The sequence below is a fragment of the Rhinatrema bivittatum genome, chromosome 18, assembly GCF_901001135.1.
Source record: "Rhinatrema bivittatum chromosome 18, aRhiBiv1.1, whole genome shotgun sequence".
NCBI lineage: Eukaryota > Metazoa > Chordata > Amphibia > Gymnophiona > Rhinatrematidae > Rhinatrema > Rhinatrema bivittatum.
The window spans coordinates 58,577,379-58,805,937 of NC_042632.1; the positions used below are offsets into that span (position 1 = coordinate 58,577,379).

General features: G+C 45.5%; 2 protein-coding genes across 6 annotated transcripts; both read left to right on the top strand.

The window, feature by feature from the left end:
• The first annotated feature begins 12,155 nt into the window (after window positions 1-12,155).
• FGFR4 (fibroblast growth factor receptor 4) lies at window positions 12,156-47,329 on the top strand. Of its 3 annotated transcripts, none has more exons than XM_029583847.1 (18): window positions 12,157-12,274; window positions 19,366-19,450; window positions 20,909-21,169; window positions 21,494-21,571; window positions 21,726-21,907; window positions 25,233-25,356; window positions 27,598-27,788; window positions 31,719-31,857; window positions 34,981-35,174; window positions 35,319-35,446; window positions 35,812-35,933; window positions 36,428-36,538; window positions 37,035-37,225; window positions 40,140-40,262; window positions 40,425-40,495; window positions 41,345-41,482; window positions 41,833-41,938; window positions 46,809-47,329. In XM_029583847.1, exons 1-18 carry the CDS (start codon window positions 12,260-12,262, stop codon window positions 46,944-46,946), a joined length of 2,397 nt encoding a protein of 798 aa, XP_029439707.1. In that variant the 5' UTR covers window positions 12,157-12,259; the 3' UTR covers window positions 46,947-47,329. The 3 variants fall into 3 exon arrangements, 2 of the variants coding, with proteins under 2 accessions (XP_029439707.1, XP_029439708.1); XM_029583848.1 differs by having other exon boundaries at window positions 21,741-21,907; XR_003853437.1 differs by lacking the exons at window positions 41,345-41,482; window positions 41,833-41,938; window positions 46,809-47,329 and adding an exon at window positions 38,451-38,529 and having other exon boundaries at window positions 12,156-12,274; window positions 40,425-40,494.
• Window positions 47,330-58,456: 11,127 nt separating this feature from the next.
• On the top strand, window positions 58,457-214,191 carry NSD1 (nuclear receptor binding SET domain protein 1). 3 transcript variants are annotated; one of them, XM_029584125.1, is made up of 23 exons: window positions 58,457-58,570; window positions 61,077-62,017; window positions 86,125-86,263; window positions 97,081-97,247; window positions 97,701-100,167; window positions 113,079-113,200; window positions 115,536-115,824; window positions 116,149-116,252; window positions 129,119-129,194; window positions 138,351-138,451; window positions 138,681-138,821; window positions 139,146-139,269; window positions 140,185-140,385; window positions 141,436-141,615; window positions 153,834-153,990; window positions 163,823-164,028; window positions 164,886-164,998; window positions 165,252-165,521; window positions 187,189-187,305; window positions 193,820-193,961; window positions 194,342-194,448; window positions 194,571-194,769; window positions 209,388-214,191. In XM_029584125.1, the coding sequence occupies exons 2-23, from the start codon at window positions 61,094-61,096 to the stop codon at window positions 210,461-210,463; spliced, it is 7,422 nt and encodes a 2,473-aa protein (XP_029439985.1). In that variant the 5' UTR covers window positions 58,457-58,570; window positions 61,077-61,093; the 3' UTR covers window positions 210,464-214,191. The 3 variants fall into 3 exon arrangements, with proteins under 3 accessions (XP_029439985.1, XP_029439983.1, XP_029439984.1); XM_029584123.1 differs by lacking the exon at window positions 58,457-58,570 and adding an exon at window positions 60,524-60,678; XM_029584124.1 differs by lacking the exon at window positions 58,457-58,570 and having other exon boundaries at window positions 60,699-62,017.
• Window positions 214,192-228,559: the final 14,368 nt, after the last annotated feature.

The window sequence follows — 228,559 nt, forward strand, 5'->3', positions numbered from 1 at the left end:
GGGCAGCTTCCTGGTTAGTGTGGGAACAGCAGCCATTTTGGCTGCATCTGAAGCTGCAGGGATGGGAAGAGGATCTCTCGCCACTGCTGTCCCTGGATGATTGGAGTCCCACGGAGGATTGGGGCCCCCATCGGAGGAAGATGATCTCCTGGGAGAGGATCCTGAGGATCCAGCAGTCTTTTCTCCTGACTCTTCTGCTGCTGCATGCGTATTTCGTCAGGAAGGCCACAAGATGCCATTTTTCCAGGCAGGAGGTTCCGCCGCCTAGCAAGAGGTATAAAGTTTCATGGGCCAGTGGTGCGACCAGGGTTTACAAAGTCCTGAGTAAGGCTGCACGTTCGGATGCTGTAGGTGAGGCCTCGGAGGAGTTGGATGACAGGGAGCCTGCAGCAGAGGATCCCCCTGAGGTGGATTTTTCTCCAGAGAGACGGTATACAGATGAGGGACGGGGTGAAACACCAACTGTGGTAGGGGACAATCCTAAGGTGGTTTGTCATTTCCAGAGGGAAGAATTATGGCCCTTGATTCCCTGTGTCCTTAAGGAGCTGGGAATTAAGGTTCCGTGAGAGGAATTTGATCAGGAAGAGGTGGACCCAGTCATGGTTGGCTTAAGAGGTCTAGCAAAGGCCTTCCCTTTCCATAAATCGGTGAAGAAGTTAGTGATTTGGGAGTGTGAGACGATAGAGACCAGTTTGAAGGTTGGTAGAGCAATGGACAAATTATATCTATTACCAGAGGACACACTTGAATTGTTGAGGCTGCCGAAGGTGGATACCTCAGTGTCTATTACGAAGAAAACCATTCTAGTGGCCAGTTCTGCAGTGCTTAAAGATATGCAAGACTGAAAGTTAGAAGTCCATCTCAAGAAGATATTTGAGGTGTCTGCTCTGAGCATTCATGCTGTGGTTTCCAGCAGTTTTATGCTTTGTGCTGGTCTGCGCTGGGTTCAGCAGTTGTAGGCTGACAAAGTAATGTCTCCAGCAGAGGCCAAGCAGGTCAAGTGGCTGGAAGCCGTGCCTATGGAGCAGAAGCATTATATGACCTAATCAGAATGTCCTCCAGAACTATGATGTTGGCGGTCTCAGCTAGGCGGTTCCTCTGGTTCAGGAACTGGTCGGCAGATGTTTGGTCTAAGCCTCAGGGATGTTACCTTTTAAGGAGAAACTACTTTTCAGAGGGGACTTAGAGGAGCTCATAAAGCATTTGGGAGAGAATAAAGGGCATAGGTTCCTTGAGAATAAGCCGAAGGGCAGAAAAGGATCCTTTCCTATGCGGCTTCACTTTCGGGTGAATCAGTGGTTTTGGCAGAATCAGGCTTTGGGAGGAGCCTAGAGACAAGGTACTGGGAGGCAGCAGTTCTGGAACCAGTCCTTTCAAGGCCAAAAGCTGAACAGAGATGGTTCCGGCCAGGGGGCGCATAGATCCAAGTCCACCCAATGAATTGAGGACTGTCCACTCCTTGGTGCCGGTCATTGGGGGTCGGTTGACTCTTTTCTACGAGTAGTGGGCCAAAGTCACATCAGACCAATGGGTCCTAAGTGTGATAAGACAAGGTTACACTTTAGAATTTGCTCGCCTGCTAAAGGACTTGTTCATGTTGTCTTCTTGCACCTCTGCAAACAAAAGGCAGATGGTTCAGGAAACTTATCAACCGCTTACAGATGCTGGGAGCCATCGTCCGAGGGACGGGGAGCTATTCCATTTATTTTGTGGTCCCAAAGAAGGAAGGGACATTCTGCCTGATCTTGGATCTAAAAAAGGTGAAAGTGGATCTCAAAGTTCTTCGTTTTCAGATAGAGACCCTGCACTTGTGATTGCAGTAGTGCACAAAAGAGAGTTTTTGACCTGTAGATTTGAATGAAGCATGCTTACACATAGCTATCTGGCTAGATCATCGGAGATTTCTGTGGTTCATGATTCTCGGGACATATTTTCAATTTTGTGCCCTTCATTCGAGTTGGCGACAGTTCTGAGAACCTTCACCAAGGAGATGGTTGAGGTGGTGGTGGCTCTCAGGAAGGAGGACATTTTAATTCACCCATATCTGAACAATTGACTTGTTTGAGCAAAGTCAGGGGTTCTTTATTTTGATTTATTTATTTATTTATCGAGTTTTATATACCGTCGTTCGGTTTCGCCATCACAATGGTTTACAGAGTGTCCAAAAACTTCATATGCTTATCGTTCTAGGCATCATTTGGATTTTAAATTGTACAGGTTAACTTACATGTTTTGGATTGGTTCTGTATGTTTATTTGGGCTGGTGGGGAGGGAAAAATGTGGCGTAGAGTCATAGGGTGTTTTGGAAGGCTTTGGTGAACATCCAAGTTTTTAGATCTTTTTTGAAGGTTTTTAAATTTTGTTGTATTCTCAGTTCAGTTGGGAGGGAGTTCCGTAGTTCGGGGCTTCCAAGGGATATAGCTCTTTTCCGAGTTAAGGTGAGTTTGTGATGCACAGGTGGAATTTTTAAAAGTCCTTTGTTGCGGTGGCTTTCAGGAAGGAGGAAATTTTAGTTCATCCATATCTGAACAATTGACTTATTCGAGCAAAGACAGAGGTTCTTTGCACTCGAGCAGTGGCTATGATACTGTAATGGGTAAGGACCTTGGGTTGGGTTGTGAATCTGTCAATCAGCTAACCCCTCCTCTCAGGTGTTGGAGTTCCTGGGGGCATGTTTTGATACCAGGATCGGGAAAGTTTCTCACCAGGGAACACATTTGCAGAGGTAGGTTCACAGCTTGTTGGAGAGTGCAGTTCCCAAGGTGTGGGATTACCTGTAGGTTTTTGGCTCTAAGGCTTCCACATTGGAATTGGTTCCTTGGGTGTTTGCTCATATGAGGCATCTGCAGAGGGCATTGCTTTCCCGGTGGGATCCCTTGTCGGAGCAGTTTCATCTACCGTTGCCTCTTATGGAGATGACCAGGTCCAGTCTCTCATGCTGGCTTAGTCGGGATCATTTAAGTCTGGGTGTAGACTTTGAGGTTCTGAATTGAATAGTAATCACAACCGATGCCAGCCTCTCTGGTTGGGGAGCTGTGTGCCAGATTCAGTCGATGCATGGACGGTGGCGGAGGCGTCGTGGTCTATCAATTGCCTAGAGACAAGAGTGGTTCAGTTTGCATTGCATGTCTTTCTACCTCTTACGTAGGCAACCGGTAAGAATTTTGTCAGACAATGCAACAGCGGTGGCTTATGTCAACCAACAGGGTTGTACCAAGAGTCAGGCCAGTGGTTCAGGAGGCCCAGGAGTTAATACACTGGGCAGACCAACAACTGGAGTTATTGGCAGCTTCTCACTAGGCCAGGATAGACCATGTGCAAGCAGATTTTCTCAGTCATCTGGATCCTGGGGAGTGCAAGTTGTTAGCACTACTAATTATTCCCTCAGTTAAGTCTGCTAGACTCACACAAGTAAGGGAGCGAGCACTATCTTTGGCAGGACCCACATTATGGAATTCAATGCCTCTGGAGATAAGGCTGCAGAAAAACTTTAAACTTTCAGAGTAAGTCTTAAAACTTAGCCCTTTAAACAGACTTTTTACAAAGAGAATGAAGAGAGCAAATAAGAGAATAACCCGGCACTGAATACGTAGTTTTTAATTTCCTGTTCTTTCCCAACCTCTAAATACACTTAAGATTATTTTATTTATATATGAACTGCAATAGTAACTTTAACCCTACAAAATCAATACTTAACAAACAGTTTTATATTGATAGAATCCTATTACCGCTCATATTGGCACAGTCATAATGTTTTAGCTATCCTAACTAATTTCTATTACTATATGTGCCTTTTTGTAAACCGTTGTGATGGTAAATTTACTGATTGATGGTATAGAAAAGTTTTTAAATAAATAAGCAATGCAGCTTATCTATCGCAAGTGGGGCATCCCCACATGGACTTGATGGCAACTCAAAGGAGTGCCAAGGCTCCGTGCTTCTTCAGTCACAGAAGAGAACACGGTGAGGAAGGGATCAATGCCATAGTGCTCCCATGGCTGCAAGTGGTTCTCCTGTATGTATTTTCGCCATGGCCGCTGATAGGCAGAGTTTTGCGGCAGATAGAGGTTAATCTGGGAAAGGTGATTCTGGTAGTGCCGGAGTGGCCTCGGCAGCCGTGGATTTGATCAATCTAGCAGTGAACGGGCTGCTGCATCTCTCTCATCTTCCAAGCCTTCTGCAACAAGTTCCCATATTTTCAGATCAGGTGGCTTGTTTCTGTTTTGCGGCTTGGCTTTTGAGAGGAAGCATCTAAGGTAGAAAGGATATCCTGAGGATGTCCTTTCCACTGCTGCAAACTAGGAAGACTTCAGCATCATTAGCCTATGTGAGATTGTGGAGAGTTTTTGAGACTTGGTGCACAGAGCATGGGGTTGAACCTACTCAAGTGTCTGTGGTGCACATTTTGACCGTACATCAGGGGTTGGTAAAGGATTTGGTCTTTAACTCCCTCAGAGTCCAGGTGGTGGCATTGGGCTGTCTTAGAGGCAAGGTGCAGGGAGCAGCCCTAGCTGCACATCCAGATGTAGTGCGTTTTCTCTGGGGGAGGAGGGGTGAAGCATTTGCGGCCTGCGATGCAGAAGTTGTCTCCCCCCTGGAGTGTTAACTTTGTCCTCAAGGGGATGTGTATGGCTCAGTTCAAACCACTTAGAAGGGCAACTATGAAGAATCTTACCTTAAAGGTTTAGGGTTTGGGTTTTTTTTGTGGTAGCAATTTGTTCCGGTAGGAGAATTTCAGAACTACAGGCTCTTGAGGATGATGGATTCTGGAGTCTTTGTGCACAGTTCCTTCCTTTCTTCCGAAGGTGGCATCGTCTTTTTATTTGTATCAATCGGTAGAGCTTCCGGCCTTCCCAAATGTGGATGCGGTGGCACCTCACACGAGAGAGTTGCAGCTCTTGGATGTGAAACGAGCCTTGTTACGGTATCTCAAAGTCACTACTAGCTTTCGACTATCAGATCATCTTTTTGTGTTATGGAGTGGCACAAAAAAAGGGAGATAATGCTTCAAAGTCCACCATAGGGCGGAGGTTGAAAGAAGTGATAGGTTCGGCATATATCTATCAGGTTCGCCCTATTCCTGAGGGGTTAAGGGCTCGCTCAATTGCAAACTGCATTCTGGGTTGAACGTCAACAAGTATCACCAGATGAGATTAGTAAAGCAGCTACTAGGAAGTGGTTGCATACTTTTGCCAGACATTATTGTTTGGATGTCCAGGTGAAAGTGTGCTTCCAGCGGTACTATCGCAGTCCCAACCTGCTGAGGGAAGCTTGGGTACAGCCCAGGAGTCTGGACTGATCTGGGTATGTACAGGGAAAGGAAAATTGGTTCTTACCTGCAAATTTTTGGTTTTGATAGTACCATAGATCAGTCCAGAGTCCCACCCAGTTGATGTGGGGAGAATTGGAGAGTCCGCTCAATCTATTATGGAAACCTGTGCCATTCTTCAGTCTGTTTACATTTTGGTTTCTTCCGTTTTTAAAATTGGAAAGGATCGTTCCATTTCTTAGTGCTTGTTCAGGGGGACGTGTTATGGGGGGAAGTATTTGTTTATGTTCAGTGCTATCTTGGCTTGAGCACAGGTCAATATTGAGGGACCGCAGATGGCACATCAGGTTATGTGGCAGTGTCAGCAAAACTTTGTCTCTATCTGCTGGAATGGAGGCAAAACCCAGGAGTCTGGATTCATCTGTGGTACTACAAGAATGAAAATTAGCAGGCGAGAACCAATTTTCCTATATTTCAGTACTGAGACCCACTACGTGCATGCACACCTGAGCCAGTGCACATCACTCCTGCCCTGCAGCACCCCCTGCTATTCCAGGGGTGATGGGATCAGGATCCGAAACCACCTGCAAACTAATAAATGATACTGCCACAACTGTTTGAAACATCTGTGACACATTGGCGTTATCTTTTGCTGGATTTTACACAGTTGCTTGCTTGTGATTTTCATGGCTGTTTATACCCTTTTATTTGTATTAAAAACACATAAAGACAGACCTGAGCTGATTGACTTCATCAGTGTCTCTGGCTGTCCGTGTGCATCAGTAGTCACGGTTTCAGAATTTACACCCAGTATTACTGCATTTGCGTGTTTGTGTATACTTCACTCCATTACTTTTTTTCAGCAGTGAGGGCAGACCTCTGCCCTTCTTTAGTCTTTATCTTCAGTAAACGAAAGTATTTCATTATCATCGGTTCAATGAAATTGAGGTTGGATTTGGATCCCCATTTTTCCCCGCTGCTGTGATACTGCAGGCTCTGTTTGATCCGCTGTCTTCATTTCTAGGAATCATCTTTCCCATATCTGTAACCCAGGAGTGGCCAACCTGTAACCCAGGAGTGGCCAACCTTTCATATGCAAAATGAGACACTTGCCCTTCTGGTCAAATGGCAATTGAGCAGCACTGTAGAGGACAGGAGGGAAGGGTTTGGAGCAGGAAGCACACAATAGAACAGAGCAGAAGAGAACCACTCTCCTACTCCAGTTCCTCTTTTCCTGACCTCATAGTGCTGCTAGCTACTGCAGAGACAAAAAGGCGCTGAAGGGTGCAAGAGAATAAGTGTTGGAGCCACTTGGCAATAGTGATCACAACATTGTCAAATTTGACTTGACTGGAGGGAGCACAAAAAAAAAAAATCTACTGCAACAGCATTTACCTTTCAAAAGGCTTAACTGCTAAAATGAGGAAAATGGTGAGGAAAAAAATGAAAAGAGCAACTGCAAAGGTTAAGAGTTTAGCTCAGGCACAGACTTTGTTTAAAAATACCATCTTGGAAGCCCAGAATAATGTATTTCGCGCATTAGAAAAGGTGGAATGAAGGCTAAATGACGATTGGTATGGTTAAAAGGTGAGGTGAGAGAGGCAACAATAGCTAAAAGAAAATCCTTCAAGAAATGGAAAAGGGATCTGAATTAAGAAAACACGAAACAGCATAAGCACTGGCAAGGCAGATGCAAAGCACTGATAAGGAAGGCAAAGAGAATTTGAAAAGATGCTTGCCATGGAAGCAAAAAACATAATAAAAACTTTCATGCACATTTGAAGTAAAAAGCCTGCAAGGGACTCAGTTGTACCTTTAGATGATCAAAGGTTAAAAGGAGCACTTAGAGATGAGAAAGCCATAGCAATGATACTAAATTAATTATTTGCTTCCATCTTCACTGAGGAAGATGTAAGATATACCCGTGCCAGAAATGATATTCAAAGGTGATGATTCAGAGGAACTGAAACAAATCTCAGTGAAACTGGAGGATGTACATGGACAAATTGACAAACCAAAGAGTATGGTCCCAAAAAACAAAGCGGAAGCTGATCCAAGATGGCTCCCAGCAATGGACACGAAGAGATGGATCGGTAAGAAAGGACTTTTATTAAATCTTGCCCGACTCTGGCTGAGTTTCGCTCTTCTAGGAGCTGCCTCAGGGGCTTATCAGTCACATCGGTTGGCTTTTCCACAAGCGCACTATTTTTTTAACCAAAAGGTATTGAAAGTTCGATCTTTTCATACACTGAAACTGTGTATGAGAGGTATACTCATGGTTGAAAACATACTATTGTGATTATTTCAACGCCAGTGTGTGCTACACATTGTCAGCAGCAAGGCTGCAGCACAACATGGAATGTAGTAGTGACTCTACTATAGTGTATGAAAAGATCGAACTTTCAATACCTTTCGGTTAAAAAAATAGTGCGCTCGTGGAAAAGCCAACAGATGTGGCTGATAAACCCCTGAGGCAGCTCCTAGAAAGGCAAAACTCGGCCAGAGTCGGGCAAGATTTAATAAAAGTCCTTTTTTACCGATGCATCTCTTCGTGTCCATTGCTGCAAACCAAAGAGTATTAAATCACCTAGACCAGATGGTATACATGCCAGAGTGCTGAAAAAAGTGACAAATTAAGTTGCAGACCTGCTACTGGAAATTTGTAAACTATCAGTAACATCTATGGTACCTGAAGACTGGAGAGTTGCTAATGTAATGCAAATTTTTAAAAAGGGATCAAGGGGTGATCCAGGAGGTTATAAAACAGTGAGTCTGATATCTGAAGCAGGCAAAATGATAGCTTCTATCATAAAGAACAAAATTGCTGAACATTCAGATAAGTATAGTTTAATGGGACAAAGCCAACATGGGTTTAACCAAGGGAAGTCTTGCCTGACAAATTTGCTACACTTTTTTGAGGCATAAAAACGTGGATGGCCAGTTGATATAGTGTATCTGGCTTTCTAGAAAGCATTTGACAAAGTCCCTCATGAGAGCCTTCTTAGGAAATTAAAGATTCATGGGATGGGGCAGTGTCCTATTGTGGATTGCCAACTGGGTTAAAAGAGAAAACAGAGTAGATGTAACTGGTAAATTTTCCCAATGGAGAAAGCTGAATAGTGGAGTGCCCTAGGGATCTGTTCTGGGACTACTGCTTTTTTATATATATATTTATAAACGACCTGGAAATGGGAACAAGTGAGGTGATCAAATTTGCTGATGACACACAATTTTTCAAAGTTGTTAAAGCACAAGAGGATTGTGAGAAATTGCGAGAGGACATTGCAAAACTGGGAGACTGCACGTGTCCACAATACATTTCATTTGCCATTTGCATGCCCAAAGTGCTGCACTTAGGGAAGCGTAACCCAAATTATAGCTATATAATGTAAGGTTCCACATTAGGAGTCACCACTCAAGAAAAGGATCTAGGTGTCATTGTTGAAAATCCATCCTTATAAACAGGAGCATCTCCCTAATACTTGCCCTGTCTTTTTACAGACTCTCTTGAGGGGTCTGACTGTAATTGAATGTAATTATCAAAGTCTCTTAGGGAAGACAGTAAGGGTCTAAGTACCTAGCAATGCCTCCAGAGCCCAGCATCCTGTCTCTCACAATAGCCAGTCTGGGTCCCTTAGAAAAACCTGGCAGATCCTACTAGCAAGATCAATTCACAGTTCTCTCCCATGCCTGGTAGTAAGATGTGGTATTCCCCAAATTTGTCTGGCTAAGAGTTCATGGGGTGAATACTAGTGACTGAGTGGAAGCTGAATCTTTCTCGGGATTTGGATTGTTCTCCATATTTAACTATGGAGGCTGATAAAGGAGGAAGCATTCTTGAATCTCTGGAAGAAAATGAGATTCAGTTACTAGAGGATGAGGAGGAACAGATTAGATTGTTCCATAAAGAAGAGGTGGCTGCATTAGTTTTGCAGGTCTCTGTGACATTATGTCTTGAGGAGGATGTGTAAAGCTGCTTCTACTTTTCCTCTTCACCCAGAGATTGAAACTATGATCATGGCTGAGTGGGAGTTCCCTAAAGCTGGATATAGAAACATAGAAATGACTGCAGAAGAAGACCAAATGGCCCATCCAGTCTGCCCAGCAAGCTTTCACACTTATTTTTTTCTCATACTTATCTGTTACTCTTGGCCCTTAGTAACTTTTTGGTTCTATTTCACTTCCACCCCTGCCATTGCTGTAGAAAGTAGAGCTGGAGCTGCATCTAAGTGAAGTATCTAGCTTAATTGGTTAGGGGTAGTAACTGCTGCAATAAGCAAGCTACTCCCACGCTTATTTGTTTACCCAGCCTGTGCAATTCAGTCCTTGTTGGTTGTTGTCTGAATATAAATCATCTTTTCTTCACCCCCCTGCCGTTGAAGCAGTGAGCTGCGCTGGATATGTATTCCAAGTGAAGTATCAGGCTTAATTGGTTCGCTTATTTGTTTACTCAGCCTGTGCCATTCAGTCCTTGTTGGTTGTTGTCTTAATATAAATCATCTTTTCTTCATTCCCCCTGCCATTGAAGCAGTGAACTATGACATTTATAGATGTCAGAGTTATATCTGTTACCTTCTAAGGTTTTGGATCGTCTTTTTCAACAGCCTAAAGTGGATGCATCAGTCACAGCTGTGGCTAGGAAGACTACTATTCGTGTGGAAGAAGGTGCTTTCCTTCGTGATGCTCAGGATAGGAAGTTAGAGGCAGTACTCAATCTTTTTTTTCTACAGGTTCCTTTGTTTTACAGGAAGCAGTTTGTGCATGTTATGTTGCCAGATCTCTGCTTTGCTGGATACAGCAATTATTTAAGTTAACTAACTCAGCAAAGCTGGAGTCGGCTACAGCTTATATATCTGATGCTTTGTACGATATAATCAGAATCTCTACCAGGTTTTTGGCTCTTTCTGTGGGAGCCAGATGGCTTTTTTGGTGAAGAAATTGGTCTGCTGACTCTATCAAAATCTAGGCTATCTCGTTTACCTTTCAAGGGTAAATACCTTTGTAGGGAGGAATTGGATAGTTTAATAAAGAATATGGGAGATCAGAAAGTTCAGAGATTACCTGAAGATAAGGTTAAACCATGTTTTTGGCTTTATAGAAGCTAAGAGCTATAGACCGGGCAAATGAATATTACCTCAAGCTTCTAGGGGTAAGAATACTTCTCGGTCCTTTTGTGGGGCAAGAAGACCAAGGGGACAGTTTGTCCGAACCACCGTTGGTTCAAATAATACACAATGAAGTCAGGAGGATTCATTTTCTAGGGGAACCTCTAGGAAGCAGACTATAAGCTTTTCTTGGAAATTGGATCCACATTACTTCAGATCAATCGGTTTTGGATATAATCCAATATAGTTATGCCCTAGAATTAAGAAGATTGGTAAAAGACCTGCCCATTCTGCTGTCAAGGTTGCTGCAGTTCATGTGGCAATTAACAAATTGATTCAATTGCAGGCACTTCGTCCATCAAAAGGGCTATTCAATTTATTTTGTGATTCCAAAAAAGGATGGTTCTTTCCGAGCTATATTAGATCTGAAAGGGGTATGTGCGACTGACACAAGCCTTTATATAGAATGGGTGTGTATGTATGTGTGTGCATATATATTATGCCTGGATTGGCCACTGTCGGAGATAGGATGCTGGTCTGACCTAGCACGGCAGTTATGTTAATCCAATTACGAACCTATTTGTTGTTAATGAGAACTGTAGGCAGGTCTGTCCTTAGAGGGTGGAGAACAGCGTCTATGGCGCTGGGCCCTGCACTTTTGCGGGATGCCGTACCTCCATGCTTGTCCCATCCACCTGCACCCTCTTCTACTATTTTAGAGGGGAAAAATGACAAATCTATGCAGATTCTCTTGTGTTTGCCAAAATGTAGCCACTGCAAGCACCCTGGATGGGCAGAGGCCCTGGCTTTGGGCCACCCCACATTGTTCACAGTTTAGTTGGGATGGGTCTCAGCTTCTAACTATTAGGATCCCTTGAGGTGTAAAACAATAGAGGGCAGAAGAAAGTTCAGAAGGAGCAGGTACCGGAGGGGGATGGGGGAATTAGCAGGACAGGCAGAGGGATCTTAAGCATTGAATAATTCAGTGGCAGGGCAGAAGGAAGGGGACGGCAGCTGCGAACCCCTTCCTGTCAGCCTTGCTAAGGAGCAGCGTAGAGGAGCAGGGCCGGAGTAGGATTGTGTTGTCACAACAGGAGTGGTGACAACTCACCAGCCAAAAAGGAAGATGAAAAATGGTGGAGCACTCGAGTGCCATTCGCTAGCGGGCACCTGGGCAGGTAACGCATTGGTTTTCTGCTTGGTTATAATAAGCCCCAGGTACCCAGACCACAAATAGCAGGTGCCTGGGGAAGGTGTGAGAAAATAATAAAAGGATCCATGCCAGGAACGCTGCCAGCATAGGGTTGTGAATAAATAAAGGGCGAGGGCAGCCCAGCATGGCTGTCCCCTGTCCCATACATCTTCCCTGGGGGGGGGGGGGGGGTACAAGGTGAATAATGGTGATAAACAACAATACGGTCACACAGCAAAGGTCTCGGTGGTGAGGGCTGTGTAAGAAGACATTGAAAACTATGGCCTGATTTCTCCATTGTCAGGAAGGGGTAGTGTTAAGGCTAGGATTAGCCAGTTAATGTTCCCGTGCATCCTAATGGTGCTGTTATATATGGAGTGGGGTTTAATTTGGGGAGGAGCAGGAGTGCCTGACGTGTGGCGTGCCAGGCTGCAGCAGGAAAGCGCTGGGCACTGTTCCAAGTGGCTGAAGCTGAAATGGGCAATTGGTGGGAGCTAAGAGGATGGCTGGAGAGGGTTGGGAGTGATTGGAGGAGGGCTGCAGCCTGTAACTGGAGAAGCTCCTGAGGTCAGCCTCCGCCTCCCCGCGAGGTGCAAAGTCTGAGCAGTGCTCCCCCATCCTCCTCACACTGTTTCATGGTTTGGATGGAGACGAGCAGCGCTGCAGTGGCCATGAGAGAATAACCCCCCTGGGATGGAGCTGGGGCAGGTAGGAATCTGGATTTTAGGGGGTGCAGGATCGTTGCAGGTAGAAAGGGTAGGGGATGCATGCCGCAGGCCAGGTGCTTGTAGTACAGTTTTGGGGTGGGGGACAGGAAGGCAACCAGCACCACTCTGGAACTTTTGGGGTTACGTATACTGGGAGTGAGCTGCCAGTATGGGCACTGGATTTTCTGAGTGCCCCTGGGGAGCCTTGACTGCTCTCCTGCCATTGATTTCCCATGCACTGCCACACACTGTGCTGCTTTTTCCTCCATGTGTGCAACTCCATTACCTTCTGGGCCAGGCCGTTTCATGTATCTTCCACCCGCTGTCAAGACAAACTTTCTAACCTTATTCTTCTCTCTACCACATTTGACTTCATATCATGACCTAGAACTTCTTTTCCATTGAAAAAATGGTTGCTGCTTGCTGCAATCTTGTTGGTTAGACTAGGGTAGGGTTCAAATCCTGCTTCTCACACACTTTGAGGAAAGTCACTTTATCTTTTGTCATCAGGTTCCAATTTAGGGTCCTATATAAATATAACAATATTGTTTAAATGCTGTCTTTAATGGCTCATTCAGGATAGATGTAGGTCCGTAAGCCTCACCTATGCTCTTCTCCCTGGCTCCCCTCGACTCCATCTCTATAAATGAGCTTTTCTGGGTATAGCCTCTAGAAGTGGACACAGCACTGCAGCGAGCACTTCCGTTCCAGCTCTCCCCTTTCCCTTTCTACCCTGGCATCCCTTGTCTCATTTTGCGGGAATAACCGATTTGATCACCCTACTAAATCTACTTAACATTTCTATAGCGCTACATGTCATACGCAGCTCTGTGCAAACCTAAAAAAAAAAAAAAGACAGTCCCTGCTCAGTAGAGCTTACAATCTAGTAAGACATACAGGACAAGAGACTTGATTAAAAGAAAGAAAGTCCAAGACTAAAAGCAGACACTCAGAATCTTGCTCTTGGGTTTCCGCCTTTGCCCTTTTTTATATCAAATCATAGTTGTCACCCTGAATTAGACAGCGTAAGCTTAATTTGACTTCAGGGAGGCAGAATAAACACTCCTTAGAGGCCATCAAAATCACTTGTCAATTGAACATAGAAATGCAATATTTAAAAAAAATTGTGCAGAATGTGTTAATAATTTAAAAGATTGCATATTCCAAAACATGAGATTGTGAAGATGGTGCCTTTGGGGCTTTTCCCTGGTCTTTCACCAATGCCTCGGTCATGTTCAGAATTTCTTTTCTGTTTACTTTGCACCCTTTTGATTGATTACGTGTTTTTATATATCTGATTTTGATTATTATTTCATTGCTTATCTTGGTACATTAGTGAGGAAGAGATTTTAAAAAAGAACACAAAATGTGCTTTCTCATTTTCATATTCTGTCTGCGGACCTTATTCCCAAAGGATTTAGCTCTCTGGCTCGCTATCTCCCCCTCTTCATGTCTTCTCCTCTGCTCTCTGGCTCCCTCTCTCCCCCTCTTCATGTCTTCTCCTCTGCTCTCTGGCTCCCTCTCTCCCCCTCTTCATGTCTTTCCCCGCTCTCTGGCTCCCTCTCTCCCCCTCTTCATGTCTTCTCCTCTGCTCTCTGGCTCCCTCTCTCCCCCTCTTCATGTCTTCTCCTCTGCTCTCTGGCTCCCTCTCTCCCCCTCTTCATGTCTTCCCCGCTCTCTGGCTCCCTCTCTCCCCCTCTTCATGTCTTCTCCTCTGCTCTCTGGCTCCCTCTCTCCCCCTCTTCATGTCTTCTCCTCTGCTCTCTGGCTCCCTCTCTCCCCCTCTTCATGTCTTCTCCTCTGCTCTCTGGCTCCCTCTCTCCCCCTCTTCATGTCTTTCCCCATCTTCTGGCTCGCTCTCTCCCCCTCTTCATGTCTTTCCCCGCTCTCTGGCTCCCTCTCTCCCCCTCTTCATGTCTTTCCCCATCTTCTGGCTCGCTCTCTCCCCCTCTTCATGTCTTTCCCGCTCTCTGGCCGCTGTCTTCCCCGCTCTCTGGCTCTCACATCCTCCTGACATATTCTCTCTAATTTCTTACTTCCTTTCCCCCATCTGCCCCTTCTCTGTCTCAGGAGGACTGGGGGTGCTGCTCCTTTTCCCATGACCTTCCTAGGCAGCTGTCTTTTTGCCTTGTGAGAAATCAGGCCTGGCCATGAACTTTCATTCACAACTTCCTGGGAAACTTTTATACTCCTTCCAGCTCAGTGCATTCATGGCCGGGACCTTGCACTGGGTCTCCTCCTGGCCCTGTTTCTGACCACTAGGTATGGCTATTATGTGGGAGGTGGGACCCACTCCTCCTGTAGCTGTGAATGATGCATCCACAACATTCCTAGCCCTGGCCAACGTGGGCAATCGAGTGCAGGTCCTCCAGGTGGTAGTACAAAGGAATATCATTGAGGCTGGATCTCTCAGAGCTTTCTTACCAGTTCCTCACTTTTTCCTTCCCTGTGGAGTGTCCAACCTATTGCCAGGCTGTATCATCTTAAAAAAAAACCCAAAGACAAACCTTCCCTACCAGTCCCTTTGCAATAACACTTCTAAAATATTAAATCAAATTGGCTGCAGGACTGATCCCTGTTGCATGCTCTCCTCTAATTTATGGGTCAGGCAGTAAAAGAAATGAATCAGATGATCTCCCTCTGGCTTCTGACCCCGCAACCTGTCATATTCGTCCCCCAACTACCTCCTAGGGACATCTGGAAACTTCCTAGAAGTCTCTTTCCAGTGAGTGAGCAGATCCTCCGAGCTCCTGCAGTATCCGGGGATGAATCCCACCCAGCCCCCCAGCTCTGTCCACTTTCAGTTTTACTAGCGCCCTGCAAACCCTCTCTTCTGTAAATGGAGGGGCATCTACCCCACGTGTTCCCCTGCCAACCTCCAGTGCTCGTCTCTGAGCCCCCCTTCAGGGAACAAGTCTGTCGTGAGGGCGCCCATTCTCTGCCCCTGTACTCACTACTCCAGTAAAGAACAAACATGGAACCAGGAAGCATTTCTAAATCCTGGAAACACAACAGGAGAGCATAGATAGGGGTAATATTAATCTGCCATTTTTTAACACTGCAAAGTGAAAGGTATTTGTCAACCCTGCCTGTCACTCCCAGGCCTGTACTAACCCTGCCTCTACCTCATAACCCCGCCTCCTGCAGTGCCAACCCTGCCTGTCACTCCCAGCCCTGTACTAACCCTGCCTCTACCTCATAACCCTGCCTCCTGCAGTGCCAACCCTGCCTGTCACTCCCAGCCCTGTACTAACCCTGCCTCTACCTCATTCCCCCGCCTCTGCAGAGCCAACCCTGCCTGTCACTCCCAGCCCTGTACTAACCCTGCCTCTACCTCATAACCCCGCCTCCTGCAGTGCCAACCCTGCCTGTCACTCCCAGCCCTGTACTAACCCTGCCTCTATCTCATTCCCCCGCCTCCTGCAGTGCCAACCCTGCCTGTCACTCCCAGCCCTGTACTAACCCTGCCTCTACCTCATAACCCCGCCTCCTGCAGTGCCAACCCTGCCTGTCACTCCCAGCCCTGTACTAACCCTGCCTCTACCTCATAACCCCGCCTCCTGCAGTGCCAACCCTGCCTGTCACTCCCAGCCCTGTACTAACCCTGCCTCTACCTCATAACCCCGCCTCCTGCAGAGCCAACCCTGCCTGTCACTCCCAGCCCTGTACTAACCCTGCCTCTACCTCATAACCCCGCCTCCTGCAGTGCCAACCCTGCCTGTCACTCCCAGCCCTGTACTAACCCTGCCTCTACCTCATAACCCCGCCTCCTGCAGTGCCAACCCTGCCTGTCACTCCCAGCCCTGTACTAACCCTGCCTCTACCTCATTTCCCTGCCTCCTGCAGTGCCAAACCTGCCTGTCACTCCCAGCCCTGTACTAACCCTGACTCTACCTCATTCCCCCGCCTCCTGCAGTGCCAACCCTGCCTGTCACTCCCAGCCCTGTACTAACCCTGCCTCTACCTCATAACCCCGCCTCCTGCAGTGCCAACCCTGCCTGTCACTCCCAGCCCTGTACTAACCCTGCCTCTGCCTCATAACCCCGCCTCCTGCAGTGCCAACCCTGCCTGTCACTCCCAGCCCTGTACTAACCCTGCCTCTACCTCACTTCCTTTACTACCACCACCACCACCCAGCTACTAACTCTGATTGTGCCTGTTCTATTCCTTGTCCTCTGCTGGGGCTAAGCCTGACTCCATTCCACTCTCCACCTGCTCCAGTACTTACTTTGCCTGTTCCACCACCGTCCCACCCCCAGCAAGCACAAATGCACAGTCAGCTGCACTGTTTAACACACAGTTTATACCCACTGCTACCTGACATGCATTTTTTTGTGACCACTTTATCTTCCTGGTTGCAACCCTTGATTTTATCTCCATGTGTTGGAAAATAGTGAAGTGCTAGTTGTATCATTAAAAACTTGCGTTTCATTTGGACAAAACAGCATTAATTATATGGACTGGATTCTCCCTGCATGTTTGTCTTGTATGGTTGTAATATTTCTCTATTGCCTCCGGTGTGAAACCTGGGTGTCGTGCGTCCCTGTGAAGATTGGCGAAGGCAGTGGGTTTTAAGCTTCGCTTGGTGCATAGGTTAAAGCCACTGCTTGAGCCCTATGACTTTTTCACCATCCTTCAATCGCGTTTTCTCCAGTACTGATTATTGTAATTCTGGCCTCCCAGCAAATGCTCTCAGGGCGCTGCCCGCAGTGTTTACGAGAAGACACTACTCCAGTTCTTGGCTCCTGGTTCAATGGAGGATTACATTTAGACAGCCTTGCTTATTCACAAACTGCTACATAAGAGCTATCTCCTTGGGTCAATGCCACTTTGCAATCCCACACGAGGCCGTCTAGAAAAGCCTTCCCCTTCTCCATAGCAGGAGCAACACGTTCTGCAATATAGAAACACAGAAACATAGAAATGAATGCAGAAGAAGACCAAACGGCCCATCCAGTCTGCCCAGCAAGTTTCACACTTTTTTTTTCTCTCTCATACATATCTGTTACTCTTGGCTCTTAGTAACCTTTTGGTTCTATTTCCCTTCCACCCACCCCATTAATGTAGAGAGCAGTATTGGAACTGCATCTAAGTGAAATATCAAGCTTGATTAGTTAGGAGTAGTAACCGCCACAATAAGCAAGCTACACCCATGCTTATTTGTTTACCCAGACTATGTAATTCAGTCCTTGTTGGCTGTTGTCTGTATATAGATCCACTTTTCTTCATTCCCCCTGCCATTGAAGCAGAGAGTTATGCTGGATATGCATTAAAGTGAAGTATCAGACTTTCTCCCCTGCCGTTGAAGCAGAAAGCTATGCTGGCTATGCGTGAAGTATCAGTCTTTCTCCCCTGCCATTGAAGCAGAGAGCTATGCTGGATATGCATTGAAAGTGAATTATCAGGCTTATTTGGTTTGGGGTAGTAACCACCGTAGCAAGCAAGCTACTCCCCGCTTTTTGTGAATGCAAATCCTTATTTCCACATTTCCTCTTGCGGTTGAAGCTTAGAGCAATGTTGGAGTCGCATTAACTATGTGTATGTTTATTGAATAAGGGTATTATCTCCAGGTAGTAGCCGTCATTTATTTATTTATTATTTATTTATTTAGCACTTTTATATACCGATATTCAAGTAACAGAGTTACCAATCACTTCGGTTTACATTCCAACAAAAAACCATGACATGAGAATGCCTTACATTGAACCAGGGTGATCAAACTAGTCATTCCTGCGAGCCACCCACTCTTCATTCACGTCCCCTAGACTTTATGGATCCAGGGTGTTTATCCCACGCCACTTTGAAGTCCTTCGCAGTTCTGGTCTTCACCACTTCCTCCGGAAGGGCATTCCAGACATCCACCACCCTTTCCGTGAAGAAATATTTCCTGACATTGGTTCTGAGTCTTCCTCCCTGAAGCTTCAAATCGTGACCCCTGGTTCTGCTGATTTTTTTCTGACGGAAAAGGTTTGCTGTTGTCTGGATCATTAAAACCTTTCAAGTATCTGAAAGTCTGTAATATATCACCTCTGCTCCTCCTTTCCTCCAGGGTGTACATATTTAGATTCTTCAATCTCTCCTCATAAGTCATTTGATGAAGACCTTCCACCTTTTTGGTCGCCCTTCTCTGGACCGCCTCCATCTTGTCTCTGTCCCTTTGGAGATACGGTCTCCAGAACTGAACACAGTACTCCAGGTGAGGCCTCACCAAGGACCTGTACAAGGGGATAATCACTTCCCTTTTCTTACTCGATATTCCTCTCTCTATGCAGCCCAGCATTCTTCTGGCTTTAGCTATCGCCTTGTCGCATTGTTTCGCAGACTTCATATCATTAGACACCATCACCCCAAGGTCCCTCTCCTGCTCCGTGCACATCAGCCCTTCTCCCCCCCATCAAATACAGTTCATTCGGATTTCCACTCCCCATATGCATGACTCTGTACTTCTTGGCATTGAATCTCAGCTGCCATATCTTCGACCACTCTTCCAGTTTCCTTAGATCCCGTCTCATTCTCTCCACTCCTTCCGGCGTGTCCACTCTGTTGCAGATCTTAGTGTCATTCGCAAAAAGACAAACCTTACCTTCTATCCCGTCCGCAATGTCGCTCAGAAAGATATTGAACAGGACCGGTCCCAAAACCGATCCTTGCGGTAAACTGCTTAAAACCGCTCTCTTTTCAGAGAGAGTTCCATTTACCATCACACACTTGGTACCATATGAGATTTGTGGTGGGTACTTAATTTCTGGAAGAAGGTCAGAGCTTGGCCGTTTGTCTTTCCTGAACGAGCTCACCTCTCCATAGGAATGGGTTGGCTCCATGGAGAGCTAGACGGGTGGAGTTGGGAATGGAGAGAGCAATGCAAGCTTTTGTTGGAAGAAGAGAAGGGGCAGATTGTTAGGAATTACTGTTTTGTATTGTACTATGGCTTTATTTTAATTGCTTAGATTTAATTGATAAAAGTGGAAATCAAATAAAAGTAAATTCATATAGAAATGAGAGATGAGCCTGCAGTGCTGGCTGTGTCCCCCCTTGCCTGTTCTTTCTCGCTTTGAGGCAGTACTGACCTGACCTCTTCCCTCTCTCCTCCAGGCTCTGCAGATGATGCATCTTTTCCCCAGGCTTCTGCTGGGGCTTCTGGCTCTGACAGCTGCAGGCAGCACAGTCAGAGAGGCCGGTAAGAGACCCACGTCTAGAAGCAAATGGACAAGGCTAGACTTAGAGACCACCCTGAGCCCCTGCAGATAGCCAGCCCTCTGTGAGTGGAGACCATGACTGAGAAATACCTTGTCCAGTAAAGAAAGAGAGAACAAATAAATGAGTGCAAAGTTGGAGCTGAGGGGAAGTGAAGCCTTATTGGAGCAGAGAGTGCAAGCCGAGCTGCGGGAGAGCCTGCTGGGTCCAGCCCTGCCATTGCCTCTTCAGTCAGGAACAAACGTCTTGGGTTGTTGCTGTATTTAAATCCCTCGGCGAGAGCTCAGACCTTCTCACACAAGACTAATTAGAAAAGTAATCTCTGCAAGGGAGGCCAGGGTCACCCAGACTGATCTTCCCAGGGACTGCCTTAGGCCCAGCTATGTCCCTGCCCAGAAAGGCTCAGCAGTGAAGCAGAGCTGCTGTGTAGAGGGGGAAAAGCCCCACAGAAAGCAGGTCCACGTTTATCATGGGAAGAAGTAAAGGGGAGGAGTGTTGGGATGTCACAGGGGATCTCCTGGCTCACATTGCTGTTACAGGATTGCTTTAAGGCAGTTTAATCTTCTCTAAAATTCATACTCACTTCACCTGAGCCACATGTCCTGTGTGTAATGGCGCAGAGCAGACCTTGTACCTACAACCCTGCATGTTGATAAAACCAAAACAAAATTTTAATAGAATCTGTGCCCTGCCATAGGATTAGTGCACCTGCTATGTGGCAATTTATGCAATCTCACCTCCCTGTCTCTGCCGACGCTCTGCTGCCTGTGTGTGCCCTCGCTCTGCCTCCCTGTCTCTGCCGACGCTCTGCTGCCTGTGTGTGCCCTCGCTCTGCCTCCCTGTCTCTGCCGACGCTCTGCTGCCTGTGTGTGCCCTCGCTCTGCCTCCCTGTCTCTGCCGACGCTCTGCTGCCTGTGTGTGCCCTCGCTCTGCCTCCCTGTCTCTGCCGACGCTCTGCTGCCTGTGTGTGCCCTCGCTCTGCCTCCCTGTCTCTGCCGACGCTCTGCTGCCTGTGTGTGCCCTCGCTCTGCCTCCCTGTCTCTGCCGACGCTCTGCTGCCTGTGTGTGCCCTCGCTCTGCCTCCCTGTCTCTGCAGACGCTCTGCTGCCTGTGTGTGCCCTCGCTCTGCCTCCCTGTCTGTGCCGACGCTCTGCTGCCTGTGTGTGCCCTCGCTCTGCCTCCCTGTCTGTGCCGACGCTCTGCTGCCTGTGTGTGCCCTCGCTCTGCCTCCCTGTCTGTGCCGACGCTCTGCTGCCTGTGTGTGCCCTCGCTCTGCCTCCCTGTCTCTGCCGACGCTCTGCTGCCTGTGTGTGCCCTCGCTCTGCCTCCCTGTCTGTGCCGACGCTCTGCTGCCTGTGTGTGCCCTCGCTCTGCCTCCCTGTCTCTGCCGACGCTCTGCTGCCTGTGTGTGCCCTCATTTTGCCTCTCTCTCTTGGAGCAGGGCTGTTTGCACATCTAATACTGGACTCCAATGAACGTGTCTTGCTGGATGCAGGCAATGCTCTGAGGCTTGTCTGTAATGCTGCTACCAAAAGCATCAGCTGGTATAAGGGGGTGTCACACCTGCTGCCTGGGGGACGTGTCAGCCTGCGACACAGAATGCTGGAGATCCAAGCTGTGACGGCTGAGGATTCAGGACTCTACCTGTGCGTGGAGCATGCAACCGGCCAGGTCTTAAGGAACTTTACCGTCTCCATTCTTGGTAAGGCAGGATTGACCTGTATGACTGAAATGGCATCCCTGGAAATAAAGCTTTAGTTTTGGTTACATCACAGGAATTCTCCCTGCTCGAGCTGTGCGCCTGTGCTGTTCCCTACGATGCCTCCTGCTGGCAGAGTCTGGTACTGCTGTTACTACTGCCCACTTCTGTAGGGCTGCTCTGACACATGCAGTACCGTACAAAATCACATAAGGAACGGGTCCTGCTCAGTAGAGCTTACCATCTAATCGAGATAAAAGGAACTACAGTTGCTCCCTGTTCTACCTCTTTCCTTTAACTAAATTCTCTTTGGTTTTCTATTTCTAGACTCTCTGGCCTCCGGCGATGATGAGGAGGAGGATAATGACCGGGATTTAAGAGAGAGCGTCTCTTACACGCAGCAAGGTTAGTAAGGTCCCGCGTGCTGGCAGTGTGTGCGTCGTGCACGCTGAAGAGGAAAAGCTGCCGGGGCCACCACGGGAGGGCTGATGACAGCTCCCACATGCAGACGCTGGACTGCCTGAAAAGGCTTCTAGCACAAAGCCCTTATTTGTCGCAGGTTTTTCTCTTGCAGTGCCGCACTGGACACAGCCCCATCGCATGGACAAGAGGCTCTTTGCTGTTCCAGCGGGGAACACGGTAAAGTTTCGCTGTCCTGCCACAGGAAACCCTGCCCCCGGCATCCGCTGGCTGAAGGATGGGCGTGCGTTCACCGGAGAGCGGCGCGTTGGAGGGATCCGGGTAAGATGGGCTGCCTCGGAGATGTGCCGTCAGCCTCCCATTTCTGCATCGCAGCGGGAGACCTAGAGGAGCTCGGCCAGAGAGAGGGAGGCCAGAGAGAGGGTGGCCGGAGGGAGCTCGGCCAGAGGGAGGCCAGAATGCATAGGGTCAGGATAAAAAGGAAGCGGTTTTATGCCATTGACTGAGCTGGAGTACCAGGCCCAATTCCCCAGGGAAGGGCTCCCAAAAGCCCAACTGCACATACCTAATGCATTCATCAAACACAAAAATAAATCAAGACCTTTTAATTGGCCTTCCCGAATACATTTCTTCACTAACTTTGGGGTTAGCACAACAGAATGAGCAAGAACGACATTGCCAGAAAATACAAGTGAAACGTAGAAAATCTCCTGGACCTGAATGTACCTCGTCATGAGCGACCAATGAAAAAGCACGAGCTAAATGCAAATAAATAAAGGTCGATGGGAGTTATTCCAGTGACAGGCTCATAGGGCCCATGCAGTACAGTGCGCTCAGCTGAGGGCTGGACGTGCATCCTAAACCGCCCATGCAATAAGGGGATACGCGCGTAGCTAATGGCGCTCATCACCTTTCAATTCATGCAAAAGAAAGTGTCCCCGACTTGCCCATTTTTACCCTCAAAACTTAACGCCCGTCCCGGAGCAGGATTTAATATTGCATCGGCCCCAATGAGAATAAACCGTGCGTTGTGCGCATTGAAAGCCGTTTGTGCTGTGCATTTCCTTTTCTGCACCCACACGTAATTTCTTTTTTATCTCCTGATTATCTTGCACACCATAGCTTACTGCATCAGGAGTTAGGGATAAGACCGCGCGTTGTTCTCATCTCCCCAAATCTTCCAGGGTTCCCTGTGGGGAGAGATTTAGTCTGCAAGGCTCTGAGCAGCTGACGAGGTCAGTAATAAGCATTTCCTGATGATTGATATTGAAGTGAGATGATAAAACCCAAGTCCTGTGACTGTAATGCTAGGAATATCCATTCCCTTCCTAATTTCAGGGATACTTTTGGAGTTTCTTCCCAAAATGCTGGATACGACACAATTCAATGTCCCATTTTTCAAATCGTGATGAAAATGTCTTGAGCAGACTTCTTACTGCTTCTCTGATCCCCTGAGGGTCCCTCTGCAGAATATCTTGATGATATCTCAGGTGCTGTCTCCTCTCTTTCACCTCCCCCGTCAAGGGAAGTCTAAATTCCTCTAGCGAGGGTGAGAGCAATTTCCCAAACTCCGAAAGAATGAAGGACGGACAGTGAAACCTTCCTTCAAAAGAAGTTTACAAAAAGAAAACCATTTTCTTATCACCGTTTCCTTCTCTTTCTGAACACAGAACTTAATACATAAGGCCCAAGGGAAAGCAAACTGGAGCGGAAAGAAAAGCAATCGTGAAATATTTAACAGCAAATCCGCATCCTAAAATGGTGTTTGACTGCATGGGGGAGCTGAGGTCTCCTTACTCCTTATTCCTTTCAGTACTGAACTCCAGCTCACTTCCCATTACATCAAGGCCTCCAGGCGTGCACATGGTCTCACCCCCTCCCCTCCTCGCTCAGATGTAACCTCCTCTCCTCTCTCTCTTTAGGCGGTGCACGTGGTCTCACCCCCTCCCCTCCTCTCGCTGTGGGAGATGCGCATGATGTAACCTCCTCTCCTCTCTCTCTTTAGATGGTGCACGTGGTCCCACCCCCTTCCCTCCTCGCTCTGTGGGAGATGCGCATGATGTAACCTCCTCTCCTCTCCTCTCTCTTTAGGCGGTGCACGTGGTCCCACCCCCTCCCCTCCTCGCTCTGTGGGAGATGCGCATGATGTAACCTCCTCTCCTCTCTCTTTAGGCGGTGCACGTGGTCCCACCCCCTCCCCTCCTCGCTCTGTGGGAGATGCGCATGATGTAACCTCCTCTCCTCTCTCTCTTTTGGCGGTGCACGTGGTCTCACCCCCTCCCCTCCTCGTTCAGATGTAACCTCCTCTCCTCTCTCTTTAGGCAGTGCACGTGGTCCCACCCCCTCCCCTCCTCGCTCTGTGGGAGATGCGCATGATGTAACCTCCTCTCCTCTCTCTCTTTTGGCGGTGCACGTGGTCTCACCCCCTCCCCTCCTCGTTCAGATGTAACCTCCTCTCCTCTCTCTTTAGGCGGTGCACGTGGTCCCACCCCCTCCCCTCCTCGCTCTGTGGGAGATGCGCATGATGTAACCTCCTCTCCTCTCTCTCTTTAGGCGGTGCACGTGGTCCCACCCCCTCCCCTCCTCGCTCTGTGGGAGATGCGCATGATGTAACCTCCTCTCCTCTCTCTCTTTAGGCGGTGCACGTGGTCTCACCCCCTCCTCGCTCTGTGGGAGATGCGCATGATGTAACCTCCTCTCCTCTCTCTCTTTAGGTGGTGCACGTGGTCTCACCCCTCCCCTCCGCACTCTGTGGGAGATGCGCATGATGTAACCTCCTCTCCTCTCTCTCTCTTTAAGTGGTGCCCGTGGTCTCACCCCCTCCCCTCCTCGCTCTGTGGGAGATGCGCATGATGTAACCTCCTCTCCTCTCCTCTCTCTTTAGGCGGTGCACGTGGTCCCACCCCCTCCCCTCCTCGCTCTGTGGGAGATGCGCATGATGCAACCTCCTCTCCTCTCTCTCTTTAGGCGGTGCACGTGGTCCCACCCCCTCCCCTCCTCGCTCTGTGGGAGATGCGCATGATGTAACCTCCTCTCCTCTCTCTCTTTAGATGGTGCACGTGGTCCCACCCCCTCCCCTCCTCGCTCTGTGGGAGATGCGCATGATGTAACCTCCTCTCCTCTCTCTCTTTAGGTGGTGCACATGGTCCCACCCCCTCCCCTCCTCTCGCTGTGGGAGATGCGCATGATGTAACCTCCTCTCCTCTCTCTCTTTAGGTGGTGCACGTGGTCTCACCCCCTCCCCTCCTCGCTCTGTGGGAGATGCGCATGATGTAACCTCCTCTCCTCTCTCTCTTTAGGCGGTGCACGTGGTCCCACCCCCTCTCCTCCTCGCTCTGTGGGAGATGCGCATGATGTAACCTCCTCGCCTCTCTCTCTTTAGGCGGTGCACGTGGTCCCACCCCCTCCCCTCCTCGCTCTGTGGGAGATGCGCATGATGTGACCTCCTCTCCTCTCTCTCTTTAGATGGTGCACGTGGTCCCACCCCCTCCCCTCCTCGCTCTGTGGGAGATGCGCATGATGTAACCTCCTCTCCTCTCTCTTTAGGTGGTGCACGTGGTAGTCCTCCCACTCCTCCACCCTTCCTCCTCCATCTCTCCGGGTGGGCACCGGGCACTAATCCCTCATTCTTTCTGTGTCTCTCTAGCTCCGGCATCAGCACTGGAGTCTAGTGATGGAGAGTGTGGTGCCCTCTGACCGGGGTAATTACACCTGCTTGGTGGAGAACAGTTTGGGCAGCATCAGCTACAGTTACTTGCTGGATGTGCTGGGTAAGGCTTTCGGGTCTCACTGTACTTACCTCCTGCCTTGCTTTACCAAGGTTCAACCCAAAGTCCTTTCCCACTGGATCTCAGAACACCCTGGAGGGAGGGGGACATTCACCCCGATCGCTCCTTCATGCTAAGAGGAGAGAAAGGCAAACCTAAGAGCTCTATTAAAATACCAAATCAACAATGACCCTCAGGTCATTGAAACGTAGAAACACGAGGACAGAAAAACTCTGCCCTTCCGTCCAATTAATTCAGCATTATAATGCTCATCATTTCCAGAGATCCCCTGTGCATGTCCCATGCTTTCCTGAATTCAGATCCTGTCCTTGTCTCCAGCACCTCCACGGGGAGGCCGTTCCATGCATCCACCACCCTCCCTGTACAGAAATATTTCCTTAGATTACTCCCGAGTCTACCCCCGATAACCTCATGTCATGACCCCTTGTTGTAGAGCCTCCTTTCCACCTCCTGTGCAGGGAAACCTTTGAGATATTTGAATGGCTCCATCATATCTCCCCTATCTCACCTTTCCTCTAGGGTGTACAAGTTTAGATCTTTAAGTCTGTCCCCATAGGCTTTAGAATAAAGACCACTGACCATTTTAGCTGCCTCCCTCTATCTCACCTTTCCTTTAGGGTGTACACGTTTTAGGTCTTTCTGTCCCTATGTGCTCTAGACCAGAGATCAGTGACCATTTCAGCAGCCCCCTCTGGCCCGACTCCATCCTGTTTATATCCATTTGAAGGTGCGATCTCCAGAATTGTACTCAGTATTCCCAGTGAGGTCTCACCAGGGACCTGTACAGGGGCAGTGTCACCTCCCTTTTTCTGCTGACCAGTCCTCTCCCTCTGCAGCCAAGCAGCTTTCTGGCGCTTACCATCGCTTGATCCACCTGTTTGGCCACCTTAAGATCATCAGATACAATCACCCCCAGATCCTGCTCTTCCTTTGTGCTTAGAAGAATTTCACCTCCAGTACTGTATTTCTCTATTGGATTTCTGCATCCTAAATGCATAACTTATGTTTTTTATTTCTATGCCACTTATGTCAAAGACCCTAAGTGTCTTACAGAAGAATGTACACAATTGTAAACAATTAAAATCAAACATATCGAACAACTAATAAAAAAAAAAAAGTGCAATTTAAACAGAACCTAATTAAAACACCAAATTAAAAATAAAATTCTCATAAATTCAATAAAATACGACAAAAAATTAAATTCAGATGAAATTAATGTCAAAATAGGCTGTATTTTTTTTAAAGAAAAATGCTGTATAAAGAAAGTTTGTAATTGTTTTCTGATTGACTCTGTATTTAGCATTAAATCTGTGGCCCCACTCGGCCTTTATTCTAATGGGTCAGCCCTGTCATTTTGAGAAGGTAACCAGTCAGTTTAAAAAAAATTAAAACCAAAAAGCCCCCAGAAGGCCTTAACCTCTCCCATCCAGCCAATAGTATTGTAGCTAGAAAAGAGAGAAAGTCTGCAAGCCCCTCCCAGCCAACCTCCAGCTGATGACTGACAAACTCGATCCTGCTGTTTCCTCCCTCCATGGGTTATTTAAAACCCACTGAAAGGCACAGCCTTCTCTTTTCTGTCCCCCTCTCCGCTCAGTCGGTCGGTTACTCCCTCCCTCTCTTACTCCTACAGCTGATATCCCTGTGCGGTGGACGTTCTCCTGGGCCCAGTCTCTGCAGCTGAATGCCAGTGAGTGTCCGAGTGAGTCGGCAGCTGCTCTGCTCTCATGGCCCAGCAGAGGCCTGGATTCTGTACCAGAGCTGCTCCCCTCCCAGACACTGGCCCTCAGGGCTGGCTGTGGTGCAGGGGGCAGGGCAGGTCTTACTTCTGCAAGCCCTACTGAAACGCTACTAAGAACCAGTGGTTGACAAGCATTGGCCTAGACTAGAAGGGAAGTAGAAGCTGTAGTGATGCTCTGGACTGTGACTCTTAAATGCTGCACATGTGTCGGAACTGCACCAGATTACAGAGATAAGACAGCAGCGGTTTTGGTGTCTGGAAGTGAGATTTATCTGAAAGTCCCCACACTCTGAGGAAATATATAAGCTGAAGTGGTAGCTGTGCTTCCAAATTCCTGAAGGCAAAAGGAACCTTACTTCACTCGTAGCCCAGGAAGCTTCTCATGCTCTCCTGCGCTCTGACATAATGACAGCAGCTCTTCAGATAATTCTGCCGTCTCCACCATCCAGGTCAACTGAATCTTTGCTTTTGTGTGTCCTCTGCAGAAAGGTCACCTCACCGGCCCATCCTTCAGGCTGGACTACCTGCAAACACCACGGCTGCTCTGGGCAGTGATGTGGAGTTCCTGTGCAAAGTCTACAGCGATGCTCAACCACACATCCAGTGGCTGAAACATTTAGAAGTGAATGGGAGTAGGTATGGGCCTGACGGGGTGCCCTTTGTACAGGTGCTAAAGGTAAGTACATCAGGTGTGCAGCAGAGCCTCACCCAGGCATCCAGCATGAAATCCATTCCCCATCCCCCACCTGATCCAGTCATCGAGCAACATTCCCCTTCCCACCCATCTACCCCACCTAGCAAGCCAACACAGAGTTCCTCTTCCTCACCAGGTATCCAGCACAGGGATCCCCTCACCACAGCTTGCCCATCCCTCTGTCTCCACACCCTCACGTCACCCAGATATCCAACACATAGCACCCCACATACTGCAAAAGAACCACTCCTCCTCCCCCACCCATAAGGAACACGGGTGGGTGTCTACGTATTTAATATCCTGCAGTTTCATATATATCAAAGCGGGTTACAATAAATTCTAAATGCACAATACAAGAACAATGCCAGCAGGTATTTTTCAGAGAGAGGGGTTCTGCTCTCCCAGAGGAGGTGGTGGTAATGACAGTGACAGACTTAAAAACAAAACGCATGAGATAAACAGGATCCTTTGTGGCAAGGGAATTGTAGTGAGGGCACTGGGCAATCTTCACTGTGTCACAGTTGAAGCCCAGAGCAGCGGTGACAGCGCTGCGTGGCGCTTCCTGGGTGGCACGGGGTGATCCACATGGAAAGCAGCGACGGCACTGCGTGGCGCTTCCTGGGTGGCGCGGGATGATCCACATGGAAAGCAGCGACGGCGCTGCGTGGCGCTTCCTGGGTGGCACGCGGTGATCCGCACGGAAAGCAGTGACGGCGCTGCATGGCGCTTCCTGGGTGGCACGGGGTGATCCACATGGAAAGCAGCGACGGCGCTGCGTGGCGCTTCCTGGGTGGCGCAGGGTGATCCGCACGGAAAGCAGTGACGGCGCTGCATGGCGCTTCCTGGGTGGCGCGGGGTGATCTGCACAGAGCAGCAGTTCCAACCTTCAAAGGGACAAAACATGATTGAGGGTTGGGTTTCATGCAGGAATTCATGCTGGGCAGACTGGATAAGCCTTTCTGGTTGTTATCTGCAGTCATTTACTGTTTTACTATGTTATATAATAAACACCAAACCAAGGCCAGCCACACATACCCACCTATAACTCCCCCTCTATAACATAATTACAATTAATACTGCCTTTATCCTGGTTCTATTAATGCCATACACCATGAGTTTTGATTTAAAAAAAAAAACAAACAAACAGACAACCCACCCACTCCTGTCAACACAGACAAATCTAAACTGGATTGGTAATGAGAATAGACTTTCAAGGTCAGGAGTTATATGGTCCCATCGTTTCTTACCTTATTGTGGTCTGGATAAGTTGTAGGCATTTCAAATGTGCTACTGATATACCTATGTACGAATAAGAATAATCAATACAGCTAATAACCAAAGTATGGAGTAAAACGATCACATCTTGCTGTGTCAAAACTGATAATAGTTGGTGAATGTAATGCAGATGGAAAAAAGAGGATTTCAGTACATCAGAAATATGCTTCTGCATGGTTAACTTGTTATCTAGAAGAACCCCTAGGCTACGCACACATTGTATGGGGACAGTCTAGACTCCTAACGCTGACAAATGATCAAGAATTCTGTCCTATTTTGTTATCCAAAGAGCCTCCATTTTCAAAAGATTAACCTTGAGCCTGGAGGCTACCAACCAGTATGCTAGCTCAGTCCAATGCTTTCCTCTGATCGTCCCCAAAATGAACAGTTGCACATCATCTGCAAAAAAATAGCTGTCAGTATAGAAGCTCTCTTTCAGGGTGGCCAGAGACAATGAAAAGTAGCGACAATATAATGACCCATGATGTAGCACAACAAATCAATTCCAGTGCACTTTATAGATATGGCTGTCGAAAAAGGATGAGAACCAGGCCAAAGCTCTATTCGTTAGTACTCAAGTGCATTAACTAATCCAGAAAAAGTGAAGGTGGTCATTAAATCGAGCCTAATAAGGGAATTAAATTCCTTATCAGCCTGAAGTCCAATCCCATTGACCATATTCAAGAAAGCTGTTTCGGTTCCTGTCCCTTCTGAAATATCACCTGATGGGATTGAAAAGCTGGAATTTTTTCTAAATGGTTCTGGATTTGAAAAAAAATCACTCTTTTTCAATGGGTTTTGTAAGGTAAATTTGACATTGGGCAGTAACGTGAATGTTAGATGATCGAGGGGTTAAAGGGGCACTTAGAGAAGATAAGGCCATCGCAGAAAGATTAAATGAATTCTTTGCTTCGGTGTTTACTGAAGAGGATGTTGGGGAGGTACCCGTAATGGAGAAGGTTTTCATGGGTAATGATTCAGATGGACTGAATCAAATCACGGTGAACCTAGAAGATGTGCTAGGCCTGATTGACAAACTGAAGAGTAGTAAATCACCTGGACCGGATGGTATACACCCCAGAGTTCTGAAGGAACTAAAAAATGAAATTTCAGACCTATTAGTAAAAATTTGTAACTTATCATTAAAATCATCCATTTTACCTGAAGACTGGAGGATAGCAAATGTAACCCCAATATTTAAAAAGGGTTCCAGAGCGATCCGGGAAACTACAGACCAGTTGGCCTGACTTCAGTGCCAGGAGAAATAGTGGAAAGTGTTCTAAACATCAAAATCACAGAACATATAGAAAGACATGGTTTAATGGAACAAAGTCAGCATGGCTTTACCCAGGGCAAGTCTTGCCTCACAAATCTGCTTCACTTTTTTGAAGGAGTTAATAAACATGTGGATAAAAGTGAACCGGTAGATATAGTATACTTGGATTTTCAGAAGGCGTTTGACAAAGTTCCTCATGAGAGGCTGCTAGGAAAAGTAAAAAGTCATGGGATAGGTGGCGATGTCCTTTCGTGGATTGCAAACTGGCTAAAAGACAGGGAACAGAGAGTAGGATTAAATGGGCAATTCTCTCAGTGGAAGGGAGTGGACAGTGGAGTGCCTCAGGGATCTGTATTGGGACCCTTACTGTTCAATATATTTATAAATGATCTGGAAAGAAATACGATGAGTGAGATAATCAAATTTGCAGATGACACAAAATTGTTCAGAGTAGTTAAATCACCAGCAGATTGTGATAAATTGCAGGAAGACCTTGTGAGACTGGAAAACTGGGTATCCAAATGGCAGATGAAATTTAATGTGGATAAGTGCAAGGTGATGCATATAGGGAAAAATAACCCATGCTATAGTTACACAATATTAGGTTCCATATTAGGTGCTACCACCCAAGAAAGAGATCTAGGTGTCATAGTGGATAACACATTGAAATCGTCGGTTCAGTGTGCTGCGGCAGTCAAAAAAGCAAACAGAATGTTGGGAATTATTAGAAAAGGGAATGGTGAATAAAACGGAAAATGTCATAATGCCTCTGTATCGCTCCATGGTGAGACCGCATCTGGAATACACTAGTGGTCATACTTGTGAGAGGAATAAAACCAATACACTACTAATACAACTTCATCAGCTAATATTTCACTTATTCAGTATGGGGAAATGCTGAATATGGGAGCTTCAGACTCATAGAGGCAGTGTGCTGGTTTGCTTTGAGTGGATGTGCACTCTCCAGTCCCTCTGACATGCTCCATGCTTCCTCTCTCCTGTAAGACAGCTCATGCCTGTTGAAATCCTCTCTCTTCCAGTCAACATGCTACACGTTTCGCCGTATGATTCAACCACATTGCTCAGCCATTTTTCTTTTTTATTGAGACAGCGGCTGTTACATGGGGGGGGGGGAGGAGTCTCACTAGTGCCCTACACAGAGGTGCCAGCGCCTCCTTTTCCTGCTGCTGTCCTGGGGAGAGGAGAGGAGATGAGGGGAAGTGCAGTTAGTGCTTTTGGATGTATTGCCCCAGGGAGGAGGGTGGTCGGTGCCTTGGGAGGGAAGGTGCACGCAAGCCCTGGGGCGGGGAAGTGTAGTCAGTGAGTGTCCTCTCTGTCTCAGCCTTTCCTCTTTTCCTCAGACAGCCGACATTAACAGCTCGGAGGTGGAAATTCTCTACTTGAGGAACGTCTCCCTGCAGGATGCAGGCGCATACACCTGCCTAGCAGGCAACTCCATCGGTCTGTCCTACCAGTCTGCATGGCTCACTGTGCTGCCAGGTGAGAGGGAGGAGGGGGGCACTGTGCTGCCAGGTGAGAGGGAGGAGGGGAGCACTGTGCTGCCAGGTGAGAGGGAGGAGGGGGGCACTGTGCTGCCAGGTGAGAGGGAGGAGGGGGGCACTGTGCTGCCAGGTGAGAGGGAGGAGGGGGCACTGTGCTGCCAGGTGAGAGGGAGGAGGGGGGCACTGTGCTGCCAGGTGAGAGGGAGGAGGGGAGCACTGTGCTGCCAGGTGAGAGGGAGGAGGGGAGCACTGTGCTGCCAGGTGAGAGGGAGGAGGGGGGCACTGTGCTGCCAGGTGAGAGGGAGGAGGGGGGCACTGTGCTGCCAGGTGAGAGGGAGGAGGGGAGCACTGTGCTGCCAGGTGAGAGGGAGGAGGGGGGCACTGTGCTGCCAGGTGAGAGGGAGGAGGGGGGGCACTGTGCTGCCAGGTGAGAGGGAGGAGGTGGGTGCTGAGGTCCCAGGATGGGATAGGCAGGAGGTGCTGAGGGGGGAGTTCTCAGGAAGTGAGTGGAGTCTTCTTGTACATGTGTTAGTGAGCGCCACACGGGGCTGGACTCCTCCTGGGAGATGTCGCTGTGCTATGGACACGGGGCTGGACGCCTCCTGGGAGATGTCGCTGTGCTATGGACACGGGGCTGGACGCCTCCTGGGAGATGTCGCTGTGCTATGGACACGGGGCTGGACGCCTCCTGGGAGATGTCGCTGTGCTATGGACACGGGGCTGGACGCCTCCTGGGAGATGTCGCTGTGCTATGGACACGGGGCTGGACGCCTCCTGGGAGATGTCGCTGTGCTATGGACACGGGGCTGGACGCCTCCTGGGAGATGTCGCTGTGCTATGGACACGGGGCTGGACGCCTCCTGGGAGATGTCGCTGTGCTATGGACACGGGGCTGGACGCCTCCTGGGAGATGTCGCTGTGCTATGGACACGGGGCTGGACGCCTCCTGGGAGATGTCGCTGTGCTATGGACACGGGGCTGGACGCCTCCTGGGAGATGTCGCTGTGCTATGGACACGGGCTGGACGCCTCCTGGGAGATGTCGCTGTGCTATGGACACGGGGCTGGACGCCTCCTGGGAGATGTCGCTGTGCTATGGACACGGGGCTGGACTCCTCCTGGGAGATGTCGCTGTGCTATGGACACGGGGCTGGACGCCTCCTGGGAGATGTCGCTGTGCTATGGACACGGGCTGGACGCCTCCTGGGAGATGTCGCTGTGCTATGGACACGGGGCTGGACGCCTCCTGGGAGATGTCGCTGTGCTATGGACACGGGGCTGGACGCCTCCTGGGAGATGTCGCTTGTGCTATGGACACGGGGCTGGACGCCTCCTGGGAGATGTCGCTGTGCTATGGACACGGGGCTGGACGCCTCCTGGGAGATGTCGCTGTGCTATGGGACACGGGGCTGGACGCCTCCTGGGAGATGTCGCTGTGCTATGGACACGGGGCTGGACGCCTCCTGGGAGATGTCGCTGTGCTATGGACACGGGGCTGGACGCCTCCTGGGAGAGTCGCTGTGCTATGGACACGGGCTGGACGCCTCCTGGGAGATGTCGCTGTGCTATGGACACGGGGCTGGACGCCTCCTGGGAGATGTCGCTGTTGCTATGGACACGGGGCTGACGCCTCCTGGGAGATGTCGCTGTGGCTATGGACACGGGGCTGGACTCCTCCTGGGAGATGTCGCTGTGCTATGGACACGGGGCTGGACGCCTCCTGGGAGATGTCGCTGTGCTATGGACACGGGGCTGGACGCCTCCTGGGAGATGTCGCTGTGCTATGGACACGGGGCCTGGACGCCTCCTGGGAGATGTCGCTGTGCTATGGACACGGGGCTGGACGCCTCCTGGGAGATGTCGCTGTGCTATGGACACGGGGCTGGACGCCTCCTGGGAGATGTCGCTGTGCTATGGACACGGGGCTGGACGCCTCCTGGGAGATGTCGCTGTGCTATGGACACGGGGCTGGACGCCTCCTGGGAGATGTCGCTGTGCTATGGACACGGGGCTGGACGCCTCCTGGGAGATGTCGCTGTGCTATGGACACGGGGCTGGACGCCTCCTGGGAGATGTCGCTGTGCTATGGACACGGGGCTGGACGCCTCCTGGGAGATGTCGCTGTGCTATGGACACGGGGCTGGACGCCTCCTGGGAGATGTCGCTGTGCTATGGACACGGGGCTGGACGCCTCCTGGGAGATGTCGCTGTGCTATGGACACGGGGCTGGACGCCTCCTGGGAGATGTCGCTGTGCTATGGACACGGGGCTGGACGCCTCCTGGGAGATGTCGCTGTGCTATGGACACGGGGCTGGACGCCTCCTGGGAGATGTCGCTGTGCTATGGACACGGGGCTGGACGCCTCCTGGGAGATGTCGCTGTGCTATGGACACGGGGCTGGACGCCTCCTGGGAGATGTCGCTGTGCTATGGACACGGGGCTGGACGCCTCCTGGGAGATGTCGCTGTGCTATGGACACGGGGCTGGACTCCTCCTGGGAGATGTCGCTGTGCTATGGACACGGGGCTGGACGCCTCCTGGGAGATGTCGCTGTGCTATGGACACGGGGCTGGACGCCTCCTGGGAGATGTCGCTGTGCTATGGACACGGGGCTGGACGCCTCCTGGGAGATGTCGCTGTGCTATGGACACGGGGCTGGACTCCTCCTGGGAGATGTCGCTGTGCTATGGACACGGGGCTGGACGCCTCCTGGGAGATGTCGCTGTGCTATGGACACGGGGCTGGACGCCTCCTGGGAGATGTCGCTGTGCTATGGACACGGGGCTGGACGCCTCCTGGGAGATGTCGCTGTGCTATGGACACGGGGCTGGACGCCTCCTGGGAGATGTCGCTGTGCTATGGACACGGGGCTGGACGCCTCCTGGGAGATGTCGCTGTGCTATGGACACGGGGCTGGACGCCTCCTGGGAGATGTCGCTGTGCTATGGACACGGGGCTGGACGCCTCCTGGGACACTGCTCCGGCATTTGGCATTATTTGTCATGATAGTTTCAGTAATCCTCCTCCACTCTTCTCACATCTTCTTTTCTCCATCCTCGTTCTTCCATTCTCCCCTCTCTCTATTTCTTCTCGTTCCCGACACCTCCACTCTGCTTTTCAGAAGAGCACCTTGGGATGGAGGCTGAGATTACTGGTGTGCAGGACATGGATCTCATCATCTACACCTCGGGCTCTCTGGCCCTAGTTATGGCCATCGTCATCGTGGTTCTGTGCAGAATGCAAACCGAGCCCAACAGACGGACTCAGGAACCGGCAGCAGTGCACAAACTAGCAAAGTTCCCTCTCATGAGACAGGTACAGACAGTCTCTCTCTTGCACTCCCACTGCCTCTACCCCTCTCTCTCTCTCTGATGAGACAGGTACAGACCTTGCAGTACCACTCATCTTTGGAAGATATCCTGCCACATTAATGCCTGTGCACCATCCTTTTTTCTGTAGTTTTCCCTGGAATCCAGCTCTTCCCTTGTGAGGGTTGCACGGCTTTCATCCAGCTGCACCCAGGTCCCTGCTGGAGTCATGGAGGTGGAGTTACCCCTGGATGTGAAGTGGGAATTCCCACGAGACAGGTCGGTATTAGAGCACTGGTTTCAAAGCTTTACTTGCACTAATCGGCACTCCCTTGGTGCAGTTGAAAGTCCGCAGAATAAAATAAACCCTGCACTGAGAGGAGGTGTTCAGGTCAAGGACAGACGACGTTCTCACTCCTGTGTACATACTTTTCCAGCAGATATCTGTGACCACGCGCTTTGTATCTGTGGCAGGTTTCAAAGGACAAGTGGAGATGGACTTTTAATTTGCAAACTGCTGCAAAGCTGGCAGGTAGAAAGCCCCAGTGCTGGAACTGGAAGGACGCACCTGGCGTCTGCATGCAGCTGGCTTAATGTAACATCTGCAGTGCTCTGGCCTTACAAGAAGGGACTTTCTCTTGCAGGCTGCTGCTGGGGAAGCCCTTGGGGGAGGGCTGCTTCGGCCAGGTGGTGAGGGCAGACGCCTACGGCATCGACAGAGACAGACCAGAGAAAGCCCTTACTGTGGCAGTCAAGATGCTGAAAGGTCAGACCACAAAATACTGTTTAAACAGGTTGGAAGGTGGATACTGCTGCATCACACAAATGAGATATTCCTGGGCTGAAGTGGCAGGGGATGTGGATGCACTCAGCTCGCTGCTCCAGGCTGGGCCCTTGCCTGCCTGCCTCAGGGTAGGAGGGGAATCGCCGGGTCACCACCAGAACTGGATCTGTTCTCCTTGTTCCTGCTACCATTGCCCAGATCCAGCTTTTACTGCCATGCAGTTGCTATCACTGTGCAAAATTGCATCTGTCTGTATGTACCTGCCCCTGCTACAAGTATGCAGACAGATGGATGGACAGAGACAGAATGTGCTAATGAAAGAATGTCCATCCACTCAGCTTTCCGTCTTGGTCCTCCTGTGTCCCATCAGGACATTCCCTTATTAATGTATCGTTTTGTAAGGTAAGGCAGACACACTGGGGCTCTGTCTCATGGCTGCAGGCAGGGCGTTCACAGATTTACTCTCCATTCCACAGAGAATGCTACAGAAAAGGATCTTCTTGACCTGATTTCTGAAATGGAGCTCATGAAACTAATGGGTCAGCACAAAAATATCCTCAATCTGTTGGGAGTTTGCACACAGGAAGGTGAGTGGGCAACTGCATGGTTGAATAGGGTAGGAGGGAAGAGGATTGATGAAGTGCGACTGTGTAGTGCTACGTGATGTCTGCAGCACTGTACAAAAACACATGAGACAGAGTCCCTCTTACAATCTAATGAAGACAAACATACAGGGCAAAAGAGACTAAGAATTTCATTGATTAAGAAAATGGTTGAAATCAGTAAAGTTAAAAGTGAAATAAGCAGGGGTTAAGGATTAAAAGCAGCCTTAGGAAGGATGAGATGGGATTTGAATAAGGTAAGCGAGGAAGCAGAACATGGTGCACTCAGGAATTGAAGAGAAGGGCCCTTTCTAGATAGGAGGGTGAGAGGCGCCATGCGGCAGAGGACTGTGTCTTGTTTGGGGGAATGTGCTTAAGGAGGGGGGGGACAGGAATGAGAGGAGATCATCTTCATAAGTGGAGGTTTCACACATGTGAATATGATGAGAAGATGCCCGAGTCTTGGCTTGTGTGACTGTAGGACCTCTGTATGTGATTGTGGAATTCGCTTGCAACGGGAATCTCCGGGAGTTCCTCCAGGCTCGTCGTCCTGCAAATCCCGAGTACCCACTCAATGTCATGGGAAGCCCTGAGGGACTGCTCTCCTTCCAGGACCTGCTATCATGTGCCTACCAGGTGGCCCGTGGGATGGAGTATCTGGAGTCAAAGAAGGTAAGCATCTCTGTGCTCCCCAAGTCAAGGGGGAGGACAGAGACAGATAGTGGCAGAGTGGGGTGCAGCTGCTAATGGACTATAGGCAGCTCTGGGACTGAGTGAAGTCTGTAAGAAAGGGACTCATCAGCAAATTTCATCAATCAGCGCTCCCCTTTCTAGATTCTTAATGAATAAGTTCAACAACAAAGGTCGCAGGGACAGATCCTTGGGGCACTCTTTCTATTGGGAAAACCAACCATTTTGTCCCCTTCTGCACCCTTCCACACTCTTAGTGTGAATCACAAGGAAAGCATGCATAAAATACATAAAAATATAAACAATATAAAACCAGTTACCAGTCCACAGAATGACAGCACCTTCCATCCCATGATTGTTTTTTAGTTTTCTAAGGTGTCTCCCATGAGCAACTATATCAAGCACCCTCTGAAAATCCAAGTACACTACATCGATAGGTTCTCCTTTATTCGTGTGTTTATTTATGCTTTCAAAGAATGTTAATAGGTTAATAAGGTAGAAAGCAAGAGAGGCAGGCCTGTCGTCCGCCAACCCAGCCACTGGCACGTAAGGCTGTGGGCCCTTCAGTACCCTCACCCCAGCAGCATCGGGCTACTCAAATCTTCAAACATCCACCAAGGCATAAAATTCAAAGTCTTGTGTGGTGGACACTAATGAACACCAGCAGTCAGTAAGAGAACAATCGTTAGTCTTTTTGTTACAAGATATCTTACAAAACTAAACCATGCAGAGTAAACCTTCAGCTCAGCTCTTTCCAGCCGTTACACTCAAACACTTGACCGCCTCTATTAGTTTGTTTGCATGACATTTTCCTAATTCTCATATTATGCAAATAAGACTGGATTCTTGTAAGTCATATGATTTCTTGTAAATTGAGCCCAGAAGGCAGAAGCAAAACTCAGTGCTGACCTTTAACATAGTTTTTAGCATTTCAGCAGCCTCGGCTGTTCCTGCAGATCTGATTAATGCAAGCTCAGTTCCTACAAGGCTGGTCAGTCTCATTGTGCTGAATTTATCTGTATTTCTTCACAACCACCAAACTAGTCTGGCTTGATAGAGAACCTTCTCATAGCGCCCTTACACGGGATTTCAATACAACCAACTTTGGTCAAATAGGGAATTTAACTGAAATAAATAAATAAACAACTGGCTAGGATATTCTGCTCGAGCAAAGTAGCTGGATACTAACAAGTTTCCCCTGATAAAGAAGGACTTTGAAACACACTGGGCTTTGGCTTGTGAAACAGAGGAGATATGGAATGATCCAGTGCTGAACTTTTGCCAAGGTAAGTTTATTTTATTTGCACATTGAAAATTAAAAAAAAAAGACTTTGTGATAAGGAGACAGGATGATTGTGCTTGAGGTGACATCACTTTGAGTTGCATGGTAGCCATAATAAGAAATGATTCTGCTAATCACTTTAATTTAATTATCTGGCTGTTTGTTAAAAAAAGAAACTGGGCAGTGTTGTCATCAAAGTGATGATTATAATAAATGTTTCTGTGTTCACTTTGAATCTGGTGAGCTTCTGTAGTAGTTTTGTGAATGTTAAGGCAGAGGGCTTGGGTTGCTTTCTTTGTAGAAGATGTGACGGAGCAGACACACCTGAGAGAGTAGATGGTGACAAAAGTGGTCTGGGAGAGCTTGACTACTTGGCAGCAAAGTTTCCATTTATAAAATATGCCGAGTTATGCATAAATCCAAGGGAATGATACAGAGTGGGGGTTGAGACACTGAGGTCCATCAACTAGGAAAGAGACCTGGAGTGATTATATACAAAGATTTCATGATGATGATGTAAGAGTGTATAAGGAAAGGTATTAAAGCAATGATGCCATTGTGTCAGTCATCAGTGAGACCTCATCTAGCGCACTGTACCCAGTTCTGCAGGCTTTACCTCCCGAAGGACATCTGTACAGAGAACAGCTACCAAAATAGTTGGGGTCCGCAGTAGAAACTTTACGAGAATTGGGGATCTAAATACTTTTACCATAAGGAGAGGGCAGACAGGAAGATTTGATAGACATTCAATATCTGAAAGCTATTAATAGTGGACTTTATTGGAAGGGAAGATATAGATCAAGTGGGTCATGATATGAGAGAGCCTCTGAGGGAATAGAAACCGAAGCAATGTCAGAAAAACAATTTTCACGAAAGGGTAGTGGATGCATGGAATATTGTCCTGGAATGCTAAAAAGGTAAAGTATTTAAAAAATGCATGGAATAACAAGGAGGAATCTTAGAGGCAAAAAAAGAGACGAGAGCAGAAGGATAATTATGAACTGGGTCTGTGTTTCAGGCTAGAAGTCCTAGCAGGTGGCAACGCCAGAGTTAAGTAGCAGCTGGTTAGGAAGCCCAATTGCACGGAGACCTCCACCACTCCTGCCCTGGAAGTAGCAGCCTTGTGGGTAACGCTGCCCCCAGAAGCAGCCACCACCAGCAACTAACAAGGACATTGGGAAAGAAATAAGCATGGGGGTAACTTGCTGGTGTGGGGGTTTCTACCCTTAATCAACTTGCCTGATACTTTGGATGCAGCTCCAACATTGCTGTCTGCTTCAGCTGCAAGAGGTGACAGGGAATTGGGCTCAGATGGCAAGCAACAAGGGCCCTGACTTTGAGGGTTTGGGAAACTAAGTAAGGGGGAGACCTGTATGGCGCAGCAGATGCCAGCATAAGCTTGCTGGGCAGACTGGATGCACCGTTTGGTCATTTCCTATCTTTCTATCCCCCTACAGCTGTGATTTCATTGGGGATATCATTTAGGAGAATTTAAGCCCTGGGGATGACGTTTTCATCTCCAGTCCTCAGAAACCACTCGTATCTCCAATAAGTGATGGAAGAGAAGTCCCTTGGTATATTCTGAGCTGGGCTACTCTCTTTCTCTTGCCACAGTGTATTCATCGTGACTTGGCTGCTAGGAATGTTCTAGTGACTCAGGATGGTGTCATGAAGATTGCGGACTTTGGCCTTGCCAGGGGAGTCCGTGACATTGAATACTACAAAAAACATAGCAATGTGAGTAATGGGGAGTGAGGGAGAGATGGTTTTGTTAGGGGAGGGGAATGGGGGCAGCCTAACTCTTGAGAATGAAGGGGATGCAATTTTGAAATCTGAGGTGGGTTTACCCTGGGGAAGACCCACAGTATGAACTGTAATGTTTCCCATCTCTCTTTGTAGGGCCGTCTACCAGTGAAGTGGATGGCACCGGAAGCTTTGTTTGACAGAGTGTATACGCATCAAAGTGATGTGTAAGTGCAGCTCATTCCACAGAACCTGATGTGCTGAGCTGTGGAAGCGAAGGTGCAGAGCCTGCCATACTATGGACAGAAAGAGCAAAGCACGGGATGAGCAGAGGGGCAAATTGAGCATCCTATGAGCATGGCATGGGCAATAAGGGCAGAGTTTAGTGGTGGAAGGGACAGTGAGGGGCAATACTTGGCATATTGTAGGGAAAGGAGCAGATTGGCATGCAAGAGGCAGAATAGTGATTGCTATAAGGGAAGAGTGATATCCTATGGAGAGAAGAGGCGCAGAGCATGGCAATGGAAGGGGCGGTGTGTGGCATGCTATAGGAGAAGGGGCAGAGATCATCATGCTGGGGCAAAAGCAGCAGAGTGGCTTGCTGTGAGCAGAAGGAGCAGAGCTTGGCACGCTAGAGGCAGAGCACGTTACGGAGAATGGGCAGAGGGTGCATGGTGTGCTGTGAAAGAGCGTAACCTGCTGTCGGTGAACAGGGAAATCATGCTGCATATGATTGACATGAGGTCGGCAATTTCTGAAGCCATTTGCGCCTGTCGCCTCGCCCGCGCTGCGCCCGTCGCCTAGCCATGCCCGTGCTGCGCCTGTCGCCTAGCTATGCCCGTGCTGCGCCCGTCGCCTAGCTATGCCCGCGTTACGCCCGTCGCCTAGCCATGCCCCGCCCATCGCCTAGTCATGCCTGCGTTATGCCCGTCGCCTAGCCTCGCCCGCGCTGCGCCCGTCGCCTAGCCTCGTCCGCGCTGCGCCCGTCGCCTAGCCATGCCTGCGCTGCGCCTGTCACGCAATGATTCAGAGCACCTCCCTTTCTCAGACTTACCTCTGTGACATCCTCCTTTCAGGTGGTCTTTTGGGATTCTGATGTGGGAGATCTTCACACTCGGGGGTTCACCATATCCCGGGATTCCTGTGGAAGAACTCTTTAAGCTCCTCAGAGAGGGACATCGAATGGACAAACCTTCCCACTGCACACATGAACTGTAAGTGTAGAACAGTCCAGCGCTCTCGCTGCCCCTAATGACCCCATCGCAGGCTGATGCTCCCTCCGGGGGCATCTGTCCTGCCCCCCTGCCCCCAGCTCTTTCTTGCTGTAAAGATCTCATGTCTTTGCAGGATGAGATTGCGAGAAGACTGGTGGGACCTGTGCGGATATTCTTCTTTTAAATGGGAGGTTTAATTCTTCTGGTTAGTTGGGGTCCTGTTTCCATGTCCTCGGTGAGGCTGGGAGGCAGAGCATCAATCTCCCTGCACTGTATATTTTCTCAGTTTCAGCAGACTTTAGACTGAATTGTAATTCCCATGAATGCTTCGTCCTCTCCTCCCCTGCCAGGTACGTACTGATGAGAGCCTGCTGGCACGCTGTTCCCTCCCAGAGACCCACCTTCAAACATCTGGTGGAGGTCCTGGACAAGATCCTGGCCAGAGCATCTGAAGAGGTGAATAGAGAGATACGGGGGCGTCCCTGGGCTGCAGACTGGCACTGCCAGCTTTCTCTCCTCCTCCTACAGCAGTGCAGAGAGGTCTCTCTCTCTCTCTCTCGCTCTCTCTCTCGCTCTCCTTACACACATTTATAATATTTACTTTTTGAAGCTCACCTTTGGTTTTTAAAGACTATTTTTGGGTAAAACTGTGACATTTTCTGTTTATAAGAACACCTTACATATGCAGGTAGGGCAATGGGAAGAGGCTTATTACTGAACAATATTCAGTGGCTACTGAGCAGGAAAGTTACCGCGCATCAGAGCCCGAGAAGAATTACCCCAGGTAGTGCTGAATATCTGCCCCGCACCCAGAAACAACCCCACTTCTGCCTCTTTAAAGCTGGGTACCTTTTGGGCAGGTAATGAGTTTTCCGCAGAAAATTTAGCCTGGGGGTGGCTAAAAAAATCTGTTTTTGTCTGGGTAACTCCAGAAGTTATCAAGACAAAGCTTTTGAATATTGACCTCAATATTTAGTAAATTTGAGCCACCACCTCACTCTAAATACTCTCAAGGCAGTTACGTTGTGTTAAGTGAGCCAGCAAGACAGAGGTCCTAGTGCACCAGCTTTTCACTCCTCACTGCTCCCTTCTTCAGTCTGCAAGCTCCGGCACTACTGCCTCTCTTCTTGGTCTTTTAGGAGGCTGCACTGCCTTTGGAGACTCGTGTTTCTTTCCAGGATCCGTGTGCCCTGTGCACTAATATGCTCTCTTCCAACCAGAGGCCACGGAAAAGTCACCAATGCCTAGGCCAGCAGCTGGGCTCTTCTCTCAGCCCCTCGCAGTAACATGAGACACTGGTGGTAGCTCTTAAACATGAACATGTGTAGTCATGCATGCCGCCTCCTAGTGCAGCATGAGCCCTGGAGCATGGCACGGATAGCTGGGTCCCACTCTGTGCAGCACACATTGCACCTTCTCTTCCCCTTCCTGAGCCCCCTTCTTTGAGTCCTTCTGGTCTGTGTCTTATCCCCAGGCTGAATGAGATGGGGAGAGCATGCATTGAGCACTGATTGTGACTTGCTCTGAGTGCTGGGAGCTGGAGCCACCTATGGCAGCCAAGGTAACTAATCAAGCCAGCTGCCTACAGTTCACCAGCTAATCTCTTGTTCTGCACTTCTATATAGAGGGAACTGTTGTGATGAGTTCCGGGGGGTCTCCTATAGATAGAGGGAGCTGCTGTTGTGATGAATTCCAGGGGGGGGGTGTCTCCTGTAGATAGAGAGATCAGTCTGTTGTGATGAGTTTATTTATCAAGTTTTATATACCGTCATTCGGTTTCGCCATCATAACGGTTTATAAAAAAATCCCAAAGGTTACAAGGTTAAGGGGATAACAAGGGTTTCAAAAAGGTTCAAAAATGTTGTTAACATAGGGGTATCATATACAAGTTAGTTATTTTTCAGTTTTACGTTTCAATTCTTTGTTAAAATACATAGTTGTGTTGCGTTTCATTTTTTCTTCCGGTTAGATTGGAGGGCGTTGGCGTTGTGTTGTTCATCCATGTTTTTAGATCTTTTCTGAAGGTTTTTAGATTTTCCTGAGTTCGGTTGGGAGAGAGTTCCAAAGTTTTGGGCTACCTAGGGAGATTGCTCTCTTTTGGGTTGAGGTGAGTTGTTTAGAATGAGTAGGTGGTGTCTTTAGAAGTCCTTTATTTGCTGATCTGAGGTTCCTGTTTGGGGTATGTAGTTTTATGGAGGAGCTTAGCCAGTTTTCTTGTTTTTCATATATAATTTTATGAAGAATGGAAAGTACTTTGTATTCAATCCTGAATATTATTGGTAGCCAGTGTAGAGATATAAGTGTTGGAGTGATGTGGTCATGCTTTTTGGATCCAGTGAGGATTCTTGCAGCTGCGTTCTGTAGGATTTGGAGTGGGCGGATGGTGTTTAGAGGTAGGTTGAAAAGGAGTGAGTTACAGTAATCTATGTTGGAGAAAATGAGTAATTGAAGGACTGATCTGAAGTCATTGGTGGAAAGGAAAGGTTTTAAATGATGGCATGTAAGTAGTTTATGATATCCGTCTTTGATTTTTTTTGTGATATGGTTTTTGAAAGAAAGTTCCCTGTCAATTATTACTCCAAGGTTGCGGGTATGATTGGCTGGAGATAAAACCATATTTTGGTTCATTAGGTTGAGTGGTGGGAGTTGAGGAGGAGTTGTTCCTTCTGTCTAATATGATCATTTCAGTCTTGTCGAAGTTGAGGATGAGTTTTAAGTTGGTTAGTATTTCCTTTATACTGCTTAGGTAAGTCGCTGTTAATTTGTATGTTTCTTCTAGTGATTTTTTTTTATTGGAACTAATATTTGAATATCATCAGCATAGATGCAGTGGGTCAGATTGAGATTTGATAGGAAGTGGCATAGTGGAAGCAGATAGATGTTGAAGAGCATCGCTGATAGAGCGGATCCTTGGGGAACTCCAGTGTTTAGATTAATTTTTTTTTTGAGAGGGAATCATTGAGAAGCACTTGGTAGGATCTTTGCGATAGGTAAGAGGAGAACCATTGTAGGGTTGTTTCCTTTGCCCCAGTTTCAGATAGACGGTCAATCATAATAGAGTGGTTTATTGTATCAAAGGCTGCTGATAGGTCGAGTAGGATTAGAAGGTAGCTGTGGCTTTTTCAAAACTTTTGAGTACGAAGTCATTCATTGCTATTAGTAAAGTCTTCGTGTTCAATTGCTTTCTGAAGCCAAATTGATCGGGTAGCAAGATGTTGTTTTCTTCGAGGTGGTCAGGGAGCCGTGTGTGGACGACTTTCTCAATGATTTTGGCAATGAATGGTAGGTTTGATATGGGTCGGTAGTTCAGTGGGTTTTCTGGGTCAGTATTATTCCTTTTCATAATGGGTTTGATGATTGCCGATTTTAGGCATTCTGGATAGTTTCCTTCCATGAGGGAAAGGTTTACGATGTCAGTTATAGTCTTAGTTATTGATGGTTCGAGATTTTTTTATTGTTGTAATGGATATGGCGTCAATAGGGTGTTTTGGCTGGGTTCATTTTTTTAATGATCATTTGGATTTCCAAAGAAGAAGCTGTCTCAAAATTGGGCCAGCTTTTTGTTTGAATGTTTGGTATTTCCTGGTCTTGTGAGTCATTTTTAGTTTGTTCTTTATGAGGATTTTTATTTTTTCATTAAAGAAGTCTGCGAAGTCATTACTAGTGATTTTTGGTGTTGATTGTGGCTGATCATCGTAAGATGATTTGGTTAGGCTTTTTACTATGTTGAAGAGCATCTTAGGGTTTTGTTGGTTTTTATTTTGTTAGTGTAAAAGTCTTTTTTTGTTTTATGGATGAGCTTTTTGTATTCTGCTAGTTGTGCTCTGTATGCGTTTAGTAGTGTGGTTGTTTTGTTGTTTCTCCATGATTTCTCTTTTTTTCTGAGTTTCCGTTTGGCTGCTCTGATGTTGTCGTTGTACCAAAGGTTTTGATTTTTTGGTTCTTTTATAGTTTTCTTTATCATGGGATTTATTTTGTCTGCTACATTTCTAGTTATGGTAATCCAGGATGCTGTTGCATTTTCTGTGTTAGAAAGGTCTATGTTTGTTAGTTCAGTTTGTAGATTTGCTTGAAGAGTTTCAATGCAAAAAGGTGGACGGTATGAGAAGGATTTAGTTTTGCTTTTTCTTGTTGTGAGTTTACAATTTGAATATAAGTTTGCGTGGATGATAGAGTGGTCTGACCATGGTATTTTCGTTATCTTAGTTTGGTGGTTAGACCAAATGTTAGTGCTGATGAAGACTAGGTCTAGTGTGTGACCTGCTTTGTGCATTGGGCCATTGATAATTTGACTGAGTCCCAGTGATGAGAGCGCATCAATGATTGAGGTGCAGGCAAGAGAGTAGGGAGCAGTGTCTATGTGTAAGTTGAAGACACCAAGAATAATTATGGGTTTGTTGATTGAGTTCCGGGGGGGGGGGGGGGTGTCTTCTGTAGATAGAGGGAGCTGCCTTTGTGATGAGTTCGGGGGGGGGGGGGGCGGGGTCTCCTGTAGATAGAGGGAGTTGCCTTTGTGATGAGTTCCGGGGGGGGGGGGGGGTGTTTTCTCCTGTAGATAGAGGGAGCTGCTGTTGTGATGAGTTCCGGGGGTGGGGGGGGGTGTTTCTCCTGTAGATAGAGGGAGTTGCCTTTGTGATGAGTTCCGGGGGGGGGTGTTTCTCCTGTAGATAGAGGGAGCTGCTGTTGTGATGAGTTCCGGGGGGGGGGGGGTGTTTCTCCTGTAGATAGAGGGAGCTGCTGTTGTGATGAGTTCCGGGGGGGGGGGGGGGGGGGGGGGGGGGGGGGGGGGGGGAGATCTCCACTCTCATTCTTCCTTTCTTATTAAAATAGTGAGAGATTGGTGGGACTTGCACTGCTTGTCCATTTTTTTCGAGCAGTGCGTCCTCTCTGTGCCCTCACTGCATGCTCTGCAGATGCTGCTGTGCCACACAGTAATTTTGGGCCTGGAAGCCATGCCCAGGCTGCTCCATGGAAGAGCTGTGTCTGGCTGATTCTGCATCTTTCATATTGGTGGCACAAATGTCTATCTCTGATTAGCCCTTCAGCACTAAGCGTCTGCTGTGAGTCTAGGTTTGGATAGGAACTGCCTGCTGCCACCGCTCTCTAATGTTGGGGTTGATCCTTATAACAAAAATGGCCAATAATTGTACTGATCATGGCTTGCATGTGAGGTTCTATGTAAATAAACTCCCTTCTGGTGCAGCTTGGCGGAGACGTGAGTGCTGGTTCACTGGGGTCAGCGACTCTGCGTCTCTCTGTTTCCCAGATTGTGCACACGGCGTGGGCATCACCTGATCTTGTCTTCCTCTTTGTTGTCCTCCTGCAGTACCTCGATCTTTCAGTGCCCTGTGAGCAGTCCTTACCCTTCTGGGAGGAGAGCACCAGCAGCTGCTCCTCTGACTCCGTCTTCGCCCATGAAGCACTGCCTGCCTTCCCTCATGTGAACAGCAGGGTAAGGACTTGAAGAGAAATGCAGCATCTCCCTTCCTGCTGCTGACCGCAAGGGACCCGATCATTACAGGAGAGGAGAATATCTGCGATCAACAGAGCTTCATGGGCTTTCTGCACTCAGCCAACAGTGAGCAAGTGTGGGTGCTCATCCTGCTAATGCATGGAGTAATCTACAAGGTGTATGACCCACGGCTGCTTCCATCTGTGCACTGACCCCGTCCCGATGGAGGGATACTCACTGTAAAATCTGATGTGGCCATCCCTCTGCTACGTTAATTATTATTTCTGGAGACAGCATTCAGCCAGAGCCATACCTAGAGTATTTGGCAACCCCCCTCCCCCCCAAAATATAACTTTAAAATGTCCTAAACATCAATAAAATATTTCAAAACAGCAGACACATCAAATAACTCAGACACTGTCTCTCTCTGACAGGGCCAGCCTCTCCCTTCTGCTGCCAGCACCGGGAGCGTCGGCAGCACCACTGGGCCTGTTCTTTGCTGCCGCGCCAGCTCCAGGAAATGCTGACAGCGCCCCTGGCTTCTGCTTTTGCTGGTGGGGGTTCCCCCGCCACGTCACTGGTCTGTGCAGGGCCGGTGCTAGTCTTTTTGCTGCCCTGTGCGAATAATGACTGTACTGTACTCTTAAGTAACCCGGCTGCTATAGATCCCTACACAGAAATTATATGCCAGCTCTGCCTTATCTAACAGCTGTCCCAGATGTTTAACTCTCTTTCACACATGTGCATACACACACACACAAGGATGCGCAGTGGGTTCAGACCTTCCTTCCAGGCTAAGTGAAGAAGCTGTATTTATCTATCACCTGGTGCACAGGTGATTTACAAAATAACATCCCTAATAAAATATATAAAACCAAAATTACAGCATTAAATCATACAGAAACGGAGGAAGGGCAGGGTCATATCTCTTCTCTACAGGCAAACATCTAAAGAGTCAGAGCTTTATCCACACTCTGAGCTTTTTTTTTTATATAGCAGAGGACTGTACCTCATCTAAACAAAGTAAGTGGGAACCCAAAATCACTGGTATGCTTCAGAGACAATAATAGTGATTGGGACAAAATTTGAAAAGCCACAAGAACTCAAAAAGCTGTTCAAAAAAATGTTTTATACACACACATATATTGTCACACTGACGTGTTAACAGCGGTCCAAGGGCTCACTAAGTTGACACAGCCTGTCTTGTGCAAGCACAAGAGGAAGATGACTTGCCATGAGACCGGGTCTTCTGCTTGACCAACCACCTTCCACTTGAGTTAATCGTGCAGGTTCTGGCGGCTGGCAGAGCTTTAAAGGCCGAGGGTGATAGGAGTAGATCAGGTCAGAGGCTGAAGATATTGTAAAGGCAGGATGCAATTCGAGATCAAGGCCAGCTGATAGCGAGGCAGAGTCAAGGTCCAATCTGAGATCAGGGTAGGCCAAGAGCAAAGTAGTGTCAAGGTCCGATCTGAAGTCAGGGCAGGCTGAGAACGAAGCAGAGTCAAGGTCCAATCTGAGGTCGACATCTAGAACAGACAGGAACAGGCAAAGGTGAACAAGGCGTGACTGTGCAGTGACTCATGAGAAAGACACTGGAAAGAGGGCAGGAATCATGAATGGAGCAGGAACCAGAAACAGAACACGTTGAGCAACTAGCGGTGCTGAGAGTAACAGACCTGTTGTGTAGCTGCCGGCTGTGAGGGAGGCCAGCGTTGAAATCTCCTTCCTGCCTCAGGGTCCTTATAGCTCAGAGGTACGAGCGCACCTAAGAAGACACCAGCGGCAAGCAGCATGGCGGGGTGATGGTGTCCAGGGGTGCAATTACCATGGCTGACAAAACATAGCCAAACAGAAAAGGGATAGAAGTGGCCTTGGGCAAGTCACTTTATCTCCAGTTCCCTTAAGTACCCAGATTGTAAGCCCTTAAGAACAAGGACTTATTGAGCCTGAAAAAAACGTTATAAATTACCTGGACCTAAACGGATTCAATGTAGAATTTCATTTCATACAATAAGAACATTAGAGGTGCCCTGCTGGGCCAGACCAGCGTGCTGTCTCCAGCACTGACCAGTCCTGCTTACAAGTAGCTGGCAGATCCCAAGAACTTGAATTAATTCTTGCACTCATGAGCAACTGCCCTGCTGTTTGCTGAAATACTAAGCCTGGCATACAGGTCATTCCTCCTCTGCTTCTCACTATGTCACCCCCCAACTTTGGGAGGGAATCCTTTCTGAATAATCTTTCAATTGCTGATGCACACTGAGATGATGTTCTTACAGAAACACCCACAATGACTCCAAGATCTTTCCTGAGGTTATTAGATGTCAGATGTGTGATTTTTGATTGTTCGTTCTTGTGTAATCCGCATTGAATAAGATGCATTGTGTTTCCATCAATTTGCTCTTATCTGTGCTGAAACTCATCTGTCACAGAACAAATCTGAGATGAAGGCAGCAGTCCAGCAGCAAGAGGGGGGCCTTCCTGTCTTTTGCATCGAGTGTCACATGTATGATTTTTTTTTACCCACAGGTGAGAAGTTGTACACGTGCATGCGATGCAAAGAGCTCCTGGCTCTCAGAGAAGGAGTCCGATCTCTGGAGGCTAGAGTGGCAGACCTGGAGGAGCTGAGGCAGACAGAGAGGTATATAGATGAGACCTTCAGGGACATAGTAGTCAAGTCCCAACTTCAGACTGGCAGCCCTGGTGCTGCCTTGGAGGAAGAAGGTCTCATGATCAGAGAGCACCAAACAGGTGGAGCAGGAAAGGATCCTGTAGCAAGGACCTGCTCTCCAGGTGATGCATTGTCCTTTCGTACCAAGGAAGTGTCTCCCAGGGCTACTGCCCAGGAGGGAAGGGTTACGTCGGCCGTCATAGTTGGTGATTCGATTATTAGGAATGTAGATAGCTGGGTGGCTGGTGGGCGTGAGGATCGCCTGGTAACTTGCCTACCTGGTGCGAAGGTGGCGGACCTCAAGCGTCACCTAGATAGGATTTTAGACAGTGCTGGGGAGGAGCCAGCTGTCGTGGTACATGTGGGTACCAATGACATAGGAAAGTGCGGGAGGGAGGTCTGGAAGCCAAATTTAGGCTCTTAGGTAGAAAGATTAAATCCAGAACCTCCAGGGTAGCATTCTCTGAAATGCTCCCTGTTCCACGCGCAGGTCACCAGAGGCAGGCAGAGCTCCGGAGTCTCAATGCGTGGATGAGACGATGGTGCAAGGAAGAGGGATTCAGTTTTGTAAGGAACTGGGGAACCTTTTGGGGAAGGGGGAGTCTCTTCCGAAGGGATGGGCTGCACCTTAACCAGGGTGGAACCAGGCTGCTGGCGCTAATCTTTAAAAAGGAAATAGAGCTCTATATTAGCTAATATTAAAGAGAACGGCTCTAAATTGTTATACAGGTGGTATATGGCACCAGGTGGGGGCGGGCATACGAGGCAGCGCCCCTCTGAGCGCTCCCAGCCTGCCCCTCTCTCTGCCTCGTGCGGGGAGGGGAGGAGGCACCTGCAAAGCCGGACACGGACTGGACAGCGAGCCTGGAAACCGGGCCGTCCGCTCCAAAACCGGGCCGTTGGCAACGCCCCAGTTCTGCCCTCAGGTCCCTCCTGGGAGAGCCATCTTCAAGCTCGTCCAGTTTTAGTTCATTTTTCGCCGCTTCCCGCACCTCCGCAATGCATTTCTTGTTGCTGTAAGCAGGGTTTGTATTTCGTCAAAGCGCGAATGTATTTTTCCCAGTCTTTCATCCATGGCTGAAAGTGTCCCCATCGCACTGTCCCCGGAGTCTCCTGCGGCCACTTGCAGCAACAGAGGATTACTGACACTGTCTGCCCTTTTACTCACCACTGCTCTAGCCTTATCTGTACGAATTACTTTCCTGGTCAGCAGCAGCTGCAGATTTCACCATAAAACTTCAGCAGGGATCTGTGTGCCCTCATTATTCACTTGAAACGACAAATTACAATATTTGCCATGTTAAGGTCGATGCGAGCAGACATCGTCATGCTGTCACCACATCACGTGACCTCTCCCCAATGATATATTGAACATTACAAATCAACAATGGCAAGTCGTTTTTAGAGCCCCACTCCCTTCCCAAGTCATTCATCATGAATGCAGAAATTCAAGGTCCAGAGCCCTTCTCTCTACTCCTGCAGAAGTAGCCATTCATTTGCTGTCATCTCTCCATTAACCAATTTCTAATCTATTCCATCACCTTGGAATCCACTCTTTTGCGGGAATGTCAAAAGCTTTGCAGAAATTCAAATAAACCACACTAAGTGTTCACCCTTGATCTAATTCTCTTGTCAGGCAATCACAAATTTTGATCAGATGTGTTTGATATGAGCACTCTTTGGTAAACCATGCTGCTTGGATCCTGCATCCCACTGGAGGTGATCAAATTTGCTGCTGATAAAAAATAAATCAAAGTTAAATCACAAGAGGATTGTGAAAAATTGCAAGAGGACCCTGCAAAACTGGGTGCCTGGGCATGCAAATGGCAAGTGAATTTTAATATGAATAAATACAAAGTGATTCATTTAGGGAAGAGAAAGCCAAATTATAGCTACATAAAGTACAATTAAACGATTAAACTCTGGAATTTGTTGCCAGAGGATGTGGTTAGTGCAGTTAGTATAGCTGTGTTTAAAAAAGGATTGGATAAGTTCTTGGAGGAGAAGTCCATTACCTGCTATTAAGTTCACCTAGAGAATAGCCACTGCCATTAGCAATGGTAACATGGAATAGACTTAGTTTTTGGGTACTTGCCAGGTTCTTATGGCCTGGATTGGCCACTGTTGGAAACAGGATGCTGGGCTTGATGGACCCTTGGTCTGACCCAGTATGGCATGTGCTTAAGTAAGGTTCTACACTCGGAGTCACCACTCAGGTAAAGGATCTAGGTGTCATCATTGAAAATACCTTGAAATCTTCTGCTCAGTCTGCAGCAGCAGCCAAGAAAGCAAATAGAATGCTGGGGATTATTAGGAAAGGAATGAAGAATAAAACGGAGAATATCACACTGCCTCTGTATCAGTCCATGGTGCGATCTCATCTTGAGTATTGTGTGCAGCTCTGGTCACCACATCTCAAGAAAGATGTAGCAGAATGCTAGGAATTATTAGGAAAGGAATGAAGAATAAAACGGAGAATATCACACTGCCTCTGTATCAGTCCATGGTGCGATCTCATCTTGAGTATTGTGTGCAGCTCTGGTCACCACTTCTCAAGAAAGATGTAGCAGAATGCTAGGAATTATTAGGAAAGGAATGAAGAATAAAACGGAGAATATCACACTGCCTCTGTATCAGTCCATGGTGCGATCTCATCTTGAGTATTGTGTGCAGCTCTGGTCACCACTTCTCAAGAAAGATGTAGCAGAATGCTAGGAATTATTAGGAAAGGAATGAAGAATAAAACGGAGAATATCACACTGCCTCTGTATCAGTCCATGGTGCGATCTCATCTTGAGTATTGTGTGCAGCTCTGGTCACCACTTCTCAAGAAAGATGTAGCAGAATGCTAGGAATTATTAGGAAAGGAATGAAGAATAAAACAGAGAATATCACACTGCCTCTGTATCAGTCCATGGTGCGATCTCATCTTGAGTATTGTGTGCAGCTCTGGTCACCACATCTCAAGAAAGATGTAGCAGAATGCTAGGAATTATTAGGAAAGGAATGAAGAATAAAACAGAGAATATCACACTGCCCCTCTGTATCAGTCCATGGTGCGATCTCATCTTGAGTATTGTGTGCAGCTCTGGTCACCACATCTCAAGAAAGATGTAGCAGAATGCTAGGAATTATTAGGAAAGGAATGAAGAATAAAACGGAGAATATCACACTGCCTCTGTATCCTCCATGGTGCGACCTCATCTTGAGTATTGTGTGCAGCTCTGGTCACCAAATCTCAAGAAAGATGTAGCAGAATGCTAGGAATTATTAGGAAAGGAATGAAGAATAAAACGGAGAATATCACACTGCCTCTGTATCAGTCCATGGTGCGACCTCATCTTGAGTATTGTGTGCAGCTCTGGTCACCAAATCTCAAGAAAGATGTAGCAGAATGCTAGGAATTATTAGGAAAGGAATGAAGAATAAAACAGAGAATATCACACTGCCTCTGTATCAGTCCATGGTGCGACCTCATCTTGAGTATTGTGTGCAACTCTGGTCACCACATCTCAAGAAAGATGTAGCAGAATGCTAGGAATTATTAGGAAAGGAATGGAGAATAAAACAGAGAATATCACACTGCCCCTCTGTATCAGTCCATGGTGCGACCTCATCTTGAGTATTGTGTGCAACTCTGGTCACCACATCTCAAGAAAGATGTAGCAGAATGCTAGGAATTATTAGGAAAGGAATGAAGAATAAAACAGAGAATATCACACTGCCTCTGTATCACTCCATGGTGCGACCTCATCTTGAGTATTGTGTGCAGCTCTGGTCACCACTTCTCAAGAAAGATGTAGCAGAATGCTAGGAATTATTAGGAAAGGAATGAAGAATAAAACAGAGAATATCACACTGCCTCTGTATCAGTCCATGGTGCGACCTCATCTTGAGTATTGTGTGCAGCTCTGGTCACCAAATCTCAAGAAAGATGTAGCAGAATGCTAGGGATTATTAGGAAAGGAATGAAGAATAAAACAGAGAATATCACACTGCCCCTCTGTATCACTCCATGGTGCGACCTCATCTTGAGTATTGTGTGCAGCTCTGGTCACCACATCTCAAGAAAGATGTAGCAGAATGCTAGGAATTATTAGGAAAGGAATGAAGAATAAAACAGAGAATATCACACTGCCCCTCTGTATCACTCCATGGTGCGATCTCATCTTGAGTATTGTGTGCAGCTCTGGTCACCACATCTCAAGAAAGATGTAGCAGAATGCTAGGAATTATTAGGAAAGGAATGAAGAATAAAACAGAGAATATCACACTGCCTCTGTATCAGTCCATGGTGCGACCTCATCTTGAGTATTGTGTGCAGCTCTGGTCACCACATCTCAATAAAGATGTAGCAGAATTAGAGAAGGTACAGAGAAGGGCGACCAAAATGATAAAGGGGATGGAACAATTCCCCATGAAGAAAGGCTAAAGAGGTTAGGACTCTTCAGCGTGGAGAAGAGACGGCTGAGGGGAGATATGATAAGAGGTCTATAAAATAATGAGTGGAATGGAATCAATAAATGTTAATTGGTTGTTTACTCTTTCAAAAACTACAAGGACCAGGGAACACAAAATAAAGTTACTGGGTAATACATTTAAAAATAGTTAAGAGAAAATGTTTTTTACTCAACACATGGAATTCATGACCAGAGGATGTGGTGAAAGCTATTAGTGTAGCTGCATTTAAAAAAAGGTTTGGACAAGTTCCTTGAGGAAAAGCCCATTAACCATTATTAAGGTAGAGTTGTAGAAAGCCACTGCTTATTCATGGGATAAGCAGCTTGGAATCTCTCTAACCCTTGGGGTCCTGCCAGGTTCTTGTGACCTGGATTGGCCTCTGTTGGAAACAGGATGCTGGGCGTGATGGACCTTTGGCCTGACCCAGTATGGCAATTTCTTATGTTCTTACGGATTGTAGATAATTTGCTCTCCTTTTCTTCAGCAGAGTCTCCATTAATTTTCCTGCCACTGAGGTAAGATTAACTGGGCTGTAGTTCCCAACCCCCTCTGCTACTTGTGTGAAACAGACCACAGCTGCCTTATCCGATCTTATGGCACCATTCTGGTCCCGTAATATATGGGTAAGATGTAAAAGAAAGAAATAAGGAAATTCAGGATGCAGCTGCTTGTCCGGACAGAGGATGGATGTGAAACTGACAGAAAAGTGCTGCCATTTTTAAACTGTACAAGGCTGGAGGGAGGTGGGGCCAGTGCTGTGTTCGCAATCCCTGCCTTTTGTTTAGGACTCTTGAAAACAAACAGCAGGATACCACTATTGTAATGCAACCATAATTGTTTTGTATATTTGGGTAATTCATTCTGCCTTCACGTGATGGAGAGGTATGGGGTTAGTCCAATAAAAAGGTTTCACCTTTAGCTTGGTTGTTGACCTTTATTCCTATGTAATCCAAGTGGCCTAGCATGGGAGTACAGATCCACACTAATGCACTTCCAGGATGTTGCTCTAGGGGGCGCCTGCTTCCCAGTCTAGAAGAGCAGCAAGTAACATGCATGAGGTGCAGAGCTCTGGAGTGACATTCATTGCCGCCCACTTCCCAAAATCAGAGGCCGACTAAGGGAAAGCGAAGACAGCAACAGAGAGCTTATGAGACACCGCAAGACAATGCTGCACATCAGCAGAAACCGTGTGTCAATTCTTACAGCTTCTCTCCATGTTTTTTGTTTATTACCAATGCATTCACATTGGCAACACATGTAAAAACTGTCATGCAATGGAAAGCCACATACTCCATCTACCCCAGGCAATTGTGTGGGGTGAAGGTCGGATATCAGGGCAACTTTTCAATGGTATTTCTGAGGCACTGAACAGCCAGCTCTCCTGCTCCCCTCAGCAAAAATACACAAAATATCCTCCCCTGCACTCCTCCCTACCCAGCAACTATGTTTAAACTATCCCCCAGCACTAAGGAATAAATTATCCTCTGCGTAGTCCCTTCCCCAATAATGGTGGATGTAATCCTCCTCTGTACCCTTTCCCTCAGTAAGGAAGGACATTATTCTGTACCCCTCCCCCAGCAATGATGGAGCTTCTCCCCCTCCCTCACTAACGAAGGACGTTATTCTGTACCCCTCCCCCAGCAATGATGGAGCTTCTCCCCCTCCCTCAGTAACGAAGGACGTTATTCTGTACCTCTCCCCCAGCAATGATGGAGCTTCTCCCCCTCCCTCAGTAACGAAGGACGTTATTCTGTACCCCTCCCCCAGCAATGATGGAGCTTCTCCCCCATCCCTCAGTAAGGAAGGACGTTATTCTGTACCTCTCCCCCAGCAATGATGGAGCTTCTCCCCCTCCCTCAGTAACGAAGGACGTTATTCTGTACCCCTCCCCCAGCAATGATGGAGCTTCTCCCCCATCCCTCAGTAAGGAAGGACGTTATTCTGTACCCCTCCCCCAGCAATGACGGAGCTTCTCCCCCTCCCTCAGTAAGGAAGGATGTTATTCTGTACCTCTCCCCCAGCAATGATGGAGCTTCTCCCCCTCAGTAACGAAGGACGTTATTCTGTACCTCTCCCCCAGCAATGATGGAGCTTCTCCCCCATCCCTCAGTAACGAAGGATGTTATTCTGTACCCCTCCCCCAGCAATGATGGAGCTTCTCCCCCCTCCCTCAGTAATGAATAATTGTATTCTGCACCCCTCCCCCAGCAATGATGGAGCTTCTCCCCCCCTCCCTCAGTAAGGAAGGACGTTATTCTGTACCCCTCCCCCAGCAATGATGGAGCTTCTCCCCCATCCCTCACTAACGAAGGACGTTATTCTGTACCTGTCCCCCAGCAATGATGGAGCTTCTCCCAGTAACGAAGGATGTTATTCTGTACTCCTCCCCCAGCAATGATGGATCTTCTCCCCCTCCCTCAGTAACGAAGGACGTTATTCTGGACCCCTCCCTCAGCAAAGATGGATCTTCTCCCCCCTCCCTCTGTAATGAAGGATGTTATTCTGCACCCCTCCCCCATTAATGATGGAGCTCCTCCCCCTCCCTCAGTAATGAATAATTGTATTCTGCACCCCTCCCCCAGTAATGGAGCTTCCCCACCCCAGTAAGGAAGGACGTTATTCTGTAGTCCTGCCCCAGCAGTGATGGAGCTTCTCCCTCTTCCCTCAGTAACAAAAAGCATGTTATTCTGCACCCCTCCCCCATTAATGATGGAGTGTCTTCCCCTCCCTTGGTAATGTTGAAACTTGGCCCCCCCCTCCTCAATAACGAAGGACGTTATTCTGCACCTCTCCCCCAATAATGGAGCTTGCCCCCTCCCTCAGTTATTCCCCACCCCTCTCCCAATAATACTGGAGGCTGTCCCCGTTCCTCAGTAATGCAGGACGTCATTCTTTACTCCCCTCGAGTACTGCTAAGAGGTCCTCCCCCGCCCTCAGTAACCCAGGAGGTGATTCTGCAACCTTCCTCCAGTGCTGATGGGGCTGGCTCCCTCCCCCAGTGAGGAAGGACGGGATTGTGCAGCCCCCCCCCCCCGCCGGAGGTGCTGAGGGCCGATGAGAGCGGGAAATGGTGGCCGAGGAGGCCGCTGTAACCTAAGATGGAGGCAGTGACGCCCGGGAGCGGCTCAGGCCGAGGGGAGGGGCGGCGAGGGGAGGGGGCGCCCCCTTGTACTGGTGGGGGAGGGGCGGGCAGCAGCGCAGTGCAGGGAACGCTGCGGGGCAGGTATGGGGTGGGGCAGGAGGAGGGCATTTGCATGGAAGCATTGGTGCTGGGGCAGGAATAATTTGGAGGAGCATAAAATGAGCGGCTAAGTGGGAAGAGCTGCGGGGCAGGGACGACAGTGGGCAGACAGGGCTGTGCTGCGGTGACAGTGACAGTAGTAATGGGGGGGGGGGGGGGGGGGGTGACTCGGTCCTAACCAGCAGCTGCACCTGCCCCAGCCATTGCCACTTGGGGTGTCCAATCCTATTATTGTTCCCTTCTTTTTGGAAAGCTGTTACTCCAATAAAAAAAAGGTCTCACTTACAACTTACTCGTTGTCTTTCATTTCTGTTTGCCCTGTTATTAAAAAAGGATGTTGGGGGGGGGGGGGGGGATGAGGGAGGAGCAATTTAGAGCCCCCCAGGGCACAGAAATATGTAGGTAGGGTTCTGGGGTGACATGGGGTGATGAGCTGGGGGAGGAAGGTCAGAATTGGAGGGGTGAAGCCAGGGTTGGGGTGACTACTTTGGCAGGCTGAGTAATGAGTTAGGTAAGAACAAGTTGTGAGGGGAATGAAATCAGCATTGGTAGCAGCCGGGAAGAAAACCCAGTGTTAGGTTTACAATTGGGGGTGACAGTTGGGATGAAATTATTGGGGTACTGGTGTGATATGCAGAAGCTGAAAGCTGAGCGCTGGGTGACAGCTGGGGAGGAGGATCAGTACTGCAGTAACAGAAGGAAACAAGCCGAGTACCGAGGTGTCAGCTGGGGAGGAAGGTCAGTATTATGTGACAATGAGGGGGTGACAGCTGGGGAGGAGGATCAGTACTGCAGTAACAGAAGGAAACAAGCCGAGTACCGAGGTGTCAGCTGGGGAGGAAGGTCAGTATTATGTGACAATGAGGGGGGTGACAGCTGGGGAGGAGGATCAGTACTGCAGTAACAGAAGGAAACAAGCCGAGTACCGAGGTGTCAGCTGGGGAGGAAGGTCAGTATTATGTGACAATGAGGGGGTGACTGCTGGGGAGGAGGATCAGTACTGCAGTAACAGAAGGAAACAAGCCGAGTACCGAGGTGTCAGCTGGGGAGGAAGGTCAGTATTATGTGACAATGAGGGGCTGACTGCTGGGGAGGAGGATCAGTACTGCAGTAACAGAAGGAAACAAGCCGAGTACGAGGTGTCAGCTGGGGAGGAAGGTCAGTATTATGTGACAATGAGGGGGTGACAGCTGGGGAGGAGGATCAGTACTGCAGTAACAGAAGGAAACAAGCCGAGTACCGAGGTGTCAGCTGGGGAGGAAGGTCAGTATTATGTGACAATGAGGGGGTGACAGCTGGGGAGGAAGCTTTGCATTAGGATGATGGGTGGGGAGGACGCTGCATATTGGGTAACAGTTGGGGAGTGTTGGAGTGACAACATGGGGGGGGGGGAGTGGAAGGTCGGAAATGGGTTGACTTGTGGGAAGGAATCTCAGTTTTAAGGTGATGGTATTGGTAGGAAGCTGTGTTTGGGGGTAATATTAATAAGGGGAAAGTTCAGTAATGGGCTAACATATGGGGAGGAATCCCAGTATAAAGGTGTCAGTGGGGCAGAAGCTGAGTATTGGGGTAAGTGGGGGGGGGGAGCTGAATTTTGGGGTGACAGGAAGAAAGTTCAGTAATGGGCTAACTGGGGAATCAGTACAAAGGTGTCAGTGGGGCAGAAGCTGAGTATTGGGGTAAGTGGGGGGGGGGAGCTGAATTTTGGGGTGACAGGAAGAAAGTTCAGTAATGGGCTAACTGGGGAATCAGTATAAAGGTGTCAGTGGGGCAGAAGCTGAGTATTGGGGTAAGGGGGGGGGGAGAAAGCTGAATTTTGGGGTGACAGGAAGAAAGTTCAGTAATGGGCTAATGTGGGGAATCAGTATAAAGGTGTCAGTGGGGCAGAAGCTGAGTATTGGGGTAAGGGGGGGGGGGAGAAAGCTGAATTTTGGGGTGACAGGAAGAAAGTTCAGTAATGGGCTAATGTGGGGAATCAGTATAAAGGTGTCAGTGGGGCAGAAGCTGAGTATTGGGGTGAGCAGGGGAGGAGGAGAAAGCTGAGTTTTGGGGTGACATATGGGGGGAATCTCAGTATAAAGGTGTCAATGGGGCAGAAGCTGAGTATTGGGGGGGGAGAAAGCTGAGTTTTGGGGTGACATGGGGGAATCTCAATATAAAGGTGTCAATGGGGCAGAAGCTGAGTATTGGGGGGGAGAAAGCTGAGTTTGGGGTGACATGGGGGAATCTCAATATAAAGGTGTCAATGGGGCAGAAGCTGAGTATTGGGGTGACAGTGGGAGGGAAGAAAGCTGAGTTTTGGGGTGACAGCAGTGACGGGCGGAAGGTCAGTAGTGGACTAAGGTGACAATTCAAGGAGGAGGCATTTTTAGGTGACTAATGAGGGAAAGAAGATCATTAATGGGCTGCAATTTTGGGGGGAATTTAAATATTAAGGTGACAGTGGGGGAGGAAACTTTGAGGAGATGGAAGAAGAGGAAGCTGGGCTTTGAGGTGAGTTAATAGGAAGGATTTTCAGTATTAAGATGACAGTTTGGGGGGAGGAGAGAATATGAGTTTTGGGGTGACTAATGGAGAGGAATTTCCATATTAAGGAGACAATGGGGAGAGGAACATGAGTTTTGGGATGACCATGGCAGGAGGAGGAAGGTCAATGATGGGCTCACATTACAGCTGGCTTTTGGGTGACAATAGGGAGGGGAGGAAGCTCGATACCCAGGGTGGATGCTGAGTTCATGGGGGGAGTAAGTTTTGGGGTGACAGTAATGAGGGGAGGAAGGTAAGTATTAAGGTGAGGGTGGGGAAGTTGAGTCTTGAGGTTACACTAATGGGGGTCGGTAAAAAGTGGGGAGAGGAAGGTCAGTAAGTATGAAGGTGACAGTCGGGGGGTTGAGTTTTGGGGTGACAGTAATGGGAGCACAAAGGTCAGTTTTAAGGTGCAAGTGTCCTCCGGGGAGAAGCAGCGTTTTGGGCCGACAGTAATGGGGTCAATCTCTAGGTGACATTGTCGGGGGAGGGGGAGCAGCAAAGTTTTGGGGCGATTGCAAGGGGCTGACATTTGCAGGAAATCTCAGCGCTAAGGTGACCGGGGGGGCTGACTTTGGGGGTGACGGAAGGGGAGGGGCACGGCTCGTGCAGGTAAAGGGCGGGAAGTTGGTAATGGCAGGGAGCGGGAGGGGGTGGCTCTCCCCGCTTCCGCCCGAGGCTCGGGGCCTAGTTGTGCCGGGGCGGGCTGCAGCCTTGGCCCAGCTCCTCCTGGTGGAAACTTCCTGCCCTCCCTCCCCCCCCCCCCCCCCGCGCCCTCCCCGAGCGGCGCCTCTTCTGCCCCCCCTCGCCCTGTCGTCTCGTGCCGCGGCCGGCGGGGGAGGATGGTAAGGCTGCGGCCGAGCTCGCGCCTCTCTCTGCCGCGTGCTGGCGCGAGGCTCCCCGGCGCCGGCTCTGCACACGGAGCGGGCTCGCGCGCCCGGGCAGCGCTGCTAGGGGCCGCCATGTTGGTCAGGCTGCAGCCCTGATCCCGGCCCGCGGCGGCGGCGGGGGCTGCGGCTGCGGCTGGCCGAGCTGCAGCGGGCGGGGAGGCGCCGGCCGGAGCTGGGCAGCGCGCCTGCGGCCGAGCCCCGCGCGGTGCCAGGCTAGGGGGGCCTGAGCGCCGCCATTCCCGCGGCTGCTCTTCGTGCAGAGGCTGGGAGGCAGAGCTAGGCCTCTGACAGGAAGGGCTGCCATTTTGGAGTGTGAAGCATTCAATGGTGTCTTTGCTGTTTCTTTTTAATAGGTTTATGTCGGCACAGCATGGATCAAGTCTGTGACCCGAGCAGGCGAAACTGTGTGGCGTCCTTTGCCCTCTCAGTTGATGCAGATGCCCCAGAAGATGAGGCCGGCTCCCATGGGAACGAGGAGACAGATCTGTCTGAGCCACCTAATGGATGCTCTATGCAAATATCTTCTGCCTTGCAGAGCGGAACCTCCAAAACTTTCTACGGCCAGGATCCCGCTTCCTGCTACATTCCGCTCCGCAGACTGCACGACTTGGCCTCTATGATCAGCGGGGAGTATGGGAATGGGCCAAAGGACGGCGGCGATTTTGCGCAGGACCCCGAGGACAAAGGTCTGAGTTCCACGGCCATCAAGGAGTACCCTTGGTGTCCTGCTGAGCCCACAATATTCCCCCCAGGTCTGGACCCCCCCACCCTGAAACTGAAAGTAATGCCGGCCTGCAAGAACGGGATGCTGCAGCTGGACCCCTTTCCTTGCCTGGACGAGGAAGACGCAGGGTCCCATGCACAGCCAGGCCAGCAAGTTGGAGATCAGCAGGTCACAGTAACGAGAACACGGAAAACCAAAGGTAAAAGTGATACCCGCTGGGACTATGAGCCCGAAATAGATAATGGGGCCCAAGATCTTCTGCACAGGGCTCATGAACATGGCACCTATTTGGAACATAGACAGCAAGAAACAAAATCACTGCTCTTATCACGCATCCCCCTTCCTATAGAAATGCAGAATGATAGTAGACAAACTGTGCTGAGAAGAAAGATGGCAAAAGCAGTGATGAGCACACCTGCTGATTTGTTGGAAGATGCAAACATGGCAACAGAGCAGTGGTTTAAGGACAGAAATTCCCTAGTTCATGGCGAGAGAGGCTCTGCCACTGATGCGTTAGGAAAAAGGACAGAATGGAGTGGAACGGCTGCCGATACAATGGGATTCCAGTTTGTAAGCATACTTTTCTCCATCTTAATGTTTATTTGCAATCTTGTTGTTGTTATTGCATGTGAATAGCCTCATGCCTGATGTCTTTATTTCCCTGTTTGCTATAAGTTTTGGAGGGTTTGTTTATTTAAATATTTGTAACCTGCTTTATCAACATTTCTAGGCCATAATAACAAACAAGTGAAGTAAGGTCCCAAAGCTGTTAGTGATGCATTAAAAATAATTTAATGTACCTGGCCTTCCTGGTCACCTTGCACAAAAATAAGCAATTTGAAATGAAATGCCAGTGATTAGGATAAAACGAGTTGTGTGGCAGTCTATGCACAAGTTACCAGATGATCTTTACATACCAAGGGCTGCAGCCTGCTAGAAAAGGGTTAACTATATTCTTAGCCATGAATATCTTTGGGTAAATGGAGCCATTGGCACATTTTGATATTAGCAGACCAAAGTGGTCCTTATCTGCCAATCTGTTCTGATGGAGAATAGGATGAAGTAATTTACCAGACAGTCTTTAAATGAGGTTTATATGCTTTTAAGTCTCTTCCCCTTTGCTTTAGTATTTTGCAGTGCAGTAAAAGGTACACTTTTCATATGCTGGCATTCTTAGAGGAAGTGAAGATATATTAAGAAAACTTAGGAGCCTGTCACCTTATTATAAGGAACCAGGGAATATTTTTTTTGCTTGCTTTTTGTTCTTTGTTGTTGCTGTTTTGCTGCTTGTGGGTGTTTTTGTTTTTGGCTTTTCTTTTTACTTTTTTATTGGTTTTGTTTTGGCTGCTGTTAGTTTTCTAAAACATTTTTGCTGTTTTAATTTTCAGGAGGTGGGAGGGATGCTATGGTGGGTTGAGAGATTTTATTTTTTAAATATATGTTGGGGAGGAGTTAATATTTTGCATGTTGTTTGATTTGTTGTACACAGCCATGGGCTTTGTGCCTGGCATGGTGCTATATAGGAAATCAATGAAATATATTTTAGTTTTTGGAATTGTAAGCACCCAAGTGACTTGGCTGTCAGGATTTTTTCAGCTTTTTCCCTAATGTTAGTTTTATGCACTTCTACTTTTTAATGATGGACTGTTGAGTTCATCCTGGTTGTGTTATCTTTTTCTGTAGGGCATCCAATACATATCTAAATAACAGTAATGTGGAGTGTTTTGTTGGGGACCCATATTAGCCTCCCTTTCAGGGGTGTTGCATAATGACCTGTTACAAATGACAGTTTTTTATTTTTAAATTGAGGCCTCCAAAAATGTATTTGATTTACATAGGAAATGACATGCTGGGTCATACCAAGGTCTATCGAACCCGGTATTTCTTGTTTCTCCCTCCCTGAGATAGCAGTGACTTTTCCTAGTCTACTTGGCTAATTGTCAGGCTGAGCGCACCGTTAGCCCCCATCTAGACACGCGTTTTCCACGCGCTAATATTACCCTTATACAGTAAGGAGTAATAGCGCGAGGAAAACGTGCGTCCACCCCCCCGAAACTAATAGCGCCCTCAACATGCAGATGTGTGCTGATGAGCCTGTTAGTCATTCCCGCGCGATACAGAAAGTAACGCCTGCCCGAAGGCTGGCGTTAATTTCTGACAGCACCGGGAAAGTGCACAGAAAAGCAGAAAAAACTGCTTTTCTGTGCACCCTCCAACTTAATATCCTAGTGATATTAAGTTGGAGGCCCCAAAAATAAAAAAAAATTAAAATAAAAAAAAAAAATTAGAAATCTGTCCGCGGGTTGGAAGACAGACTCTCAGTTTTGCTGGCATCCATTTTCCGAGCCCGTGGCTGTCAGCGGGTTCGAGAACTGACGCCAGTAAAATTGAGCGTCGGCTGTCAAACCCGCTGACAGCCGCCGCTTCTGTCAATAAGGAGGCGCTAGGGACGCGCTAGTGACCCTAGCGCCTCCTTATTACCGCAGGCCCTCATTTAAATACAGAATCGCGCGCCCAGGAGAGTGGCCTGAGCGGGCGCTCGCCTTGGAGTGCCAGCTCTCCCGCGAATTTTACTGAATCGGCCCGAATGAAGGGCTAGCCTAGTGCTTAGAGCTGGAAGCCGGGGTTCAAATCCCATTGTTCCCTGTGACCTTAGGCAAGCTCCTTCTACCTCCACCCACGCATGAGCTAAATAAATAAATTCTGCATGGGTCTTGATTCCAAGCTTAACGGTTGCTTCATAAATATTTGATGTAAGTGTGTGGAGAGCCACTGTGTATCCTTGGTTCCTGCTGCTTACGTGCCACTGGGATTGGCCATTGCCATAGACAGGATGCTGAGTTTAATGTACCTGTGCGCTGACCCCTGTATGCAACGCGTTAGGGACTTTTCCTCCAGGAGCTTGTCCAAACCTCTCTTAAACCTTACAATGCTAGTCACCTTTACCAAGTTAGTTCTCACCTTTTATAGCCTTTTTCTTCATATTGAAATCATTCTAGCCCCTTTATCATTTTTGTTGGCAATGTGTAGATTTTATGATGCCAAATGCACTGTATGATTGTTAGAGATTTCTTTGGAAGTATTCATCATCGAGGACTTAGTACTGATGCTATATACCTGCTTTACTTAAAAGTAGTTGGATACTCGGTCTCTGTAATCACTAATAGACACATTTTTTGGTATTAGCATGACTTTGTTAGAGTAACTTATTTTTGTAAAATGCTCAAGACAGTTTAAAACAATTTTTATATTGGCACGCCCAATTTTAAAATAAGAATTGCCATACCTAGTCAGACCAAGGGGCCATCAAGCTCAGTATTCTGTTTCCAGCAATAGTCAATCCAGGTCTCAAGCACCTGACAATAGATAGATTTAATGGAACTTATTCCAAGGGATATAAGCCGTGGCTTTCCTCAAGTCTTCTTGGTTAATAACTGTTTGTTTATGGACTTTTTCTCCATGAACTTATCGAAACCTTTTTTTAAACCCAGTTATGCTAACTGCCGTTACCATATCTTCTGGCAATGAATTCCAGAGCTTAATTGTGTACTGAGTGAAAAAAAATATTTTCTCCGATTTTTGTTTTAAATGTGCTACTTAGTAACTTCATGGAGTCTCCCCTATTCCTTTTTTATTTTTTCAAACAGTAGACAACTGATTTTGCATTTGATTTTAGAGCCCTCTATCATATCTCCCAACAGCCATCTCTTCTGCAAGCTTAAGAGCCCTAAACACTTTAGCCTTTTTGCATAGACAAACCTTTCCATTCCCTTTTATCATTTTGGCTGCCCTTCTCTGTACTTTTTCTTTCTTTCTTTCTTTTTTTTTTTTGATGTGGCGTCCAGAATTGCACATACTGCTCTAGCAGTTCGATGCAATATCGGGCACTCGGGTCATTGCGTCTCTTAACACGTGGTTGGACGTGCTTTTTGGATGTGCTAGACTTATGCTCAATGCACAACAGGGATTAGCGTGTCCAGTCACGTGTGTAGCTAATAATTCTCCTCACATGCAAATTCCATGTAGATGAGGCCATTAGCTATTATCTTGCAATGCCAAAAATTGCCACGCGGCCAAGGCACCCGTTTTAACAAGGCAAATTTAACACTTGCCCAGCAGCAGGCGTTAAAGCATGCCCCGCTCAAGGGCTCACGAAACCCCCCCCCCAAAATCCTGCTTTCTGTGGTTCCTCCTTGCGATACAGTAGGAGGAACCACAGAAAGCAGTATCCCCAAGTTCTGGCCCCATTTGAGGGAGTGAATAGTGTCGGGCACTTAATATTAATTTATTCACTCCACTTACTGCTGTTTGGTCCATTCACTGTCACATGACCGTGAAAGGAAGAGCCCTGCCGGGGGTGGGGCCGGAGCTCTGACCAGGCTGTTGTGGGTGCACAGCCACTCTCCTGGGAGCCCGATGCAGAGCGCTAGGGTTGCACAAATGACCCATTCTGCGTCCCTTTTAGTCTGGTTACTCATTTGCCTGTTGCATTGAGCTCCCAGGAGAAGTGGATATGTGTGCCCAGTTTGGGCTCACGTCTTTTACGCGATGATATTGCATTAGCTTGCTGGTGTGGTCTTGCGATGGAGCGACACAGAAGAATTATGACGTTCTCTAGTTCTTTCGTCGTTTTACGCGATGATATTGCATTAGCTTGCTGGTGTGGTCTTGCGATGGAGCGACACAGAAGAATTATGACGTTCTCTAGTTCTTTCGTCGTTTTACGCGATGATATTGCATTAGCTTGCTGGTGTGGTCTTGCGATGGAGCGACACAGAAGAATTATGACGTTCTCTAGTTCTTTCGTCGTTTTACGCGATGATATTGCATTAGCTTGCTGGAGTGGTCTTGCGATGGAGCGACACAGAAGAATTATGACGTTCTCTAGTTCTTTCGTCGTTTTACGCGATGATATTGCATTAGCTTGCTGGTGTGGTCTTGCGATGGAGCGACACAGACGAATTATGACGTTCTCTAGTTCTTTCATTGTTTGCTTTTTTGACCACCTCCACACACTGAACTTAATGCTAAAATGGAGAGGCTTTAATCTTATTTGAGTATATTGGAAAGCTAGCTAACAGCTAATCCTTGTTTAAAAAGTGTGGAAATTGACTCCTAGGAATTTCAGAAGTGTTTTCTGGATAGTACAATGGAGAACATAGTAATAGGTTGTTGTGCCCTGTACTTGTTGGAATACAGACATTTCTGTAAACTGTTCTTGGGTTTGTGAAGGATTTGGCCCTCTTGCAGGACGAGTCTGGAATACATGGATGGTTGAGCCCATGAAAATGGGGTGCTCCTTATATCATCTGCAGATACAAGAGTTTGCATAAATCACCAGTTTGACGTGAATGTACAGACAAAGAATGTAAGGTTTTAGGACATTAAGCATTTATCGAGGCGCTATGAGAGCCACATCTTGAAAATGCTGTTGCACATTCAACTGAAGATGATGGTAATTTTCCTTTGCTCCTCTAGTTCTCCAAATCAGTTGGAATCAGGGTGGGGGTCTGGAGTCATGAACCTTCATGTGCAACTACCTGGGATTTTTTTCCCTCTCATCTTGAGTCAATCACTACAGGAACAAGGAGTCAGAGCCATGAATCCGAGCTGCCTCTGGAGCCCTGCAATCTGGGCAGTAGGTATGGCCATTGCATGATGTCTGTGACTCTCCAATCGAGCCAGGGAGTGAGAGAACTGAACCAGGAACCCAACCTAGGTCCCTTTGCGCAGCACTGATGCTAAGCCTCTGGACTGGCCTGCTTTTACAGTAATGTTGATCTGTACTATATTGGATCCAGTGATTGATTTCTCTACTGTCTGCCATAACAGTGTTGCATTGGACCATTGGTTTTATTATACATGAAATCAATGACATGCTGCTTGTTCTAGACTCAGCAACAATTTTAATTCAGTATTGCAGCTAGTTCAATATGCAGGGTTGACTCTGGGAGGATGCATGTCCAGGGCACTCCCCCCACCCCCCACCCCCTCCCTTCTGCCAGCAGGAAGAGCTGGTGTTTCTTACCAACATCTTCCTCCTCCTCTGCCAGCTTCTTTCTGAAGTTTGAGTGCATGGGCCTGGTGGGCCCTGTGAGGCTTAGACCTCACATTGAAGCTGACAGGAGGAGACAAATGTAGGTTAGAAGTACTGCTCTCTTCTTGCTAGTGGAAGGGGTTTAGGGGAGGATTGCAGTGTGGAGCCTGGGATGGTGGCCCCCATTCACCCTAGTCTTGGGACAGCCCTCCAGTGTAAATACTGCACCATATGCCTTTGACTTCTGTAGGTCAAGATAGGACTTTCCAAATTTGTTCAGGAGACCCCACAGTCATTCAAGTTTTCAGGATACCCACAATGAATGTGCATGAGAGAAATCTTCATATCATAGAAGCTCAGTATTTGGAAATTTAATTCATGCATTGTGGATATCCTGAACATAAGAGTTGCCATACTGGATCAGACCAAAGGTCCATTAAGTCCAGCATCCTGTTTCCAACAGTGGCCAATCCAGGTCACACGTACCTGGCAGGATCCCAAGGTATAGTTAGATACTATGCTGCTTATCCCAGGGATAAGAAGTGGATGTCTGGAACTCCACCTTAATAATAGTTTTATAGACTTCTTTTTCCTCCAGGAACTTGTCCAAACCTTTTTTAAAGGCAACTATACTAGCAGCTTTCACCACATCCTCTGGTAGTGAATTCCAGAGTTTAATTATGCATTGAGTAAAACATATTTTCTCTTATTAGTTTTAAATGTATTTACCCTGTAACTTCATTGTGTGTCCCATGGTCTTGAACGAGTAGATGTGAATCGGTTATTTACAGTTTTGGATAATAGAAGGACTAGGGGGCACTCCATGAAGTTAGCAAATAGGACATTTAAGACTAATTGGAGGAAATTCTTTTTCACTCAATGCACAGTTAAGCTCTGGAATTTGTGTGCCCTGAACTATGAGTGTATTTCCTAAAAAGAGAAGAGTTGATTTGGCTCTCTTATTTGGGAAGCTTATCCTCTGTTTGTGGCCTTTGATGCCATGTTGAACATGTTTCACTGTTTTTGTCATGTGTATATTGCATTTTACATTTTTATCCAAAAATGTTTTTTCATTTATCAATTTGTTATTCAACTCCTTATTAGAATATCAAAGTAGAATACATTTAAAATACAAACAGTAAACAACGTACATAAATTATAGCAGATCAAAATCACTATATAAAATATACAATGAACCATCCTCTCTAAGATTGTAAGTAATTTAATTCTTCCTGCAAATCTGAAGGGGTTGAAGTTCCAGATCTTAGGCATGAAATAGCCAAATAATAATATGCCTCTGAAATAGATGAAGCTACTAGTAAACATTTCAGGTAAGATCTCAAGGATCTCCCAGGTTAATACTGTATTGATTGATCAGTAAAATATTGAGGGTTTCCTCTCTGTAAACACTTAAAAATCAAATATAACTCTATACCAATTTTACCATGGTCAATTTTTAGTCAATGTAATTCCTGCAAAATTGTTGTCAAATGATCATATTTTTTCACATTTATCAGTAATTTAGCATAATATTCTGCAATAATTGCAGATGTTTAATTGTTTTGGGCAGATCTTGGTGAAGTTACAGTAATCAATCCTTGATGTTAGTGCATGAATCAAAATTGTCAAAGCCAGTTCCTTTAAGGATGACATTTACAGATCAAGTGTAAATGACAACATTGTAAATTTTGAGGTCAAATTAATGTGAAGAGTCAAACAAAATACCTAAATTAGACGCTGTGAAAGACTGTGTTTAATGGAACACAGTTAACATGGATTTACCCAAGGGAAGTCTTGCCTAACAAATCTGCATCATTTTTTTGAAGGGGTTAATAAACATGTGGATAAAGGTGAACCGGTAGATGTAGTGTATTTGGATTTTCAGAAGGCATTTGACAAAGTCCCTCATGAGAGGCTTCTAAGAAAACTAAAATGTCATGGGATAGGAGGCGATGTCCTTTCATGGATTACCAACTGGTTAAAAGACAGGAAACAGAGAGTAGGATTAAATGGTCAATTTTCTCAATGGAAAAGAGTAAACAGTGGAGTGCCTCAGGGATCTGTACTTGGACCGGTGCTTTTCAATATATTTATAAATGATCGGGAAAGGAATACGACGAGTGAGGTTATCAAATTTGCGGATGAAACAAAATTATTCAGAGTAGTTAAATCACAAGTGGATTGTGATACATTACAGGAGGACCTTGCAAGACTGGAAGATTGGGCATCCAAATTGCAGATGTAATTTAATGTGGACAAGTGCAAGGTGTTGCATATAGGGAAAAATAACTCTTGCTGTAGTTACACGATGTTAGATTCCATATTAGGAGCTACCACCCAGGAAAAAGATCTAGGCATCATAGTGGATAATGCTTTAAAATCGTCAGCTCAGTGTGCTGCAGCAGTCAAAAAAGCAAACAATGTTAGGAATTATTAGGAAGGGTATGGTTAATAAAATGGAAAATGTCATCATGCCTCTATATTGCTCCATGGTGAGACCGCACCTTGAATACTGTGTACAATTCTGGTCGCCGCATCTCAAAAAAGATATAATTGCGATGGAGAAGGGCAACCAAAATGATAAAGGGAATGGAACAGCTCCCCTATGAGGAAAGGCTGAAGAGGTTAGGACGTTTCAGCTTGGAGAAGAGACGGCTGAGGGGGGATATAATAGAGGTCTTTAAGATCATGAGAGGTCTTGAACGAGTAGATGTGACTCGGTTATTTACACTTTCGAATAATAGAAGGACTAGGAGGCATTCCATGAAATTAGCAAGTAGCACATTTAAGACTAATCAGAGAAAATTATTTTTTACTCAACGCACAATTAAGCTCTGGAAGATATGGTTAGTGCAATTAGTGTAGCTGGGTTCAAAAAAGGTTTGGATAAGTTCTTGGAGAAGTCCATTAACTGCTATTAATCAAGTTTACTTAGGGAATAGCCACTGCTATTAATTGCATCAGTAGCATGGGATCTTCTTAGTGTTTGGGTAATTGCCAGGTTCTTATGGCCTGGATTGGCCACTGTTAGAAACAGGATGCTGGGCTTGATGGACCCTTGGTCTGACCCAGCATGGCAAGTTCTTATGTTCTTATGGTTGACAGGTGCTGTTTTTGCACTGAGGAATTGTGGCGAGATTGTGGTAGAGTGGATGGCATTAATGTGAAAACCTATGATGACATGAATCTCTGACTCCTCAACTGTCCTCTTGATTTCAGACACAGAATCATTGGACATTTCTTCGTAATCATGGGGTGCTATGAAGTGTCCTGAACATGAACAGAAGCTAGCCTAAAGAGTGTATCAGGCAAACTGTTCGACAAGGATCATGCCAGTCATCTGTGTTAGTTATTCAATACCCTGTTAGAATTGCCTGGTTTTGTTTTTTTTCTTTCAATAATCCTTTTTATCTTGATGGTTAAGATGCTGGGCTCCGTTGGGAATCACTGCCCAGGAAAAGGACCCCGGAGTCCTTGTGGACGACATCTCCGTGTTCGGCTCGGTGTGTGGTGTTAGGAATTATTTGGAAAGGAACAGAGAACAAAGCTGAGAATATCATAAGGCCTTGTGCAGGTTCATGGACACGGCGTGCGGTTCTGGTCACCCCATAGCGGATATAGAAAAGGTCCAGCGAAGGGCCACAGAAATGGTAAAGGGGACGGGAAAGCTCTTATGTAGAAAGCATAAACAGATTAGGGCTCTTTAGCCTGGAAAAGAGATGACAGGGGATATGATCGACATTTATAACATCATGAGTGGGGGTGGAATGGGTAAATAAGGAACGGTTATTTATCCTTTCAAACAACACTAGGGCTAGGGGACAGTCCATGAAATTAGCAACCAACAGGTTTAAAACACTTCCTATGATTTATTTTTTATTTTTTTCACTCTGTGCCCACCAAGCTGTGGAATCTGTTGCTAGAGGACGTGGTCAACGCAAGTAACACGGTGAGGTTCGAAAGAGGGTTGGACAAGTTTATGAAAGAGAAGTCAATATTCTGTATGTTTTTATGTGCCTCACCCTGAACTTTGGAGGACACTGGAAACAAATGCTTATTCATAAATCCATGAGCAGTTAGTAGCCAGGCAGACTTGGGAAAGCCGGCGCTTATCCCTGGGAGTGAGATACAAGAAATGCATCAACTATTGGGGATCTGCCGGGTGCTTGCGACCCAGACTGGCCACTGTTGGAGATGGGATGCTGGGCTCGATGGACCTTGGTCTGACCCAGCCTGGCCCTTCTTATGTACAGGATGCTGGGCTGGATGGACCTTGGTGTGACCCAGCCTGGCCCTTCTTATGTACAGGATGCTGGGCTCGATGGACCTTGGTCTGACCCAGCCTGGCCCTTCTTATGTACAGGATGCTGGGCTCGATGGACCTTGGTCTGACCCAGCCTGGCCCTTCTTATGTACAGGATGCTGGGCTCGATGGAGCTTGGTCTGACCCAGCCTGGCCCTTCTTATGTACAGGATGCTGGGCTCGATGGACCTTGGTTTGACCCAGCCTGGCACTTCTTATGTACAGGATGCTGGGCTCGATGGACCTTGGTCTGACCCAGCCTGGCACTTCTTTTGTTCGTAATCTGTAAAACCTCTGGGGGTCCAGTCGTTGATTATATTGACTATTGACTTATTGCCATACTTGGTGAAAACTCAGTTGATCTGTACGAATATATTTGCATATTATTAGGTTCAATAAGCTACTTATAGACTGAATAGCTGTACAGCCATGTTACAGAGTCAAAGCATCTTTAAAGTCAGAAATGGGGACTAAAAGAGTGGGTGGTACTTCTAGATCCAAAATAGCTTTGTACATGTAAGTCCAGTTCTGGCTACTCCCAGAGAGCCAATAACTTGTCTTTGTTTGCAGGGAGTGGCAGTCTGCTGTGTCACATCTGCCAAGATTAATGGGGGGAATTAAAGCCTGGTAGGGTAAGGTTGTTGGTGTGTGTGTGTGGTTTTTTGTTTTCTTTCTTAAGGTTATGGGATGTTTGTTTTTTTTAATTAAAGGAGCAGGGTTGATGGGGGTAGGAGGCACTGAGTGATGTGAATGATTTTGCTGAGGGGGTAGGCTTTTATGGTTTTAACTATAGAAAATGTGACTAATATTGCTGTGTTTTGAATTGTGCTGTGAACCTCTGTGCAATGTTTTTATTGTATGTGTGATTTGTACACTGCTTTGAGGGTCTGTGAATACGTAATTTTTTGTGCATTAGTTCTGAAGGCACTATGAAGAAGCAGAGAACATCATAGCACATTCATTCTGTAAAGATTCCCAAGTTCTCTGCAGTAGATTTCTGTCCATACATCAGTGGGGTATTTGTTTTGCACTCTGTAGAATAGTTAGTGCTTTACATAAGCTATAGATCCAGTCTTACATCAAAAATTATATTATATTATAGATGTCTTGCTAAAGTTTGAAAAATTTCATGATTTTATATAACATCTTTTCTCTAAACAGGATCTTTAAAATTGTTTTGTCTTAATTTTAGATTTAATTCATGGCTTTTACTTGGGAGCGCAAGGGAAGTAAAATTATTTATATAAAGATTACATGCAGGTGTTTCTCCCGGTTCCCAGAGAACTTATATGTGACACAGTGAAAGGAAAAATGGCTTGCCCAAGGTCACAAGGAGTATCGGTGGAATTTAAATTCTTACTTGCTTGGTTCTCAGCCGCTAGGCTGCTCCTCCATTCTCACTGTACAGACTGTGGCATTAGTAGCTCACGTCAGAATAGCTTTTATAGTGGGCATTGATGAGAAGGAGCAATACGTGAAGGAATTGGGAAGAGTCAGATAATTTCAACATAGAAAAAAATGGCCAAATAACACAGCCCTGGCTCACTTCAAAAGGCACGAGGCGACCTTAGAGAATCCGGCGGTAATGGGGGGGCGAAGCGGGGGGGTGAGCCTGAGCTGGCAGACATTGCCCCACTGTGGTGCGCTGGCTGCCGGCTTTCACACTGAATAACTACCCCATAAAAGGTGTAGTTATTCAGTGCGAAACTGGTGGCGATAAGAGTCCTTACCTTTTGCCGTCAGCGATGTCTCCACAGTGTTAGCTCCAATGCCGCCCCTGACTCCTCCTCTTCTGAGGCTGACTCCGCCCTGATTTAGGTATCACACACGAGAAGTCCCTTTTTGTGTGCGATCCCTTTAGAGAATGACACCCTTAGTGTGATGGCTGATGATTGACAGTGGACTAAGTTCTCCACACACAGCAGTTACATAAGTGCCATCATGGGGTTTGGCTTCTTGCAAACCTTTCCCCTCCCTCTCCACAAGGCAGTTAATTAATGCTTTCTATTACCGTTTAACACAAAAATATGATGATAGAAAAAGAACATTATGACCTATCCAGTTTGCTCATTCACACCAACTACGATCCCCACCACACTTTCAGAGATCCTCTGCCCTCATCTCATGCTTTCTTGAATTCAGATCCTTGTCTCCAGCACCTCCATGGGGAGGCTGCTCCATGCATCCACCACCCTCTCTGTAAAGAAATATTTCCTAAGATTACTCCTGAGTCTACCTCCTTTCACCCTCATCCCATGACCTCTCATTCTAGAGCCTCCTGTGCATGGAAACCTTGGAGGCATTTAAATGTTTCTATTGTATCTCTCTCATCCGCATTCTCTTTACTCCTTCAGGAGTGTCTGCTCTGTTGCAGATCTTCGTGTCATCCGCAAAAGCACAAACTGTTTTCTTTTTAACCCTTCTGCAATATCATTCACAAAGATTTTGAACAGTACCGATCCTTGAGGCTCTTGTCACTCTCCTTGCTTCAGAATAGGTTCCATTGACCATTATTTGTTGATGTCTCTCAATCAATCAACCAATTTACAATCCATTCTACCATCTACTGAGAAATGAAATTGCGGACCTGCTATTGTAAATTTGTATGAGAGGTGATCCAGGAAACTACAGATCAGTGAGTCTGACGTCTGTGCCAGGCAAAATGGTAGAAACTATCATATAAATAAATATGGTTTAATGGGACAAAGCCAACATGGATTTAGCCAAGAGAAGTCTTGCCTAACAGATTTGCCACATTTTTTTGAGGGCGTAAATAAACATGGATAAAGGTGAGCCAGATGATATAGTGTATCTGGATTTCCAGAAAGCATTTGACAAAGTCCCTCACGAGAGACTTCTTAGGAAATTAAAAATTCATGGGATGGGGCAGTGTCCTATTGTGGATTGCCAACTGGGTTAAAAGATAGAAAATAGAAGGTAGGGCTAAATAGTAAATTTTCCCAGTGGAGAAAGGTGAATAGTGGAGTGGAGTGTCCTAGGGATATGCTCTGGGATCATTGCTTTTTAATATATTTATAAATGACCTAGAAATAGAAGCAACAAGTGAGGTGATCAAGTTTGCTGATGATGTAAAATTATTCAGTTGTTAAATCACAAGAGAATTGTGAGAAATTTCAAGAGGACATTGTCATTTTCATGCCTAAACTCCTAGTTTTGCAAATTAAATTTAATGTATACAAGCGCAAAATGATGCACTTAGGGAAGAGTAAACCATATTATAGCTACATAAAGTAAGGTTCTGCACTAGGAGTCGCCACTCAGGAAAAGGATCTAGGTGTCATCATTGAAAATATGTTGAAATCTTCTGCTCAGTGAGCAGCAGCAGCAGTGCCAAGAAAGTAAATAGAATGCTAGGGATTATTAGCTCTTTTTCTGAAGGAAAATTTCCTATGTCCGCTTCGGGTCCCAAACAATGGAATCGGCTCCCTCCTGAACTAAGGCTGGAACAACGTCCATTCACCTTCAAGAAGAGACTTGACTTTTTTGTTTGACCAAGCCTTCTCATAACCACTCCTTTCCGCCATGGTCTTAGTTCGCATCATTAGGTTACTTCTCCCTTAGGAGGTTCTCATAGTCCTCCACAATTTAAGTTCCCTGCTTTCGCTCAAGCCATGTTTACCCATGATCCTATACCTGCTTTCACCCAAGTTATGTTATCCAGGTTTTTTCTACCTTGTTCAATGTAAGACATGACTTTGTCACTGTTGTTTTTTGCTGGTTGTAATGTAAACCGAAGTGATAATTAATCCTGTTAATTGAACCTCGGTATATAAAAGTTATAAATAAATAAGAATAAAACAGAGAATATCACACTGCCTCTGTATCACTCCATGGTGCGACCTCATCTTGAGTATTGTGTGCAACTCTGGTCACCACATCTCAAGAAAGATGTAGCAGAATGCTAGGGATTATTAGGAAAGGAATGAAGAATAAAACAGAGAATATCACACTGCCCCTCTGTATCACTCCATGGTGCGACCTCATCTTGAGTATTGTGTGCAACTCTGGTCACCACATCTCAAGAAAGATGTAGCAGAATGCTAGGAATTATTAGGAAAGGAATGAAGAATAAAACAGAGAATATGACACTGCCTCTGTATCACTCCATGGTGCATCCTCATCTTGAGTATTGTGTGCAGCTCTGGTCACCACATCTCAAGAAAGATGTAGCAGAATGCTAGGAATTATTAGGAAAGGAATGGAGAATAAAACAGAGAATATCACACTGCCTCTGTATCAGTCCATGGTGCGATCTCATCTTGAGTATTGTGTGCAGCTCTGGTCACCACATCTCAAGAAAGATGTAGCAGAATGCTAGGGATTATTAGGAAAGGAATGAAGAATAAAACAGAGAATATCACACTGCCTCTGTATCAGTCCATGGTGCGATCTCATCTTGAGTATTGTGTGCAGCTCTGGTCACCACATCTCAAGAAAGATGTAGCAGAATGCTAGGAATTATTAGGAAAGGAATGGAGAATAAAACAGAGAATATCACACTGCCTCTGTATCCTCCATGGTGCGACCTCATCTTGAGTATTGTGTGCAGCTCTGGTCACCACATCTCAAGAAAGATGTAGCAGAATGCTAGGAATTATTAGGAAAGGAATGAAGAATAAAACAGAGAATATCACACTGCCTCTGTATCACTCCATGGTGCGACCTCATCTTGAGTATTGTGTGCAGCTCTGGTCACCACATCTCAGGAAAGATGTAGCAGAATGCTAGGAATTATTAGGAAAGGAATGGAGAATAAAACAGAGAATATCACACTGCCTCTGTATCAGTCCATGGTGCGATCTCATCTTGAGTATTGTGTGCAGCTCTGGTCACCACATCTCAAGAAAGATGTAGCAGAATGCTAGGAATTATTAGGAAAGGAATGGAGAATAAAACAGAGAATATCACACTGCCTCTGTATCAGTCCATGGTGCGATCTCATCTTGAGTATTGTGTGCAGCTCTGGTCACCACATCTCAAGAAAGATGTAGCAGAATGCTAGGAATTATTAGGAAAGGAATGAAGAATAAAACAGAGAATATCACACTGCCCCTCTGTATCACTCCATGGTGCGACCTCATCCTGAATATTGTGTGCATTTCTGGTCAACACATCACAAATCTCCTACATTTTTTTGAAGGGGTTAATAAACATGTAGATAAAGGTGAAACGGTAGATGTGGTGTATTTGGATTTTCAGAAGGCGTTTGACAAAGTCCCACATAAGAGGTTTCCAAGAAAACTAAGATGTCATGGGATAGGAGGTGATGTCCTTTCGTGGATTACAAGCTGGTTAAAAGACAGGAAACAGAGAGTAGGATTAAATGGTCAATTTTCTCAGTGGAAAAGGGTAAATAGTGGAGTGCCTCAGGGATCTGTACTTGGACCGGTGCTTTTCAATATAGATATCAATGATCTGGAAAGGGGTACGACAAGTGAGATTATCAAATTTGCGGACCACACAAAATTTATGCAGAGTAGTTAAATCTCGAGTGGATTGTGATGAATTGCAGGAGGACCTTGTGAGACTGGAAGATTGGGCTTCCAAATGGCAGATGAAATTTAATGTGGATAAGTGCAAGGTGATGCATGTAGGGAAAAATAACCCATGCTATAGTTACACGATGTTAGGTTCCATATTAGGTGCTACAACCCAGGAAAGAGATCTAGGCGGCATAGTGGATAACACATTGAAATTGTCGGTCCAGTGTGCTGTGGCAGTCAAAAAAGCAAACAATGTTAGGAATTATTAGGAAGGGAATGGAAAATAAAACGGAGGATGTCATAATTCCTCTGTATTTCTCCATGGTGAGACCGCACCTTGAATACTGTGTATAATTCTGGTCACCGCATCTCAAAAAGGATATAATTGCGATGGAGAAGGTACAGAGAAGGGCAACCAAAATGATATGGGGCATGGAGTGGCTGCCGTATGAGGAAAGGATAAAGAAGTTACGACTGTTCACTTTGGAGAAGACATGAGTAACCACTCGTGAGGGGGGATGTGATAGAAGTCTACAAAATCATGAAAGTACTTGAACAATTTAATGTAAATCGCTTATTTACTCTCTCAGATAATAGAAGGACCAGGGGGCACTCCATGAAGTTAGCAATTAGCTCATTTAAACAAATCGAAGAAAATTATTTTTCACTCGATGCATAGTTAAACTCTGGAATTCACTGCCAGGGGATGTGGTTAATGCAGTTGGTGTAACTGGGTTTAAAAAAGGTTTGGATAAGTTCCGAGAGGTTAAATACATAAACTGCTGTTACGGTAATTAATAAGCGATAGATCACAAGCTACTAACTTTAATGTTTGGGTACTTTCCAGGTACTTGTGACTTGGATTGGCCACTGTTGGAAACAGTATGGCATTTCGTATGTTCATTTCAACAAAAGATTATAGTAGAATTTAGAAAAGGTACAGAGAAGAACAACCAAAATAATAAAGGGTTAGAATGCTTCTCCCATGAGGAAAGGCTAAAGAGGTTAGGACTCTTCAGCGTGGAGAAGAGACAGCTGAGGGGAGATATGATAGAGGTCTATAAAATCATGAGTGGAATGAGTAAAAAGTTATTTACTTTTTCAAAAAGTAGAAAGACCAGGGGATACACAAAGTTACTAGGTAATGTATTTAAAACTAATAAGAGAATTTTTTTTTTTTTTTAATTCAGTGAACAATCAAGCTCTGGAATTTGTTGCCAGTGGATGTGGTGAAAGCTATTAGTGTAGCTGCATTAAAAAAAAGTTTGGACAAGTTCCTGGAGGAGTTGCAGAAATCCACTGCTTATTCATGGGATAAGCAGCTTGGAATCTCTCTACCCCCTTGGATCCTACAAAAGTTCTTGTGTCCTGGTTTGGCCACTGTTGGAAAGAGGATACTGGGCTTGATGGACCTTTGGTCTGACCCAGAATGGCAAGTCTTATGTTCTGATCTTGGGACCTACTCTCAGCTTTCTTCTTGTATTTATGAGCCTCCTCTGCGGGACCATATCAAAAGCCTTGCTGAAATCCAAGTAAACCATACTGGATGGTCTTCCTCAATCAAATTGTCTAGTTACCCAATCAAAAAAAAACCAACCAGATTTGTCTGACAGGACCTTCCTTTGTCTCAGATCCTGTAACCTATTGGATTGCAGAGACGTCGTCATCCTTCCATCACATTTTCCTAGCCGGCCTGTAGTTTCCAGCCTCCTCCCTATCTTTAAGAAGCGGGAGCACACCCGCTCTTCTCCCGTCCTGTGGCACTATTCCCATCTCCAAGGATCTATTGAAAGGACATAAGAAGATGAAGAAATACCAAGCGGTCAGCTAAAAATCCAAAGGTGTATAAGAAGATGAGTTACATAGCCAATCCCCTAAATGCTTATTACAGAGTTTGAAATTAGGCAGGCACAAACCATCATAATCTATGGGCTTCATTAATACAGAAAGACCTATTCTAGCCTTCAGTCAATAGAAATACTTCCTTATTGGTCAAATGAATAGGTATAAGTTGAAGCATTTAGTTGTTAAATGTGGTTTTAGGTATCAAAACATGGCAAGCAGATCCAAATGAAGAGAATAAGCACTGTTAAGTTAGATGTAAATAAAAAAGAATTAAGCAGGCTAAAGGGTAGATGTTAAAAAAAAAAAAAAAAAAAAAAAAGTACACATGCAGATGTTATAAAATCGGCGGGCTAGATTTTAGTTAGTTTCACACAGCGACACATCGCAGCCTTCCCCAGTTCCCTCCCCCTAAACCTAATCTGCCTTACGACGAGTGAGATAATCAAATTTGCAGATGACACAAAATTGTGCAGAGTAGTTAAATCACAAGCAGATTGTGATAAATTGCAGGAAGACCTTGTGAGACTGGAAAATTGGGCATCCAAATGGCAGATGAAATTTAATGTGGATAAGTGCAAGGTGATGCATATAGGGAAAAATAACCCATGCTATAATTACACGATGTTGGGTTCCATATTAGGTGCTACAACCCAAGAAAGAGATCTAGGTGTCATAGTGGATAACACATTGAAATCGTCGGTTCAGTGTGCGGCGGCAGTCAAAAAAAGCAAACAGAATGTTGGGAATTATTAGAAAAGGAATGATGAATAAAACGGAAAATGTCATAATGCCTCTGTATCGCTCCATGGTGAGACCGCACCTTGAATACTGTGTACAATTCTGGTCGCCGCATCTCAAAAAAGATATAATTGCGATGGAGAAGGTACAGAGAAGGGCTACCAAAATGATAAGGGGAATGGAACAACTCCCCTATGAGGAAAGACTAAAGAGGTTAGGACTTTTCAGCTTGGAGAAGAGACGACTGAGGGGGGATATGATAGAGGTGTTTAAAATCATGAGAGGTCTAGAACGGGTAGATGTGAATCGGTTATTTACTCTTTCGGATAGTAGAAGGACTAGGGGACACTCCATGAAGTTAGCATGGAGCACATTTAAAACTAATCGGAGAAAGTTCTTTTTTACTCAACGCACAATTAAACTCTGGAATTTGTTGCCAGAGGATGTGGTTAGTGCAGTTAGTATAGCTGTGTTTAAAAAAGGATTGGATAAGTTCTTGGAGGAGAAGTCCATTACCTGCTATTAAGTTCACTTAGAGAATAGCCACTGCCATTAGCAATGGTTACATGGAATAGACTTAGTTTTTGGGTACTTGCCAGGTTCTTATGGCCTGGATTGGCCACTGTTGGAAACAGGATGCTGGGCTTGATGGACCCTTGGTCTGACCCAGTATGGCATTTTCTTATGTTCTTATGTTCTTACCTATTTTTTGTTTTTTTTTAAGTTGCTGCTTCTCTGGAGCAGAAGCAACTTACGCACGCCGGCTTACTGCTGGCGCGTGCTTCCCCGGCACAGCAGCAAATAGCCGCTGTACCAGCGCCTCCAGCCCCTCTCTGTCCCCTTTTCAGGTCCCGGCGTTTAATCGTGTACCGGGGTTTATGCACATGGCCGGGCCTGTTTGAAAATTGGCCCAGTGATGTAAAGCCCGGGATTTATGTGCGCCGGTGTTTAAAAATTTACCCTTAAAAGAATTTGAAGAAAAGCTTGCCATAAAGATATAAACAAGTAAAAATATATTTTTCAAGTACATTTGAAGCAAAAAGCTGACAGAGAGGGTTAAAAGGAGTAGTCAGGGAGGACAAGGAAAAAACCAAAAAAGCTAAATTAATTCTTTTCCTCTGTCTGATGGGGTCATTGTCAAACTTGGAAGAGTGGACTCCGAACTGCTAACAGACAGACAAGGCCAAGGCACAGTACAGAAACGTGAGGTAGAGATGTGGTTAGGCAGGCGGAGTCCATTCAGAAGCTGGAAGACAAGCAACGATCAGGGCAGGCAGCAGGCCGGGTCAGAATCAGGAATAGCCAGACCCAGAAGAACAAAGAATCAGAACCTGTTGCTCAGGCATCTGCCAGAGGAGTGAACTTCCTTTTATGTTACAGCAGTGCTGTTGTCATCAGTCTCTGCCACAGGAAACCTTGGGAACTGGTTCTATAAAGCTGCTGAATTACTACACACTCTCCTTTAGTTTTCTCTCTTCTCTTCTAATTGCCCTCAATTTTCCCATCCAGCTAATGGCTCCTTGAAGTACTCCCTCATTTTAACAAATTTACAGTGTGTAGCCAGACTCAGGACCAATGGGTTATGTGCTCCCCTGCCACCAGATGGAGACTGAGTCAGGTTTCAAAGCTGACGTTGCCCTAGATACACCTGCAGTGACTTCAGCCCTTCAGTATTTCCTGGGCCTAGTTGGGACCGGCATGCCTCGAAACATAAAAGGGCCCCGACACACGGCCCATCGGGGGATGCACCACTGTTGCCTCAACGGACACTGGCGCTGGCTGACGCTGATGCACCTACCCCATGCACCGGCACAAGTGTGTTGAAGCATTGGACACACGGCTGTGCATCGAAGCATGCCTCCACCAAACACAAAAAGGCCTCTCCGGTCAATGCACCGATGCAAGGTGGCGTTGGACCCAAAGCGCCATACCTCAGACGCATATCCCTGCATGGAGTCCTGCACCACCCATGCGTCCATGACCCTCGAGCAGCGGAGAGCAGCATTCTAAGGAACGACTGGACCTTGCTCCACTTCTAGACCCGCTGGACTCAGACGTGGGTCCTGCTTCGGAAGAGGAGTGGGTTCTTCTCAGTCTTCCCATGTCTACTCAGATTTATCCTGCGTGTCCCGATGCAGGCACTCTACACCACACCTGCAGGAACCCTTGGACAAACAGTACAAAGGACCTCCTCTGAGGGATCAGACGGGTTCTCATCACAGAGGTCCAGACTCAAATATCCTCCTCATGCCGATACCACCAAGAGGCACCCCGAAGGAACCATCGCACGCCTCTACCCATGACACCTTGGCCTCCCAGGCGATGTTACAGATTTCCAAGATTTTGACTCAATTCCTCTCAACGGTTGAACAACAGGGCGCGGACAAGTGCTCCGGCAGAACACGTGCCCCTTCTCTCGAGGCTCCACGTTCACCCAGTCACGAGAATCTTAGCCCGGGGCCACATTCCCTCAGTCCACCTTCGCAGGGTTCCGTGCCCAGGTCTCCATCCATCTCTCCGGGCTTTTCAACCGGTTACCCTTCAGATCCCCCGGAAGAGCAGCCTGAGCCGGTCTCCCCTCTGGAAGACCTCTCTTACTCAAAATTCATAGAGAAACAGACTTAATGATGAGACGTGGAAGTGCTTGGCATACTTAAAATTTTTGAGGCGCTGTCAGAGCCCACAGCTTTGCCCTCGCCTGCCATCTTGGATCCGGTGGTGACCAGGATATGGGAGTCCCTCTTCTCTGCACCGCCAACGTCATGGAAGACAGCCCTCAAATTTTGCATGAGGCAGTCCCTCTTCTGTAGAGTGCTCCAACTTCCTCATGCATCAGTGGTCATTGAGTTGGCCATGAAGAGGGCGAAGAAGACACGACTGCACTCCATCACCCCTCCGGGGAAGGACTGCAAATACCTAGATGACTTTGGCAAGTGGGCTTTTTAGTCAGGTATGCTCAATGCGAAAATCCAACAACATGAATTTACATCACTCAGTATTTTTATACGAGTGTCTGCAATTGCTAAAACCTTTAGGGCTGTTCCGCTTGGAGAAGAGACAGCTGAGGGGGGATATGATAGAGGTCTTTAAGATCATGAGAGGTCTTGAACGAGTAGATGTGACTCAGTTATTTACACTTTCGAATAATAGAAGGACTAGGGGGCATTCCATGAAGCTAGCAAGTAGCACATTTAAGACTAATCGGAGAAAAATTGTTTTTCACTCAACGCACAATAAAGCTCTGGAATTTGTTGCCAGAGAAGGTAGTTAGTGCAGTTAGTGTAGCTGGGTTCAAAAAAGATTTGGATAAGTTCTTGGAGCAGAAGTCCATTAATGGCTATTAATGAATTATACTTAGGGAATAGCCCCTGCTATTAATTGCATCAGTAGCATGGGTTCTTCTTAGTGTTTGGATAATTGCCAGGTTCTTGTGGCCTGGTTTTTGGCCTCTGTTGGAAACAGGATGCTGGGCTTGATCGACCCTTGGTCTGTCCCAGCATGGCAATTTCTTATGTTCTTATGTTTAGTCACGACAGCTGCGCCAGAAAACCGCCCGTCTGACCAGTTCCACGATCTGGAGGAAGGCCTCCGATACTTGCTCCTTACTGTATATGAAGTCTTTGACATGTCCGCTCTATCCACAGTGGGTATCATTGCGGCCAGACATTTAGCGTGGCTCCGTGCAAATGCAATCATAGAGGATGTGCATGAGAAGTTGGCCGACCTCCCATGTCTCCCCGACAACCTGTTTGGGTACAAGTTGCGTGAAATAGTGACACACCTAAAAGAACAAATTGTTGCTGTCAAATCACTGACAACGCCCTCAGATCCTGCATCCACAAAAAGGTACTACCTTAATTACAGAAAATCCTACTTTCAGAGGCGGTCTTACAGACCATTTCCACCTGCAGCCTTGTCCGTTAGCCTGGGTGCAACCCCCTCAGTAGCTGCAGAACTGCTCCCACTGGTGTATCCCACGGCAGCCGCATCCTCCCCCCCCCCCCCCCCCCCCCCCCCCCCCCCCCCCCGATGGAAGCACCCCCAAACCCCCTCAGGGTTTTTAGAGAACGCCAGGCTGCTGTTGGAGGGAGTCTTTCCCATTTCCTCACCTCGTGGGAAGTGATCACCTCCGACCGTTGGAGGTGATCACAGACAAAGCAGGTCGCCTCACATAGCAGCTGCTCCCCTGGAGGAAGAGGTCACCAAGCTGCTTCTTCAACTTTCCATCTGGCGATCATCAAGGATTCTACTCTCAACACTTCCTCGTTCCCAAGAAATTGGGAGGCCTACGTCCCATCCTGATTGACTTTGGTGGCGTCTTTCAAAGTGCCCTTTGCTTCCACACTTCATCAGCTGCTACTGTTTGTCTGCCTGTGTTGCTCTGGGCCAAAGGGTAGGCAGGGTGAGGCAGAACTTTTGTATTAGAGTGCTGGTTCATAATCTACAGCTCCAACCCTTTCTCATAGAAAACAATGGATATTAATTGGAGCCTCTTTTTTTGGAAATGCTGATCTGATGTTTCTTTATTTCAAACTTATCTGAAAGAGTCACATTTTCTTCCTTCATGCCAAATTTAGTGAATTTCCATCCCCCCTTTTTTTTTTGTAGATGAATTGATTTGATTGTGCCTATGGACAGACAGATGGACACTGTTCCCTTTTATATAATCCTTTCTAACATTCTGTATGTTGATGTGCCCAAAAAAGGAGCTGATAATGCAGGTGTATTGATCCTGGAAAAAACTGGATTCGTTGCAGGTTGTGATAACTAAAATAAGCACAATCTAGTGATTGATTGTGCTTTGCACGAGCTTTCTAAACACAGGTTCTTCCATCACAAGAATGGACTTATTCTAATTCTTATGTTGGTCCTATAAAAGAGATGAAAATATGTGAAGAATAATTTTACAGTGTGATCTGTTCACCGAGGTACAAGTTAAGCAGTGTTGGTAGCTTTAGGGTAATAGATACATAGTCCTTTCTGTGCCATCATGTTTCTATCTAGACTGCCCATCTCTACAATCTTACCTCTCCATCAGAGATCCCCTGTGCTTGACCCATGCTTTCTTGCATTCAGATACTGTCCTTGTCTCCATGCATTTATCACCCTCTCTGTAGAGAGACATTTCCTTGGGATTACGCCAGTGTCCACCCCTTTCACCCTCATCCTATGACCTCTTGTTCCAGAGCCTCCTTTCTGTTGAAAGAGGTCCGTCTTCTGTGCATTGATACCTCTGAGGTATTTAAATGTCTCTCTCTCATATCTCCCCTATCCTTTCCTTTAGATTTTTAAGTCTGTCCCCGTATGCTTTATGATGAAGACCACTGACCATTTTATCAGCCTCCCTCTGGACCAATTCCATCCTGTGTATAACGTTTTGAAGGTGCAGTCTCCAGAATTGTACACAGGAGTCCAGATGGGGTCTCATGACTTGTACAGGTGCAATATTGCCTTAGATTGTAAGCTCTATTGAGCAGGACTGTCTTGTGAGTTTTGTACAGCGCTGCGTATGTCGTGTAGCGCTATAGAAATGTTGGGTAATAGTAGTAAGTTCTTTTATTTTTCCAGTGAGTCCTGATGGCAGGCTCTGTGTATTTTTTATTGCTTAAATTTCCCTGCAGCTTCTGCAGGCAAAAGCATGGTGACATCTTCTATCTGTGCAGTACTTCATAGCAGTACCTCAGTTGGCCAGTCTAGTATTATGGCAGTGGAGCGCACCTTTTTCCAAGGGTTTATAGGAAAATTCAAGGAAGCGATAGGACAGAAAAGCCTGTCTGTCTTTTGTGTTTTTCTGCCTGGGGAAGGTTGGTGACTCTGTATCCAGAAAACTGAATAGCCTTCTGCTCAGGAGCTGCTGTTAATGTTGACAGATGTTTGGTCTGTAGGTTCTAATTCCCTTAATGCTAAAAATCTGCTGCTGGCTGTTGTGCAGAGGATGATCCTGCATTCCATTCTGTGATCAGGTGAAGATGTTTTGCTGCCGTTTCTGTATCTGTGAATCCTGTTTGTTCTTACCCAATGTGCAACAAGCATTGACATTATATTGAAAAGACTGCACTGTGATTATCGTGCAATTACAGCTCAGTTAGTGGTGCTGGAGTGAACGTTTTCAGACGGAAGGATGAGTAAGTAGAAGTGGATTTCTGAAATATGTCTCGTTATGCATGAAATTCTCCAGTATCACATGTCGTTCACAACAGATACACGGTTTTTCCCTTGCTAATTCCTAGTGTTGTATTGTGTTATCCAGCCAAAGCGAGCTCGGAGAAAACCTGCTCCAGTGAAACATGAGGTTGGGGATATAGTTTGGGCGAAGTTCAGCAGACGTCCATGGTGGCCCTCCAGAATCTGTTCCGATCCAATACTGGACACTCATTCAAAAATGAAAGGTAAATTTTTCTATTTTAGTACTGCAAAGAAGATTGTCAGCCAGGGATGCTTATATTACCATTACAGAGCCATCTGTTTCAGCCCCGTACCCTGCAGATCCCAGTATCTCAATGTGAGCTTTTTAAAAGGCTTCAGAAAGAGACACACAAATAGTGGGTTACTTGACCTAAGCTATTCATCTTTTTATCTGTTAGTTTGCTGTCCACCATCCTTTGTTTGTGGCCTTGAATACCTGTGCTCTATAAATAAAAGCTTTTATAGTGAGGGCCCAGCTGATGGTTTTATCCTACGAGAGACCGTTGCTTTTACTTCCAGGATTGGGCCTTCCTTTTTCTCCCCTGTGGGACAGCGAGAGCCTTTTTCTTTTGGTAGAAAGCAACATGCTTATCCATATTTATTGTCGGCCATTCCACGGAAGATACTGAATTATGAAAGTTTTTGGTTTTGAAGGGAAGGCAGTGGAAACCATTTTTAGTGGATTTCTGAGATTGCTTTAAATGAGAATCATTTGTATATTAAATATAATAGGGAGCAACAAAATAGGAGCATAAGCCCCTGGGCAATGTTATTTAAACAGCAATTCTATTTAGATTGCTTGAGTTCTTTTGTCTGTTGGTCTTATTCCTAAGTTTCAGCTCTTTTTTTTCCTGTTGTAATATGTACTTTTATGGTAAATGGTTTCTCTAGTGAAAATGTAGCTGCAGAGATTTACATTTACTTTTTTGCCTTTCAAAGTAATGGGTAGTTTTAAAAAAGCAAAACTATGCATGTTGCCTCTTCTGACCTAACCCTACCCAGAGCCGTCCTGCTTTTTTCAAATGGGTAAAAGCAGGCGCATGGCTGAAAGCCTGAGCAGTTCTCAGACAGCCACTTTACATGGGTAAATGACCTCTGCTCTCTATCAGGCCGATACGGGAGAGCCAGCAAGCACCCAGGCCACTCTCCTGGGCGGGCGATTCAGTAAAATAAAAATATGTAAATGAGGGCCTGCGGTAAAAGGAGGCGCTAGGGACACTAACGCATCATTAGCGCCTCCTTTTTGACAGAAGTGGCGGCTCTCAGCGGGTTTGACAGCCGACGCTCAATTTTTCCGGCGTCTGTTCTCTAGCCGCTGACAGCCACGGGTTTGGAAAACGGACGCCGGCAAAATTGAGCATCTGTCTTCCAACCTGTGGGCCGCGGGCAGATTTTACTTTTTTTTTTTTTTTTAACTTTTGGGGCCTCTGACTTAATATCGCTATGATATTAAGTCGGAGGGTGTACAGAAAAGCAGTTTTTTTTTCTGCTTTCTGTACACTTCCCTGGTGCCGGCCGAAATTAAAATGTACTGCTTGGCTGCACATTTTACTTTCTGAATCGCGCGGGAATATCTAATAGGGCCATCAACCTTCATTTGCATGTTGCGGGTGCTATTAGTTTCAGAGGGTTGGACGCGCGTTTTCGACGCGATATTACCCCTTACTGAACAAGGGGAAAAGGTAGCGCATCAAACGCGCGGCCAAACGCGGGCTAACAGTGTACTGTATCGGCCCGTATATGAGCAGTAAGGTTTTACTGTCACACTATGCTTCTTTCTGGCCTAATATTTTTCCTCATGTCCTTTTGGGGTTATAGCTGAACTGGAACTGGTCACTTTTGGGATATTGTGCCCTAAACTTTCATTTATAGCTAGCTGAGTTGTGTTCTCCATTTTATAAGCAGCTGCCTCTTCCCTCACCCCCACCCTGTAGCAACGGACACAATGGCTCCCAAGGGTCACAATGGCTTCCTTCCTTTGGCCGGTATGTGTGCACAGTGAGTCTGACCACTAGATGTAGCTGTTTAGCGATGGCAGAGACACCATCGTGGTGATCACCCTAAGGAGCAGATGTAGGGCTTGGGAATGAAAAGCAAGTCTCCCATGCGGGCCCTTTATTGTCGCTTATTTCACATGTAATTTGGCTTCCAGCGGAAAACAATTTGTATAATCTACCCTCAGTAAAGCCAATTTTTTTTTTTTTTTGTAACCGTTTATTTCAACAGACAGTATACATTACACAATACAAAGAATGACATTATAAGATTTACTATCTTCCCATAAATTGAAAGCTATCAATCACAATTGCAATAGGTTTATCCCAACCCATCCTCAACGTAACACTATTTTTGAAGATAATCCCAAAACTTTGTCCGTATTTTGTTGTATTTGTCTAGTCTCTCCCTTAAAGACTATGAAATGTTCTCAATAGATGCAAACTCCACCATTTGAGAATACCATTGAGACATGCTAGGGGCACGCTTCCAATACAATGCTATTGTATGCCTAGCTGCCAGCAGACACTGATTTATAAGAAGTTGATCCCAGTTGGAGACACTGTCAGTAGTATCTTTCCAGTATCCCAAGAGTTCCACACAAGGAGTTAAAGAAAAACGAATACCACACATTAATCTAACTTCCCTTTCTATATCTTCCCAGAAAGATATCACCTGCAGACAGGACCACAACATATAAAGATATGTACTGTCCTGTCCACAACCATGCCAACATAAGGAAGAAGCTGACCCAGAAAAAACTGTGCAAAATTTAGGGCAGTGATTCACTCGATAATAACAATTTCACAATCAGATCCATCCATTTTGCACATTTTGATATGGCATGCACTTTCTGCCATGTGCCATCCCAGTCTGTATCATCCAGTGTATTTTGTAAATCATTGTTCCATTGTTGAATCACCAAAGTAATTCTGTCCGTAATTTCATCCGAATCAACTGTGGAACGATATATACAAAATATAGCTTTCCCTTCCAACGTATGGTTGCTCAAAAGACACTCAAAGTATCATGGAACCCTAGGAGTCCACCCCTTCCCTCTCAATCTAATCAAGGCTTCCTTCATTTGCATATAGAAGGCCTGGGATTCTTCCGCGATCTGAAATTGCTGATCAAGTCAGCAAATGCCTCAATGCTATCTACCCTCCACAGCTGCCACTGTTAACCCACGTTTGGACGTGCTAGCTTTACCCCTTATTCAGTAAGGGGCAATAGCGCATCGAAAACACGCGTCCAAACCCCCCCCCCCCCCGAAACTAATAGCGCCCCCAACATGCAAATGCATATTGATGGCCCTATTAGTTATTCCCACGTGATTCAGTAAGTAAAATGTGCAGCCAAGCCGCACATTTTACTTTCAGAAATTAGCGCTTACCCAAAGGTCGGCGTTAACTTCTGCCGGCACCGGGAAAGTGCACAGTTCTGTGCACCCTCCGACTTAATATCATGGCGATATTAAGTCTGAGGTCCCAAAGTAAAAAATAATTAAAAATAAAAAAAATTTTAAATCGGCCGCTCAGTTTTGCTGGCGTCGGGTTTCTGAACCCGTGACTGTCAGCGGGTTTGAGAACCGACGCTGGCAAAATTGAGCGTCGGCTGTCAAACTCGCTGACAGCCGCCGTTCCTGTCAAAAAAGAGGCGCTAGGGACGCGCTAGTGTCCCTAGCGCCTCTTTTTACCGCGGGCCCTCATTTAAATACTGAATCGCGCGCAGAGGAGAGTGGCCTGTGCGCGCGCCGGGACTTTTACTGAATCGGCCTGCCAGTCTCTTGCAAGATCCTGTTGGACTCTGTGCCATTGCCCATCAAGTTTCTCCTCACTATCATTTCGATATAATTTGTACCCTGGTATAGCACTGTCCCATTGGTTATCCTCTTTCCCCCATGTCTCTGAGATGCCAATTAAGTCTATGTCATCATTCACTGCTATACATTCTAATTCTCCCATCTTACTTCTTAGACTTCTGGTATTAGCATACAGATATTTCAAAGTGTGCATTTTATTTGTATTAACAACCTGCTTTTCAGTTGATAGGGATAATTTGAAATCTTTTAGCTCAGATAATTCTTTACTTATAGGCACATGGACTACTTTTGCTTTTATTGGATCCTCTCTGTTGGGATGCCCTAACTCTAATGCTTCATTGGCATCCTTCAAAGATACCTCCCTCCAAATCATGTGCTGCTGAGTGACTGTCGGCTCTCACCTTTTTTCCAGTTTAAAAGCTGCTCTATCTCCTTTTTAAAGGTTAGCGCCAGCAGCCTGGTTCCACCCTGGTTAAGGTGGAGCCTGTCCCTTCAGAAAAAACTCCCCCCTCCCCAAAAGGTTCCTCAGTTTCTTACAAAACTGAAACCCTCTTCCTTGCACCATCGTCTCATCCACGCATTGAGCTCTGCCTGCCTCCAGGGACCTATGTGTGCGATAGGGAGCATTTCAGAGAAAGCTACCCTGGAAGTTCTGGATTTCAGCTTTCTACCTAAAAGCCTAAATCTAGCTTCCAGAACCTCTCTCCCACATTTTCCTTTGTTGTTGGTGCCCAAATATACCAAGACAGCCTGCTCCTTCCCAGCACTGTCTAAAATCTTATCTAGGATTACGCATTTGTACCAAGCAGGCATATTACCAACTGGTTACTACCCCAAACCAAATAAGCCTGATACTTCTTTCAATGCATATCCAGCATAGCTCTCTGCTTCAATGGCAGGGGAGAATGAAGAAAAGTGGATCTATATTTTAAATTAGATTTATATTCCGCTTTTTGCACTTTTTTCAGCGCTTCAAAGTGGATTACATTCAGGTGCTGTAGGTGTTTCCCTATCCCCAGAGGGCTTACAATCTAAGTTTGCACCTGAGGCAATGGAGGATAAAGTGACTTGCCCAAGGTCACAAGGAGCAACAGCGGGACTCAAACCCTGGTCTCCTGGTTCGTAGCCCACTGCTCTAACCACTAGGTTACTCCTCCGCTCATATACAGACAACAACCAACAAGGACTGAATTACATAGTCTGGGTAAACAAATAAGCATGGGTGTAGCTTGCTTATTGCGGCGGTTACTACCCCTAACTAATTAAGCTATTTCACTTAGATGCAGTTCCAACACCTCTCTCTACGTTAATGGTGGGGGTGGAAGGGAAATAGAACCAAAAAGTAACTAAGAGCCAAGAGTAACAGATAAGTATGAGGAAACAAAAAAAGGTGCGAAACTTGCTGGGCAGACTGGATGGGCCGTTTGGTCTTCTTCTGCCGTCATTTCTATGTTTCTATGATCCTAGCGCTCATCAGTCACCCAGCTATCTACATTCTTAATCAAATCACCAACTATGACTGTTGACATAATCCTTCCCTCTAGCCAGTAGCCCTGGAAGACACATCCTCTGTTCGAGAGGGCGGTGCCTCACCTGGAGAGCAGGTCCTTGCTACAGGATCACTTCCTGCTGCACCAGGTTGATGCTCTCCAACCAGGTGACCCTCCTCCTCCAAGGCAGCACCAGGGCTGCCAGACTGGAGTTGGAACTTGGCCACTGTGTCCCTAAAGTCTCAGCTATAAACCTCTCTATCTGCCACTCTAACCTCCAGAGATCGAACTTGTTCTTTGAGAGCCAAGATCTTTGTCCTGGGTGCACACTTGCAACCTCTCACCAGCAGGTAAAAAATCATACTGAAGACTGGAAGGCCCTACCTCTTGCTGCTGGATTCTTGCCTTCATCTTAATTTTGTTGAGTTCTTAATTTAAGTTTAGGTTCCTAAGGGAATAGGAATGTGTAAATGAGTCCTTTTAAATGTATTAGTATATTCACTATTAATCTGGTAGTGACCTGCAATGGGATAAATAAATTCTTGAAAAGGCCATGGGAAATCCTGTGTTTGAGATAAAAGGCTGATTGATTTTTAATATGAAAGTGTTTCTTGCCTATAAATCAAGATGAGCTGGGCTGGGAGGGAGGAAAAGCAAACACATAAACTCTAAGCTTTTTCCTATCTTTTGGCTAGCTTTTTATAACGAACACACACACTAAAATATGTACTCCAATAGATTACCTCTCCCCAAAACTTTTTAAGTTCTAAAATTTCCCAAAGCAATACTTACTGATCCTCATTGGCCACCAGCAAGATAATCCTCTCCTGACGGTGCTCCCACCTATCAAGTCCTGACTACGACCTGTATCTTTGGAGCAAAGACCTCCTCATCACTTTTATCATATCCCCTCTGAGCTGAAGTCCATCCCTTTTGTTTATGCACCTTTTCTAGTTCTGAGAGATCTTTTTGTTTTGAGAATGGGCGACCAGAACTGCACACAGTACTCAAGGTGAAATCACACTATAGATCTACATAAAGGCTTTATAATATTCAGTTTGTCTCTCTTCAGAGTACTTCCTTATAGAGATGTGAATCGGAACCAGAATCGGATCCGATTTCAGTTCCGATTCACATCTCTACTTCCTTATATTCTCCTGGTGCTTTTTTTGACTGCCACTGCCCACTGAGGTGAGGATTTCAACATATTGTCCACAGTAATGCTAAGGTTTTTTCCCTGTATCGGGACTCCTAATGCAGAACCCAGCATTGTGTACCTGAGGTTGGGATTGATTATCCCCATGTAATGTGGACAAGTACAGAGTGATGCATATTTCATGTGCCAAGTTACATGATGCATTAACATAAACAAGATGATTTGAAAGTTGCTGAGGATATGACCCAAGGAAGCTCATTGAATAATAGCAGCATTCATGAACACTTTTTCAGTCATTAAATATTGAGTGGTAATAAATGTGGAAATTGTGGGTTTGATTTAGTTACCCAATATAATAAAAATTGGAATAAAACGAGTTTTAATGATTGAAATTGCTCATTTTTGATTGACATTTCAGCTGCTTGAATTTATAATAGTGGGAATAGCTAAATAGGAGGCAGTATGAAAAATGTTACTGTTCCATCAGGAATTGTCAGGATGAAAAATAATAATTATTAATGCTACTGCTGCTTTAGGATAACCAATTCTTCCTTAGCACGTGGACTGAATGACTGGGAGCCATGCTTCAGTCACATGACCACACGTTTTGTTCCCAGCCAAGCAAGATTTATGTTCATCTGAAACCGTCCTACCTCAACCCTCACTGTCTCTTTGCCACACTCGCCTTCCTGAAATGTTTTTCTTGTAAGAGAGATTTCTGTGGTTCTTCCTAGCCGAAGTATCTTATGTTAAACCTTGGCAGTGCAAGCAAAAGAATTCCAAGCCCTTCACTGCTATGTAGTTAGATTTGGATTTGGTGGTGGTTTTTATTCTTTGGAGAAACCTTGAGAAGAGAACCAAGCTCGTGCTATAGAAAAATCATAACAAGCAACAACCGTAACACACACAGTCCATTACACCCCTCTAAGCTCCTGTAGTGATTTATTTGCATTTATTGAGTAAGAAATTCTTCCAAGGTGGGGTACAAGGCAATATACAGTCAGCAGTTTACGTCTCGATGTCTGTATGGGAGACGACCAGGAAATCCAAAGCTAAGTGGAGTAATGCTCTCCGACATAAAGGAAAACAAGTCCGCCAGGAGGCCACACTTTCACCTTCTCTTAAATGTTGCTGATCTTTCTGTCTCGCTTCCAGAAGACTTCCCTGCAGGAAGGTTAAAGATGTTTGCAAACATTTGGCCAATTATGCTTTTAAGGATTGTTGAGGAATGACACTTACAACACTCTTTATGATCTAACAGCACTTTCTTTGTATAGTTTTCAAGTCTGCTTTCCTTTAAATATGTTTTGGTTTACATCTTGTAGATGAAAGATTGCATAGTTGCAGTAACAAATTCAGAGAAAAAGCAATAAATATCAACCAGGTATTCTATATTTCCTCAGTTGGGTATAAATATGCATCAGATTTTGTGCAGCTTTTTAATTGCTCATGCCATGTGATAGGGGCTGGTTCAGTGGTGGGTGAGGAGAGAGGAGCAGTAGTCATCTCCACATTCAACCCTCGCCTCTCCCAGTCCCAGCGGTGATGTGCAAGTGACAGCAGCATTACTAATGAAAGTCTGTACAGGGCCTGTGGGCTGGTGCAAGCTCACAAGCTCTCCAAGGTCTTCATCCCTTCTTGTGCAGGGCTTCCTGTCACTACAGAAATTCCTGCAAGAGCAGTGCTGCCCGCTGGTATCTGAAGAGTGCTGCCTTGTCAGGCACTTGTGACCCTCAGCTGAAGGTTTTGTGACCCCCATCCACAGTTTGGGAAGCCCTGAGCTAGCCATAGAAGTAAAACTAATAATATACATTTTTTTTCAAGTACATTTGAAGTAAAAACCTGTGAACAGGCCCAGATTTAGGCATAAACAACTGCCAAGGGTGCCAAATATCCTGGCCAAAGAGGAGCCTGCTTTTCCTTGCTTTAAAACCATGTGCCAGCTCGGCTTCAAAAGGTGCTGCCATGGCTCTGCCTGTGGAACAAAATCTTAAATGCCAGCCAGTAAAACGGGTGCTCAGGGAAGACAAAAATGGCAGGAAAAGTAAATTAATTTTTTGCCTGTCTGTGTATGGAGGCGGCAGCTGGGGACATATCCACAGCAGAAGCAAATCACTGTCAAACAGGAAGACATTTACAAACCAAAGAGAACAAATCGCCAGAATCAGAAAATAGAAAACCCATAGCCAGTAATTTGTATCCTGACCTTTAAAACAGCCATAGTAGCTGAAGACTAGAAAGTGACCATTGTAACACTAATTTTTAAAAAGGCCTCTGGGATGATCTGGGAAACCATAATCCAGTGAGCCTGATGTTGGTGCCAGGCAAAATGGTAGACGCTATTTGTAAAAAAAAAAAAAAAAACCCAACCCCAAATTACTAGCCATATAAATAGGCATGGCTTATTGGGGAAGAGTCAGCATGATTTTTATAACGAGAACTATTATCTTACAAATATCTGCTTTATTTTTGAAGCTGTAAATAGACATGTAGATAATAGTGATCTGCTGGATACAGTATATTTGGACGTGCAGAAGGCATTTGGCAAAATCCCCCCATGAGAGATTCCTCAGGAAATTTCAAAGTCTTGGGATAGGAGGCAGTGACCTAATGCTGATTAAAAGGCCAGAAAGAGAGGGCAGGGCTAAATGGTCAGTTCTCCCCCGTGAATCAGTACTGGAATCTGTGCTGTTTAACATATTCATAAATGATCTGAAAAAGAGAGCGCCTGAGCAGATCAAATTTGCAGATAACACAAAATTATTCAAAGTTGTTAAAATAGCAGCAGATTGTGAGGAATTGCAGATGGACCTTGTGAGACTTGGAGACGGGCAGGTAACTGGCAGACGAAATTTAATATGGAAAAGTGCAAGGTGATGTATATAGGGAAAAACAATCCCAACTCCAGCTACCTAATTCTGGGTTCTGTATTGGGAGTCGGTACCCAAGAAAAGGAGCCATCTTACGGCAATATGTTGACATCCTCAATTCAGTGGTCAAAAAAAAGCAAATAGAACATTAGGCGTTATTAGGCAAGGAATAGAGAATAAAGCCAAGACTATCATACAATGCCTCTGTATCAGTTCATGGTGTGCCTGCACCATGAGTATTGTGTACAGAATTAGAATAGGTACATTAGGCGTTATTAGGCAAGGAATAGAGAATAAAGCCAAGACTATCATATAATGCCTCTGTATCAGTTCATGGTGTGCCTGCACCATAAGTATTGTGTACAGAATTAGAATAGGTGCATTAGGCGTTATTAGGCAAGGAATAGAGAATAAAGCCAAGACTATCATACAATGCCTCTGTATCAGTTCATGGTGTGCCTGCACCATGAGTATTGTGTACAGAATTAGAATAGGTACATTAGGCGTTATTAGGCAAGGAATAGAGAATAAAGCCAAGACTATCATACAATGCCTCTGTATCAGTTCATGGTGTGCCTGCACCATAAGTATTGTGTAGAGAATTAGAATAGGTACATTAGGCGTTATTAGGCAAGGAATAGAGAATAAAGCCAAGACTATCATATAATGCCTCTGTATCAGTTCATGGTGTGCCTGCACCATGAGTATTGTGTACAGAATTAGAATAGGTACATTAGGCGTTATTAGGCAAGGAATAGAGAATAAAGCCAAGACTATCATACAATGCCTCTGTATCAGTTCATGGTGTGCCTGCACCATGAGTATTGTGTACAGAATTAGAATAGGTGCATTAGGCGTTATTAGGCAAGGAATAGAGAATAAAGCCAAGACTATCATATAATGCCTCTGTATCAGTTCATGGTGTGCCTGCACCATGAGTATTGTGTACAGAATTAGAATAGGTGCAGAGGAGGGTGACAGAAATGATAAAGGGGGTGGAATAGCTTCCCTATGAGGAGAGGGACAGGTTAGAGGTGGATAAAATCAGGAGTGGAGTGGAACAGGTAAATAGGGAATGGTTATTTACCTTTTTAGATAGAGACACATCATGAAACTTTCACTGAATGCACAATGAAGCTATGGAATCTGTTGCAAGACGACTTTGGTGAAGGAACCTAGCACAACTAGATTTAGGGTTGTGTACAAGTTCCTGGAGGAGAAGTCCATAAATCCTTATCAGTCAGGTAGACTTGGGAAAGCCACTGGATTACTTTTTTGGCTCTGCTTAGTACTTGTGCGCTGGATTGACCACTGTAGGAGACGGGGTGTTGGGCTTGCTCAGTCTTGCTCTGGCCCAGCATGGTGTTATCTTTTATATAGTCTAGGCTAGAAAGTACAAAAGCTTGGAGTACTGTCACAAAGTTAGGTTTGCCCAGGTAAATGGGCAGCAATGTAATCCTGCAAAGGAGCAACAAAATAGTTATAGACACAGCTGTGAATTGATTCATGAGTTTTGTGCATCTTCAGGAAGTGATCAGCTGTAAGTTACGGTCTGTTTTATTCTCTGTAAATTCTGCCATTGGAACAAATAATAAGTAGCACATCATTGAGTAAAAATTCATAGAGCTCTGCTCTGGTGCTGATATTAAGTGCTGCTGCTTGCTTTTGTGTTTTAATTATTACATAGTTTCTAATCGGAGACAGCATCGGGAGTATCATCTGGAGATCTTGGGAAACTCTTCTGAGAAGGCATGGGTTTCTGGAAAATCCATTCTACCCTATGAAGGGAAGCATCAGTTTGAAGATTTACCGTCTCTTCAGAGAGGGGCAAGGAAGAAAGAGAAATTGCACAAGGTAAAAGCTTCACTTTTCTGTAATATTTTGCCAAATTATGTTCAAAATATACAAAGGAATGTTTGAAAACTGAATTTATCATGTCAGACAGAGCAGATGTTGGCGGCATCTGTGGGCCATTGGAGTATTAACCTTCCCGATAGGAGATTGTGTTAGAATCTGGATTCAGTGCTAAAGATTATTTCTCTTGACAGAACACCCAGTGCTTGGGTCCTTGATCATCTAAAAATGTCTTTCCTAGCCTTGATTTTGTTCCTAATGGAAGTTTGCCACCAAGGAATGAGAGAATTTATTTCTGCTTTTGCACCCTAAATTGCTTTGTGCTTATTCTGTAATAATGCTGACCCTTTGGGCCATGAATATGGTTTCAGTAGTCAGAAATAAGACCGCATTATCTGCTGTGTGCTTTCCTTTCTGTGCTGGATATTATTTTTTGTTTCCTTTTACTTATAGATTCCTCAAAGGCTTTTAGCTACATGGCACGTGAGCGTTGCACATGCTGAAGACTTTCTCTCCAGGGACAAAAAGTGTAGCATTCTGCTTCCGAACTCTGATACACTGGACAGTGAGAGAGCTGGGCTATCCAGGTCCTTTCTAGAAGATCCCGTAATGGAATCGGGCAGCTTGTCAAATGGTTGGCTGAAGCCATCCCAGTTTGCCACGGATCACCCAGCCAAAAAGGAGGTAAAGCCACGTAGCAAGTCCAACCCCACAAAAAGAAAATCTGATACAAGGAAGAGAACTAGTGCGAAAAGGACTAGACTAAGGCCTGAGAGGAGAGGCAAGTTGTTGGGGGATAATGTCAGAAATGAGCACATACCTTATGCATTGTGCAGGAAGGCAGACAGTCTGGCAGCATGCACTGGTGTCTTACAAGATGGGATGCTGGCATCTTTTTTAGACGGCAGCACTGCAGCAGAAGATGTTAATGATGCTATAATTGCTGATACACTTGCAGTTGATCTGATTTCCAGTGGCTCTGCTAAGTATAGGAACCAAAAAGCTGAAGTTTCAGGGCTACTGAAAAATTATTCTGCAGCAGAGCGAGAACCAAGCCATCCCATGGACTCGCAGACTTCATGCTCGGATGGTACTGATAGTTTGTGTACTACGGACCAAAGCTTTGAGTCTGCATGCAGTGCTCTGGAACGCAGTTCATGTGTAGAGATGCCGAAGAGTTTATTCTACACCCAACCAAGGGACAATGTTAGGAAATGTTCCAGGTATTCCTACAAATCCACCAGCAGAAAAACAAGCAGAAGGCTATACAGCGACTCCAAATGTACAGAAAACTACAGCAGAGACGTTGGTCCTGTCAGTGAGGCTCCTGTTCCTGAAGCCGAACCAGCTGTTGTTCCTCCTGAAGATGCTACTCGTTTAAAAAGTCATAATCTTTCCATTGCAAATAAGTATGCTCCACCCTTAAGTGCTTCATCCCCGTTGTTTTCTGATGAAAATGCTATGATTCCTCCATTAAATAGCAGTCTTACAAACCAAGATCAGCAGAAAAATCTGAAACCGTCCCAGATAAGAAGTATAAAATCCAGGATTAAAGAGGGTACAACAGCAAGGGCTCCTTCTGCACAAGAGGGGTGCAGTGACAAAAACTGCTATTTGGGCACTAAAGTGTTTTCTTGCTCTCCACCCGATTCCCCCTCTACAGGTGGGAAAGTCAAGGATCAGAAACTGTTAAACATGCAGGAAAAGTCTCCGGACTCAGCTGAGATAGAAGCGGTGGTGGTGAATCACGTCCTTTCGGAACTGAAAGAATTATCTTGCAGGTCTCTCGCTGAAGAAGCTGCTGACGCTGCAGCTCCCAAGCCCACCGTTCCTTTACTTTTTACTTCAGCCTCTGGGCAGAGTCGCATGCCGATTGAACCAGACTACAAGTACAGCACCTTGTTGATGATGTTCAAAGACCTGCATGACAGTAAGACAAAGAAGAGGCAGCTGATGACTGGTCAGAATGCAGTCTCCTTTCCAAGCCCAAGTCTGGGGGATTGTTCCAGATGTAGCACTACAGAAACCAAATCTTTGGTTCCGCTGGAATCCATTTCCAATGCTGAAAGAAAGGAAGAAGACAGTCTGAAACAAAATGAATGTGAACCTTCTTTGGGGTGCGATACCAGAATGCAGCTAAATGAACCTGGAGATAATGTAAGAAAACCCTCAGCTGCTTCAGATTCTGGCATTAATGGTGAAAGCTGCAGCGTGAGACACAGCCATACAAATTGTACATTGCAGTCAAAGCAGGCGAGTGGTTTGTCTACAGTCACAAACCAAGCTTCTTCTGAGAACTTGGACCCGAATTTGCAGGGACATGAGGAGTCTCTTCCGGACCATTCACCCAGTGGTACACTTGAGAATACATTGAATATATCGTGCAAGAGTGAAGACTCTCCCAATAATACTTCAAGTCTCACAATAGAAGAGCCCGAGAAGAGAGAGTCTCTTGAGGATTTAGTTTGTGAAGCTGAAGTGCTAGCACAGCAGGAATGTAGTGAAAGCTTTACACATTTTAGCTCTTCTCAGGATGAGGCATACACAGAATTGGATACTGAGCTGAGCAGTGAAGGCTCCAGTTGGGATGATCTGAATGAGGTAAATCATGTAGCTCCCAAAAAGCGGTGGCAGCGCTTTAACCAGAGCAGTGCTGAAACTAACAAGGAGCAAGATGACAGTAAAGCTAAGGAAGAACAATTGGATAGTGCCTTTGGTGGACTGGATTCCAGTGACCCTTCTCCCAGGCTTTCCATCCCTTTAGAGTTGGAAGAGAGTGAGAAAAGCGCTCAGCACTGTAAGAGTCCCTTAGACGTAAGTGGCCAAGCGTTGAATACATGCGATAAGTTGGACGGTGATGCAATGCATGAGGAGTTGGAGCCCTCCAAGCACACTACCCAACCTGAGTACTTGGTACAAGGTAAGCAAGTCCTTATTTATTCCTCTGCATCATGACACGTCTTTAGGAAGAAGATTTTTTAAAATGGAGTTGTGGCTAGAATAAGAGGTTCACTAATAAATGAAAGAAGATATATTAGGACAGACGAAAGGAGATGGGGGAAGTAATAGTCTTATATTTCTATTGTCAGCTTTTAAGGATCCTGTGAATATTTATTTATTTGATTCTCAGAGTACTTTGAGTTTGCATAAAGATATTGTACAACGTTCTCCTCTTACATCTCTATGGCATTGACCTCTACTAACTTCTTCTATTGGAAATCATTTGCGGCTAGATTTCTAGTTCACGCAGCAGATGCATGTAAGCATTCTTTGCAGGAGGGCAAGGACGGAAGGTTCCTGAAGCAAATGGAACTGATTAGTAGTAATATCTCTCTGGAAGCTAGTTAATACGGTCCTCTAACAGCTGCATGTTTGAAAAGAGGAGCCTCCCTATTTTTTTTTTTTTATTTGGTTTGGCCTCATGCTGTCTTAGACCTCTAGCTTAGTCTGAAATGGCCCCTACTGGGGCTTTGATGTCATTTGATTTCATGGGTTATTTGCATCTACCTGTGGTGTTTCCTCATTTTTAGTTTGTTTATGTTGTTGCCCTGTCGTATGTGTCTGTGCCCCCCACTAATAACTTTCCCATTAGGTGTCCTATCAACATCCCATTTTTATGTCACGTTAGGGATACATTTTGGGGGATCCATGAATACGTGTGCACAGTTATGCCACCTCGTGACTTTTATACGGTTATACTACTACCTAATAACATTTGTGTTTTCCATTTGGTGCACAGGATGTGTCAGATAAGTTGTGGTAAGTGAGATGAGAGGCTGCAGAGTTTGCTTAGCAAGCATGGAATATCTCTCCATTACTGAACACCAGAATGCCACGAAATTCTGTATCTGGCAAGTCAAGCAAAGCATTGACACTGAGGAATGGATTATGAATCCATGCATCAGGTTTTAGCTCTTCTGAACCAAATTTAATTTAGAAATGAATTTTTCAGGGTAATCGCAATTTCATCTCTTCTGTGATTTGGCAAGATTTTTTTATGCACCATAGGATTGCTGAGGAGCAAAATATGGATTCCCAAATTTTTCACAGAAGCTTGTGGTTTGTTTTTTTTTGAGAGACATGGCAACCTCCATCCAAATTTAATGAGCCAAATGAAAATGACCACCTGAGAGCCAGCAGACTTTCCTGTGATACAGGAGGACATTGTTTTGTGAACTAACTTCTTGGCAGAGAATTTTGAAGTGGCAATGATTTGTGATGCAAACTTGAATGACATTCATGACCTATTCAGTATTGAGAGGCAACAGGCGTGCCATAAATCCTTTGGGCTTTCAAGATATTCATTATGGGTGTCCTGAAAACCTCGCCGGTTTCTGGCACTACAGAACTGGAGTTTGCTTACTCCTGGGATATGAGATCTGTGAAGTATTTTTGAGGCAAGCACATGTTAACGTAGGATGCAGTGAATGACAGCAAATCCTGATTTTGTTTCCCAAGCATTGATGGTGCCACGTCAGCTTCTGGTTCCATGCAGCAAAGTCATGATTTCAATAAAATTCTTAGACAAGTTTGAACATAGTAACTGTCCTTGTGTTGCTACAAGTAGTTTGCAGAAAAGGAATTCATAGAAACATGAAGGCCTAACAAGTCTGCCCATCCATACCTACTATTCATCTTTACAGTCCCTACCACTCCCTCGGATATTCTTTGTGTTTATGCCATGCTTTTTTTTTTTAAATTCAGATACTGCCTGTCTTCACCACTTTCACAAGGAGGCATCTGATACCCTCTCTGTAAAGTAAGGTTTCTGTAGATTATTCCTAAGTCTACCGCCTCTCGCCTTCATCCCATGACCACTTCTTTTAGAGCCTATTTTCTTTTGAAAGAGCTCTGCAAATTCTTCCTTGGTTGAACCACTTAAGGGTCTGGTTTATAATCCACCTACCCCATTGGTAGCTTTTCTTATATAGGCTTTTAGGCTGCAAGAAATGAGGCCTCTTTATGTGATTAAAGTTGTTTCTTCCTCTCTTGATCTCACTTATAACCACATGATTAAATTTTCCCAATCATGGCCTCTCTGCTTTCACTTGACACCTCTTATTTGTGTTTTTTTCTGTCTTGTGTCTTATCTGTCTGGACTTGATTTATAAGCTGCAAGGAGTAGGGACTGTTTATTATGTAACTCTGTATAGCATGATGTCATTGCACAAAAACGGTTAGCAAACAGCACTAAACTACATCAATGGCTTTATCCAACTGCATGCTGAATTCAAAAGTCTAATTCAAACTCCAGAAAAATAAAAAGTTTGTGTGTTTGATTATAAATTATGATTTTCAGGTGCTATATTGAGGGCAGGTCCTAGCTATGCCTGTGCTTCCTGGCATACCAAGGTAATGCTATCCTTCCAGGTGACCTTTCTCCTCCAAGGCAGCACAGGGGCTGCCTGAGTGGAGGTGGGACTGCTCTACTATGTCTCTGAAAAGTTTCCTCTTCTCCTAGCATGTAGATAGATGTATTCAGGACCAGTGAGTTATGCACTTCTGCCAGCAGATGGAGACGGAGCAAGCTGACGTCACAGGATATATAGATGGTGGATGTGCATCTCCCTATGGGGATTACTTCAGATTTTAGAAGGAAAAAAAAAAGCCCCACTCTCCTGTGTGATACCAGATAGTCCCTCTCTCAGTTGAGAATTCCTGAGGTGATTTCCTTGGTCTGGTAGCTGGCTTTCTGTTGGCATGGACTTATCTGATTTAACAGTTTATGTATAAATGTTTATTAACATTTTCCAACAAAATAATGTAAGGACATGCAAGGAGTGCAGGCGCTTTAGCACTGCCGAATCATTTTAAGAAAATGCATATTTTACAATATATAGCCTGAATCCCCCCCCCCCCCCCCCTTTTCCCAAAGTCCCTGATGTTCATCCTCATGTATCGCATAAATTGCATCTGTCTCTGTCCGGAAAACAATATTCAGGCAAGGCTGTAGTTAAATGCCAGGAAGACAATACTTAGTCATTTAGCAGTCGGCTCCGAGCCCGGTGTGGAAGAGTCTGGATATGAGGCTCTCAGATAGCAAGGAAACAGTGCCAACGAGCAGGTGAATTTCGAGAGGAGAGACAGTCCATGTGCATCATAGAATAAAAGAAATTACGCTGCACCCAAAAAGATGGCGGGTCTACATTTCTCCACCCCATTAATATGACCCTTTTGCCAACCAAACATGCTTTTTATATCAACAAACGGGTGCCAGGCTATCGTATCCGCAATGGTGGAATGCTGACAAAGAGAAGCCATAGAGATGCTACCGGGATAGAAACTGCCAAAATTGTGGCGAAGAATCTAGCAATCTTAGTCCAAAAAAGCTTAATAACCGGGCAAGCCCAAAACGCATGGGCTAAAGTACCCAGTGCTTGTGGGCAACGACCGCAGAAAGCAGAAACAGTGAGCCGTGGATGGTGAGCCATCTGCGGAGAGATATATGCCCTCCCCAAAAATTTATATTGTACTTCTTGATAATAGCTATTGTACGAGAGCCGGGCTACCTTCCTAAAACAAGCCTGCAATGTGTGTGATGTCACCAGAAAGTCCCCGTCACCATTCCAGCGATCCACAAGTATATTACAGATTTCCACATGCCCCGCTGCACGCAGCCATTTTTAATAAAAAGATAAGGAGGGAGCCTGAGCCCTCTCCAATTGTAGAATCTTATCCAATTTCTGGAAAGTAGTCTGCTGTACAAACGCTAAGGGCAAAGCTTGCAGATAATGGGCCAGTTGTAGATATGGGAACACAGAGGAAACTCCCAACCCATTATGTTCCCTAAACTCTGGGTAAAGAAGTGATCTGCTCTCACGTGTGAGTACGTGACCTACTCGGGTAATGCCCAAGGTCTGCCAGTGGCGAAAGGCTGCCATCTGTGATCCTGGGGAGAATTCAGCGTTACCAACCAATGGTAATAAATATGCACAGACTCAAGGGACCCTCAATCGCTTAGTCAGAAGTACCCATGCTCGTCGAATCGAGCGGAATGATAGAGGTAGTCAAAAAGGTGGGAAGTTTACCGGGTTCCACTTGAAGGGCATATGTCAAATCAATAGGGTAAGCTAGGGTTCTGTCTGCAGTGAGATTGGTATATGAGGAGGTACCCACTATCCAGTCCCGAAGCACTCGCATGTGGCTAGCTAAATTATAGAGGGCCATGTTGGGCATTCCCAACCCACCCTCTCCCCACTGTTCTTGTAACCAAAGGAGAGGTAAGTGCGCCTCCCCCCCCCCCCTCCAAAAACAAATTGCCGCATAGAACGTTCTACCAACCTGAGATCACGATGTGATAGTTGTAAGGGTGTGTTTTTGGAGAAGATAAAGCCATTTTGGAAGAGTGACCATTTTATACAGATGTATTCGGCCTGTCAAAGACAAAGGTAAGGGGCTGCCATCTCTGAAGTGTCTCTTGCGTATAAGTAAGAAGACGGGGGACATTCAACTGATATAGTTGGGCTGGATCCGCTGATAAATATACCCCCCAAATAGCGAAAAGCGGGACCTGCCCATTGTAATGGGAAAGGAGCCCGCCAGCGCTCCTGAAGCGCATCGGGGAAGGCTAATGCCGAAGATTTACTTTTATTAAGCCGGAAGCCCGAGAACGTTCCAAACTTGTCAAACAGAGCTAACAGATGGGACAATGTAGAATACGGATCTGTCAGAAAAACCAAGAGGTCATCTGCAAAGGCAGCGCCTTTAAAAATTTCCTCGCCAAAGTGAACTCCCCGAATCTGAGGGGTTGTCTGTAAGGCTATCAGTAACGGTTCCAATTGCTAAATAAAAAGTAAAGGGGACAACGGACAACCCTGGCGAGTACCACGTCGAATAAGGAAAGAATCAGATCCTTCACCATTCGCGATTAATGTCGCTAGGGGATCCTTGTATAACAATTGAACTGTATCATAAAAGAGACCGTCAAATCCCATCTGCCGTAAAACATAAAACAGATACTTCCACTCCACTCGATCGAATGCTTTTTCAGCATCAAAACTGATAACTAGGTATGGGGTCTCAGTTTGTCGGCTCATTTCCATGGCTGCAAGTACACGCCGTATATTTGACAGAGCATATCGCCTCCTTACAAATCCAACTTGATGATGTCCTATCCGGGAAGGAAGGAAAACTGCCAGGCGGTTTGCCAAAATCTTTGCCAACAACTTATGATCAAAATTAAGCAGAGAGATCGGTCTATAAGAATCAATAGACAAGGGATCCTTCCCTGGTTTTGGAATGAGAGAGATATGAGCATGGTTCGTTTGAGTTGGGAAACTGCCCTGCGCAATAAGGTCTGAGAACAAGGACGCTAAGGGGGCCGCCACCTTGTCTAGGAGACACTTATAAAATTCCTCAGAGTACCCATCAGGGCTTGGGGCTTTTAAGCGTTTAGATTGATGAATCACCATTTTAACCTCTGTGCATGATATGGGAGAATTCAGAGCTTGTTTTTGTTCCTCCGTAAGATGCGGAAGCGGCAATGAAGCGCAGAAACTGGAACAGTCTTCCTCAGACCCATCCTCAGGACTATACAATTTAACATAATAGTCACGGAAAAGGCGCAAAAAATAGTCTGGGTATTTGTCTCAACGTGACCCGAAGGATTCTTTAGACCCGCTATAAAACGTGGGGCGTGCGAAGATCGTACTAGCTGAGACATCAGCTTGCCAGCCTTATTTCTGTATTGATATAATTGGAACTGATAATAAAGCAAGCTCTTTTTGGCTCGCTGATACAACAGAGTATTTAAAGCACATTGAATTGAATAATAATTGTTGCGCGCAGGCCCCGTATTGGTCTGAAGAAATTGAGTCTTGGCGTTTCGCAGTTGAGAATTTAATTGTAATACTCTGTTATTTAACATACGGCGGCAGTGCGCCAAGTATGATATGATATCACCCCTTATAACGGCTTTGGCCGTATACCAAAAGAGTGTGGGTTGAGCCTTATGTTCTTGATTCAGCTTCTCATAATTGGACCATCGCTCACCTAAATATTGTTGGAAATCCCGATCCTCTGCAAGGTAAAAGGGAAACCGCCAAGGCCCGACCGCTACTGCCGATGGATGGAAACACAAGTCAACCCACACAGGGGCATGATCAGAGATCACGATGTTTTCAATACCCGCTTCGTACACCGTAGGGAAAGCGTGGCAGCTAGTGAGAAAATAATCAATGCGGGAACTGGTGGCGTACACACACGGCAAATGAGTAAATTCCTTTTCCCCTGGGTGTAAAGTGCGCCACATGTCCACCAGGTGTAACGTTTGTGTCAAAAAGGAAGGGCCCTTGCCCATCCCCGTTTCCCTGCGTCGATTTTGAGAGGCGTCCAGTTGGCGGATCTTGGATTGTGTTAAAATCCCCCCCCCCCCCAAAATAATCGTTTCAGCTATATAAGGCAATAGATGTTGATAAAGAGCCTGAAAAAATGCTGGGCAATACGTATTGGGGGCATAAAGATTACAGAAAACCACTGTCTTGTGATATAACTCAGTGACCAGAATAAGGTATCTGCCATTTGGGTCTTTAATTTCCCTTCTGACCTGTATAGGTAAGTTTTTGTGGAACGAAATAGCCACCCCCGCAGTCCGGGTGGTAGCCGAAGCATAATACTGCTTACCCACCCAATATTTACGCAATTTAGCATGTTTGAATCAGAGAGATGGGTATCTTGTAAGAAACCAATGTCCGTAGATAACTTTTTTTTAAATGGGTTAAGATTTTAGAAGGTTTAATGGGGGAATGGAGTCCACACACATTCCAGGAAACTATACGCGTCTGCTTTTTAGAAATTAAGGAACCACTGCTTTGACATACGCAGAAATTTCACCAAAAATAGAGGATGAGCCCTCCCAGCAGGGGCCCACCCTTGAAACAAGAATACCTGGCATAAGGTCAGTATACAGAAATAACATTTGTGCACCAAAAGGAAGCTAACACACAATTCAGGGACAACGTTAACTCCCCCCTTCCCCCCCCCCCCCCAATTCCTTTTCCCCACAAAACCAGATCCCATTCGAAATGCCATGGGGCGAGATCACAAACCCCCCTTTTATTGTTTCCCCTTTTATACTGGGGAGGAGCAGATCACTTATCCCTCTCCCCCCCCTCCCCCCCCCCCCATCCAGCCCCATACCTCCATGCCAGTGTAAAAAAAACAAGAATAAAAAGAATGAATGAGAGAAGCCAACCATTTGCGTTTATAACAGTTTAACATATAACGTATAAAACTTTGTCCTCCCCCCAAAACTAATGTGGTGGGGATGAAACAGTACAGTGCCACCTGTGAGACCAGTCTATAGAAGGATCCATAAAGCCGCCCACCGCAATCGGACCCGGTCCAAATTAGCGGCTCCCCCAGTCTGCCAACTTTGTGAAGGAAAACCATTCTGATTGGCAAGAGTCAGCAAGCCCCGGCGGCGACCAGCGGCAAATTGCCATGCTGGATATGTGAATGAACCGCCAGGAAAAAAAGACCTACAAAACCCCCACCCAACGAACCAGGAGAGCCGAGCGAGATCAGTTAACTTCCGAACCAGAGCTTAAAGCAGATTATATCCCCTAGATAGATTATAGCCGCTTATAAGGTGGAACACTAGACTGTATGTAAAAGGACTTGGTTAAGCAATGTATATAAACTTAATGTCTTAAAGAAACTGAAGCCTCTGCTATACACCCAAGACTTCCGCACAGTAATCCAAGCCACTATTGCTACCAAATTAGACTACTGTAACGCACTTTTCCTTGGGCTCCCTTACTCCACGATAAAGCCGTTACAGATGCTACAAAATGCAACAGCCCGAATACTCTCAAATACTCGCAAGGGTGACCACATCACTGCCATCCTAAAAGAGCTACACTGGCTCCCTGTCCTCTCCCCGCATCCACTTCAAAACTGACCATTGTACACAAATCCCTCCATGTCTACAACTCCAACTGGCTTGACCTGCCTTTTAACCCATACCAGTCCTCTAGACCCATCGGAACAGCCAAGAGAGGCACTCTAACTGTACCTCCGCTTAAAACAGCTTGCCTCTCTTCCACATGAGACCGCGCCTTCTCAATTGCCGGTCCGTCCCTATGGAATGCCCCCCCCCCCCTCCATCCTGCCCCTCAAAACATGCCCCACTAAATTTAAAAAGAAGTCAAAAACCTGGTTATTTAAACGTGCCTACCCAGAATAGTAGCTGGACTCCCTGCGCCTCCAGTTTCTGCCTCTCCAAGATACTGTTTCCTAATGTAGCACAGAGTTTTCTCTTGTTGTTTTAACCTCTCCTTCTATGCTGTTCTCAAGTTTTCCCCCTCCCAGTTTCGCCCCCTTGTTATCATGTAATTTCAGTCCTGCTGTTCATTTGTGAACCGGTATATAAAAGCTGTTAAATAAATATATAATATATATAAAAAATAAAGTCCCCATCGTGCCATGAAGCATAAGCGCGGGCAGATCTCCTGGGAAAAAAACCCATTCACGATGGATGCTGAAGATAATGCGGAGACATGAACGATCGTCAATCCCCCTTTCCGCAATGCAGAAACAAGGCCCAAACCCCCAGCCCGAGATTGTTGCAGGCAAAGGGAAGACGCCCGCCCCTCCACTGCGGAGAGAGAACCAAACAAGTAGCCATTTCCAAGCGGCGGGCTCAAAAGCAAGGGCAGCCATTTTTGTCCATGGATACAGCTGAATGGGCGTCCGATCATGAGAGAATTCTCCCCATTCTCGTCGAGAAGCGGCAGCAGCCCAATGATACGCTATTACAAGGGAAAAAAGGAAGACAAAATTTCAAGCAGCTCCCTCCTGCGATGCACTCGCCGAGGTAGGCCAGCAGCTGCAGCTGCCGCGTCGACTCAGGTTGCCTCATATTTAAGATCCAGATGCCTGCTTCTTACGCTCCAGTACAAAGGCTTGAGCTGCTTCAGTGTTATCCAACCACTTTATTCCCACGTCGGTCACCACACACAGGCGAGCCGGATATATCAACGTGGCGTGAAGGCCCAAACTAATCAGTTGGGAGCAATGCGGAGCCATAGCTCGATGCTGCACCGAAAAGTCTTGAAATAGGAGAATCTTCTGTCCAGCATAGGTAAGCGATTGGCTCCCCCCCCGGAGTGCGCGCAATATATCCACTTTATGAGCATAATTAAGCAGTTTTGCAATAATCGGTCTGGGCCTCGTGTTTGTTACCTGCTTAGGGCCGAGTCTGTGGGCGCGCTCTACCCGCAAAGGGCCGTTGTGAGTCGGGAGGGCTAGTTGTTCCTGCAGCCACTTCTCAAGAAAGGCCGCAAGATCTGGATCGCGTAGGGTCTCCGGTAACCCTATAAGGCGGATATTTGATCTTCTGGAGTGGTTCTCCAGGTCCTCGACCCACTGCACTTGTTGTGCTAGAGAGGCCTGAAGAACCTCGATAACTCGCTGGGCAGTGCTGAGGCCATCTTGAACCCCCGAGATCCGGCTTTCTGCTTCCACGAATCGATTTTCATACCCATTAAGGGTATTTGTAAGTTCAGATAATTGGTCAGCAATTGCTTTGAGCTCTGGGCCGATTGCAGCCGCTACTGCCGTTTTTATATGCTCAATATCAATAGCAGAAGAACTCAGATCAGCCGCTTCAGCCGCGGGGGGGGGGGGGGGGCGGATCCATGCCCTTACTATTTTCCTTCTCCCTTTCCTTTTCTTTGCGAATCACTCTGGTTGTCATGTTCGGTGATAGTGAATACTAGGGATAGAGGAGAAGATCCTGGTATTAAAATGAGGGCTCCTGGAAGATTTCAGCATGGAGGATGAGGCTGGATGTCGAGGCAGGGCAGAGAGCGAAAAAGGTCTCCATCTACCTCCTTCGCTGCCTCACGTGATCTCCTGATTTAACAGTTTAAAGGCAGCGGGTGTAGGAAGCAGAGTGCAGCGGTGACAGCAGATGCCCTCTCCCCCTTGCAGCCTGAGACACTCTCTGTACTCAGGCTAGAAGGGCTGAACTCAAGTAAGTTTAAAAAAATAAAAAATAAAAAAAAAAGTCAGTGTAGGTTGTTTGTTTTTTTTTTTAGGGCTTCCTCCGGTCTCCGTACTCGGTGCACCTTTCCGATGTTCGTTCCTGCTTCCGTGGGGCTTAAGGGAACTGAGCAGCCTCGCTTTTAGGATTTTTACTGTGCGCCACATGGTAGGCTGTGGTGGCGTTTTCATGTGCATTTGGGCGTGTTCGACAAACTTCTGCATGAACATCTGTGTGCGCAGTGTATCCAGCTCTGTGTACAAATTGTGCACTCAGTTTTGGGAGCAGTTTCTATGTGCACGTTTTCTAAGCATATTGATGGTGCTGCAGATTTTGGCGCACTGTTTGTGAGTTTGTTTTTTGCGGGTGCCTAATTTTTGTGCGCATAAAATTTGTGTGCTTGACATTTTTCAGTGCGAGCCAGCTGGATGCACGTTCTCAGTTGACTGACGAACTAGTGGTGCCAGTGAACAAGAAACCTACGGCCTTTTCTCTCTGTGTTGTCTGTCATTTTCGGGCATCTCGGCCTGGAGTGCCCTTCAACGTGTGTCAGCGCTGCTTAGAAGCTCAGGGAGAATTGTCTTCCATTGATTTTGCTAAGCCTGGTTCTTTCCAGCCTGATGATGGTCTGGCTAAGGATTAACATAACTGGGTCAAACCAAGGGTCCATCAAGCCCAGCATCCTGTTTCCAACAGTGGCCAGTCCAAGTCACAAGTACCTGGCAAGTACCCAAACATTAAGACAGATCACAAGCTACTGTTGCTTATTAATTACCGTAATAGCACTTGATGGAATTAACCTCTAGGAACTTATCCAAACCTTTTAAACCCAGTAACACTGACTGCTGTAACCACATCCTCTGGCAATGAATTCCAGAGTTTAACTATGCGCTGAGTGAAAAAGAATTTTCTTCAATTTGTTTTAAATGAGCTAATTGCTAACTTCATGGAGTCCCCCCTCCCCTGGTCCTTCTATTATCTGAGAGAGTAAATAACCGATTTACATTAACTTGTTTTATTTATTTTTATTTAAGTTCTTTTAATATACCGATGCTCAAGACAAGTCTTATCGTACCGGTTTACAATGAACTAGGGGAGAACCAATTAACACAGCAGGTGTAAAAAGTCCTTTCATGATTTTGTAGACTTCTCTCATATCCCCTCTGTTGTCTCTTCTCCAAACTGAACAGCCCTTTAGCCTTTCCTCATAGGGGAGCTGTTCCATCCCCTTTATCATTTTGGTTGCCCTTCTCTGTACCTTCTCCATCGCAACTATATCTTTTTTGAGATGCGGCGACCAGAATTGTACACAGTATTCAAGGTGCGGTCTCACCATGGAGCGATACAGAGGCATTATGACATCCTCAGTTGTATTTTCCATTCCCTTCCTAATAATTCCTAATATTGTTTGCTTTTTTATTGCCACAGCACACTGGGCCGACTATTTCCTCTACGACGCCTAGATCTCTTTCCTGGGTGGTAGCTCCTAAAATAGAACCTAACATCGTGTAACTACAGCAAGGGCTATTTTTCCCTACATGCATCAACTTGCACTTGTCCACGATAAATTTCATCTGCCATTTGGAAGCCCAATCTTCCAGTCTCACAAGGTCCTCCTGCAATTCATTAGAATCCACTCGAGATTTAACTACTCTGCATAATTTTGTGTGGTCCCCAAATTTGATCATCCCACTTGTTATACCCTTTTCCAGATCATTTCTAAATATATTGAAAAGCACCGGTCCAAGTACAGATCCCTGAGGCACTCCACTGTTTACCCTTTTCCACTGAGAAAATTGACCATTTAATCCTACTCTCTGTTTCCTGTCTTTTAACCAAACTGCAATCCACAAAAGGACATCGCCTCCTATCCCATGACTTTTTAGTTTTCGTAGAAGCCTCTCATGCAGGACTTTGTCAAACACCTTCTGAAAATCCAAATACACCACATCTACCGGTTCCCCTTTGTCCACATGTTTATTAATCCCTTCAAAAAAATGTAGGAGATTTGTGAGGTAAGACTTCCCTTGGGTAAATCCATGCTGGCTGTGTCCCCTCAAACCATGTCTATCTAAACGTTTTGTGATTTTATTCTTTTAACAGTTTTCCATGATTTTTCCTAGCACTGAAGTCAGGCTCACCGGTCTATAGTTTCCCAGATTACCCCTGGATCCCTATTTAAATATTGGGGTTACAATGGCCATCTTCCAGTCTTCAGGTACAGTGGATGATTTTAATGATAGGTTACAAATTTTTACTAATAGTTCTTTCAGAACCGTGGGATGTATACCATCCGGTCCAGGTGATTTACTAGTCAGTCAGGCCTACCACATCTTCTAGGTTTACCGTGATTTGGTACAGTTGATCAGAATCATCACCCATGAAAACCTTCTTCGGAACGGTTATCTCTCCAACTTCCTCTTCAGTAATCACTGAAGCTTTTTACAATCTAGTACTAAATTATGGGTTATTTTTGGTGAAAATATGGTATTGGGCCCTGCTGCTGGAACAAACCCTTCATTTATAACATTATTCTTATGGGACAATTGGTTTCAATTTACAACATTTTGACTTAAATCCTAGTTTACAGAAACCAGTTTTATCTTAATTGGGAGAACGTCCAGTATCTTCAAGATGAAAGGGTAGAAAAATATATTAGGTAGAATTTCCTTCTCTCTGTTACACAATTACTGAAATGAAAGGATGTCATGCAGAAAACTAATTATTTGTAAGTTCCTAGAATTTTCTTCTATGCTGGAAGGGTTGCTTTATCCCTTCACTGCCTTGGACTTTCCTTGCTCAGAAAATTGTAGTACTGAAGCCATCTTTTCTGTTTCTTGTAACAGTCTGCTCTGAGAAGAAACGTCTTAGAAAGCCCAGCAAACGGCTTCTGCAGTATGCAGAGGAATATCATCAAATCTTTGCGCCGAAGAAAAAAACAAAGAGAGGATCTGAGACTCTGCGTAAAGTAAGTGGCCTAGAATACCGCAGAGAACCTGACCTGACCTGACAGGCTGTCGATGAATGCATTAATTTGTTGTCCTAGAAAGCAGCCTCTCTCCCTCCAGCCACTGAACATCTGACCTTATACCTGTACAGTTCTTTTCCGTGAAACCTGCCACAGTGGGCGTGAAAGACTGTCGACAATTCTAGGGCTGGGCATTAAACTAGTGGACTGAATTAGGACCTGGGATGATAAATCGAGTTCATGCTGAGGAAAGAAGGGTGAGGGGAGTGCATCAAAGATCTGCAGCCAGTTCTAGTCAGTATCTTTGTGGGTTGTATTGCAGAGGGGTTAGCAGAAAGGGTTTTTTTGCACTTACTACTTGCTACTATCATTATTGCTATTGCTACTTAACACTTCTATAGTGCTACTCAATATACGCAGCACTGTACAAAAACATATGACAGTACCTGCTCAGAAGAGCTTACAGTCTAATCCAGGTAAACATACAAGGCAAAACAGACTTGGGAATTTCATTTATTACGACAATATTTAAAATTGAGTTGATTAAGATCTGTATCAATGCACATCCCTGGGGAAGTAGAAGGAATGAGAAGCGATGTAAGAAAGCTGAAGGAATGACTGAGTGCTTGGCAGCTGAAAAATAATGTCATGCATTTGTGGTGTACACAGTGGGAGTGAGAGAGTGATGGGGTCATCTTATCTGATGATCTGAAGGTAGCAAAACTGCAAATAATGTGAGGGCCAGACCCAGAGGAAAGCTAAGTTTCATTGGGAGAAGCTTAACCAGCAGAAAAGAGGAGACGACCTCGCATGGAGTTTTTGTGCGCATTGCCAAAAAGATATAGAGCGAGAGAGAGTTCAGAAAAAGGCCTGACAAGCCCTATGAGATGAGATATTTGATTTATATTCCACTTTTCAGGCACTTCAAAGCAGACTACATTCAGGTAGTGTAGGTGTGCCCTAGATGAGGGAAGTGAGGGATATGGTAGACATTTAAATCTCTTAGAGGTAAAGCAAACATTTTCATTGAAAAGAAAATTGTAGACTATGAGGCTCCAAGGAGTTGTACTAAGGCGAGGCAGAGAATATTTCTCCATAGAAAGGGTGGAAGATGTATGGTGGAGGCAATTAGAGCTCCTCCATGCTTATCCCTGGCTAAGAAGTGAGGGGAAAGGCAGAGATCTAGCTAGGTTTATGATTCATATCTGCTGTCCAACTCTGTGCTTCTCTGACAGCAGGCTCAGTTCTTGCATTTTGTTTCTGTAGCAGGACAGTATATTTACATTTTATGCTCAATTCACTGCATCAGGGTGGATTACAGTACTGTATTTCAGTTGGGTGTCTTCTAATAAATGATGTTCCCTGTACACACCCAGATCAGTCCAGACTCCTGGGTTTTGCCTCCCCTCCAGCAGATGGAGACAGAGAGAGTTTTACTGACGCTGCCACATAACCCGAGGTGCCACCTGCAGTCCCTCAGTGTTTCTCTGTCTCCAGCAGATGGTGGAGGAGGTGCAAAGCCTGCAGTCTGAGATAATAAGTGAGATTAGAAGATCCGGGGTTGTTAGGTTCTGATGGGGGCCACCCCCCTGGTCTGTGGAGCAGACAAGCAGGGGGTTGGGGACCCTTTATTGCTCGATCCTTCATCGCCACACGGAGTAGAAAACGGGGGCTTCCATTTCCTTCACCCTGAACACGCACAGAGCCTGCTGCCAATTTTATTTGAGTGCTGCTCCCTGCCGTCTGGAGGGAAAGGAGATGGCATCTAATGAAAGGCAGAGTGAAAATTAAAGAAAAGCAAAATGCAGTTCCTCCTTTCAGCTCAGAATCCGACTTCCTGAGCCTTTGTTACTACTGAGGCATTTTTTCCCCTTCTCTTTCTAAGTCTGGAGATGGCAGGAAGGATCCTGAGGCTGGGATGTTTGCTCCAGAGCTGACCCAGGCTGTGCAGTGCTACCACTCAGCTTTCTCGGTATAAGCATATATTAATACTAAATTATGGTAGAATTATCAAATAGTTGATAAAATCAGACATGCAAAATTTAAAGAAAATTGGAACTGGAGAAAGAGGCAAGGGCTCATAGGTGACATTGATATGGAAGTAGGTAAACTTAGGAATGGTATTCACTGAAGAACATCATACGAGTAGTCAGCAGATAACAACCCACTTGCCCCTGCTTAATTTCTCATTGCATATCTTATTACATTTCTGATTTTTCTCCCTTCCTTGCTCTTACATTTTATCCCCTGCTTCTGTTCAAAGCATGCTTGAATTCTGTGTGGGAATGGAGGGAAATTTGGATGCAATATCTTTGCCTGTGTTTATGGGTTTTAGGTGAATTCTGAACTGGGTGAAGAGGAAAGGGTCAAAAAAACGTGCATCTCTACCAGCAATATCCAGCGTACCCCGGAGATAAAGAGCTTTGTGCTCTCAAGCCCATCATCTGCCTTGGCCAAAGAGGTTCCTACTCCTTTTCAAATGCTGATAACCCAGTGCACAGAATCCAGGTGTGTCTCTCTTGAGGAGCCTTTGGATTTGCCAGAGCACATACTAGCTTCGCCAGAGCAGTGTGAAGCGTCAGCTAGCTGTCAGATGGAAATTGAAGAGACTTTCCAAAAATCAGGTAAGGAGAAGCTTTGCTCTTTTCTTTCCATCACTGACATTTTGTACTGCACGTTCAGGACAAGTGCAGGCCACATGTAGTGCACCTATTCTCCCATCACTGCATGAACTTAGTTAATAAAACCAAAGGTGGAGCTCCTGTAAATCAATAAGCAGATTGGCCGTTGGCATCCTTAAATGTTTTGAGATTCAAGTTTTTGATGAAAGAAGAAATAGCAAAAGTCCTAGATTGAAAGTAGTTTTGGTTTCATGCTGCTTCTTGAAGTATAAGGTGTGATATTTATCAGAACTGAAACATTGAAAGAAATTGTTCTTTAATTCAAAGAGAGCTGTGAAAAGCGTCAGAGGAAGCCCACGAAAAAACTGTTGGAATCCAATGATCTTAACCCTGGATTTATACCAAAGGAGCAGCTGAGTACCCCAAAGAAGGTAACTCAGTCACATCTTATGTACAGCTGCAGAAGCAAGCGTGAAATAAGAGATTAGCTAGTATGGAGTCCTGAATGTGGTGTATCTTGTTCGGGCCTGTAGCACTGCAATTCATAGTGTTCTGGCTTGGAACCTGCAACTGCTGGTTGACACAGTGAAAATAGACACCACAAAATAGTTAACAGAACTAAGATTTTAAATGTGTGATTTGAAACCTTTCGGAATATTATGGCATTTTTGGCTCGTGATGCACAAAAGACCACTGAATAGATTTAAGTTATGTTTCATATATATTATATATATCTGCAGCATGGTGTGCACTGGTATGGCATATCCGTGAATAATGCACAAGAAATTATTAGCAATCAGTAAAGGCACATTGGTAGGAACAATCAGGTCTTTTTTTATTTAATGAGAGAAAATCATTGGTGCAATAAGTGTATCTTGTTCTATAAGTGAGAATACTGCAGGGCATGTTCACCTGCAGGATTTTTAGTTTTATCTAATCTGTTGATTGATAGATTAGATCGATTAATTGCATGTCACCCACTTGAGCTTTTAAGCACATTTTTTATTTTATACTGCCCGTACAAGAATGAGATAACAGACAACAGGCACTGCCTTTATAGAGAGAGAGATTAGCATTCTGGGAGTCTCAAGGTTCAGTTAAGATGCAGCAGTAGAGTTTGTACAGGTTGCAGCACTATGCTTGATCCATTTGGCTGATTCTCCATAACTTCAGTTAGCATATCCTTGTAGTGCTTCCCAGTCAGAAATGATCAGGCCTGGAGCAACTGTAAAAAAAAAACAAAAAAAAAACAAACTGAGTGTTAAAACTGTGCTGAAATTCAATGCAGCGTTTCTTAATGCACAAGCTAATTTAACTCCTAATGCATCGAGAGTTAAAAAATGCACACAAACTGGAAAATGTGCCTAAAGAAGAAGATTATTGCACAGGAAAACAGGATTTCTGTGCACACATTTTCTGTGTATAAAGTATGATTTCTGCACATAAACCATGTTTTCTGCTCATAAACTGAGTTATGTGCACAAAACATTTTCAACACAGAAAGCATTTTTTGTGTGCATAAATCATATTTTATGCATGGAAAACATGCTTTGAATGTACAAAGTAGGTTTTCTCAAATAAAATACAGATTACAGGTCCTGACACTGGAACTCGAGGCTCTGTCCATAGACTAACAGCCCTGGAAACGTTACCTTGGATGAGGAGTTAAGTTTCCAGTGCTAAGAAAACAGGAGGTAGGCCAGCACAGCTCTCTGCATTGGGTGGTAATAGTTAATATACATGAATGTAAACAACTTAGATAGGAAAATTGGTTCTTACCTGCCAATTTTTGTTCCTGCAGTACCACAGATCAGTCCAGAATCCCTTCTAGCAGATGGAGAAAGAGAGAGTTTCGCAGACACCGCCTCTTAACCCGGTGTGCCACCTGCAGTTCCTCAGTATTACTCAATACCCAAGCAGAAAATAGTAAAAAAAATCTAATAAATCCAACACTATAATATTCCTGAAATGAGCAGAGGAAAGAGGAAAATTTTATAATTTTGAAACTTTTAACTTTAAGGACTAACCAGAAACCCATGCCATTCCTCAGAATTATTATAGTAAACAGATTGAGCGGACTCTTCAAATCTCATTTCCCCCACCGGGCAGGACTCTGGACTGATCCGTGGTACTACAGGAACGAAAATTAGCAGGTAAGAACCAGTTTTCCTTTCCCTGTACGTACCCGGATCAGGCCAGACTCCTGGGATGTACCAAAGCTTCCCTAACTGGGCTGGGACTGAGAGTCCCGCTCAAAGTACACTTTCACTGAAAATGCCGACATCTGAAACCTGGATGTCCAATCGATAGTGTCTGGCGAAGGTATGCAAAGACTTCCAAGTGCCCGCCCTGCAAATTTCTTGCGGCGACACTGACATTCTGCCCTTAATCTCTCCAGGATAAGACGACCGTGACAGATGTATGCGGACCCAATGGCCTCCTTCAACCAACGTGCAATCGTGGCTTTCGATGCCTTCTGACTCTGGTGCTTAAAAAAAAAAAAAAAAAAAAAAAAAAAGGCTTTCTACATGACAGGGCTTGAAGTTCTGACACCCTTCTAGTTGAGCAAATCGCCACCAAGAAAACTACCTTCAAAGTGAGATCTTTGATGGTGGCTCTTTTAAGAGGTTCAAACGGCATCGCACACATGCCTTGAGAACCAAGTTAAGGCTCCAAGAGGGAACAGGGGGGCGCAAGTGCTTCACCCCCTCGGAGGAAAGGTAGCACATCCGGATGCACAGCCAGGGTTGTTCCATGAATTGAGAATTGTGTCCAGGAGAAGGTCCAGAATTGTGTCCAGGAGAATTGTGTCCAGGAGAAGGTCATAATACTTAATGACCTTCTCCTGGACACAAATCCTGACTTCTGCGCCATAACAGAAACATGGCTTAAACACACGGACACTGCATTAATAAACCAACTTCCAACTCAAATCTACGATATTTTCTCCATCCCCAGAAAGAGAAAAAGGGGAGGGGGTATCCTCCTAGCAGCCAAAAAAGAGCTAAAAATTACCCAATACCCAATAAACTCACCTTCAAAAATCGAAACAGGCCTATTCAAATCAGACCATCTGCAAATCCTTCTAGTCTATGCCCCCCCAGGCCTTCTGGACTCCGATGCATCACCCATGCTAGAACTAACAGCCACTTATCTTAATCTGGAGCATCCTGCTATAATATTGGGAGATTTTAACTTACACGTCGACGACCCCATTCTCTCAACCAACTGCGAATCTTTCTTAACCGCCATGTCTGCAATGGGCTTCAAACAGATCATAAACAAACCTACCCACAGAGCAGGTCACACCCTGGACCTCATATTTGTAAACTCAAGCATCTCACATTCAACTCCACCCACATGCAAACCTGTCCCCTGGTCTGACCATACATTAATATCTGCCACCTTTTCATTGACACAAACAAGCAATAAAATTGTACCGCAACCTGAATTTATATACAGGAAATCTTGCAACTCCGAGGAGTTACACAATCACCTTGTCCCAGAACTCCCATTCATAGACATATCCTCGCCCAATGCAGCACTCCACTCCTGGTCCAAGATTACAGAAACAGCAGCAAACAAACTCTGTCCATTGGCAACAAAAAAACTCAAACAAAACACCTCCAAAAGACAACCTTGGTTTAACGAAGTACTTCAAAAACTCAAACACTCCCTTCGACAGAAAGAAAGCAAATGGAGGAAAGCATCCTCACCGACCTCCCTCTCTGCTTACAAACGCGCCCTCCACCAATACAAAAGCGCCACTTCAAATCAAAAAAGGACTTCTATGCGCACAAGATCCACCATCTCATTTTTGATTCAAAAGCCCTTTTTGCCTATGTATCAAATTTAACGCAAACCATTACTCCTGACATCCCTGCCAACCAAGCACAAGAAAAAGCAGAGGAGTTGGCCCTCTTCTTTAGCATCAAAATCTCCAACCTTATAACACAGCTGAGATCCAACTCCTCAGTGCCATCTAACACATACCTCCATCACAACAAAGACATTACTCTACAATCCTTCGAACCCATCACTGCCTCAGAGATACATTCTGCCCTGAAGAAAATGAAACCCTCGTCACACCCATCAGACCACATCCCATCCAAACTTCTCCTACTAATACCAGACACCATCTCCAAAGCTCTGACAGACATTATCAACTGTTCATTAGCTCAAGGAATCTACCCTGACGGCCTGAAAATTGCATCTATCAAACCGCTATTAAAAAAACCCAACTTAAATCCTAAAGATCGTACCAACTTCCGTCCAATATCCAATCTCCCTTTCCTAGCCAAGCTAATGGAAAAATTAGTTAACGCCAGACTCTCAAACTACCTAGAAGAACATAAAATTCTGTTCCCGACCCAATATGGTTTCCGAAAATCCTTAAGTACGGAATCACTACTCATATCCCTGACCGATTACCTTATCATGGGCTTGGATAAAGGTCAGGCTTAATTACTGATCCTCCTGGACCTCTCAGCTGCCTTTGATACGGTTAACCACTCTACCCTACTAATTCAATTAGCGAACATTGGAATAACAGGAACAGCATTGTCGTGGTTCAAATCGTTCCTGGGGCACAGAAAATATAAGGTCAAAATACACAACAAAGAATCTCAGCACTATTCTTCCTCTTTGGGAGTTCCGCAGGGCTCCTCCCTCTCACCAACACTCTTTAATATCTACCTGCTCCCTCTTTGCCAACTGCTAACCAAATTAAACCTTAAACACTTTCTATATGCAGATGATGTCCAGATAGTCATCCCCATCAAAGAATCCTACACTAAAACTCTAGAATTCTGGGAAACTTGTCTTGTAAAAATTGACGGACTCCTCTCCAGCCTTAACCTAATACTAAATTCTTCAAAAAGCGAACTCCTCCTAATTTCCTCTGAAAACAGCAACATCCACTCAAATCCACCACCCAATTTACAAACTCCACAAGTAAGAGACCTAGGAGCTATCATTGACAACAGGCTAAACCTTAAATCATTCATAAATCAAACTACCAAGGACTGCTTCTTCAAACTCCAAGTCTTAAAAAGAATAAGACCACTTTTCCACTTTCAGGACTACAGAACTATTTTGCAATCAATAATCTTTGCTAAGCTAGATTATTGCAACTCTATACTATTAGGTCTTCCTTCATCTCACACTAAACCCTTGCAGATGGTTCAAAACACGGCAGCGAGAATATTAACAAACACACGGAGAAGAGACCACATATCACCAATCCTTAAAGACCTTCACTGGCTGCCAATTCACTACAGAATCATATATAAGTCCATAACCACTATTTACAAAGCAATCCATCAACTCTCTCCGCTTAACCTTCAAATTCCATTCAAAAAATATACTTCCTACAGACCCATCAGAGAGTCTTACAGAGAATCCCTACAAGTACCTCACTCCAAAACCACTCGAGACATATCCGCCAGAGATAGGGCTTTCTCCACGGCAAGACCAACACTATGGAACTCCATCCCACCAGATTTGTGACAGGAACCCTGCCTTCCCACATTTAGGAAAAGAGTCAAAACGTGGCTATTTTTGAAAGCCTTTCCAGACCTAATCTGAACCTCAAGTCATCATTAACTAATCACTTAGAATTTACCATAACACAGTAATTAACAACTTCACCTCACTAGGGTAATTCATTATTGTTCCTTATGTTCTACAGTTCTATGTAAAGCCCCCATCCGCTGTTGGGCAGTTCATCGTTTTATGTAAACCGGAGTGATTTGTAATTCCCACAAGAACTTCGGTATATAAAAATTAAAAATAAATAAATAAATAAATAAATTAATGCCACAAATGCCGCTATTGGCACAGATGTTCTCTCTGTTAAAATCCTAGCTTCTTTTCTCTGTTCCAAGTTGTATAACTCCCTTGTTTTATTGTAACTGCAAACCTTCGCCTTCACTTGTTTAATGTTTACTATTATTAATTATTATAATCATTATTATTTATTATCTTTCTTGTTCCCTCTACACTTGTTAATTGTAAACTGACATGATGCAATATTCATTGCGAATGCCGGTATAGAAAAACATAAAATAAATAAATAAAACAAATGAATCTTGCCTCGCAAACAGCCCAAGGCAGACACCTGCACTCTCAGGGAACTAAAGGACAAACCTTTTGTTAGGCCTCTCTGCAAAAAAGCCAGATTCTGCGCCACTGTCGCTCGACGAGGATCAACCCCTTGCTCTGTATACCAAGACTCAAAGACCCTCCAAACCCGGACATACGCCAAGGAAGTAAAAGTATTTCGAGCCTGTAATAGAGTAGAAATAACATCCTCAGGATATCCTTTCTTCCTTAGTTGCCTCCTTTCAAAAGCCAAGCCGCTAGACAAAAGCGATCTGCTTGATCTGAAAATATGGGGCCCTGACACAGCGGATTTGGCAGATGGCCCAGCATTAACGGGCCGTCCACTGCTAGAGTGACCAAATCCGCAAACCAGGGTCTCTGTGCCACTCCAGAGCCACGAGAATCACCTTTCTTGGATGGATCTCTGTTCTCCTCACAACCTTGCCCACCAGATGCCATGGTGGAAACACATAGACCAGAATGTTGTGCGGTCAAGGAAAAACCAGGGAATCTTCCGCTCCATGCTGTCTTCTGTGACTGAAAAATCACAGTGCCTTGGCATTCTGCTGAGTCACCATCAGATCCATATGAGGAATGCCCCCCTTGCAAAAAATGAGGCCCATTGCTTCCTCCAATAGCTCCCGTTCTTCGGGATCCAGCCTTTGCTGGCTGAGAAAATCCACTTGTACATTGTCGGACCCTGCTGTTTGAGAAGCCACTATCAAGGTCAGATGCTGCTCCACCCAGCACATCAGCATCTCCGTTTCCTGAGCAACCACTCGACTATTGGTACCACCCTGGCGGTTGATGTAGGCCGCGTCTCATTGTCTGACAGGATTCTGATTGGATAGTTGCGCAAAAGAGGTAGAAACATCTGCAGGGCCAACCGCACTGCTCTAGTCTCTAAGCGGCACTTCCTCCGCCGACCAATTGGGACTGACACATAGCCCCCAACTGGAGAGACTGACGTCGGTAATTACTGCTATCCACTATGGAACCTCCAGATACATGCTGCAGCACAAATGATTCCGTCCAAGCCACCATGAAAGACCCGTACCTGGCTGCCTCTGTAAGCGGTAGTGGAAGATAAAACTGCTCTGACATCGGATCCCACCGGGATAGTAATGCAGTCTGTAGAGGTCTCATATGAGCAAATGCCCATGGGACCAGTTCCAGGGTAGATGCCAAGGAACTGAGGACCTGCAAGTAATCCTAGACCCTGGGCACTTGGGCCTCCAATAAGTTCCGAACATGAGTCTGCAGCTTGACAATCCATTCCTCCGTGAGAAAAACATTTCCTATTCTGGTATCGAAGCGTGCGCCCATAAACTCCAGAACCTGCGACGGAGAAAGATGATTCTTGGACAGATTCACTATCCAGCTCAAGGATCTCAAGCAGTGCAACACCACTGCCACCGCCTGCCTGCAGATGTCCTCCGACTTTGCCAGATGATCCAGTCGTTCAGATATGGATGAACCAGGACCCCCTCCTTTCTGAGGGCTGCAGCTATACCACCACCATCACCTTGGTGAAGATCCTCGGGGCTGTTGCTAGTCCAAACAGGAGAGCACAAAATTGAAAATGCCTCCCGAGTATCATAAACCGGAGATATTGCTGATGGTCTGCGTGAATTCCTATGTGTAGGTATGCTTCTGTCAAATCCAAGGAAGCCAGGATCTTCCCGCTTCGTACCGCTGCTATGACAGAGTGCAGGGTCTCCATCCGGAACTGGAGTACCTTGAGAGCTACATTCACTTTCTTTAAATCCAAAATTGGACGAAAAGATCCTTCCTTCTTTGGAACCACAGAATAAATGGAATAACATCTTGTCCCTTGTTCCTCCTTTGGGACGGGAATGATGGCTCCCAGCATTTGCAATCACTAGATGGTCTGCTGCACGATCAGTTTCTTTTCTGATGAGGTGCAAGGAGATACATGAACAGGCTCCTTAGCAGCCAAGCAAATTCTAAAGCGTAACCTTGTCCTATGATGCTTAGAACCCACTGGTCTGAGATGATTTTAAGCCATGCCTCGTAAAATTTAGTTAAATGACTCCTGATGACTGGGACTGAGGAGTGGGCCAGCCTCCTCTCATTGTGCAGGTTTGGCTCTGCCACTATTCTGGCAGGAGCTCTTTCTGTTAGGCCGACATCCATGAAATGACTAGTTCCAGGACTGTGACCACCCCAAGGTTTGCCTCTGACCAGTGCCCGGAGCTCTGCTCTGGTGGAAACTTCTCTGTCCTCAAAATCGGGAGTGCACAGGAAGAAATCCTTTTGACTCTTTGGGATTGTCCTACAGTAGCTTGTGCACTTCATTATCTCCCAGATGCTTTATCAGCTGCTCCAAGTCTTCTCCAACAAGGAACTTGCCCTTAAAAGGCAAAGCTCCCAGTTGAGCCTTTGACGAAACATCTGCCGACTGATTCCGGAACCAGAGAAGTCTCCAGCTGAGACTGTGGACATCATCGTCCTGGAAGAAATGCAAACGAGATCATACAAGGCATCGGCCCTGTAGGCAACTGCCGCTTCTAAGCGATCTGCCTGTTTCAGATCCTGAGATGACATATCCTTGTTGCAGACACCTCCAATATCTTCTTAAGATGCACCTCGAGCTTTCAGAGCTGCCATGCCAGCTACTGGATTGGTGGTCCTTTTTGTAACTGCTGAGACGGAGGCATCCACCTTTTGGGACTCTGAAGAGCTCCAGAGTGTCTTCGAGCAAAGGATAGAGCTTATCCATGGCTCTGCTAACCTTAAGGCCAGTCTCTGTAGTATCCCACTCCCTGACCACTAACTGTTTTTCACTGACCTATGAAAAGGGAAAGTTCTGACTGGACACCATAAGCCAGCCATAACCGGATCCACAGAGTCCTGGTCCAACTCCTCCCGCGGAACAGTTATCCCTAACACCGCCAGGACATGTGGGATCATAGGTCCCAGTTCCAATTTTGAAACAGGTGGACTACTTTGGGATTATTCCCTTCCATAGAAGGGACCTTTGCTGATTCCTCATCTGGATCCTTTCCAATCCTGGGAGGACCGTCCCCAGATGGCAACCCACGATTGGACTCCTTTGAGGAATTGTCCTCAGCGGCCCCTGACACTGTTGGACCGAGGACTCTCCGAATCCTCTTGGCCCCCGAGGCCTCTGAAAACTTAAACCTCTTTTTGGGCGGAGCAGCTGAAGCTTGCTGCATGGGGGTGTGCCCGATGGCGCTCTGAGCCAGGAGGACAAACTCTGGGGGGGAAGGCACAGGACCCAGAGATTCCCCCTCCAGAAGATCTGACTCCTGCTCAGACTACCCCTCCCGGGTTTCATCGGGGCTGGCGGGAGATCCCCTCCCACTGCAGAAACTGCAGAGTTTTTCAAAATGGCTGCAGGAACGGATCGGTAACTGCAGTCCATGACCTGCCAGGTTCGCGCTGCCTCGAAGATGCGGCTGCAGTCCCTCCCGGTGAAAACCCCCCCCCCCCCCCCCCCAGAGAGGCATCGGGAACATCAGCCGGCCCTTGACAAACGCGAGCTGTGCTCACCACACGCAGTGCAGAGACTCCCCCGCAGGCAATGCTCGGCTCGATCTGACTGCTCGGCATGTGCCCGGAGAGGAGAAGGGAGGTAGGGAGAGAGCCGCAAAGACCGGAGCCCACCTGAACGGCCACCGCCGACAAGGGGAGCCAAATAAAAACATTTTTTTTTCTTTTTTAGAAACTTTATAAAAGAATTAACAAAACACTTTCCTGCATGAAGGAGTGGCAGAGGCTTCCTTCAATCCTCCTGAGGTGAGGGAACTGGACCACCAGCTATCACCTCCGGCGTGATTCAGCGAGCACATTAGGGTCCCCAACCCCTGCTCGTCCTGCCCTGCAACCAGGAGGGATGGCCGAACCAGGATCTGCCAACCTCCTGGGAGGATAAAAAAAACCATCTTCTTCTTTTAAGCTAAAAATCTTCCCTTTTTTTTTTTTTTAAATTCAGACTGCACCTTTTTTTAATTCAGGCTGCACCTCCTCCATCTGCTGGAGACAGAAATACTGAGGGACTGCAGGTGGAACACCGGGTTAAGAGACGATGCCTGCAAATCTTTCTCTGTCTCCATCTGCTGGAAGGGAGGCAAAACCCAGGAGTCTGGACTGATCTGGGTACCTACAGGGAACCCAGTTTGAAAATACATTACATATACATGAAGGAATCTATATATAATACATCTAAATCACATCATATTCAATCCACAAAAATATTTTTGAAAAAGTTTTACACAAATTTTTATTACAAAACATGTAATATGTACAGTGACTCTTACAAAATAGTAGAAAGTTCTGCCATATTGCACTATACCCAACACATACAACCCACTTACACCTAAGTACAATACTGCACTCACACCTACATTAAAAACCATATTTCACTGAACAACTCCAATAATTTACTAGATTGGTTAAGTTAATGCAGTCATTGGCGTGGAATTTCCATGTGAGGGCGCTAACTTAGATGCACATTTTTAATGTTGAAAATTCCTTACTGCATTGGCACAAAAAATGTGCTCCCAAGTGCAGGTTAAACTGCGCGCTCTGCCACGTCACCTCTGAGTTCTGAGTGAGGCCACATACAAACATAAGGTAAACTGCGCGCTCTGCCACGTCACCTCTGAGTTCTGAGTGAGGCCCCATACAAACATAAGGTAACTGCGCGCTCTGCCACGTCACCTCTGAGTTCTGAGTGAGGCCCCATACAAACATAAGGTAAACTGCGCGCTCTGCCACGTCACCTCTGAGTTCTGAGTGAGGCCCCATACAAACATAAGGTAAACTGCGCGCTCTGCCACGTCACCTCTGAGTTCTGAGTGAGGCCACATACAAACATAAGGTAAACTGCGCGCTCTGCCACGTCACCTCTGAGTTCTGAGTGAGGCCACATACAAACATAAGGTAAACTGCGCGCTCTGCCACGTCACCTCTGAGTTCTGAGTGAGGCCACATACAAACATAAGGTAAACTGCGCGCTCTGCCACGTCACCTCTGAGTTCTGAGTGAGGCCACATACAAACATAAGGTAAACTGCGCGCTCTGCCACGTCACCTCTGAGTTCTGAGTGAGGCCACATACAAACATAAGGTAAACTGCGCGCTCTGCCACGTCACCTCTGAGTTCTGAGTGAGGCCACATACAAACATAAGGTAAACTGCGCGCTCTGCCACGTCACCTCTGAGTTCTGAGTGAGGCCACATACAAACATAAGGTAAACTGCGCGCTCTGCCGCGTCACCTCTGAGTTCTGAGTGAGGCCACATACAAACATAAGGTAAACTGCGCGCTCTGCCGCGTCACCTCTGAGTTCTGAGTGAGGCCACATACAAACATAAGGTAAACTGCGCGCTCTGCCACGTCACCTCTGAGTTCTGAGTGAGGCCACATACAAACATAAGGTAAACTGCGCGCTCTGCCACGTCACCTCTGAGTTCTGAGTGAGGCCACATACAAACATAAGGTAAACTGCGCGCTCTGCCACGTCACCTCTGAGTTCTGAGTGAGGCCACATACAAACATAAGGTAAACTGCGCGCTCTGCCACGTCACCTCTGAGTTCTGAGTGAGGCCACATACAAACATAAGGTAAACTGCGCGCTCTGCCACGTCACCTCTGAGTTCTGAGTGAGGCCACATACAAACATAAGGTAAACTGCGCGCTCTGCCACGTCACCTCTGAGTTCTGAGTGAGGCCACATACAAACATAAGGTAAACTGCGCGCTCTGCCGCGTCACCTCTGAGTTCTGAGTGAGGCCACATACAAACATAAGGTAAACTGCGCGCTCTGCCGCGTCACCTCTGAGTTCTGAGTGAGGCCCCATACAAACATAAGGTAAACTGCGCGCTCTGCCGCGTCACCTCTGAGTTCTGAGTGAGGCCCCATACAAACATAAGGTAAACTGCGCGCTCTGCCGCGTCACCTCTGAGTTCTGAGTGAGGCCCCATACAAACATAAGGTAAACTGCGCGCTCTGCCACGTCACCTCTGAGTTCTGAGTGAGGCCCCATACAAACATAAGGTAATGTTACATTGCAGTGTGGCATACGGTGAAAAAGGTTTATGGCAAAGCGTAACTTTCAGATATAGGGGTAAGTTTGCATTGCCTGGGTGCTCATAGGCCTGTGGCCTGCAGGCATTCCTTTTCCACCTGTGCTTACTCCGCCTCTGCTAGCTGCCCACTTTTTAATGCTGTTTTACAGCCTGCAGAAAGGAGAGGCAATTTTCACACTGTTTTAATGCAGGTAAAGGTGTTTAGCGATTTGTTTAGACCGTTATTTATTTATATATAAACTTTTCTATACCGATATTCATAGCGACATCATATCTGTTTACAGTGGAAATTACATTGAACGGGTAGGGGGGCTACATAGGAACAGTAAGCTTAGCAAGGAAATGACACGATTAACCAGTCAAAAACATCAACTACTTAATAATAAGGCATATAAATACTTATAGGAATAATTATAGTTGTAACAGAGTTGTGTACAGAGTACATCAAAGAGCTGGCATGCTAAGTAGCGAGGGGAGGCGGAGCTGGGATTGTTTGAATAGCCAGGTCTTTAGGTTGGGGACAGGTTTCGAGCCCTAGGTTAGTGGGTAAGGAGTTCCCATGAGTAGGTCCAGCTATGGAAATAGCTTGTTCCCTTGTGGATGTGAGGTGAGCGTGTTTTAGGGCGGGCACATGAAGAGTCCCATTCATGTGACTCTTCATGTGCGTCGTGAGTGAGTCGTGTCGAGCGCATGGGTTGGAATGGTTCTTCAAGCCAACTGCAATTATGAATGTTATGGCTTTTAGTATTGCCCCCATAATATCAAGATTTGTTGTTCTTATAATGGAGCAGTTTGCTGCTCATTTTTCCACCTGTGCCAATTTTAGTTCAAACTATTTCATTTATGAAAAGTTTTTTTTTTTTTTCATCAAAATGTTGTAGACATTTAGAATAAAATACGTAATCATACTTAGCTAGGGGCAGTTAGCGACAGGTTAAATAGTTTTCTGCATGGCCCCGTGTTACACACATCTAGCCTGTACTTCTACTGAACTCCTTTACCTCCTGTTATATTTTGCCTGCTTAAATATGCAGCTCACTTTTCAAGTTGGAAATGTTGCCTGCTGTGTGTAAGAGGGAGAGGAATTTTACTGCTTTCCTGTTAATCACATTCTGCAGAATTCTGAGGCAAACTGTTTGGACCCTGACGGGCTGGAATTGTACCCCGTGCCTCGGTCTGCACACCTCAGAACAGGTAATTAATGTTATGAATGTTGTTCCATCAGTAAATGTAATATTCAGTCCTGAAGCAGAGTGCAAAGTGGGCCTGAGATTTGCATCTGTGCATCATGTTTACAAATTATTTTGCTGTCTAAATAAATAGCCTGAGCGTGTTAAAAATGGTTTTTCAGCAGTTGTATAGTGCTTTGCAACAAATTACATACAGGTACATTTGCCTTCCCCAAAGAGCTTAGTCTAAGACACTAACTTTAAAATGAGCACCCGGGCACGCAAGCAAACATCTACTGGAATTTAAATCATATGCGCATGATTTAAAATATGCCTATTGCGCATATGTATGCTCCTAATTTTAAGCACTTACTCGACCAAACATATTTCATGTATTTTCCTTAGGATTTTGTCAGCTTTAATGTGCAACATGAAGTGGATTTTAAAACAGGCTGGTGTGAAGGATCTTCACAGTTTTACCCATTAGTCCACCAATTTGCCTAGCGGGTCTAGAGGTCATCCAGACCCATCTGGTTTTTCAGCCTGCACCCCCCCCAATTTACCCAGACACCTCATCTAGTCGATTTAAGCCTAAACAGAGATTTGATAAGATTTGCACCTCATCAGGAGCAGAAGTAAACAAATGTGGTTAAGTGCTTGCTGCGGCAGCCGGTTTTAAAATACAGCTTTACGTGTGTAGCTGTTGGCAACACCCATGTCCCGCCCCCCTTTTTTTTTTTGCTCTTGATTACCAGATTTTAAAATATGCTCCTCTCACACGTGGCCCAGATGCTTGCGTATGTGGACCTTTTAGCGTGAGTAATGCTTTTAAAATTTGCCCTTAAGCGAGTAGCTGAGGCAGGTAGTGGCTTGTCCAGGATTACAAGAAGAGTCTGTGAAAATCAGGATTTGAACTTACATCTCCTGGTACTGCTTAGAATCCCTAAAAGTAGAGAGACACTTAACCCTTATGGTCCACAAAATATACACGGAGTACATTAGTCTTGATTTGAAATGCAGCATGGAAGGTCTCCTGCTGAATTTGGGAGCACATTATAACTTTTACTTTGTAAACCGTTTGAAACAATTTTCTATTCCGTAAACTGGAACTGACCTATTTTTATCAGTGCAATTGTGACTCGTACTTGCACTAACTACCACCATTGATTTTTATTTACAAAGAAAAATAAAAAGTCTTTGCAAATATTTTTATTTATGTGATTTATATTCTGCTTTTTCAGGCACTTCAGATACTTTGAGTATTTCTCTATCCCCAGAGGGCTCACAGTTTGTCTAACTGAGGCAATAGTGCAGGGATGAGCCACAGACAGGCCATGTTTTCAGGATATCCACAATGAATGCGTATACGATAGATTTGCATGCACTGCTCCCATTGTCTGCAAATCTCTCTCATGCATATTCATTGTGGATGTCCTGAAAACATGGCCTGTTGCAGCTCTTGAGTACTGGAGTTGGCCACTCCTGCAATAGAGGCTGAAGTGACTTGCCCAAGGTCACAAGGAGCAACAGTGGAATTTAATTCCTGACTTTCTCAGCCTCCTGCTCTAACTGCTAGGCTACTCTTCCATTCCTTGCTCTTCTGAGAAGGTACTCAGTGTACATTTTTCTTTATTTTATTTTTTTACAGTAGCTGATTTAGGGAGCCCCCTACCCCCTTCCAAAATGTAAAGATACAGAGGTCCATATTCAGTTATTGTCTGGATTGCAAAGTTAAGCCAGATAAACTTATCTGGATAGTCAGTGGTGCAGCCGGCTAGGAACACTCTTAAATTGTCCGGCAAAATGTTAGCCAGATAATGAGCTAGCTGGCTAAAGTTTAACTGGATAATGGCCAAAATATTCAAAAATCAGCATTCAGCTGGGTAACTTGTGAGCTAGCCTGTATATGGACCTCACTCTGCTAGCAATGCAGATAACTGGGTCCCATACACAGTCCTGGAGAGTGGAGTAGCTGGGAAGAGACTGAGCTCTCTGTAAATAAATGCATTTTGGTTATTAAAGGGTCTCTGGTTTTGCTTCTGAATAAGTCCCTGGTGAGTCCTCATTTGGAATACCGTGTATACTAGTTACAATGCTATGTATAGTATACTATACATTACTAGTATACTAGTTACTAGTACTATGTTACTGTGTATACTAGTTACTGTGCTACCGTGTATACTAGTTACTATTTATTTATTTATTTATTTATTTATTTATTCCCGCCAGACATCCGTCTAGAGATCTGCCACTCTACATTCAAAAAGAGACTTAAAACTTGGCTCTTTAAACAAGCCTTTACAGAACCATAAACACTTCCACCTCAGCTAGTAAGAGTCTTGCTGCAGGTCTCATGTAACTATTCTGATGTGCTTTTTTGTTTTTGTTTTGTTTTGTTTTGTTTATTCTGCTAAATGAGTCGTTTGAGCCTATATGCTTATATTACAATGTTAATTTTGAATCTATTTACCCTTTTCCAAGTTCCATATCCTTGTTCTCTGTAATGCCTCTTGGCAAAAATGTATGTTTCTGTTTCAATGTAAACCGATGTGATCTGTATTCCATACAGGAACACCGGTATATAAAAATCTAAAAATAAATAAATAAATAAAAGTATTTGTATACCGTCTTTACAAACAAAGTTTAATCAAAACGCTTTACATAACTAAATGAAACAAACGTAAATAAAAAATTAAAAAATGTAAAATTATAAAAAGCATAAAGTTACAAAAAATGGTCAATAGAAAATAAAAAAGTATCTAAAATAATAATTAGTTTACATAAGACAAATCAATATATAATAATGTTGCACCATTTTATTTGCAAGCATGGGAGAAGAGAGGATATGTTATTTAGTAAGTGATATATGAAATGCAGATTGAAACAGATGTGTTTTTAAAGATTTTTTGAAATGTTTAGAGTTGGTTATGGATCTTAAAGAGTCCGGTAGTGCGTTCCATAAGATAGGACCAATGACTGAAAATGCTCTTTTTCTGGTGATGTCAAGACGTGCCTGTCGTGCTGATGGGATGTCTAAAAGGTTTTTGTCCAGTGATCTTAAATGCCTAGCAGGTTTGTATATTCGAAGAATAGAGCATAAAGTAACATAATTAGGAGTATAAATGAGGGAGTGTATAATGGACAGAATCTTGAATTGTATTCTATATTTAACTGGTAGCCAGTGTAAGGATTGAAGTATCGGGGTAATATGATTTTTTATTGAAGAATTTGTTAGAATACATGCTGCTGCATTTTGGATCAATTGGAGTGAGTGAAGTGTATTATCTGGGAGACCTATGTAAAGAGAATTGCAGTAATCAAGCCCCGAAAAGATAAGTGATTGAAGAATAGTCCTAAAATCATGAAAGAAAAGTAGAGGGCGAAGTCGTTTCAGGAGTTGAAGTTTGTAAAATGAATTTCTGGTAATTGTGGATATATGCTGCTTTAATGAGAGGTCTGAATTGATGGTTATATCTACGTTTTTTGCTGATTTGGAAATAGGGATAGTAGTTCCATTAAATACAAGTTGGGGGGGGACGGGACCTATGGATGAATCAGTAATTGATGAGAGGTGGACTATTTCTGTTTTTTTTTGGATTTAGTTTCAATCGATTGTGAGAAAGCCAAGCATCTATAGTTGTGAGGTATAGGGATACTAAAGATAATGTACGAGTCCAGGAGGTGTTGTATGGTACCATAAACTGTATGTCGTCAGCATAAATTTTAAATTGTATGTTTAGTGAAGCTAAGATGCGGCAAAGAGGTAACAGATAGATATTAAAAAGAATAGGAGATAGAGAAGAGCCCTGTGGAACACCCGATGCAATAGAGTATGGTTCAGAAGAATGATTATTTATATTAACTTGTTGAATATGATCAGATAGAAATGAAATAAACCATTGTAATACAGCACCTGAGATACCTATAGATTTAAGAATGGAAATGAGAATTTGGTGATCAACAGTATCGAAGGCCGCAGAAATATCTAAGAAGACAATAATGTGATCTGTGTAAGAATCGAAAGCCCGAAATATAGTGTCAAATGATGTCAGTAGGAGAGTTTCAGTGGAGTGACCCTTGCGGAATCCATGTTGATTTGTATGTAGTATATCATTTTCTGATAGATAGCTTAATAATTGAGATAACACTACTGATTCGATCAGCTTAGCTAAGGATGTTAATGTAGCAATGGGTCTAAAATTGTTAAAATCGAAATCTTCCTTTGATTTATTCTTTATAATTGGAAGTATGGATGTTTTTTTGAGGGAAGATGGAAAGAAAGCATTTTCCAAAGATTGATTTACTAATAGTGCTAAAAAAATTGCTAGCGTGAGGACCTAAGGCTTTAAAGAAAGCACCAGAGCAAGGATTGTCAGGTGAGTTGGAGGGATTTTGTTTTCTAATAATGGTTTGTATAGTGTTTTCAGAAACCGGTGTAAATTCAGACCATGTATAAGTAGATTCAAGGTTATTATAAGAAGGTAATGGTAACTTGGAGAGTTGATTTGAGATATCTGTAACTTTTGACTTGAAGTGATTAGCAATTTTATTACATAAGGCCGTGTCAAAAATGGTAGAACATTCTTTTTGGGTGGTCGTTAGGGTTTTTACTATATTGAATAGTACTATGTTACCGTGTATACTAGTAGCTCCCTGTTCCCAGAGGGCTCACATTTTTATTGTACTGGAGGCAGTGAAGGGTGAAGTGACTTGCCCAAGGTCAAAAAAAGTGGCAGTGGAATTTGAACCCTGGCTTCCCTGGTTCGCAGCCCATTGCTCTAAGCACTAGGCTACTCCATTTATTTGATGAATTATAAGCCATCTCACAAGCCTTTGAAAGTTCACTCAAAGTGGTGTACATCAAAAACCATGACAAAATGATATACAAGAAAACAGATTGAACATTTAAAAATAAATTAAATTAAACACACAAATCTAAATTAGATGCAGATACAAGGCCTAAACTCAGAAACAATATCCATAATCAACTTCAGCTAAGAGCACAGAAACAGAGAAATGTGACAGCAGACAAAGACCAAATGACCTGTCAGGTCTCCCCATCCATGCCACTAATTCAGTTTTTATAATCTCTACCACTCCCTCATAGATCCTCTGTATTTTTCACACTGTTCTTGTCTTCACCATCTCCACTGGGAGGCTGTTCCATGTATCCACTACCCTTTCTGTAAAATTTTTCCTTAGATTACTTCTGAGTCTATCCCTTTTCACCTTCATCCCATGACCCCTCATTCCTGTCCATTCCCCGGATCAGTCCACTCTATCATATCTCACCTTTCCTCTGGGGTATACATGTTTAGATCTTTAAGTCTATCCTCATATGCTTTATGATGAAGCCCACTGACCATTTTAGCAGCCTCCCTATGGCCCGACTCCATCCTGTTTCTATCCATTTGAAGGTGGGGTCTCCAGAACTGTACTCAGTATTCCCAGTGAGGTCTCACCAGGGACCTGTACAGGGGCAATATCACCTCCCTTTTTCTGCTGACCAGTCCTCTCCCTCTGCAGCCAAGCAGCTTTCTGGCTTTTATCATCGCTTGATCCACCTGTTTGGCCACCTTAAGATCATCAGCTACAATCACCCCCAGATCCTGCTCTTCCTTTGTGCTTAGAAGAATTTCACCTCCAATACTGTACCTTTCCCTTGGGACTCTGCATTTTTTAGCATTAAATCTTAGCTGCCAGACCTTAGACCATTCCTCAAGCTTTGCTAGATCCCTCATGTCTTCCACTCTTTCCTGGCTTCCGCCCTGTTACAGATTTTGGTATCATTGGCAAAAAAACAAACCTTTCCCGACATCCCTTCCATTATGTCACTCACAAAAATGTTGGAAAGAACCGGTCGTAGGTCCAATCCCTGAGGCCCACCACTAGTAACAGCCCCCTCCTCAGAGAAAACTCCATTTATTGCTACCCTTTGTCACCTCCCACTCAGTCACTCTAGGATCCATTCCAAGGGCGCACAATTCATTTATAAGTCTTCTGTGAGAAACCGTATCAAAGGTCTTCTGAAATCCAAGTACTCTACATCTAACCCCCTCCCTTCATCTCACTTTCTGGTCACCCGATCAAAGAAATTGATCAGATTCGTCTGACAAGATTTACCTCTGGTAAAACCCTGCAGCCTCGGATCCTGCGATCCATTGGATTCCAGAAGCTGCGCTCTCCTCTGTTTTAGCAGCAATTCCATTAGTTTGCTCCCCACAGAGGTCAGACTCACTGACCCCATCCTGGAACTCGTAGCGTCAGCTGACATCTACGAGTGATTCATTTCTGCTAGGAAACCCTATGCTCCGTGATAATGGCTGAACAATCAGGAAAGTTCTCTTAACCTCCCTGGTCCTATCTGAGGTCTACCTATATATTCCAATCCAGCAAGAACATCAATGTTTCCTACGCTTTGTGGTATTGGATCGCCTTTATCAGTTCTGGGCACTGCCCTTTGGCCTGGCCACCGCCCCCAGAACATTTTTCCAAGATTATGGTGGTCATAGCAGCAGCATTGAGAAAAGAGGGAATCTGGTGTACCTGTACTTGGACGACTGGTTGATCTGGGCAAAGTCCATGGAAGAGAGTCTCCATTTGACCAACAGGGTGACCTCCTTGCTTTAAGAACTTGATTGGGTCATAAACCTGGACAAAAGCAGTCTGAAACCCTCCCAGTCCTTGGAATATCTGGGAGTCTGGTTCAGCACCAAGCAGGGCAAGGTCCTCCTCCCAACCACGTGGATATGGAAGCTTCCCCAATTCTTCAGTCGCAGAAGAGATCAGTGGTCCCTGGGGATCGATGCTCTCGATCAGACCTGGCCGGAAGAGGAGTTGCTGTATACCTTCCCTCCGTGGCCCCTGCTGGGCAGGGTCATTCGCAGAATCAAGCACCACAGAGGATTAGTCCTACTAGTAGCTCCAGATTGGCCCAGGTGTGCATGGTATGCGGACATGCAGAGACTCCTGGTGGAACCCCCGCCCCGTGCCTCGCACCGCACAGGGACTTGCTACAGCAGGGACCAGTCCTTCATGAGGATACGACTCGATTTTGTCTTACGGTCTGGCCCTTGAGAGGGCTCGCCTGATGAAGCAAGGATATTTGGCAGCAATAATTGCCACCGTACTCCATTTGCGGAAGTTCTCTATGTCCCTAGCATATGTACGGGTCTGGAGAGTATTTGAGGCCTTGTGTGAGGAGTGCAATGTCTTCTTGGATGGTCAAAATCCCACTAATTCCGGAATTTTTGCAGGATGGCTTGAATAAATGTTTGACCTTTAACTCTTTGATGGTCCAGTTAGCGGCTGTCTCCTGTTTCAGGAGCAAAGCGAACATGACCACCTTTCAGCTCATCTGGACATGGCCTGTTTTCTGAAAGGGGTGAAACGCCTCCGGCCACCCCTATGATGGCTGGTTCCCTTGTGGAATCTTAATCTAGTATTGGAGTTTTGGGCAGGGCACTCTTTTCGGTTGCTGCGCAGTCTTTCCTTGTGTTTATTAATCTTGAAAACGGTGTTGCTGGTGGCTATATGCTCAGCACGTTGCATCTCTGAATTACAGGCTTGGTTGTGTCGGGAATGGTTCCTCCAGATGACTCCAGGAGCGTTACAGCTTTGTACCGTTTCATCCTTCTCACCCAAGGGAGTCTCAGTGTTTCATTTGAATTGGACCATTTTGTTGACATTCCTAGATAAGCACAAAGAATACAGTCTCCTTCCTCATTTGATTGTCAGTAGGCTTTTGGTGCGGTATCTGGAAGTTTCAGAACCGGTCCGAAAGACGGACCGCTTGTTTGTCCTTCATGGTGGAAGGAAGCAGGGTGAACCAGCTTGCAGGCTACCATAGCTCGCTAGATTAAGGAGGTGGTCACGGGAGCCATTACCCTTTCAGGTTAAAGCTCATTCCACTAGGGCTCAGGCAGTGTCATGGGCGGAAGTTAAACTGCTGTCTCTCTTTGATATCTGCCAAGTGATGACGTGGTCCTCCTTATAAACCTTCTCCAGGTTCTATCGCCTGGACGTTCAGGCCTGAGAGGACGCAGCCTTTGCAAGGGCAGTGCTAACCGGACCTTGGGCAGCCTCCCGCCCTGATTGGGAGTAGCTTTTGTACATCCCATTGATCCTGAGTCCATCTGGCTATACGCTAGGAAATGGAGAAATTGCTTACCTAATAATTTCGTTTGGACTCCGTATCCTGCCCACAGCTGCCCAAGAACAGTGCCAAGGATTCTCCCCTGGAGTGGATATCAATTCCAAGAGATTACTGGTAAGCCGTCATCCAGTCCCTAGATCAGGGCATCTATAATCTTGCTGGGTTCAATGTTTGGTTGAGTGCAGTTATGGTTATCCGTTTTAATCAAGTTTTTCAATAGTATGGCCACAGTGGCTTTTGAAGAGACTACTGAATGGCTGAGGTCGCTGCAGGGGAGCATCTAGGGTGACAGCAGCTTTGAAACCTGACTCCGTCCCCATCTGCTAGCAGGGGAGCACATAACCCATGGGTCCTGAGTCCATCTGTCTACACTAAGGAAAACACAATTATCAAGTAAATAATTTCTCCAGTGCAACACAAATGCAGCTCAGGCAGCCAAAAATTACTCTGGCTGCCATATTTTGAGCTACTTGCAGCCTATACATGAGCCTTTGATGATGGCTCACATATAGGTTGTTAAAATTATCAAGATATGAGGTCACTAACAACTTTGTTTAAAAAAAAATTGGCTCAAAAACAGGACACAGTTTTCTGACAGCCTTTAATTTAGCAAAAATGTGATAGACCACTTGGGAGAGACATGTAAGAGTACCCAAGAGATTTCACAATCTTGGTACATTCATCAGTCTATATATACAATTCCAAAAAATGTGCCTTTCCAATACAAATACTTAAATGGCTAAATTGTAAGTCCACACCCTGGGAAGGTAAAGCAAGGTCATAAACTGCCATTTAATTCCTTATTCTAGCTGTGTGACAGCACCTGCTCTAATTTCTGCATGTCCTCTGTAAGCAAGCTTTGATACCGGACATTGGGTCCCCCCTTTTTTGAATTTACTTACCATGTATTTTGAGAGATATTCTGCTTTTGGTCCTTCAAAGTAGATTATCTTCAGGTACTGTAATTAGGCTCAGTTATGGAGTTGTCTGAACTGCAGTGTTGGTGTGTGTTTTCTTTTGTCTCAGTGTCTGACAGGCTGTCAGAGCGTCAGAAGAAGCGCAAGAGGTTACGTGCCATGTGCTCTACCACACAGTATAAGAAAAGGAGTGAGGTTCCCCTCATGGAGGTGCCATGTTTCTGCATGCTTAAATACACTTACTGATGAAATACGGAGATAGTCTTCCTGCTTTTCGTTTCTCTTTGGTTTTGCTTTATGAAACCAAGCCAGGCATTATATAGCACTGGGCATAGTAACAATTATTGTGCTTATAAAATAAATCACAGCACAACACAAGATCATTGACTGTTTCTAATGCTGTATAAGCTAAGGGTCTGTTGGCTCTTCATTTTTTAAGGGAGAGATTTCACTTACTGGACATGCGAGCCCCAAGGACGGCACAGAGGAAGGCGCTGAGCATGACCATGGAGGAGCCTCATCCAAGAAAGCTCAGGTGGAGCGCGGCGGAGGAGCTGCACTGAAGGAGAATGTTTGTCAGGTGGGACTTTTGGATACGTTTCATAAAAAGCTGGGAAGCCTATACCCAGGCGTTTCATTGCTTTTCTTAGCCCTCGGGTTTTTGGTTTGTTTGGCTTAGATGTAAAATTCAGCTGTTTAGGCATTTGTCTGTCTTATGGCTTTATTGCATTCTCTTTACAAATACATTAGAGGAGAATACAGAGCCATCCGTTATGTACAGTAAAGCTTGAAGAGTTTCATTCAGAAAGCTAGTCCTAACATTACTGTCCCTTGCAGGTGAGGAGATGAGTGACAATCCATATTGGCCCATGGAATAACTGCTTTGTTTAATTTCACCTTACAGATTTGTGAGAAGCTGGGGACACTACTGCTGTGTGAGGCTCAGTGCTGCGGGGCCTTTCACCTGCAGTGCATTGGGATGTCTGCAATGCCAAAAGGGAAATTCATCTGTGAAGAATGCTCCACAGGTACAGTCTGAGTACAGGCTGGCACCCTCCCTGCGTGTCTTTTTGGATAACAACATAGGGAGCTTGTTTATTGTTGTCTCGCTCCTCATACGCTCTCCGTGCTGTTTTCAGATGTACATGTACATAACATAAGAACATTTGTTAATTTGTTTTGTCTCTATGCATGTATCTTATGACTGCATAGCAGGCACGCCAAAACTGATGTTATACACATATGTAGATAGTGCACACATATGTGCACACCATCTGTCTTGGTATGCCTGCTATCCATTCGTGAGGTATGCGTGTATTGCCGAAACAAAATGAAGCAACGAATGTACATCCGTAAAAGCAGTGCAATGCCGGTTCACACCAGTGGGCCATCAAGCCTGGCATCCTGTCTCTTGGAAGTTTCCAGCAGATCCTATAGCCTTACCTCTCATACCCTTGAGTGAAAATGGAATAATCTAGGGTCCTGAGTAACAGCAGCTTGAGCTGATTATTCTTGAGATACTAAGCATATCCAAACACTTTAATCACTTTCTTGATTTTCTAACAATACGGTATCTGCTTTGTTATCTAATACATAAGATGCTTACTCCAACTACGCATGTACTTTTTATCCTGGTGTCTCTGACTGCCCATGTCTGAAGATAGTATGCCTGAGCAATTCTGAGGACGGTAGGGACGCTGCCTCCGTCTCTGTAGAGGCCGCTACCTTTCCTCCTTCCATGGCTCTGAGTGTGTACTGCTCCTCAGCATGCCAGACCCATCCCTCACATGCTGATCCCACCTGAGATGCCTTTAGTGTAACTTCAAGTACTCCTAGGTATGTAATAACTTGAAAACTTTCAGACAAAAGATGATTGGTTTGATTTGCCTTCTAGCATCTTGCTGCATGACCTGTTCTGATATGATCCCCTCCATCTTTCTCAGGTCTCCATACCTGCTTTGTTTGCAAGAAGAATGAGCCGTGTGTGAAGCGCTGCTTGCTGCCCCTCTGCGGAAAGTATTACCATGAAGAGTGTGCAAGGAAATATCCACCCACGATGCTGCAGAATAAAGGATTTCGCTGCTCCTTGCACATCTGTATGTCCTGCCATGCTGCTAACCCTGCCAATCCATCTGCTTCTAAAGGTATGGAGCGGTGCTTAGCGTGTCAGCAGAATGTGGGGGCAGACTCGGGGCACTGATGCTGCTTCTTCATCAAACTGCCCGCCTTGCTGCAAAACCTTGCAGCTAATTTTTAAAGGGAAAGTAGGCTTGTGCTTGCCCTGTGAAAACTGTCCACATGTACAAAGTTTGCATCTGCTTTGTCTCTGGGTAATATTTCTGAGGAAGAGAATCTGCATAGATGAGAAAATACAGTCTACATGCGCTGTCTTCCAGTCTCTCCTTAAATATCCCCTGGAAACGTTTCCGTCATCTAATTATGTTTAAATCTTTTTTTTTTTATTGATATTGAAACATTAAATACAACGAGTAAGTAAGATATAATAATGTTCTGTTCATGCCATATATAAGAGCACTGACACCCAGGACGCAAGCAAACAGCAGCAACCCTAGAACACAATACCCTTCCTGTTGGACTGCTAAAGATCCCTATACATAGCCTGCATGCGAGTTAGCAGAACCCTTATCTATTATAGAATAAAGGACTGTACATTAAAAACAGAAACGCTGAGAAGTCAGACTCTCTGGGCCTCTTTGAAACTGTGTGCAGAAGTGTGAAGTCTGTGCGTAGTCTTTACACCGGTTTCCAAAGGGAAAATCTTCCCGTTTAATAATGAGCTGGGAAAAGTGCCTGCACAGACTGCACCTGCTGTGTGTTGGGGGACTGCTTCAGACTCAAAAGACCACAGGTACTCCCTGCTCTGCACTTTCCTCAAGCAGTACGCACATGGGGCTGCTGATGCACCGGTTGAGAAGTCTGAACTTCATACAACACAGTGAGAGCTGCTAGTTAACGTCCTTTTCTATTCAGCTGACTTCATTTCTATTGTTTGCATGAAGGACCAGAGAGTAGCATACACAGTTAGGGATTAGAATCGCAGAGGACAAATAACGACATGTGGGTCTCGCACAGGAAGGTTTTGCCGTTTGTCACTGTTGGGTTTTAGTTTAATAAAAACTCTGGAAGACTGAAGAAATGTCATGAATTTGTGCTTCTCTGTGTCCTACTGCTAGGTCGCCTGATGCGCTGTGTTCGATGCCCTGTGGCCTACCATGCCAATGATTTCTGCGTAGCTGCAGGGACTGTGGTACTTGCTTCCAACAGCATTATTTGCCCCAATCATTTTACCCCAAGGAGGGGGTGCAGGAACCATGAGCATGTCAACGTTAGCTGGTGCTTTGTCTGTTCAGAAGGTAAGATGGCACCCACTCACAATATTAGCTTCATTATGGCTCAGAGAAGTCATTGCTGACGGTTTCTGACTGTTGAGCAGTGGGAATTGTTTTGTATGAATTGTTTTTAATTTGAATGTATGCAATATGTATTTATGAAGTTGTATTTCTATATACTGTCAGCCACTTTGGGAGGTCATGTTGGACAGAATACAAGTGAAAGATTAGATTAATAGACCAGCAGCAGAAGAAAAGCAAGTGATGTCACTTCCTGTGCAAGACCTGTCACTGTCTCCTAATGATAGACCAGCTTCAGACTTGCTAACATTGGCGAGGACCGTACCAATGCATTTCTGGTGGCAAAATTGCTGTAGAACTCCTTTCAAACTGGAGACTTATTCAGTAATTGATGTAGTGACTACAGTTACCCACAGAGCTGGAACTGGATCGACTGGGGAGAATGCACTGGTGGAGGAGGATAGAGAGAGAGTGATTGGCACCATGGGAGAGGGAGACGGATTGGTGGAGAAGAACTAGTGGAGGGAGGGAGAGAGAGACAGGGACATTGGAAGAGATGGACTGGTGGAGGGAGAGAGAGACAGGGACGTTGGAAGAGATGGACTGGTAGAGGGAGAGAGAGACAGGGACGTTGGAAGAGATGGACTGGTGGAGGGAGAGAGAGACAGGGACGTTGGAAAAGATGGACTGGTGGAGGGAGAGAGAGACAGGGACGTTGGAAGAGATGGACTGGTGGAGGGAGAGAGAGACAGGGACGTTGGAAGAGATGGACTGGTGGAGGGAGAGAGGGGGGACTGGTTGGGAAGAGGGAAGGAGAGATGTTTGAGACAGGCCCACATCACTAAAAGGGAGATGTGGAGAGAGCTTCCGTGCACACATTTCCTCCCAGCATTACCTCCCACATGGTATTTTTATGTAAAGAAATTGATCTGTGAGGGGGAAATCACCCTGTTTGATTTTAGCTCTCCACTTCTGCCTGTTACAGGACAGCCCTGCTCATAAAGCAAGAGGTTACACACACTTTGCACCGTTATTGCAAGGTCCTCGGCATCTCGGTGGCATCGCTAGACAGAAAACCTAAGTCATAAGCAAATTTCCTGGGCAGTTTCAAGCAGTAAGGAGAACTGGGGTTCCCGGATCAGTCCAGACACCTGGGTTGTGACTCCGCACCGCCCCATAGGCCATGCTTGCTTGGTAACTTCTTTGCCTTTCTTCTCCTAAGTCCCTGCTTGCTTCCTTCTCTTTGACCTAGGTTTTCTTGCTCCTATGGAGCAGGAGGGAAATATTTTAAATTTTGCTTGCTCAGCTCAGAGAGGGGCAGTTTCCTTTGGTTAAGAAGGATCGCGCGGCACTACTTATGTGAGGAGGGAGAAGTTGGTTATTTAACTTAGGAGAAAGCCTGCTGTGCACCGTTTCTGCTCCAGTCTGACGTAAGCAGTGGGAGTTTTGAAGTTTATGCCGCCAGCTTTCCTCGATGCGGATGTGAGCCCGCGGGGGGATCCACGATAGCTGCTGCCTATGCTAGGTCTGGCAGCCCTGCGCAGGGGCAGACGTCTGATTCTCCCATCAGATGACATTTCTCTTTGTGCCTGGCTGCATTTTCTTGGCCTTTGCACGGACAGTTCCAGGCTAATTCTCAGCCCTCTCCACCGGGCAGGTAGTACAGTCTGTTAGCAGAGGCTTATCCTGGAGTTTAGAAGAGGGGCAGTTTTTCGCCTGGCAGTGAGGGGGATGTTTTTGTCGTGTCCCCCCCAGCCTCTGCGTGTGCTGAGACTGTGCGGAAAAAGGATCGTAGGACTTCTTCATAACATTTTTCTGGTTAATCCTGGAATTAATATCTCCAGAGGCTCTTTTGCAGGAGTTTATTTCTTAACCCTTTCTTTTCCAGAATAGCAGCATTGATCTGTTTATAGAGACCCAGTGATCTGTGATCCCTGTACAGGGAGGTGCTGAGCTTATGGTTTCTTGGGTCAGTATTGTTTGGTTGGTGCCTATTTCCTTTTTCTTTTTGTAATTTAACTTTGTATTGATTCAAAAAACAATTACAAAAGGTAAATAACACAATAATTGCTTTGCTATACATAAGTCATGAAATCAATACAATATTCGTCCCTTTCCATAATCCCCCCTCCCCCCACTTAAGCAAACCAAAAATGCAAACAATGGAAAAGATTCACACCTAATAATCAGTTCTGTTGCTCGCTGATCTAGACATCTGTATCCATGATATATACGGTTGCCAAATTTTTATACATTTGTCCATATTGTCCAATCGAACTGCAGACAGTTTGCCTAGGTAACATATAGAAAACAATTTCCTTTTGACCTTGAAAATAGTTGGGCAGTCCACCTGTTTCCATTTTGCAGTGATCACCATAGGTGCAGCTATGGCAACCTGAGAAAATATTTGCTGAGATCCGAAGGAGGAAACAATAAACAAAATCCTAGATCTTTAGGCACATTACATTGTAGTATTTTGTATGAGATGCATTACATTATCCCAAAATGTAGATATTTTTGCACAGCTCCACCAAATGTGGAACATAGTACCTTCATATCCACAGTCCCTCCAGCACTTGTTAGACATTTTTGGATAAATCTTTCGGAGCTTTGTCTGTGTGGTTTGTGGATATTTCTGATGGCGGTAAGCATAGCAATGAGTTTTGCAGCTTTCACTTAAGATATAGCATAGCTTGGCTGCATCAAATGCAGCAGGTAGCAGAGGATTCATTGTTGGACTGTTCGCCATTCGGTCCAGGCACAGCATAATTAGATTTACTTATGTCTTTGATTTATATTCTGCCTTTTGCACTTCAAAGCAGATTACATTCAGGTATTGACTGTACGAATGGTAAGATCGTCTGCTATATGTGTAGCTGCCAGGGGGCTATTTTGCTGCGAAACTGGTCAGCAGACTCCATTTCTCACTCTTATCTTCTCTGAGCTTCCCTTTATGGGGTGTCCTTGTTTGACTAGGATCTTAAGGGCATGGTGACATCGTTGATGAAGTCCAAGGTGCTGAGACACTTGAAGGTCCAGTCAAGGCTGTGTCTTGTGCTTTCTTCCCCGCAGAGGGTGTCGGGAGTTTTAGAAGGTTCGACACGTAAGCACTCAGATCGGTGATGGGGAACGGTCCTTTCAGCCCATGAAAAGAGGTATGGTTAGATCCTCAAGGGCGGCAGGTTCTTGTGCTGTTCACTGAGTGCCGGAGGAGGGGTGGCTTTCTCTCTCTCTCTCCAGAGATGAACAGCTGTCTTCCCAGTTTAATCGGGGATGGATACAAATTTGCATCAGATCAGTGGATCCTGCAGTTCTAACGAATGGATTTTGCTCTGTCATTCTGTTTGTTTCCAATGCCATTTTGCACGTCGTCATTTATTAGTCTGGAAAAGAGAAGCTGTAGGGGTGGTGCTAGAAGGCTTCTTGAATGGTACTCTGTTTTTCCAAGAGCAGTCTATATTGTCCCAGACCTTGAATTTTCTGGGGGCATAATTGATATAAAAATAGACTATGTTCAGCTAATGGCACCAGATTCCAGGAGCTGGGTTGCTATACTCTTGAATTCTTGTCGGTCAGGAGTCAGATGATGTGGGTTTATGTTTATTTTCTCTGTTCCATGGTAGTGGCATTGGTGTTGGTACCTGGGGTAATGCCGTGCATGGCACTAGTTCTAAGCTTTGTTCTCCAGGTAGAGCTCTTAGTTGTAGTACTATAATATACAGTTGTTGGTACTGGAAACTGTTGGGATGATCTGACATTGGTTATTGAATTGCAAGACCATAGGGCTGGGAGTCTTATCAGGTCACCCTGATGGGTGATGCTGAGAATAGATGCCAGTTTGTCAGTCAAGCAAGTGCTCTATTTGGGGCAGCTGTCTCTGGGCATCAAATACTTGAGAGGGCAAATGGTCCATTAGTGTGGCTAGATTGGCTCTTCTGATCTTTGTGACTTGGCTTACTGGATTAGGCTGTCAGGATGAGGTCCGATATGTTAACAGGTATGGAATATGTAGATCTTCAAGGAGGAACAAATGGATCTCAGGTTGGTAAAGAGTTTGAAGGTTTTATTAGAGTCGCATATAGAAAGTGTGGACAGTATTTAAGCATTTTATCTCAGTCAAGATATGGTTGGACTGGGGGGAATGGTGTCTTTCAAGAGATGATTGATAAAATTGTGGTCGGATGGTGAGTTCCATTGATGATCCTTATGGCAACCTTCAGGAATAGGTAGGTGTAGCAATTTTTCTTCAGGAAGCAGTCTTCTTCAGACCTGACAGATAGGGAGCAGACCTGTATGCCTTTTCCCCTATCGCCCATGCTTGGCGAGTTCTTCGGTGAATGTCATAGCATCCAGGTATGGTGATTCTAGTGGTGTCTGCTTTTCTGTGACATTCTCGATAGAGGAAACTCATATTTGGGGCATGGAAGGCCCTGAGGCTTCAGTCCCTCGGGGAATTGTTTATATAAGGTCTGGGTCTACTCAAGATCACTTTTGTTATGTTTTTTGCACTTGCAAGGGAGCATTTGGTAGCGAGAGAATATTCTCTAGCTAGGGTGGTTATTTGATGCCGCTTCCTAAGTTTAGTTGTGAATTTGGAGGATTTGGTCGTGAATTGGTGCACCCGAGCACTGGGTACTTTTTGTTAAGTTTTAGTGCCTATAATTCTGGATTTGTCTTCAGGAAATGCTGTCCAAGGTTTGGTTTTTATTTCTTAAAGGTTCAGGTTGCAGCTTCTTTCCTACAGGAGAGGTACATTGGTAAACCGCTCATCTTTGCATCCTACTAGGTCAATCATGTTACACCATGCTGAGGTTTCCTCTTCCATCTCAGGGCATATATTTGACTTTTCTTTGAGATCTCATTTTGATCCTAACAAGGTTTTTGTTTTTTTTCCCACTACAGCTGCTGATATTGATAATTGGGGTGTGAGCAATATGGCAGAAAGCTCTTGATCACAAAGAATATGGTTACTTTTCATGCATTTCCTTCTGCCAGAGTAGGTGACAAACGTCCTTGGATTCAATTGATTGTTTATTTTCGTTCAGCAGTTGTGCTGATTTAGCAGAATGAGTTACTACACACCGTAGCTATGTGGGGACTCCCTTTTTAATTTCTGAAGGTCAATGTTTTTGGGAGATCAGATTTTATTTTTAATTATTATAACTATAGTGGAGTAAGGAGCGGTAAGATGGCAATTTAATCTCCAGATGGGAAGTTTGGTGGCTTATAGGAGTTCTAGATGTAAGCAGATGAGGACTTCTCCTTCTTGAGCTAATACTGATTCTTGGGCAGAACCGAGTTGATATCTCCTTTGGGAGTTGTAAGGCAGCAACTTGATTTTGTGATGCTCCTTTTCTAATCATTGTCACTTAAATATCAGTGGCTTGGAGGAATTTTTCTTTGCTTCTGAGATGTTGAGAGAGGGTTTGGCAGCGTCCCTCCCTATTCAGGAATAGCTCAGGTACATCCCTTTCATTTGGACTGGTCTGACTAGATGATGAAGGTGATAATTTATTTTCCTTGAATCCAGTCAGACTAATCTAGATTCCTCTCTCTGCTTCCGGTTTTGTGTATCTCTTCAATCATGATCTGAGATGGTCATTAGGGGATATGGAAATTATTAGGCAAATGAGTGCTTTCCTATATATTTATCAAACTCTCTATTTCTGCTATTTATTATTTAGAAAGTCCTTTAATTCTTTATAAAATATATAACGACTTGATATTTGAAGAAGATAGCGTTGGTTGGTTTGCATTGACGTTGTCCATAGTTAGTTTGTTAAGATAATACTGGCAGGCTGAGATCAGCACGAGTGCATCTAAGGGGTGACATCAGTGAATCTATTGATCTCTGTCTCCATCTGCTGGTCGATAAGCATAACCATTCATCTGGACTGGTCTGACTAGACTCAAGGAAAGGAAATTTCCAGGTAAGACCTAATTCCACAATCTTCTCCCATCCCCAGTCCTCTCTGTCCCTCTTTTCCTCCAATTCTTATTCCTCTTTCCTTTTCACATTCCTCCTCCTAGCTCCATTCCTCCTCCCTTCCTCTCCCCATCCCTGGTCCTTTCACCCTCTCCTTCTCACTTTATACTTATTTCCTGCCTTATCTTCTTTCCAGCTTGTCGCAAGCCTCCAAGTTCTCTTTCCCTGTTGATTGTAACTTTTGACCTATTCCTACCTATTGTTATCTTTCGTTTACTTGAATTGTTACTCCAGTTATACCCTTGTTAAATGTAAACCGATCCGATATGGTATTTTACTATGAAGGTCGGTATTAAAAACTGTTAAATAAATAAATAAATTCTCTTATCCTTATCCTGAGATCTGCTCTCACCCTAATTCTTCAGATTGCTTTTTCTCATCCTGTAAAAAGAAAATATTCATACGTAAGCAAGGTTGTAAAACTACTTTATTTTTATAATCTATAATCAAAGATGGAAATGTCAGTTGATGTGCTTCAGAATTTTAAAAACTTTTGCTACACAGTGAGCTGCAATGAGAAAATGTGGGAGTGTGCCTTAGACCTTCTACTTCCTGTTATCTGGCCTTTTGGGGAAGAAAACAGTTGTTGGTGATGGCATCAACAGTGCCTAGTAATAGCGAAATCTTAAATCCAAACTGCTGAGAAGACACGTGCTTTTGTGGAAGAAATATGGATGGCAACAGCCTATTCAGTTTACAATTTCACAGAGACAGAGTGGACTAATGAACCTCTGCAGATGCGACCTCAGTAGAAGTATTCTCCAGGTTACAATGAATCCTGCCCCATGAGTTGCTGCTATTTTATGTCTTGTTGATACTAACTGTTGGTGAGCATAATAAAATAGGAAGGTTTCTTATTGCCAGTTGCCTTTCTATTAGCTTTTAAAATCATTTAGTCTAGCTCATTCATTGGGTTCCATAGTAGGCATCACCACCCAGGAAAAAGACCTTGGATTAATTGTCAACAATATGTTGAAATCCCCAGCTTAGTGTGTGGATGCTGTCAAGAAAGCAAATAGAATTTTAGGACTTATTAGGAAAGGAATGGAGAATAAAACAGAGGATATCATAATGTTTTGGTATCCATCCAATGTGTGATTACACCTTGAGTAATGTGTGCAGTTCTGGTCACCTCAAAAAAGATATAGCAGAACTAGAAAATGTACAGAGGAGATTGACAAAAATGATTAAAGGGATAGAATGGCTCCCCTAGGAGAAAAGATTGAACAAGTTAGTGCTCGTCAGCTTGGAGAAGAGTCAGTTGAGAGGAAATATGATAGTTCTTATGTTCTTAAACAGGTTCTTTACCCTTTCAAGTAGGAAACTTCATGACTAGAAGGACTAGGGGCCACTCCATGAAGTTGGCAAGTAGCACCTTTAAAATTAATCAAAGAAAATGCTTTCACTCAACACACAATTAAGCTCTTGAATTTGTTGCCAGAGGATGTGGTTAGTGTAGCTGGGTTTGAAAAAGGTTTGGATAAGTTCTTGGAGGAAAAGTCCATTAACTGCTATAATTCAAATTGATTTAGGGAATAGCCACTGCTATTATTGGCAGCTAATGCTATGGCAGTGGCAAATGTAATTACCTGAAGCGGGATCAAGTGTCTGCATGAGGCAGAAGAGCTAGGTCCACAGTTACTCTGAGCGGAGAAGCATGTGAAAGGGCTCTCTGCTGCTCTTATAACCGGAGTAGAAAATGTACAAGTGAACTTCTTCAGCTGCAACAGGGTGGTCCTCAGAAGACAGTATCCATCTCAGATTGTGTCCAAAGGAGGAAACCTAGTGATGGATGGAAGTGGTTAGAAGATAGTATCCATCTCAGGAGGCGTTCATCCAGATTGTGTCCAAAGGAGGAAAACTAGTGATGGATGCTGGTGGTTAGAAGATAGTATCCATCTCAGGAGGCGTTCGTCCAGATTGTGTCCAAAGGAGGAAAACTAGTGATGGATGCTGGTGGTTAGAAGATAGTATCCATCTCAGGAGGCGTTCGTCCAGATTGTGTCCAAAGGAGGAAAACTAGTGATGGATGCTAGTGGTTAGAAGATAGTATCCATCTCAGGAGGCGTTCTTCCAGATTGTGTCCAAAGGAGGAAAACTAGTAATGGATGCTGGTGGTTAGAAGATAGTATCCATCTCAGGAGGCGTTCTTCCAGATTGTGTCCAAAGGAGGAAAACTAGTGATGGATGCTAGTGGTTAGCAGAAATGCATAGGTGTGAAGATGTTTTAGCCAAAGAAGGGTAGGAAGTTCATCCAATTTGGATGCCCTGATTCAAAACTGGCTGGTTCAGAGTTCCGTCTTGTGGAAGATTTCCAGGCATCAGGGGCTAGTCATATTGATTACTTCCATTTGGCCAAGCCATTCTTAGTATGCAGATCTAGTGAGGATATTGGACAGTATCTGCTGCTGCTGCCTCAGGACAGGGCATTTCTGTTCAGGGGCTAGTGAGTCACAGATCCGTCTCTGTTTCGTCCTTTAGCTTGGCCCTTGAGGGGGTTTATCTGTCGAAATAGGGGTATTCTCATAAGTTTGTAAATATTGTTTGTGGTCTAAGAAATATTTCACATACTTGGCATATGTGAGAGTCTGGAAATTGTTTGAGGTTTGGTGATCAATTAGTAAGATCTCAGGTAGAGGAATTTCAGTGCTGATTATATTAGAATTCCTGCAGGGGGGTTGGATAAGAGTTGTCCCTAATGTGCAGGTAGCGCTATTGCCTGTTACAGAGACTGGTTGATGAGTAAACCTTTATCATCTCATCTGATCTTTTTTCCTTCACGAACTGAAGCATATTCTTCCTTTGGTAAGAGAATCAGTACCCCCTGAGATAGGAATTTTATTTGTCATGCCCGGTTGGTCATCCTTTTGAGCCTCTAAAAGAGGCATCCCTTAAGCTCATACTATTAAAGCAGTGTTTTCTGGTAGCAATATGTTCTGACAGATGAATTTTGGAGCTGCAGGCTTTATTGTGTAGAGATCCCTTTCTGGGTTCTTCATATGAGATGGCATACATAAGAACATAAGAAATTGCCATGCTGGGTCAGACCAAGGGTCCATCAAGCCCAGCATCCTGTTTCCAACAGAGGCCAAACCAGGCCACAAGAACCTGGCAAGGTCCCAAACACTAAGAAGATCCCATGCTACTGATGCAATTAATAGCAGTGGCTATTCCCTAAGTAAACTTGATTAATAGCAGTTAATGGACTTCTCCAAGAACGTATCCAAACCTTTTTTGAACCCAGCTACACTAACTGCACTAACCACATCCTCTGGCAACAGATTCCAGAGCTTTCTTGTGCGTTGAGTGTTGCCAAATTGGTTAGCTTCCCTGATTTCTTTTAGCATTTCATCATCTGTCTGACCATTTTATCCAGGTGGACGGTAGTATACTCCTATCTCATGGTTCCTTCATTCCTTCCTAAGATGGTTTTGCATTTTTTCATCTTAATCAGATATGTCTCCCTTCCATTCAAAGTGAGTTGGGTGAAGAAGAGTATACTCGATTTCATCTATTTATTTACAGCAATTTCTACCCTACTCATTCCTAGGTACCTGTTCTGGGCAGTTTACAAAATAACATACATAAACACCATACATCAATAAAACACAGGTTAAAACAATTTAAAAAGTCAATCAAAAATTCCCAAAATAGGTGGGCGTTAACTGTTTTTGAAAAGTACTGTAATCCTCTGAATGCCGAATCTCCTGAGGAAGACTGTTCCACAATAATGGGACAGTCCAGGAAAAAGCTTGGTTCCTCTTTTCTTGCAAACTAGCAATTTTAACTCTTGGGACTACAGGAAACCCCTGCTGGTCTCAATGGGCATGCTGGAACATATCAAGAAAGCAGAGCTCTTAAATAGGCTGGACCTTCCCAACGAATAGCTCTTGGGATCCTGGATTGGCCACAGTTGGAAACGGGATACTAGGCTTGATGAACCTTTAGTCTGACCTAGTATGGCATATCTTATGTTCTTAAACAGAGTTAACAATTTAAACTTAATTCTCTGACAAACCAGGAGCCAATGCAATACTTTCAGCACCGGGTTAACGTCCTCTATCTGCACCCCTAGGTTCCTGGCCAAGGCCAATACAGAAAAAACCAAGCCATCTAGAGATAATTGAGTAGGAAAACTACCCACCCCTCCCCCTGAGTTTCAAAGAATCTCTGTCTTGGATACATTTAATAACAAACTATTTGAATTCATCCAAATATTAACTCTGCAAAAGACCTTGTGAACAAACTCAATAGTGTCCTCCTCAGCCCCCTAACAGGAAACACCATCTGGATGTCATCAGCATAAATCATAAAATAAAACCCTAATTCTTGTACGAGATGCGAAGGGGGGGCAAATAAAGATTTAAAAGTACTGGGGGCAATGAAAAACCCTGGGGGACACCCAAAATCACTAGAGCCCAAGGGGAGCTATGGTCCCTTATACAAATTTGCTGCACTCTATCTTCCAGAAAGGAACTAAGCCAGCCATAGACTGTAGCCTTAATACCCACTTCTGTCAACATCTGCAGCAATATAGTATGGGAAAGGGACTCAAACACTGAGAATACATCTAATAAAACTACCAAAACTACATACTTTTGATCCAGTTCTCTCCAGATGAATTAAGAGAAGGATATCAACAAGGTCTATATTCTCTGTCCTCTACAAAACCCTACATTGATGCTCATTTAAGATCTTATTATCCTCTACATATTTTACTAGATGGTCAACACAGTCCACTCTAGGGAGTATAGAAATTGGGCGATAGCTGGCCAGGTCCTTAGGGGGCAAATACGAAGCTTTCAAGACAGGACTCTCAATCTCCTTTGTGTATTGAACTAGCATCACTTCTTCCTCCAGAGAACAGTTAACCAGGGTCATAATGACTGTTATCGTGTTGTCCCTCAGATTCCATAAAACCCAAGGTGGACAAACATCCAATAGGCTGAAGGAGAACTTAAAGACCAATAATCTTTCTTCCACCTCCTTTGAAGCCACTAATTCAAAAGCATCCCACGTACGACTCCCTCTAGCTATAGGGGCAATAGATTCAAGTTGTGAAACAGTCTGCAACCTCTCCATAACTTACGTGTTAGGAGACTAATTCTATTGTAAATAAAGGTCACTAATAGTTTCATAAGCTTGGTGTATCATTTGCTCGGTTTAGTGGTTTGGAAGGGTCAGAACAGTTTCAAAGATGTTGATAGCTCATTGAAGTAATGCAATGATAGGGAAGGTTTACATATTCAAGGGATTGCTGCTTCCCAAGAAATTGAGGGCATACTCTTATCAGGGCGCAGGTGGCTTCATGGGCAGAACTTCGCCTGGTGTCTCCATTAGAGATTTTGCAAAGTGGCAACCTGGTCTTCCTTGCACACTTATTCAAAGCACTATAGTTTTGACCTTTGAACCAGGAAAGAGGCTTCTTTTGTGTCGAAGTCTTGAGAGTGGGCTTGGCAGTGTCCCACCCAGAGAGGGATAACTTGAGTACATCCCATGTATCTGGACTGGTCTGGCTGGATAAAGAAGGATAAATTTGGTTTTTACCTGATAATTTCCTTGAGTCCAGCCAGACCAGTCCAGGGCCTTTTCTGTTCTGCCAAGCGTATTATTCTCCTGATTCATTTTCAGAATAACTGCTTGTGTGTGCTAGTCGACATGCTGGATGTTAAGGCAGTAAACTTTATCAAGGAATGTAGGTTATGTCTGTCCCATTTTTTTTGTTTCTCCCTTAGACGTTCTTTGGTTTTTGCTTGGGGTGGGGGGGGTGAGGGAAAGTTTAGTGTATTAGAAATGTTTATCTTAGCTTGTTATGTAGAATATGGAGTGGCTGAGATCAGCACGGGAGCCTATAATGGGTGATGTCAACAAACCTGTTAGTTTGTCTCCATCTGCTGGTTGGGAGGCATAATCCATGCATTGGACTGATCTGGCTGGACTCAAGGAAAGGAAATTATCAGGTAAGAACTAATTTCTCCTTAGTTTTTTCTCCTGGGCTCAGAAAGAGCTCAGACTGGTTTTGATTGGTAGGAGGTGGATCTCACATAGGAAGTGACCCCACTTCCTTTCTTTTGCTGCTGATCTTTTACACCCATCAACCATCAGTACTTTTCCTGGCTGTTGTAGGAGTAATAGCAAAGTAATTGAGGAGGAGGAAATTCCTATTTGTATTTGCAGTTCACATTACTAGACTCTGCTTTCTTGTTCTTATATGCTCTTAACTTGGTCTTCACAGGAGGCAGCCTCTTGTGCTGTGAGTCCTGCCCTGCTGCTTTTCATCGTGAATGTCTGAGCATTGAGATGCCTGATGGAGACTGGTTCTGCAATGACTGCAGAGCAGGCAAGAAGCCACACTACAAGGAGGTGGTCTGGGTGAAAGTTGGCCGCTACAGGTAGAGCCTGGGTTTTTTTTTTTTTTTAAATGTATGAATTTTCCAAAAACATTTCAAGAAAATCACTCTAATTGCAAATAAAGAAACAGAAAAGAAAATACATACTCAATAAGGAAAAAATAAAGGAAAATGAAAATATTTGTCTCTTATAGTCCAAGTCCTCTATAATGGGATCCAGGTCCACAACCTCAGGGAACTTTCTTTCCAATCATTACAAATAAGAACAAGTTTATACAGGGACCATACCCAATATAAACAGACTCATTGCTAGAACCTTACGCTCTAGCAGAAGCAATAGGAGAAGAGGAAACTTGTGAAGGTAAAAAAATAAAAAAGGATCTGAAACATTCTGGTATTTAATAATACGTTTACAGGGAAACTTGAGAAGAAGAAAAGACCCAACTCTTAGACTCTGGGCTGTAACAATAAGAACTGTGTAGCCAAATCCGATGACGAAAGAACATCTTTAATATCCATTCTCTGTTGGACTGCAGGAGAAAAGAAACAATAAGTGTAGCTGGTGTGATCAAATCCTTCTGGGTGGTTTCCAATATAGGCGTAAGATCCATCCGAGGTGACTCAGTGCTAGTGAGAACCTGGATCCCTTTTTTTTTTAAACGGTGGAATAAGAGGCAAAGCTTGCTCAGGAATTTTAAGGACCTCAATCAGATATTTCTTCAACATGTCTTTGGGAGTAATTAAGAGGTCTTTCGGGAAATTAATAAGATGGAGATTCCTCCCCCGCACCTGATTTTCCATTTGTTCAAGTCTATTAGGAAATAAACTGGTTTTCTTTAAGCATAGTATGTTGAATTTTGAAAAATTCCCAGTATCCTTTTTAAGGGTCTCACAGGAGGTTTTATTCATGGTAACTCCATTTTCAACGAGTTTCAAACGATTGTCCAAAATACCCAGAGAGCTGACTGCAGGTTTTATTTAATTGGATATATTATTATTTAAGAACATAAGAAATTGCCACGCTGGGTCAGACCAAGGGTCCATCAAGCCCAGCATCCTGTTTCCAACAAAGGCCAAAAACCAGGCCACAAGAACCTGGCAATTACCCAAACACTAAGAAGATCCCATGCTACTGATGCAATTAATAGAAGTGGCTATTCCCTAAGTAAACTTGATTAATAGCAGTTAATGGACTTCTCCTCCAAGAACTTATCCAAACCTTTTTTTGAACCCAGCTACACTAACTGCATCTCATATAGTATCTAAAGTAATTGAGGCAGGTCTTTCCAGCTCAGACCTCTGTATGGAAGGTAATTCAAAGGCTTCTCTTACCATTTGCCGAGAAGCAGCGCTGCTAGCAATGTCCCCAGCTTCCCCTGAGGTTTCAGGCAACACTGAGGCACTACCTGGAGAGCTCTCAGTCTCAAAATGCGGGCGGACACCCTCTTCAACTTCGAGCGACGCCATTCCACAGAGCGGGTCCAGTGATCTTGTGTCAGCAGGATTAACTGGGGCTGTCCATTTTTCCGGGGAAAGATGTCAAGAGGTCTGGGAGAATGTCGGGTCCAGCTTCCTCACGATCGTTCTCCAGCAAGCTGACTCCTGGAATCAAAGGTCCTTGCCGCACATGAGCGTCCATCTGGCCTGAAACTTGAGACGTCAGAGAAACAAGCAAAGCCTCTCGCTCTCTGGCCTACCGCTTCCTACCAGAGTGAGGCATTTCCAGGGAAATTCAGAGACTTGATGGTAGCAGTCTGTAGCGTGTCCTGCTAGGTCAGCCATCTTGGATCCCGAGCCTGTTTTTAAAAGAGAAAATTTAATTTAATTTGAGGTTTAAAGCCTGCTGTTCCCAGGGTTGAAAACCTGTTGGAGGTGGATACATAGAACCATATGACATGCTGCAATAAAGGATATGGTCGACTCATAGTCAGAAATAAATGTGAGCAGTGTTGTTAACAGAGTATACAGACAAGTTTAAAATAGTATCCATGGAGCATCTGTATTCTACACAACCATCCTCAGAGTTGCGAGGCTGAAAAACTTGAAATATAAACGGCCTGTCTACTCTGCCTATCCAAACTTAACTACTCAGGTCTAGAATCCCTATTTGCTTAGAGATCACCTGTGCTTGTCCCATGCTTTCTTGAATTCAGATAACTGTCCTGGTCTCTACCACCTCCAGTGGAAGTCCACTATCCTGAGTCTACCCCTTTTCACCCTCACCCTCACCCTCACCCCATGATCCCTCATTCCAGAGCTGCCTTTCTGTTGAAAATGACCCACCTTTCCTCTTTAAGTCTGCCCCTATGTGCCTTATAACAAAGACCGCTTACTGTTTAAGACGAACCTGTTGGACAGATTCCATCTGCTGTATATCCTTTGGATGTGCAGTCTATACAATCATTCGCAGTATTCCAAATAAGATCTCACCAGGGACTTGGACAGGGGTAATATCATCTCCTTCTTTTTTTTTCTGCTGACCATTCCTTTTCCTATGCACCCAAGTATCTTTCTGGCTTTTGCCGTTGCATTGGTCACCTTTAAGATCAACAAGTAAGATGATCACCCCCAGATCATGCTCTTGTTTTGTACAGAGAAGAATTTTGCGTCCTATACTGTACTGCTCCCTTGGACTTTTGCAGCCTAAATACCCGACTGTATTTTTTTTAGCATTAAATATTAACTGCCAGATTCTATAGACTATTCCTTATGCTTCTCTAGATCCCTCCTCATGTTTTCCATGCCTTCCAGGATGTCTACCCTGTTGCAGATTTTGGTATTGTCTGCAAAAATTACAAACCTTTCCTGATAGTCCTTCCACAATATTGCTTACGAAAATGTTGAAAATAACTGGGAGAGGTGACAAAGGGAGTGAGCTCCATTTACCACTCCCTTTGTCACCTCTCACTCAACCAGTTTCTAACTTTAGGGTCCATAGAGAACTGTGTCAAAGGTCTTACTGAAGTCCAGGTATGCTACATCTCTGATCCAACTTGCTGGTTACCCAATCAAAGAAATTGATCAGATTCATCTGACAGAATTGACCTCTGGTGAAACCCTGCTGCCTTGGATCCTGTAATCTACTGGATTCTAGAAACTACATTATTTCTTGTTTTTAGTAGCATTTCCATTAATTTACTCAACATAGAGGTCAAACTAACCGGTCTGTAGTTCCCAGCCGCCTCCTTATTTCCACTTTCTTGAAGAAGAATCTGTCTCTAATTCTTTGTAACTAAAGAAGCATAAAAAATGTCAGCCAGCAGAGCTGCCAGGACTTCTCTAAGTTCCCCTAGTACCCTTGGATGTATTCAGTCTGGCTCCGTTGCTTTATGTACTTTTACTTTACCTAGCTCTTCATGAACACTGTTTAAATTGTGATAGAGGTCTGCACAAATAGTGGTGGAATAATGCAGTTTAAGATGAGCTTTCTGATTTTCTAAGACTACTATATAGTGTAAAATCATAATATGTTTAGTTTTAATTAAACTTGGCTTAAAAATTCAAATATATATTTACTTGACATATAACCCGATGCCTTAGTAATAGCCCAGCACCACTTGGCATCGGCCCTTCTCATTTGGCATGTGACTATGAGCCAGGATCACTGCAGAGCACTGCTATGTTACCATTGTCCATCAAGGATTATGTTTAACATTCTTGTTCATGTATAAAAAAAACAAATCCTTTCTCCTGTTTGTGTAAATCCTTTCAAATCTGTCCCATAATGGTGTGCAGCAGCAGCAGCTGCTTCACTTGGCTCTCCCGAATGTCCCGTGTAGGTGGGTCTTAACCTATCTGGTAATCAGTCTTGAATTAGCCAGGCAGAGCAGACATGACATCCCAGGTGCATGGAAAATCAGTGAAAGCCTTCCAGGAGCTTCTCACCAGAATTCAAAATATGTTGACATTTCTTATCTTTCCTGTGGTTTTCCGAAGGAAAGAAGTGGACACCCTGAATGGATTACAGCTTTCTATAGCTACTGAAGAGGAGTATGTGATATGGTGTAATACTTCTTCCATTGGAGAACATCTGCATCATAAACCATAGTTACATAGTGGAGGTTAACAGAATTTAACCACTTGGTTCACCCTGTCTGTTCCCTGTACGTACCCGGATCAGTCCAGACCGTGGGTTGAGCCTCCTGTCCAGCAGATGGAGACAGACCAAATCTGAAAGGGTGTCCTATATCAGGACAGAGCCTACCCTGCAGCCCTTCAGTATTTGTCTGTCTCCAGCAGATGACAGGCAGCTCACCCTGCTGTTCACTGTTAGCTTGCCCTTCCCTCACGGGGTTTTCTTCTACTTAAGGGGCAAAAAAAAAAAGAGAAGAGGTCTTGATGGAAAACTGTATCTGACTGTGTCAGGGAGATAATAGCCCTGTCTCTCTCGCTCTTGGGGTTCCTAGTGGGGCTTTGCCCCTTGACTTGCTTCAGCCTAGGTTCCCTTCCCAGTGACCTCCTTACCTGGGGCAATACTGGTGGTGCCAGTCACTCCCCCTCAGCCTTCTGCCTTGCCCCGGGACGTCCATACCTTGGGTGCATATTCAGGGAAGCGCATTCTCCTGCAAATCTCTACAATTTAAAAAAAAAAAAAGAGAGTAATTTAATACTGTTATTTCAGTGTAAAACTCAGTGGCAGAAAGGTTTTAATTCTTGGGGAGGGAGCGGGGTTCGATCTCCTGCTCCTTTCCTCTGGGACTCCCCACTCAGCTGTTTTTTGATTTCTATCGTGGCTGGGTTGATTTCTTCATACCGTGTTCAAATTTGTGTTTAGCCTGTGGAGAGCCGGCCTCCCGGCTCTCCAGAGATGGGGGTGTGCTCCAGATGCCTCCCGGGTGGGGAGGGCTCCTCTGCGGCGGCGCCGAAAACTCAAGCCCGGGGACAGGCTCCACGACGCATGGCCAGGCCGTTCCCAACCTGGTAAACTGCGGGAACGGCGGCCATTTTGGGTTTTTCTCCCGATGTGGATTCTGCCTCACAGGGGGCAGAGGAGCTAGATTTGCCGGTTTTACCCTCCGATTTGAGTCCAGTGTGCTCTCAGGGGGATGCCCTGGACCCCCCCTCCCCTGGCAGGAAAATCGTCTTGGGCCCGATTTTCTTCGGATTTTGTGCTCCTTTTGCACAAATCATATTTGGCTAGCCTTCAGGAGGAGGAGGACCCCCTCTCCGAAACTTCCTTGGATGCCTGTGCCACTCCCCTCTGCGGTCCTTGAGCCGCAAGGCCTTGTTCGGGTGTGGGTGGTCCCGGGAGCCCCCCTCCCTGTGGACCCTCCACAGCCCCCTGTGGACCCTCTTAATGAATTTGATGAGGAGGCTGTGGCTCAGGCCCCCCCCCCGCTCGAGGGCGACGATCCCCGCGTCCTCCGGTTATTCCAGCGGGAGGAGCTGGAGCCTCTCATACCTTTTGTTCTACAAGAATTGGGGATTGACGCTCCGCCAGATGATTCTGTGACGGCGGCAATGCCACCAAACGCGGACCCAGTCCTGGCGGGACTTTGGGCACTCCCGCATACGTTCCCCTTCCATCCTATGCATAAACTGCTTCTCCTACGGGAATGGGAAGCCCCTGAGATGGGCCTTCGGGTTGGGAGGGCTATGGATAAGCTCTATCCGCTTCCCGAGGATTGCCTGGACATGCTGAAGATTCCCAAAGTGGACTCTTCTGTCTCTGCGGTAACCAAGCATACCACTATTCCAGTGGTGGGTGCCACAGCGTTGCAGGATGTCCAAGACCGCAAGTTTGAGTTTTATCTGAAACGGATCTTCGAGGTCTTAGCTCTCGGGGTCCGGGTGACAATCTGCAGCAGTCTCCTGCAGCGGGCAAGCCTTAGGTGGATGCAACAATTACTCAGCACCCAGGACCTCCCGTCTGCAGAGGCGGAGCAGGCTGAACGCTTAGAGGCTACCATTGTATATGGTGCGGATGCCCTGTATGACTTGCTTCGCGTTCAGGCCAAGGCAATGGTTTCCGCAGTTTCGGCCAGACACCTCCTCTGGCTGTGCAACTGGTCCACAGACTCCTAGTCTAAGGCACAACTGGGCACACTCCCCTTTAAGGGCAAGTTGCTTTTTGGAGAGGACCTGGAACAGCTCATTAAGTCTTTGGGCGAAAATAAAGTCCATAAACTGCCGGAGGACCGCCCTAAGCAGTCTAAGTCTTTCTTCCCCACGTGTACCCGCTTTCGCGGACAGCATCGGTACAACACCTGTGGCTGCGGTTCCTTCCCACGGGGTGGTACTTCCAGGTCCCAGTCTTGGTCTCATTCCTTTCGTGGCTGCCGTGCCTTCCGAGATGGGAGTCTGCATCACCCAGCCACCAAGACTGCTCCACAATGAAATATGGCCGGTCCATTCCTCCGCACGAAACTTAGGTGGGCGTCTTTCTCTGTTTTACAAGGAATGGGCCAAAATCACGTCCGACCAATGGGTCCTTGAGGTGATCGAAAAAGGCTACACATTAGAATTGGCCCGGGACTTACCAGATCTTCATCTCGTCTCCCCTTGCGGTCCACTCAGGAGGCCCGCGGTGTGCCAAACCTTGACCAGGCTCCAGGATCTGGGGGCGATCATCCCGGTACCATTGCAGGAACAAGGCGCCGGCCAGTATTCCATTTACTTCGTTGTGCCCAAGAAGGACAATGCCTTCCGTCTGATCCTGGACCTCAAGCGGGTCAACCATGCCCTCCGGGTACCCCATTTTCGAATGGAGACTCTGAGGGTGGTGATAGCAGCGGTCCGTCCGGAGAGTTCCTTGCTTCCCTCGTTTTAACGGAGGCTTACCTGCACATTCAGATTCGACCAGACCATCGGAAGTATCTTTGGTTCCACATCCTGGATCAGCACTTCCAGTTCCAGGCCCTTCCTTTCGGCCTTGCCACCGCCCCCCGCACCTTTACCAAAATTATGGTGGTAGTGGCGGTGGCTCTCTGCCGGGAAGGAATCCTGGTCCACCCTTACCTGGACGACTGGCTCGTGTGGGCTAAGTCGTCCACTCTTTGTGTACGAGCCGTCGACCGCGTTCTGCTCTTCTCACTTCCCTCGGCTGGATTGTCAACTTCACCAAGAGCAATTTCCAACCCTTCCAGGTTCTGGAATTCCCGGGAGCCCGCTTCGACACACGGGTAGGAAAAGTGTTCCTCCCGGACGCTCGGGCGCTCAAACTTACCGATCAAGTGCGCAGCTTTATCTCTGCTGCTCCCCACGGCATGGGATTTACCTGCAGGTACTGGGGACCATGGCCTCCACTATCGACCTTGTCTCCTGGGCTTTTGAGCATATGCGTCCTTTACAGAAAGCATTATTATCTCGCTGGCACCCAGTGTCCGAACAGTTCCAGGAGATTCTCCCTCTCTTCGACTCTACCATTTCCGACATTCAGTGGTGGCTGTCGCTGGCTCATCTCCTGAAGGGTATGTCTCTTCTGACTCCCGAGTGGGTCATAGTCACGACGGATGCCAGCCTCTCCGGGTGGGGGGTGGTCTGTCAATCTCAAACAACTCAAGGTCACTGGTCCCCAGAACAGTCCCGCTGGCATATCAATCGCCTGGAAGCCTGGGCGGTACGCTTGGCCCTGAAGGTTTTTCTCCCCCTAATCCGCCGCAAAGCAGACAACTCTACCACGGTGGCCTACATCAATAGTCAGGGGGGTACCCGAAGTCGTCTGGTAGCACTGGCAGCCAGCAAGCTCTTCACCTGTGTGGAGAGGCACTTGGATCGCCTAGCGGCCTCTCACATAGCAGGCAAGGAGAATGTGCAAGCAGAATTCCTCAGCCGACAACGTCTCAATCTGGGAGAGTGGGAGTTGTCAGAGGAGGCAATGGGGTTGATTGTTTGCCGGTGGGGTCCCCCTCACCTGGATTTAATGGCAACCTTCGCCAACGCCAAGGCTCCCAGGTTCTTCAGCCACTGGAGGGAACATTGCACGGAGGGCGTTGATGCCCTGGCCCTTCATTGGCCGTCCGACATTCTCCTTTACATGTTTCCACCTTGGCCTTTCGTGGGAAAAATTCTCAGGAGAATAGAGCTTCACCCGGGGTCCAGTCGTTCTCGTGGCCCCTGAGTGGCCTCGCAGGCCATAGTTCGCGGATCTGGTAAATCTAGCAACGGACGGTCCCCTTCATCTCGGCAGCCTTCCTAGCCTTCTTCGGCAGGGTCCCGTATTTTTCGACCAGGCGGATCGCTTCTGTCTAGTGGCATGGCGTTTGAACAGCGCCATTTTGAGATGCAAGGGATATAAAGAGGAGGTTATCTCCACTCTACTCCAAGCTAGTAAGTGGTCTATGTCCCTGGCTTATGTCTGCGCTTGGAAAATTTTTGAGAATGTCTGCGCAGAAGCGGGAGTCTCTACGAGCTCGCCGTCGGTCTCTGGTTCTCACCTTTCTTCAACGAGGACTCTCAAAGGGCCTTTCCGTCGCATCCTTGCACGTTCAGGTTTCCGCTCTCTGTTCCCTCCTGGGCACCATTGAAGGCCATGCGGTGGCCTCTCACCCGATTTCTTAGGGGCGCTAAACACTTAAAGCCGCCTGTTCGGGTTATTTGTCCCTCCTGGAACCTAAATCTGGTCCTTCAGGCACTCTGCGCGGCTCCTTTCGAACCTCTCCATCTGGATACTCTCAAAGACTTGACACTTAAGACTGTGTTTTTGGTGGCCAGTTGCTCCGCCAGGAGGGTATCGGAGTTTCAAGCTCTGTCTTGCAGAGAGCCCTTCCTGCGTTTTTTGGACTTGGGAGTCTCTCTCAGAACCGTGCCTTCTTTCTTGCCAAAAGTTGTTTCCCCCTTCCATGTCAATCAGTCGGTGGAACTTCCTGTGTTTTCTTCTGTGGATATAGCGGGACCCGGAGGTTCTGACCTTCGTCGTTTGGATGTTAAACGCGTCTTGCTACGTTACCTCCAGGTTACCAATGACTTTCGGATTTCAGATCATCTCTTTGTTCTGTGGAGCGGCCCAAAGAGGTGTGACCGTGCCTCTAAGACTATGATCGCTCGGTGGTTGAAAGAGGAGATTTCTTCAGCGTATATCTGTAAAAGCCAGGAGGTCCCTGAGGGCCTGAAAGCTCATTCCTTGCATTCTCAGGCTACTTCTTGGGCGGAGAGTCAAGCAGTCTCTCCTCAGGAAATCTGTAGGGCGGCTACATGGAAATCCCTGCATACCTTTGCTCATAATTACCACCTTGACGTTCAGGTGCCAGTGTTTGGTTCCTTCGGTCGGCAGGTACTTCGAGCAGGACTATCTCGGTCCCACTCTTTGTAGGGAAGCTTTGGTACATCCCATGGTCTGGACTGATCCGGGTACATACAAGGAAAGGAAAATTTAGTTCTTACCTGTTAATTTTCGTTCCTGTAGTACCACGGATCAGTCCAGATGCCCTCCCGTATTCCGTCCGCTCGAACTACTTACTGTTCTTTTCCTTCTTATAGGAATATTTTTGTGTCTCTGAATGGTTCTCTTGGATTCTCATCACAGGCACCTGAAGCATCTTTCACGATGATCGGGGGTAGTCATGCAAGAGCACTTAGTCACACAGTTCATTCAATTGGTTCTATTGTTTAATTGTTTTCACAACGTTAATAGTTAAGCTGTTACTTGCTTGATCTTATACATTTCCTGCTTTGACAATTGTTATACTGAAGGCTCAGGGTAGGCTCTGTCCTGATATAGGATACCCTTTTCAGTTTTGGTCTGTCTCCATCTGCTGGACAGGAGGCTCAACCCACGGTCTGGACTGATCCGGGTACTACAGGAACGAAAATTAACAGGTAATAACTAATTTTCCTTTCAGTTACCCCCTACCTACACTACTTTAGCTCTGGTCATCATCCTTCCTTGACGTTATCATTGCCCTCTAACCTTTTTTGTCATTTTAATTTGCAACAGGTGGTGGCCAGCTGAGGTCTGTCATCCAAGAAGTATTCCTATCAACATCCAGAAAATGAAACACAATATTGGGGAGTTTCCTGTTCTTTTCTTTGGCTCCAATGATTATTTGTGGACTCACCAAGCTAGAGTCTTCCCCTACATGGAGGGAGATGCAAGCAGCAAGGACAAGATGGGAAAGGGGGTAGATGGAATCTATAAAAAAGGTACACAGTTAACATAGTAAATGATTTATTTGTTTTATTTTATTTATTTAGAGTTTTTTATATACCGACAACCGTTTGCACATCGTATCGCTTTACATATAACTTGTAACTTTTCGGCAGTAACTATGCGTACAGAAACTAACAAAATAACCTAGAAACTGAGTAACTGTTTACAGGATTCAATAGCAAATCATCCATAAACTGGTAAGAGATAGAGTCCATAAACTGATTGAGGATCTGGGTAGGCATAAGAAAATTACAGGATTTGCGATCGAACAGAATGGTAACAGAAGAAGGTTTCAAAGAAGGTTTTGGCAGAGGGGGGGAGAGAAGAGAGGAATGAGTAGTTTAACTAAGTATTAGCACGAGGGGAAGTAGAAGCACATTGTAAAAGGTAATGCAAAGTAAAAGTACTATACGCAGCTCAGGGGGTCGTCAGGGGGGTGGTTATCATAGGAAGGCTAGGCCTGTAGGAACAGCCAGGTTTTTAGCTTTTTTTTTAATTTGGGTGTAGAGGTTTCGGTGCGTAAGTCTGGGGGCATGGAGTTCCATAGGGTGGCAGATAAAGACCAAAATGGCCCACCCAGTCTGTCCAGTAATGTCTAGGGTTGTACTGCCACTCTGTGCAGGTTACCCCCATGCCTTCTGTTGAGGGTTGAAACTAGAGTTCTGAACAGGCTACTCCATGCAGAAGAGTTGAATTGATAAATAGCAAGAGGATGACGAGGCAGATGTGCCCTAGAGGTGCAGGGTGGAGAATGCCTGAGTCTCAGGATAACTGTTGTATACCTGTAGAAGTGCAGCACAGACATTGAGAGATTAAGGTTTTAGATGAATTCTCTGATCTCTGTTCTCAGCACTGCAGGCAGCTGCTTCAAGGTTTGAAGAGCTGAAGGCTCAAAAAGAGATAAGACAACTTCAGGAAGACAAAAAGAATGATAAGAAACCCCCTCCCTACAGACACATTAAGGTTAGTGCTGTGGCACCTGGCAGACTGTGCAGAGCTGTGGATATTTGATAGTCGTATGTTGCTAAGTAGAGCACAGCAGCATCATCAGACACGGTCTCTATCAGATATGCAGTGTCTGTGTAAGGAGAAGTGCAAGTCACTGCTTTTTTTTGTTTCCTATTTTTGTTTTTTTAATAGGTATGTTGAAACTTGTCTTTAAAGCAAATGCTGAGTTGTGTGATCAGATTAATTAGAGACGTGCCTGTCTTCCTAGGTGAATAGACCAGTAGGTAAGGTTCAGATTTTCACAGTTGACCTTTCTGAGATCCCACGTTGTAACTGCAAAGCCACAGACGAGAATCCGTGCGGCTTGGACTCCGAGTGCATCAATCGCATGCTCCTGTACGAGTGCCACCCTACGTTCTGCCCAACTGGAGAGCGCTGCCAGAACCAAGCATTCACCAAAAGACAGTACCCCGAGGTGGAGATCTTCCGAACACTAAGCCGTGGATGGGGTCTGCGCTGCAAAACAGACATTAAAAAGGTAAAGCCACGTTCCTTTGACTTGCACTATGGTCTCTGCCTTCTTACTGGCACGGCCATCGTTTTCCTGTTGCACAGGGAGTCCACGTAGCGCATAAGGAATCGGGTCAGATTCACAGAGGAGGGAAGCTTTGAAATCTCCATATTAAGGATCTTTCTGTGCAGTGTAAAGTTTCTAGCATGTATAAATCAATTTTTTTAGCTTTTTGATTGCAGAGAGATCCTTAGTTGACTTGCATTGATATTACAGGTAAGTGAATTGGCAGTGAAAGAAATCTAGATTCTCCAATAACAAACATACTCAATAGAAGTTCATTGAATCATGTGACCTTTTTCTCATCAGAGGAACAGTTGCACAACTTTTTAAGAAAGTGTTCAGCAGATGCAATTGCAGACTTATGTAACAGTGAGCCAACTGCTTTTCTCATGCTAGAAATGATACAAATCTAAGTGAACTTGGAAGATGTAATAGAACAAATTGAAAAACTCAAGAGTAGCAAATCACCTGGACCAGATAGTGCACATCCCAGAGTGCTGAATGAACTGACAAATAAAATTGCAGACTTAATACTAGCAATTTGTAAACTATCATTAAAATTGTCTTCAGTATCTGAAGATTGGAGAGTGGCTAAAATAATGCCAATTTTTAAAAAGGGTTCCAGGAATAATCCATGAAAGTACAGATCGGTGAGCCTGAAATCAGTTTCTACCTTTTTGTCTGGCACTATTATAAAGAACAAAATTGCTGAATATATAGATAGCCATAGTTTAATGGGACAAAGCCAACAAGGATTTAACCAAGGGAAGTCTTGCCTCACCAGTCTGATAGATTTTTTTGAAAGGGGGGTTAAAGGTGAGCCAGGTGATTCAGTGTATCTGGATTTTCAGAAAGCATTTGACAAAGTCCCTCATGAGAGATTCTTGAGAAATTAAAAAGTCGTGGGATAGGAAGCAATGTTCTATTGCAGATTGGGAACTGGTTACAGGATAGAAAACAGAGAGGCTAAATGGTCAGTTTTCTCAATGGAGAAAGGTGAATAGTGGACTGTCCTAGGTATCTGTACTGGGACCACTGATTTTTAACATATTTATAAGTGATCTGGAAATGGGAATGAATGAGGTGATCAAATTTGCAGATAATACACAATTATTCAAATTTAAATCACAAGAGGATTGTGAGAAATTGCAAGAGAACCTTACAATCCTGGGAGACTGGGCACTCACATAACAGATGAAATTGAATGTGGTCAAGTGGAAAGTGATGCACTTAAGAAAGCAACCCTAATTATAGCTACATAATACAAGGTTCCACATTAGGAGTCACCACCCAGGAAAAGGATCTAAGTATCATCAAGATAATGTATTGGAATCTCCTGTTCAGTGTGCAGCAGCAGCAGCCAAGAAAGCTAATTGAATGCTAAGAGTTATTAGGAAAGGAATGGAGAATAAAACAGAGAATATCACACTGCCTCTGTATCACTCCATGGTGCGACCTCATCTTGAGTATTGTGTGCAGCTCTGGTCACCACATCTCAAAAAAAATATAGCAGAATTAGAAAAGGTACAGAGAAGGGAAACCAAAATGATAAAGGGGATGGAACAGTTCCCCTATGAAGAAAGGCTGAAGAGGTTAGGGCTGTTCAGCTTGGAGAAGAGACGGCTGAGGGGAAATATGATAGAAGTCTATATAATAAGCGGATTAGACAGGGAAACGCTAATCAGTTTATTTGTTCAAAAAATAAAAGGACAGGGGACATACAGTGACGAGGTCCATATTCAAAAGCTATTTAGATGGATAACATAACAGTTATCCATTAAATGGCTTATCCAGCTACATTCAGCCCTTCTCTGGCTAAATTCTAAATTTAGCTGGATAAGAGGGGGGCATTCTGGGGAGGAGTGATAGCTGCATAAGTTAACCGGCTAACTGTGATATTCTGAGTTAGCCAGTTACTTTCTGCAGCTAACTCTGGTTGGGCCTTAGGGCTGTCCTAAACTTTTAAGATAGCTGGCTACATTCAATGGCGCAACTATGCTGCTGAATATACCCTGCTAATTAGCTGGTTATGTATGACCAGCTAACTAGCACAGCAGCTGAATATGGACCTCGACATTACTAAGCAGTAAATTTAAAACAAATTGAAAATCCTTTTTACTCGATGAATAATCAAGCTCTGGAATTAGTTGCCAGAGGATCTGGTGAAAGCTGTTAGTGTAGCTGATTTAAAAAAGGTTTGGACAAGTTCCTGGAGGAAAAGTCCATAAACCATTATTATGATGGGCTTGGGGAAATCTACTGTTTATCCCTGGAATGAGCAGCATGGAATTTATCGAACCTTTGAGATCCTGCCAGGTATGTATGACTTATTCGAAACAGGATACTGGGCTTGATGGACCATTTGGTCTGACTGAGTATGGCAACTCTTATGTTCATATTACAGGTCATCAGCAATAGCAATATGATCCAGGAGCCTTGCATGGCTCAAAGTATTAGGTATGAGAGAAGATGCACATGATAAGTTAGCCAATGTGCCATGCACAAGGGGAAACCTCTTTCTGGACAAAGTAAAGGAAGCTATAGATAGGATCAAGGATCATCAATACTGTATTGCTAACCTTGATACCGTGGAACATTCTTCACTAAAGAAATTCCAACATCAACCTTTCAGAAAGCACTGTTTCCTAGTGTGTAGCCAGATGGACTCAGGACCAATGGGTTTATGCTCCCCTGCCAGAAGTAGAAGACTGAGTCAGGTTTCAAAGCTGACGTCACCCTAGATACATCCCTGCAGTAGTGACCTCAGCTCGTCAGTATTTCTCCGGCTCCAGCAGATGTGGATATGCTTTCCCTATGGGGATTGCTGTATCTTTTGGAAGAAGAAATTCTATTTTTAAATTGAGCTCTGCTCTCCTGTGGTGATACCTAAAGGGCCATCCCCCAGTTGAGATTTCCTGAGTTGATTTCCGAGATCCCTCAGGAGGTTTACCTTGGTCCAGTAGCCAGTTCCCGGCATGGATTTTGCTGCTCAAGCATCTGAAAGGCAGTGGGTGCAGTGACTGTCAAAGCCCTCTCCCCTCACAGCCGGAGACAGTATCTGTACTCAGCTGGTAAGCACTGAGCCCAGGTAAGTTTAAAAAAAAAAAAGATTGATTTACTGATCCAGAGACGATTGGAGGGATTTCTGGTCTTCATGTTTGGCACGCTGTACTGACATCGTTCCTGCTTCCGTGGGAGTAAGGGGAATTGGGCCTCTGAGCAGGTTGAGCAGCCCCCGGTGGGCTAGGCCACGCTTCATGCACACTGCATAGTCGGCCTCATCGGCACCATCTTGTGCGCATTTCTGTGAGTGCGGCCCTAAGTAGGACATCGGTATGTGCAGTGTATCTGCTCTGTGTAGTATCTGTGGTGGGAGTTAGCAATCTGTGGTGGGAGTTAGCAATCTGTTGGTGTTTGAGGTAGTTGTGGGTGGATCCTTGGGCCGGTGGCAGATGACCACGCCCCCGGGGGAAGACCCGAGAGGGATCACCGGTCAGGCTCAGAGTATGGAGTCAGACACACACTAGTTCTTTTATTAGACAGTATATTGAACCACCAGAGGTGGCAGTAGTGAGCTGGAAGCCCCCGGCTGGGCTGTAGTCCCTCAGATACTGGAACCGCGATCCTGGATACTGAGCTGTAGAGAAACTGAATATAGTGAGTAGGCAGGGTATGCAGAGTTCAGGAACAAAACCTTGATGGTAACACTCACACAGTAGTCTCATGAAGCAGCCCAGGAGCTGGAATGAAGAAGGCCCTTGAGGATCGAGTACCTGGTTCCAGGGAAAGCTCTGAGAGAGAGAGATGGTGACTCACTGGTGTAGTAGCCAGCGATGACTTCCAGGCAGAAAAGGTATACAGTAACCAGTCCGGGAACATGGGCCCTCGAGGAGCGAGTAATCTGAGAAAATTCTTTTTCACTCAACGCACAATAAAGCTCTGGAATTTGTTGCCAGAGGATGTGGTTAGTGCAGTTAGTGTAGCTGGGTTCAAAAAAGGTTTGGATAAGTTCTTGGAGGAGAAGTCCATTAATGGCTATTAATCAATTATACTTAGGGAATAGCCACTGCTATTAATTGCATCAGTAGCATGGGATCTTCTTAGTGTTTGGGAAATTGCCAGGTTCTTGTGGCCTGGTTTTGGCCTCTGTTGGAAACAGGATGCTGGGATTGATGGACCCTCGGTCTGACCCAGCATGGCAATTTCTTATGTTCTTATGTTCCCTCGGGACCCTCTGTGCCAAGGCTGAAGGGTTTGAACAGGCCTCACCCACGCAGGCCCCTAAGTGTGGAGGAGGGCCCATATGATTCGTGGGAAGATGACTCTTCTGAGTCATCTTCTGAAGACTCTGGGGACCTCCTCTCAGAACCTTCACCATCAGAGGAACGGCAACTGTATCCCCCAGAGGACCTCTTTTGCCAGGTTTGTCAAGGCCATGGCTAAAGCCATCCCCTTCCAACTCCTCACTGAGGAGGATGCATGACATAAGATGCTGGAAGTTCTCCAGTTCGTCGATGCACGTAAGGAGAATAGTGGCTGTTCCTATCCATGACAGCTTTAAGGATCTTCTCCTCAGGATGTGGGAACACCCGATTTCAATTTGTCAGGTAAATAGGAAGTTGGACGCCACCTACCTGGTGCAACAGGCCTTGAGAAATGCCATCTCCCCCCACTAATCTGTAGTGGTGGATTCCGCTCTCAAAAAAGCCAAGTGTTCCTGCACCCATTCCTCCGCTGCCCCCCCCCCCCCCCCCCAGGGCAAGACCATCAGGAGCTGGATGCCTTAGATAGGAAATTTTTTTTCAGGGTGCTAGGCTCATCACCCGAATCGTCTCCTACCAGTTATACATGACCCAGTACAACCGAAACCTGTGGAAGCAGGTCCAGGAACTTGCAGAGCGCCTACCGCAGCAGCAACAGGAGTCGTTCTCTGCTGTTGTACAACAGGGTCTGGAAGTCGGAAAACACAAGGTGAAATCCACCTACGATGTTTTTGAAACAGCAGCCCAGGTGGCCGCCGTATGCATTGGCGCCCGTAGGATGGCCTGACTTTGGTGTTCCAACCTTTGTCCAGAGGTCCAGGAGAGGTTGGCTGACCTCCCTTGTACAGGGGAATAATTTTTTGGGGATAAGGTCAGAGCCATGGTAGCCCAGCTGAAGGATCGAGGTAGGGGAACATATGTACTCCCTGACGTCTGAGGTGGGCAGCAACCACTACCAGGCACTTGGTGAAGACTCAAGGAGCCGATGCCAAGCCAAACGGCAGTACCCTAAACTGGTAGTGAACTTGCTTGACCACAAAGCGGCGATACTTTCTGTATGAGGAGAAGATGGCAATGTAGGCATCTTTGAGATCGAGGGAACAGTCTGTCTCCTCTCCTGAGGAGCGGTATCAGAGTGCCCAGAGAGAACATTTTGAACTTTTCTCTGTGAAGGAATTTGTTTGAGAATGAGGTGTAGGCCCTCAGTTCTCTTTGATATCAGGAAATACCTCGAATAAAACCCCTGCCCTTGCTGATAGGGAACGGGTTTGACAAATGCAGTTCACAAGTACCTGGTAGATCCCATGAAACAGATCTATCTCCTGTTACTCCCAGAGATAACAATAACTTTCTTTAGTCTTCATGGCTAATAATGTTTTGTCGACCTTTCCTCCAGGACCTTGACCAAATCTCACTATGTTAATTGACTAGACCACGTCCTCTGGTAGCAGATTCTAGAACTCGATGATGTGTGCTGATGGAAAAAGTACTTTCTATGATTTGTTTTAAATTTGCTGGTTGTTTCATGGAGTATCCCCTTGAATTAGTATTGTAAGATGTGGCCCCTATGGGACCATCTCCCTAGTCCCAGGTCCCACTCTGTTGGATCCAAAATGAGGAAACAATAATGGAGTCACATAAGATTTATCCAAGTTCACCACATTAATTGCTTATTTTGTATAGCTGGACAAATAACTCTAAAACAACAAAATTCAGATTATCTTGCTTTCATTCCACCCCTCTCTGTTGGCTTTCTGCTTTGTCTTCTAGCTTCTGATATAAGAAATGTGTGTGAAACCGTGTATGTGTGTGCGAGACACTTTCTCACGGAATGCATCTGTATGAAAGGGCAGAAGTTGACTGCCTACCTTCGTGAGACAAATCCAATCTCCAAGCCTTAGATAGAAAGAAGCAAATCATATTAGAATGATCCTAAATGGAATGGCGAATAAAATGGAAAATGCTTTTTTCAATGCCACTGCACACTGAGCGAGGATTTCAGCATTGTCCATAAGGACTCCAAGGTTCTTTTCCTGGGTGGTGACTCCCAATACAGGTCATTGTGTACCTGTAGTTGAGATTATTTTTCCTATGTGCATCATTTTGCATTTTTCCACATTAAATGTCATCAGCGACTTCTGGTGTTGCTGTGAACCTAAAAAGATGCACATGGCTGAGCTCCAGTCTTGAATTTGCTAATTTAAACCTTTGAATCACTTATCTACATTTGGACTGGATATGTTCCTCTATAAAGAGTCATCCACTTGCTTTATCCTAGAACTGTGGGCTGATTAGTGAAGTAAAACAAAAAAAATGTCTGAGAAGGCTGCAAATGCTGGATTTTCAGAAGGAGTTTGACAAAGTTCCTCATGAGAGGCTTCTAGGAAAAGTAAAAAGTCATGGGATAGGAGGCAATGTCCTTTCATGGATTACAAACTGGCTAAAAGACAGGAAACAGAGTAAGATTAAATGGTCAATTTTCTCATTGGAAGGGAGTGGGCAGTGGAGTGGCTCAGGGTTCTGTATTGGGACCCTTACTTTTCAATATATTTATAAATGATCTGGAAAAAAATACTACGAGTGAGGTAATACAAAATTGTTCAGAGTAGTTAAATCACAAGCAGATTGTGATAAATTGCAGGAAGACATTCTGAGACTGGAAAATTGGGCATCCAAATGGCAGATGAAATTTAATGTGGATAAGTGCAAGGTGATGCATATAGGGAAAAATAACCCTTGCTGTAGTTACACAATGTTAGGTTCCATATTAGGAGCTACCACCCAAGAAAGAGATCTAGATGTCATAGTGGATAACACATTGAAATCATCGGTTCAGTGTGCTGCGGCAGTCAAAAAAGCAAACAGAATGTTGGGAATTATTAGGAAGGGAATGGTGAATAAAACGGAAAATGTCATAATGCCTCTGTATCGCTCCATGGTGAGACCGCACCTTGAATACTGTGTACAATTCTGGTCGCCGCATCTCAAAAAAGATATAATTGCGATGGAGAAGGTACAGAGAAGGGCTACCAAAATAAGGGGAATGGAACAGCTCCTCTGAGGAAAGACTAAAGAGGTTAGGGCTTTTCAGCTTGGAGATGACTGAGGGGGGGATATGATAGAGGTGTTTAAAATCATGAGAGGTCTAGAACGGGTTAATATGAATCGGTTATTTACTCTTTCGGATAATAGAAAGACTAGGGGGCACTCCATGAAGTTAGCATGTGGCACATTTTAAAACTAATTGGAGAAAGTTCTTTTTCACTCAACGGACAATTAAACTCTGGAATTTGTTGCCAGAGGATGTGGTTAGTGCAGTTAGTGGATTGGATAAGTTCTTGGAGGAGAAGTCCATTACCTGCTATTAATTAAGTTGACTTACAGAATAGCCACTGCTATTATTAGCAACAGTAGCATGGGATAGACTTAGTTTTTGGGTAATTGCCAGCTTCTTATGGCCTGGATTGGCCACTGTTGGAAACAGGATGCTGGGCTTGATGGACCCTTGGTCTGACACAGTATGGCATTTTCTTATGAGAGAAATCCTTAGATCCTGCCTTGGAGGAGGAAGTGGATGCTGAAGTATCAGATACAGTGGGTAATAATGCCTACATGCATAAAGTGACGGAAACCTTCACCTCAAAAATCAACCAAAAGCTTGATACTCGCTTGGGTATAATTGTAGATAAAGTAGCCCAGCTAATGGAGGCAGTCTGGGTTAATTCGTTTCGACTTGATGGAATGGAAATGTAGGTTTCGGACCTTGAGGATTCGTTAACAGCTGCACAAGTGAAACACGATTACATCAATAATTCAAAACTCCATTCTTTATAAATTGGATGACCTCAAGAATCGCTCAAGGTGTAACAACCTATGAATATTGGGCATCCCAGAAAAACTTGAAGGTTCTGACCCTGTCTCATTCTTTGCGAAATAGCTGCCGTATCTGCTGGAGGTGCAATGTAACCATGGCACCATGAAAATCGATTGTGCGCCTCGCGCTCTTGCCCCAGCACCATCAGCGGGGGAGGTAGGCCTCGTGCCGTGATAATCTGCATGCAAAACCTCGCCAACAAGCAACGGATTCTGAAAGCTGCACAAGAGGCTGGTGAGTTGCAAATTCAGGGCAACAGAATAATGATTTTTCAGGTTATTTCTATCTATCTCCAAAAGAAGCAGCAAGAATTTGGTGGAGTAAAGAAGTAATTTCAAAAAAATGGGGCTCTGTTATGTGCTGATGTACCCATCTAAGTTGCAGAGGATAGTGAATGGAAAAGCAACGATTTGCCCCATTGTAAAGGCCGCTGCAAAATTATCTAAAATTCAGGAATCTGTTTCCCCAAATGCAAATGACTGACAACTGACTAGCATATGTTCAAGTGGCTGTAATTATAGGCGGGAGCAGCCATCTAAGGGGAGCTGGTTGTAACAGAATTCTCCCATGGGAATCTTCGGATTGTTTAAGTGTGATGGTTTCTTTTGTACTTTGACGGTGATAGCGATGTTATTTGTGATCCGGCTGGAACTGGAGGTAAAATGGACTCAGCGAGAGTTGCCAGCTGTTTATACAGGGATGGAAAATGTCAATGTGACTGATGAGTTTCACATGGATGATTGTGGCCGCAGTGCTGTTCTTAGTTTTCCAGACTGGACATAGCAAAGCTTATCTGCTCAGATGCTTTTTGAGCAGTATTTCATTTTTTCTTTTATTTTGTAACTATTGGAGGCAGGTTTTGGTTCAAGTCTCTCAGACCATCACTGACATGCTGATTTTATCTTTATACCAATTATGGGGATTTTTTTTATTAATAGGATCTGGACCTCCATATTTTGGACTTTCATGCTGACTCTCTTTAAAGTGCTGATTTTTTTATTTTTTTTATAATGAATATTTTATTTCTTAATATATGACATTGCAATAGAGTACAGTTTTTGTGCTGTAAAGGTTGAGGTTCATGGTTTGGGATGGGGGTGGAGATGGATTGGTTACCCTCTCCCTTTGGCCAGGAGTATATTCCTGCTGGGGGGAAAGGTGTCATCTAAGGATGCTTCTTCCTGGAGGGTCGAGGAGAGGGAGGGAAGTACCCTGACTAGGACTTTCACCCACTTTGATTAGTGTGCAGGTTTTGCTTTGGGAAGGGGTGGGGAGCATACATTATATTTTTGTTACATTTGAGAGAGTCATTCGAGGGCTATCTTCTCTAAAGATGGGTGGTGTTCACAAAGCGTCTTTTGGTGGTGCATCCCTGGGATGGTTTCTTCTGTGTGCTAGTATTAGGATAATGTAATGGGTACTCAGATTAATATCTTTTTTTGGAATGTGCATGGCATCTCCTCTCCTATTAAGAGGCAGCGTATACTTCAATATACAAAAAAATAAAAACCCCAAGGCCCAAATAGTTCTGCTACAGGAGACTCATCTCACCAAATCAGAGCATGAGAAGTTACGATCTGACTGGATAGATCAGATATACTTCATTTAATTCCCATAGGAGGGAGGTGTGTTTGTTAATAAATATACACCTTCCGCTGGTGGTTACGCAATCGAGGGTCATTATGTAATACTGAGCTGCACTTGGGATACTCACCCCTTTTTTGTACTTAATATATACGGCCTGAACTCCAGTCAACAGGATTTCTTTACTCCCTGCTGGTTCTTGATTCTGCTGCCTTAATCATAGGGGGTTCTGGAATTTGTCTCCTCTGGGGGAGGAGGCTTCTCCTAAAGGTGGCTACAAGGACACTTTCCAATTGGTGGATATTTGGAGGGAACATAACCCTCAGGGATGGGACTTCATGCATTATTTGCACAGACACAAGTCCTATAGCAGAATTGATTATTTTTTATGTTTTGCTGGAATGCAACCTCTGATTAACAGGATATATATATTGTCATGTAATCTTTCAGGTTACCATCCTATCTGGATGTCCCTAGTTCATGTTCCCACCCCAGATCAATCCAGATTCCTGGGTTTTGTCTTTCTACCACCAGATGGGGACAGAGGAGAAAAGCTTTACTGACACTGCTATGTAACACTGTAGTCCCTCACTATTTCTCTGACTCCAACAGATGGTAAAACCTGTACTCTAGGGGTGTTTAAAAAAATGTTAGAACAGAAGATAGGATATTTCAGTTGTGAGGTTTCTGATTGTACCATCCCCCCTGGTTGAGGCAGCCGAGCAGGGGGTTGATGATCCTTTATGCAGGCTTGGAATGAAGAACTTTGAAAACTGGTGGTCCAGTTCCCTCGTTGACTTGGCTGACTATCCGATGCAGCATTGACCTCTGCAGCGCTCCTTTCTGGAAAGTATAATGCCCTTTCCTTGTTTAATAAAGACCTGCCATTCATGTGAAGAAATGCATACACTTCTTTCCATGGTGGGGCTGTGCTCCAGATGTGTCTCCTGGGTTGAGGGTACCTCGGGGAGAAAGAGCAGCTTTGGCAGGGAGTCGTTCGACACAGTCAGCTGCAGCGGGTCAGGAGACCACATAGGTTAGCACAGGAACAGTGGCCATTTTGAAGTAGTTTTCGGTGGCGGGAGAAGCTCTAGCCCAGAGAGGGGATTCTCCTCCTCCTCCATAATCCCTAGCTGTTCAGAGTTCTGAGGGCTTCAGGGGGGAGTCTGAAGAAGTGGATGCAGATGTGGATGATCTGTATGAAGGGGATTCAGATGACTCATAGGATTTTTCTTTGGAATTTATATTACTCCTGCATAGAGCCTTTATTGCCAGGAAGGCAGCTGGGGGAAGCAATTGAGGTTGCAAACTGGCACTAGATCCACTAAAAGACAAAAAGTGAACTCAAGACATGGCTCTACGAGAGTCCAGTGAGTCCTAGGCCTAGCAGGATGGCAGGACGGTTCCAGAGAGGACTCGGAAGACTCAGATGCAGGGGGTGAACCGGCGAAGCTGATCCAGATGAGAATCTAGAGGAAGACATGATGCAAGATTTTTCAAATTGTGATGAGGTGCCAGTAGTAGAGGGGGATGTCCACCTATTTAGAAAAGAGGCATTGTGGCCTCTCATACCACATGATTTGTCAGAGCTGGGCATTAAGCTGTCAGATCGAGAGAGAGTGGACCCGGTCCAGCAAAAACCTTCCCCTTCCAAAGTCAGTGAAGAAGTTGGTGGTCCATGAATGGGATACTCTGGAGACTAGTCTGAAGGTGAGCCGAGTAATGGCAGAGTTCTGCCCTCTTCCAGAAGATATGCTTGTGCTGTTAGATACATCCACCTTTGGAAGCATTATCTCAGCAGTGACCAAGAAATCCACCATCCCAGTAGCAGGGTCTGTGGCACTGAGAGACGCGCAGGACCCAAAATTTGGAAATTTTTGAGATTTCGTTGTTGGGCATTTGTACTGCAGTGTTGCAGCAGTTTTATGCAGAGAGTACGTTTGCATTGGAGAGCACTTTCAGTTTCGGGTCCTTCATTCTGGGCTCAATATGGCGCTGTGGACTTACAGCAAGGTAATGGTGGTGGTGCCGGCAGCTCTTTGGAAGGAAAGTATTCTGGTACATCCATAACTTGGACGATTGGCTTATTTGGGCAAAGTCAGAAGTCTTATGTCAGCAGACGATACAGCGGGTTCTGAGCATGTTATGTTCTCTGGGCTGGGTAGTGAACCTGACAAAGATCAACCTAGTGCCCTCCCAGTCTTTGGAGTATCTGGGGGTGCGATTCAACACCAGGTGGGCAGGGTGTTTCTGTCAGTGGGCAGGATGATGAAGCTGCAGACCCAAGTTCACTGATTGTTACATCTCTCGATACCTAGAGTTTGGGATTATTTGCAAATCGATGGCATCTGCGCTGGATCTAGTTCTCTGGGCATTCGCACACATGAGGCCTCTTCAGAAGCTGCTTTTCTCCTGCTGGAACCCTTCATCAGAGGACTTTCACATTATTACCTCTCGAGGGGGAGTCCAAAAACAGTTTTCATGGTGGCTTTCTCTTCCCAATTTAAGAACATGACATAAGAACATAATAAATGCCATACTTCGTCAGACCAAGGGTCCATCAAACCCAGTATCCTGTTTTCAGCAGTGGCCAATCCAGGCCATAAGAACCTGGCAAGTACCCAAAAACTAAGTCTATTCCATGTAACCATTGCTAATGGCAGTGGCTATTCTCTAAGTGAACTTAATAGCAGGTAATGGACTTCTCCTCCAAGAACTTATCCAATCCTTTTTTAAACACAGCTATACTAACTGCACTAACCACATCCTCTGGCAACAAATTCCAGAGTTTAATTGTGCGTTGAGTAAAAAAGAACTTTATCCGATTTACTTCTCTCACTAACAAACAACATCTTAAGAGGTTTTGATAATAGCAAACATTACATCCTTATAATGCTAGACTTATCTGCAGCCTTTGATACGGTAAACCACCAAACACTACTAAAAAGATTTGAAGAAATTGGATTATGTGACAAAACAATAAACTGGTTCAGATCATACCTCAGCAAAAGGTTCTTTCAAGTCCAGATAGAAAATACACTATCAGAAAAATTTAAGCTCGAAACAGGAGTACCTCAGGGTTCAGCTTTGTCTGCCACCCTCTTTAACATACGGTATATATGCTGCCCTTATGCCATCTGCTAGCAGGCCTAGGGATAATACATTACATCTACGCAGACGACATTCAATTAATTTTACCAATAGACGACACAATCGAAAAAACACTAGGTCTTGCAAACATGTACCTAGACATAATAAAACAACTACTAACCCAAATGGAACTGGTTATTAACATTGACAAAACTGAATTCCTACACCTTGAAAGAAAACATACTGAAATTATTCAAACCCCAATAACTCTTAAGAAATAACCAGAAATAGCCGAAAAAGTAAGAAATCTGGGAATAATTATGGATTCAGAAATCAATCTAAAGCAACACATATCCTTAAGTAAGGGAAGGATACGCAAAACTTATGGTCCTCAGAAGATTGAAACCATTACTCACACCTGTCCATTTCAGAACAGTATTACAAACACTTGTTTTTTCCAGCACTGATTACTGCAATGCACTTTTACTAGGACTCCCTAGCACATCAATAAGACCACTCCAAATACTTCAGAATACTGCAGCCAGAATATTGATGGGAAAAAAGAGGAGGGACCATATAACTGAAACTTTAGCAGACTTACATTGGTTGCCCATTGAATACAGGATAAAATACAAGGCCTTATGCACCATACACAAACTAATCTACCTTATAAATGGCCTGTGACCGACGGCCCGCAAATGCGCAGTAGAGACCAGCTCTACCGCGCATGTGCGGGCGAGCACGTCGCTCTGAGGCAGCTTCAGAAAGAAAAAAAAATGGCGGCGTCCAGTGGCAGCAGCGGGCGGCGGCGGCGGTACCGGCAGCGGGCGGCGACGGCGGTAGTGAGCGGCGGCGGTGGCGACGGCGGTAGCGGGCGGTAGCGAGGGAGGGAGAAGAGAGAGAGAGGGAGGGAGGGACGGAGAGAGAGAGTGGGAGGGAGTGACTGAGTGAGAGGGAGGGATTGAGTGAGGGGGAGGGACTGAGTGAGAGGGAGAGGGGGGACTGAGGGAGGGAGTGGGACTGGGAGAGAGAGGGAGGGAGTGGGACTGAGGGAGAGTGAGTGGGACTGAGTGAGTGAGAGGGAGGGGGGGGAGGGAGTGACTGAGTGGGAGGGAGGGATTGAGTGAGGGGGAGGGACTGAGGGAGGGAGTGGGACTGAGGGAGAGAGAGGGAGGGAGGGAGTGGGACTGAGGGAGAGGAGGGAGGGAGTGGGACTGAGGGAGAGGACGGAGGGAGTGGGGACTGAGTGAGAGTGAGTGGGACTGAGTGAGTGAGAGGGAGTGAGAGAGGGGGGAGGGAGTGAGTGAGACTGAGTGGGAGGGAGGGACTGAGTGATAGGAGAGGGAGGGTGGGGAGGAGTGGGTGAGGGAGGGGGTGGTGAAGAGTGAGGGGAGAGAGAAAGAGGGGGAGGTGAGAGACAGAGGGATGTAGCCCGTTTTAACGGGCTTAACGGCTTGTATATGATAAAGAAGCAGACTGGCTAAACACAGCTCTTCGAGTCCACGTTCCACAAAGAAACATTCGCTCAGCTAACAAAGCACTACTAACAATCCCTTCAGTAAAATCAGCAAAACTAACCCAAGTAAGAGAACGGGCCTTATCACTAGCCGGACCCATTCTATGGAACACAATGCCCACTGAAATCAGGTTACAGAGTGATCTCAAATCTTTTAAGAAAACCTTAAAGACATGGCTCTTTAAACAAGTCTTTCCTAAAGAGACGGGAGGGTAGAGAGACAATAAGTACAGAGAAGCGCAGATGAGAATGAACACAACAAAAAGTGCATGATCCTACAACTAAGAAGTAAACCAAAAAGAAAAAGTAACTCAATAATACATTGGGACTAGACCATCACTACTCAAACATTGATTTTATTAATGAATTTGTAACCGTACTTAATTGGCACCTGTTAAAATGTATGATAACCTACCTATACATACCTTACTTTGTGCCTATTTGTAAACCATTGCGATGGTACATTTATTTATTTATCATGTCCCTTTCCAGGTCATTTATAAATACATTAAAAGCACCGGTCCAAGTACGGATCCCTGAGGCCCTCCACTGTTTACCTTTTTCCAATGTGAAAATGGACCATTTAATCCTATTCTCTATTTCTTGTCTTTTAACCAGCTTGCAATCCACAAAAGGACCTCACCTCCTATCCCATGACTTTTTAGTTTTCTTAGAAGCCTCTCATGCGGAACTTTCAAATGCCTTCTAAAAATCTAAATACACCACATCTGCTGGTTCACCTATGTCCACATGTTTATTCACCCCTTCAAAAAAATGTAGAGGATTTGTGAGGCAAGAGGTCTAGAACGGGTAGATGTGAATCGGTTATTTACTCTTTCAGATAGTAGAAACACTAGGGGGCACTCCATGAAGTTAGCATGGGGCACATTTAAAACTAATCGGAGAAAGTTCTTTTTTACTCAACGCACAATTAAACTCTGGAATTTGTTGCCAGAGGATGTGGTTAGTGCAGTTAGTGTAGCTGTGTTTAAAAAAGGATTGGATAAGTTCTTGGAGGAGAAGTCCATTACCTGCTATTAAGTTCACTTAGAGAATAGCCACTGCCATTAGCAATGGTTACATGGAATAGACTTAGTTTTTGGGTACTTGCCAGGTTCTTATGGCCTGGATTGGCCACTGTTGGAAACAGGATGCTGGGCTTGATGGACCCTTGGTCTGACCCAGTATGGCATTTTCTTATGTTCTTATGTTCTTACTAGAGTCCATAGGCCCAACCTTGCTCCCTCCAACCTATCTCGGGGAAGCTTCTGCCCTCGGGAACAAGGGAGGAGAACAGACCATTGCCTCGCCTCCCACTCTACTCCCCCTTCAGAGACACCATAGGCAGAGGGGATGTTCCAACATGAGCAAAAGCTGTAATAGTCATATTGCTTTGAGCATCTAAATAGCATTGACATAGACGGAGAGAGAGTGAGGGCTGAATTGCTATCAGACACAAGCCTCACAGATAGCAAGGCGCTTGGACCTGTTCATCCCTGGCGCCTAGCTCTCCTGAACTTTGGCTCTAGGTGGGCATACGAATACCACCCGGGCGTACACGCATATTCCTTCAGGATGCTCAAGACAAGTACGTGCGCAATACGTGCTTGTATAGGTCGCGGTCGTATGCGCACAAGTATCTGCGGAAATACACACTCCAGTTTAGGTCTTAGACGTACACGCTCAAATCTAGGAAGTGTCCTTAAGCGCACAGGTCCCAGCACATGCAACTGCCACAAGAATGCACGCACACACCTATGCACGCGAAAAAAGAACTGCTGCAGTGGCCTGCCACGCAGCTAAGTAAAGCCTGCCTGTACCTACAGCACGTTTAGGCCCAGATCCATTTAACATCATCACTGAAAATCATTGGCCTGAAGAGCTTCTCAGCAGCTCAGGCCTCTTGGCTGGCTAAGAATCCATGGAGACTGGGGCCAAGAGCCAGCATCTCACTAAACACGCTTTGTGCATAAGCAAATTAAAACCGGCAGAAGACGTCCAACCCCTCCTCCGTGGAAGGGCCTCTCTGCACTTCTGTGGGACAGGGAACTGCCGGTGATAGTTGAGGAGGGGATTCTCCTGCTTTTCCCGCCAACACTGCTAGGGAATCTAAAATGACTGCCATTTCTGCGCTGATGGGGAAAGCCTCAGCGCTAGACCCCGTCGCCCATGAGGCTTGTTCTATTGGTGCGGCCATGTTTGACGCAGATCCCCAAACGCTTTTGCTGCACGAACACACTGTTCCTCACTACACCTGCGGCACCACCAGCACCTCAATGGTTAGCAGGGGAACAGTCCCTCAGCACCATGGAGCCAACACCTGGACTCCTCCGCAGGCAGAGAAGCTGCTGAAAAATCCCATCACTGAGCTCCCCGAGCTGCTGAGGTAGCCCTCGTCCCCCCTGGAACCCTGATGATGCACAGATTCCTCTATCGAGTTCCCTGTTCTCTTTTTTTTTTTTTTTTTTAAACACTCTGAGAACAAATAAAGATTCATAGAAACTAATACTTTCCTTTGGTGCAGAAGTTCAGGTTCCAGGAGCGCAGGCTGTGTGGGAAATCAGAAAAGAGCCAGACTTACAATACCTACTCCCTAGAATGGAACTTAGAGCTGCTAGCAGAAAAAAAAAGAAAATCAGCCAAATTAAAAAAGAGAACGACTAAAAGAAAACAGCTGCCCTGAGGCTGAGCTGCCTCAGCAGCCTTGTGAAGGGGAGGGATCTGAACCACCAGATTTACACACCTCTGAAGAAAGGAGCAAGCAAACAAAAGGGTTACCAGCCCCCAGTTTATCCACCTCAACCAGACAGGGAAAAATCCTCTAGGACCCAAAAAAACCCTGGGAGGAAGGCTCATAAATCCAAAACAGTCTCCTGACTGCAGAACTGCAGGTTTTGCACCTTCTACCATCTGCTGGAGACAGAGAAATACCGGGTGGGAACTGCAGGTGTCCCACTGGGTTATTTAAAGTGTCAGGGAGACTCTCTGTCTCCATCTGCTGGCAGGGAGGCAAAACCCAGGAGTCTGGACTGATCTGGGTACGTACAGGGAAATGTCTTCAATGATAAGGCCCCAAGATATTTCTGTGTTAGACTTTAGTTTTATGTTCTGAGAGATTCATGAAAGAATGAGGTATTGCATGTTCTCATTGTTGCCACAATATCTTGGAATATGCTTCCTAGAAAAATAAGTCAGACTGAAGACTACAGTCTTTCCAGTAAGAAGATAGACATTTATTTTATTTATTTTATTTAAAATTTTTATATACCGGCATTCATGTTGCAAACACATCATGCCGGTTTACATATAACAGGGGTGTACAGTGAACAATTCAATAACCTATTTGTGTAGAAGGAAGCAGTTACAAATAACAAGGTAATAGAACTGGGAGGAGAGAAGAAAAGGGAGAGAATAACATTAGGTATAGGTATTTACATTAGTAATAACATTTTTACATGTGGAAGTGGTAGAATCTGGCTGAATAGAATTAATCGGTGTCCGGGAAAGCTTTTTTAAACAGCCAGGTCTTAAGTCTCTTCCTGAAGGTTGGGAGGCTGGGCTCCTGTCTAAGGTCCGGTGGGATGGAGTTCCATAGAAGGGGGCCGGCTGTTGAAAAGGCCCGATCTCTCAAGGTAATGTGTTTGGTAGTTTTGGCTGGGGGCACTTGAAGAGATCCTCTGAGTGTGTCTCTTGTTGGTCTGGAGGAGTTATAAATTTGGAATGGGACTTGTAAGTCGAGTGGGGTGTGTTGATGGATGGTTTTGTATATTATGGAAAGAGATTTGTAGAGGATTCTAAAGTGAACAGGCAACCAGTGGAGATCTTTTAGGATTGGAGATATATGGTCCCTCCTCCTGGAGTTTGTCAGTAATCTTGCCGCAGCGTTTTGTAACATCTGGAGGGGTCTAGTATAGGAGGAAGGTAGGCCCAGAAGGATAGAGTTACAGTAATCGATCTTAGAAAAAATGATAGCTTGTAGAATGGTTCTGAAGTCCTGAGTGTGGAAGAGTGGTCTAATTCTTTTCAGAACTTGGAGTTTGTGGAAACAGTCCTTGGTGGTTCTGTTGATGTAAGCTTTAAGGTTCATCCGGTTATCAATTAATACTCCTAGATCTCTCACCTGTGTAGTAGTTGGGATAGTTGGAGGATTAGAGATGGCGTTGTTATCTGGGGAGATGAGAAGCAGTTCTGTTTTAGAGGAGTTTAAAACTAGGTTTAGGTTAGCCAGGAGATGTTTAATTTCGAAGAGACAGTTTTCCCAGTGAACCAATGTTTTTGTGTAAGATTCTTTAATGGGTATCATGATCTGGATGTCGTCGGCGTAGAGGAAATGTTTGAGGTTAAGGTTGGAGAGGAGTTGGCAGATAGGTAAAAGATAAATGTTAAAGAGTGTAGGTGACAGTGAGGAGCCCTGAGGGACTCCTATGGATGCGTCCATTCGTGAAGATTCTTTGTTCTGTATCTTAACCTTGAAGCCTCTGTTGGAGAGAAAAGATTTAAACCATGAGAGAGCGGTGCCTGAGATACCTATAGAAGCCAGAATAGAAGTGAGAATGGAATGATTGACCGTATCAAAGGCGGCTGATAGGTCCAGTAGAATTAAGAGGAAGGATTGGCCTTTGTCAAGGCCCATTAATATGAAGTCAGACATGGAGATGAGGAGGGATTCTGTGTTCAGTGATTTGCGAAATCCGTATTGTGATTGGAATAGGATTTTGTTTTCTTCTATGTATTCGGAGAGTTGAGTATTGACAACTTTTTCTAGAATCTTGGCTATGAATGGGAGATTGGCGATAGGACGGAAGTTGTTGGGGTCTTTAGGATCCAAGTTGGGTTTCTTGAGTAGAGGTTTGATGGAGGCCAATTTGAGGTCGTCAGGATATAGTCCTTGGGAGAGTGAGCAGTTTATGATGTCTGACAATGTTTTAGCGATGGAGTCAGGGATGGCCAGGAGCAGTTTGGTGGGGATAGTATCCAAAGGATGGGAGGAAGGTTTCATTCTTCTTTTAAGAGTTTGTATCTCTAAGATAGAGATGGGTTCAAGTGTTTCCAGACCATTGTTGTTGAGGGATGATTGTTGAAGAGACTGGTAAAGAGCAGGGTCGGTGGGATTAGAAGGCAGATGAGTTAGAAGGCTGTTGACTTTGTTGTGAAAATGAAGAGCAAGTTCTTCAGCTTTGGGTTGTGCTAGGTCGTTGGGAATCTCCTGTGGGATGATTTGGGTGAGATTGGAGACATAGGCGAAGAGGGCTTTTGCGTCGAAGATTAAGTGGTGAATCTTGGATGCATAGTAGTCCCTTTTGGATTTAGAGGTAGTTGACTTGTATTGATGGAGGGTGGCTTTGTAGATGGATCGTGTATTGGTGCTTGGGGATTTGCGCCAGTCGCTCTTTCTGTCTTAGATTTTGTTTTAGCTTTCTTAGTTCTTCCGTGAACCATGGTTGTCTTTTGGAGGCGTTTGGGAGTGATTTTTTGGTTGCTAGCGGACATAGCTTGTCGGCTATGGAATCTATGATGGCTTTCCAAGAGCGGAGAGCTGTGTTCGGGTTTGAGAGATCAATGGATGGAAGTTGAGAGGCTAGGTGGGAGCTGAGGTCTTCTGTAGAGCAGGATCTTCTGTATGGGAAAGATGGTGAGGGCCCTTTGGAGGTGGAGGGTTTTTTCAATGAGAATGCGGTTGAGATAAGTGAGTGATCAGACCAAGGGACCTTCTTGCTTTTGAGGCGTGAAGAATGTTTGATGCCTGGGTTAATAAAGATAAGATCCAGTGTGTGGCCTGCTTTGTGTGTGGGTTTGGTAACTAATTGTTTGAAACCCAGGGCTGAGAGAAAGGATTCACAGCTGGATGATGGGGTAGGGTTGTCCACATGCAGATTAAAATCTCCTAGGATAATTGCTGGAGTGTCCAGTTTGATGAGGGTTGTGATTTCCTCTACTAAGGGGGAGGGGTCTGTCTCAAGGAGGCCCGGAGGGGCGTAGACGAGTAGGATTTGTAGTTGTTCCGAGGTGAAGAGACCCATTTCTAGTTTAGAGTCTGAGTTGTATGGGTGCTGGATGAACCCGAGGTCTTTTTTTTGATGCAAATAGGAGTCCTCCTCCTCTTTTTTTCAGTCGGGGGATGGAGAAGATGTCGTAGTTTGATGTGGGAAGTTGGTTTATAATTGCTGTGTCCGTGGGTTTGAGCCATGTTTCTGTTATAGCACATATATCTGGTTTGGTATCAAGGAGATAGTCGTTGAGGATTAGAGATTTCTTGGACAGAGATTGTGCATTGAATAGTGAAAGTGAGAATACAGTGAGGCCTAAGAGTTGGGTGATGGGTGTTATCAAAATTGGGGTGAATGATTTAAGGTTTCGGTGTAGCGCCTGTCGTTTGTGTTGTAGTATGAATGATCTGTTAGGTTTTCCTAATGCTGACAGGCTGTGTTGTAAAATAGGTATTGGGAAGGTGGGGAACAGGTGGGGAATAGGTATTGGGAAGGTGGGGAACATGTTTTATTTGTGCTGCTTTTGGGAGTATTGATTAGGAAGGAAGGAAGAAAGATTTGTTTAATTTAGGATTTTGTAATTGTTTATATTCTACAATTGTTTTATATTTATAGTTTTAATGTTTTGTTGTAATTCTGCATTGTTTTAATGACTTATGCATTTCATTTGTTTATTGTTGCATTGGGTTTATATAGTAAGACAAATTATAAATGTAATGAATGAACGAATAAGTTCAGCCTGCTAAATCAGGTCTCTCTTCTGCTGATAGTTAACATAGATGCATGTGACATATGAATTCCACCCAAACAAACAAAGAATAATCCTGAGGAAGGAGATTGTAAAACAGGATGACTAAAATACCTTTTATTCCAAAAAGCATAAAGCCGTAAGAGAATATACCAGGAGAATCCTGTTCCACTGAGCGTAGCCTGGCTACAGAGTGTTGCCATTAAGGATCAGTGATTATTTTCTCAACCAGCATTCAAATTAAGACTGCCTTAGGAAGTAAGAAATAACAAAGCTGGATATGAGGCAGTTACAGTGCCTTCACGGTCGCCGTTTGATTTCCATAATAAAAGTATGCCCATACAAATCATAGGATTCTTACTCACTTGTCACCTTCACAATGCTCCAGAGCAAAAGGGAGATGCGACACCATAATCCTTATCTTTAGGGAAAGGTTTGCAGCAGAGGTTTTGCCATTTCTAAACGAGTGAGGGAGAATCTATTGACCTAGTAAATATATGTAATTTCAGTTGTTGCTGTATTATGTGCTTGAATATAAAGCATTCCAGAGTGTATCCTTTTATATGGCAGGGCGAGTTTGTGAATGAATACGTGGGTGAATTAATAGATGAGGAGGAGTGTCGGACCAGAATTCGGCATGCCCAGGAAAATGATATCACCAATTTCTACATGCTCACTCTGGACAAGGTAAACGCCCTCCAGCCTACTTATTCCTTCTTTGCAAGGAGAATAAATGTTTTTCTAATGACAATGCAATACAACTCAAATGTTTTGTTGCCTTGAACTTTTGGAAATGTGTTATGATTCTAATGACTTGAATTGTTGGTCTTTTATTAAATATATGCTCTTAAAAGAGAGTTTAGGAGCAAATCTAATGTGTGAAATAATTAGCAATCTGTTTGTCAGGCAGACACTCCCAGCTCCTTCCAAACTGGTTTTTACCACTGCCTTCCAAATCTGTCCCAAGTATGTCCAAATTCTCTTAGTGCTGGCCTCTGTCACCTCGGCTGATAGGCCATTTCAGGCACTGTCATCTTTCTTTTATTCCTCTCAAGCCAATACTTGAGCATCTAGACCCTCTTTCATATCTTACTACCAAAAATATGAGACTATTGTCCAAAAACACTGATGTTTGGTTTTCAACATAGATTGCTCCAGTGCCTTGGAAGCCTGATGCAGCCAGGCTCGAAACTGATCCCAGGTCCTCTGCGTGGCCATGTGCAGCACTGGCCAGTCTGCACATCTGTGTACCAGTGAACAATTGTTCAGAGAATCATAAAAGGTCCTCGTGTGATTAACTAGTTTATCACCTTGCCTCTGAGCCAAAAAGATGTTTGATTTTCCTGCTGTTAAAAAAAAAAAAAAATTCCAAATAAAATTGGTATCTTGCAGGAGTCCAATAAACATGCTTTTTATATTTTAGGATCATGGATTTTTCAGAGACTTTGTATGCCTGCTCTGATTATTATAGTTGACTGCTTCATTTTGCATGACGTTACTGGCATTTCCTCATCATCCAGCCAGACCAGTCCAGACACATGGTTATACTCCCCAATTTGCAGATGGAGACAGAGAAAGATCAGGCTCGCCGACATCACCCCTTATTGGGTCCTGTGCTGAACATGGCCTGCCAGTATTCTCTGTCTCCAGCAGATGGTAGGCAAGCATTTCGGGCTATGCTGAATCCTTGTGTTTGTGCTGGGTGAAGAGGAAAATTTGGATTCGGTTGCTTCTGGGGTGATTAGTCTCAGGACTTCTCATCCAGCCGAGCTGTGCCTTATGACCAAGGGGCTTCCTTTTGGGAACTAGGTCTTAACATTGGTGCTGTGAGTACTCCTTTTCCTAATCCCGTTGTCCTTCCCCCCCCCCCACAGGCCTCTCCTCCTTTTGCAGGTTATTGCTTCTTTAGGAGGGTTTTTGAATAAAGCAAAAAAAAAACAAACCAAAAAAAAACCTTGGTAGGGGAAAAGATCCTGTTGGCTCAGGGTTTTTGGCACATGTTACTTGAGCAGGTTGCCTCGGGCCATGTATCTCTGGCTTTCTTGCTATTTTTATTCCAGAGCAAGGCTGTTTAAGAGCCTTTTATGGTGGCGCAGGAGCATAGGAAAAAGGCGTCAATGTGCTTAGGGTTTATGGTGCACAGGTTTCTGGTGGGGGAGAGGAAAATTATGTAAGGATTGCCAGGAGTGGGAAAAAAAGATTTGCATGGATGGTGCGAGTTTTGGGGAGCTCTGTATTGGTGGAGTTGTCTGGCCTGCGTGTTCCTGCCAGCAGGGTTTCTGCCATGGCAAGAACGGCAGCCATCTTGAATCTATGGGGGAGTTGAGTTTGAAGTGGAGGCCTCTTCCTTTATTTCCCCCAGTGCTGGCCCACTTCATTTCAGGCTGCTGTAACATTGTCTGCTGGTTCCTGGTCTTCTCCATCCACACAGTTCTTGAGGGGCCTGCATTCTTTCTGCCTTGGATAGCTGCCCCAGGGGTATCTGCCTCTCCTGCACAGCACATCCTGGTGCGAAGATGACAAGAAAGGAAGACAAAGAAGATTTTGAAGAGGTTAAATCCTCTATGTCTGAGGCTTCCTTAGGAGCCCTGGAAGAGGCTAAGGGGAATACAAGTAACAGAGCGGAAGAGGGGGAATATTCCTCCTGGAATGAAGGAAATTGTCTGGTTGTTCGCCTTTTTTATAAAGCTGAATTATCCTTGTTGATTTTTGTCTGTAAAGATCTGGAATATTTTGGAGGAGGAAAAAGGAAAGGATGTGGATTCTACGGAGGATTGGATTATGGCAGATTTAAAAAAAAAAAAAACAAAACCCAAAAAAACAAACAGACTGCTAAATATTTTCTCCTTCCCAGGTCTATTAAAGAATTCATTTCTGGGGTGTGGAACTTTCTGGAAGCAAGTTTCAAAGGAGGTAGGGCTATGGCTCGGCTTTTATCCTTTTAGCTAGCAGTGCTGTGATGAGGAGGACCATCATTCCTGTTCGCTAAAGGATGCTCAGGACAGGCGAATTGGAGAAGCTTTGAAGCGACTGGGCTGGCACTGCAAGCTGGGGTTTGTAGTGCCGATATCACCAGGGCAGATCTGCAGGAAAGTTCCAAACAAAGCTGTGCTTCTGTGCTGGAAGAGGCAACTCTGGGAGTATGGGGAAGCTTCTTATGACTTAGAGCCGGACTATAGCTTCTTTGGTAACGGTGAGGCGTTTATTGATGCGCAACTGGTCTGTGACTTCTGTTTCAAAGACTCAGTAAAGTTCCCATTTAAGGGAATCTGGCTTTTCTAACTCCTCATAAAACAGCCGGATTCCCTTAAATGGGAACTTTACTGAGACTTTGACAACACTTTGTCTGACAACACTTTTACCGCCTGCCTTTTCTGTTTGTAGAGTCCTTGGGGCAGTTTAAGGAGCCTAGGTTGCTGGAGGATAAGCTCAAGGGCCCTCCATGTTCTGTTCTGTTGAGAGAAAACATGGAAAGTTTTTAGGTTTGCAGCACTCCAGACCATACGGTCGATTTCAGGTCTTTTGGTCAAATAAGAGCGAGATTAAAGATGCAGGCACCAACGCTTCCGCTGGTACCCAAAATTCAAAATGAAGGTGTGGAGACCCAGTCTTCAGTTCAAGAGGGGGGTTGACAAGTTTTACCAACGATGGCTTCAGATTACTTCAGATTGCTGGATCATAGAAGTGATGAAGAGCGGATATGCTCTAGAATTTTCCCATCCTGTTTCAGAATCATGTATGGTTTCCTATTGTCTGTCTCTGCAAAATAGAAAAGTGGTACAAGTGATGCTCAATCATCTTCTGATGACAGGAGTAGTGATTCAGGTGCTGGGTGGTCAGAGAGGTCAGAGAATATATTTCATATTCTTTATAATACCAAAGAAGGAAGGTATATTTTGACCAATTCTAGACCTTAAACAGGTCAACAAGTCCCTAAGGTTATCACACTTAGACAGAAACATTGTAGTTTGTGATAGTGGTCAGGCAGGGGGAGTTCCTCATGTCATTGGATCTGTCTGAGGCCTATCTTCATATTCCTATAAAAAGGATCATCAGAGATCTCAGATTTGCTGTTCTTTGACAACACTTTCAGTTTCGGACTCTTCCCTTTAGTTTAGCCACTGCCCCAAGGACATTTACAAGGTGTGATGATGGAGGTAACTGCAGCATTTTGTTGACAGAGAATTTTGGTTTATCCTTAGGTAATTGCTTGATCAGGACAAAGTCTGCCCATGAGGGAAAATATGCAATGTCCAAAGTGGTGCTCTTTCTTCAGGGACTAGGCTGAGCAGTCATTTTTCAAAGAAGCAGCCTGGTTCCCATCTAGACACCGGAATTTATGTGTAGTTCTCGACACAAGGAATGGTTGGGTTTGTCTGACCCAGGAGAGGATAAGTTCTCAGGTGAGAGACTTCCTGGGAATAAACAGACAGACCAACAGCTTGGAATTATCTTCAGATTCTGGGTTTGATGGTAGCAATGGTGGACTTGGTACCATTGGCAAGGGCGCATATAAAATCATTGTGGAGAGTGTTGTTGTCCAGGTGGTCTCAGATTTACACTCCAAGGCTGGTTTTGATGACGCATGCCAAGCTGAGTTTGGAGTGGTGGCTGACACCCAAGAATCTAGAGACTGGGGTGGATTTGGAGTCTTCCTCATGGGTTAGAGTGATGACAGACACGCGTCTTCTAGGATGGGGAGCACACTGTTGGGATCAGATGGTACAGGGGAACTGGTTGCCACAGGAGATCGAATGGTTGATCAGTCTGTTAGAGACCAAAATGATAAGATTAGAGCTTTTGCAGTTTGCCCCCCTTTTTGCTGGGGCAGGCGGTAAAAGTGTTGTCAGATAATGCCACGGTAGTAGTGTATGTGAATCACCAAGAGGGGACCAGGAGCCCTCAGGAGGCAGCACAGTTGATACGCTAGACGGAGTTGCATCTGAAAATGATCTCTGCAGCTCATATAGCGGGGTAGTAAATGTACAGGTGGATTTTCTCAGCCAAAACATTCTAGATCCCAGAGAGCATTCTCCATCATAGGAAGCATTCTTCAGGATAGTGGACATGTGGGGAGACCCGGAGTTGGATCTCATGGCCTCGCGAACTAATACAAAGGTTGCAGATTTCTTCAGTCGAAGGAGAGAGTTGGAGATCTTCCGGACTGGAAGCTCTAATTCAGAAGTGGCGGGAAACATATCTTCTTTATGTATTTCCCCCAGGGCCCTTGGTGGGCAGAAAGTTGCAGAGGATATCGGAACATTGGGGCCTGGTAATTCTGGTGGCTCCAAATGGTCTGCAGAAATGGTGAGAATGTTGCAAGGGAGTCTGTTGCTTCCTCAGGCCAGAGGGCTGTTGGTCCAGGGTCCATTTGTGCACAAAGACCCTGCCCAGTTTTGTCTTGTGGTTTGGTCCTTGAGAGGATGAGTTTAGATAGGAGGGAGTATTCTCAAGAGGTGGTGAGTACTATTCTAAGGGCTAGGAAAAAGTCAACCTCTGTAACTTGTTTGGATCTGGAGTGACCTAACATTAGTGTTCTGGCAAAGTTTGTCACCTAGGAGGGCCTTATTTCCAGTGATTTTGAATTACCTGCAAAAAGAGTTGGATAAGGTTTTGGCCCTTAATTCCCTGACGATTCAGGGAGTGTGCAAGGGGCAAACCTTTGGCGTCTCGTTTCCTCCGGGGAATGAAGCACATTCATCCTCTGGTCTGGAAGTTACTTCTGGCTTGGGATTTGAATTTAGTCCTCAAATTTCTGTTTCATCAACAGTTTGAGCCTATGAGAAAAGCATCAGTGAAGCATTTTTCTCTTAAGGCTGTGTGTTTGGTAGTAATTTATTCAGCTAGAAGGGTATCTGAACTGAAAGCATGAAAGCACTGTCACGCAGAGAGCACTTCTTGTCCTTTTTGGAAGAGGTAGTGCATGTCCATATGGTGCCTTCCTTAATAGTTTTGGTGTTCCATCTGTTTGCATCCTTTCTGCAGGAAGGCTTGTGGGGAAGAGTTTTGTGTCTTGAACTCATTGGATGTCAGACAGGTTAATGACCAGTGATTTCAGGAAACTGGATCATCTTTTTATTCTCTTCAGTGGTTCTCAGATGAAACAGCCAATTGGATTAAGGAAATAAGGGCAGCATGCTTGAACAGAGGTTGCCCTCTCCCTAGAATTTTGAAAGCTTGTTCTATGATGCACGCGCATCATGGACTGAGCTGCTTCTGGGGTCGTCCTGAGAAAATATGCAAGGCAGCAACATGGTCTTCCTTGCATTCCTTTGCAAGGCATTACAGATTAGATATCTGAGCCAGAGACGAGGCAGCCTTTGGCTCAACCATTCTGAGAGCAGGTGTAGCAGTGTCCCAACTGGTTGAGGGGTAGCTTGAGTATGACCCATGTGCCTGGACTGGTCTGGCTGGATGATGAGGAAGGTGGAACTTACTTACCTGATGATTCTCTTTCCTTGTGTTCAGCCACACCAGTCCAGGACCCTTCTTATTTGCCACAGTTTTTGTTTGGAGAATGATATGAATCAGTTTGCAAAGGTAAGAACCAGAGAGTTCAGTGTTTGTGTATATAGTTCTGTGTTCTTTTCCCCTGGTTGAATGCATTATGTGTATCTGGGGGGTTGGTTGGCTCCTGGAAGCCCTTCAGTTGGAGGCAGGGACATCATTTATGAATTTTCTTAGCTTCTTACATAGAATACTGGCAGGCTGAGTGCAGCATGGGAGCCTATAAGGAGTGATGTCAGCAAGCTTTCTCCATCTGCTGGTTGGGGAGCATAACACATGCATCTGGACTGGTCTGGCTGGACTCAAGGAAAGGAAATTATCAGGTAAGTGTAAATTTCCCCATACTTCCTATTTGTTTGAAAGGGGACTACATAACGATCTCCTTGCAATGTGCATGCAACCATCTTTCCCCCTGCCTTTCATGCATGACTCTGGAAAGAAGAAAAGGCAGTCTTGTAGATAAAACCCACTGTCTGCCAGAAAGCGACATATATGGGCTAGCTGCTGTTTCTTGACGTTCTCATGCAAAGTGGCTATAAAGCAATATAGTTTTGTGAATATGAATGCCAGCTGCCTCCTTGTCCCATGTACTCAGTCCCTACAGAGATGTAGCCATTCAGTGTTGTCTTAATATGGTCCAGTTTTAGAAACATTTGTAGCTCATGTGTGTGTGTGGGTTTCCTTTTGATCTTAGGATCGGATCATTGATGCTGGCCCAAAAGGAAATTTTGCTCGTTTTATGAATCACTGCTGCCAGCCAAACTGCGAGACACAGAAATGGTCTGTGAATGGGGATACTCGAGTCGGCCTTTTTGCATTGTGTGACATCAAAGCTGGTAAGGAGCAGAGTATAGAAGTACATGGAGCATACATCTGGCTTCTCTTTTACATACCAGTATTTTCTGAGGCTGGGGGAAGGCTCATAAGGATCGAATTGTTGGGAGTGTATGTTGCTCTGACCAGCAAGTGATGTAAAATTATTGTGCTATGCAGAATTTTGTTGGTTAACTGGGGGCTTCCTTTTGCTGTGTGAAGAATGTGTCAAAGCAAATGTGCCCTGTAATGGAGCAGCCATGAGTAGAGATGGTGGGAGGCTTTTGTATGGTAGCTTTCTTAAGTAAAATTTAGGGCTTGGCTCTTGATTTCTTCTGCATTTTTTGGTCGTTGCTCTAGTTTCTATTGAAAGACAGTTGTCTCCTAATCCCTTTCTTGCTAGGGACTGAACTGACCTTTAACTACAACCTGGAGTGTCTAGGGAATGGAAAGACAGTTTGTAAGTGTGGTGCACCAAACTGCAGTGGTTTTCTAGGCGTGCGACCCAAGGTATGAACCGCTCAGACTGCATTTCATGTTTTGTGTCTGGCTGTGGTGAGGGGTGCTCTGTTTTTTCTATGACATTGGGAAAAGGAGAAGCCTAGATGAGTCATGAAGATGTTTATTTACAGAGTCAGCCCAATTCAACTGAAGACAAGTCCAAGAAAAAGAAACTGCATGTCAAGCGCAAGTCAACACTGGAGGTAGTAAAGGAGCGCGAGGACGGGTGTTTCAGCTGTGGAGATGGGGGACAGCTCGTTTCCTGTAAGAAACCAGGCTGCCCTAAGGTCTACCATGCAGATTGCTTGAAATTGACGAGAAGACCTGCAGGTCAGTAACGAAATCACTGAGAGAGCCCCATAGTCTGCAGCACTGGCCTCAGGGAAGTGATTTACCTGTGCGTAATCCATGGCGTGCAGTCCAGATTAGCAAAGACATCCAGAAGTGCAGAGAACAGCCTCACTAGTTTTGAAGGTGGTTTGGATTATTACAGAGTTTGATGGCAAGACAGGGGAGGGGACCTTGGGTGTTTGTTTGGATTAAATATGGAACTCGTAAAAACCAACAAAGAAGTTGACAAGGTGAGGACAGTAATGGAATTTAAATATTCTTGGGGACAGACGTAGAGGGCACTTTAGCAATGGAGTTGAGAGGTAAGATAAAGATTTTGGGGGAGATGGTTTTGGATTAAGTATGGAAATGTATATGCTTATCTGTCCAAAAGAGTAGAGAACCAGAGAGGAAAATTAGGACAGATCATTCTTACCTACAGTCATCTGTTTTACAGTTGCATATACTTAGTAGCTGATGGCAGAAAAAGACCCATGAACCCATCTAGTCTGGCTAGTCATTCCTGTCCGTAATGCAATGGATATATCCCAGCTGTCATCCCTAGAAGTATTTCATTGATAAAATCTCCCTATGCGATGTACAACATAAAATAAAACATTGCCTTCACATTATCTCCAGACCTGCTACTCCATATTCCATCAGATTAAATAATAAAAATTGATGACGTTAACCATGTTTTCAACTGATCCGGTACCTTAATAAATCCTTTTCTTCCCTTAATTCCTGCAGTAAATTAGTTCATAAACCAGAAATTGTAGACGCTGTGAATGGAAGGTCTTTTCCACTGGGAGCTTTAAAAACCATTTACCAGCTACACATAGACTCCTGCCAGCTTGGTACCACTTTAGTCTCCCCTTGAAATGAGGAGTGCACGTTCCATGCAACAAGATTTTTAAATGTGCAATGTGTGCTTACCGACAACCAATGCAAGCTCTCTAATAATGGACCTGCAGATTGCTCCTGATTCAAGTTAACTTGTGTAATTATTCTCTTGCAAGTAAAGGCTCATTCCCAATAAAATCCTGGTTAGCCTGGAAAGTTGGAGTGGATGTATATATGAGTAAGCCTGAAGGTATTCTGGGAATTGGTATGCAAATGAGCACAAATGCCCTAGTTTGCTAAGCTTTTAAATCTCTCACTGCTGTAACTGAGAACAGGCCAGGAAGTTTTGAGCTTGAGGAGTGCCATGTAACTTTTTCGGGGGTAGTGGGGAGATAGGAGAGGAGATGCTGGCAGTTCCTGAGCTTCCAGCATAATTACAATAGTCCTTTACTGGGGATGCAGCAGCATGATCCTTCCTTCACAACTACCCAGGATCTTTCTCCTGTTTTGTAACCCACTCAGCTCAGCCATCTCCACAACAGCTTTCAGCCAGGGTCAATACAAAGGTCTCACTAGAGCTTGTTCATTGACCTTTATTTCTAGAAAAGACAAGGGCACCAAACAGCTATCACACCACTTTATTGAAACAGGAAATGTATTTATTTTATTTAAAATTTGTATATACTACCTATAATAGAATTGCCATGCTAAGCGGGGTACAATAAAACATACATAATATAATCACACAATAAATAAAACAATAGTATCAATATAGCAACATACAACAGAATGAGCTCAAGGAAAATCCATCAAAAATGTCTTCAGTTTTTTTTCTAAAATGTTTGTAGTCATTGATCATATGTAGCTCCAGTGGTAGTTCATTGCATAAAGTATGGCCTGCCTCAGAGAATGCCCATTGATGAATAATTTGAAGATGTACATCCTTAGAAGTAGGACAAATGATAATGATCGGTGTGAAAGGGGATTCTTTCTTGGTGTTAGCCCGACTCTGGCCGAGTTTCGCTCTCGCAGGAGCTGCCTCAGGGGCTACTACAAGAACAATATTGATTAAAATTACACATGACTGACATACATATACATAACACATAAACATAGATGCGTGTGAATACATATACAGTGTCAAATTAAAAATATAAAAACATACCATGAATGAATAAAATAAGACATATTAATAAATTAAAAAACACACGATGATATGTTGTGACAATGTGTGATTATCGTTTACTACATAATGTTGTGAAACTCATAGCAATGATGTGAAACAATTTTTTTATATATATATATATATATATATGACTGAAAACGATGGGCATGGTTTTAATAGGAGAAATAGGAGCTAGAAATTTATATTTAAACATTAAATACCTGTACCAATGGTCACTTATATTGTTTATACACAAAAAGGAAATGTCATATCAGATGTTGTCAGATCAGATGTTGCGAGACTGTGTTCGTCCAGCTGTAAGGAATCTATCTATGTTGCGAGACGGTGTTCGTCCAGCTGTAAGGAATCTATCTGACAGAGAAAGATTGATTATATTTCTGATAAGAATTCTGCGCTTGCACTACAGCTCCTGATGAAGCAGCTGGTGCTGTGAAACTTCAGCCATATGTTGAGCTTTGTTTAAATCATAACAACCTTGAGAACGGTAGTACCATTGAATTGAAGATTGAACACAAATATAAAATTGAAAAATTGAAAAAGCAAAAGAGAAAAAAAAAAAAGGATACAAATGATTGCCGCAGATGATTAGAGGTCCGGGCGGCTCTTTTTGAAGTCACAGAGAACACGCTGTCAGGCTTGATGATGCGGCCATATACTTAAAATATTTATATTTTGGGAAGCGGTAATCCAATGTAAGATTTTCTGATATGACATTTCCTTTTTGTGTATAGTTTGGTGGTGTGGAAATTGTTTCAGTTCTTTTTTGACACTTATATTGTTTCACATGAAAATGTTAAAACTTCACATCATGTTGATTGGAATTGCTGGGAAACAAGAGGGGACACATAAGATTATATGGAAGATGTACACATATGACGAAGGTCAATATAAAATTACAGTTGGAACCAAAACTATTTTTAAAAATATATATAATTTAAGAAAAAAACATAAAATACTAAAAAAGAAAAATAGAAAAAATGAAATGTTCAAAATTAATAAGGAAAAAATGGCAAATAAATAAAGGTGGTAAAATCACTAAAAAAAAACCCCCCATGAACTAAAAAATGAGAGTATCTTGAATCAAAACCCCAATATCACATATAAAATATAAAATAAAAATATGAAATCAAAGCCATTGGGCTTACTACCTACTAGTGAATTGACACAACGTAAGATCAGTGCCGTTAATGTCGCTTTAAAACAAACAGCACTTCTAATGTGATATTGTTCCGAAACACAAGTTGCAAACTATAAGTAAGATGCAGTATGAGCGGCAGTCAAAGCAAATCATAATACTGATGTGGACACACAGCGATTATGTGTCAGACCATAAGAACATAATGTGGAGAACATATAAAGGTGTTAGCCAGGAATGTCAAGTTGGGAAAAACATTTTTTAACGGCAATATGTTTTTTTAATGATGAACTCATACATTTTTCGTATTCAAAACTAATTGAGTGGGATCGGGTGCCGACAGACTTCTTCCTAGTATGCAATATTTAGCGCCAAACCTAATGAAAAACTAACGCTATAAAAGCAAATCAATCCATAAAACTCAGTGGGGTACATTTTCAAAAGTACGCTGGATTTTATGATACGCGTGTAGCCGCGCGTATCTTATAAAATCCGGGGTCGGCACGCGCTGCCTGTTCCCTCCAAGCCCGCTCTGAAATCGGAGGGAACTTTACTTCCACCTCCCTTCCCCTACCTAACCCACCCCCCCAGCCCTATCTAACCCCCCTACCTTTGTCGGCAGGTGCAACTCTGCGCACGCCATGGGCTCCTGGTGCGCCATCACCTGACCCGGGGGCTGGTCCGGAGGCCTCGGCCACGCCCCCGGCCACGCCCCCTCCCGCCCCTTTTACGAAGCCCCGGGACTTACGCACGTCCTGGGGCTATGTGCGAGCGGCGCGTGAGTGGTGATATACTCTGAAAGTTCTAAATATAACAACTACTGTTGCTGTTGGATTTACTAGCGACAGCTATATTTTCAAACCGCGATTATTACAAGAGAAAAACCGACAGAAATATGAGTCTACATATGTTGTGATCTTACCTTAGTCACGCATTGAGAGAAACGAAGGGATTATGTTGTGGTTTAAGGTATTTATGTATGATTCTCGCGATACTGGCAAACCTGCCAGAAATTCAGCGTCACTGATTAATTATCCAGCTGGGGGGTGTCTTTCCCGCAAATTGCCGCTAAGACAAGGTGACTGCAATTGTATGAGCAACAATGTGTTTATACAGTCGAAATGAATATGTGAAACATTTTTTTAGTATAGTTGAAATCATACTCTGAAGGTTCTGAATGTAACAGCTACTCTTGCTGTCAGATAAATTGAACGCCAATGCAGAGCAGTGCACTTATTGTAGTGAGGTGAAGTATAATTGTCAGAACACTCTACAAACTGATTATTACTGGCTGTGGATGGATTGCAAATAAGAATGAGTTAAAATATGCTTTAGACATAATGCAACTTGCATAAAAACAAAAATACAAAGAAGAAAAGAAAAATAAATAATGAAATTAAAAATAAAAACGGATGCTAGGAGGTGCTAGCTCTTCACAATTGGATGTACAAAAAATGTCATTGGGGTTTTAACTCAAATGAAATATTTTAAAAATATTTATCAGAACACTACAATTTGATTCATACTGGCTGTAGATGGGATTGTAAGTAAAGATGAGTTAAAACATGCTTTGGACACAATGCAACTTGCATAAAAATGAAAATAAAAATGAAAATTAAAAAATTAAAATTAAAAAAGGATGCTAGGAGGTGCTAGCTGTTCACAATTAGATGTACAAAAAAAGTCATCGGGGTTTTGACTCAAATGAAATATTTTAAAAATATTTATAAAACAAAAAAATAGTACAATAAAAAATAGAAAAATCATGAGAAAAAATCTTGAATGACAACCAAAAAAAAATATTAATAATGATGATAAAAAATAAATAGTAAATGAAAAGGTAAAAAGAGGTAAAAAAAAATTAAAAGAAGGATGTGAGTGTGTATGTGTACATGATGCATTTATAAATATACACTTAAATCACTGTCACAATTCAATCCAAAAGGAGTTAGTGTATTAAAATAAAAAATGAGTTTTTGTTCCCATCTTAAGTGTATTGTCAAAATCACCACCTCTCCAATTAATCAATGGTTTTTTAATAATGCAAAATTTAAAATCCTCAAACTGGTGACCTTTTTCGATGGAGTGTGCAACCAAGGGTTTACCTTCGCTATGTCTTTTGATGGTGCTCTTGTGTTCTATAATTCTCCTATTAAATTGTCCGATAGTCTTCCCTACGTATACTTTCTTGCAAGGGCAAATAGCAACATAGATCACTCCTGCGATTTTGCAGTTAGTGGATTCCATTAGCTTAAAAACCTTGCCTTTTGTGCCTATTGTTGTGGATTGGGTCCTCAAATTTACTGTGCATATGCTGCAATTGCCGCAGGGTGTATGACCTAAATGAATTTTCACCATAGGATTCACAACAGGTAAAGCTGACGTTTATTGGCCACCATGACGCTTTTATCTTGAAAAGCCAGAAGTATTTGAAGAATATGCCAGTGTTTTTTAAATGATTTTAATGATATCATAAGACAATCCAGTGAATGTGAGGGGACAAATAATTCTATTCTTCTTGATTGGTTTTTCTTTGGTCTTTAATAAGACAGATCTTTCCTGTGTTGCTGCTGTAGAGAACCCATCAAGGATGTCTTTCTTAGGGTATCCCGTCTCTAAAAAGCGATCTTGCATTTCTATGGATCTTTTGTGAAACGTATCATCATCTGTGCATAATCTTTTAAGGCGGAGGAATTGGCTGTATGGTAAATTACGTAAAAGTGATTTGTTATGACTACTATTAAACTTCAAGATTTTGTAAGTATCTGAAATTATACTTCACCTCACTACAATGAGTGCACTGCTCTGCATTGGCGTTCAATTTATCTGACAGCAAGAGTAGCTGTTACATTCAGAACCTTCAGAGTATGATTTCCTTCAACAGTCTCCATTATTTTTCCCACCACTGAGGTGAGGCTAACCGGTCTGTAGTTTCCAGCCTCCTCTCTGCTCCCACTCTTGTGAGGAGGGACCACCACCGCTCTTCTCCAATCACTCGGCACCACTCCCGTTTCCAGGGATCTATTGAACAGGTCGTGCAGTGGACCCACCAGTACATCTCTGAGCTGCCTCAGTATCCTGGGATGAATCTCATCAGGCCCCATGGCTTTGTCCACTTTCAGTTTTCCTAGCTCTTCCCATACATTCACTTCTTTAAACGGAGTTTCGTCTGCCCCACTCCCATCCACAGTATTGTTAACTAGCGACGGTCCTTCTCCAGGGTCTTCTTTAGTGCGCACCGAACTGAAGTATTTGTTTAATATTTCCACCATTTCTTCTCTCTCTCCACACATTGATCCTGGTCACCTTTCAATTTCATTTTACCTCTTTGGACCTTTCTCCTTTCCCTCATATATCTGAAGAATGTTTTGTCACCTTGCTTTACCTTTTTGGCAATCCTTCTGCCAGACTTTTTGCTTTCTTGATTACTTTCTTTGTCTCCCTAAGTTTTTCCAGGTATTCTTCCCTGTGTTCCTCTTTTTGGGATCCTGTATAATTCTTGAATGCTGCTTTTTTTTGCTTGTATTTTATCAGCCACCTCCTTTGAGAACCAGATAGGTTTCTTATTTCTCTTACTTTTGTTTACTTTTCTAACATACAGATTTGTTGCTTTGTGATTGCCCCTTTAGTTTGATCCACTGTTGTTCCACCTCTCCCATTTTTTCCCAGTCTTCTAGTTCTACCTCCAGGTATGTTCCCATTTCGACAAAGTCTGTATTCTTGAAAGTCAAAACTCGGGTCTTCATGTGACTTCTCCGTATCCTGTTTACGATGTCAAACCATACTGTTTGATCACTGGTGCTGAGTTGGGCACCTACCTGGACATTTGAGACATTATCCCCGTTAGTCGAGTATAACTCCCTCCCTCATGGATTCCATTACCATTTGTTAGTGGATGCCCTGCAAGGGGCTCTCTTCAGTTTCTCTACTTCTGGTTAATTTGCAGAAGGGATTTTCCAGTCTACGTCCGGCATATTAGTCTCCAACAATCACCACTTCTCCCTTCTTTCTCACCTTTTTTGATGTCTTCGACCAGATCTCTCTAGTTCTTCCATTTGAGTCGGAGGCCTGTAAACCAAACCAGTAAAAATGGATGCACCATCTTTTTTTTTTTTTTTTTTTTTAGGACCCATAATTCCTTGCATTTCAGTAGCTTGGATATTGTTTTTGACATAAAGAGCCACTCCCCCCTTTCCTGTCCTCCCTTAACATTCCTGAGTCAGTTGTGGAATGATAAAGGGAGGTAGATATTGTTTGCATCTTCCGGCTTTGGATTGAGGGTGGACTCTGAGGGCTTCCTATCCACATCTGAGCATATGAAGTGGAGAAGGCTACCTTCTAGGGTGGAAGCAGTGCTAATGCTTGCTGAAGAAGGTGGTAGATGAATTTATTTTTTGCACAAGGCAATCATTCAGGTTTTGGAGGACCATGCTCCTTTGACATGATTGATTAATCAAAGGAATGCAGACCTTGAGTTGAATTTGCAGGAGGATGATTGGAAATTGCACACACTGTATTGCTCTGTAGTCAGACAGATCTAATATTTATTTTATTTCAAAAAATGTATAGACTATTCTCACAGGACAAGCAGGATGGTAGTCCTCACAAATGGGTGACATCGAGGATGGAGCCCACCAACAGAACTTTGACTGGCCCCTACTGGGCATGCCCAGCAAGGCACTGACCCTGCAGCCAGCAGGGGTCTCCCTTCAGTCTTCTTTTTTCCGCGCAGCAGTTGCCACACGGTGAAAGGAGCTCTCTTACCACGTTCCTGACAGGAATTTGGAAATTAATTTCCTAAGAAAATTTGCCCCTCAGGGGTCTCCCTTCGACAAATTTTTGTCATCTTTACGGAATCCGGTAAGTTTTTTGCCATTTTCCATCGACTACCGTTGATTTTGGCCCTCGAGGCCTGTTGGCACTTACCGATCCCCAGGCTAAATTTTGGCTTACAGCCATGGCAACGGGGTTCCGTCGTTGTCCGGATTGCACCCGGACTATGTCAATCACAGACCCCCACAGGGTTTGTGTTATGTGTTTGGGTAGTGAGCATGATGTCCTGACTTGCACCAAATGTGCCTTAATGACACCCAAAGGTCGCAAAGCCAGGATGGAGAAGATGGGGCTCCTCTTCCATGCACCCACCCCAACGCCATCAATAGCATCGACGTCATCGGAACCGGCACCGTCGAAGTTGCACCATCACCGTCCACCCTCCGGTGACCGTCCGCCATCGATCGCTTCTCGGCCATCGACTCCCGTCCCTTCCCCGGATGGGCGAGGGGATCGGAAAGAAAAGCATCGCCATCAACGGCACAAGTCTCGGCCTGTCGAGGATCCACAGCCATCGACCTCCGCTCAAGCCGAGCCACCGACTAAGAAGCCGCGATCAGACCGGACACCCTCCACGTCTCGTTCGCAGGCACCGAGGAAACCCTCACCCTCTCCGGGTGTGGGGGCCGTGATCCCACCGGTTACGGTGGTCCCTCCGGCCTTGCCTCAGCCTCCCTCTCCCGTCGAGCCGGGTATTGTTACCCCTGGTCTCCGGGCAGAACTGGACCGGCTGGTCCAGGAGGCCATCGAGAAAGCGATGAAGAAATTACAACCTCCATCGGCACCGGTTCCGGCACCGCCTCCGGCACCGACGCCGGCACCGACTTCGCCACCGAGGAGGGAATCGACCACTGAGCCGTTGGTGCAAGCTCTAGCACCTCTACTGCACCGCATGGAGGCACTTATGACGGCACTTCCATCGGTAATTCCAGTACCATCGACAACACCACCGTCTCCGACTGGATTCTCATCGGCAGGAGAAACACCGTTCCGGATTCCCCCTTCCGGGGTGGTTCCATCGGTACCTTCTGGTATATCTCCACCGATTTATCCTTCGGCTCCATCGATTCCGCGTCCGGCACCGATTCCATCGGCAGCGCCAAAGCCCTCGATGCCATTCCTAGTTCCACCTACAGCACCGATTCCATCTAGATTTCCATCGATGCCTTCAGAGCCTCAACCAGGTCCTTCAGGGCTTCAAGTCCCACATGATCCCTACGATACCTGGGGTGATGATGATGATACATCTTCTGACACAGATTTGCCTTCACCACCATCTCCTACAGAGAGTAGAAAAAGATCTCCTCCTGAGGATCTCTCTTTCATTAATTTTGTAAAAGAGATGTCAGAAGTTGTACCTTTTCAGTTACAATCTGAAGCCGATGACAGACACCAGATGATGGAACTACTCCAATTTCTGGATGCTCCAAAAATCATCGCTTCCATCCCTATTCACCAGGTGTTTTTGGATCTGCTAAAGAAAAACTGGGAATCTCCTTCATCTATTTCACCAGTTAACAAAAAAGCTGACTCCACATATCTTGTCCAGTCAGCACCAGGTTTTCAAAAGCCTCAACTGGATCATCGCTCTGTTGTGGTTGAGTCTGCGCAGAAGAAGGCCAAACGTCTTAAGCCACACTCTTCCACTCCACCTACCAAGGACAATAAATTCCTGGATAGTGTGGGACGAAAAGTATATCATGGAGCTATGTTGATTTCACGCATAGCTTCATATCAACTTTACATGACTCAATACAACAGAGCCATCCTTAAGCAGATGCAAGACAATGCTGACACGTTGCCGGACCAGTACCAACCACAGCTTCAAGCCCTTCTTCATAAAGGATTTGAGGCAGGGAAGCACGAGATTAGAACTGCCTACGACATATTCGATGCTTCCACAAAAGTTTCAGCCACAGCCATCTCAGCCAGACGTTGGGCTTGGTTAAAGTCGTCTAACCTTCGCCCAGAGGTCCAGGATCGTCTTGCTGATCTACCCTGCTTAGGCGACAATTTGTTTGGAGAACAAATTCAACAGATTGTGGCAGAGTTAAAAGATCACCATGAGACGTTGAAACAACTCTCGTCTGTCCCACCTGACGTGTCCTCCAAGCAACCACCAAAGAAGGACTCTAAGAAGTCGTTCTTTCGACCACGTCGCTATTATCCTCCATCAGCTAGGCCTCGTCCTGCACGGTCCTCCAACAGGCCTCAGCCTCGCCAGCCAAGAAAGCAAAGACCCACTGTAGCCCCACCTCCTGGGCCTGCGGCGGGCCTTTGACTTCCCTGTACTGAGCACATGCCAGATCCCTCTTCCATACATCCCTGTGGGGGGTCGACTGTTCCACTTCTTACACCGTTGGAAACAGATCACCTCAGATCACTGGGTGTTAGCAATTATCGCACAGGGTTACCACCTCAACTTCATAGCTCTCTCGCCAGACTCCCCGCCCCTTCAGGCATGGAGTCTAACCAGCCAGTTGGTTCAATTACAACAAGAAGTATCCCTTCTTCTACAATCAAATGCTATAGAACCCGTCCCTCCCTGTCAACAAGGGACAGGATTCTATTCCAGATACTTCCTAATCCCAAAGAAATCAGGGGGGCTACGTCCCATTCTGGACCTTCGGGCCCTCAACAAGTACCTTCAAAAAGAAAAGTTCAAGATGGTAACCCTGGGCGCGCTGCTCCCTCTGCTGCAAAAGGGGGATTGGCTGTGCTCTCTCGACCTCAAGGACGCTTATACCCACATTGCCATAACACCATCTCATCGCAAGTATCTGCGTTTTTTGGTAGGCCGCTACCATTATCAGTACCGGGTACTACCTTTCGGTCTGGCATCTGCTCCACGAGTCTTTACCAAATGTCTCGTAGTGGTAGCAGCATTCCTCAGGAAGGAAGGTGTCCACGTCTTCCCCTACCTGGACGATTGGCTAATCAGGGCCTCTACCCCTCAGATTGCTCAATCCTCCCTAAAATTGACAATTCACACACTCCTTTCCTTAGGGTTTCTTGTCAATTACGAAAAATCTTGCTTAGTCCCATCTCAAACCTTATCCTTCATTGGGGCAGACTTGGACACCTTACAGGCAAAGGCCTACCTTCCACTTCAACGGGTCCAAACTCTCATGTCCCTAGCTCGCCAGCTCCAGTCTCAACACACTGCCACGGCTCGCCAATTCCTCATTCTCCTAGGACACATGGCATCCTCGGTTCAAGTCACTCCCATGACCCGACTAGCCATGAGAGTAACACAATGGACTCTGCGACACCAATGGATTCAAGCTTTTCAGCCTCTGTCCTCCATAGTCACAGTTTCACAAGCGCTACGCCTGTCTTTAACCTGGTGGACGACTCAAGTCAACCTCCTTCAGGGCTTACCTTTTCTCCTACCAGATCCACAAGTAATCCTAACCACCGACGCTTCCCACATCGGTTGGGGGGCCCATGTGGACGATTTCCAAACCCAAGGGTTATGGTCACCAGAGGAAGCCGAACACCAGATAAATTTCTTGGAACTTCGAGCATTCCGCTACGCGCTCAGAACTTTCAAAGATCATCTATCCAATCAGATAATCTTAATCCAGACGGACAACCAAGTGGCCATGTGGTACATAAACAAGCAGGGAGGCACAGGCTCCTTCCTTCTGTGTCAGGAAGCTGCGCAGATTTGGGCGGAAGCCCTCTCCCACTCCATGTACCTCAGGGCCACTTACCTGCCGGGAGTAGACAATGTATTGGCAGACCAGCTGAGCCGTGTCTTCCAACCACACGAGTGGTCACTCGATCCTCTGGTAGCGACCTCCCTGTTTCACAAGTGGGGTTCTCCCCGCATAGACCTCTTTGCATCCCCTCAGAACCACAAAGTGGACGATTACTGCTCTCTCATTCGGAGCCAACACTCTCGGCCGAGGGATGCCTTCTCCCTCAAGTGGACGACAGGTCTGCTCTATGCATTCCCTCCACTTCCTCTTCTGTCGAGGACTCTCGTGAAGCTTCGCCAGGACGGAGGAACCATGATCCTGATAGCACCCCACTGGCCACGCCAGGTGTGGTTTCCCATACTTCAGGATCTCTCCATCCGCAGGCACATCCCTCTGGGAACGGATCCGCATCTGCTCACTCAAAGCGGCGGATGCCTCCTCCATCCCAACCTCCAAGCCTTGTCCCTGACGGCATGGATGTTGAAAGGTTAGTCCTTCAGCCTTTTAACCTTTCGGATCCGGTTTCTCGTGTCTTGATAGCTTCACGAAAGCCCTCCACCAGAAGATCCTATTCATATAAATGGAAAAGGTACACATCATGGTGCACTTCTCAGTCCCTTGATCCCCTTTCCTGTCCAATCTCTAAGTTCTTGGACTATTTATGGCATCTATCGGAATCAGGTCTTAAAACCTCTTCCATTAGGATGCATGTCAGTGCGGTAGCCGCTTTCCATAAAGGTATAGAGGGTGTCCCTATTTCAGTACAACCCCTGGTAACACGCTTTCTTAAAGGCTTGCTCCATCTGAAGCCACCCTTACGTCCTCCGGCCCCATCTTGGGACCTTAATCTGGTTCTTGGTCGTCTAATGAAACCACCTTTCGAACCTCTGCACTCCTGTGAATTGAAGTATCTCACATGGAAAGTATTATTCCTGTTGGCTATCACTTCAGCTCGCAGGGTTAGTGAATTACAGGCCTTAGTCACCTATCCGCCTTACACGAAACTCCTGCAAGACAGGGCGGTACTCCGCACTCACCCTAAATTTTTACCTAAGGTAGTTTCGGAGTTTCATATCAATCAATCCATCGTACTACCTATCTTTTTTCCCAGGCCCCACTCCAACTCCGGGGAACAGACTCTGCATACCCTAGACTGCAAACGGGCTCTAGCTTTTTATCTAGACCGTACAGTTGCTCACAGGAAGAGCACTCAATTGTTTGTCTCCTTCCATCCTACCAAGTTAGGACAACCTGTGGGTAAGCAGGCTCTTTCCTCCTGGTTGGCGGACTGCATTTCCTTTTGCTATCAGCAAGCTGGCATTCCTTTTCATGACCGTGTAAAAGCACACTCTGTGAGGGCCATGGCGACGTCAGTGGCACACCTTCGTTCAGTGCCGCTTCCTGACATCTGCAGGGCTGCAACCTGGAGTTCCCTCCATACCTTTGCAGCCCACTATTGTTTGGACAAAGCTGGAAGACAGGACTCCATCTTCGGCCAGTCTGTCTTGCGAAACCTTTTTCCAACATGATGTACCAACACCCTTCCACCTTCCCGGTAGGGTGCGGATGCCCTTTACCAAATTCCACTCCAGTTGTTGTGCCTGTTGCCCATCGTTGGGTACATTTGGTGCAGGTCAGGACATCCTCAGCTCGGTACTCACCCATTTGTGAGGACAACCATCCTGCTTGTCCTGTGAGAAAGCAAATGTTGCTTACCTGATGTAACAGGTGTTCTCACAGGACAGCAGGATGTTAGTCCTCACGAAACCCGCCCGCCACCCCGCGGTGTTGGGTTCGTTTTGTTTTTACTTTTTTTAGGCACTGCCTGTAGCTTTGAAAATCAGACTGAAGGGAGACCCCTGCTGGCTGCAGGGTCAGTGCCTTGCTGGGCATGCCCAGTAGGGGCCAGTCAAAGTTCTGTTAAACTTTGACAGAAGTTTTCCGTGGTGGGCTCCATCCTCGATGTCACCCATTTGTGAGGACTAACATCCTGCTGTCCTGTGAGAACACCTGTTACATCAGGTAAGCAACATTTGCGCTCTCCTGATTTAAGCAAATCACTCAAAATGGTGTACAAGTTGTTACTTAGAACTTGTAGGTGTGTGGTCTTTTATGTTAAGTTTTCTCCTGCTTCCTGGCGCAGATGTGCGGAGGAAGGCTTCTGTTTCCATAGCTGGTGCTCTGGTCCTTGTATTCTGGTTAAAACTGAGGACATCCTTGGGATTTCAGTGAGTTTTCCTGTGATGGGGGGGCTCACTGTACACTAATTCAGTATCTTGGTAAATTGTACAGACAATTATTATTGGCTGCTCGCTTTACAAGAGCCACTTTCTGGAAAACATCCCCAATGCTCATACACTGGAAAAAAACAGGTGCACAAGGTGGTCCTGATGGAAAAATAGTGCTGTGTGTGTAAAGCTATGGGAAATACTAGGGAGATGTTTCAAGCTAATAGATATTGAGATGTGATAATGTTTTACTTATCATTCAACTTATTAATGTGGGAACCTTTGGATTTGTACTTTTGCTCACAGATTGTCCTTGTGCCATTGCTAATGCATTCTTTCTGCTTTATACATGTTTTGCCAGTTTCAATAAATAAAAAAGTAAAAAAAAAAAAAAGTAAAATCTTGACCCATAGACCTGAATTTTCCAACCAGCAATAATTCAGCTAGGTCTGCACCTGAGGGTATGTGTTTCATGTTTTAAGTATGCCTTGGCATACTGCACCATCCTGGCTGAGAATTTCCAAGTTCTACATTATGGTTTAGCCCAATCTCATGAGGTCTATGGCAGCCTACAAGTGAGAAAAGCCCCCATGATACATGATATCTGTTCAGTATATACATTGTTTGTTTAAGTAGTCACCTGACCGTGTCCTTCACTGTTTCTTCCCTTCTGTCCTTTTTACCTTCAGGGAAATGGGAGTGCCCATGGCATCAGTGTGATGTGTGTAATAAAGAAGCTGCATCCTTCTGCGAGATGTGTCCCAGCTCATTCTGCAAGCAGCACCGTGAGGGGATGCTTTTTATCTCTAAACTGGATGGACGCTTATCATGCACAGAGCATGACCCTTGTGGCCCTCATCCTCTGGAACCAGGAGAAATTCGAGAGTATGTACCACCTTCAGGACCAGTGGTTGTTTACCAGAACCCTTCACTTACAGATAAACCACCATTAGATACTGCCAAGAACTTGGTACCAGTGACCGCTAGTCTGAACCTTCTGCCTAAAGAGAGAGCACCAGTGACTGCTAGCTTAGATCCTTTACTTACAGAGGGAGTACCAGTCACTGCTAGTGTGAACACCCTTCCTAAAGAGAGAGCATCGGTCACTGCTACCCTGAGCCCTCTACCTAAAGAGAAAGTGCTGTTTGTGACTGGTTTTCAAGCACTCACATCTGCTAGCTACAATCAACAGCTTACAAAAAAAGCCCTATCATCTCTTGGACAGGATTATCAGCCTACAGAGAAGAAGCTATTGCCTATTGTCCATAAAATGCAGTCTAAAGAGAGATCACCAACACCTGTAAGCCAGGATCCTTTTCCTAAGGAGAAAGCACAGCTGTCAGTTAGCCAAAATCCTCTGGAAGGGAAGGCAGAGACATCTGTCTGCAACAGTCTTGGACTTCAGGAAATAGTATTAACACCTGTTGGTCAGAACCCTCAACCTCAAGAAAATATGCCAGTCTTAATTGCCCAAGTTCTTATGCCTACAGAACGAGCGCCTACCTCTATTGGCCAGAGTCCAGTCGTGAGAGATGGAGCACCCGCCTCCCCTGGCCAGCAGTCTGACTCTGAGGAGGAGGCACCCCCCTCCCTTGACCAGAGCCCTGACTCTGAGGAGGAGGCACCCCCCTCCCTTGACCAGAGCCCTGACTCTGAGGAGGAGGCACCCCCCTCCCTTGACCAGAGCCCTGACTCTGAGGAGGAGGCACCCCCCTCCCTTGACCAGAGCCCTGACTCTGAGGAGGAGGCACCCCCCCTCCCTTGACCAGAGCCCTGACTCTGAGGAGGAGGCACCCCCCTCCCTTGACCAGAGCCCTGACTCTGAGGAGGAGGCACCCCCCTCCCCTGACCAGAGCCCTGACTCTGAGGAGCAGGCACTGACTTTCATTGAAGTAAAAGGTTCCAAGTGAGCAGGATTGTTCTAGTTCCTAAAACATAGTGAAAGGTGCTAAATAGGGGACGAAGTGGTTTGTTGAGCAGAAGGGAACATTTAGCACATTGAAAAATCTGCATTTGGAGAGTGGCTTTAGGCAATGCAGGTGACTCGGTGAGGACTTGCACTCAAGCCTGCGTGTGTTGCCACAACGAAGGCAAGGATTTCACAGGCGCAGTGGAATGAATGGAAATACATGTGTGGTATGAGGCAGAAAAAAAGTCAATTCCAATGGGTCCATGTGACGAACTAGTGAGCCCCTGATTTCCCAGGTGTGGGTCTCAATCCTCAAACTGCTTCTGGGGAAGGAGGGGTATGCGTTTCAGGACTATTATGCACTTTGAATTCTTTTCCAGTGTGCTTACAAGGCAAATTCTCACCTGCCAGTTCTTAATTTTGTGACATACTATTCTTCCTCTTATTAAACACTGAATGAATTTTAGTGACCACATCGGATGTCCTTCAGAAACCCTCCTGAGCTGCTGCAGTGGATTGCAATGCAGGTTTCTACTCTTCACCTTGCTGACTCCCTTACATTTTCTGCATATGGCTGCATTGTAGTGGGTTAGTGCTGCTATTTGCAAGGTGTTTTACGTATTTGCTCTTTGAGGTGGTATCTGTGCAGGGAGGGTACTGGATCTTGCCTGTTTACATCAATCCTCTTGAAAAAAAAAATATATATATAAATATATATTTTTATGAAAAGTCTCTATTGCAATATGGCAGTCATGTAAGATAATGGAAGTAAAGCTACAGCTCCTTCAGCATAAAGTAGCCACTCCATCCATCATCCCTGACCTAGGAGAGCCAGGGTACCTTGTCTGTGCTTCATGCTGGAAGTGGGATTTCGGATGTCCCTGCTGTGCTTGGCTCTCTTAGCAGTAGGAGAGACCCAGACCTTTCCTAAGCCTTTGGCGCTGGAGTCAGAGCTTTCCCACTGTAAATTCCAGGCTTATTAGCACTCCATAAAAATAAGTCTGAGTGGGCAGTAAGGCCCAGTCATCATCCTCTCACTGGCGCACTGTATCACATCAGCTTTTTATCACCTGCATTTTCTAAGCTTGTGGCTCGCTCTCTCTGAATATACCTGCCCTGCAGAGAGGTGCAACAGTAAAGAGAGAGCAGAGCGGAGTGTGAGAAGCTGCAGAAATGGAGTGCGGTAACCATCCGTAATAGGAAGAATTTGGTTGGCTAGTAGATATGAAAGCTGTTGCTTACAGCAGCAAGGAAAGTGCTCCCATGCAACCTTCTAGTATTAAGAAATCTAGATAATCGCAGCAAGGAGCTTCAGTCTGCAAAGGTAAGTGCTTTGGAGCTGAAGCCCGAGGTCCAGTAACTATAAGCCATGAAGAGTTACACAACCATGCCAGCATGTTTTTAAGACCAAATAATCTTCCCCCGTGGGTGAGCCATGTTTGCACAAGTTGAAATGATCACATTTGACGAGGAAAATAACTTCCAGGTAGCAATGTACAGTTAGCAAATCAGAACGTATACAGCTGTATGAGTCTCAGTACCTTACCCCGCACTCTGATTAGCTGAAAGCATTTCATTTCAATAATAGATCTCTCATGGGGCAGGAACAACAATTGTACCTTGCATCTGTAGACCATGCTGTAAACTGGCCATTGTATGTGCTGCATATACAGGCGACGGCTCCCCACGGGTGATACTAATTCCCACACTGCTAGCCTCAGACAGCAAGGGCGCTGCACTGGATTTGTCAGGGTCCACTTCTTTCACACTGTCAGGTGCTAATTTCTTAGTCTTTAATTCCATGAATAATAAACTGTGAATAATAGCATTGCTGATTGCTGTTTTCTTTAAAATAGAAAGGCATTTCATTTTTAGTTGTCTTTTACCTAAGTATCATAGAAATCGTTTTGTCCATTGTGGAGTTGCAGGATCCATCCTTGTGCTCATTTCCTTAAAAGCTAGAATGTGCCTTGTAGTCCTTTCAAGAAATGAGAGGGTCTGCCCCTTCCCCCCCTGCAGCAGAATAGTGGGATGAGTTATTGAAACAGTGTCAGCTGTGACCATGATGGTACCACAGTTAGCCTCTGCTGTTAATATATATTTTCTAACAATTGCAGTAAATAAACTTGGTTCCTCTATAGGCTGCAGAAAATCTGAGTCCATTCACCTTATTGAGAAGTTGGCCTAAGCAGTGGAAGTTTAGAGAAGAATCCCTGCATGCAAATGCTGTCACGTAACTTGTGCGCTATGGCCATGCCTCACCTTGGTAAACACAGGCTTTCCAGTTTGTGACTAAAATACACTTCTACTCATCAGGGTTGTGTTAATCCTGTTTCTGAGGTTTATCCCAAGAAATGTCTGCAAGGCCTCAAGGCACCTACCTTCCCAGCCGATCCATGCATGTCCTCCAGGAAGTAGACTATTCTCCCTCCTGCAAGGTGGCAATGTGACTCCTAAAGTTTTCTGTAAGTTTTATATTGGAAGATCAGTGTGGGAAGAGAGGGAGTTCCCATTAAACAGTAAACTATGAATGAGGAAATCTCTGTATCAAAGTGCCTTGGGGTTGAGTTTACCCAGAGTAGAAAGAGGAAGTAAACCATATATTGTTTCAGTTTCCTACCAGTGCTTTGGAAGGTGGCATTCTGCTTGCACTGCTGCCATAACCAGAACCTCACCTAGCTCTGCTTTCTAATGCCATTTATTGTCGGGTGATATTCTTACATTGTAAGTAACGCTACCCCCCTAAACTAGATGTGGTGTGCTGCTGCCTCACCTTCTCCTGTATATTGCCTCCATCTTGTGTGGCCAGTGTGCCTGGCTTAACTAGAACTAAGACCATTTACTAACAATATAACCACCAATGAAGGACTCTGAATCTCCAGTATCCTCCTTCAGAGTGGCATTAGGCCCTGGTATTTCTAGTATTAAAAACTGGAGCCATCTAAGCAAAGCCTGTGCTGCCATTTAAAAATGTCATTTTGGCAGGAAGGGAGGGCAGTGAAAGGACTTCCTTCAGCCTTTTTCAAATTGGAAAAAAAAAAGGCTGAACTTGACGCAAGACAACTCACTTCATTAAAGTCTCTTTATTTTCCTTGGATTTTCTCACTTAGCTGTGAATGTGCACTATTCCTTCTGCAGGTGTTAGGTGGTGACAAAGAGCAACTCGTGTAGTGTAACACTAGCCACCACATTCTGGCCAGTGCCGACCAGCTCGGGCCTTGCAAAACCGCCTCATTCTGATGCAGCAGAAGGTCCTCCGAGTCCTGGCAACTGATTTCGTTCAGTGTTGGAGGAAAGATGCAGAAAAATGTATAAATGTCATGCATAGGATAGTGCTTTTAACTGTCCTTCATGCCCCCAGCAGAGGTAAAGGAAGAGCATTGTCATGTGAGAGATCAGTATTGTAATTTGGCTTTTTTTCCTTGACAAGAAGGTCTCCAAGCACTGCTGAATTTCCTTGTATTTTTCGTTGTACCTCTCATTACTAGAACGAGAAGTGGGACATCCCCAGACACTGTACTGTAACTCTTTGTAAATAGATGAAGAAACATTACTGTAAAGTAAAGTTTAACTTTACTCCTGTTTGCTTTGTGTTGCCTTGCTTTTTTTTGTTGTTGTTAGAAGGTGCTTGGACTTTAGCAGTGATGGATTTTCTCAGCCTGACTCCAATATTTTAGATGGTGACAGATTGGCTGAGGGTAGATTTTAGCCTGGTCCAGGACAGCACGCAAATGAGAACTTGGTGGAACATCTTTGTTCACTTGAATGGTGCACTCTGTGCATTTAGCATGCACTGCTACCAAACCCACTTTCTATGATAACTAGCAATGCACAGAAAATCTCAACTACAGGAGCCAGCCTCGGCTCTCGGGTTTCCAGCGCAGATAGCATGGAATTTGCACAAGAGGGTGCTAACCTTTAGTACATTGTTGTGCTATCTGTTATGCGCAGAACTCCTTTCTGCATCGGCTGTAAAGTTTGTGCACACAACTGCAGCTTAAACTCTGCAATCTGCTGATTTCAACTTATTCCATCAGCCTCGAAGGGAGAAGCTTGTATTGTTGCAGTGTATGAGGGCACTTTTAGCCTGCACACGTTACAGTCCGTTTTCAAAGGCAAACCATGGATACAGTTCTCTCTGAAAATTATCAAGAGCAACGTGTGCGGCCTGTAAACGCGCCTGCAGACTTCACACCTACTGTGTGGGGGCTAAGCAGGGCAGAACAGCAAAACGTGCACGGTGTCCTCTCTCTTTAACCCTGCTAAAAGTGTCTTACACGGCTCCTTCCCAGCTTCTATCCTCAGTGTTACCCTCCCTTGTATCTACTCTTAATAGCTTTGCATTCAGGTAATGTCATTTCACATTCACCAAGAAATAGTTGTGCCTCCTTTTAACATTCTTGGATAAAATGAGGTTGTGCTCTTTTCAGAGCAGGGGTGGGCAAACCTTTAACACATTAGTGGCTCTTGCATTAGAGGCTGGGGAGGGGGAATGTTCTTCAGAGCTTGGTGTGTACCCCCCCCTGGAAATTTATGTTGAAGACAAAGGGAAGGGTCCCCCTCCCCCTCCCCCCCCCCCCCCCCCCCCCCCCCGTGGTTGGCTGTGTACCACTCCATTTTTCCTTCCTGCCAGTAATGCAATGGGCTATTTTTGTGAACAGCTGTTCCTGTTCATACCCCGGATCAGTCCAGACAAGTGGGTTTATGCATCCTTACCAGCAGATGAGGCAGAGAACAAAACTTTGAGGCACTGCTACATAACCAAGAGTGCCACCTGCAGTCCCTCAGTATTTCTCTGTCTCCAGCAGATGGTAGAGGTGCAAACCTGCATGCTGGAGTTTCAAAAAAGAAAAAGCAAAAATAAGGAGATTTTAGCTCCCTGAGGTGTTAGGTTCCTTCAGCGGGTTGGGGGCCCTTGTTGTCAGGGAGAAGTGGAAAGCCAAGGGTCCTGGTTCCCTCACCCCCACTGGATCCCTGGTACCCTCAGCCTCCTTTGGAAGCAGTTTGAGCAGCTGGATTTGTTCTCTGCCGGGAGGCAAGTAAGGGGGGCGGGGGCCGAATTTGTTCCCCGGTTTAGCCCGGGGGCTGTTTCAGCACCAGACAGCACTTTTCTTGTGTCAGAAGGGCTATTTTTAGGTCCAATTGCACTGGCATACCACCTTCCGCACAGCATGGCAAAGTTTGTCACAGCTTCAGTTTAAGACAAGCTCACCTCAATTCGACTGTGTTTTGCCGGGACCTCCAGGGGGTGGCAGGAGTTCAAGCTTGGTTGGGCTGGTTCTAGAGCCCCCTGGTTGTGGGGATGTCAGAGGAGCTGGCAGCCATTTTGCATGTGCTGGGAGTCAGAATGTTGTTGCAGAGCCTCAGAACTCCCCTGCCACACTGTTGCCCGCGGAACAAGATCCTGCTGGTGGCAGGGGAAGCACGGGAATGCAGACCTGGACTCTTCTTGTCTGATCCGGAAGCTTTTTCAGCAGATTTTGTCCTTCTGCTCCATAAGGCCTCTTTGGCCAGGAAGGGAGCAGGGACCAAGAGGCCTTTGCCCATGAAGACCTGGACGACTAAGAAGCCTAGGGATGGGAGGCATGCAGAGTCCGGAGGGATCCTGTGGTCCTTGGGACTCAGTTGATCCATGGTAGAAGACGACACATCGAATGAAATGAATGATCTGGATCTGATGCAGGGAGGACTGGTGGATCAGGGCACAGACCCTGTTAGCATCTTGGTGGATCCAATGCAGGAGCGGGATCAGGATCCTGTTAATGCATTGGGGATCCAATGTAGGATCCGGCCGTAGTCCGTAGTCCGTACCCCCCCCCCCCAGAGGTTCGCCGTAGTCCGTACCCCCCCCCCCCCAGAGGTTCGCCCTCCCCTCATTCCTAGGAGATACTAAATGTAAATTGTAAATTTATTTTCCTCTTGTTATGACTTACTTGTTTCTTTCCTTCTTACTGCTTCTTGTTTATCCCTTCGCCCAGTTACTCTCCCTGTTGAAATGTACTTTCCAAGCTTCCAGTTATTATGTGAACCGGTATGATGTCCCCACAATTACCGGTATATAAATGTTTCTAAATAAATAAATAGATTGCGGAGGGTGATGATCCTCGGGTGGGTCTGTCTGTTACATAGAGTTGAGCTGGGCCTGCTAATTCCCCAGGTGCTGAATGAGCTGGGGATTAAGGTCACTCAGGAGGATTCGGATAGTGAAGGGGTAAATCTGGTCCTAGAGGGATTGGGGGGCGGGGCCCCTAAGGCCTTTCCATTGCCTAAGAATGTGAAAATGTTGGTGGAGCAGGAGTGGGAATCTCTTGAAGTGGGCTTGAATGTGGCCAGGGGCTATGGCTAAGTTATATCCCTTGCCGGAATAGACATTGGAGGCATAAGATTCGTAAGGTGGGTGCGACTGTTTCCGCAGTTACGAAGAAGACTACTATCCTGCTGGCAGGTTCAGCTGCTGTGAAGGATATTTATTTTATTTATTTTATTTAAATTCTTTTACTATACCGATACTCAAGACGCGGTCTTATCGTACCAGTTTACAATAGAACAGGGGAAACCAATTAACTATATAGAAGGTAAAAATTACATCAAACAGGGAGCGAAAAACATGGGAGCTGGAGGACAGGAAAGATATCCAGGATTGGAAATGAAATTTTACTTAAAAGGCTGTTTGAGGTTTCAGCCTTCGTGTGGCAGTATGCGGAAGCTTGATGCAGAGAGCCTGCTTGTGCTGAGTACAGAAGGCGAAAGATAAGCGATCGGAAACGAGGGCTGATGCAGCTCAAGCTACCCGCTTGGAAGTAGGAGTGACCTATGGGGCGGATGCCATTTCTGACATGATCTGGACTTCTGTTAGGAGTATGGTCTCTGCAGTGGTGGCACAAAGACTCCTATGGCTACAAAATTGGTCTGTGGATGTGTGGTCTAAAGCCCAGATGTCTAACCTCCCTTTCAGGGGTAAGCTGCTGTTTGGGGTGGATCTGGAGCAGCTCAGTGAAGCAGTTGGGGGAGTTGAAGGGTGATAAGTTGCCTGAGGACAGGAAAACCCCCAAGAAGTCGTTTCCTCTGCAAGCTTGATTCTGAAAGGCGAGGTTTCACATTGGCAGGACCCCTGGGGTGGCGACACAAAAAGAGAATTGTGGCAGGCAGCAGACCTTTCGAGCCCAATGCAGCCCTTCGAGGGATGGTAGGCCTCAGGGAGAAGGCAGAAGTGAGATTGCTCAGTGAAGGCGGGCTGGTCCACTCCTCTCTGGCAGCTATTGGAGGGAGACTGTCCCTCTTTTATGAGGAGTGGACCAGGATCACGTTGGACCAGTGGGTCTTGGAAGTGGTAAGAGATGGTTAAGCCTTAGAATTTTCTCTTCCACTCGGATGCCTTTGTAATCTCCTGCTGCATCTCCGGGTCCAAGTGAGAGGCGGTAGGGGATACTTTGCAGTGGTTACAGCTCCTGTACGCCATTGTTCCAGTGCCTCATCAGGAGAGGGGACAGGGTTGTTTCTTCGTGGTGCCCAAAAAGGAGGGCACTTTTCAGCCCATTCTTGATCTGCAGAAGTTCAATGCTGCCTTCCGGGTGCCATGGTTTTGGATGGAGACATTGCACACGGTAATAATGGCAGCGCGAAGGGGTTTCTGGCATTGTTGGACTTGATGGAAGCTCATCTCCGTATACCCATTCAGGCCAAGCACTGGAGGTTCCTGGTCCTAGGGGAGCATTTCCAATTTCAGTCCCTTCCCTTTGGGTTGGAGATAGCACTGTGCACGTAAACAAAGGTGATGGTGGTAGTGGCGGCGACGTGCAGGAAGGAAGGTATCCTGGTGCATCTGTACCTGGACGAATGGCTAGTGCGGGCGAAGTCAGAAGTGGAGTCTTGTTGCTCAGTCCAGCGAATCCTGGAGTCATTCAGCTGGGTGACTAATCTGGCAAAGAGTCATTTGAAGGTGGCCCAGTCATTTGAATGTCTGGAGGCACGCTTTCATACCTTAATAGGGAGGGTGTTTCTGACTACAGCGAGGGTACTCAAGTTGCAGAGTCAGATCCTTCGGCTGTTGCGACTGTCTGTGCCTAGGGTCTGGGATTATTTGCAGATCTTGGGCTCCATGGCTTCTATGTCGGAATTAGTTGCATGGGCCTTTGTTCAGATGCGCCCGCTGCAGAGGGCACTGTTATCCCATTGGAATCCATTTTCAGAGGAAGTTCAGCTTACTTTGCTGTTGCCGGAGGATGCCAGGTCCAGTCTCTTGTGGTGGCTGTCTCGACACAATCTGGAAAAGGGGGATGGATCTGGAAGTGCCTGACGGGGTGCTGGTGACCATGGATGCCAACTTTTCTGGTCCGGGGGCAGTTTGTCAAGGCAAATCGGCTCAGGGTCAGTGGTCGTCAGAGAAGGCGACCTGGTCCATCAGTCAGTTGGAGACCAGGGCAGTGCGAGGGCCTTACTTGTATTTCTACCACTTGTTCAAACCAAGGCGGTTCAAGTGTTCTCGGACAATGTGATGGCAGGGCAGAACGAAGAGTTGTCTAGTAGTCCTGGAAGTGGAGAAACATCTGGTAAGAATAGCTGCTTCCCATGGGGCTGGAGTGGACAATGTGCAGGCAGACAGCATCTGTATCCGGGGGGGGGGGGGGGGGGGGGGGTGGGATTTGTCAGCAGAGGCCTTCGCCTTGATTCAAGCCAGGTGGGGCAGATCAGCAGTGACTCCGGGAAATGTGAAGATGGATTGATTTTTCAATTACAGAAGGGAGTCGGAGCATATGATATCATGCTCTGGTTCAGCCGTGGCCAACATATCTGCTGCTGTACGTGCTTCCACCATGGCCTCTTGTAGATCATGTGCTGTGGTGCATTGAGCGTCATCCGGGCAGGATGATTCTGGTAGCACCTGAGTGGCTATGCCAGCCATGGTTTGCGGACCTTCGTCTAGTGGTGGACTGTCCCATTTGCTTGGCCCATCTGTCAGGGTTGTTTCAGCAGGGACCCATATGCTCAGAAGGGGAGGATCGCTTTTTTCTAGCGGCTTGTCTTTTGAGAAGCAGCAGCTCTGCTTGAAGGGTTATTCAGAGCCTGTGATTGCGACTTTGCTTCAGGCAAGGAGGCCTTCCATGTCTTTGGCTTATATCAGAGTGTGGAGAGCATTTGAATCCTGGTGTTTGCAGAACAAGATGCAACTTTAGGCTCCCTTCGAGTATGATTCAGGGAAGACCATTGGCGACTCATCTGGATGTGGTTCATTTTCTCAAGGGGGCAAAACATGTGTCCTCCATTCTGGAAGATTTGTCCAGCCTGGAATCTGAATTTGGTTCTTCAGGTGCTGTGTGGTCCTCCCTTTGAAGCGGCTAGAAGGACTTCTTTAGATTTAACCCTGATTTTCCATATGTTTCAGCCTCGCAGACAGGAGCTGATTTTCTTTGATCAAAGAAGCATAGAGAAGATTTATTTGTATCCTCTTCCAGTAACTCAGTAGACTTATTCATCGAAACTTCTTTTTCCACTGATTTTAAATGGTTATCAATGTTTCCCAGATAGGTATAAGCAAGAGTCACTTGATTGAAGATATTGGTATTTAGTCTGAATTGCCTCCCATATAGAATCAAGAGAAATCACTGCAGGTCTTACCAGTTCTATCTTTATAATCTTTGGCAATACAAGCGCTCCTCCTTCTGTGAACTGAGCCCTGGTGCTTTTGGTATCATCCCCAGCTCCCAATGGTGGTAAAGGAAACACAGAAACCATTTCTGTTAAAACCTCAGCCTGCCCACCTGAGGTTTCACCACCTTTGGGTACTGAGGACGCACAAGGCTGGTCAACTGGTCTACTTTCTGCTGGGTTGGCCGGAGCCGTCCATTCCTCTGGGGATAGGGTGGTACGAAGCTCAAGGGAAGTGTCGGGTGCTGCTTCCTCCTGACTGCCTCCCAGCGAGGAGACTCCTAGATCTAACACTCGCTGTTGTACATGAGCATCCATCGGGCCAGAAATCACAGGTAAAGATGCAGGCAAGGCTTCTCCTTCCCTGGCCCGCCGTTTTCTTGCAGAATGAGGCATTTTGAGGTAAAAATCAGAAGAGACCCAAATAGAATGATCTCATGCACAACTAGCAGGGTTGGCCATCTTGGATCTGCACTGACAAATAGCTCCCTTTTCTGTTATCTTAAGGTGACTAATGCCTTTTGGAGGTCTGATCATCTGTCCTGTTCAGTGGAGCAAAGCAGGGAAAAAAAATAAGACTACCAAGAGCACTATTGCAAGATGGTTAAAAGAGACGACAGCTTCGGCTTAGATCTGTAAGGGCCGCTTGGTGCCAGAGGGGTTGAGAGCGCATTCCACTAGGGTGCAGGTAACTTTGTGGGCGGAGTGCCAACTGCTTTCCCTGCAAGAGATTTGTCATGCGGCGACGTGATCTTCACTTCACACTTTTACCAAGCATTACTGCTTGGATGTGCGGGCGCCAGAGGAGGTTTCGTTTGGGGAAAGTGGATTGTGTGCTGGTCTTTCGAGTTCCTGCCCAGAATAGAGGGGCTTGGGTACATCCTCACTTGGACTGATCTAGGGTACAAACAGGAAAGGAAAACTGGTTCTTACCTGCTGATTTCATTCTTGAACTACCACAGCTCACTCTAGAGACCCATCCCCATCTTTCGAAAGACTTCCTCATTTCTGGATGGTGCTGAGCTGCTCTGCGATATATTCAGAGTAATGAGAGGTATGCATAGTTTTTGGTATGTACTTTGTGTTAAGGGGCCTAGTTTTCAGGGGACTCCAACCTTTAAGTCACTGTTTGCCCAAGGTTTATTGGGGTTGGTGAAGGTATACATCTTGGCTTGGGTATAGGTCAATACTGAAGGACTGCAACTAGCACATTCAGTTATGTAGCAGTGCCTCAAAGTCTTGTTCTCTGCCTCCATCTGCTGGTAGGGATGTAGAAACCCACGAGTCTGGACTGATTTGTAGTACTTCAGGAACAAAAATGAGCAGGTAGGAACCAATTTTCCTATCCCTACCCCCCACCCCCCCCCCCCCTTTTTTTTTTTTTTTAAATTGCTATGGGCCTAACTTCCAGGTTCATCACCCTCCTTGCTTACCTATTACAGGCGTTCTCCTAGGACAGCAGGATGTTAGTCCTCACACGTTGGTGATGACAGCGGATGGAGCCTGGCACGGAACTTTGATCTCAAAGAGTCTAGAACTCTCAAACATGCCCTACTGAGCATGTGCAGCTGCAGTCATCACCCTGCCCCCTAGGCAGAGTCCCTCAGTCTATGATACATGGAAAAACCAACACCCAGCGGAGGCAGAACACCTGTTAAAGGTAAGCAACTCTGCTTTGTCCTAGGACAAGCAGGCTCATAGTCCTTACACATGGGTGAATCCCTTGCGTGAGGCTGTCCGAGCAGGACAAAGTGGGAAACCACACAGTGCTGAAGCACTACCTCTCTCCTTTGCCTGGAGAAGAGGTGGGTTCTACACCGACAAGCAATAGACAGAGACAAACTCTCATGAGCAGCAGGGTTGCCTAAGGTTGAAGAGTGATGCAAATGCAAGAAGAAGCAGCAAACTCTGCCTCATGGAAAACAGTACAAGCAGGGTACCTGACAGTAAACCCTGACCACAGTCGATTATAGAACTTCTTGGGTATAGGAAGAACCCAGAGATACAGACAGGAGAGAGAGAGAGACTCTTGGACAAAGACTGCACAGTTTCCTTCAGTGTTAAGACAATCGAAAAACTGGGGCCCAAGAGCCCACCCGCAGAAACTGTGATCCACTGCCATCCAAAGGACTGAATATTTCTGCAGAAGAATGCCCAGGTATGGCTGGTACGCATAATGGGCAGAGAAACCCCAAGCAACGCTTGGACAACAGTGAAAGCCAAGGCAGGGCCTAGAACAGAAGCAGCAGATCTTGCTGACTGTGCAGGGCAGTGCAAGGGTTTTTGGGAATGAGGGACAATCCCTGAAACAGACCTGTAGACCAAAACTCCCAAGCAGGGAGATGAGATAGGCCTGAAGCTCACCCAAGAGTACCTGCAAAGAGCAGTTGTATAGGGCCTATCGCAGGCTAGCACAGGGGAGTAGGAAGGCCCTTTGGGCAACCTAGAGAAATGATAAAAGCTAAAGGCCGTGTTAGCCAGAGCATGGCAAAAAACATGGTGTATCCTTCCAAGCAGATACACAGAAGATATGCGACTACTTGTCCTCCCCTCCACCCGCCAAACCACTGGAAGTCGGAAGGAGCAAAGAACACAAGGAAGCAGACCCTTAGACTGCCAGGGCAACCCCAAGCAAACAATTCGTTGCCGAAACCAGCAGGAACTTGCCCTCCGAGATGGTACCCCCAGCCTGCTAGGAACAGTGGAAACAGAGTAAATGTCCCAGGGGAGAAACCCTAAAAACTCCACTAGGAGGCAGAAAGCCAGGGAGTCGCATGCACAAACCCTGGTAGAACAGGATTTCATTAATGGTCAGGAAACCCGAAGGACACCAGGGCAGGCCCATGGTGATCATAGAACAGATTGCCAAGTACCTGACTAAGGTATCGCTACCCCAGCCATGATTACATATATTCCCCCCCCAAGAATGCACACGGTCCAGCAATGGACAATCACTGCATGACCCAAGCAGCCTCTATCTGTAAACAGGATCATCCCAAAAATGGAAAGAATAGCAAAGAGCAGCGCCACTGTTATGAGATCACTCGGTCCCCATGCTCCCCTATTTGAGGGACTAGAACTCTTCTCACAGAGGAAGGTCCTGCAGGCAAGAATGACTGGCGATACTGGATGCTGTAGGCGTCTTATCGCAGGGACCACTAGGTACGAAAGTAATTCCTGAACAGGGGAAACCCTGGAGGGTCACCAGGGAGCAATACTGGACTGGCTCCCTCGTGAATAGACCGACCGAGATGGTGTTACCCTCGATCAGTTCTCGGGGCTGGTGCCAGCCAGAGAAATACCATTCCTTTTCCGGGAATGGAAAAACGAGGGACACCCCTTGAAGGGATACACATTTGGGTGCCCAGGGGGGAGCCCATGAGGGTTGCCCTGGAAGCTAGTCAAATCTCCCCTTTCGATCCCAAGAGACCTTTCAACTCTCCAGAGGAGAGATGAGGCCTAATCGCTGCAGTGCTGAAGTGACCAACCCTCCCCACAGGCAGCCAAGCCTTGGATGGGGGGAGGTTTCCACCGTAATCCATGGAGGGGCCACGGCGAAAACAGTCCAACGACCGCTGCTGCCATTCCCTGCACAGATTCAAAGAATCAAAGCCCCGGTTCAGAGAAAAACTTGCCAGGGATGGAGCCTCAGGCCCACAAAAAAGGGGCTTTGGACATGGGAGAGGTCAACGACCTTCCTGTGCAGAAGGAGAAGAGGACTCCTGCACCACTCTGTGGCTGTCTACTCCCCTCAGGGTCCAACCAGGAAGGCAGTCCTAGGTCAGCGCACACACACAGGGACACCGCGATGGCCGAGAGCAACCAGCAGACCAAGCGCACATGGAGCGGTCCTCATGCGGATGGCGGCACAGCGAGGACAGAGGACCACCTGCCAGAGTGGGTGGCTACATGCCGCCCCACGATAAAGCAGTGAGTGTGACGCTGCTGTACAATACTCTAGCAGTAAATACAGCAGCAGCCTTTCCTTTACCCCTAGCACACATCCCATTTCTTCATCACTAATGACAGATACATAACAGATATACAGAGAGTAGGTAGATTAAGCAGAAAATCATATGGTACAATTATATTTCTCTAAGCAGCAGATAATGGAAAAAAAAAAGACAGCATTTCTGAAGTGTTTGCACCATTTTTACCCCTGCACTACTCACAAAAGTGAAATTACAACACACAGACATGGTCAAACACCTGAAAATCCAAGTACACTACATCTACCGGTTCACCTTTATCCACATGTTTATTAACTCCTTCAAAAAAAGTGAAGCAGATTTGTTAGGCAAGACTTGCCTTGGGTAAAGCCATGCTGACTTTGTCTTTCTATTTGTTCTGTGATTTTGATGTTTAGAACACTTTCCACTATTTTTCCCGGCCCTGAAGTCCGGCTCACTGGTCTATAGTTTCCTGGATCGCCCCTGGAGCCCTTTTTAAATATTTTTTGAGATGTCTGCCCTTGGCTATGTTACGACCAATATGCTTTCTTTTCTGCGAGGACCAGCAGGATATCCGTCCTGGAGCCCAGGCACAGAACTTTGATCTCAAAGATTCCAGACCTCTCAAACATGCCCTACTGAGCATGTGCAGCTGTAGTCATCACTAGAGCTGCCAACTTTTCCATAGACCAGGATGTCTGTCCGCACACATGGGTGACATCATCAGATGGAGCCCGGCACAGAACTTTGATCTCAAAGATTCCAGACCTCTCAAACATGCCCTACTGAGCATGTGCAGCTGTAGTCATCACTAGAGCTGCCAACTTTTCCATAGACCAGGATGTCTGTCCGCACACATGGGTGACATCATCAGATGGAGCCCGGCACAGAACTTTGATCTCAAAGATTCCAGACCTCTCAAACATGCCCTACTGAGCATGTGCAGCTGTAGTCATCACTAGAGCTGCCAACTTTTCCATAGACCAGGATGTCTGTCCGCACACATGGGTGACATCATCAGATGGAGCCCGGCACAGAACTTTGATCTCAAAGATTCTAGAACTCTCAAACATGCCCTACTGAGCATCTGCAGCTGCAGTCATCACCCTCCACCCTAGGCAGAGTCCCTCCGTCTTTTTTTTCCACAGAGCCGTGTACTCACAGTATTCAACTTTGCTCTCTTCTCACAGTTTTCGTGATTTTTTTTTCTATAGCTGCAGCTGTTTTTTTCCCTTATTTTAAAAAAAATAAATATATATATAGAGAGAGAGAGAGAGAGAGAGAGATTGCACCAACAGTTTAGTATGTGTCCTCACCTCGCTGTCTGTACCTCTGTCAGGTGCTGGCAGGACTGACAGAATGCAGTCTGTGGGTGATCTGTGCAGACCGCTGAGCCTGGGGACTCGTCTGCATGCTACCCGGGCAGGCGTTCCATGTCATTTCACCGAGCAATTGGCATTGATGGAGGTTCAGACACTGAAGACCACACCGTTCCTATGGTGGGTAAGGAAGTTCTGTTTGTTTCATCTGTTCCAAGCAGGCTCAGGGCTCTATCACAGAGGGTAACTCCCAACAGGAGGGTGTGGAACTCCTGTCCCTTTCCTGGGTGAACTGAGAAAGAACTAGGAAAAGCCTGGGCTAAGCACAGAGGATCCTTAGCTGTGGGGGAGTGAGAGGTAAAGCTTGGGATAAGCACAGAGGATCCTTAGCTGTGGGGGAGTGAGAGGTAAAGTTTGGGATAAGCACAGAGGATCCTTAGCTGTGAGGGAGTGAGGGGTAAAGCCTGGGATAAGCACAGAGGATCCTTAGCTGTGGGGGAGTGAGAGGTAAAGCCTGGGATAAGCACAGAGGATCCTTAGCTGTGAGGGAGTGAGGGGTAAAGCCTGGGATAAGCACAGAGGATCCTTAGCTGTGAGGAAGTGAGAGGTAAAGCCTGGGATAAGCACAGAGGATCCTTAGCTGTGGGGGAGTGAGGGGTAAAGCCTGGGATAAGCACAGAGGATCCTTAGCTGTGAGGGGTAAAGCCTGGATAAGCAAAGAGGATCCTTAGCTGTGGGGGAGTGAGAGGTAAAGCCTGGGATAAGCACAGAGGATCCTTAGCTGTGAGGGAGTGAGAGGTAAAGCCTGGGATAAGCACAGAGGATCCTTAGCTGTGAGGGAGTGAGGGGTAAAGCCTGGGATAAGCACAGAGGATCCTTAGCTGTGAGGGAGTGAGAGGTAAAGCCTGGGATAAGCACAGAGGATCCTTAGCTGTGGGGGAGTGAGAGGTAAAGCCTGAGATAAGCACAGAGGATCCTTAGCTGTGGGGGAGTGAGGGGTAAAGCCTGGGATAAGCACAGAGGATCCTTAGCTGTGGGGGAGTGAGGGGTAAAGCCTGGGATAAGCACAGAGGATCCTTAGCTGTGGGGGAGTGAGAAGTAAAGCCTGGGATAAGCACAGAGGATCCTCAGAGGTGGGGGAGTGAGAGGTAAAGCCTGGGATAAGCACAGAGGATCCTTAGCTGTGAGGGAGTGAGGGGTAAAGCCTGGGATAAGCACAGAGGATCCTTAGCTGTGGGGGAGTGAGGGGTAAAGCCTGGGATAAGCACAGAGGATCCTTAGCTGTGGGGGAGTGAGGGGTAAAGCCTGGGATAAGCACAGAGGATCCTTAGCTGTGGGGGAGTGAGGGGAAAAGCCTGGGATAAGCACAGAGGATCCTTAGCTGTGAGGGAGTGAGAGGTAAAGCCTGCGATAAGCACAGAGGATCCTTAGCTGTGGGGGAGTGAGGGGAAAAGCCTGGGATAAGCACAGAGGATCCTTAGCTGTGAGGGAGTGAGAGGTAAAGCCTGCGATAAGCACAGAGGATCCTTAGCTGTGAGGGAGTGAGGGGTAAAGCCTGGGATAAGCACAGAGGATCCTTAGCTGTGAGGGAGTGAGGGGTAAAGCCTGGGATAAGCACAGAGGATCCTTAGCTGTGGGGGAGTGAGAGGTAAAGCCTGGGATAAGCACAGAGGATCCTTAGCTGTGAGGAGTGAGGGGTAAAGCCTGGGATAAGCACAGAGGATCCTTAGCTGTGGGGGAGTGAGGGGTAAAGCCTGGGATAAGCACAGAGGATCCTTAGCTGTGGGGGAGTGAGAAGTAAAGCCTGGGATAAGCACAGAGGATCCTCAGAGGTGGGGGAGTGAGAAGTAAATCCTGCAATCATTAGCTGTAACAGCAGGCCACATAGCACACATCAGATCACCAAGAGGAGGGAGGAAGAGTCAGGACTGGTCCTTTTGATGATTGGAAATGAGGGGAGCAGGATTCCTAGAGCTGGGGTAGTTAAGGGGTCAGAAAAATATTTCTAAATTTCTTGGAAACTTTGCCAGTCCCCTGGGGAAGAGGTGTAAGGATTAGTGTGGTGCATTCCCTTCCCATCCCACCTTGTCCTGTTCTCAGCAGGTAGGGCTAAGTAAACCCCACTGACCTGCCTGCCACCTCCACTGTCCCTCTCTGTTTAAACTCTCACAGGCAGGGCCTTTCTGCTGCAGCTCTATCTTCCCAGCTGCTGACATGCGTGGCCGGGGATCCTCCTCTGACGATGCTCAGATTAGAACCACTTCATCTACAAGTGCAAACTTCATACGACACTCCTCATCGGGCCTAGCTGCTGGAGTTTGGGCAGCCCTGCTAAACAGTGACCATCAGACCTCTTACCTTGAAGTCAGTGCTGGGGAGCAGGGCTCTCACTCCAGCTCCTTTGATAGATGCTCAGTCCTGGACCAGTGCATTTTTTAATGTTCTCTTCATTGCTGTTTCAGGTTGTAGAGAGAGAGAGGGCTTTGGTGCTCTGTGTCATCCTTACCTAATTTCCAACAGTGCTACTGAAGTGTTTATCTGTAACTTCTGGCCACAATGCTTTGCTTTTTTGCAGTCAATAACAGTCTGTGCAGTGATCCAGGTCTCTTCTCAACTTCCTGGGAGGAATCTGGCCAAAGCAGACCCTGTCCTTCCTTTTTCAACGCTGCACCGAAGCGCCAGGGTGTGGAATAGTCCCAAACGTCCTGGGAGCTGTGTGTGAGGAGTGCTAAATGCAGGGGCCTGAGCTGACCAAGAGGAAATGTAAGACAAGGAAGCAAATCAAGAGCCTCTGCAGCGAACAGAGCAAGAGCAGAAGTAAGCTTCAGCCTGCCCCTTCCGCTAAGTCTATGTATTTTCATTTTTGTAATTTAAATTTTCTTTTGGGGCTTCTACGTTAATACTTTGATGATTATTTATTTATTTATTTATTTATTTATAGGTTCTTCTATACCGCGGTACGTATAGTAATACATCACCTCGGTTTACAGTGAAACATTAATTTAGCAACAGGCTTTACATGTAACAGTATAAAATAA

Bases quoted from the DNA above. Each gene is read 5' to 3' on its own strand.
- FGFR4 (XM_029583847.1), top strand. The intron at 19,451-20,908 runs GTAAGAGACCCA...CTCTTGGAGCAG, and splicing joins CAGCACAGTCAGAGAGGCCG to GGCTGTTTGCACATCTAATA. The intron at 25,357-27,597 runs GTAAGGCTTTCG...TGTCCTCTGCAG, and splicing joins TTACTTGCTGGATGTGCTGG to AAAGGTCACCTCACCGGCCC.
- NSD1 (XM_029584125.1), top strand. From the start codon at position 61,094: ATGGATCAAGTCTGTGACCCGAGCAGGCGAAACTGTGTGGCGTCCTTT. The intron at 116,253-129,118 runs GTAACTCAGTCA...CACATTCTGCAG, and splicing joins AGCTGAGTACCCCAAAGAAG to AATTCTGAGGCAAACTGTTT. The intron at 194,770-209,387 runs GTCAGTAACGAA...TTTTACCTTCAG, and splicing joins ATTGACGAGAAGACCTGCAG to GGAAATGGGAGTGCCCATGG.